The sequence below is a fragment of the Scaptodrosophila lebanonensis genome, unplaced genomic scaffold (genome assembly GCF_003285725.1).
Source record: "Scaptodrosophila lebanonensis strain 11010-0011.00,11010-0021.00 unplaced genomic scaffold, SlebRS2 tig00001410-arrow-pilon, whole genome shotgun sequence".
NCBI classification, from domain to species: domain Eukaryota; kingdom Metazoa; phylum Arthropoda; class Insecta; order Diptera; family Drosophilidae; genus Scaptodrosophila; species Scaptodrosophila lebanonensis.
The window spans coordinates 6,855,443-7,122,121 of record NW_022060738.1 but is presented as its reverse complement, the minus strand read 5'-3'; the positions used below and the strand labels follow the sequence as shown (position 1 = coordinate 7,122,121).

Below are 266,679 nucleotides of genomic sequence, written 5' to 3'. Positions count from 1 at the left end.
GTATGGAAAAAAAGCTCACGCACCAGCCAGCCAAAATACACTTCGATCGTTTCTAAACAATTTATGTACAATTTATTAAACCAGCATTTTTCCACCAATATGGCAGCTTAAGCTTGCTGAAAATTGGCTTTGAAACTTAGTTATGTTTTGTAATGGTCACCTGCATTAAAATTAAATTAATTTTACTTTTATCGCAGCTCGGTGCTACAAAATTGACACTTGCGATAAAAAGGGTTAAAGTTGGTCCCAAAGCTTCAGGCCCCTATCAGCTGTAGTACTACGAAAGTTTTAGTTAGTACAACTCTGAAATTGACTGGAATGTAAAGCGCATCTAACTTTACGCAGTTCAGTAATTCCTTGGAATTAGGTGTTATAAAAGGCCTGATCTTGCTAAGATCGCTCTCTTTTGTTCTTTAACTTTTGGATGGCCAAGTTCTACAAAGTAGCCACGTCCGTCAGCTACGGCTAACACGTGTTTTGGGTGTTTTTCACTGGCCCAAAAGGAAAACGGCGTGAGACTCTCGAATCCAAAGATTTTGTCCACGTTAACCTGGACCTGGATCGAGTGTAAGTCCGTGCGGCTGGAGACGATTTGCAGACGCCCAAACTTTATGGCATTTTCCGTCTGTGGGAAACTGCCTATTAAGGATGCTGCTAAGTAATCGGTGCGCATCCGTCACTAGATTTGCGACTAATACCTTGTCGCTGCTGTATTGGGTGCAGCCAAATCAAATAACCTCGACATAAGGGTTATTTCCCGGCGGAATTCAAACCGCAGTCGTTGTCTACACTTGGACGAAACATTTGGTTCCAACCGGCAAAGTGAATTGCCGTATGCTACAAGTCCGTCTTCCAAAAAGGAGCTTGCGAACATGCGGGATATATATTTTTGCTCTGGGTGTCGAAACGTCATTAGCCCAACCTAACCATCGCCGACTTCCCTCTGCCGTAGAACCCATTGCCGCCACCACCACCTCAGCGTTAACTACATAAAATGTGCTACTGCGCACAAAAAGAGCCTATGAAATCACAGTTTCAAAATTGAAGAGAGTGTGTGTACAGTGCATAGAAAGGGAAATGCCTTAAAACCCAATATATGTACCAATAGGTACAGTTTTTTTTTAGCAGACATGTGCATTTAAGTCTGTATAATTTTTTTGCTATTGTTTTTTTTTCGTGCCCAAGATCAGTGCATAAAAGCTTAAACCGAAATAAACTCTCAAAAAGGCATGTGTACAAATATATACAAGTATAATAATAGCAAAAGAAAATGAACCCGAAAAAATATGCCTCGAGATAAATAAGACAAATTTAAATAAACCCAAAATTAACCCATCCATATAATAACACACCAAATAAATCTGTATTTGCATATAAATGTATGTGCATTGAATTAATCTGTACATAAAACAACGACAACACCTCGCTGGAGGGCCCTTCATCGCTGGAGTCTGTGCGTAAGTCTGTATTTATCATTGCTTTCGCTTTTGTTTCTTATCTCGTTTGTGAGCCGAAGTTAAATTGATATACAAGTAATGCGATACATATATATTAATTTTAGTGCAGAGCTTTTGCTCGACAGTTATCGCATGTCAATTTACTTTCGTCTGATACTAACTTTTTCTCTTATACTAATATGCCTTTGAGAGAACATATGACAATAACTTAAAATGCGGAGGTCAATGAACTCACAAAGAATGCGCTGATCTGCAGCACTGACCTCATTGCCTCACTATCACTCATGTGAGCTTTTAGTTTAGTTTTGTTTTTTTTTTTTTTTCATTTAATTGCCATTAAATTCACTGCTGCTGATTTGGGTAGCTAAGTTTTGAATCGACGTTACTTTAATGCATAAGGAATAACATGAAAATAAATAACATTAAGCGTATATGCACACACACTTTCTGATTTCACCATTAATTTTTTTCTTTTGTTTGATACTAAAATATTAAACTTATTTACTTTTAATTATATGCTAGTGAATAATATAAATAACTACTTGTTTTTAATTTTGTATACTTATACTGAACAAGTTTTCTTCCATGAATTTATAAACGACTATTATGTTTCCACTTTCATTTGAATTATCATGCTACTAGAAATATAATTTCTCGCAAATGTTTATCTTTATAATAACTCATGCCTATTATTAAATTCTGTTTAAAATGAATTGATAAAGTTTTATTTTTTCTAGCTACAAGTAGCTAGAACATTTACTATAGGGGAACTCCATAAACAATAATCGCATTGGAGCTCCATGGTTGGGTGGGTATAGAACGCGAGCATCGACTTCCATCTCAAGATCTCGCAAACTAGCTAGACATATATTCTGATGCAAGAAGCCATCACCTGTACCGTCAGTTTTCCTCTCCCGTTTAATTGGCCTTTGATTTTTTTTTTAGTTGCTTTGTTGGAAGTAGGCCCTCCAAAATTTAGTTTCAGCAGGGACTCTATAATAATTTAATTTATGTACTTAGAGTCGTCAGGACAGTTTCCAATAGAATAGACAGAAACGTGACTGCACGATTGCTATTAAATTTAACAAGAATATCATGAGACACTATGGAGAGCTTATAACTTCCAGATTTACAGAAGATATCTGGATAAATACAGAACCTACTGCTGTATACCTATAGCTTGTAATAAACTTGCTCAGCATTTGAATACTACTTGTATGAACAGACTTACATGTTCATGTCAATTCGTCTTCTAACTACTACAATAAATACAGTTGGCGTTTAGGCTTTTAATTCACCTTTTTACGATTCGTATACAAGGTATAACAACCGGTAAAAAATATTCAATTTTCCTCACATTTTCGGCATTTCTTTTGGGAAATCTCTTCTGAGCTTATTTAAAAGGGACTGGGCTCCTGCTTGAGTTGAATGGACTGCGAGCAGACAGCCGCATGCACTCTCTATTATTCTCATTTGGTTGCCATGCAAACACAACTTCAAGTCCATGTATCTGATTGTGCTATGTGGAAGGCCTTGAGAAATAATTCAACTTCAAACAAAAACTTCTTAAAGTAACTTATGTATGTATGTATATGATTGGGGAGAGTAGAGAGAATATTTGTTTTTTTTTGTTTTTTAAGGAAATTTTACAAATTTATTGTAGTTTTCTGGACTCAAGGAAACATGGTACGAGTTGCAAAAGCCAATTGTCTACATTGTAATTTTTGTTTATTAAATTTTCAAAGTGGCTTTAGCAGTTTCTGCACCCATGCTTGCTCTAGAATTTAGTTCTTGTGTTTGTGCCCTCCGGGCGAATTTTAAGAGCGCAGCAAATACGCCAATTAGGCTGCTTGTTCAGGGCCATACCACATGCAACACATAATAGATTCCAAATCATAGCATCAACCCGCATCTACTTTCCACCTACTTATGTGGGATGCTTCAGATTGGCAACTTGCCTGCCACTAGAAAGCGAAACAAAAGCAAATCAGTTCAGGGCCGAATTCAGCCAGCCACTTACCGCCCCCCACATATGTGGCATCGTGCTAATTGACTTTATTAGCAACAACAGTAAGAGCAGCAGCCGCAGGAGCAACAGCAGTAGCAGTAGCAGCTACAAGAGTTGCAGCAACAACTGCAACAGTAACATCTATGCACGAACGTTTGCGCTTCATTAATTGATGACTTTTACAGTAGTTTCGCTGTTTCTGTGTTTCGATGACTCGAATAAACCAACTGGCTGGTGGATTCTGCCCATACTTAAATGTATGGTATAATGGGTATTAAAAGCACGCCATATCAATAAAGCCATTTCCCACGGCCATATATCGCAAATGCATTATAATAAAAGCAGTGTTTACGGACTTAATGCTATGTATTGCATAGGACTCGATTAAAAATTATTTAAATACAATTTACTTTGCCAAGCGAGCTTCTCCGCCAACCACCCACCTCCTACCCCCCCATATACTGCCTATAGATTATACAATTTATGCTGATTATTCACATTTCGTACATTTTCGCATGATTTACTGTATGAGCTAGCGCTTTTTGTCTGCCACCAAATTATTAAAAATGACGCACTTTATTTAATTATTTTTAACGCACTTCCACACCCAGACTAGGCCCATTTCACAATACTCATAATTTGGGGCAATATTTTCGCATTATTCGAACAAGTGTAAGCTGAGCAGACAGCTATTTTGCATTTTCAATTTTATTCGATGAGCATTACTTACCCGAAAATTGCAAACAACATTCGCCATAGTTATTATTTCTAATTGCTTTTCGGTGAGTCGGCAAAATGGAAATGAGAAACGAAAATGGCCGAAATGGCCAACGACCTGCAGAGCATTTGCATCGAATTGTTGAATTTTTAATATATTATCGCATTAGCATTAAATTTACGCGTTTAATTAAGTATAATTATAAGCGTTTGCTCTCTGGCCACGGAATGCGAAGCACACGTCCGATCACATCAATATTTTCAACACACAAATTGAAAAACCAAGCTCAGACCCATTCCGGTGCAGTTTAAAATAAATACGCACAGAAATTAAATTCTTGAACGAGAACGGATTTTTAATTCATTTCGAGCATACTACAGCTCGCCAGAGCCAACTGCCTGGCTTTCTGTCCATCCTTGTTGCCAGTAGATCGCTCGAGCTGTGGCTGCTTGGTACTACGAAGTAACACCACTAGATGCCAAAATTTATCATCGATTCCAACAGTAAATCCCTTTCAGCGAAATTATTTTATTTTATCCAATTATTTCTAATTGCCAGAGAATTTTTAAGAATCTTCAGAAAAAGCAAGCACAGAGACAGAAGGACAGAGGAGAGGAATTCCATTATTTCTCTTAAATGGAATTAGTTGACCAACATTTCCAAACGTATTGTTTGAAACATATATGTACTATATTCCTTCTATTGCAAGCCTATGCATATAAATTAGTATTGTGGAACGACCTTACTTACAACTCTAATTGAAATAGTTAAAATATTTACTCGGAAAATCGTCACTTCACTGTACATAGTACAACGTGTCCTTCCTATCATATTTTTCATTGGAAATCATTTTAAACTTAATTCCTATTATCATTTGGCCCTTGACGATACAGGTTTTAGAAAACGTTCTCTCTGGTTCCAGTTTATAGTATTAATAAACGATATTTTTGTTCATAAATAACTTTTTTCAATAGAATCGTTTCTTTGAGATATACAAGTATAATGTGATCTGTAAAAGGAAGCGCCTGTTATTGCTATAGACCCAAACAAAATTTATATGAATTGCAATATATAGTACCTCACTGTTTCTTGTTTGATTTTGTCTGCTATACAGGGTGCCAGTTTGGCTGGTTGTTGAAAATTGTGCAAAGCGGGAATTCTGTCTTTTTATAAATACGTATTGCCTTCCTAAATATTTAAATGCAAGGATCTCTTCCATAAATACAAATAGATTAAAAATTTCTTGTATAGTTTTTCATAGAAATAATGCAAGAAGATCGAAGATCACCCTTACCAAATAGTCATAAGGAGATAAGTTAGGAGACCATAATAGGCATATACATATAGTTAGTGATTATGAGTGCGTATGTTAAGTTTCATCGTGATCGGTCAATTCTGAAGCAAGTTACAACCATAAATAAAATCGCTGCCCATGCGACTTGCTGCTTCGGTTCGACTTTGTGCCGCAAACATACACGCATATAAACACGCATAGACACGATGATGTAAATGTGTGTTGTTAAAACTGTACATAAACATGTCTTCTATGTATGTATTAAATAAATTTTCTTTATTAATTTAATTAACTAATTCAATTTTTTTTTTAATAATTTAATTTTAAGAAATTTTTTTTTTTTAATTTTTCTTTTTTGTGGAGAGTACAGGCTATTTTACTGTCGGGCTTGCTCGACTGTAGCGTTTTCTCTTGTTTCCTTTTTGGCGGGAGGTACAGGGTATTTAAGAGTTGAGCCTGATCGACTTTAGCATTCCTTTCTTGTTAAATATCCTAAACCAGTGAGTCAGGACAAACATTTTTAATTAATTAATTAATTATTAATTATTTTTAAATTCGCAAATGTGAATATATAGAACTGGTAGTAGGAGGGGTTGCAGACCCCATAAAGTGTATATATTATTGATCAGGATGACGAGACAAATTGATATACATAAATATAAAAATACAAAATAATCATTATTGGCGGTCCCTGTTAAATCGAATTACATAAATAAAATAAATATTAAATTACATAAATATAATACACCTAGAGATGTAAATCAAAACAACAATTATTCGTCACACATTTTAGGACCTATTATATCTGATAGATGCAGCACTTGCAAAAAATTAAGTATTTCGTTGCATACTAAAAAAGGAATTAACTTTGAGTACATATATCTCCTACACTGTAATTCTGATTTTCTTAATCTCTGGGAATTTTATTATTAGACTAGCATCCTGCCCCTGCTTCGCACGGATATTTTTACAAAATTTTTAAAAATTATACATTTTATAACACACACACCCTTCTGTTTGCTATGAGTTACTAAGAATGAGTAAAATTTATTTTGGATATTATTATTTTAATGAGTTTTTGTTCGTTTTTAGATTTTGTTGTTATTCTTTATTAGGTCAGAGGTTCTCTGTAAATGATATTTGATGACTAAATAAAACATCAAAAAAATTAATTTTCAGGAGCTCGGACACGTGATAGGTCAACATACAGTAAAATAGTTGCTACACTTAAATTGTCCTGCAATTCCTTAATAATCAGCCTCGTCCCATTGCACATGCTTGGAAGACTCTAATTTATCAAAAGCATGATTGAAATTTCGAATTTTACCGTCAATTCATGTGGCGGCAGTCCAGAAGGGCTTAGTGAATTTAAATGTCTTCAATATTAATCACGGTGTCGATCGATTTGTAATCTTTTATTTGGCTGGGGCTTTTGAATAATATTGCCTTAATATTTAAAGTGGCAATGTTTCGACGATGACTATGAACTAACAGCTAATCCATTAAATCGGTCCAGTAGATTCGGAGCCTTAATATTAGTATAGATTAGTATACTATAGATACGTATATTCATATTAAACAACGGATACTTCTGTATGCGCGCACCCTTGGTATCAGTACCAACAACAACTGCAGAGCCCAGTGGCTCACCAACGAACTGCTAATAACAACAACGACCAGTACAATGCTTTCGCTTAGACATCAACAACGACAATTACAACAACAATGGCAGTATCTCAGCGCCCAGTATTGGTATCCGAATTTCATGTAAAACGAATATGATTTTCAAACAGTATTTTCTTATTTTTTAGAGTAATAATCAGTACAGACATTAACAAAATTGCTGGCAAGATTTGAAAATATTTGTAATGTGCGTTTCATAATGATAAACAAATAATTACTCAGTTTTCACAGTGCTGCTTGATTTCTTAATAATTTATACTACTTTTAATTTAGATTAATTTGACAAATAATTTTTTATACTGCTCTCAATATCAACGTTTGAATAAACAATTTTTTTTTTTTGCTCTCGTACGAATTTTTGGCAGTATTTTTGCGGTAGAATTTTTATTGATTCATATAATTCTTGTAATAACAATTAATGTGAACAATAATGCAAAACATTAGTCAATGCTTCACTAACGTAGAAGGTTTCCAAAGAATAGAATAATTAATGTAAATACAGATAAATAAACTGCGCTGAAAGACGGTTTAAAATCCATAATGGAAGAATAATCTGGTTTGGAAAACTAAATACAGAATACGTCTACTGGGGAGCAATTTATTTCCTTACAGTTTTTATAATAAGATGCATCAGAAAATTCATTTTCCATTTAAATTTGTAGCAACCCGACTCTATAATACCCTCTACCGACCTGTTTCCCCATTGCTGGAAAAATCATTCCTATGGTAACAGTGCGCCAAATTTAAAAAGATTTAAGATCAGGGAATACAGTGGAGTACAGTGGCATGAGGTACAGGGTATACAAACTGACATCAATACATGAAATACATACATATGCGTGTTCATTTACAAAGCTTATTCAATGCTAATGGCTGAGAAATTTTCTTCTTCAGCATTTGGAAAAGCTAACGTTCTTCGCGCTTCCTTTTCATAGAATGCACGCCACTTCTTATATTCGTTTGAAAATTTCAATTTGCCATCAATCTTAAATTCCTCAATGGCACCAAATGTCATAAAAAATATATCAGAAATCTTATTGTTAATTTGGATCGGGTAAACGAATAGACAAAGTCTTATTTCCTTGGCTAGATGATCTTCCAACTCTTCTCCCAGTTCTTGTTTTATCTGTTGTCTCCATTCTCCAAGTTCGTCATATGTTTCCAATCCTGCTGGACTCATACAACCAAAGAATGTGTCCATGTTATACCTCTCTATCCAGGTATATATGACTAATAAAGCAAAGCGACGAATGTCTGTGGTAAGGTGCGTTATTTGATCCCAAAGTTTTTTGAATATCGGCAAAACCTCTGTCTTGACTTGATTTGTTAATTTACAAAAAAAGTACGCGACAGTTATTATTGACAGCTGGTGGTTCGGAGGCTGTTTCCAGAGATGTTGCAAGCGATTCATTAGGGAATTAAAGGAAACCCATTTTGCTATAAAAATCTCATAAAGCATCTTAGCATTCAGTTCGTCAAACGGGGACAATACCAAATTCCACCATTCTTCTTCCCATAGCTGCGAACCATCACTGCAATTATCGGGCACTTGAATGTATAACAAAAACAGGCCAATGCGTAATTTAATTCTATGATCCAAAGAATTGCGGCAATATTTCGGGGTTTTTTTTGTGTATTGCTCGTGAAGACGGACTAGTGCGGATATATACTTTGTATGATTCTTAAGTTTCCAAGACAAGCGTTCTATCAGAGGTGACCTGTACCTGTAAAATGCATAACGAAAAACAAGTCAGTGATTTCATTGCGGTATCATGTTCAGTCTCTGAGACATTAAAGTAACACCTAATTGTTTTAATATGCTGTTGGCGATGTACATAACCTGGTGACGAAAAACAGACTGATGCTTGCATAGGTACTACGAGAAATTTGCTGTTGACAGATTTAACAATTAATTAATTCAATTCCCTTACTCACTATTCACTTATTTGGAGCCTGACAAAGCTCAATGAACTAGCAGGAACCCCACAATGTAAGTAAATTTATGAGTAGGCACTTGGTTCGAATCACGACACTACAATCATCGCGTAAGCATAATTTAAAATTACGTGAAATTTGATGTCTTTTACAGTCTCTGAGATCCAGATGTACAGACAGACATAGATCGACTCGTCTTGTCTTGCTGATCAAGAATATACATATATACTTCCTATACTAAAACTTCATATACTCAAGTTTGGTTATTCTAGCTCTTATACCTTCTGAGATCCTTGGGTTCATTCGGACGGACAGACGATCATGGCTATATCTTATTTATAGATACTTTTTGTGAACGGTGCTTTCCCAATAGACCAAAAACAAACTACAGTTTGCTTGACTCGAGTACAGACTGTTCTATCGAATGATAATATCGATTACCATTCCCTCATTACCCTGTACGGTAGAACTCTCATCTTTTGCCTATCCTACATACATTGATGTCCGTGAGATGTCCCATAAAACTGGCATTAAAACGATCGGTTCGATCGAGTTTCTCATATTAGTTGGAGCAAAAAACAACAGACTCGGCGCGTTCCTCTAGCCTTATTAGTAATAAATAAAGTAACCCACTTCGTACTTACCACCAATCCTTTTCAGAAATCTTGTAAGGAAGTATTATTTCGGCGAAAAACTTCATTGATAATGTAAATCCACCTTCGTTTATAATCCAATGTAAACAATTCCACAGCATGTTGAATGGCATAATTAAAGCGAATTCTTTTGAGATTTTAAATATATCCTCAGCATTACTTTTACCTTTTGTTAAGAATTCCAAAATAATTGTCAAACTGTTTAACGAAAAAAGTGTATTTGCAAATAATATATGTGCATATGTGTGTCGAATTTAAAAACTTACACTACTTCTTTTCCAAATATTTCCACTTCACTTGTTTGTTTTAGTTCCATGAAAAACTCGTGTATGTTACTCCAAATGTTTTTATATTGTGTTTTTATAATTTTCAAATCTATTAATTTGCAAATGACGAATTTGGAACCACTTTGTAGAAGTTCTTCGGGGCTTACTCTTAACTTATCTATATCATCCCACTCCTTTATTTTTTCTTTGACAAAATATTCAATACATTTGGTCTGCACAAAGTCTTTCTCTTCCTGAGTTGCACAGTTCAGTTTACTTAGAAAGTATTTTTGTACATCCCCCAAATTGTTGCAGCGTGCTATAAGCTCTATATCCAAGCCGAACTTAGTGTACCAAATGCTTAAGTGAGCCCTAAAAATGTCCGTTCGATACATGTCATTATGGCATACCATAAATGGAATTACGAAACGTAACCAACCGAGTTTTGAAACATTTTCCACAACCTCTAAAAGTAAGTAAGTAAGTCTTTTCTCAATTTTTGGAAATAACGCAGGCACACTCAAATTCCCGAGAAACTTTTCTGGATAAAGTGAATTGCAAAACTGTTTGCTGACGTTGCAAATTTCTTCATTGTTGGAATTATTTATTTTAGACTCTATGTTAGAGGGCACCCCATAATTGTATAACGATAAGTTAATACTTTGGTAGAGTTGATCGAATACCGTTAATGATATATGGTCTATGGTTTTCTGAAATAAAATGAAAAATAAAAATATTCTCGACATATAATACACAAATTTGTTCAGCTATATTCTTAGGAAAACCACTTACTGTAAACACATAAGTTATTTTGCTGCATAAATTTTCCATGAAATTCGTAGCTCTATGGATGCTCCTAGTTAGCAAACGAAAGGTTTCGAGTGGCACAATTGGTAATCTTTCACGTATTTCGCTCAAGTTGTCCAGCCAGTACAACAGGGCCACTGGATGCCATTCAACTGAGCCCAATGCCTCAATGAATGATGGATTTTCAATCGTATTCCCCATCTTGATATCACGGTTTATTAGCAATAAGTACCCATTGGGATTGTGAAGCTCGACATTATTCGTGGCCATCAGAAACTCTTTCAACACATTAAGGTGCATGGTCACATCAATTGAAGCGTTTTCCAAAATGAATTCCACCGCCGTAAACCGCAGCATTATATTTGTATTATCGCTAAATAGTTCTATCAACAATTTGCGCAGCCACAGATGCCAATCCTTGATCGCACTCAATTCATTAATGGACGGCAGGAAGAGCTTTAGAGCGCTCAGCGCAAAGTCTATTTTCCCCTGCTCGAGAAAGACTACCGTTTTAAAAAAATTCATCCATTGGAGGGGCTGACAATCAGTGGAACCCATACAGAAACCGACAACAGTTGTGTTTTGGAAGGCATAAAAATTATGCATTACAGCAGAAGCTTCTTTACGCTCTTCGGGATTACTTGATTTGAAAAATTCGTGAATCATCATTGGCAGTTGGACAGCAGTAGGGTTTTTTTCCAATTTAAAAGCAATTGGTAATTCTGGAACGGGTATTTTCAAATTTCTGCAACGCAAAACAAGCTCATTCTGAAGGTACGTGCAGCCCACTTCATTCCTTTGAATAAACAACAGCACCAAGAAACAGATACCTTCCCATAAGTCACTTCGCGTTGGGTCAAGCAGTCTAATCATCAGAAGGATTGGTTTTTTACTTATAATGAATCCCCTATCATAATTGCTATGTAACAAGTTATAGATGAACTCGATGAGTTGTTTAAGTTTTTGGTCGTCGTCCTTGTACCTATTTATCCGTTCGCAGATCTTGGCGTCCAAATAAGTTTCACATTCCACGCTATTTGCATATGTTATATATTTCTCAAGCGGTTTGGTAACATCATTTCCTTCAAAGTCTTCATCAACACTTATATTTTCCAATAAAAGACCAACGTCACTTAGACAATTAGAATACTGTTCAATGATATCATTTTGAGTTTTAGATCCTGTTTGTATAGAAAGCTGAGCAAATTCGTTAATCACAGTTTCATCCACCTCCATTGGTTGACTCCCAATACTCGCATTGTTGCTTGAATTATGGCTTAACAATGGTGGCAATATTTCTACATTCGCCTCCTCTACTGTCGATGAACGCTCAATCTCAGAAAGAACATGAATTGGTGCACTCCCACGTACTGTTTTTGTAGCATACCGGACTTTCGTTTCGTGCAGTCTTTCTTCGCCATCGTAAAGCGTTAGTTTACATGTGACAGCAGTTTCGATTGATGAGTTGGGACCTTCATATGTTGGAACTTCGTAAGCCAGAATGCCATTCGTCTTTAGTTTTTTACAAGTTGCGTAAGGTTTGATAGCCGCAGACTCCCAATTTCCTTCCTCATTACACAATTTAATCTGATAATCTCCTTTGACATCAGAAAGCAAGAGATGCAACAGCGATCCACCTTCAAATGATATTTGCTCATTGAAACAGTATAAAATGCGTACTGATTCGCTTGCATTGAGTATCCCATTTGAGAAAACTGTTTCACAGATTTTGCGCCGATTCTCACCCTCAGTAGTAAAGGCAGTGAATGCTAAATAAACCTATAGACGTTATAAATTGAGACGTTGAATATATTCGTATAAAGAAACACACACTCACCGTCTCAGCTTTGCCAAATTTCTGTGTAATCACATCATCTGGAGGCAGCTGAACCAATTCTGGAGTTACACTTCTCTTCAGTTTCTCCAAATTTTTTTTGAGGTCCTCATCCTTCGTCTTAGCAATGCAATAATCGGCAAATTTGAATGTGAATCTCCTTTTTTCTTTATCAGTAGTCATCATCCGTTTGCAAACTGGCTCAAAATTAAGTTTCCAGCCTGAACTATTCATCTTTCTTTTTTTTGTACTCGTGGGATCTGTTTTAATATACTCTAACGTGTTTGGCGATACAAAGTATCCATCGTGACCTTTATACTCTTGAACCAATTGGCAAACAATCTCAACTAGACTGTCAAGTGAAGCAGAAGCTTCTAATGTTACTTCTGAGGCTCTTAGAGGAGCCCGAAACCCTTCGCTTAAATAGCGAAAATGATGACGTTGAGAGGGCTGGGCGGTAATCTTTAAGGTGTAGGTAGACATCATTCGGAGCGGCTTTTCGAAATGTTAAGCACCTAAAAATGTATTTGTGAGTATTATGTATTGTAGTCAATTATCCGTAAAGCGTTCATCCAGTTCACTGAGAAGTGTGAGGGTTTATTATTATACTCTGTACATGAAATGTACAAGAGTATATTACGTTTGCGGAAGGTGAAAAATTTAACAGGCAGAAGGAGGCATGGCAGACCCCACAAAGTAATACAATTTTTGAGCAGCATGACGAAACGCATGTCGTGCATCTAGCCCTGTTTGTCCGACTGTCCGTCTGTCCGTCCGTATGATCACAAAGATCTCAGAGACTATACTACTGCTACTGTCGTCCGAGCTGATGGCTAAGCAGAGCACGCGCTTGATCCGGCTACGACGGTCGTCGGCAATATGGGTGTGGTTCTGAATCATCCTTGCAGTGCTACCTGCTCGATTGCTAATATTTCGTGTTATTCAAATTCGCGTGCATCTATTTAAATCTTTCCTAATGATATTTTGTATTTGGTTTGAATGGAGGAGAGGGGATAGTAGAACGGAAAAATAAAAAGAATACAGAAAAACTAAGTTGTCACTTTAAAGTGTACTACCTCTGGCCACTGCTGTGCGGCTGGTGTTGCGTCAGCAGGTTCTACCTATCTACCATGATCACCTTTGGCCGCAGGTCGCAAACGGTGATCTTTAATGCTATTAGAACCTAATAGCACGACATGGCGTCTCACGTTAAAACATCGTGTAGTAACACTTCATTTTATTATAATTTCTATCTAAATTCATTTAAAAATCTAATCGTAGTGGTTAAACATAAGAAAAAATAATTTTTCCAACCTTCCTTAACAGCAAAGGGTATAATATACATAAGAATGACTATAATATATGATATAATATATAATAATACTAAAAATTTTTAAATTCAAATGCTTATATGCAGCAACAGAAAGAAGGAGAACAAGAGAGAACGTTACAGTCGACAGTAAACTTCCGATACAAGTAGTATATGCGCCTTTTAGAAGCAAAAGGAAGAAAAAGAGCGAACTTGATGCTGAAGCTTGTGGGCGTAGTACCGGAGTTAAATTGTTTTGCTAATAACATAATCCACAATCCACCACATAACACAATCTTAAAATTAAACTATTTAGATGAAATTTGAAACAAAAGCGTAAATTATGTGTGCAAAGTTTGTTTAATATTGCCTTTGAAATGCGGACGGTATTAACGAAATTATGTCGCGGAGGAATATTCAAAAAAGTAAAGTAAACTCATATAGACTCATAAAGACTAGGGACTAGTAGCGTCTGCATACCAAGTTTGATTTATGTACGCTCAGCCGCTTCATCCATACAGACGGACGGGCGGGCGGATGGACGGACGGACGGATATGTCTAGATCATTTTCTCTTGTCATGCTGATTCAGAATATATAATAATAAAGGTAAATAGTAGTACTTACACACAGCTGGTGTATCCACGTCCAAAAGATCTTTCGTGTGACTGCCAGCTGAAAACAAAAGCAACATTACGCGGGAGAGGCGGGCGGTAACAAACCCAATTGCTGTAAGTCTTTCTTATCGTTGGTGTTCTGTTACTGCGCTAGCGCACATGACGCTGGCGATGCTTTTGCATATGATTTTTCATTTTTTCTTGCTGCGCACTTTATTAATCAAAAAGAATTCTGCACAAAAAAAATAGAATGATTTCACTTATATAAAATTTAAACAAGAGAGAACGCTACAGTCGGGCAAGCCCGACAGTGAAATACCCTGCACCAAGGTAATCTTCCGACACTGAGGAACATGCGCCTCTAGCAGTTCCTTTCACGGACCTTGGATAAACTGGATACCAGCTGTGGTTAGTCTAGCTTTTATAGTTTCTGAGATCCTTGCGTTCATCCAGACGGACGGACAGACGGACGGGCAGACGGACGGGCAGACGGACGGACAGACGGACGGACGGACATGTCTAAATCGATTTCTCTCATCATGCTGATCAAGAATATAAACTTTATGGGGTCGGAGATGCTTCCTTCTGCATGTTGAATACGTTGTGCAAACTTAACATACCTTGGGCAGCAATTATATTTATGGCTATAACTTCCTGTTAAATTAACCTATCAGAATGAAATTCCACACGGACGTATAATCACCAACTGGAGGACATCCAGCCAAATTTGAGTTCGAAATTCCAAGAATTACGGGAGTTACGAAAGATCACTAATTGCGTTGAAGAGTGGGGAGGGAAGGGAGGGAAACTCAAAAATACAATTTTCTGCGTATTTATATAGTGTATATAGTGTATCTTGGAATAAAATTTGGTATCCCTAGTTCTGAAAGTCTCCGAGATATAAATTAGGTTTCTCCTGATGGAGGGTATCTAGGTGGACCTCTGTAGTTTCAAACGCTCGATCATGTAAAATTTGTGGGCAAGACACAGACAACTGTCTTGTAAATACGGCGCTTGGTCAGTGACCGAATGAAAAATTTTATTTCTGGGCTACGCTAACCACACTTTTACTTTTAAATGAACGGGTATATGTAAAAACTTTTCCACTTGCAATCAAGCTAAGCACGCACAACTGTTCACTTCAGGGGTCGAAACCAAAATGGAAGAGCTTGATCAGCAACGAAGAAAGGTAACCTTGGTTCGCGGAAATTTCTTCTTTCTTCCGTCCTTTGACAGCGAGTGTCATGCCAAAATGACTTCTTAATGGCACTGATTATACTTTCTTTATACACCAGAGGGCGATAAATCCTACGAACTACAGGAACAAGCAGGAACAAGCATAAAACAGAAGGGAACAAAATATCTCCTTTGGCTATTTCATAATGCCTATATAAATATAAATATATAATTGATCCAAAATTTGTCCTACTTTTTTTTAATTTTCTAAATTCTTTTAAATTTCTATAATTATTCTTCATATATGTACAGAGTATTTCAAAGTCGCGACACCCGACTTTAGGTTCTCTACTTGTTCAATATATCGGACTGTGCGATTGCCGTCGAGAAAAACAGGAACACGCTTTTATCGCGATTCGCGTTCTCTCTTCACTCCCACTCCCACAAATAGATTTCTGACTCATTCTAGCTCAATGGATTAGCTGATTCCTGTTGTTATCGCTTCTGCTTAAATCTTTCCATTTTTCTGCGACCAACCGTAATTCACATTTATCATATAATAAATACTATTCACAATAATATACGAATAATATACATATATTGATTATATTAAATTGCTTTAAAAAGTCCATAAACGTTATTTATTGGCACAAGGTTTTATCGCAATATAATATAATTTTTGAATGCACCACCCGATACGATCAACCTAATCGCGACGACAAACTTCAGAAGACTGAAAGCATTTCTCCTTCTGCTAGCTTTTGCCGGTGGCGTATACTTATCAGAGTATGCAAAAGGCAAAAAGTATATATCTACATGCTGAAAAAAATCTATCTACATATACTGATAATAAAAAAACCATAGGTTTAACTATCTACTCTTTTTTGTCTACTACTGGTTCTTTAACTCTTTTCAATAATGACATTTCTATGATGCATGAATTATTTCTATATATATATATTTTTTTTTTCTATAGAACCATTTTTAGCAGAAATTAATTTTAAAATTCTTTTGTTATTATGAATTAATTTTCTTGACGTTTTTTTATGCCTTTTATTACGGATATTGTTTGGATCAATATTAATATTAAAAGTGAGGAGCAGCTGATTAAATAACACTCACTTGACACATACCTAACGACCACATCTGTATGTCATGCGGTTACACTTTGTATTTATACCACACAAGCGCTGAAAACCGACTTGAGAATTCTAATCAATTGAAATTTAATATATTTCTAGTATATTTTAATCGACTACAAAAAACATCAAATTAAAGTTCAGAAAAATATTATAATATACTATGGAATATTAAAAAAAAAAACAAAAATTTAAAATACAAAATTCAAAAAAAATTACAACTTTTTAATCCAAAAATAATTTTTGTTTTGAAGTGTGTGCTTATTAATATTTAATATAGTTCAACATTAAATTGAATATGACACACTTTAAGAACGAAGTTTTACCCTTTATTTTGAATATTATTCATATTAAAATCACTAATTGAATATGTTTTTAGTAAAATTTACGATGTTTATATTTGATTTGAATATGAAAAAGATGAACATTAAATTTAATATGAAAATATTCATCCGTACTATGCAACTTTTTTATCAGTGTAAGGTCGGCTTTATATTATAGTTATCCAGTCTTTAGCATATGAAACCAATTTATTTGTGTTTTAATATTTGTGCAATGTAATCTCGTAGGGTGTCCACGAATGATAAAAACTTTGGACATTTCATGTCTTCCAATTCACAAATTATCTTTCAATCGGTTTTTAATTATAAAATCCAATTTGTCATTTCGTGTAATCAAAAATAAAGTAAACAGTTATGGAAACTTCTACACTCAAAAAAACATGCATAGTAAAAATGAATATGTTCATATTCAATTCAATGTTTTAAAAATTCATATTTAAATCAAACATTGACAAAGTAGATTTAACTAAAAGCCTTTTAAATTTCCAAATTAATTATGAGTAATATTTTGTTTTTAAAGTGTATACATCGAACCATATTTAATTTTAATATGCGCCCACTGCAAGAACAAATAGTTAATTTTGTATATTCAAAAATAAATTTTAATAGTTTTCTCAACTTTAATTGGAATTGTTTATAGTGGATTTAAATATACTAGAAACATACTACATTTTAATAAATGTAAGTTTTATCATGATAGGCCGATTTAACAGGAAGTTATAGCCATATATAATCACTACCCAAGCGCTGCCTGCAGCTGTTGACGTTGTTGCTGCTTTGGTTTAACATTGTGCTGCATACATGCTCACACAGACACGAATAAACAGGCATAGGCATGCATACACTCACATACATAGACACAATTTCTATGTAAATGGGCAGTTATGCACCCTTTATGTGAGTTCGAATAAGAAAGGAAGTAAAATCGATAGACATTTTTTTTTTTTTTGTTTCTATAATCATTCTACAGATATGTACAGAGTATTCCAAAGTCGGGACATCCGAATTTAGTTTTTTCACTTGTTTAATATCTAATATCGATCTAATAATAAAAATATATTTTACAGTACGGAGGATGTTTTGACTGCTCAGAAATCACATGTTTGACGAGATGTGTGAGAGCTGGCATTGCCATGATGGAGAATGATTCGTCTTTGTCTGTTGGTTTTGCGAATTTCTCTGAAGACTCAGGCAAACAATTGGTCATGTACAACTGAGAAACAACTTTTGGATCGATGATTCGTCACCTGTCACACATCGTTGGAAGCCGTCGAACTTTTTAAGCATTTGAGCTATAAATTATCTACATATCTAACAATATGTCACATGACGATTTAGCATTATCAGTTTATGCACTGAACCGGTGTTTTATGGAGCATTAATCGATTTTGGGCGAAATTCATTGAGTTTGTCGGTGTCCGAACTACGACCAGAGATACACTGTGGTATTTTGTCGCCACACAAAGAACTGAGTTCATTGACAAATTATTTTTTAGGTAATTCATAATTTTTGTTGCCCTCGAGGGCGATACAATGATTATAGCGGTCATAAAATTTGTCAATACCATTTTTGTAGTAGTACATTTTGTCTTTAGCCTCAAAAAAGGCTAAGTTACCTCTTCATTGGCGGAAGATTTCTGTTCAGCGAGTAGTCTCTTGAGGTCTGAGAACAGGAAATCGTTACTGGGGGACAGATCTGGAGAATACGGTGGATGCGGAAGCAATTCGAACCCCAATTCATGCAATTTTGCCATTGTTTTTATTGACTTGTGAGACTCATGAAACCGCACTTTTTATACCCTGTCTCCGTAGGATAAAAAGGGTATACAGTGAAAAGTCCCTTAACGGACACTCTCCTCGGCGGACACTTGTTCTAAAACATTCGATCGGTGTTTAAAGTATTTAAGTACAACAAAAGCTGCGGGCAGCGCTTGAGCAGGGAGAACATATGTATACATATATGACTATAACATCTTTTGAAATCGGCCTATCACTATAAAACATATAAAACATCCGAGTCCCAATTGAAAATTCGGAGAAATACGGGAGTTATGGAAAATCTGTGGTTTCTGAGGAGAGGGGGCAGGTCTTACAGCCTCTGAGATATATGTGATTAAATAGGAAAATCGGAAAAATCGTTATGCAAAATTCGAACGAGAAATCGATCTAGACATGTCCGTCCGTCCGTCCATCTGTCCGTCTGTCTGGATGAACGCAAGGATCTCAGAAACTATAAAAGCTGGAATAACCAAAGCTGGCATCCAGATTCTCCTAAGTATTGGAATCTGCACTATTTTTTTGTTGTTGTGTGGTAGAGGTTTTTAAAGAATTGAGTCTTTCCTTTCTTGTTTCCATCTGCGGAGTAGACTCCTACGAAAGAGAATGCCAATTTTACGAGACACAGAAAGCGTTTGTAATCCGTTAAGAAACGGACGAAGAGCATTAAATTTGGAGGTCAGGGATCATAAGTCATCATTTATATCCTTAAGGCCAATCCTGGGCTGCATCATCAAGGTGCGCATCTCTATTTTGATCAGTCTGCAATCCGGACAAGTCCAATGCGCCTTTGAGTACTTTTGTTGTGGTTTATGCGAGAATATACGCAGAATTCAACAACAACCACGGAGACAACCGTTATTGCTCGAGTATTGTTTGAGTATTGCGCGAGTTGAACTCGGGTATTACTCGAGTATTGCGCGGGTTTTACCCGAGTATGACCGTATAAAAGATCCATGTATGTATGTACATATTTATTTGTGCGTGCATGTGTCGTTTGCAAATATGCGCAAGCATACATTCATATGTACTTATATGTATGTATGAATGTGTTTTAGATAAAGAGGTACAGAATGAAAACAAAACAAATTTATTTATTTTTATATTATGATATTCAGCATGATTTTATTTCTTAAAAAAGGAACTCAAATATTTTAAAATAAACAAATTAATATAAATTACAATAGCAAAACTATTTTTAATTTACATAAAAAGGAAAGTGTTTCTTTTCGCCAATAGTTTTATTGGATTCTTTAATTTATATGCATATAAATATGTACATACTTGTATATGAAGTTGCTATTGAACCAATTGCCGAAAAAACAATAGAAAATGCAAGTACACGTGCACGCGCCGATATCATTGCTCGGTTGCCATGACTCGGGAATTATTGATTGTAAATACGACGTTCGATAAATGCTAGAAGGCAGGCAAGTTTTTGCAGTTTTGATTCGAACTGACTTGGTGGGTGAGCGTTCGTTCACATCCGGTGATTGCTTGTCGCTACAAGGTGCAATTCAAAAAAACGAAAACTATTTTTTTTTTTTGAAAAATTTATTGGTCGCCTTGAAAATAGTCTCCTTCCGCCTGAATACAACGTTTTGCACGTTCAAGAAGGTGATCGAACGACTTTTTTAGGTCATTTGTCGGTATAGCGTTGAGGATGGCGGTCGCCGCTTGTTGGATGGCATCAACGTCAGCATAGCGGTTTCCTTTCATGGCCAAATGTAGTTTTCCGAAAAGGTAGAAGTCGCACGGTGCCATATCAGGTGAATACGGCGAGTGGTTAATGGTTAAAACGTAATTTTTGGTCAAATAATCGTTCACAATCGGTTGATTTTTGAGCAATTTTTGGTCGTCAGTCAATTTGTGCTGAACAAACCGTGCCCACACCTTTCGTAAGCTCAAATGTTCGGTCAAAATGCGATAAATCGATATTTTGGAGATATTCACCTCCATTTCCATCAATTTCAATGATGATTTCGGCTGATTTTTGATGAATTCACGCACATTTTCGATGGAATTTTCGGTGATCACGAATTTTGATTGGCCCACATGTTGATCGTCATTTATGTCCTCACGAAAACGTTGAAACCACTCGTGCACTCTGCTACGGGATAGGCAATCATCGCCATAAACTTGTTTAATCAATTTCGGTAAAAGTTTTACCAATTTTAAAACAAAATTGAATGTTGGCTCTTTTTTTCGAAGCTCATTTTCCGACCGATAACACAAACATACTGACACTTAAAACGCAATAACTTCACTTCCAATCGATGAAATGTCGTGAAATTCTCACTGGACAATCCATACATATGTATATGTATGTATGTCTTTAATCTTCTGTTTAATATCGGCCAATCTAAGAAAAATGTTATTAACTAAATAATTATAGGACCAGAACTTCTTGTTTTTGTTTCTACTGTGCTCCCAGAAAACTACCGATGCACACAAACAAGCGGCGGAAGTGTTTTTCATTCAAAATTTAAACTTCAAATTATGCCACCTATTGATCAATATTTGTATCAACAGCGGGTATGAACGTGTTATAGCAGTTAGCTTGAGAGCGAGCAAGTACGAAAGCACCACCTAGCGGCAACACATCACGGCTTAAATGTGTCATACTTCATTAGTATAAATATTGACCTGCAGGCAAGTCAAAAATTTGTTGCTTATTATTTTGACAAATAGAGGGATTGTATTAAATTTTGCTCCAATCGGAATTTCATCGGCTTTTTTTCGCATACTGGCAATTTTAAATAATTTATTAAATTGAATAGAGAAAGAGAAATTAAAATGATCAGCGATGCAACATTCCTAAGTATTTTTAATTCGAGTGAAGTCATTTTCAGAAAATTATGTATACTAAGCAAGTACCACAGAATGCAAGCACTCTTGGTTTCCAAAAATATGCCAAATGGCATACTTTAAAAAATGCTAGTAAAATATTATTTATATATCTAAAATGAATAATCTGTTGTTGGTTCTTTGATAACTGTCGGAAAAAAAATTATATTTAAAACCCCTTCTTGAATGACAAATTGCGTTTCCATTGACCCCACCAGCCGGCAACTAATCAGCAAATCGTATTTGAAAACGTTTACGCCCGAAATTCTCACGCCTCATGTCCACTCCACTCCTCAGCCCCTCACACTTATGTACACTTATGCTTGCTCGACCTGATAATGTGGCAGCCGACTCTGAGCGGCGACGAAGACGACCACACGTTGTGCGAAACTATCAATCACTTAATTATTAATTTAACATTCGGACAATGACAGCAAAAATGTGTTAGAAAAATGGGAAGCAGTGCTGTCAAAACTTTAAGACCTCAGCACACAAAATACAAGATAAAAAATTACACATACAAGCATCTAATCGAAGCAAAATTAAATTTAATGACTGTGGTGAATGAGTTTCATTCAAAAGCGTGGGCCGGTTGTAAAAATGTTTATCGGGGCAGGTAGAATGAGTAATCAAGCGATTAAATGCTAAATACTTGTAGAAGCCCTAATGTCAGGTGACGAGGCTGCTTTCAAACACATTTATTGCTATTTACTATATGACACAAATTAATAAGAAAGAAAGATAGAATTTGGTCCCATTAATTAGCTACTTATATCAATTTTTCAATTTGTAAACGATTTTGAATGCAGTGCCCCAATTCTCAATGCCCGATTACAATTTTTGGAAGCATTATTGTGCTCTTTAGGAATTTCTGTAAATGTTAAACACTAGAATCCAAATCACTTGGATGGAAGGAAATTTTGTCAGCCTGTTTCAGTCTGACTTTTGATTCTGCTGTTATCGTAGTAACAATTAGATCTAAATAAAATCAGGAATTCTTTTAATCTAAAAACAAAAATATGTTTGTGTAAATCTGTTTTTTTTTACGTTTGGATTTTCAAAAATTCACCCATAAGTGGGGAAAAATCGTAATCGAGGTTTTTATGAAAGTTGAAAAAAGGGATATTTTCTGGTAATAAACTTACGTTCATAAACGTAGTAAGAAGTAATAAGAGTTGATATTAGTAGGCGCAGGTGTGAAGCTTTTAAGAATTGCCGACATATTCCCAATACAGATTGAACTATTTGTTCTAACTAAAGACCTAGAGCTTTATCTTGAGTAAAGGTATTATTATCGTGTGGTAGTATCTTCGGAACAGCTTCAAAGTCTATAAACTATTGTAGGCAAGGCATTATGTGGTCAGAACATTTTATTTTCAGATCACGTAGAGTTGATAGTAGTAGGCGCAGGTGTGAAGCTTTTAAGAATTGCCGACATATTCCCAATACAGATTGAACTATTTGTTCTAACTAAAGACCTAGAGCTTTATCTTGAGTACAGGTATTATTATCCGAACATTTTATTTTCAGATCTCTTTAACGCCAAAATAAGTTTGTGGTTTAGCTGTGACGTGGCGTTGTTGCTAATGAAGCGGCAAATTGTTGCTGTTCGCCAAATTTATTGTTAACTTTTCTTAATGGTCGCACTCTTGCCTAAAATTTGTTGCCGCTTAAAAGCGTTAACAACGTTCTTCTTCATTTTCCTTCTTCGAAAGTGGAAATTTTACTAATGAGTTTCTTCCATTAAGCAGCTTCAGCTACAGCTACGGCGATCATTATCATCATTCTGATGAGTAATTATAATTGGTTGGCAAGTTCAAGCACTTGGCATGCCCCACTCAATCAACTTACATAATTGTGACCTCATTTAAATGGCAGCAGCAATGTAAAATTTGTAGCTGACAAAAATTGTAATACCCTTTTGCCAAACTTTTGCACCTGACACTTTTATCAGCGCGCACAGGCAGCAGGCGGGGAAATTGGCCGGACAGACCAAGTTTGTGTTTCAAACGAGTCGTGGTTGTGGTCGTGGTCGTAGTCGCAGTCGTGGCTGACAAACGCACGTGTGTCCAAAACACACCTTACGCACGTCTTTCTCACTAATTTTTGCGGTTCTGGCTCTCAACTTTCAGAAAAGTGGTCGGCGTGTCCGTCTTGCCGACTGCGTTGGACCGAAGAGCGACAGGCCTGCAAGAAGCTGTGCCACAGAAGTTTATCAAGTGACCCCGACACCGGCCTCGTCGCTGCCGTCGCTCCCGCCGCCCTACCGGGACGGTCGACAAAGAATTTCTAAACGGCACCGCCACCCATTCACAAGCCCATGCGTCGTCGCAGTCGGCCAGGCTGCGGCTTCGACGGCGGCTGCTGTGGAGAACCTCGTCAAGTTTCTGGCGGTCTGCTCTTTTCACATTACACCAATCGTAAACTTCTGAAGACACTGCGCAGCGTCTGACGAGACGAGATTCCCGCTTGTGTGTGTCTGGGCGTTAATTCATCATCCGCTTAAATGGGTGTTACCTGTTAAGAGCGTTTACACGTGCTGCTCCGTCATTTTTATGCATTTTTCCAGACCCAACAGCTTTCCGACTCTGTTTTTGTGGCGCTACTTAACTGAAGGTCTCTCGAAATTCATACTCGTACTTGCTCTCGTTTTAGAGCCACAACATTTTATCTTTTCATAAAAAGAGAACGAAAGCATGATGACCATTAAAAATTGTCTGAATCGAACCTAAATTTTGAGGCGAATATGTTTTATGCGTGCAATGCCAGGCCAGGCCGGGCCAGGCCAGGTCGCGCCTATCTAAATAATTGGACATGTTTATGTGTTCGTAAATATTCCACCAGATATCGACTTTTCTCCTCCAATCAACAGCAACCGGTAAGCCGAATCGGAGCTTCTGCAGCTTTTAATTAAAAGACGATAGACGCCGAGCAATTCGTTGCGGTTTGTCCAAAGCTAATCAAATCGTTCCCCCTGCCCAAAAATAATAAAAATATCGAGATTGGTCAACATGGCATGGCAGGGGATGGGGATGGGGGAATTGGAAAAAAGAGAGCGAGAAACGACTGCTTAGAAATGCTTGAAATGCGGCGACTTATCCCATTTGGTGCGCACTTATTTATGTAAATCTTGAAAGCGTTTGCTCGACGACAACAGCTAAAATGCATTTGTTGGCCCAAAGCGGGCAGCCAGCCAGCCAGCCAGCCAGTCAGCCAGTCAGCGAGTCTGTTTAGGTTTCCAATCGGATACTAGAGTCGTCGTTGAGACGGCAAAGCCTATTGAATAATTTTGAATTGATTTCATTTTCGTTGACTTGGCAACATTTACTCGATTTACTGATCGTCTAGTTACTTGATTTTCCACTTTATGACGGATTATGTGCAAACATTGGCCAGCCGGAAGGGGACGTGAGTGCGTGGCAAAAGAAAAAAAAAAACACTATGAACAATTGTGATATTTATGCGCATGGGCGCTCGATGCGGATTTCTGTTTCGGGTCTTACGATTCGCAGTCACTAATCATTTGGCATTTGCTCGTTGTTGCCGACCTCAAGTGGTTGTAAACAATTTATGACTTTATTATGAGTTGTGCACTCGAGATTCAATTTTATGGCTTTCATTTTTTTCATGAGTATTCTTTATTTCCAGTGGCCAGCAGCACTTATTTGAACTAGAGGTAGTGATATGAGTGAACAGCGTAAGCAGCGAAGCAGTCCCGAACCTAAACCAGCCCACAGAGGTGTTACCTCGCACCTACTCTTCTCTTACAATAAGTATAAAACTGATAGAACAAACCCAAAAATATACAAAATAAATATAAAGCTTAATACAAATGTTTAATGTTAAAAATAAAATTAATAATATGAAAATAAATATTAATAAATGAATAATAATTAAATTTGTAATGACTAGCGTAATAAAATAAAAGTAATCCAGCACTTGTAACGCTAGGATAAGGCTTATAAATAAATAAATATCCCATTGATTGATAGTGAGAAACCGACCAAGGGAAAGCTTGGCCCACAAAATATAGTTGTTCATTGCCTTCGATTGCAACTGTAGAATCGGCTTTAAGAATACTTTATAGCGGGAAACACCTACAACCTGCCAGCCTCTCTCTGACTAGCTCCGATTGTTACTCCAGTTGTGGTCCCGCATTCAAACAGTAGCCAGACCGGAGGCCGATTTGGCATCCGGTGGCTCGGGCTGCCTCTACACACACACACACACACATATATATATATATACATATACTTATACCAGTACATCATACGTTAAATCAGCTGCCTGTTGGCCCGTTGACCATTTAACTCAACGACTTCCGTTACGCATGAAAAGAATTTTGCGTTCATTTGTTTTGTTTGGGGGCATTGTGTTTGCGGCTTTCGAGATGTTTATCTACGCGCTTCAAGAGCTTTGTGTGCGCTTAGTCCGCCTCTTCGTTCCGCTCCCTCTCTTTCACACAGCCATCCACTTACCCTCTCCGCCACCCGCTCTCGTTCATCAATAGCGCTTGCCATCGCTTCAATCGCCTTTCATAATTGTCACACTTTTTCAATGCAATACCGCCAAGTTCTCTTATTTCTAAGCCCCCCCCACCAGTTCCCTAAGCTCCAACAAAGCACTGCTAAAAGCCACCGAACTGGTTACGTGTACGAGGAGGGTGGGGATACTCCGTCTGTGGGTCAGTCGATCGTGTCTGGCCAGTGGTTTCCACTCTTAGCAAACGATAATATCCCCCTCCTACGACCATCGATGATGATATTTTTTTGTCAATACCTATCACTAATTCGCCTCATTATGCGCGAAATAACAAAACAGCTCATGCCTCTGCCGACAATCGCTCATTAACCTATGGAGTGCAAAAGATTTCACAAATACTGCTGATAGAACAAATGGCTTAATTTCTTGCAATGATAACAGAAATACCCTCTTTGTTAAAATGTAAACAAACCAAATTTGCCGGCTTTCCGCCAATTGGCTCAGCCAGAGAGCGTCTGTGTGAGCGAGAGAGTGTGTGTGTGTGAGAAAGAGAGAGGACAAAAAGAAGAGCCAAACAAAGAGCACATGAAACGAAGCGTGGCGATCAGTGCTGCCTATTTAAAATAAATGTTTGAAGAAACTAGATTGCGGCGAATAAAAGCCAGATCTACCTGATGGCCCTAAGTTCGAACTGGTAAACAATCTAAACAATCTTGAAAAAACAGAAAAGTAATATTTGATATTTGTTTATAGGTAATTGTAGTTTTATTATACAGTACGAACTCGGTAACCGCAACTCCCGTTACATGCAATTCCTCGATTGTGTAAGTTCTATAAAATATTATTGTGCTGACGAAAATGATATTCCAATAAAGCACATTTTATGTTATATCTTATGTTATTTCTGTTATTATGAGTTCTTACTGTATAAACTGTTTACATGTGCTAAGTATCCTATTAGAATCGCGCGACATCTAATTCCTATCATTTCAATGAGTATATATATATTATATTTATTTTGAAAACAACACTATTAAACTTTGATTTTTAAATGAAATCATACTGATAAGTGATAAATAAAATATAATTCCCTGAATAGTCATTCTATTAGACAAATTTAAGGCAGACTTCATGTTATTTCCTTTTTTATATAACTTAATATGTATGTACATTGTAAAACTTGTTTAATCCCAAAGCATACTACTATTACGAATCAGATTTAGCTTCATGACTCTTTATTATTAAATAAAATTTATGTAGCTAAAAATAGCTCAAAAAAAGCGAATCAAGCAATAGTAGTTAAATTGAAAACTCTTTGAAAATGTTCTGAAGAATAAAAGAATGCACAATATCTGTCATCAGATGGTGACTAAACATCGGTCCTCATCAGAAAAGGGTGCTCCAATTCGTCTACTAACTAGTCGTAGCTGGACCAAAGAAACGCGATTCAATTAATTTATAACAAAGAGAGCCAGAGAATAAACAAACTGCCCAGCACTGGCGACGACGGCAGGCATTGCACAAGCAAAACAAACGCGCCACCTTTCCTTTCTCGTCTCGTCTCGTGTCGTCACGTCTCTCCCATTCTCATTCTCTTGTCTTCAGAAGAAGACACCAAAGCAACAACAGCCCGTTTTGCCGGCAGACAGCTGCTGAGGCTGAGGCTGCTGCTGCTGCTGCGGCTGGGCAGAGGCTGATCGACCGCGGCACCGACGCTTCTTTCAGTTTGAAATCAACAAACGGAGCGCATGCATGTGCCGGAGCCGTGCCGGGAGAGTTTTCAATCGATCGGTTGCTGTAGCTTCTTTGAATTCGAATCGTTTTGGGCGCGCAGTACGCGGCTGCAGTACCGCTATAGCAGCAGCAGCACCAGCAGCAACAACAACATCGAATAAATTTCAATTTCTGAATGCGTTTCGCGCGCCGCCCCCACACCAAAGTGTGAAGTTATTTTTGGAGTTTCGGTTGGGGTTAACGTTAACGCTTTATTGCCTCGGCTTTGGCTGCGACTGTGCCTTTGCCCGTGCCTGTCACTGGGGCTGTGCGTTGTTGCAACACTCGCATTTGTACTCACACTCGCAGATTTTTGCATCTCGCAGCTCTGGAAGCCGGCAAGGGGAGTGGAGCAACATTTCCGCTCCGGGTGCCACACAAATATGCAAAATAAGGCGTTGCTGTGAAAACTAAAAGTGTATACACACGTACATACAAAATACAAAGTTTATTTTTGGCCGTGCCCCGCATGCAGCATGCAGCATGCAACGTGCATCACGCCCCCCTTTGTCCTACGGCCTGAAGGAAGGCAATGCATGTGTTTCTAATAAAAGTGCGCGCGTTCATAATGAAGTGTTTATTTTGAATGCCGAGTCGAGCGCGAGTGAAAAAGTAATGTAAATGCATAAGGGCTTTTACGAATATATTCGAATCTCTGTGTTTATACATCTGCGAAAGTGCTTAATTCGCTTGCAACACATAAATACATACACACATACACACATAGTATATACATACCACTTCCCGAAGCATAATTCATGCGCATATTCTTATGCGTAGATGCAATCTGCCCGCCAATAAGTCGAGAGTGGATTTACTTGGCCAGCCCCTCACCTCATCTCAACGGATTTATGAATCGTCTGATGCAGCTCGAGGGGGTATCTTGCGGGTGAGTTCTGCTTATCTGATATTGTGCATTATCTCTTGGGTGTGCATTGCCAGGCGACCAGTTGCCAATTGTGATTTATGCACCGGCCGGGCTCGGCCATATTTGAGTCAGTTTTCTGGCGGGCGTTGGTGTGAGAAATGGCCGCTTTAATGGTCGCGTAGGTCTGCAAATTACTCTGATATCGTAGATAATGCCACTTTTAGTCTGCAGGCAGTTTCATTTGCCTGGTCTTGAGCTAATTTCCGTAATTGCATTAAATGCCTTAGTGTGGCAGGCAACCGGGCTCTGCAACATGAAATCAAACGCAAAATATAAACCAGGATCCAAATTGTAGTTTCCTAACCCCAGTTACTTGGGCTATATATTTATGGTGTAGGTATTAGTCGAATGGAAGAAAAATATTCGTATAAAGATGCCAATACTTTTGGTTTTAAAGGGGTATTTAGTGCATTTACTGGAACTGTAAAATGTAAGTCGTATAATATCTTCCGAATTCAAATCACACAATGAATGTTTATACCAATTATTTTTTAATAGCATCCAAATGTATTTCGGATATTAAGCACAAATACTTCCGCATCTTTTGATTTAGTTAGCTGGGAGGAATATCAATTATACGTATTTTCCATTATTTGAATGCTCAAATTGTTAATTAAACGCAACTTAAAACAAGAATGGACCCAAGCAAGAGGCGGAGGCGCTCCCGAACAATGGATTGCAAATAAACCACACAAATAGCATAATGTACAAACAAACACAGCTGCGTACATACATACATACATACATCTGCATAAATACATATTCATGTATGTACATACATATGCACTGACATACTAACAACTACTAACTAGCCATGCACACGCCTCCAAGTGCGGCGCCCCAAAAGTTGCAGCCAGCGGCATTTGCAGCAGTGGCCCAAGGCGAACCTCGTGGCAGCCAACCAGTTACGTTTGTGTGTGTGTGTGCGTGTGGGTGTGTCTGTGTGTGAGTGTTTGTTGTTGGCAAACATAAATCTGCACCATGCCGCCCACACATGCCGTGGTCGGTGATGATGTGTTTGTTAACAGCCCTCAGGCCATAGCGTCGCCCCACCATGCGGCAAATGGCCAAAGGCTTTCAAAATGAAAAATGCTGATAACTGCAACAAATCACAGACTCACACACACACACACACAGAAACACATACACACACACTCCCAAACATATTTTTCAAGCGCATAAACTCGTTCATAAAAATCATTTATGTGACCCTAAGAAGAAGTGCCGGCGGGACGCAGGGAGACTCGCCTTAAAGCTGGACGTGAGCCTGGGCGCCTCAGCCACCTTGCACCTACCACCACCTACCACCTAATGATGAATGCAATTGCCACAATTTGTTTTTACTATTATGACTTGCAGACAAGTCAGGCAGCTAGACAATGGCAAGCAAGTAGAGACTAGAAAGAAAATGGGGGAGTGGTGGAATGCTGCATCTTCGGCTATGCTCGTAAAATGAAAAGCTCTGCTCTCTGGTGTTTGCATTTTGCAGTTTAATGTATCGCGGAAAGCCACAACACATTTTTGGCCTTTGCTGCCAAAATCGTGTTCAAAACGTGAATCAAGTTTTCGTTGAATTGTTGTTGTGCCTGTCTTAGACAGAATTGACAGCGAAATAATACGAAGAAACGAAAACGGTGAATGCGAATGTGGAAGTACTAGTCGAGAGGTTGTTTTAGTGCAGTACAAGTATGTACGAGTAGTTGGACCGATGATGAAGATGCGCGCGAAAAACGTGACGTTCAAACTTTGTGGCACAGTGGAAGGTAACAGAAACAACAATAACAACCATTGTGGCAACAACCAATGACAGTGAGAAATCTGCTAACTGCAAGCGAGTATAAATGTTGCATGGACCACAAATTCCCATTGAGGCTCAAAGCAAATCCAATTTGTTTTGTTCAGCTCAGACTCAGACTCAGACTCAGATGTGCTCTCAAATGCTAAAATACTAAAATGTTGAAATGCTCAGCGAATGTCCAAATGTCAAGCATGTTGTCTGTGCGCAAGGGGGAGCACAAGTATTGTATTATCGATGTCTTTTATTGTCTGTGCGATATTTTTGACATTAATGACACTTTTTCGCTTTCTTCGGAGTCTCGGTTGTGGGAGTGTACAACCGCACACAGTCACCCAGAAGCGGGCTGAATTCTTTCAGAGCTTAAGTTCGACAGCGACCTACAAGCGAAGCGAGTCTTCTTCTCCTCCCTGTCGCCCTGTTCGCTCTGTCATTTCGCTAAATTTTTATTTGTTCCCACAGTTTGTCGCTTGGCATAAATACGTCGTTAGCGGCAGGCGGACCCAGCGACTAAGTCGAGTTGAAAAAACTTGCAGGAAGCGGCAACAGCAGCAGCAGCAGCCGCCGCAGCAAAAAGTTGTACTACACAACAACAACAACAACAAGAACGGCAACAACTCGCCGCGCACTAAAGTAGAAATGGAAGTAGTAAGCAGTATAGTATACTTGTAGAAGAAGTCAGGCCGTAATAGTAGTTATTGCCTTACATGCACGTTTAATGTTCTTGGCAGCGCGAAACCGAAAGAAACGAAACGCATGTACGCTACCAAGTATCTACTGCCTGCCCCATCCCCCACATCCTCCCACTCCTATGCCTCCTGCTCGTCCCCCTCCTACTACTACTCCTCCTTCAGCACGTCCAGTGTCAAGCAAAGTGTCTGTGAAATGGCACGGAGCACTCGTATTCGCACTCGCCAGTAACGCCAAGTGAAATCAACAAATGCGGCGCTTGTCAGCTTCTCTGCCTGGCACAGAAACGTCTCCAGTCTCCAGTCTGCGACCTCGCATCCAACTTGAGTTCCTCAACGTGCACCCTTTCTCCGGTCAGCCTGGCCTGGTGTTTTTCCTTCCTCTTCTATGCGCTGGCGCGGCGATTAGCTGCCAGTTCACGTCAATGTCCGTCGCAGTTTCCCTGCAAAATTATCCACATGTCCATACACATTCATACACTGATCAAAAAAAGAGGTCTTAAATCCAGACCTATCACGCATCGCTTTGTCTCGAATTGTAAAGTATCTACAGTTAATATCCAAGAAGTCTCAAATAGTTCCTTGCAAGCATTAATCAAAAAGCTGTTGACGAGGCTAACACGTGTCTTCGCTTTTCACCAACACTGGTAGCAGATTATTGCGTCACCTTGCCTGACTTTTGCCTTGGCCTCAATTTCTTGGCGCGCTCTGGATTTGCTGCATCAAGCGTCTTTAACGACAAGTTTCTGTCCCTTGGCCACTTTGATGACTTGGTCATCATATCGACCATAGAAGGGCCACCAACCTTAATCATACAAGTAGTCTTGCCATAGCTTGGCTAGTTATATAGACAGATAGATAAATAAAATAAGATTTCACATTACGCTAAGCAATTCTTACTTGCCAAATAAGAGTAAAGCATTCAAAGATGATGTGGAAAATCTCTTAAAGTGGGGAAGTGGAAGGAGAATCTGGATACCAAGTTTGGTTATTCTAGCTCCTATACTCTCTGAGATAAACGAAGCGACTGTCAGGCTATTCGTCCTATCATCCTGATCAATAATAGCTTTACCCTTTGAGAATAATAATTTAATCTAAGTTAAGAATTTAGTAAATAATATTTAAGTAGAGCGTACGCGGCCTTATTGCAGCATTTTTAAACTTCACTCTAGATAATTCGTTCCTGTATAAGTATAGTAGGTGCTTGAGAAAAGTGTGTAGTCCATTTGTATGTGTTAACAATGAAATGGGGACAAGTGCGCTAACAGAAGTCTAATTTGCATTTTTGAACTAAAACATTACGAATATATTTATATACAAATAAATACATTTTTTAAAAGAACTAAAAGTGCAAAATCTTGGTCCAGTATTTTCCAAAGGTTTTTCTTTGTTTGGCTTGAAATATATAGTATAAGTGTTTCAAAACTAGTACTGGCTTTATGGACTGTCTTAATAGTTTAAAATATATTGTTATAGTTTAAAAATATTTATTTCCTCTTCATGCGTATCATGAATTCTTTGAGGGCTCCTCCTCACTGGGCTCCAGCGTTGTTCCTCACTGAAATAAAAAGCTTACTACTACCAGTTATGTATTATATGTTAAATATATTATATGTCGGTAAATTAAACATAATGAAATATAATTTAACATAATTAATATACAATATATGTTCATTCTCCAATATTTTTTCGGGTTTCGCTTTACTAAATCCTATTTAGTTATATTTTTAGTTGCAAGGTCTTGGCCTTAGGAAAATGATCGACTTGTAATCTAAAGTCTACATTATTTTTCTCAGTGAACATACGTTGTAAGTATGTAAAGTTTTGATGGCCGCACAATTGCTCATCACGTTGAGGAATTGTCGTCGATTGTCACTTGTCTGCACAAAAAAAAAAAAGAAAAAAAAGAACTTCATCAGGCTTTGCTCTACTTATAAATCAACAACTGGCTTCATAAGTTTTGTGCCTGCCTTGCGTTTAAAGAAGCCCTGGCGAGGGGACGAACCGCATATGTCTTCAAAAAACATGTGCACGACTCTGCCTTTGAAGAGGATGTTTGAGTTTATTTTCAAAAGCCCATTTTCGCTTTATGCTGAATGTTGTTCGAGTTAATTAAGCAAGACAGCCTTGGGGTGCTGAAGATGCACGGCGTTTATGCATCGGTACTAGCTCGGAACTTAAGCGAGTCGGCGAAGTTCTCTCACGATCAGCGAATCTAATTGTTTCATTAAAGCCGGCGATGCACAGCAGCCAGACTAGGCTAAAATATATTCGGCTATCACTTTATTTTCACTGTCAGGCCTCGAGGGGCTGCACGTTTTGCAACCAAAACGACGAAACACAAAAGGCAAGGCAGAAGCCAATAAACATATTAAAGACGTACCACAGACCAATTACTTAGTCCATAGAGACGGGTGCGGGGGTGCAAACACGTCTATATAGTATGTGTGTGCACTAAGCCAGTTTGTCAACCAATTTCAAAAGCCGCTAGACGAGGGCTCGTGAGAATTTTTGCGCAGAGAAGCAAAACGAAACGAAAAGCAAAGTCACGCTTAAGAGTTTGGCCCGGAGAGGTCGTCTTCAACACTGCGGCTGTTGTTGTTGGTGGAAAAATATTGCAACAGGCTAGGCGAGTTACAAGCATAAAAAGTGTTTTTGTGTCAGGGTGCAGGCTTTCGAGCAGCAGCATTATGCCTGTTGATGTGGTTGTTGTTGTTGTTGCTGTTCCTATCTGCTGTCCATGGCTGCCAATGTGCGGGCGTGCAAATAAATCTTTGGGCAATTACTGGCACAGACACCCAAAACAGGCCAAGGTTTGCATGTGTCGGTACAGGAAGCTGACTAGCAACTAGCATTGTCCACATAAGCATGTACAGTGAGGCCCCGATAGCTCTAAACTGCACCTCATCCTGAATACTGATAGGGACAAAGTTAAATGTGATCCTTTAATTAAAGAGATTCTTTGTTCGATTTAGGGGAACATATAAATTCTGATTAGGAAAGCCTTTTCTTTTTCCATTAAATATCGTTATCGACACTTATATTATCAATACCAGTACTATTTAATCTTGATAATATTAAATATATATATAAACATTAATAATGTTTTATATTGATGGTAAAAGATTCGTATACTATCAATATTTATATTAAGAACGGTAAATAACTTATTGATACATGCTACTTAAGTGCTAAGCCCTTATAAGCTGAAAACACTTTCGAAATTCTAATCGATTGCTCGTATCATAAGTAAGGTTAGTTTGTAAGATAAGGTTTAATGAGGTGTCACCAATTAATGGGTGCGTTAGTTATACTTGTAGTATTTGTAGTAGTTGTATACATACCTTATCGATATCCCGTTAAAACTGCACAACGTCCGATAGGTAGAAGCCGCACAAAGTAATACCCTCTTTGTGCCCATGGTACAGATCAAGATCTAGAGTTCTGTTTTATGCTCTTTTCGATGGACAAAACAAGCTTATTGTGATAATTGTTTATCCGGTGACAGAGTCCTCGTGTGCTATACGCGATTGAAGAATGTCTAAGATGACTTCAATGACGAATTCATTAGGAAATAAGTCAAAATCTTTATTGTAATTAATGGAAATGAAGTGAAATTTCTCACAACCAACGATCAATCTTATTTAAACCAAGTTCATTGACAAACTTACATTCTTCAGAATTTAATATTCTTTAGTTATCATACATTATTGAAACTGTTTTCCATACGACCCTAAAACCAAGCGTCAACGTGCCGAAATACTAGTTTGTAACTAAAGCCATAAAGCAGATGGTCTAGCTCTACAAATTTCGTTCACTTATTTGTAAAATGGGGCGACCATTTTTCATCTTTTTACCAATCTCAATATACGCTTTCATTTAAATAGCAGATGGGTGTACAGATCTGTTCACTGGCGAAACGCTCTCCAACTTAGAGCGTTCGTATTGTAAGAAGCGTTCACAGTTATTGAAAATGTGGGCTAATCCTCTTATTGTTGGTCCGCTTTAAGTTGATTTTGTTTAGCGATTGCTTACTGTACTCGCACAAATCGTCTTTATGGCAGTAGATGTGCGAGCCTGACCTTTTATGGCAGGCCACAGTTGTCCGATATAGCCAATTTTCAAATTGTCTCTAGGCTGTGTTCCCTGACCGTGTGGTGGGAAATGTTGCGTATGAATTTATGGCCAACAAGCTGACAAGTTTCCACGCAGTCTGTTTAGGCTCTAAACAGTTCCAGAGAACAAACAGTCCAACATATTTTTGCCATCAAAGATGCCAATAGTCGTCGGTAGTCGTGATTGAAAGCACACCGAACTATGCGCCGATCGAGGCACTCAGGCAGTCAAGTGAACTCGCCATCGATGGCTGACGATCAGTCGCATCTTTGCGGGCCAAGTCTGCAATTTATTTGTAGCTCTTGCTTGTTTAATGTTGAATGTTGAATGTTGTTGGTTGTTGGCTGTTGGTTGTTGGATGTCGTCAACATGTTTTGACTTTGTTTGGCATACATAATGGCAACAAGATCTGTTGCAGCAACAACATCAAGCATAGATCACTGCTTCATCAATTCGCTGGCTAACCGACTGACTGGCTGGCTGGCTGGTTTGTGATCTGCAGGCTAAATGGTTAATGTCATTGTTGGCCTGGCCTAATGATCGTCTGGCTGGATGGATCTGTAGTGCTCTTTGAGTATTATTTTGTTTGGCATGTTTATCTGCATCTTTCATGTTCGCATGTAATTTACTTTTGCCCGCGTCTCCGATACTCCTCATTCACTGAGATCTCTTATGCTGTTTACACGGCTCTTTGTGGGTCGTTGGGTTTGTCTCGGCTCGGATCGATTTGCTTGTTCTTGCCGCTTTTGCAACAACATCGCGTTTTCTTGTTAATGAGCCTAATGTTTAATGCTTTTGACTTTTTTATCTAGCATCGAGCATATCTCTTTTCCTATCGCTCTCTCGGCCTGTCTGTGTGTCTTGCTGGATGTCTTATTGGTTTGATTCGCTTCGATTTGACGCATCTTCCTTCTTTGCCGGCATTGTCTGCATTCGATCGCGTCAATTGTTCATGGGAAAAACGTGCGTTGCGACTTGAGTTTCTTAAGTGGTTAAATGGAAATTGAAGTGGTTTAAAGTAAGTTGGCCAACAAGCCATCAATTGTTGCAGACGCGCGCCTCAATTAGACAATTGCAGCAGTGACGGGTCAAGCGATAATAAAGCGGATACTCTAACACAACTACATAAGTATAAACAGAGCAGACAATTTCCACATAACACGATAATTCAAATTAGCCAGACAAAGACAAATTGCTGCATTAACCGATAAGCGATCTCAGAGAAATACCAACAATTAATTCAATTTGAATTTGGATTCGGATTTGAATTTGTTTGAACAAAAATATGTAAATTTGCAACCAAATCATGTGGAATGTAACTAAGTATGTTCATACTTGTACATGGGCTATTGGGGCAGACATAGAGGCAGCAACAGACGCTGACAGACACACCCGTTGGCGGTTGCTATCAAAGCACATAGCTGTTGTTGTCGGCATGCGATTTTATTGACCATTTCAGATTCAATTAAGGGTAATTTAATTTTAATAATAACTAGATATGCGCCGGACCCGAGTGCCGTGTAAGCGGGCAATGCCAGAGTGCGATAGCGCATGCCTATGGCACGAGCAGGAGCGAGATGGCTGCCCACATGCCACGATGATGAAGCTGCAGTTGGCCGCAAGGCCTGTGTTTTGGTTACAGTTGTGGCCAAAATGGAACTGGTTTTCGACAGCGTTTGATGTTGATTTGAAATTTGCGTGAGGTAGTAAATGTTTCAAATTTGCTTTGCGATGCCAGCGTTGTACGTACCTGTGCTTTAAAGGCATCTGCTGCCTGCTGCATAATTACTGGAAACGCAGATTAGTTAGCAAATTGATCGCCTGTCAAATTCTGTGAGCGTTTAGCCATTAATGTTGCCCCAAATCGGGCGGCCCAAACTACTTTTTAATGCCACAGCCACCTCAATTATAACTAATTTGCTCATCACTTGCTCAAACACTTCATTCAAAAAAAAAAAAAAAAAAAGCAACACCAAAATAATTTGAAGCCACAGAAACATGGCACATGGCATGTTGCTCACTATTTTTCTATATATATTTTTATTTGTATTGTTATCGTTGTTGTTATTGTTGTTGTTGTTGTTGTTTGCGTGTCTCCGTGTCCGCTGTGGTTAGGTCAGCTCGGTTTTGGCCGCTTCTGCTTCTACTGCTGCTGCTGCTGCTGTTGATGTTGACGGCGGCACCTGCGAAACAAAACAAAACAAAACAAAACCAAACAAAGCAATACAAAATGATAGACACGCAAATGAATTTTTGGGCGCTTGTTGTAGTTGTTGGTGTTGTTGGTGTCGGCGTTGTTGTTGTTGTGGTTGCTGCGTTTTGTTTACTCTGCGGTAGTAGACGAAAAGTCCAAAAGACTCAAAATTAGACGGTGGCGCCTGGCCTGCGTGTAGCATGCGGTTAGAGCGACTGCTTCAAAACAATTTTCCAATCGAACAAAACGAAGTTATGATACGAAATTTATGGCAACAACCACCGCTAACAAAAGCGAGGCCCAAAACGCAGCCGTGAAAATGCTGCGGCCTATTGCCAAACACCACACACAACAACCCAATGGGCCAACAACACAACACAACAACATACCAGCGAGAAAACAAAACACACGCAAACACACGGACATCGCACATTGTATCTATGTTAATTAATTAACAATTAATTAACTGAAACAACAAAGGCAACAACAACGGCAACGGCAGCAGCCACTTGAACACGAGACTTCCAATGAAATCGATCCACAGTGGTCCATCAGCCAAGTTATTAACAAAAATGTTTACTTTTTTCGGTATACGAGGAGTGCAAGTATTTAGGCCCGAAGCCTTTCAATATTTCTGGATTTTAGAAATAGTTGTTGTATGGAAAACTGTTTGTCAGTACGGATGCTATAATCAAATTGAATATTAAGAATGTTGTTGTTATAACTAACGAGTTGCGGTGAAATAATAGTCAAAAAATACTTAAGAATGAAAAATATATAATGCGGACATATAATTCGCGACTTATGGTCATAATGTTCTAATTGTCAGAAACAATGAACTATATACATACATACAGCGACAACGCACACGAAGATAACTTCTTCCCTCCTTATACTTGCGATTACAAAAATTCGTTGCACGTTCAAGAACGACAGAAAAATAAATTGAAAAATGTATAACCTTAATTCCATAAATATTGACAGTGTTTAATGACTTTTTGCTTAATAGATATTAACTTAAATAAAACTGATAAAACTCATATAACAGGTTTGTTCAGATTTTATTTAAAAACTAGTTGGTCAATAGGGAGAAAAATGTAAAAAATTATCTGTCTATCCGAAAAAAGGTTGAAGAAAAATAAAAATTAAAAGTACAAATGTGTATAAGAGATCAGCAAATTCAATTATTTGGTCCCAATAATGTACTAAAAAGAATAAAAACATATATTTGAATTAAGGCTGTACTTATTAATGGTCTACATAACATTTTGACTTTAAGACAAAATCTCCAAATTTAAAAGCTTCATTGCAATTCAATTTCGCTGAAACAAAAAACTATTTCATCTGTTTTCTTGGTTCACAGCAATCGAGTTTTGGCCGATGATCAGAAATTCTGTTCCACTGTGCGACGTATCGGTTAGTTGTTGTTGGCCTGGCCAGCACCAAGAGACAGCAGCAGCAGCATCGCCTACATTGACCCTTCATCGATGACGATGACGATGATTGTGACGGTGACGGTGACAATGATGGTAATGCTGAAGTCGCTAATGGTTAATGATGACTTTTGGATTTGGGTTTGGCCCCATTTTGGTGCGGTTAGCGTGCCTAAACGAAATGTTTGCCCAACTCTGTGGCTTTCGAGCAGGCGTCCCCGTTCCCCCCAACCCTGTCGCTCTTCGGCTTCGATTGCCGGTGCGGGTGCGGGTGCGGGTGCGGATAACAACTGGCGTATGCGTGCCCCATGCACATATCGTATCGGCCATGTCTTGACTTCAACTTGGACTTGGCCTCACTCACTCGCTTTCGGCGCGTTATCAGCGCGTATATCAAATGCGGGACAGCTTTTTATTAGGCCTATCGGGTCAGCCAACTCCTTCGAAGCATGTGAAATTGATTAATACGGCATGATAAATATTTTCTTTTTCTATTAATTTTCTACATAACATTATTTTTTGGATATGCGTTTGAAAAATTAGGTCTACTGCATATCGTGCACATAATGTGCCATTAAGCCCATGATGTATCGTTATTTCGATAAGTTGGTCTCAATGTGCGATAAAGGAAGTTGAGACAGTTTTTTGAAAATCTCCCTAAATTATAGGCGTGTGAGTGAGGAATGAAAAAAATCAACTCGCATATATGAAACGGCAAACTTTTCTAAGCCGTAGATTAATCATAAATCAGTGAAAATGAATTATAATTGGTTCGGACCGGGCTTCGGGCGTCAACATCAAAGCTCCCGGCGAACTCGTTTAATTAGAGAAACTTCTGAGAGCACAATGTTAAATTCAATTTAAAACGCAATTCGGGGCAGTCTATAAATTAAATGAAAGCCCGAAATTACTCATTTCTCAGCCAGTTAAGCAACACACCTAAGCCATGAAACAGGCGCACCATTTAACAAGTGAAAAATCTACGTATAAATCTTCTAATCTCTTGCCCAAATCTCGCCAATACAAGCAGCGACTTAGCACCTTGCCCGACCAAAAGCAGCAACAACAGCAACAACAACAGCAACAACAGTGCAGAAGCAGCCGAAGCCAAAACTGGCAAATGGGTCGAGATGGGTTTGAGATGTTCAGGCAGGCCCCCAACTTGTGTGACTAAGCCGGTGCCTGCTGCTGGCTCTTATGTTGGCGACAGAATGAAATTAAACTGCTTGCCAAGCCAAGCCCAGCCCAGCCAGAAACATGGCACGCATCCGAAACAAAACAAAGGCAACTTCCGGCTGAGAGAGAGTAAACTTTCGTTCAAAGGGTTAACAAACCCGCTAGCACACACCCTCGCTTTTCTGGGTGGGGCCCTCAAGGTGGTCCTGGGCATAGGTGGCGGCGGTCTAAACACTAATTGATTGCATGTCTGTGCGCTTTATGACAGACGCAAGTCGTGAGCCGTTAGTCGCTCTGTTAATTAATATGTAGAAAGTCAAATCCTGGCGATTTGTTTCCTGACCAGGCGACGATAAGTCGGCTCGAAGAACATTTGAAATGTTTGCCCGCTAGCCGGGCCGTGATTAATGCGCCACTTGATATTGTGTTGGCAAATATCAAAATGCGTTCTGTATAAATTATTTGGCTGACATTTATGAAAATTCTAAAAGTTCCTTGCAGCTGCAACCACTGGAAAACTGATGTGAAGACGACAGTCACCAGGCCAGGCCAGACCAGGCTGGGCTAGGCTAGGCCTGGCCTGGCCGTAAATCAAAGTAGCATGTGTGTAAATTAGTGACAAGCAAATGCTTGCTGCACAAATATCAAAATAATATACAAGCATACATATGTTTGTATGTATGTACGAGTATAGGTTTTCGTTGCCATTAACAATTAATTATAGCAACTAGGCCGCAGGCGAGGACCAACTCACCGGCTGGATGACCAACAGCTTTCGTATCTGATAGCGCGCATACGCCCCGTGGTCAGCTAATAAAATTTAAATATTGATTTATTTCCATGGCGTGGCCATAGTTGGTACTCCTATTAAATCGCTTGCTGGGCATTTTTATGTGCCCTCTTGTGGCTTTTCGACTGAAGTCCGGATCCAGCTGACCCGCTGGCTGTGGCGTGTGCTAATCCTGCTGCTTAATATTCTGCAGAATTGGGTCATTAGTGTAGATTTTACAATGTAATAAAACGTTTAATGACTCGACTATGGGTCCGAGTTGGGCTCCCTCAAAGGGGCCCAGTAAAAGTAAGTGACTCGACTCGCTTTCAGTTTAGAAACTGACCAACATTTCCATTCTCATATAACAATCAAAATATTCAACAATTCTTATAAATATAGGCATATGTGTTGGTTTTTTTTGTTGTTGTACGCTCACATTAATTGCTGCACTCGTAAATAAATTTGAGTATATCATCACCATTCAACATTCAACAAAAGCGTAAGCGACACTTGAGTGGTAAGCAGCTGTGCCCCATGTGTGCCCTACTGAGCTAAAAGGCATAAACATTACTGAACAAATAAATAAGTATGTAAATAAATAAATAAACGACACAGTGATTGCGTTGTACACTCGCGAGAGCGAAGACTTAAATGCAGATCAAACATTTCCCATTTATCTTACAGTTTTAAGCAACATAAAGTAAAAGAAATTTAAAAACTGATATAAATAAAAAGAAGCAAATTTTGGGATAGAGTACATTTCTAAGTTTCAAGTTATATTTTTTATCTTTAAGAATTAATAGCAACCAGTCATTGCGTAATAATTGGCAGCTTCGATTTATAAAAGACATTATAATTTACAATATTTGCCATTTATTTTATGTTGAGATAATTTCCAAGAATCATCTCTAGTCTATTTAAATATTAAAACCTTTGTAACTGCTTCAATGGATTTTAATTGAACATTTTCAAGTCTTAAACACAGGTAGGAAATGTATACAAGTAGTATAATTTATACATACATACTTGTATCTATCTGGCTGACTCTGGTCGTCAAAAGCAGCGAACCGCACACATTTTCTTAGAAATTTTTGCATAAATATTAGCTTTATCCTTGTGACTTCACGTTTGTATTTTTGTTGTGACGACTGCATAAACAAACTGGTAGCCGAAAAATATTTGTTGTTGCCAGCTTTGTGATATATGTTGTTCATGATAATGATAGCGATGATGTCTGCACTTTTGCTTCAAGCGACTTCCGTTGGCACAAAACGTAAAAAATGAGCCCGGCTTTAAAATCAGACGCAATGTACAAATGAATCATTTATCATGGCCTCAAATGATGTTGATGAGTTTTAAAAGATTTGACAAGTGAGAAAGGAAAGTGGTGGTAGCCTACAAGTTGTAAATGGCAGCATGTTCATGAACTATGCATACTTTGGAGCATTACATGGCAAGTTTTGGCATCTAAAGGACCCTTGCTGACTGCTGTTGTGTTCCCCAATGAAGTGGGCGTGGCATCCAATTTAATTGCTGGTTCGGTGTTGTTTTTTGTGTTCATTTACTGACAGAACTGTGCCGATTTCTTCTATCTCGTGTTTCATTATTCGAATTGCCCGTCATTTATTTAACTGTGACGTTACACATTTTTATTCTAACTTGCTTAAGAAATTTCTAGCATAAAGTTTCTCTGCGCCCTTTAAATATTATGGGGATGGAAGTAGAGCAGCAAATACTTTTCTGTCTTAAATATGACTTACAAGTATGTAGTTTGCCAACACACCCCGAAAAAATAAATTCTTTATCTCTATCTTTATTGACAAATTACTCTATCAAATGCAACGCATCTGCCACGCAAACAAAAAACAAAATAGTTTGCTTTTATTTTCGCATATTTTTCTTTTCACAAGGGCGGGACATCACCGAAGGGGACGACGACGTTTGGAGACGCTGCTGTTGTTGTGGACAATGATAATGTTGGCATTGTTGTTTTTGTTGGTAATGGCACTCATACGTAATGATTATGGGAGCCACTTTTCTCATAAAAATTCAAGCAGCAGCCAGCATCGACATAGCGACGACGACGATGATGATGATAATGGTGATGATGATGATGATGATGATGCTAATGATGATGGAGCCGACGATGTCAAAAAAAGCAAAAAATTGTACCAGCTACGAGTAGTGTAGTGTGTTTAAGCCACAACACCATTGCATAAATTGAATCATGGATAAACAACCGACCCGCCGGCATGTTTTCCTTTTGATTGCCCTGCGAGGGCCGGGGTGATTATGCAGAAAGCGATTGCCACAACAATGTTCACATAATCATTATATTTTATTATATTAACGTTTGGTGACCCCCACCTACCCCACATCCCACATCCTACACCCTCACACTCTCACTCACATTCTCATTCACATCAACGCTTCCATCTATGGGATGTCAAGTAGAGTCAGAAACTTCTCTGCCAAATTTTCACGCTCCAATCGTCTTCGCAAATGCTACTCCAATAACAAAGGCACACTCCATAATTGTGCTATGGGTAGGGGGCGAAGGTGCTCTGGATGGAAAGAGGAATGAAGGGAGTAAGGCAACATGCGCCAGTTCATCTTTTTCCGGCTTTTCTTCGTTTTGTTCTTCATCTTCGTTGTTGTTGCTTGGCTAATTTTGTGGGTGTGTTCTTGTTTTTTCAATGGTATTTAGGGAAATGCTCTCGTGCCATGTTCGGCCCCTACACTCAAATATTCTCTCTTTTCTTTTGCTGTCTCATCTTCGGCATCGGCCTTTTGAAATAAGATGCCCTGCTCGTCGGTCTTTAAAGTTGTGTGCCTGTCAATTGAGCTTTGGCTTTGGCTGAATGGCCTTAATTTCATTTGAATGGTCAAAGCTGGCATAGTTTCTATTGACCACACAATGAGTCCTTTTACAATCTGGGACAAAACACAGTTACCTTAATCTACAACATGGAAATTATAGTCCCATTATTATAAATTTGCGTAGTAATGATTTTAATGTATTGACAACATTGTGTTTCTTTATTCCTACTCGGGGAGAGAGTCCTTCTTGCTTGAAACCGCGTGTCTACAGTCACGTTAGGCCTTTGAATTATTGCTTGAAACAGAAAAACTCCTAGATGCCACAATATGGCAGACAATTCAGCATATTTAGTTGTGCAGATTATAATTTAGTTTCGCCTTTGATGCTTTCAAAAATTTATTGGAAATGTTAATAAGTTAATTGAAAACAACACGTTTGTGTGGAAATACCTCCTCAAATGTTCAAGTAGAGGAAAAGCTGTTCTTTTATATTGCATTAGGTTTTTGCAAAATAATAATAATTTTCCCATCTTCAAACACTTGATTACGCTTAATAACACAGAAAGTGTTAGGTTTTTTTTTTGAGTTCTGAGACTACTTTAAAACTATAATTTAAACATGAATACTTGTAATTGAAAATATACACGTAAAGACTTCTCAAGGTTTTTTTTTACTTATTGCCAACAGCTTGCTCCAACCAAAATTTTATTCAAGTTAAGCCAAATGGTGTTTATCAGTATATTGATTTTTGGTTGCAGAGGAGCTGAGCACGAGTTGGAAGGGATTGTATCCACATGCTTGAAGCGTGCTGGGAAACAAAGAAGCAGGGGCGGAAGTACCCTCCAGACTTATGTCAAATGGCACAAGATCAAATATCCTGTGGTTAAAATGTGATTCGGTGATAAATGCGACACACATGCGACAGCATGCGGACTCACAAGCGAGCAAATAGACGACATACATACAAATAAACAAACCCAAGGCAGCAGCAGCAGCAGCAGCTTCAGCGTCCATTGCGATGCATTGGGGGTTATCCGACCCCATATACTACAACGTTTGCCTGACTATTAATGGTCGCCCTCGACTCGCCCCCAATGACGAGGACAACTATGAGAGCGGTGGGGGGAGCCGCAGCAGCCAAGTCATTGCAGCCATTTGTTTCGCTTTTGGAAGCATTCGCATCGTCCAAAAACTTGCACGTTCATTGCTGGCGCCATTATTTTTGCACTTTCAGACCCGAACGAATAGCGAACCCTTGCCTGCACGCACCCCCTGAGGTATGTAGGTACCGAGTAGGGCAAGGGTTGCTGATGGTTGGTTGGTCTATGACTGTGTTTGCGGTTGAAATTAAATTGCAATTTCAACTTCTTTGGCTTGGATAAAACTACTTTTATTTTTATGGGATCTGCTCACCTTGCCCCACACCGCCTCGCACCACCGCGCACCACCTTGATCAACCACACTCTGCAAACCCTTTGTGCTTCGTTTCTACGTGCAAAGTGCAGGTTTTTATGCAGCACGTAGCCAGGCGAATTTTCCAGCGTGCTAAATGGATAAATGGATAGGTAGACACACACACACATTCAAGTACGTATAACTATGCTGCTACGTGTGGCAAGTGTGGGGAGGGGGAGAAGTTTTAAGTTGTGTGTGGCATCTCGGTTTCAGTTGCATTTGATTTCCAGCTTGAAGTGTCATCAGCTCTTATCCATAGTTGGTAGCCATTTCCATGAAAATTAAAACAAGCGGTGAACGCGAGCATTCCTTTTGTGTAACTACACTTGAGTTCATTCATTTAGTAATGTCCACAGTCGGCTGACCATAGCCCCCTCCCTCCCGGAACTTATCCGCCTGCCCAGTGCGGCTTTGCTTTGTTCGGGATTCCCCCCTCTCATCTCTCTCGCGCAGCAGTAGTTAGTTTTGCGTCTCGCATTCTCGTGTCAAGTGTCGAGGAAATCCAAAACTGAACGCAATGAATGGCGTGCGAATCTGTGAGCTACTGGATGGTAGAATCCACAACAAAGGCAGCCTGCTTGGCCACAAAATGTTGCAAGAAAAATGATATGCATTGTGTGCGCGTCTAGGAAATTGATAAATGAATGGGAATGCCAGAACGGATGTCTTCGCCAACTGTGAATACTATGGCTGCTGGCATTAAATATATTTATTCAATCGGATTAAAAGGTGGACAGCTCTCTAAATAAATAAATACAGCCTAACATCTTCATTTAAATTCCAGAACATATATTCGGAAAACTTTTGTTATGCTAACAAACTTGTTAGGCAAATAAATTCAGTTCTTATTACCAACTTATTGAATAATCTATTGTTCAATATGAGTAAGGTGCGGCATATATTGAAATAATAACTCAACAATATAAACAAAATGTGTTTAATTTATTCAAATTCAATTTGATCTAGAAAAATGTTAAAGAGACTATCCACATACGATGAAAAGTTTCATTCTACAGAAAAGAATACAAATAATTGTGTTGCGATGGGTTTATGAATATTGTAATCACGAACCAAATCGTCTGATTTTGCTAACCTTTAATTTTCAAACTCAAAGACAGAGAGTAAATTGCTTGATTCTCCGATGCTCTAAGTAAGTATTAATTGTATATTATGTATTATAAGTACAAACAAAATTACACTTAACTATATAGCTAGAAAGTAGTTGGTTCCTGATTGGAATCCTGGTGTAAAATCGCATCTCTGCCCTTTTTTGTGTTCCATAATGGCATGTCGTTGCAATTATTTGCTAACCGATTTCTTTACATTTCCACAGCAAGAGAGTTCGTTCATTAAAATTCATATGGGGCCGGCATTGACTTTGGCGGCGTGCCCGGCAATGAGAAAAAAAAACGATTCAGAAGTGAAGCTGCAATTAATTTCACTTTCAATTAAGCTGTTGATTTTTATTTTTCGCGGCCGCTTTTATTTTTTTTTGAAGCCACTGTGGAGCCCAGAGCATGAGATACTCTTAGGGAGAAGGGGCCTCTAATGTGCCTCTAAATGGCGGGAGGGAATGGCGCTGACTCACTGTCCTCATAACTGGATGGGCGTCTCTTTAACTGGCGGCTGGGTGCATAGCGGCAGCATTGTAGGAAAAATTGTGGAAGAAGAAAAATGTGTAGGCAGCCATGGTAGCATGTAAATTAATTTTAATTACTACAATTTAGATAATCAAATGAGCTCGAATGTGAAATAAATTAACACATACAAGCTAAAAAGAACCACGACAGTTGGTAGAAAAAGTGTAGCGTGAACTTTGACTTTAATTATTGAGGGATGCGATGAAATGAAGTTTAAAATTAGACTGCCATCTATGTAATTGCATATTCGATTTTTTTAAAATTCAACTCCAATTACAAAGCAATTGTTGTGCAGTAAACCTGATTATTTTTAACAAATTACAGCCAACGACTTCCGCTGAGGCTTAAAAGCCCTGCTGACTCCACAAATTGTGGACGCCTCACTTTTATTTTTCTTGTTCTCATTTTCAAAGCCAACATTAACCTAATTTCTTAAGCTTAACCCTTTTTTACCTACACTTTTTTGCCCAACACCTTCGAGTAATTACTTTCTCTACCTCAGCTACCGCTTCGTTTTTCTTCGCCTCAATGTTTGCTCGGAGAGGCGTCAACATTTGCTTTTCAATTTATGCAAAAAGAATGCGCGTCTTATTGCGAAGCACTTAAGCCCACTTAAATAAATCCTGAAAAACTGGCCCCAAATGCGCCCATTCAGCGTATCTGTATAAGTATGTATATATGTGTACTGTTATACTTGTATGCAGACATGTAGAGGAATAAGCGCCTAACTTCAGGCTAATGCCCAGAGTAGAGCTTTGCCCGCAGAGGAAACACAGAGGGAGAGAGAGTAGGGAGCGACTTTGCGATACCGGCACTTGCGAAAAAGTGTGCGCCATTGTAGCTGGGGCTTATCGGCGATGGGGATGTTTGAGGGGGGGGGGGGGGGGGGGTGGCAATAGAGGCTGCAGGATGTACAATATGAGAGTGCCAGCTGACTTGCAGCGACGCGTCGTGTGTCGGTGTGGAAAGTTATTAATATTTAATTTATTTTTATTTATACGTCTGTGGGCTTCACGAAGTTCTTTTTTCCTCATCTTTCCACTACACAGCGCGTATCGAGGACATCCAAAATGAATGAGGGACTGTGAGTGGGGTTGTGACGTGTAGTGGATGTGGATATGGATATGGACTTGTGTGATACGCCTACATGTCATCACTTATTGTGAAAATGGCCTCCAGTATTACTTTTATTATTGTTGTAGTTGTCAATCCTCGTTAATGCTCGATTGCTGTAGTTCTCGACTTCTTGCCAGCACATACGAATAGTTGACTTATTTCAACTTTAGCCTTTCCACAATTTTCGCTTGGCCTTGCCCTGTCGTCCTGTGTGGCGTGGCCTGAACTTGTTGAAGTCCTTGGCATTTAAAGTTTCACAAAATTGAAGCATTGTAATGCCGTATTGGTAAAATATTTACCAGCAATTGTATTTCGTTCGTCCTGCTAAATCCGGCACAAAGTTTTTAAATAAATTGCAGCAGTTGTTTTGCTAATATTTATTACATTTATGTTTATTTATAGCAGAAAAAAATAAAACTATATATATTGAAAACAATTGGCAAACATTGCAGCACCCTTCTGTCGTTTATTAAACCAAACATGCATTTCATAATCAATTTTCAATTTTTATGCACATGAATGTGGATGACGGCGAACAAGCACAGAAAAATTGCACCGCGTTTTATTTGTGAGCAACACAAATACATTAAACATTAAACACTTTACAGTAAAAATGCGCTCTCAATATTCAACTGAAATATATTTGCTTTGAAAATGAAACAATCCAATATTTATTTAGAGGATATGAACATTTGTTGATTTGCCAGTAAAATTTTAAAATACAAAAAAATAATACTTACCCCTTATATTTGTATCTTAAGACATGCGTGTTTCTTTTCAGAAAACGAGTACAATAGAAAAATGAGAAAATATGATTATTGCTTGGCTAACGAAATTTCTAAATTATAAATATTCTAGTTAATCCTTAATACATCGGGTAGAAATCTGCATCTGGTCTTTATGGGTCGAAGCTTCCTTTTTATTATGTTTAAAATTATTTTTCAAAAGGTTTTTTTTTTTTTTAAATATTTGTTCTGCTCAAATATATTTATTTTTATTGCTATTTATTTTAATAACAATTCCTGATATAGTATAGTATTCAGAAAAATAGGATATGTTTTCTGATGGGCGATCTCATTTGAGTCTTCAACAATTTAATAATAAATCCTAAGCAAGAATATTATTGTAGGCAGATGTGGGTTCCGGGTTTTTTAAGAATCTGGCCTACACGATTCTAACAATTTCTGTTTATAATTAAATATATTAAATATATTTTTAAATTCGAAATTATGTTAGCTTTTCCAAAACGAATGTGGACTGTACCTATGCGTGCATTTTGTGGAATGAACGCGTTTTCAACTGGAAACTAATTACGACCACCAAAAAAGTCGAGGCGGCAGTGCAAAATTCGTTACGCCAAAATGAAATGCAGACACATAAATTTTCCACAGACAACTAGCGGTGGCGGCGGTGCGGGTGGGGGGTGTCGGTGTCGGTTTTGGCTGACATTGAAAACAGTCAAAAATGTTGGTGCAAAGTTTTGGCCTATCTGACTGCCTTCCTCTCCCCCTCTCCTCCACTTCACTGCACACGCAACTCGAATTCATTGGGCTTTTCATTTGCGGCAACACTTTAATGAGCAGCGAGGCAACAGTTGAGATCACATCCAATTGTCGACTGACTCTGCAGATGTCTCGCCAAACGGCATTGACTCTCCTCTCCAATTGTCTGTCTTGACAAGGGCTACGGTGTACAATATTAGTTTCCAGCTAAAGCAATCAAGAGCTCATTTCCGTTGCGACACAACAAAAAAGTGCACACAAAATATGAAAGAGCACCCAGCAATGCAATGTGCTTCAACAGAGGATGATTGTGAATGGCTACGGCGAACGCGTTGTCATTAAATTATTAAATGGAGCGCAAAAAGCAAGAACATAAACAATTGCAGTTCCTGCTGCAAATGTGCTCCACCAACTCGCCCTAACCACAACACACTCGTAGTTGGTCTCGCTTCCTTTCCCAGCACTCTAATTATAGTTGGACTGTTGCTTTGCTGTATGCAGATACGTAGATAGATTCCTGCTCTGCTGCTGTTGATTAACCTTGCTCGGCATTAAAGGATTATTCAAACAGAAAACAGAGTTGGGGGTGTCTACAAGTAATGCAGGATGTCTGTAGCTGTGCTGTCCTTTGAAGTTTTCCGTTCGCATGCTCGTTCATTCTAATTGAGTCGAACTGCTGTGACAATGCGACAGAGAAAAACGAAGCTTTTTCCATCCTCTTTTTCCTGTCACACTGCCGTGGTCTTTTGATTTTGATGCATGACCGGACAATGCGAGTAGCAGGTGAAATGAAGATTGAGCATGCAACTGAGGTACGATGTGTGGTACAAGTATAACAATTTGGGGGCCGTAGTTAATTCTGCTAATTTTGTGGCAGCCGACCGCAATTCGAATTCGAATTCCATGCATAATGCCTGCATATTGTATCATTGTATCATATATGTATATCGTGATGGTATGTGTGCAAACCATAAGGAGCCCATTAGCCGCAGAGCGGACTAAACTTTGCCCATGCTGGCCGAAGAACATAAACTTAGAGCGCGGAGGTGGGAGGAAATGAAAATCAATTTCTATAACTTAACTGAATTTGCCAAAGATGTAACAATAGGATTTCGACTGGCAGCAGTTTGTGCGAGTATGTGTGTCTGAGTGTTTGTATGTGTTAGAAAAATATACGAAAAACTTTATCATAGGGCAGAAATCTATTAAGAAAGTTTTGCCACAACACAGCAGTTTGCTTGGCTGGTTTGTTTCTGCCAACGTGCAACTTATGTGGCAACACAGAAAAGTAACTGAAACTGCTGCGCAAGTTATGAATCCCGTCGTGTAGGAGGAGGGGGAAGAGATCCGTGACTGGCAGACAAGTTTTAGGAATGTAGGTATTTGTTCAGATCCAAGTCTATAAGGTCTGCTTTTGTTTAAATATTTCGTAGTTTTCAAATTAGTTTTGCTTTGTAAGTTAACATAATTTGCAGTAACCTTCTAAAGCCGTCACTGTCATCGCCACAATATCAGGACAATTTCTTCAATTGCGAACACTTCTGAGCACTAAAGCTGCTGGCAAGTTTAGGGAGACTGGCGAGTACAAGACTATTGAGTTTTAATTAACAAAGTTATGACAAAGCCCTGCCTGCTACTTATAATTAAATTCTAAATACGCAACTCCTGCAAATCCAAAACAATCAAAAATCCTGCCAGCAGCTAAAGTCCACTTATCGGTGAGTAGTGGCAGGGATCAAGAGGACAACAACAATAGTGTGGCACTATAAGTATTTCACAGCATATCAACTGTCATAATTTGATTCTTGTTCTTAATAACACTTTGCACAGCAAAGCAAATGAACGCAGCACACACACACACACTCTCACATACTCTCACATACTCAGACACACACACATTTAGACAACAACAATCAGTTGGTCCCTTGAAGTCGGCAGCAGTTTTCGTTTTCGACGGTCTCTGCACTTGCGAACTTGAAACTGCGCTGAGAAATTACTTTTATTGCTTAGTACGCACAAAAAGCAGAAAACTTTTGTTATTGCTTGGCTTTTAGTTTTATTTCTTTAAAGTTTTTTCAGCAGCGGTCAAAAAATGTTAGCTATGTGGAGCGATGTGGGCGTGTAAACTTTGACATTTAGACAATACTCAACAGCAGGGAAGACCTTGAGGCGGGGGGCTGTATAGTATAGTGTATTGATAGCTGTGGATATGGTTCTTAAGAGGCCTGTTCGAACTGTTCCTTATAATTTCTTATCCCTCCTTATGGGTTATTTGCCTTTACATTGACAGCTAATGAGTCGTACACAGAACTCTAAACACTGCAAATAAAATCAGTTAGATAAATAAGAAGCTCGTATGAACAAAATGCGTCATAAAATGCGCCACTTGAGCGCCCAAATAGAGCACAACGTGTCAACAGAACCAAAAGACCATACCAGACCAGACCAGACCAGAACGGATCAGCCCACGACCAACAAAACTGCTTCGAAAAGAAGCAGAGGTGGCAACAGCGACAAAAACAACTACGAGGCAGCCAGACATGTACGTGACTTGACTCAAGTGTAAAACCACAGGAACAGGCAGAGAAAGCAGCAGGACGCCAGCCCAGGAAACCAAGAACGAGAGACACCAGCCCCTCCATTCGCTTCCATGAAGTGGCGTGTCCGCATCACTAGGAGTGCTGGCAGACCGTGGAGCGTGTCTTCAGAGATACATACGTATGTATGTATGTATACGAAGTCGGTTCGCCATTGGTCTGCAGCATCCAGCATCCTTTTTCAAATGCAATGAGCATGTGTCTGTCTAGCTGGTAACATTGCCTGACATGGCCATGACTGGTACTCGCACTGTGGCTGATTCTGGTTTCACTGATGCTGTTGCTGTTGCTGTTTCTGGGGCTGGGCCGAGTGCTGTTTGTGAAATGAAGATAAATGTTTTCATGTGAAGTTGAAAGGCTGGCAAGACCAACGGACAGAAGCGAGCGACCGCCTTGCTGACTATCTCACGTCATATAGATACGCAGATACGAAGATAGGATACTTTCGTTGTAGGTAAGCAATTGATTTCTTTAGGTATATATTAGCGTGTCAAAATCAATATAGAGCAGCCAAATCAAAATAGCTGGTGTCAACATTTTTGGATTACCCAACTCGTAAGAATATTGCAACTGATCTATTTTTACTCATGTTTCAAGTCTATCATCCTATCCTATATCAAGGAGTATAACTAATACATGGACTAATGCATCAAATAAACCAGTATTTTTTCTCTTTCCTATTTGGTTTCAAAGTTTTCTATGTATCTGTTCAGTAGCAATGTTTTCTTTTGCATATAATGGGACGACCTAGCTCTGCTATTTATATAAGGTTCCATCCTCACCGCACAAAAATCCACTTTTAATTTGTAGTTGTTTAAATGGGTTTTTTACCATTTACTGCAAAAGATAATAGTTAAAAACATAGGAAATCAACAATATTTAAAATGTTTTAGTTAAATTTCATTAAAAAAGGATAATGAATTTTGGTTTAAATATCATACTTGTTGCATATTCAGATTTATTTATAAAGCAATATATAGCGAAATGTTTCTTATTTAAACTTCCGGCTTGATTAGAGAACCACTCTTTCTCATTAACTACTTGTGTTGAAAACCTTATTTTGCACCAAATGTGAGTTAATCGTCTTACACGATTAGGAATCCGACTTTTAAAATGTGATCAGCTAAAAAGTTTTGTTTGGTTTTGGAGGTACAGTACCCTACATCCTGTCTCCCATACCTGTGGGTAACTTCTATAAAGAAAATGGTTCAAAATGTTACTTCATATGAAGTTGGGAGCAGTACGTTGAAATGGTAATAGCGTTCACTTCTACCGACTTATAAGTGTCATCTACCTACTGCATAACTACTCTTAATGGGGTTTTCACATGTAATTTTATATACAAATGCCATGTACTCGTATCTACTGCACAGCTACCCCTGGAGGGCCAACAAATTGAGGCCCTCGCTTCGATGACTAATGAACTGCTGACAAACGAAAGTGTCACAACACAGCGACAAATGAAGCGCATTAAATTAAAACGTTGCGCTCGAATTATTGTGACATAAAAATGCATTTAAATAAAAAACAAAGAAACAAGAAGGAATGCAAGTGGCAGGCAGGAAACATCAAAACAGAAGGAGCAGCTGTTACGCAATGTGGCAGCAACAGCAGAGTGGTAACCAGGAAGAGAGGATTGAATAGACTGCAGACCAAACTTAAACAAACCGCTGCAACCCGTAATTATATGATCAAGGGCAGCAATGCTCAACCGCAAATGATGCTGGTCTGGAATTAGCGAGCAGAGCCAGCCAGCCAGCCAATAATGTCATAACCATAGACATGCGTACGTACTACACACAATTTCTCGCATGCTGTATATGCATACATAGTCGTAAGTATGTATGTCTGTTCCCACATTGTGATCAGCCGCAGCAATTGCGAGGGGCTCGAATTAAGTGATGGATAAGCTTGCCTCGTGATAAAGTCAAAATAATAAAAAGTAATGTGAGAGTCTGCGCGTGCGTCTGCGGCAGAGCAGAGCAGAGCAAAAGGTCAACCATTTATTAAAACAAACGAAAAACGAAATTGAACCTTTTATGAGGGCGTGCAGCAGTCGAACGCGCTTGCCTGTCTGTCTGTCTGTCTGCCTGTCTGCCTGCCTGACTGCCCATATGCTGGATTTGTTTTAGAGTTTTAAAATTGGAAAAAGATAATGCACATACAACTATGAACCATAAACAAAACATGTGCCCGCAATGTGTGCACAAATGCCAAGCAATGAGAGTTCTGGAAACAGAAAAATGAAGAAATGCCCTCCGTTTTTGTGGCGATGCAGACAAATAGGGGATATGCCAGGATATTCCATAAGCCGACTGCTCAGACAGCAGTGTACATGGACTCTGTTTTTAATTATGACAACTGACATCACCTTGAGACGCCGACAAGGTGTTGAGACAGCAATCAATATTTATCACGCACATGCCACACATCCACACACACATTCAAATGTGAGGCGGCGAAGCAAAAAGCAATTATATGCTGATTTGCGGCTATCTCGGAATGGAATTTTAATGAGCGGAATTATGCCAAAGAGAATCGCAATACGCAATATAAGACTTGAGATTCCATCAATGCACAAACATCAAATCGCGACCGGTCGACCAACGAATCTCGACGCCCGGCAATGTAAATAAACAGTTTGTTATTTTTCGACAGTTCACGCTCCTTTTGTTTTCCTTTATGGCCATAAGAATGAAAATATCGAAATATTGTAACGCGCAATGAATACAAAATGTGCTTTGCTCTTGCTGTTGCTATTGTTGTTGTTGTTGTTGCGCTTGTTGTGGATGGCCAGGCGCTTCCCCCTTTGTTGCTATTTAAAAGCACGTTATGGCGATGGCGCTAATGCATATGAAATTTTGATAGCGGAAAACGCTTGAAAGTTTGATAGAATTTCCCCGAAGGGTCTTTTGTGCGAATTCTTGCATTGATCAATAAAAGTATGCAAAAGTATGGATATTGAAAAGTTGAGGACAGAAAATGAATATTGAAAAGTGTAAGTCTTTAATTTTGGCAATTAGCAACAAATATTCAGAAATTAGATGCAAAAGTACGAGCTATGGGAAACCCAAATAAGTTCTAAGCATGAGAATACAGAATTTAAAAATATTTACATTATAACATACTTACATGCATCCCTCCTTTTAAATATGACCTATTTATGTAGCTTCGTTACTGGTACCGAATAAATTCGTTGGCTTTGAATGCCATTATTGCCATGGTACAGTATTTATACTTTTTATCTTATATACACTTTATTCCACAGCTGTTTTCTTAATATATGCGTCTTATCTATTATCAATCTTTCGATATGCAGGGGTATAATCTAAATTTCTTAATTAATGAGTATTGATTTGAGAATCTAATTTTATTTAAACGCCTACAATTGTAGAATTTAGAGGGAGCTATGTAAATAAAATCAACAGAATATTATTTTTGCCATTATTTTGTTTTAAGATCCTACAGTATAATCTCACAGTTGACCGAAACGGAAAATAAAATACTTGTATATATTCCTTACAACTCAAAAACATCTTGTGTTGATTGACAATTCTACTTTACAGAAAGGTTTTTGTATTTTGGAGTCAATGGCGTATATGAAAGACCCATTTGGGGCGCACTCAGAGGTAATTTCGATATATGATTTTTGAAAGCCGATTGGCACTTAGTCTCTGGCGAGTTGTTAGGATTGTACTCATTTGTACAAACATTGTTGTTTAATCTTGTTCGGCTACAAAAAACATGGTCGCAGGCACAAATACAACTTGAATTCACAAAAAAAAGGAGGAAAGTAGCAATCGCAATCGAAGTAATCACACTGTTTCCGATTGAAACTTCCTTTTTTCAAATCGCAATCACAAATTACAGCACTCACCAAAAAGTAAAATCAGTAATCATTAAAGCTAATCACATATCGAAATTACCTGGTGAATACGTCTAATGTTACTAATAAATTTGCCAAGCATTTCGCATATACACGTATATGCTTTTGTCGGCGCATCCGAATCATCAGCAGCATCATTATTACCATTATCCCTTTTCCCGTTTTAAGTTTGCTGTCAGCCGCTCTTGGTTAATTAATTGCCCTCTTTTGAATTTGAAATTAAAGCTTCCTTCACTTCTGTTTAGCGCAGTTCAGGTCAGCTTAACGCTTTCCAAATTAACGCATGCCTCACTTAATTACAGTTATTTCACGCGCTATTCCCACCGACCCAGCAAAAAAATCCTCCCACCTATCTACCCATCTGCCCATCTGCCCTCCACCTCTCACATTCAGCAGTCAATGCATTTACGAATCGTCTGCAAACAATATTGCATGTTCCAATTCCAAAATGTTCCGTCGCCGCTCCTGGCGGGCCACATTCTTGCACCCCAGCTCAGAATTCTGTTTGCTGGTGTCGTGTGCGGTGCGTTTTGCGTTTTTCGTTTCTTATTGGAACTCAAGACGTAGCTTGAGTTTCTTGGGGTGTTTCGTAGTCGCAGACTCCCGATTGCGCGGACTTCTTCGGCCAGTTCTGTGTGTATGTGTGTGTGTGTGTGTGTGCGTCCGTGCATTTCGCACTTGACGTGCTCCCATTTCGCAGCCGTGATTCTTAGCTCTTATACATATTGTATTATATACATACATACATATATAAGTATATTTCTTTTTGGCATTGTTTTCTTGGTCGCATTGTTGAGCGGGTGTGAGTTAGTTTGTGTGTGTTTAAGTGTGTGTGTGTGTGTGATTACTTCATCATATGGCGCGCATTTTGCGTGCTTCCTTGCTGCAAGCCGAAGGGCCTGCTGGCGCGCTCCTGTCCTTTACCTTTCGTTGATTTTATGCTAAATTTACCAACTTTATGTGAACGTTTATTGTGTGCATAAATGTCGGTGCCAAAGCACGTGTTTGTGTGTGTGTGTGTGCGTGTGTGCAACATTAAATAACAGTATATTGTGGCAAATAAATTTCAGGCACTTTGTGTGCAGTCAAATGCAAATATGACTTTAAATGTTCTCGTCACTCAAGCAAATGTGATTTTATGAACGGCTGCACTTTTGAGCGATTCGATATCCGTAGTTAGAATAAAATTCTTCGCTTTAAGGAATAACATAAAGAGGATATGCTACCATTCTCAATTGGACTTGTCGAGCATGATATAAACTCAAATCATGTTACATAGAAATCGTCCAAGAACGCAATCATGGATGCTAAGTAAATTTTAGGAGTCAGCCAAAAGTGTAGCGGAAACTCATGAAAATACAGGATATTACACGAGCACAGATAAAGTTAAGCGGGCAGCTGGCGGGCACGGCGACGGCAGAACTGCGCCATCAGGACTGAGAGCGTGCATTCGAGTTGGCGCCGGCAATGGTAGCACTATAAGCGAAACGTAGGAAGTCAGTTTCATCTGCGGTTACCATGAAACGTACCAAAGAACAGGATGTGCGCCTATAAGGATATGCAAACATACACACCCACAGTTGAACGCTGGCAAACACATGTGAAGAATTTGCACAACATTTTCCATTTCCATTTTCTCAGTCAGGCTCTCAGAGCGCGTTAACCACTCAGAATTCCAATTGCAACTCTAACGGTTCACACAATGTTGCAGACACTTGCCTCTCGCGCACTCTCCCACTCTCTCATTCTCATTGTGTGCTTCGCTCAGTTGTTGTTGGTGGTGGAAACCAGCAGCGAGCTCGACAGTTTTTCATTGCATCTCAGGACTTTTCCAATATACATCGCGCTCATTGTTTCGATTGAGTTGCTCGTGACAGGACGTCGACGTCGGAAAGAACTGCTAGCTGCGTTAGCATAACGGTGCCGCCTGCCGCAGCGAGTGAAAGCAAAGGATATACACTCACACACTCGCATATACAGAGCAGGACTACTCTGGCTGTTTTATATAGGCGCAGAAGCCTAGCAGTGAAAAATTCTACATGGAGTTTCGTGCGCGATGTGTGTGTGTGTGCCGTGCGTTGTGCGTCCGTGTGTGTGTGTGTTAAATGGGCACAGTGAAAATTTTGTTTAATAAATTTCGAATGCAATTTTCTAACAAAACCTACGAAATAAATTCATAATTTGCCACACATCTTAGCCCAATCACCTAGCCAGCGGGTTATTTGGCAGTCCACAAAAGCCTTCAATTCAAAGTCACACGACAAAGTCCTAGCAAAAATATTATACATATAGAAAAGAAAAAGGTATATGCGTGTGTATGTGCCGCAGCAAGGCAAGTGGCCAAGTGGTGCAAAGTGTTGTGCTCTGAATCGAAACTAAACAAAAATCCACAAGAAACGTTTTCAATTTACCGCAGAAAGTGGCAGTCGAAATTACAAAAAAAAAAAAACAACAAAAAATTAAACACGCACTCACGAAAATCAATAATTTGGATTAGTAGCTGTATGTAGCTCGCCACCTTAATTTTTTGGTTGGCACTGGACGAGCAGTCAAAACAAAGTAAGCAACAAAGTGTATTAATTTAAGTAAAAATAGGCCGAGGTGGGCTGTGAAGGAATAACAACGCAATATAGATTAGACATTGAATGAGTAGGGATTTTTTTGGATCGGATTAAATGCTTTGGTCAATTCATAAACACATCAATTCAAGCTACAAATTGGCATGCGAAAAATGCTACAACAATTTCTACGCCTGCCTCCTTCGCATGTGTTCGCCTTTGTCTGTATGCGTATGTGTCTGTGTTTAGTTGTGCGTGTGTATGTGTTAGTGTAGCGCATTTGAGGTTAACACACCTTAGACATATACATACACACGCTGTGCCGCGCCGTACACATAGTCATATAGAGAGGCTGCTACTGCTCCTGTTCCTGCTGCTGCTCCTGCTCCTGCTCCGGCTACGGCTCCTTGCGTATAAAGCAGTCTTTTTTGCGCTCCCCACACAGCATGAAAAATCGATCGATTCCTACTGCTGGTGCTGGTGCTGGTGCTGCTGCTGCCTGCTAGACTCCACACATCCCGACTCTGCACTGCCAGTCTGGCACTAGAATTATGAAGCCCCACCCACCCACTCCACCCATCCATCCACTGCCTCGCTCTCCTCAGCCCTCCTCAGCACTGCTCACCCCTCCCCATCTCCCCCCATCTGCCCCGTCATTACCAAGCAGGCAACACAAAGCACCGACTGCTTATCAGCGGTAGAAAAACTCTCGTAGTACTCGTACTATGTTTTCTGCAAAGCATTTGGCAGCACTGTCTGCAAACCTTTTTACTACTTACGAGTACGGCTATTTGTCGGGGGATGACTTGTGACTTGTGCGCTCTGCGCAGCTCAGCTTGGTCGCGAAACTCGTGTTGGCTCTTGGCTTTTGCAGAACTTGGCTGGGAGCGAGCTCTCTTCTCTTCGCTGCAGTCTCAGTCTGTGCTCGCGCTCGCGCTCGCGCTCGCTCCGAATCCCTCTCCGAACCCCCTCCCATGTACTAAACGTGGCACTTGTCTTCCGTTCTTGTTTCCATTGTGCTTGTGTTCGTTTTTGGCTTCTCCTTTGCATGCCATTTCTTGCCGGTTTCTATTGTTTGCTTTCGTGTTTGCTTTATTGCGACGTCTCACTTGCATCGCATTTGGCCATGTGGGACAGAGAGCGTTTAAGTTTAATAGCTTTGCTGATTCGCAACTTATTTAAATTGGACTCTAATGGCTGGCCTCAGATACAATTTTTGGACTTTGAGCAAAAACAAAGACCTGCCTATTTATTTTATACATGCATTTGTTCGTATTATTAGGCGTAAATTGCTTATCAACATTTTCATTTTATTGAAAAACTTCAAAACTAATAACTATAATTTGGCAGTCAATAATAACAGCAAAAACAACAGCAACAATCATAATCATCTAGCAATTTGCCAGCAATAATGTAATCAGCAAATTGCGTCTACAGTCAGTTCACAAAAAAGGTGATGCCCAAAGCGTTCGAAGATGCTTCAAACGAAAAAATATATAAATCTACGTGCCAGTCTGAAAATAATAAAGCTCCGACTAGGGACAACAGCAAATTGAGCATTGTGGATCTGACCATGCCAGTGCACAGTGGTTAGAACGCTATCAAATATATACCATACCATAATACAATGATAAAGAACTTTAGAGGGTTTTTGAATAGTTTGGAATGTATTAGAATTATTCGGCTAACTCTCATCAGAATATATGTATATAAATATAGCTTTTATGTTGTTGGACAACTAAGCGACATTATAAATGGTTTGGTACTGATATGGCTGGCATTGAGTGATTTAGCTTCTCTTAGAGGGTACTACTCGTATATGGAAATTATGAAGAAGTTTATAGTTTTTTCCAATATTTTAGAATGTTTAAGAATTATTTGGCTAATTCCTATCAGAATATACTTAGACTTAGAGCTCCTCTTAGTCAGTACTATATAGCAATGATAAAGAACTTTATAGCCTTTTCGAATATTTTGGGATGATTCAGAATTACTCGGCTAACTCACATCAGAATATACATAGCTCCAGTTGGAGGGCCTATTAGAATATGGGTTGATAAGCTTTTCATACTATTCACTAAAAAGTGTGAAGGTATACCATTTCTCATTGTAATCCAATGCAAATCCAAATCCAAATTACGTGGGCAAGTTTTGTTTTGTTTTATTTTGCCAAATTCCTTTCTTAATGAAAAGAATATCAAGTTATTTACCCACTGTGCCTTCCTATACATACACATATTTTTTGGGCTTTGACAGCCCATCGATGTTATCGCTTTGGTCCGGGGCGGTGCAGGCAGATGCCGTCGCTGAGTCAACGCAACTGTGGGAACTTCTGGCAGCAAGAAGAGCTTGCCACCTCAGTCACTGGACGTCATACATACTCGACAGTATGTATATGGATCTATATGTCTCAAGCTGTTGCTTTTGCTGTGGCCGTTCTTTTTTAGTTACCGGCCGGCCAAGCCAAGTCAATATAATTGACTTATCGGCGTGGTGCGCTGCATTGTTTTGTCTACCTTTCGGTCAAAAGTAGAAGACGCTGGACCTTGCCTTTGTGGTTGTTGGTGTTGTTTTTAGTCTTTAGGCATTTAAAGTGTTACTGCAAGCCGCTGTGGTCTGGAGTTGTTGTGGTCTCTCCTGTCGCGGTTAGCGAGCACGCCACATAATAAAGCTCGCTGGCCTCGTATTTGACTTACTGCGGCTATTTGCAGGTTTGTTGCAACAAAAAAAAACTCATTCAGCCGCACAAAATAAAAACACGTGAAATATTGAGTTGCTTAAAAAGTATTGATTGGGTTTGGAATTTGGTCTGCGATTTCAGATTTGCGGTCACCAGAACTGAGAAAAAACTGCCGTTATGCAAACTCAATATACGAGTGTGTTCGTACTTGTATTATCAAAACAAAGCAAAAACCTTTCTTCCCTTTCTAGATATAATTTTCATCTCACTTTTTCTTTTCCTCGAACAATCAAAGACTATTGTGTGCCCTGAAAACATTCTCACTTGAATAGGGAAGTGGCGTTTCTGCTGTCGTTTTGGACTGGCTGGCCCCCACAGTGTTTTATGGCCCGGCGCGTCGTCTCTTCCATGAAATTGCCTTTATTAAATTTTTTGCTTATTTCTCTCGATTGCATCTTTAAATTGCTGCCACTCGACGAATTCACATACAATTTTCCACTCAAGCGACAAGTCAGCCGGCCATGGCAATTTGTTTGAACCCTAACCCAGCTCCTGCTTCAGCTTCAGCTCCAGCTCCAGCTCCACCTCAGCCTTTCTCTATGCCTCTGCCTATGGCCTGATCTTTGGCTCGTCTTTGGTGTCTGTCGTCGCACGTTTGGCGCATTCGTTGTGCTAGAAATGATATTGTAATTTACTTTTGTTTGTCCAGGCCCCATCTGCATTTGCAAACGGAATTCGTAAACAACAATATTGTGCCAGAAAATTAATTCAGGCTCGCACGTACTCTACATTCGTTCGTGTGTGGCTAGAACATGAGCATGTAAAACAGTGGAAATCCGTAATGATAGTTCATTCGAGAGAATTCTTACAGCTTTTCTTAACATCTTACTTCAGGAAAAAGTTGGAATCGACCATGAAATTATATTATTATATTCCCAACAACTGCCGCTAATGCACAGGACAACCAATTTTTTCTCTTTTCCTTTGTTTTTGGCTGTGAGTTAGAATTGGAACGACAAATGGTGCGTCCTTTACAAATGCATTTCAACATATCGGCAACAATTATTTAAATATTTAAGTTGTTGGGAGATCAGCTGGTTGCCGCTTTGTTTGGCTGGGCATTGAGATTGGGCCTGGCCAGTTGGTTTTCAAATAATGTAAATGGATCCTTAAAATACAAACACAATACTTGGGAAGATTCATGCAAAGTATAGTTCTACGTATAGGGATGCAAAAAGAATGATTAATTAATTATTAATTAATATTTTTACGAGAATGTAAATTTAAAGGAAGAAGAAGAAGCAGTGCGTAAAGATCCGAATCTCAGCTTAGCCTGCAAAGTGTAATGTAAACGATAGCTTTCAGTTCTCCTTTAAAAGAAATTCGAACAATTGATACTGTGTTTCATTTCTTGAACATATTTTGCATTTATTTTCAGTTAATTTTATTTCAGTCCCTTATCAACCACCGCAGCAGAGCGCTTAAGTCTGAAATTCCATGGGTGGTTTGTGCCATATTTAACGCCAATATATCGGTTGTTGCCTGACTCGGCGCCTGTCCGTTTCGCGGTCTTATGGCCGAGCACAGGCAGAACTGGCAGAGCGGCCTTTGCCTGCTCTGTGGTTTCTTTAAGCCGTCACATTGTTTGTCCAGCGAAGTGAAATGAACTGAACGCATTCATGAATGAATTTCTGACGAAGAAATCGGCGCACACACATGTGAGCAGCATGTGTGGTTAAGTTGCCAGTAGCCGTGCACGAGATGTTCTTGGGACTTTTGTGGCATTTTGTGAATTTCTTTTGAAATATATTCAGCCTTTGTTTGGTATGATACTGAATACAATTTTAATTTGCATGCTATGCTTAAAACGAAGCGATGCTTGCCATCAGCTTTCGCAGCTTCCGTTCCATCACACAAATGCAAATGAAGGCCTTTGGCACAGCCTCCAACTGGGCAACCACCCGCACTCTTTTTTTCCAATTTTCCGCAAGCATTATGCGCTACATTCCGTTACTAATTGACGACAATTAAAATTTATTAGCTGCCACAGCAATTAAATGCAACGCAACAGTGGAGTCTCCACTTCCCCCTCAATCCCCTATGCTGCTGTTTACGGTCCAAGCCAAAGGGGCACCCGCAAATGCGTGGCTGCTGGACCAACAAGATTTTAAAACTAAAAAAATAATACTGAAAACTGCTTCAAAATTACTCCGTTTACAAAAATTCGTTTGAGGCGAGAGCTTCTGTTCGACGATGGGATTGCTGCTGGTGGTCAGGGGCCCGGAGAGTGTGCGGGGCACTCCACAATCAATCAAACTCAAGTACGAGTCGGGCAGCTGGTGCAGCATTAGCAGCTAATCTGCATATTGTGTCAAATGAGATGTGGGGAATGTGCATCGAGTCTCTACACTGCGAGGCCCGGTTTATTTTCGCAAGTGCCACTTGTAACAAATTGTCTTGCACTGCAGTCATGTCAGATGCTGAAAATGCGGGTCGTAATCGTCATCGTCATAGTCATTAGGTAGAGTTTGTGGCAGCTACTTACTTGGGAACTGTAGTGGAGTTTTCAAAAAGCATCCTCAAACTTCAACTGGCAGCGAGCTTGAAAAAGACAAAGCCCATAGAGGCAAAAACAAGTGGGAAAGAGATTTTTCTAACACTGCGCCAAAAAAACAAGGAATTCAAAAAGAAAAAAAATATTGTTATAACCGACACTGCACCATCAGCGTCAAAAACAACAACAACAACGACAATGCGGCGATGAAAATCAATAGAAATTGCAACCCCAAGCAAAAATCATGGCACACAAAGAGGGAAAGAGGGAGAGATAGAGAGAAAGAGAAATAGATGGAAAGGAAAGCCAGATAGCAGGACGGTGGAAAAAGTGTGGTGGGCCTGAAAGAAACACTCTGTCGGGTGACGATGACGGCGACGGGTGATTGCCCTCTTTGCCGACACACTGCGGTTGTATTAGAGCTGTTTGTGTGTGTGTATGTGTGTGTGTGTGTGTGTGTGTGTGTGTGTGTGTGTGTATGTGTGTGTGCCCCGGAACAGCCTCCCTAGCTGTTCACGTAGCATGTGCGATATTTGTGTGTGCTCGTGCATTTCATCCTTTTTATTGCACAAAGCAGCCAGAGGAGGAAGCCCACGCAGAAAGAGTGGGACGCCCAGAGCTGCGGCAGACACTGGCAATGACGACAAATTGCGACTGAGTGCGACAATACAGTACTTGTGACGTATTGGTAAAGGCAAAAAAAAAAATGAAATCATAGGGTAGCATGCCAGAAATATAAGCTATACGAGTAGTCTGTACAAAAATATTACATAAATGAATTCATTCAGAGCAAGAAGAACAACACCTAGCAATGACGTGACTTTGCATAATACTTGTAGTTTGAGGAACGCACGGCGGGAGTGAGTGCAAAAAAGCACTCTGGAAATGAATTGTTTAGGACAGTGCGAAATGATTAGTCAACAAGAATTTTGAATAAATCCAAATAATATAATGAGAGAGAAACTGGCGGGAGTTAATATTATTTATACTACATATTTTACTATAATCAGGAAATGGTCTTGTAACTTTTTTAATTATATCATACTAAAACGAACATAGTTCTAGAGTAACTCTACCTACATACGCGTAAATTACAACAATAGTTGTTGTCCCAGATTTCGAAATTTGAAAAGCACTCCGAAAATCATGATCGTGGACTTTCCCAGACATAGGAGAATCGGCATGCGATTTTTAGTTGCTCTACCTGTTATACTTTTTAAGATCCTTGCATTCAGACAGTCAGACGATCCGGCTTACAATAAATCACAGAAGCTTAAGACCAAAACAGAAGCATTAAGGAACTCTTCTATTATAAACTTATTATGTTCCATAAATTACTTACAATAGAAACAAATAAGTTAAATACTGCTTTTCTCTGTCCACAAAAAAAGAATTTTTGAATTTTACTTACCATTACAACCGACGGCTTTTTTATTTCCTTGATAGTATTGTGATGTCTTATATCTCTGCTTCTGCCTTATTTCTGCTCGTACGATCTCTTACAGTTTTGTTGGAGTTGCGCATTTAACCGAACACATTCATCCATTCTAAAATCTACACTCGCCTCTCCTTATTTCTGTGGTACAGTACTGTATAGTATAGTATATGCTTATATTGCTTATATGGGTTTCGTCCATATAGTATAGCAGTTTTCCCCACTATTAATGTCCACATTACTAACATTTTAATTTGGCCCTAAACTTGCCCGCTTATTTACTTAGCTGCACTCGCATTCCCTTTGATTTCTTTCCTTCTGTACTTTCCACTGTTGATTTAGCAGCACAAATGAAAGACTTTCCAATTAATTTTCACCCTATTTCGATTTCAATTTAATTTGTTCGCTGCAAGGCTTTGGGGATTAAGCGCGTTTGCCAATTAAAATGCAGCATACTTTTCAACACTTACACTCACTCACACACACACACACACACACAAACACACACACATGCGCGCTTAAAGCAAACAGAACATGGTAATAACAAATGGGAAAACACAACAAATGCAAATAACCATTAAATGTGTACAAAGAGGTTGCATAAATGCATGCAAAATGCAAATGTAAAAAAGGAAATATTTAACCTTGATGCTACTTTCCTGATGCCCCAGCTGGTGGGAGGGATGACAACGAGCCCGTGGAGAGGCCTATGCCCTTGCCGATGTTATTCGCCTGCCAAATCCCTAGCTTAAGAGTCTGTTGTTGCTATTGTTTGGTGGTTTCTGTTGCAACTGGCGGCATTTGACAAGTTGAATGGCCTTTTACACGTACGTGGAATGGTCAGTGTACTCGTACATACTTGCAACAACCCGCCCTCAACTCGTGCTGCATCGATTCGAGCGGCTGCTGCTGCTGTTGCTGTTGCTGCTAATATTGGGGCTGCCCCTCACACCCTTTCTTTAATCGTAATTCAATAGGATGTTGTGTTCTACTTTTTGCCTTTCTGCCGGCTGCTTGTTGGTTCATTCTTTCATTCCTTCATTCTTTTTTTCAAATTCAATTTAAGTACATTGCACTTTTTGCAACAACGGCGCTGCTTCTGACACTAGCTGCGACGCTGCCGGCGGAAGTGCGGCTGGCAACAACGGAAGGTGGCGGCGGCTCTATATTGACGGCCGTTTTGTCAGACAGTTGCCGACAGACTCATGTAGCATGTAGCATGTAACTCCCCCCCTTGTTGTTGCTGCTTCTGCTGCTATTTGGGCAATATGCCAACGACTACTCGTATTGGCTGTAGCAGTTGTTGCACGCGCCTCGGCGTCTGTTGCAAGTTTTGGACTGAATGGCATTGTACTCGCATATTTATTTCATGCTCGCCTTTGTTCAGCAACATTTCTTGTTAACTAAAGTAATTTCTAAAGCTTCTTCGGGCCAATACTCCACACTGCTTGGAAACCTTACAAACTTTTGGCAACAAAGCATTCTATTTATGTTTTTTTTCTGTTTTTTTTTTTTTGCATTGCATGCAAAACGCAACACAAAACAGAACAAAAGGCCGTAGTCGAAAAGCCCACGACTAGAACGAACAGAAATCGCAGAAAATTACTTAATCGTTTGGCTGAAAGTAAAATGCAGAACGCATCACAATCAACAATTGGCAGAGCCGCAAGTTAGCCACAGTAGAAGTGCTTACACGGGCTTAAATGCTGCTGTCGGGCCAGGCCAAGTCGAATCACTAATGGCAGTCATTTTCTGAAAGCTGAAAACGCCATGCCGAAAAGCAATTCAGAGACAAGGAATTTGTTTTACGCACGCAAAATATTTTTGCCGTCCTCTGGGACCGCCGCTGTCTTCGTCTTCGTGTTCTTCTTCGTCTTCGTCTTCGTCTCCGCCTTCGAGTTCGAGTTCGCCTATGTCTGTAAATTTAATTAAGCCGGTACCTCCAGTCAACACCTCGACGAGACGCCAAGACGTTCGTGCCGTCTAAAAAAGTTAATTTCTCCAAGAAAGTAAGAGGCGGCCAACAACTACAAAACGTTTTCTCGGAATAAAGTTAAGAGGCTGCACGCGCTCGGCCAGGGACCCGAAGCCATGGCCCATTGGTGTTTCACTTAATTGCTTAAAAGCACCAAATTTGTATGTAAGGCGGCAACCTGCAGCTGCTCCTCTCAAGGGTATATCCAGGTCTCTATATCATGCTGTATGAAGTGCCAGCTTTAATGCAATTGCCAATTGGGCCGGGGGCGCCGGTTAATGGACTTGTAACACATAGATGTCAGAGCATTTCTCAAGGCCGTTGTAAATGAAGCAATAAACAATTTAAATGCAATTTCGATCAATGCTTCATTTTCTATTGATCGGCAAACTGGGAAATTAGATTTAATCGCAGTCATTAAAAGCAATTGTGAATTATTTCATTATAATTATCAAGAAATTGTAGTGGAGTAGGCTCAAGTGCAGATCCAAATATGCAAAGAAATGCCTTAAATGTTGGCTTCAAATTTTTCTTCAGCTTTAAAACCTTTGGCTCCTTTTGTTTTCATTTAAGATAGTTGGAATAGAAAATTGTGATTTTTTTAAAGTGTCTTTTAAGATAGTGTCCGTAGGTCTGCTAGGCACTATAAGTATGCTGTACGGTTGTGCTATAAGAAAAACTGGCGTGATTTTTTCTTGGAACAGGAGACACCATATAATAAACAAATACAAAATTAATAAAATGCCCGAATACCTCCACATCGAACAACCTTTTAAAGTAAATTTTTTCATTTCAATATTTTCAAAAAAATTGGAATACATTTTCCTTCAAGCTAATGTATACTTCCCATTCGCGAGAAAAAACGCCCACAAGGCGACACCATATACAAGTAAATAAAGAAATAATAAAATGCCCGAATATCTCCATTTATAGTAACTTTTTAAAATACATTTCTCAAGTTCAGTATTTAAAAATATGTTGGAATACATTTTTTCCATACTTCCCATTCGCGAGAAAAACGCCCACAAAGGCGACACCATATACAAGTAAATAAAGAAATAATAAAATGCCCGAATATTTCCATTTATAGTAACTTTTTAAAATAAATTTCTCAAGTTCAGTATTTTAAAATAAGTTGGAACACATTTTTTCCATACTTCCCATTCGCGAGAAAAAACGCCCACAAAGGCGACACCATATACAAGTAAATAAAGAAATAAAAAAATGCCCGAATATATCCATTTATAGTAACTTTTTAAAATAAATTTCGCAAGTTCAGTATTTAAAAATAAGTTGGAACACATTTTTTCCATTTACACATTTTTTACATTTATAGTAACTTTTTAAAATAAATTTCTCAAGTTCAGTATTTAAAAATATGTTGGAATACATTTTTTCCATACTTCCCATTCGCGAGAAAAAACGCCCACAAAGGCGACACCATATACAAGTAAATAAAGAAATAATAAAATGCCCGAATATTTCCATTTATAGTAACTTTTTAAAATAAATTTCTCAAGTTCAGTATTTTAAAATAAGTTGGAACACATTTTTTCCATACTTCCCATTCGCGAGAAAAACGCCCACAAAGGCGACACCATATACAAGTAAATAAAGAAATAATAAAATGCCCGAATATTTCCATTTATAGTAACTTTTTAAAATAAATTTCTCAAGTTCAGTATTTTAAAATAAGTTGGAACACATTTTTTCCATACTTCCCATTCGCGAGAAAAAACGCCCACAAAGGCGACACCATATACAAGTAAATAAAGAAATAAAAAAATGCCCGAATATATCCATTTATAGTAACTTTTTAAAATAAATTTCGCAAGTTCAGTATTTAAAAATAAGTTGGAACACATTTTTTCCATTTACACATTTTTTACATTTATAGTAACTTTTTAAAATAAATTTCTCAAGTTCAGTATTTAAAAATATGTTGGAATACATTTTTTCCATACTTCCCATTCGCGAGAAAAAACGCCCACAAAGGCGACACCATATACAAGTAAATAAAGAAATAATAAAATGCCCGAATATTTCCATTTATAGTAACTTTTTAAAATAAATTTCTCAAGTTCAGTATTTTAAAATAAGTTGGAACACATTTTTTCCATACTTCCCATTCGCGAGAAAAAACGCCCACAAAGGCGACACCATATACAAGTAAATAAAGAAATAATAAAATGCCCGAATATCTCCATTTATAGTAACTTTTTAAAATAAATTTCTCAAGTTCAGTATTTAAAAATATGTTGGAATACATTTTTTCCATACTTCCCATTCGCGAGAAAAAACGTCCACAAAGGCGACACCATATAACAAATAAATCCATTTATAGTAACTTTTTAAAACAAATTTCACGAGTTCAGTATTTTAAAATAAGTTGGAATACATTTTTTCCATACTTCCCATTCGCGAGAAAAAACGTCCACATCTTGAGAGCGAGAGGCGTGTCGCCAAGTGAGCCGCTGCTTATGCTCTTGATCGTGTTAACACATAATTTGTAGCTGCCGAGTGGCAGCGACAAACGGAGGCAGGGCCGGGGAGAGGCACCAATGAGCAGGTACAGAAGTATCGCATTACCTGTGCGTGTGGCAAAGACATCGAAAGCGACGCCTACCCACCTTGTGAGCGTGCGAGTGCAAGGAATCAAGGAAGGAAGGAAGCAAGGAGAGCAGGCAGCCAGGTAGTCGTGTAGACCTCTGTCTGCTCTGGTCTGGTCTGTTCAGCTCCGATCTGGCTTGGTCTGTGCCGGCTACTGTGTTTACCCTTTCAGTGGTTTTTGTCCGCGTCTTTCCTTGGCTCTGCGTCTGTGTGTCTGTTCTTGCCGCCTCTGACTCCGCATGATATGCAAATATTTGCGTCTTGCTGCATTGCCAATGCGTAATGACTTTATTTATGGGTCGTCACTTTTTTGTCGTCATCGACGGCGTCGTTGCAGCGCCTTTGCCGTTGAGACAATAGCCCGGAGTGCAGCGTCCCTGATATTTGCATTTTGAAGCCATTTTCACTTTGCGCTCGTATTTGTTTTCAACTTTGCCCGCAAGTGTTGACAGTCTCTGATAAATTGCGCGTATGTGCGTGAATGAGACTGGCATTAATGAGTTTTCGTCAAAGATTTTTCACTGGAATTTTTATATTAAAAAGGCAACTCGGAAGCATCTTCGCTGCCATTCTTCCTTTCTCTGAAGGGAAACAAAGCAAGTTCAGATTTGAATGTCAAATGTCTGCTGCAAAAACATCTCAATTAATCATTGTCTACTCAATTTCTCATTGTCAACAGACGTACTCATCTCTGCTGGCATTGCCCTAAGTCCCCAACCAAAACAGGAGCAACTCCACATTCGTCGCCCATTCCTTGCCACAGACCAACATCTATTTCATATTTGATGAAGCACTTTGTTCGGCTATTGTCATGCATCCTACGAGCATTTCCATGTGGTGAGCCGGAAACATTAAGCGCCTGTCCCTAGGCATACCCAGCCGTGTATTTTGACAATGCCACCACCAAAGCAGGCGCCGGCTTACCGACCACTCTATCCTCAACGAGCCGCCTGCTGCAGTCCAGGTGTGCACCCCTCCTGGTCTCTGTTCTATTCATTTTCAAACATGGTGTGCGCCCTTCTATCTGGATGTGTGGGATTTGCCCGGATTTTTGTTGTTATTTTTCCTTCATATTGTTATCCGTTGGCCACGCGCTCAAAAAATCTTTTTTTGATAAAGCATCCCAGTCATAATTTTTGTCATCGTCGTCCTTTCGTCCTATCCTATCCTCACGTCTTGTTTGTGCGTCGACGCCTTTGAAAACGTGGACTTGAATACTTGTTTTTGTGCCTTCTATTTAGGGTTGTGCTCTTTGCTCTTTGGGTTTTAAAGCGCGTGTTAAATGGTTATACAGTTTTAATATGCACGATAATTTGCATATTTTGTTGTAAGGGTAGCCCGCATTTCTTGATAAATAGTTGACATAATTAAACAATCATAATTACAAGTTTATTCTTCAGAAGCCATACACAAACGAAGTTAGTTGACCTTCTACTGTGGAACACAAATATTATTTATTATTATTACTTTTTGAAAGGGGGACTTTTGCTAACTCTAAAATGTTCGTTAGTAAAATGTGTTGTTTTCAGAAGTATTCAGGCAATGCTACTCTTTAAAGACAGGCATACTGGGGCTAGTCTAGTCAATTGCCTGAATTAACTCCTGCTTTCACATTCCCATGAGCACTCTATTACTTCTGAATTATATTGGAATATACAAACGTATCGTATGATTTCGTATTTAACAACTCTCATAAAATCTGGTGCATCGGTTATATATTTTTTCAAACAGCAGAATGAATGTTCATGCATATCTGTAAAACGAAATAGTGTAGAGTAGATGCTACATTCGTATACCCTGCCCATCTGCCTCTATCTTTGCGCTATGCAGTTATGTATTTAAAGACTAGTTTTATTTAAAAATAGTTAATTGAAAGCATTTTTGTTATCTTTGCCGTGGCAGTGCACACACGACTCTGGCGCATCATTCTTGTTTTTATTTGGGCTTCAACAGACATATCTGTAGCCACTTTATGAGCATTACTAAACAAGACAAGCTTTTTTAATTAACACTGAATGCATATTTAAACAAAAGCAACACATTCATAGCTCTGCAATAGCCACAGCAACAGCCACGACATAAACTACGGTATTTGTGCAATAAATATTCAATATGAAAAGCCCTAAATGCCCATAAATCGGCGGCAATAAAGCGACGAAGACGACGTCGCACATAAATTGGTTTACGGAGCGAGTGTTCCCCAAATATTGAATGGAAAACTTTTGTTTATCTCCCTTTTGTGTGGGTGAGCGTTGTTGTAAATAAAAATATATTCATTTCAATTGCAGCCTGTCTGCTATGGCCCTCTAATATATGTATATGCTGCCAATCAGAGGTTTTCAAGACTGTGGTGGGGCAGATCAATAAAGCTTGCAACATATAAATACATACATTTATACAAACTGCCACTCAGAATGCGACAATTAATGTGAAATTAAAGCGCCATTAGTGAGAGGGAGCTCAGGTTTTTGCCATTGAATAGGCCCTGCCTATAGTCAACAGTCAGACTCATATTTTGTGCGTGCTTTTCAAATATTTATGATAATGGCAGACCCGACAGGCACGCGTTAAATTCATGCAGATTATCTTTTTTGTTAATACTAGCAGCGAAGCAAAAAAAGAGAAAAAATAAATAAATAAATAAGAGAATAAAGTAGAAAAAGTGTTGCGTGCCTGACTTGGGTTGGGTTGGACCCGAGGTGCTCATTTCTGATCATTTTGCTACCGAAACTTGTTCAAATGTTGTACATATTTAAAATTCTAATAAACAATGGGTGGTGGCAACGCCTTGAGCCCAAGAATTATTCATCGGTGCCCCCAGACTCTGGCGTTTCATTTGCTGCGACCGACGGAAACGAACGACCGCTCAGCAGGTGGTCTGAGGCGTCGATTTTTAATCGATTTTAAATGAGTCTAATACTCAATAATTTCGACAATATTATGAGCAGTTGAAACGAACCGACGCTGCTCCTCGCATTGTGGGCGTATGCCAAGAGCGCTCTGGTTCGAAAAAAATTTTGCTATAATTTTCGTTTGCCAAGGAAAAAAATATTGACAGCCCCGTGCGATTGCCACACGGCGCATCAATCATTCAGCGCATATATAAATACATACATATTAACCGAAATTCCAATATTATATTTTAATATATGCGAAATTGTAGCGCTTCTCATTTGCATCTGCCATACTTGTACACAAAAACATGCCGAAGACCTGAGGCCTGAATGTTTTCCAGCGCCTTTTGAAACCCAATCTTGATGGTCCACTGCGGCTGCTGTTGCCGACCAACTTGTGTTTTTTCTCTCGGTTAAACAACGAAAAATATATCGCTTTATCTTCACTTTTAATTAAGTGCCACTAAAATTTGCTTTAGGTTTTCTGCTCTGTGCTCAGTCCACTCTGTGTGATTAATCGAAAGCCTTAACAGCGCTAATGAATTTTTACACGCGGAAAAAACAAAAACAGAGACGAAACCGAAAACGAAAACGAAAAACGCCAATCAAATTAGTGAAAACAAAGAAATAATTTAGACTTTGAAACACAAAGCGCTTTGACATTTCCCAAACAAATCGCAAATGATTTACAAGCCCAACTGGGCCCCAGCTCGTTATGTATAGTATGTAGGATGACTCGACCATCGACGGATATTCTATGGGTATATTAGTGGAAATGGTTGCAAACCCGTTTGCTGCTTTTCTAGCCGCCTCTCCCCCCAATGATATGGTAATGAGCGCGTCTGATAATTTGTAGTAGTCGCTCGACTGATTAGTAGATCACATCGATAAGCTCAAGTTTTCGGGTCTGTACCGTTTGCTTAGCGTTAGCCAAGATCATAAACATCTCCATATGTGTGTTATTCGATACTCAGATATTGGGGTTCGCGGCTAATTGTAATTAAGATGCGCCATAGAGATAGACAAAAGAGGTGCCAAATATATACTTTGCCTCAGCCCCATATGATCTGCGTCGAAAGGCGTTGAAAGTGAATGGCGCTTGATGGTATTGAGTGGGCGTTCGAACAGATCGTAAATAATATTCAAAATAATTTGAATGAATTTTTATGCGCATGCTCAGGTGTCAAGTTTCCGCACTTTCCCACTCCATCTAAGGGCCAACTTAATCATTAACTGTGGAGGGCACAATCAAGATAAGTTTTTAAAACGATTTTTTTACCTTTGTTTTATTTGCACAAGTCTTGTGTTACAAATCAATCAAAAGCCAATTAAAGAAGTATCTCCATCTCCGTTCAAAACTAAAGTTAGATACTTTTTAGGCGATATCATAAAAGGAGGATGTTATCAATTCGAAATCTAGTGCTTACAATTTCAATTCAATTCGGATGTACTTCAAGGGTACTTTGATGAGAGTTTGACTATGTTCTGCAAAGGAGAACGTTCTCAGTTCGACTGTATTTTGGATTGTTACCTCGGAAATTTCGACCGATTTTGATAATTCTTTTTGTATTTGAAAGCTGATGCTTCCCGTATGGTCCCCTTTAAATTTGGGGCAGTTCTGACAGTGGCATCTATGAGAAATCTGCCTGAACAACAAACAATGAATTGAAGTCGGTTTTTTTGTTAAAATTTTGCTTGCTAACATTTTTTTTTACCTCATTATACTGGTCTCATATTTGTAATTCCCTGAAGCAAACTAACAACATTTCTAAAATATTATACTACCATATAGATGCATAAGTATTTGCTTGACATCTTTGTGAACCGCTCCGGCTCGAACGAAATTACCGATTTCGTTCCCTAGTGTAATCAACGTGTCTTGTTATAAGGCCATTAGATTAATGACTAACATCCTCTCTCGCCCCGTCCCTCGGCTGTTGCTCAATGCAACTTGTCAGTGCGTACAAATTCTTTACCATTAAAATGGGCATGGCCATCGAACCCCCTCCTCCGCGTAAAAAGCAAATAAAACTATTGTCAACACATTCGGGTCGTAAAATTGAACGGGAGCAGCCGTGATCAGAACTCGGTTAAAAATAAAAGCCGTCAAGCGGCGGCGCCTGCGCAGCTGTTGTAAAAACCTCTACCCTGCCCTTTCCAGTTCGGACGTTTTAGGTCATGTTGCTAGGGCTGCACAGACTGGGACTGGGACTGGGACAGGGACAGGGAAAAAGTCGCGGACGGTCGGTCGACTGCATGACGTGTAGACCGGGTAATTAAAATAATTTTCACAATGAGTTTTCAAGGGCGGCGAACACGCACACACGTGTAACAGCGAGCGACCATGTGTGTCACATATTTGGCAGCATGGGGTGGAAAATAAAAAAAAACTTATTGAAATGACACAAAGCCACTCTCCTTACAGACATACTGTGTACTATATACTCGTTTGTATGTAGATATATTTATGTTTAGAGCGTGTCAGCAGCATATTAGAAGGCAATCAAGCCGAGCCAGAAAAAAGAGGCGACTTACTGCGCAATGTGTCCTTGACGGAGGGTGGCAGTGGCAACAACAAAATGAAAAAGTTGCAAATGAACTCTTGAGTGTGTGCCAAATAACTTAACTTAGAAGTTAAATATTTTTTGCTAATGTCATTAAAAAGTTTTCGCTTTGTGCGAAATTTCTCGTGCGCTTTGTGCGCCAGGCAATTAAAAAGCGAAAAGCTGACAATTTCCTTGCCCTGCAGAGTGGAAGTGGCAGTGGAAGTAGCAGTAGCAGCAACAGTAGCAGTAAAAGCAGCTGCCAGACCCCAGCTGGCGACGAAATTTTTGCCCTATCTTTGTGCAGAATTTGCTCAGAGTGCAGGCAACAGCCGTGTACTTGCCACACGGACAGCAAGACAAACATCTATTGCGGACAGAAAGGGCGAAGGAAGCATGGGCGCTTAATTGAAAATGTAATTAAATTAATAAATTGCATTTTTTCGCACAGAGCTAACACTTGCTTTCATCGTACGGAGGTGGACTAGAGAGCGTGATTGGAATTTGATACAAAATTGTTTTAATGCTGGGGACAATGATATTATTTTATTTATTTTATTATTCAGAATTCAACAATAATACTGTCGATTATATTATTAAACTTAATATAACAATTTCAACTAAATTTGCAAGATAAGAAAGCCTAACACAAAGCTGTGCAATGACGTCTATTAATGCCTCCGACACGTTGGGGGAATTTTATTTGCCCCGATTCACAGCCATATATGGTCAGAGACATTAAATACCTAAAAAACTATGCAAAAAGTGGATAAAGGTGGAAAATTAATTCTCCAAAAATCCAAATAGAAAAAGTACAAAGTAGAACGAGAAAGAGAAAAAGAAAGAAGGAAAGAGAGATAGAGAAACAGAAAAGAGAAAGGTGGAAAGAGAGAGACGAAAAGAAAAAGAGGGAAGGAAATCTGGATGCTCTAGGACAAACGAATTTTAGCACGTAATAAAATTTGATGAAGAGGATCTGTAATTGAACTTTACAATATATCATAATTATGGGCTTGAAAGGGCTGATGTTCCAAAAGTTAAAGATACCTTCCAAAAGATGAATTTCTATGTAATTCACTTCATTTTAGCTTGTTTCTAAGTCTGACGTAAAGTTCATTGATCAAGATAAGGAGTTTGTTAGGATGTCCTCCAAAAGTATACGTATATGAATAACACGAAACTAGAACAAATAAAGCTGAACTTCAGAAATTTCAAACTCAAATATTTCCTTTATAATTTCCATTAATTGGAAATTTAATAAAACCTTTCAAAAGTATACCATAGAATACTAATGCTTATATTAATTACGCGTCATTATGAATAACACGAAACTAGAACAAATAAAGCTGAACTTCAGAAATTTCGAACTCAAATATTTTATTTATAATTTCCATTATTTGGAAATTTAATAAAACCTTTCAATATATAGTATAGGCCAATATAATTCTAATAAATAATTATTATTATGTATATTATATATTAATTTTGTTCCTCTATTCTCTCTCTTTCATTGCAGTTGGGCCATAAAAAGACACGGAAATGTATTATAAAAGTGTTAAGAGTGAATAAAACTTCCCCATCCTCGGCCCACAATTCCCTTAAAAACAACTAAGAAAGCTCCAAAAAAGAATGTTCCATGCAATATTCAATAGTTCAGTGTAAAACCAACAATTAAAATCCACAAATTGTTTGTACAGTAGTGTTGAGCCAGGCATTTAAATAATTCCCTGAGCATCAGAAAACAACAACGACAACAACAGCGTTCAACGCGTGCCCCAACAATATGGCGGCACGACGTTGCTCGTTGATGCGCCCTGGGCGAGGGCTCCAACAGAGGCAGCGGAACGCGTTTTGGTGGCTCGCATCAGGCGTTGATTTCGCAACGTTTACAGTGCGTGCCGGAATAGTGTGGATGGCGACTGTCATCTTGCTCATAGGACAGTTGGGGGCAGATCATGCGGCCAGTTACGAAGGTCTCAGAGCGGAAAATGCGGCACGCATGCTGGCCGGAAGTCCCGACGATGTGGAATCCACACACCATCCCGCTGTGGTCGGTAGTAGTGACATGTCACTGGTCCTGCCTCACGACACCTATCCAGGCTTCAGCATTAAGAAATTCAGGACGCACCCGCTGCGTATGTCAAACGGCACATATAGTGCTGTTGGCGGAGTCGCAGCCTATCACATGCTGGATAGCGACTACTCGAAGTACTTTACAGTGCTGGATGATGGGGTTGTGATGACCACAGCTGACATATCGCCGCTGGTCAATCGACCCGTGCAGCTGGTCGTGGTGGAACAGACTCCCAATGCGACCAACACTCATAACCTGCAGCTCTTCATCATGCATCGGAAGGACATGCTGCGTTTTTCGGGCTCGCTGCTGGACGCCAGCGGCGAGGTACGAGAAAACCGGCCGGCGGGCACCCGCGTGCGTGGCGTCCCATTGATGCAGGCCTTTAGTGGCTCCATTCTGGACGAGGAGCTAGCCACGCCCAAGAAGGTGCGCTACACCATCATCGATGGCAATGTGGACGACGCTTTTGCGCTGCAGGCCCGTAAGGCTAATCAGAATACGCAGCCGAATGCCCAGTCCCTGGTTATCGATGGGGACGATGAGTCAGGCGTGTGGCTGGTGACCAATCGGCCGTTGGATCGGGAGAAACGCGCCCACTATGATCTCTCTGTGGAGGCATCCGATGTGGATGGCCTGGACAAGACAGTGTCAAAAATTCAGATCACGGTGCTGGATGAGAACGACAATCGGCCGGTGTTTAAGTCTTTGGACTATAAGTTCGCAATTGCCGGCCAGAAGGCGCCAAACTTCGAGGGCAATAGCAGTGTGACGTGGCAACGTTTTGCCATACTAGGCAAGGTGGAGGCCACCGACGCTGATGGAGACAAAATTGCCTATCGCCTGAAGGCGCCCAGCAACGTGGTCATCATTGTGCCGCAGACGGGTGAGCTGATGTTGGCGGGTGAGCCCACGTCCAGCGAACTGCTGTTGGAGGTGATTGCCCATGACCTACGATATCCGAGCCTGCTGAGTGCTACGCCCGCCAAAGTGCTGCTCGAGTTTCTGTCTCCCGAGCCCGTTTCCTTTGTCATGCAGCATCTGGAGCACGATGAGATAAATGCTCACTCGCATCATCGCGAAAAACGTCGCGTGACACGAGCTGTGCGACCCACCAAGCGCATTGAATTTACCGAAGCCGACGGCGATACCGAGGGTAAATCGGTGTTCCAGCTGGAGAAGGAGACGGACAAGGAGACATTCAAGATACGCGACGATAATCCCTGGGTCACGGTGGAAACGAATGGTGCCGTGCGCGTAAAGAAGAAGTGGGACTATGAGGAGCTCGGTCCAGAGAAAACCATCGACTTTTGGGTCATCATCACGAATATGGGACACAATGGTGAGTATTGCACAGAAAAGCAAACCAATTTCAACATATGGCTATTATTTTTGCTGCCCCGCTAAAAGCGTGCAGTGTTTTCTTGAGACTAAGAGCTTTATTTAAGGGCCGATTTACATTTTCAAATACATGCACTCCATCTGAACTGAATTGCTTGTAATTGCTGCAGTGTTTTTAGTCGTCCGCACACAAATGTTTGGGGACCATTTAATTTACGAGTATTAAAGAATTTGCGTAATTTTCACTGTGGAATAAAGTTTATTTATGGCCCGTCAGTCTTTTCCCGCTTTCCGCTCCTTGCTGGCCACTATACTATATTGTGGCTTTGCTGGCAGCCTTTTTCATATTCCATAATTTTCCAGCGTTTTTAATTGCATAAATTTGCACTTTATGTGCTTACATAAAGCTTCAAGCATAATGTCCTATGCATAATTACATTTGTCTGGCCGGGCCGATCATGGGTGGGCACAAGTGGGCGCTGATTCCGTCACTTGGTGGTGTTCCTGGAACTTCATTGAGTGTGTGATGAGGCGTTGATGGGGGGGGGGGGGAGGGGGGGGGGAGTATGCCCTGAAGCTGCTTTATTACGAGCTCTGAGCAGCAGCGTAATGAAATGTGAAAGGAATGAAAGATAATCTGAACAGAATGCAATTCCACATAAGAGGATAATTGATAATGGATTCAATTTGTGGCTACTCATGGACTTTAGATAAATTCTTTAACCATTTTCACAAGTTTATTTCCACATCGAGCGACCCAGATTCTGTCAGTGGCCATTTAAAGAAAGCTAACCAAATAAGTTTCCGCATGAGAAATCAATTTGAACAATTAAGTAAAGAAAAGCTTGTGAAAGTGTGTCACATGTATGAATGTGTTTGTGTGTGCGTGTGTGTGTGTGTATGTAAAGAATGTTGTTTTGCCATAAAATTGCAAATTAATTTTCAAATATTTGCTGTCAGGAAAAGTAATTACGCTTCCCAGAGTTGAAATGCCAATAGCAACATGCACAGCCACAGCAGGAGTGCCGACAGCCCAAACAATAGCAATCAAAGAGCAGATACACCCGATCGCCTGTCACCTACCACCTATCCATCTACCCAGATGCTCTGTTAACATATAGCACATACGAGTATCTGGCGATGTACTTGGCTTGTGTGTTATTTCAAGCGTAACTCAATAAGCAAATATTGAACTATTTTGAAGAAGACAAGAGAACCCTGTTAACTGGTATGGACAGCGAGGCTGTGCCTCAAAGTGAACAACAACAAAAACAACAACAGGGTGAGCAGCCAAATCGACCTTCCAGTTGGTCAACCAGTCAGTCATTTAGTCAATGAAGGCTTCTCGAACATTTGACATTGGCCAATCATGTGCATTGCCTGTTCGGTAAGAGCACGCAAAGTTCCGATTGCATGCGGTCTCTGTGAGTTGGTGTGTTGCCAAAAGGGCAGCACACGTTCGAACATTCGACGGACGACCACTTCTGAGGAATAAATATGTGGTAGTGGCGGAGGTGGAGAGACCGCAGATTCGTTTCCATACCTTCACCAACCCAACGACACGTCATGCAAAATTTAACTCTGGTAGTGGCATGCCATTTGACATGGACCCAAAAAGTTCAACTAACGTCAACTTGACTGACAGCCAACAGACTACAGAGGGTAACTAGCCATGGGCCAACAGATGGGCCAACAGAAGAGGGAGCGCACGAGGCATGTAGTATGTGTATGTGGATGTGGATGTACTACTTGTATATGAGGCGCAGTGCAGTCTCTTGTTTAAATTAATAAACGTCTGACTGGAGTTTTTACTGCAGTTTTTCCATGTTGCAGTTGATAATTGTGCCTCATCTGCCAATCCATCGAGTCTGTCTGTTGGTCCTGCTGTCCCCACAGCCTCTCTGGCTGACTATGTTGGCATGTTGCTGTTCATCTGTCAGTCAATTAAGAGTTTTAATAAATGCATTCTGCCACACTCCCACACACCAGTCTGTCTCCTTCTCTCTCTCTCTCTCTTTCTCTCTCTACCCCTTTTGTGCCCCTGCCTCACTTGGTCGCTGTTTGTGATTTTCATTAAAGTTATATTTTGTTTCACTTTGCTGGCTTTTGTTCGTTTTTGATTTGCTCGTTGGTGCTTTATGGCCATTGCAATTTTTCGCGTTCGGTCCCATTAAATATTTAGTTCTTAAGTGCTCTGCATTTCTTGGATTATTGGATTGATGGGCATGGAAGTGGGAAAAACGATGTTGTATTGCATTATTAAATCTGCCAGCCCTGTTTACCGTTTTCTGAGCAGCCTGTTTCATTATCCGAAGTGCTTGGACTACAAGAAAGAGCCGAAGAGAAGTCAGCAAGGCACTTGAAATATTTCAAGAAATATTATTAACGCTAAGGATATGCACTTGCATCCTCTTGCATGCCTCATGCTTTGCTGTCTTCTCGAGTGTCATACTTGTATGCCAGGGCGCATAGAGAATAACTGTTCTGGGTGTCAGGTTAATTTATGCCACGCACGCACACACACACACACTCGCCGCTTAGATCCTGTTTAGTAGTTGTATCAAGTCGCACACAAGTGGCCAGCAACTAAAGCCAGATAATCATAATTCATTTAGCAGCAAGAGCTGTATCTGAGAAGCAGCACTAAACCACTTAACAATGCGATGCACCGCACCCAGCATCCTTGTCGTCAACACACTCGTAGCCGTGGTCTAGGGTTGCCAAGGACTATTGTACAATCCGCTGCCACTCAGTGCACGGAGCAAAAGAAATTTACGACAATATTTTTCATTCATTTAAAATTCTACGCCAATACACACGCTGGCTGGAGGTGCGTGTGGCATGTGAGTGCGTGGGGGATGGAAACAACAGAGCAAGCCAGTGAGCAAGTGAGCAAGAGAGCAGTACTGTGCCAGCTGAGTGAGCACAGAAATCTGTTTAGCTTGGAATGGAAATAATTTCCTGCAGCAGGTAGCAGTCGCGAGCGAGCTGGGAACGATTTCAGAACACACCAAACGAATGCCGCTCAGAAAGCAGAATGAAGAACATGCGCAAGGTTCCGTTAAGTGCTCAAAAAATGCCGCTTCAATACAGAGAGCAAAACGCAGAGAGAAATACAGAGAGGGAGAGAGAGAGAGAGAGAGAGAGAGCGAAATAAATTGCTAGTTGGTAAATGAGGGCGGGTGGAAGGTGGTTGCTGAGACATGTCCAACAGGAAAGGCGGCGGTACAATTAGAATTGTTGCCCAAAATAATGTTCATGGCATCGACTAGGCAGACAAAAATACGATTTGTTGCAAATTTGCCTTGGCCAGCAATGAAAGGGGTGGAGGGCAGTTGATGCTGAAGGGCATGGATTGGGGTGGTCGGTGGCGCTTTGATGGCGCTATGTTTGTTTTATAAATTTCCAAGCGCATTGTTTGCCAAAAATGTATGCAGTTTCGCTCTGGAATAGTAGCTAGGGGTGGTTAGTAAGGAGCGGGGCGAGCTTTTTTCTGCCCTTACATTCCTTTACACAAAGCGAGGCAAAACATAGAAAACATTTCGACAGCAAACAGTGTATGGGAAAGGGGGAGAGGGCGCCAAAAGAGTAGGCTGATAGTAGAGTGGGCGGATGGTTGTTTGTGGCAGTTGTTTTTTGCAGCTGTTGTTTTCATGGTTTATTTTATTTTTGCTGCTGCACCCACACATACGACTAAGAATGTATACACACATACATACGAACATAGTGAAAACATTGCGTGGCAGTAAAAAAGAAATGTGAGCTTGTAAAAGGGAAAAGGCATGAAATTTATGCAGTGCATGAAAAATGAAAATATGCACGCATGCAAAACAGGAACAACAGCCGTAACTGTGGCAAGGTGGCTAGGGCTAGCAGAATGCGCGGCAGGAGGGTGCAACCATGGGGCAGACACTAAAGTTATTTAGCAGTTTTTGCATGCCAAAGCGAAATATGTGGCATTTTTTATGTGGAAAGCGAGGAGCGAGAAGCAAAAAGCGTGTGTGAGTTAACAAAAAAAAAATGAGCAACCTGTTACGAGCAGGGATGTGCTTGGTCCTTGGTCCTTGCACATCAAGATGGTGTTCGGCTCTTTGCAGCAAACAGTAGTGGCTTAGTCTGAATAAAGTTGACACATCCCTAAACTTTTGACAAAGTGCACAATATCGAGGCTTTGTTTCTGACAAACCGACGCTTCAAACTTGTTTTTACTGCTGCATGATAAAAAGTTGCAAGCCTGTAGAACGAACTTATGGCCCTTCTTCTCCCTTTCTATCCCCCCGCCTGCAGCGCAATGTCAACTCATATCGATGAGAAAAGTTTTAGCTACACGGGAATAACTTTGTTACTCACTAGAGGCTGGTTCTGTTTGGCTATAAACAGCAACATGAAAGGTGACTTGCAACTGGGATTGCAACAGCACTGTTAATTTTTATTGCAAAACTAAAAAGGTAAAATACTTTATAGCTCTATATCCATGAGCATTTGTGTGTCGCGATGCATATGAACATTGGAATTGCAAACGGACTTTGTTGCTCCAAGCACACTGGTACCTATTTAAATAGGATCAGGCATAGAAAATTTAATAAATATCAAATTTAATGGATATTTAAATTGTCGAAAAATGTTCCTAACAGGAAATTACAGGAATATTTAAGAAATAATTTGGTTACTGCTTAACTATTTAGAGTGTTCTAATCTTAATAATAAGAAAGGAGGGGGTTTCTAGTTTCTGCACAAAGTACCTCAATATATTCATCTATGACTGTAATGATTTCAAAGTTAAAACGAAATACGATTCTGTATAGTAGAGCATGTACTTTTATTACTTCCAGGTCACAGATATCTAGATAGATTTTTTCTGAAAGATTCAGCTCAAACTATAAAAAATGTGAATCTGCTTCATTATAAATCGTTTAAACTAACATTTGAATTAAATATGTGGATCCACCTTTTATATTATAAGCTGCTCATTAAATATAATTGCATTTTTTAAGCTGGAAAGCCAGTTTTTTCTGCCCATAGGTTTAAAAACGGACACCTGAAAGCGACTTAAGTTACTTGTGTATATATTTTGCATTCTATTCTAAGTATCCACAATGAATCCAAATATAGTAGAGTATTATAATGGGTTGAATTATGATAATTCTGCATTATGCTAGTGAACAGCAGTGTCTGTTTTAATCCCAATGCAAATGCGTTTAAATTGTTTCTCTTCTCTCAGACGCAAATACAAATATATGGAAAGTTGTAATTTTACGGAGCACGCACAAGAACCTACGTACTATACTTATATAATAGCTTTCCTGCATACTCGTACGTATTTGTGTGTAAAGGTAGAATATCTGTTGCTGACTGGTGGACCAGACAACGAGCTCTTAATTAAACATTTATTTCATGTTTTATATGCATGGCGGAATTAACTGTAAAGCAGCAAACTAGCGAAAGGGCTCGGCGTTGGTTGTGGGTTGACTTGCCAATTGATCCTTGGCAAGAGAGAAAGTAACAGTCGAGCAAGACCGGCTGTGAAATACCCTACAACAAACTGCCGAAATTTTTTGGAATTTAGAAGCAAAAACAAGAAGAAGAATTATTTCACTACTAACTTTTCTTATCATAATCCAACGTGATTGCAATTTTGAGTGACGGAAATATTTAAAATCGAGTTCATGTATCCATAGAATTACAGACAGTATTGACGAAGCTCTGAAGTGAAAGAAGATACGGGAAATCAAAAAATAAAATAAAATTGTGCAGCTTCGGGAAAAGAAGAGCTTACATACCAAGTTAGTCTCTGTGTCCAATTAGGCTCTGCTTTTTTCGACCGCTCGTCCAAAGAGACGGTTTCGATTTATGTCGTCATGGTGATTAAGAATATACTAAGTATATACATTTAATGTGGTTGGAGATGCTTCCTTTTTGCCCTTCGGGTGAAGAGTATACAAGTGTTAAATACATACAATAGTATTCATATATAGCGAAGGGAAGCAGCAACATACTCGCACACATGTGTGGTGTGCAACCACCCAACATTAAACTTCACATTCATTTAATGTTTTAAAGTCTAAATGGCAGAGATGCCTTAATTATTAAGCACACATGTGCGTCAAGTGAGTCGTATACTAGTCGCACTAGTAACACAACAACAACAACAGCAACTGCTATGAACAACAACAACAACTGATGAAACAGCAGGAATGTTCGTGAATATAATTTTAGTATGTTTCATTTATGCTGTGCCTGCTAGCAAGTACAACTACAACGACAAAAGCATTGGCCGGAACACACTCGTACTGCATCTATCCATCCATCCATATGTACATATGTACATCCGTCCATATATCCATCTGCACGACGATGGCACACGCTGTACTCTAAAAGTGTTTTGGCCTAAATTTCAAGATGTGCGCGACGCGAAGATGAAAATCGCGCAGCAGCAAAAGTTTTGCAACATAAATTTTTGTATACATATACATACAAACATGCAGACACATGTATTTGTGTACATATATAAGGCATGCGCGTACATGTGTGTGTGTGGGGGGGTGGTGGGGGGGGGGGGGGGGTTGGAGCAGTGTTCACAGCGGGCGACAGTCGAGCGTGGCAAAATTTTTAGTGAGTTTAGTTTACGCTACATAAAATATATTGTACACAAGTTAATGTGTGTGTAGGTGTGTGTGTGTGTGTGTCTGTATGTGTGTAACCTTACAAGGCAGCAAATTGCTTACAAATACACAATGCCTGTAAAAACAAGAACAGCAAAAACAACAAGTGTGTCAGCCAGAGAATGGCTGGCAACCTTCATCATGTGGTGCTCACTGCTAGGCCCACCCACACCCCCGACAGAGACAGAAGAGGGACAAGCGTACATGTGTGCGTGTCTGTGTCTGTGCATGTGTCTGTGTCTGTGTGTGCGTAGGTGGGGCCTGCTTTTTAACCCAAATTAAAAATGCAAATAGGTTTTTGCTAACATTTTGACAGTCAATTTGATTTCCTTTGACTTTGTTGTTGTGATTCCTGTCTATCGTTGTGCTGGTCCCGCTGCCTACCAAACGATAACACGAGCTGTCAAGTACGCCCTTTGTTGCCATTGTTGTTGCTATTGCTGTTGTTATTGCTGCTCTCAGCATAATGACTGTTGGCATTGTTATTGCCCATTGCTGCTAAATCTAATTGGAATTGCATTTAAATTTGTTTTCATGCGGCTTTGACCACCACCACCCAGCGTTTCATTTGCTGTCCTTGAGCGCAACGAAGAAAGGGAAGGTCTGTGTGTGTCTGTCTCTGTGTGTGTGTGAACGAGCTTTTTGGCAGGCTGTTGCCTGCTTGGAGGCGAATTTTCCGCAATGCTGACATTCTAATTTGTGAACTTCGATGTGGTGTGCTGATTTTTTCAGCCAGCTGTGTAGGCCAATTAGTACAATAGCTTGTGGCATATAAGGCAATGAAGGTAATAAATGCTGGATGGTGGGATAAAAGTTATTTTACGCTTGAATTTGACACTCTTCAGCCATCTCAGTTGATCAATTATTTTCTGTTTCGTTAATTGTGATTTCTTTTTAAACTGTTTAACGAAATTCCTACTTCAGTCAGGGACAACGCCACGCAAGAGCTGCAAAAAGAATCGATTTATAATCAATTTAATTGATGTTTATTAAATAAAATAAAAATCATAAAAATCATAAAATAAAAATAAAATTGAATTTTCGTTCAGTTATACTTGTAGATAAATCGATTTTATTTTTGTGAAAATCACAGAAACTTGTGAAAGACATCAATTATCTTGCATCTCTACGCCGCATAGTTTATAATTAATATTGTACATATACATATATTGATATTGAAAACAAAATATAAGTAAATTAAAATTTGAGCATTCGAGCCAGGATCGATTTAAAAATATATTAATAGTTGTAAAAGTAAATCACAGACATAATAGAACATAGATATCAAGTTAATCAAGAAAATATATATTTTATTGGGTCCTCTAGGCGTTCTTTTGTGTGTTTCAAGTACATTTGCACTTAACTAATTCCTTTGAGAAATATAACCAAATCATTGGATGATTCGAAAATCTTAATATATTTTCTTAAGTTAAAGTTGAAATATGCGCTTCTTAAGTCCAATTGTGGTCCATTTTTACTCAACGGTTCATTAAAATATAAACCCCAATTAAACTTGTGTTGTGAAGAAAACCAAATTTTTGGATTTATATTGAATATTTTTAATTTTCGTTACATGTTATCCATTTTTCATACATGAATACCAGCATATGGTTCAGCTTGCAACAACAACAAATAACCGAGGCAAATAGAAATCAAACATATTTATATTGAATGCACACAATGTCACAAATAGGAGAAAAAATAGAAAAATAAGATAAAAGCAAATTCAAGTATGAGAAATCACTTAACAAGAAAAATTACTCAAGTGTGTGTTGCCTCTGCTATTGATTTGGCAAGCAAACAAATTCGCATTGGAATACTTGTTTGCACAGACAGCATGAATCGCACACACCAACACACACACACACACACACACACACACACACAAATATGCACATATATGTCTGTATTATTATCACATTTGTATGAACATGGCGGAGCATATAAAGTGTTTGTGAAGAGTCTAACAACGTTTTATTTCGCCCTTAATGATGCTTTTGTGTAAGAAAAGAAAATGAAGAAAACTCGGCCATATTGATGTTCAATGAATGCCAACGACAGCAAGCTTGATTGATTTGAAACAACTTGTTAAGAATTGTGTAATTTTACTTGAAATATAAAATAATATATTTTAATGATAAGGGCCAAGCATTGTTTGCCAATAACAACATGCAAGGTATGTATCCATTTTTATCCTATCTTGAGATGAAAACAATTTGGAGAGCTATGCACTCAGCATTGAATTTTACATAAACTATAAAGAACAATTCATTTATTTCATGAGTATGGCAAATACAAACAAAAAAAAAAACAAACATTTGTATAAAAACGTGGCAAACAAAGCCTCGTTTAAACGTAATAAACGCTGAATAACTTTTTATCTTTAATAATCTCTAATAATCAGTAAAGTTAAAGATTATTGCAAATAAAGATTACAATTCTTCAGAGTCACCATTATTGCCAGTATTAGACGAATTCTCTGTCTTTAAAGGGAGATGCAACCAAATACTAGCCATAAACTTGAAGTTAGCTGAGGTATGCTACGAAATAGAAATTAGAAGACACTCAGTTTGGCATTTGCACTTGCAATGGAGATGCAATACATTTCGTATTTATTTGTTGAATAATAGACACGAATTGCGCAACATTTTTCTTACCACTTTTTTCCATTTTCACTGCTGAGCCCATTCATCAAACTGCATCCAATATGCGAGTACATTCGCAAATACGAGTAAACAAGTATGTATGTACAAGTATGTTGCTGTCAACTGTGCGCAGCGCAAATGAATCAACATTCCAAACATTTATTTGGCAGCTTAGAAATGCACTTGAAAAGCCACGCGTCGTTTTTCATTTCCATTTTCAGTTTCACAGTTTGCTGTACAGTGGCACGTTTCGAGTTTAAATGGCAACGAAAATAAATGAAATAGATCAGAAATAAAAAGACGAAAACATGCACCGACATGGCTTCCAATTGCATTTTAAATGGGATTGTTGTTGCTTAAATGGGAGTGAGTGAGTGCAAGTGAATTTGATGTGCTGGCAGGCAACATAAGTGGATTGCTTTTTCTACGACTCGGTTTTAATGCGAACAAAAATCAATTAAAGCCAAACTTTATAGCATAAAGTTCAACTTAAAGCCAGTGGGAAAAAGTCGAAGGATTTGCGAAACGAAAACGCCTAAGGGCAGGCAACAGCAGTGCCAATAATGCTCAGAGTCAAGAAGATGACGACAAGGACAGTAAAAAGGACGAGCACATAATTTTACGCGCTGTCAAATTTCGTCTACCGGCAACTAGACAACTTTTCTATATACATAATTTTTCCTATTGCACAAGTTTTGTTGCTCATTTTGCTGTCAAGGGTTGCTGAGCTTTATGTACAGTTTGCTAACAGCTCAGCCGTCGCCCATCCTCTTGTGAGTGTGTGTGTGTGTGTGTAAGTGTTTACTTTGCCATTTTGTTGGCCGCCTATTTATTCTGCGTTATTATTGTAGTCCATTTGTCGTTTACGTTTCCCTCCAACGACAGACGCTAGTTTTCTACAAGCGCTTCCTGTTTTGACTGAAGAAATGTGCGCCATTATTTATCGGACGCCATTACGTGTTATCGCCCCATGCACACACACGCACAAACGTACATAAGGACGCCATTTTGGCATTGCCGCCAAAGCTGCGGAAACTAAAAATACAAAACAAACAAAATGCGCAGAGATTTTTGGCACTACGGCACTGAAAACGAAGGCTGCATCGACGTTTACGTTTACGGCAGCTGCTTCATCCGGCGGTTCCCTGGAAACCCTGCACAATGGAGCAGAATCGTTTTCAATTTTCCAAAAAATTTGGTTTGTTTTTTATTTCAAATGTGATAAAACGTCTATTACATAAACGTGCCATGAGAGCTTAAGTGTAAGGATTAGCTCAGAGTAATGCGAAGAAGTTTTTCAAATCCGTATCGTGAGTAATGTCAATGAATGCCAAATATAACTAATACGTGTCAATACGTTATATCTAACTTAGATTGAGGATTATAACCAGGGATTTTGTTTGTTACTAAATTAATATTATTGTTATAAATTACCTCAAACCTATTGCACTATGGTTTTTTTTTTTCAATTTTTCAGTATTCCGATGGCTCTTCACAAATTCAAATCTCTGTTAGTTAAAAATAATGAAAAAAGTATATATTATTATTGCCTACATATTTGCATTTAATCATTTATTTTAATATGCAAACAAAATAACTAAAATGTATAGGCAATAGGTATTGTTTTAAAAGTATGATTTGGGATGAGATATTTGTTAAATAACTAAATATCGATTATATTTAATAATTGGTGTTTCAGGGACCAGTAGTGATAAAACAAAACTCTATCACAATTTAAATTCATTTTAAAAGACGAAAAAATCAACTGTTTACAGCTTAAAAGACAATAACCTTGTAAAAATATTTTTAGAGAAGTTGTATCCTGAACGGCTGATCCTGATGTCCATCTTTCCTTCCCGGAAATCGTCAATCAACCAACATTTACATTCCATCTTTATTGCTGCCGCTTCCAAGTCTTTTAAAAAACTTAGGCATGACAAAAATTTCAGAGAATTTCACAGAAATAATTTGGTATTTCATGAAGTTAGAGAAGGTTGAAAAATGGACGCGATGTATAAACCTTTACAATCATAATCAAAAGTATTATTCACACATAAAATTGCATTCTATAAAATAGTGGAGTGTAAATTGTTCTCGCAAAATTGGCCCATCGTGCTTGTTCCCGGAATTTCGTCGCCTTTTTCTTTGGTGCTCAGTCTGGTTTGTATGTATGTGTGTTTCTGTGTTGCATTAAGTCCTTAGGCATTTAAATGTGTATGAGTTTGGCTGCCTGGCTTTTGGCCATTTATTTCGTTTCCTTGCCGCCATTATTGTGCGGCTACAATTGCGAGTCCTGCATCTATGTAGATACTTATGTATTTCGCTGCGTGGTTTGCCGAAACACAAGCCATTTAACTGCTGCTGACAGTTAACGTGAACACACAAATATATAGTGGAAGAGTACATGGATTTATATGTATGTGGGGCTGTCTTTGTGCAGCGAATTGTGGCGAATGCGGGTCCAGACGAAGGTGTGGCGTAGTGTGTGACAGGTCCGAGGCGTCTGGTTTGTTGAACTCGCATTAATTTAATGCTGATCTGCGCGCAGTGCGGCAATCTAGGCCGCCTATTTATTGCATTTGCTTTTAACGAATGAATTAAGGCGACACTCTAATGAATTTAATTATTTATACTGAATTGTGAAGTATTGTGTGAATTATTTTATTTGAATTGAAAATAATTGTGTAAATGCAAAACGCTTAAACGTTGGCAAAATAAATATTTAGTATCCGTGGGGGTGAAAACAAAATCCCAAGTCAAATAAAATAAATACCCCCACACTTTCGAACTCCTGCATTGTTATTGTTTCTGCAAAGTTTGAAAACTTTGCAAAAAGTTAATTAAAACACTGCAAGAAAAAAATTGATGTAACAACAAAACGCGCAATACATAAAATATGCTAAAATATTACTGTGTTACCGAAAACGAAAAAATACCACGAGCTGGAATAAGAACAATGTGTTGGGCTAATCGATTTTTGGTTTTTTGTAGAACGGAATAAGGGTGCTCATATTTTTTTCTCAAATTAAACGCGACTTTCCGTTTTCATTGCCAATTTGCATTTTACTTTTTCTTGTTTGTTTGCTCCGTCGAGTTAACCAGTCAGGAGAAGAGCGGCCACTCCGCTGCCTTTTTCAATTTGAAACAATAGCTATAATATCTGCTGCAGTGGCAGCCACAACCCTGCCCCACCCCCACTCTCCATTCCCCCGGCCGTAGCTTAAATAAACTGTCCGCTTTTATTTGTGTTGCATTTTCACACCATTTTCATTTTCTAGTCATTCGAACTAACGGCGCATTGTCATTCCTCCGCTCGTGCACATGCCTCGTAGTCTCGCCATCATCGCCATTTTCATTTGCTAGCATTGTGTTTCTTGTTGCCCGTCCCGCCATCTCTCCATCTCACCATGCCTCCATTCCTCCATTCCTCCTTTCCTCCATTCCTTCACTTCATACCCTCGCACATCCGGTTGGCAAACGCCGCAGTAATAATTCATAGAACAAATTGCGTTTATTACAATATAACGTCACGGCAGCGAACAGGCAACCATTTCGAATGCTCGACCATTTTATGTGTGTGTGTGCGTGTGTTTGTGTGCTCGTTGATTTGCATTGCAAAAAAGCTCCAACGAACGGGTTATGTGTTTGTTTTATTGACGTATACCTACGCCCACGCCCACGCCCACGCCTACGGCCCTTGGCAATTACAGCCCCCGATTTATGTGTTTTATGTCTCTCAGCGCTGAGCGCCTAGCTGTCCGCACTAGCCAGCTAGTTGGGAAAGTGATTTGTGCTACTTGAAACGATCTAATTAGCTCGACTGGTAGTTATATAATTCCAGCCCGGCTTTTCTTGGCTGATTACACCCGTCAAGCCAGACCAGCTGGCAAATTTATTAAACCACTCAGCGCTCGTAAAATGTGCGTCTATTGCCGATTGATCCATGAAATTTCACATGTCAGTGATTTTGATTCTGGCTCTAATAAAATTAGTGTGTTGTTGCTGCGTGCAAATCTCTAGAATAGCATCAGCAACCATGACCAGCGCTTTCTGTGTGGCTTTTGCCTTTTTTCCCCGCACACATATTTATACCTACGTACTTGTATAGTATATATAAATAAACTGGCCTGAATGTCACGTTCCATTGACTTAAAATGCTCGCTTTAAAACTGATTCAATTAACAACTGTTTTTTCCATTAAAGATTGTACATTAATGTGAGAAATAATCACTGCAATGCTGCTGTTAAATTAAGATAAATAATTTAATTTGCCCTGTCAACAAATATCACTTAAATGCGCTGTTAAATGGTTTTAAAACTCTTTGAGTGATGCTATAATTAACAGATAAACTATTTAAAAAATACATACCTTATTAGTGAGCTAAACTGCGTAGTGCTGTAAAGTGCTGATCATGTCTGGCTGTTGGCCTGTTGAAAAAACATTTATATTAAGTTATGCAAAAACTATAAACATATTCCCAGATTTTGATATGATTATCAAATTTTATGACACTATTTGAATAATTAAAAAAAAAACTAATGCAGAAAATACAGCACGACAAAGTCATTTAAACTCTTACCGATGATTTAAAACTGATTTAATTATTCTGATTAAAGATTTCTGATTTTGTTGGTTGAATTTAAACCTGAACTACGCACTTTAACTGTGAGGTGGGAATCTGAGTTTTTTTTTAGCATGGCTTTTTTTCTTCATGGTAGTTTTGAATAAATAATGTCGATATGAACATTTTTTATGACCTTTTTTGTTTTTGTTTTCATACACCACTCACAATCAAACATCAGGTGCGGCGTGGACATTTTCAATGTACAAGCGCCGGCCATTTTGCTTCCACATTGCAAATACAAATTGCTAGCCAAAACTATGAACTACGACTACGTGCGACTGTTGGGCATAAAATTTGTTTTTACAGACCAACACACACACACACACACACACACACATACAAAGTCTCACACAAAAGGGTAATCACACTTGCACATGCCGTCGGTTTTTGTGTTCACACTTTAAACTGAAATGCAGAACATTCTCTGCCTCGCACCACTCCCCTTGCGGGGTCAGCTGTGCCAGTGTGTGTTGACTCATTAAAATGCAAAATGCTCTCGACGCTTCAGAGCTCTGCATTTGCTTGTTTCCGAACAACAAAAACAAAAAGCTCAAAAAACGTTTTAGCTTGCCGTGCGGCATGTGTGTATGTGTGTGCGTGTGTGTGTGTGGGGAGGCAGTTATTCGGAAGGGGAATGTCACGCCCTTTAATGACAAAATGCTGGCCAGGACTCTAGTGCTGCGTGTAAATTGCTCCATTGTGCGGTTAAGCTTATTGAATGGAAAGTGCGTGTCACTATTTCGGTTTCAGTGTTGGTAGCTTGTCCAACATCAACAACAAATTTAAATGTTTTAATGGCCAACTAATTTGTTGTAACACTTTTTTTTTGGGAGCCGAATTCCACGCATTTGATTTTAATTTTCGCCATTTTAAATGGCCGCACATTTTCCTGACCCATTTCCATTAGCAATGTGACCAAAAATTAAGTCCTGTCTGTGCACAGACACAGGCCAGGCCATGGACCAATTTGGCTTAATATCAAACGATATGGGAAGCCTTTAAGTGCATATATAGCCTCTTGAGTGGCATATCCAAATTTCTGGCCTTGGGCTTGCTTAGCTGGATTGTTTAATATGCGAGTCAGGCGATGCCGTAATCGGCTGCTTCTGAGCTTTACGATTTTCATAGCATACTTTTGTGCGCCACCCATATTTGATTTGTCTGACTTCCTGGCAACTGAGGGTGGTTGTAACGTTCAGGCAGCTACATCCCTTCGCCTGAAATGTTGTGGTTCACGGACATATTTGTATTGATTTCTCATGCTGATTATAACAAAGGGTCTATATATATACATAGTTAATATTTTGTCTAAGCCCTTAGGGTATACATATAGCAATGGTCTGTGAGTAAAACTTGTATTTGAAAGTTTCTTGTCGGAATGTTCTTGGAATGTATTTCTGTGAATTATGAAGAGTAAAAGGGGCACAATTTTTGGATGAAAATAGTTTGATGAATTTGTTGAAAACTCTTGAAAATGTAGTCAAAAAAAAAAAAAAAAATACAGACGAATTGATAACCTATTTTTTGAAATCGGTTAAAAATTGAATAATTCATTTAATATGTACATTTTGAGAAGACCCGGCAAATGAAAAGTGAAAAGCCAAATATGCATACAAGTATACACATATACTTGTATATAGGTATACATTTGATATTTCATAGCGTGGTATGCACTATTAGCTCAAAACAATACACTGCGTATGCGTAATAATTTCTTATTTATCACACTTTCCACGCTTGAATGCATCTGCTGTGTTGGCAACAATTGCAAACAGGTCAGGAAAATCTAAATTTATGGCTGCCACATATTCTCCTGACTCCCAATCTGTGGCAACTACTGACTGCCGCTGTTGTTCCTCCACGTTTTGCTCACCCAGTGCGTTCATCATCAATCAGTAGACTAAGTCAGGGGCTCACTTGACTTCAAAACTAATGTCGTGCCATAGTCTGGCCGCTTCAATGAGCTTGTTTAAATGACTGACTGTCTGCTTGACTGAGTGGCACTAGGCGGGACCTTTATGGGAGCCTGCAGCAAGTGCTGATGGCTGCTAGCTGACGGGTGCTGGCTGATGATGGTGATTGGTATGCAGGTTGCTGCTGTCGTTCCGAAAAATTGCAATCAAGTCAACGCAGTCGAGCCCCAAAGCCCATCAGCCCATCAGCCATCAGCACACGCTCCCAATCGCCATCCAACTCAATCAGGCTCAGGGCACCATTTGGGAAGGATAACGGAAATGTCAGGTAGATAAAGCGGTCACGATGACGGGTAGGTTGATAAGCGAACACGGCGCGACTGCCGCCTTCCAGCAAAATAAAAGAAATTTCATTAATTCTCGTTTAATGCGCGCAATGTGCGCCATTTCACTTCATTTATTCGCTGGCGGCGTCTTCGCCTACTACGGTATATAAGAAATCTACCTGTATTTATGTGCGGGTGTATATGTATGTGTGTTTGTGTATGTACGAGCAAATGCAAAGTTTGTCGAGGTGTTAGCCTGCAAGTCACGTGAGTCGAGGCATGAGGCATTGTTGTTCTTGTTGTTTTTGTTGCTCAACTGACTGCAATTCGCGCCATAATGGCCATCGGGGTGTGCGCGAAACACGTAAATTTTAATTGAGTCTCATCTTGCACCCAACCCGACTTCGAACCCCCGCTCGCTAATTAATTTATTAACGGCGGTCATTTTTTTCGCTTGCAGTATTTGCTCTGAAATTGGCAATTAAACGTTTTTTTTTCAACCCAAGTTATTTGTTTTTTTGCAGTGCTGGCATTAGCCAGAAGGGGGTAGCCAAGTTAATGAGGTGCTTAATGCAGTCTTCATGAATTTTGCTCACTAACTTTTCTTAATATAGTGCTTCATTGAGTGCACAAAACGTCCTTCTTCCCGTTGCTCCTTTACACTCATATACAACATGCACGAAAGTTCCATAAGTACAGTGCCTAACAAAATATATGAGCCGGCTTGGAAACAAACTAGAGCCCAATTTTTGAGCGGGATTAATAGGCGTTTTTTCTATAAATTTTTACAGGAATTTTTACCCATTTTTAAGCCGCTCTTCTAGTCATTAATAGCGGTTATAGTGAGTTTTCTACTTTTTTAGTGGACTTTCTTACTATTTACAGCGGATTTTCTAGTGACATTTGTAGTCATTTTTAGTCATTTTCTACCTACTTATAGCTGTGTTTCTAGCCATTTTCTTCGATAAACGACAGCGATAATCATTTTCGTGCAACCTGAAAGAAAGAACCTGAAAAAAATTAACTCAACTTAAATTAAATATAACCACTAAGTTTAGCTTCGATCGCGCGTCGTTATTTGGTTAGTGTTATTAAACGGTCATGGCTATTTTTATTTGTAATCTAACTTTAATACGAGGCCCTTTCAACCACATGTATTGCACATAATAATGGATTTCTTCTCGCACATATTTTTCGTTCATTTGGCCAACCTACAGTCTGGCGTGGGGAAATTTGTTAGTATCCCATTAGATGCGCTCACATTTTGCCAACAATTTCGTATTATGGTGTAGCTACAAAACGGAGCCGTTTAAAATTGCTGGCTTTATCACTCTACAGCGAACACTATCAGTGACGGTCTTCGAGTGGAAATGTGACACCTACTAAAGTAAAAGTCTTTATGGCGTTGCGAGCGACGACGACGAGGCGCAGAGTACAGAAGCCGTAACATTATCCGCATCTTCAACTGACAATTTGCTGCAATGGCACGCAGCAGAGGCTGCAGATAAGGCGACAAACAGCTTAGCCCGGCCCATACTCAATTGTAGACTCTTTGTGTGCTGCCAGCTGTCGCATAACTTTGCATTCAAAAGCAGAGCCACACACTGCAGCCTCAAATTGAGCTTCGGGCCCAGTACCAGTACCAGTCCCACTACCAGTCGCAGTTTCAAGCTCAGCTGCATCTGCAGTGGCCGCCTGCCTCTGCAGTCTTCAAGTGGCTGCCTAGGGAGTACGAGTAGCAAGACCCGTTGTGGCTGCTACTGCCTGTCGGCTGCAAGGTGTTACTTCATTTGCGTGCCTGTTAAGTGGCTCAATAAACGGCATCTCAAGCCGAGGACTGCACGCTGCGCTGGTCTGAGCTTTGCCTTCTCATACCATATGTCTGAGTTACGTTAATTGCCGCCAGATCTTGCAAATATTTTCAGCCAACTGTCGTTTGTCGCCTGCCATTCCGCTGATTTGCAGTGACAAATTTGTTTGGCGTCAAAACTTTTAATTAAGTTGTGCTCACAGGATGGACGCGCATTTGCTGAACAGGTTTCGAAAAGCAAAACGGCAAAATTATGATGTGGAAAGTTAAGTTTTATTCGCAGCTTTCGAATTATAAACAGTTCCCAGAAATATTAATTGTTATCGGTTAAATGTAGCTAAAACAGCAGGAGACTACGCTGAAAAATTTCTCATCATTACTAACTGTACAGAAATCACTCACAAATTTCAATACTCAATAACATTGATTTCCAGAAATTGTAGACGGCATTTGTTCAGCATTCGACGCTTTAAAATAATGAGAAGTACTAACCAATTAGTTTCGCAATTCAAATGTATAAATGTTATGCATTTTGTTTACTTTCTTATAATTCAAGATACTTGTAGTTAGTTTTTCATTGTGATCATTATTAAAAACTAGACTACTTTTATGGGTAATAAATTACAATTACGAATTAATTAATTATATTAAATACATTTTTGTAAGAAATCAAAATCTTTTAGATCATAAATTTCATATTGAAAATGGGTATAAAGACAAGAATTTACACAACTCTCCTTCCTCAGTGAATAACAATTTATCTGAATTATTACCCAACTTTCGACCCATCCACTTCTCTTTTTTGTCCGTCTAAAGACAACTTAAAAATACTGCATTTACAATTCCACAATATCTTCATTAATTCATGCATTTAACTCTGAAATAGCGCCATTTGAATTTATTTCATGATAATAATTCATATTATTTTTTAAGTTAAGCTTAAGGCCACGTCGCTATAGCTTATCTGATTTTGATTACCTTTATGCTGTTAATAATAATTAATACATTAAATAAAAAAAGAAAAAATTTTTATACAATTACTTATTCAATAATTGCTTTCGAAAACATAAGAAATGGTTAAAGTTTATAAGCGTGGACTGCTTTTAAAAATTTAACACGGGGCGCTTTACTCAGTTATTCAGAGTAGAGATATTTTTATGTTCTGGTGATATGTTTGTTCTTTCTGGCTGAGTTTGCACAAAGAACCTTCCTTCATGTTTAATATTTGGCTTAAAGAAGTCTTTGTTATGAGCTCCACCAAGGTATGCCAATACCAATAGTCCATAAGAAAGAAAACCCATCAGCTTGCGCTTCACAAAATATTACGAGCATAATACTTGTATGTTCGCTCCCTGCAGTGAAGAATACAATGTAACTCAGACATACATTTATATGTACATATATTTGTGATTGTGTGTGTGTGTGTGTGTGTGTGTTTGTCCTCATATTTGCACGATTTTATCATCGAAATAAAGAAATTCATTTTCGAAAAAACGCAACTTGTATAGCAAGCAAAAGTTTCGACTTGACTGCATTTTAATCAAGCGAGTGAGTGGGTTTCGACTTGCGATCCTGCATTTGCTGAAATATGTCTCTCTGCGTTTTCGGTGGCTTCTTGATTATGCCCGGACACGAGAAGGAATTGTTTGTGTGTGGTCTGAGGGTTGATTGGGGGCAGCTGGCAGCCATTTCTGCAAACCTCCCCCTCTCCCCAACCCACCCACCAAAAGGGCAATAGTCGCTCGGCTATGCTGTTTTTATATTGAACAAAATGTATGTCCAAAATAAAAGTAAATATTGGTGGATTTTTGAAAAAGTGGTTTTAGTGACAATGTTGTTTTGAAACTTTTGTTGTGTCAGACACGCAGACAAGCATTGTACTCTGCTTTTGGATTATGATTTCTTTATGACATTTCGCTTCATCTTAGCTTACCCTTAAGGCGTGCAGTTATGTTCACGCCTTCTATTATATCAGCTCTACTCGTATGCGTAGTGCCCCTTTATATGGCTAGTGCCAATTTCTTATCAAAATTGCCAGACGCAGCAGCCATATACTGAGAAAAGTACGCCCACGCGTGCCACAGAAGACCATTGAAGAGTCAAAACCGAGAAACATAATCACTGTCAAGGGACGCTTTCAAGCTCATCAGCATTGTCATCATAAGCAGCTTGCTTGTGGCACGAAGGGTGGCAGTAGTAGAGGAGGGTCTTAGGAGGGCTAAGTCGCGTCAACTACAACCCGCCGTGGCTGCCCGCCTTTGTGTAGCGTTTGCATTGCACTTCAGCATTCGAGACAAACAATGAAAGCCTTTTGGGAGTAACACGAGGTTGCTATTAGAGGGAAGCTGGCGGAGCGATTGGCAGCGGGAGGGTGTAAGTTGAGGGCAAGAAAACAACGGAAATGCTGCTGCATTTTTTGCCGATTTCGGAGTAGAGTTACAACAAGTGCAAAGAAGCTGAGAAAACAAAGCCTAAGGGGCGAGGTGCGAGGTGTGAGGCGAGGTGTGAGGACGGCTGACGACGCAGCCGCCTAGAAGTAGACAAACAAAGATGCTTATTGTTTCAATGGATTTAGTAGCACGCGGACAAGAGTTGAGCAGACAAGGCGCTCGAACAAAGTAGTAGAGGCTGCAGCTCAGACGCGGATGAGTGGGCGTGACATTATGTTGTTTTGGGGTTGCTTTCCAGCCCATGTGGTGAGCTGTTTTTCTTCTTCATGAGTGTTGCGTCTCGACTCGTCCCTTTCCGTCCCCCACCCAAAAGACCTTTAAGTGGGTGCCAACTTGAACTTTTTCAAGTTATTTTACACTGCGTGTGTGTATGTGTCTTGCCTTCTTAAGATACGGAAATGCTGCTGAAGTAAGTTCCAATATGTTGCCGCAATGTCTGAGAAAATTGAATTTGGAACGAAAATTGCTCGTCACAATTTTTTATACACTGGCTGGCGCATTCATCTTATTTACATGTTTTATTTATTATATTGTGCGTATTTTAAGGACATATAAACAAGAATTCATTTGCTGGTGCAGATAATTGTGCGCGTGATAAAAAATTCTCTCCCTCTCGCGCAGCTCATGATCTCACAAATCATGCCTCTTTTGATCGGTCATAGTTGGGTCGTAGATATTTTTCAGTATTTTGTTTTGCCATTTCTTAAAATAAATACAACTATTAAAATATTTGTAATATTTATTAGGGACAACGGATTTTCAACAATAGCGGAATTATTATTAATATTTGTACTTATATAAACCGCATATGGATATGTTTATAAATTATTTTTCATATAGATAAAAATGTAATTTCTGTGGCAATATTTAAAATCCTGTGTCTGACGCTGTCATGTTTCGTGGCGATTTGATAAACAGAATTTTTGGGGTTTTATAATTTTTTTAAAAGTATTTTTCGAATTTTATTCCATGTTGTTTTTTTTTCGTTTCAATATGAATCAAATGAATTCAGTTTATAGTCCAATAAAAATATCTATTGAGGCATAAAAACAATAAAGTAAATATAATACATTTATGCATGGAAAGCCGATAAGTCCAAGTTGTGTGGAGAACGAAAGGCGTCCCAAAGCTACCTTTTTTTAGTCGCGCAGCAGCGCCAGCCTAGTACCCTATATTTGTTTAAATATAAAGTAATCAAGGCAACTTTTTTCTTTAATTTAAGAATATGCTCTCCTGCTTTCAGTTTTGAATTTTGTAATGTAAACAATTTAAATTTGGTTTATTGATTCGTCAGTATCTCTAATTAATGCTTCTGTGGCTGGCTCGAACTTGAGCACTTAGTAGGTAATGCTCTAGCATACATTTTAATTAGTAGGACCTATCCCGGTGCCGAGTTTGAATTGAAGCGTCTGCTTGAAGTCTTCCTTGTAACCACAATACTGCTCCTTCGTGCGTTGTCGCCACGGATATCCGTATGCCAGCTTCCTCAAACGAGCGTGGTCATTGTAGAATGTTTCACATTATTATTGGATTTTCAACAGTTCCCGTTTTACCTGCCACGCACACAATCCAACCGTCGAATAATAAAGTAATCCCTGATTCTAGAGTTCACTCTCTTCGTTGCATTCTATGCAATCTGCTGGCCAACCTTTTCTCATCTTTAGTCGTGGCTTTTCGGCAGCTTCAGCCATGGCATGCAGATAGCAAGTTGTCGGCAATTGTTAGCGTCCGTTGCCTTTACCCTAAAGAAAGGGGTGTGTGGCAAGGAGGTGGCACTGCACTTGCCGAGTCCCCTCCTGCCTGGTATCTGCTTCCTAGCTGCCTGCCTGCCTGCCTGCCTGCCTGCCTGCCTGTTTACAATTTACTGAGCTGCACTTGAGAAATTACACATGCTTCTGGCTCCCCCTTTCTTTTCCTTTATCGCACTCAAATTTCCAGTTAGTCCTGCCATGGGGGGTGACTGCAAGTAAATCGTCTGTCTTATTTGTCTACTACTGCACACATTTTTAATAAGTGTAAACGCCGTGCTTGCGGATCGTACTTTGGGTCGGGCCTGGCTCTGGCTCTGGCTTTGGCCATGGGCTGAGCAGAGAGATGGGAGCTTGGGTGGATATGGGCATGGGGTGCGTCTCTTTGTACGTTTGCGTTGTTTGCGCTAACCAACAGGCAGCAACAACAGCAACAGCAATAACAAGAACGACATGATTGGTATTTTCCGGTGCAGACATTTGCAAAGGTAGCTCTAAACACAAAGGCGGCGCCCCTTGCATTTTTCTGTGCGGCCAACTGCGAAGCCGTTGCTGCTTGCCTGGCTGGACTGTTGCAGAGTCTATCGATTTTTTCTCTCATTTCTGCTGCCCGGCTGTTTTTAGAATTTTTGCAAAATTATATGACAACTTTTAGTTGAAACTGCGCCTTTTGTGGCAAGCTTTAACTATTTTAGTTGCTTTTTTTTTCAGTGCAAAGCAAAATATTTTATAACATTGCCACAAGGTTGTCGTTCAAGAAGTCCAAGCAGAAAATAACCACCTTCCTAGTAAGCCTAACTAACCCTGAAATAAGTTTCGGGAATTACTAGATATTGACGAAAATGTAGAGGCAACATGGCTGGATTTCCTGCTGCTGCAAATGGCCCAACAAAATAACCCACTGCAAGGTTTACTAGAAGGTTAAATCCAGTGTTTGTTAGGCAATAAGGCTTCTGATTGCCAGGGTTATCCTGGAGGTTAGACAAGATGCGCGAAAATCTGAAATTTCTATTATTACAATTCTTCTTCAACTGCCGCACTTTCAGTTATTTAGTAGGCACTACCTCTAGGCCAAGTCCGGCTTCCCTCTTGTTCACTTAACTCTTTGTCCACATTACTGGATATAGTTTTTATGATTAAGGCTTCCAACTGCCGCCTGCACTCCAACTCCCTCCCCCATGTATTTTCGGGTGTGAAACGTGGCCGTGCCGACCCCTGTATCTCTTTTCCAGCTCATTGCATGCAAAGGGGCTGAGGTGTAATTCAAGAGCTTTAAATTACACGTCCTGCGAACTCAGAAGTTATGTTTGTGTGCAGGAATGGGGGTCAGCCTGGTATCTGTCTGCTATTAGTTTTTGAAAGGAAAACACTTCTCTACAAGTAGTGCTGTATTGTTTCAATGCTAATGTGAAAAACTAAACGTTTGCAGCTGCAACAACTTCTGCTCATGAATATGTATGTTTTGCTAACCCCCGCCTCTCTCCATCTACATTGCAGCTGGAATCAAGTACACGGACAACCAGCGTGTCATCATATTGGTCAAGGATGTGAACGACGAGCCCCCCTACTTTATAAACCGCCCGCTGCCTATGCAAGCGGTGGTGCAGTTGAACGCGCCACCCAATACGCCCGTCTTCACGCTTCAGGCCCGCGATCCGGACACGGATCACAACATACATTACTTCATAGTACGCGATCGAACGGGTGGGCGCTTCGAGGTCGACGAACGCTCAGGAGTGGTGCGCACGCGCGGCACAGATCTCTTCCAGCTGGACATGGAATATGTTCTGTATGTGAAGGCCGAGGATCAGAACGGCAAGGTCGACGACCGTCGCTATCAGAGCACGCCCGAGGAGCGGCTGTCCATTGTGGGTGGCAAGCGAGCTCCACAGTTCTACATGCCCAGCTACGAGGCCGAGATACCCGAGAATCAGAAAAAGGACTCCGAGTAAGTACAAGAACAAAATCAATCAAGTAAAGGAAAGCGTGTGGGTGCGTGGCAGGGGAATTGAAAACGAAAAACAAATAAATGCAAATTAGTGGCTGCCAATAAAAGTTATGCATAACAAGGAGAATGGAGAGAAGTGAATTAGATTGTCACAATGTGTGGTTGTCCTGCTGTCCTGCTGTCCTGCTGTCCCGCTGTCCATTACAGTTGCGCTGGCTCATTGAAATTCTAATAGGAGGATAACTGTCAAAAGGCAGTCGAGCAAGTAGCACGAAAATGGAAAGTTGAAATGGATGTAACGCAGTATATGCATTCATTTGATTCTCTACGAGTCCTCTTTATCACTCACTATATTCCTTTCATTCGATTTTCTGTCTTGCAGCATCATCTCGGTGAAAGCCAAGTCCTTTGCGGACCGTGAGATACGCTACACACTCAAGGCGCAGGGCCAGGGTGCTGGTACTTTCAACATCGGACCCTCGTCGGGCATTGTCAAGCTGGCCAAGGAGCTAGATTTTGAGGACTTGCGACAGCCGCACGTCTACTCACTGATTGTGACGGCCACCGAGGACTCGGGTGGCTTCTCAACATCCGTCGAGGTAACTAAACAATGCAGACCCCCCTCCCCTGTAGCTCAGTTACTCATACTCCATATCCATCCCTCAGCTCACCATACGCGTGACCGACGTCAACGACAATGCGCCCAAGTTCGAGCTGCCCGACTATCAGGCCCACAATGTGGACGAGGACATGCCGCTGGGCACGAGCATTCTGCGCGTCAAGGCCATGGATGCGGATTCGGGCGCCAATGCCGAGATCGAATATTTGGTCTCCGACGATCACTTTGCAGTCGACTCGAATGGCATTATTGTGAACAACAAACAGCTGGATGCGGACAACAACAATGCCTACTACGAGTTCATAGTCACGGCTAAGGATAAGGGGGATCCACCAAAATCGGGCACCGCCACCGTGCGCGTCTACACCAAGAACAAGAACGATGAGGAGCCCAAGTTCTCTCAGCAGGTCTATACGCCGAATGTGGACGAGAATGCCGGACCTAACACACTGGTCACCACTGTTGTGGCTTCCGACAAGGACGGCGACAATGTGCGTTTTGGTTTCGTCGGTGGCGGCACCTCCTCGGGCCAGTTTGTCATCGAGGACATCACTGGTGTCATTCGGCTGCACAACAAGGCCATCTCCCTGGATCGCGACAAGTACGAGCTGAACGTGACGGCCATGGACGATGGCTCCTGCTGCGTCAATGGCGATCAGACCATACATACCTCCACGGCCGTAGTGGTTGTTTTCATCACGGACGTCAACGACAACAAGCCCGTGTTCAAGGACTGCGGCACCTACTATCCCAAGGTGGAGGAGGGCGCGCCCAACGGCAGCCCAGTGATTAAGGTGGTGGCCACCGATGAGGACAAGGGTGTCAACGGACAGGTGAGTCTCGTTTGCAACGCATGTGCGCGCAATTAATTATTCCGATTTGGCCGAATGACCAGACCAGTCGTGCATGTTTCGAAGGCAGGTTCAATGCACTCGGCTCTGCGTGCAACCGCATGTTGATGCGATGATTATGAGGCGTCGCGAAGAGGGTGTTGCTGCGAGTGTCAAACTACATGCTTATGACTTCTTTTCACGCTTCTCCTTCAGGTCAAATACTCTATTGTCCAACAACCCAATCAGAAGGGCACCAAATTCACTGTCGACGAGGAGACCGGCGAAGTCTCGACCAACAAAGTGTTCGACCGCGAGGGCGACGATGGAAAATTCGTCTCGGTCACCGTCAAGGCTACAGATCAGGGTGATCCCAGTCTGGAGGGCGTGTGCTCCTTTACTGTGGAAATCACAGATGTCAACGACAATCCGCCACTATTCGATCGTCAGGTGAGCCACCGAAGTCTCCGCTTAAAGTGTTACTTCTGCTTATGGGAAATTGTTGTTGCTTTCAGAAATATGTGGAGAATGTGAAACAGGACGCCAGCATTGGAACAAATATTCTGCGCGTCTCGGCCTCAGACGAGGATGCCGATAACAATGGCGCCATTGTCTATAGCCTGAGCGCCCCATTCAATCCCAACGACTTGGAATACTTCGACATACAAGCAGAGTCCGGCTGGATTGTGCTCAAGAAGCCGCTTGACGTAAGTGTTTGCTTTTCAAGTGTTCTTGTGCTCTACCCATTTCTTCAGGCCCTCTTTTACGTTCGACCACCCCAACTAACAGAGTTTAATTATTTCATTTCGATATTTTGAAACAACTATTCTTTTGTTATTACTAACATTCTAAGAGGAGCGCTTAGCGCCAACGATGTTAAGCAATCTGCGGCTTATGTGCATTGATAAATATACTATAGTTATTGATTTGAGTTACGTCTTGATTTCGTTTGAACTGCACCTTACTTTTGTTTATAACTAAGTCTAGTCATACTTTGGCTGTGGCATAGGTGTGTGCCAGTTTTTGTTTAACACAGGCCATTAGTACGAGTATAATAATTGAACACGAATTGACTTCTTGAGGAAGCAGTGCAAGTTTTTTGGCCACAACCTGAGTATTGTGTCTCTTCTTTATGCCTTTTCATTTCCATATTTCCATATACTTCCATATATGTGTACTTAAACTCTTCATTTTTGTTTAGTTTATAGTGCGTAATGACGACGAAATCGAAACAATTGGCTCAACTAAACAAATACTTACAAAATGCCAAGCGAATTGATTTTTAACATTTTTTGAAACAATCGAATCAAACAACTAACACATCTGTAACACGTGTGTAGGACCAGACTTAGGTCCAGCTTGGGATACGGGAATGTTACGAGGAACTTAACCGCCTGCCTGAGCTTTTATCAATTTTTTTGTTTTGGTGTTAGGTCTTAGGCTTAAGCAAACCCATAATGTCAAAAAAAGAAACACATACTCGCAAGAAAGCGCATAACGATCACGCCTATTTTTGAGCATCGTTGTCAATTTTTGCCAATCAAATAAACTGAACTAAGCTGCAGTATTTGATGGAAAATGCAACCAAAAACTTTGATTTATATATTTATTTTCTTTTTAAATGTAGCCCCCACTTTGTGTGACATTTTAGTTAAACCTGAAACTCCATAAACCCAAAACCAAAGCCTAGGGAAAGAACAAAAAGAAAATACCGCCACAACTTTTTGTCGAGACTATGCCAATTTTTGAAGGTCTCTCTCCAACTGGCACCTTCTTTTTATATAGAAAACTAATTTTGATGTGTATATTTTGTGCGCCTTTTTGCATGACCACGAAAAATGCGGCAATCTAAGCATAAGTTTACGTAGTAACGTAAATACTTTATTTAACTGCACCATTAATTGTATGATTTGCATAATTTACTTGCTTTACTATTTTCATGTGAGAGGGGAGGGCAGCAGCGATTGTTTAGTTTTTAATTTCCCATTTATATTTACATATACATTCAATTATGGTACGACCGATTACGATATCAACACTGCAGGGTTGCTATCCTGTAAGTAAACGATTCTCTCCCACTCTATGAAGTGTTTTGTGTAACGCTGTTTCTGTGCTAACCCAGCAATTGCCTCCTGGCAGCCAACTAGAAATAGAAAGCGCACTCAGACTGTAAGCTAACATCGAGCAGGAACTAACTAGTTGTCCAGGACTATTTCATGTTGTAAATAACCACCGTATGGTGCTGATAACTGTCAGACCAGCCCCTTCAATATGCCATACATCATGCATACTCGTATTTCATGAACGACTTCTCAGTCTCAGTCTGATTTATCGTACCACCAACATATAGTATTGGTCTATCCAGATGCTGTCACAAGTAGTCTCGTCAAAATTCCCCCATTATACTACATAGTGTACTATGTATATGCATATATATTTGTCTAACAATCGTAAACTATCCACCTAACCGTACCAATTATCTCACCACTAACTCTTTACCTCCCAAGAACCATCCTAAAGATATTGAATTTCCTTTGTTGTCCAATCTAATGTGAAATATTTTACTTGATTTATTATTATTTCATATACATATGAACTAATCAACTTATTAAATTAATAATAATAATGATAATTATTAAAAAAAAACAACAACGATGCCAACAATAACGTAATCGTAATCGTGACGTAACGTAACACATATCGTGAAACCAATACACAAACCATCGTACCCACCCAACTAACTAACATACAATACACAAATGTAAAAACGTGCGTGCTATGCTTGCTTATATGGGTTCGGGCATTGACTACTGCTTTGCGAATGTTATCCCATGCAACAACCCACGCTGTTAACGTTAATGGCTAACATAATGCTGTGAAAAATGACCATCTCTCAAAACCTTTACTCACACACACACCATATACTCGAACCCCAATCAACAGCGCGATCGCTACCGCTTACGAGTCCGAGCCTCGGATCGCGGTGATCCGCCCTCGTATGCCGACGTTGATGTCGAGCTAGATGTCGTCGATCGCAATAACAAACCGCCTATTTGGGATAAGAATGTCTATGGTCCAATAAATATACGCGAGAATGTAACTGTGGGTACGGTTGTAACATCGGTTAAGGCAAGGTTTGTATAGCCATTACCCAACTACACATATACTACATACATACTTATAAATACTACTCACAACCACTACCATGTACATGAGAGTTACATACATACATACATACTATACATACATAATTAATATCTAACAGCCGAGAGTTTAACATTTAGTTAGATTTTTGACATGTACCAGCATTTTCGCTAACATACTCGTAACATACCGTTTAAGCTTCTTTGTATTTTTAACATAAACCAACTAGTCCTTGTCTTCTCTATCTCTCTTTCTGTTATAACAAAGCTACGATACTAAGTTTTTGTGGTGTATTCGTATATCGTAAAAGCTGAGAAGCTTAATCATTTTTTTGACACCGCCACCATCGCCGCCACCACCAACAACAACAAGAACAACAACAAACCGGACAGCAGCCAACTGTTGCACTTTTGTTGTGCTTTTCAGAAACGTTTAGAAGAATCCTTCAAATTTGACATTGGCATTGGATGTGCTGCTGTTGGTGTTTGTTTTAACACATTTTTTGTAGCCCCGTTGGGAGTGATGAGGGCGTTTTTGTATTTTGCTGCTATATCGAAGCTTTTATCGAAGCAATCCCTCCTGCCTTACACATCACCTCTATTGGATTTGCTCCCAATCTCCGACTTGAATAAAACCCATGAACGCCAAGAAACTGCTACACAACTGGCATAACGCTTTCCAAACGGGTATCGTTAGCTCCTGTAGGGTCCAATTGACTTACATTGGTGTTGGTTCTAATTTAAAGTCCGACTAATTATATGTATATATAGTATATACAAGGTTGCAGTTTATAGTCTTAAGCACTAGGAACAAAGGTAAATACTAAAAAACAAAAAAGCTTTCAAAAATGTTAAAAAGCAATAGTTGAAAATGAAACAAAAACGAACAAAAAATGAAAAAAAAAATCAACAACCTAGCAAATTATAAAATGTATGCTATGAACATTTTACGTATAAAATGCACAAACGCCCTTTTTGATTTACTTTCTATTTATACTTTGTGTTTTATGAGTATTTATAAAATGCTTTTGTATTTAATGGACTCTGCCTCATACTCGTATTGAAACAAAAGAACAATTTATTTACATATTTACTTAGAAATAAACAACTGTTTTTAGTTGCTCGAGAAAATAATCAGCGCCAGGCTGTTCCGTTTATTTTTGAAGGCTAGGGTCGAGACTTCGTTTTGTAAGGATATAAGTACAACAAAATAATTTGCACTGCATTGAAAACTGACATTTTTGAAGTAAAAAAGAGAAAAGAAAACTCTTCAATATTTATTACAATTTCGTTCTTACTGCTCACTGATGTGACAGTTGGTGTTGGTTTATATACTATTTTCTAAATTTTGATTTTGTAAAATGTTTTTCTATCATTTCCCCTTTCAATAGCAATTGTAACCGATTTTTTCTCACTTACATAAGAGTTCAAACTTCATATTTGATTTTTGCCTTTTTTATTTTCTAAACTCTACGAATCGAATGATGTGTCTGTCGTGTTTTTGCCACGCTTGCTTGCTTGATTTTGAAAACGAATGCGGGCAACAACAAATGCAATTTTTGAATATGTATGTAATACTATGTGCAGCGCGAGACATACAAATTAGAAGCCATGGCACAAGACAAGGGCTACCCGCCCCTGTCCCGTACTGTCGAAGTACAAATCGATGTGGTCGATCGTGCCAACAACCCACCCGTTTGGGATAATACCGTCTATGGGCCGATTTATGTCAAGGAAAATATGCCCGTGGGCGGCAAAGTCGTCTCGATCAAAGCCAGGTCTGTTCATTTAGTGCAACTTTAAATCGACAAACCGACAAATTCATATCAATTTTGCTTAGTTTCCTCACATACTCGTATAAGTACTTATGTAATCAATAAGTGTTTGTTTCATTTCACCTGCTACGTTTTCAGATTTTCAATTCCATAGGTGTTTGTTTTCATTACAAGTTAAACGCTTTTTCTTTACCTTTTGCCTTTGCATTTTTTTTTTCGGTGTTGTTCTTTTCTAGCTGCCTTGCCTTTAGATCTAAGCGAGTGTTTCAATGTTGTGAGTTCTGAATGTTGTTCTCAATAATTTATGCACCATATGCCGCCTCCTTATATCCCCAACAGGCCTTAATTATCAATCAATGTGTGATGATATGTCGAAAATAATGATTATGCGACTCTTTTTTTTTTATACCCAAATGCTCCCTTCTTCCTTATCATAAAGCTTCCATTGATCTCCTCTCTCATCTCTTACGCACCTCACCCTAAATGCACCATCAGCACTTCAGCACATGTAACAATCACTTTAGATGCCACTTTTAAGCTGCACATCCACACACAATGCACACCAATCTGTATCTAGTTGTAAGAAATAGAAGCCCTCATGGCCCTGCCATCCACATCGACCATTAAGTGTCACATGAGAATATGTGTTGGTTATTAAGTAAAATACAACAAGGAAAAGCTTTTTTCTTTCAAATATATATTATAGCTGTGCGGGTCCATCGCGCGAATACCAAAAAGCCTTAGCAATTTTAAGGAACCTCGAGATTACACATACGACGCGACCAATGCATTAGCAATATTAATCTTCTTCTGCATTGTTCCTATTTTCGTTTCCTCTTCAATTGCTTATCTTCGTTCACAAAATGACGTTGAAACTATTTTCCGATAAATGCTAGGAAATCAAAATAAAGAGTAGCATACCTTTAGGGGCAGCATAAGTGCCTCTGGCAATTGAAAAGCTATTCTTTTCATAAAATTAATTCAAAAGAAATGACACAAATTGTACTGGAAATTGACATTTGAAATAGCTAATTAACTCAGCATTTATATATTCGAGGGAGAACTTGCATGCAACTTTCTCATTTCCTTTCAATTATTTCTGTGTCAAAGGATTGCATGGATTTTGATCATTTGCTAATAAATATGTAAAGGAAAAATACAAAGAACGCATACGAAAGGAAGACGACTGAAATCAGTACAATAAATAATACCATCCATTAATTAAAGGCATGTGAGTTCGCAGGACAATTCAGAGATAATGAATCACCTGCTGCTCGTGAAGTACTCTCAGTACAGCAATTATATATTCGTGTGAACTCGCTAGCAGAACTCTATAAGCCCACTTACTGACCTTCAACACAGGTGACCTGCATAATAAGTGCCACGAGCAGCAGGTTGGCCACTCCCCGGTGGCCATAGCCTGCAACCACTTTGTGGCGCATCCATTCGTCTGTTTTTATAGTTTGCTTTCTTCAGGCATGATGCAGTTACCTTCATTCCGTTAATCATAACGCTGCTCTCGGTTATGTCATGAGAAAAAAGTGCAGTTTGTTTGTTGTTAATAAAAAAAAAAATGAAAAAAAGAAGGAGAAACTCTAAAGTTTGAATTTTATAATTGCAATTAAAAACTTGAAGCAGCTCTTAAATGACTTTGGGCTGCGCATTGCATAAACATGATGGTCGGCGCTTTATCTTCTTGGAAACTGACCACATGGCACTGACGTTTTAATTATGCGCCAGTTGGTGGGCAGTCAACGGAGCTCTTTTTTTTGGTGTATCTTTTTATCACTTGCACTGACCTTATCCACGCACCAGTAAAACAAACTAAAAGCAAAGAAAAATAGACAAACAGATCGCACATACGCACCAGCACCATAAAGCAATTGCAAATGTAGATGAGAAGCAACGTTTAGTTAGTTTAGTTGTAATTACGCTTTTCATTTCAATGCTAAGCAAACAGCAATACTTTCTAAGTACTGTGTAGTATGTACTCCTGCGTTTTAATTTTTTCCTACCCTGTTGCCTAAATAAGTTTATGTGAGTGTGTTTAATAATTTAAGAACCATTTGGGTTGTGTTTGCTTTTCTGTTATTACTTTCTTTGCAATTATCTTGTCCCAGCACAAAATTGTAAATTTCGTACATTTAGGTTACAGCTAAACCCACTTGAATGTAGCCAAGATGCTATTAAAAGCCCGAGAGTGCCGCACGCGTTAAAAGTGTTCGGTGATGAGGGTAGAGTGTTGTGGGACTGGCGCGCAAAGAGCTAGGCAAGCGTTTTCAAGTGCGCGTATATCATAATAATTGTGCTTGTTGTTGCTGTTGTTCCTGCCATGACAACAGCGCTTAATGTGCGCGCTTTCAAGTGTTTATTGTGTGTAAACATGCAGCATACTTTTCACACACACACACACACACACATATATACCAACAGAATTACAAAACAACACCAGCAACAACAGCCAGCTAGTACTAGATAAATACGCTCAAAGGAGGGAAGAGTTGGCGCGCCGAGCACGTTATAAATTTAACCGAAGGTCCTTTCTCACTGACAAATTTTATTTCATAAACAGTGATCTGGCGCTCAACTGTGAATTAAACTTTAATTGGAATTTAAAAAAAAAAACTACATTTAGGCTTAATTTGTTTGTGTTCTGGCGGGAGATTATATGCATATATGTACATAAATAGTTGAGAAATATTTACATCAAGAACTCACACAACAAATTATGCCTCAAAACCATTACATACACATAACAATTGAAAAATTATATGAATTCCCCCATCTGTGGCTTTTTTGAATCACTTTCCACTGCCACTTCCTCATTTCTCTCTCTTTCCTCTCTTTTTGCTCACACATCACGGCCCTGGCAACACTTGCCATGCAGGCGAATACTCTTCTTTTTTTTGCCCCGCTAACCCAACTGCCAGCAGTTCTTGAAGCCCCTTAGTATTTGTTTTTTTTCGCTTTCCCGTCAGCTGCAAGTGTTGCCCCGTCCCCGTGAAGTGTGTACAAAAGTAATATTTTATCCACACCAACACCAAGACACCAACAACAACACCAAGACACCCAGACCAAGAAACAAATTTGGCGCGTGCATGCCTAATTTGTTTTTCATTATCATCGTCTCATCCCACACATCACCCCTAATCCCGGAACCCACATTTTCCACATTTTCCAACCTTTTAAAATGCCAACAAAAGAAAAAAAAAACCACCCGCCTATGTGTACTATATATTCGCGCATCTGCCAACAACTTTTTGACATTCAAATGGCAATTAGATGATTTTTTGAAGCCATTTCCTGCGCTCTTTTTTGTGATGGTTCCCGACTAAAGCCTCCGTTAAAGTGTTACTTTTTAAAGAAATATTCTCTCATTATTTCTGCACCAATGCGTTAAGGCATCCTTTTACCACACACACAAAAAAAAAAATATGTACAATTTATTAATTAATAGGAAATCGCAAAAGTGCGCCGTGGCGTCAACTTTTTTGTATTTTGACACAATGCATGCGTGTGTGTCTGTGTGTTTGCGTGCGTGTGTGTGTGTGAGAGCGTGTTTTTCATTTGTAAAATCATTATTTTTCAACGCTTTTATTTCTCTTACCACTAGATCAGACTTTTTTCTGTGCCGACCCTTGACAGGGTGGAGGCACAGCTTCTGCATTCTTTCATTTCCATTCAATGTATTCTCCATATTTGAATAATCATAAGTATATAACATAAGTATATGAATTTGTTTTTTGATATCCACATATTTGTGTATATTTCTGTAGCTTATAGTAAATAATTTGTTCACTCTAATATTCATGTAGTTCCCTACGCCTAATACTTACCACTAAATCAAAAGTTCACAACCATTGCCATTTTGCTAATATTTGAACCTGTTTTTTAAACTCGTCCGCCTGCCAACGTCTGCAGTTCGGGCATTGAAGGCAATCCGACGGTATTCTATCGGCTTATGCCCGGGTCCACGGCTCAGACCAACAAATTCCACACCTTCTATCTGCAACAGAGACCAGACAATGGCGACACATGGGCCGACATAAAGGTCAATCATCCGCTGGACTATGAGAGCATCAAGGAGTACAATCTTACGATCCGTGTGGAGGTTAGTCTAGAACATGCACAAATTCTTCTTTGATTGAAAACCAAGCTTCAGCAAAACTCTTGAAGTTGTCGTTCGCGGGTTCAATTAAGCTTACAACTCAACACACTTGCGTTTATTTGACTTTTGAATCTGAGAATGACTTCCAAAAACATTTATAATTATTTTATTTGAAAAGTTTTAATTACTTGCTCGAGCTTTGCGCGCAACATGCAAATACTAGGGTGGCGGGGCAGCCAACCTACTCTGTGGAAGCCGCAATGGCAGTTCAGCCGGTTGAATGCTTAACTGACTGCCTGAATGACTGACTGACTGACTGACTAGCTGGTTGAGTTGCTTGCTGGCTGACGGACGGGCTAAGCTCACCGCCTTTTTCGATTGAATTGAATTGAAATGCAATCAATGTCAAGTTTTAGGAGAGCAGCATGAATGCAGCTCATTAGTGGAGCCATTGAAGTCCTGGCCCCGGGCCAGTAAATAGTTTCAGTTGCCAGCATTCGCCATAAATAATAGAAGGCCAGGCTAAATAACTTATGTCGAATGAAATGCAAACAAATCTACCAAAATAATAATGAACTCTGGGACATGGAATATGGGATATGGGATATAGAGATACGGGATATGGGATATGGGATATGGCTGAGTCTCTGGGCCACAGAGCAGCAACCACAAACGACAGAAGTATCATTGACAGGCAATTGCCGCTGTTAATTAAACATAATGAGTTTAGAGTATTTTTTGTTTGTTTATTTTCCACAGAGCATAAAAACTAATGGACAGCATGTTTGTTTAGCGACTGACAACAAATTAAATGCAAATAGCGTGCCCGAACATGGAATACTTGTATTTAAAATAGTTGTGAAATTTTCGCGGTCGTTTACCAAAAACATTTACATTCGTTTGGTTTATGTTTAGAGTTCAAAATAAAGTTAATCCGGGCTATCGACTTTCGTTTCTAATTTTAATTTTCCAACATGTGCTTACGCAATGAGTTCCAGAAATAAAGATGAACTATCGTGGCTAACTTTAAATCATGAATTGCCATTGATATAAACAAACTTTGGGGAAAAAAGCAAAAATGCAGCCTATTTCAAATATTTCAATTTGTATCTACAAATATCAATAACAATTAAATTTATTACTCGATTTTATATTTTATTGAATTTGTTTTTTGTCCCGTTTCGCACAGCGATGCGCATTGTTTGTGTTTATTACTGCAGCTTATGCTAAAGCTAACAGCATTTGAAACTCTGCATCCTTTCTGTTGCATTCGTGTTTGCGCACGGATTGACAGTCTTGAAAGTTTTCAATTAGACAAACTTGCTCGGCGAATGTCAACACTTAATTGGCAACTCACTGCGATGTGCTCATAAGCCATGATTGCACCAGACAAGTAGGGCTGACTGGTTTGTGTGTGCGTGTCAGACAACATAAATAATTCATTAGAATTTCAGCCTGACAGACTTGATGTAGACAAACATATGCTTCTATCGATTACGTTCTGGCTTATTATATGTATTCCCCTATTATATGCATTGGTTATCATGAAATACAATCGGGATTTGTGCAAACATGCAATATTAATAACGAAAGATGCTGCAAACCAAACAAGAGCTCAGATTATTTACATAATCCAGAAATTCATAGAAATCGCCAACGGGCAGATATGTTAAAGAATGTTGCTAACAAATTCGATTCTGCCATTTATATCCTCGTAAATTATGATTATTTACATCGAGCAGATATCTCTTTCGTGTCTGGTGATGGTTTGGTGCAGCCTTCACTCTTCTTCTGAGTCTCCAATGTAATGGGGGGCCCGATAAGCAGCAATTTGTAATTAGGTATGAGATCTAGTAAGAAGAACAACTATTATTTTCCCCTTTCAATCAAAGGGGTCCTAGTGGTGACGCTGATATTCTACATCAATACTATATTATTGCAACACCTTTAGTTGTCATCAGTAGTTAGTTTAATGAAGGTAAATGACTTTGGTTTTTTAATTACTGGCACTACATCGTAAATGCGATTTCCTAATGCGATTTGAGGCTTAAAAGTGACTGCTGGCCTCCAAATAGGTCCGACATTGAATCACAGTGTTAAAGTCGCAGACTGCACTTTTTCCCCAAACCAGTTACATTCATTGAAAATTTACGATTTTAATACATACTCGTGTAGTAAGTTGAAGTATGCACATAATAAACAAATTAAACTTGTAAGGCAAATATGCGCGGCATTTTCAATAAGCTCGAGCGCCTCTTGTGCAAATTAATAAAAAATAATATTTGATTAAAAAATACTCCTCATAGCAAACAGACTATTACAACAAAAACAACAGAAACAACAACAACAGCAGTCGCAACGAGAAGAGTAATCCACCATTTCGCGTTATTAATATGCTAATTAAATAGACTTTATTGAATAATTAAAAGGCAACCCCAGAAAGGACGACAACATTGAAAATGTTAACAAGCAAACTCACGTGACTGGAATAATAAACAGCGGCAATTTGTATGAAAATTAAAAAGTTTCTTTTGTACTCGTACTACCTATGCATTGAGGACTGAACTTAAATGGGTTTTCTCTGTGCTGCCACTCATCCATCCATTTCTTTTTCACAGAACAACGGCGCCCAGCAATTGGCATCGGAAGCGACCGTTTACATAATGCTCGAGGATGTTAATGACGAAATACCGTTGTTCACCGAACGCGAACAGGAAACGGTGCTGGAGGGCGAACCGATTGGCACAAAAGTGACACAAGTGAATGCCATTGACAAGGATGGCACATTCCCAAATAATCAGGTGAGCGAAAATTGAGTGGGCGAAGCGGATGCGACGGCAGATTGCCTTCAAAATTAATGGCTCTGACGGATCGCATTGTACGGCGAGAGGGGGAGGGGGGAGTGGGGTGTGACGTGAAAGTGTCATTTGGTAAATGGCTTAAATATATGTATACTTATGTATGCATTTTCATTTTTATCAGCAATTGAAGGATTAAAGTTTCGGCTATAAGCAATGTGTATAAATTTGTGGCAAAGAAAAGTATTTAAATCAACATTGAAGCGTCCTCATTTTTCGCATTATTATCCCAATGAAATAAGTATGCCTGATATTAGGTTAAGGAAAATAAATATTATAGTGAATGAATAATGAAGCTTTACATACTATATAGGAGGATATAGTTATCTGTTGTTTATTCTTTTAAAATCAAGTACGAACATTAAGGAGAAAGAAATATTTATATACGGCACTATGTTTCATAGAATAACAACTGAACCGTTCGATATATTTATTTTAATTAATCTTATAGTTTGAACAGAATACTTTATATAAAATTCAAATTCGATGTAAACTATCCGCAAGTGATAGCAAACTAGTCTGTGCTAGTAAATTATTTCGTTCCCAAAACTCAACGATCAAGAAAGAAACGAAGAATTGCATTTTGTGGAAAATATTTAAATATTTTGCGCACCATAGTTGGGCGAAAGAAATAGTTACTGAAAGAAAATTCAATTTATTTAAGAGCGTTTATTTATTATTATTTATTGTTGTTATTTGGTAATTTAATTTAAAAACATTACACATATCCAAAGCATAATAATATCTCGAAATAAATTATAATACACTGACGCACAGCTATGCGATCTTAACATTCCAATAATGATAATTATTTCGGACAAACCTATACAGACAATTACTTACGCTATAAACGGGGCGATTACGACTCCGGAAAAATAACCTACCAGCCCAGAACTTGATCTAAGACTCATCTATGAAAAGCGCATATGCATTTAATAATAGATAAAATAAAGAACTTATTCTTAGTCTCACAAAGAGAAGGTACAGAAGATATTATTAATATACAGAAAAAAAAAAGTATATTTCCGGTCGAATAATATTTTGTCAGTGTAGAATTTTCCTTCAATTTTAAATGCCAGATTTAAGATTGAAAAATAAGAAAGTGTTGTGCGGTTTTTAGACTATTTAGAAATTTGCAATATCTTAATTTTTAAATGCTAAAAAACCTTCACAGCAAGTAAGATTATGTTGCCCATGATGTTGTCACTTTTTAATTTTCCCATTCACCTTGAGGAGGAGCGACTAGATATGCTATTTACAAAGGCGATTTCTCTTTGCGATTCACCATCGTTCGCCATTTTAATTGTAATTTTGTCTTTCTCTAGCCAGCTAGTCGGCTAATAAATGTCAAAGCGCTGCTTTCACGCCCTTCTTATAGAACTTGCGAGTGTGTCGCCAAGTCCGTTCAGTGAAAATGGAAAGAGCCGCTGGTCATAGCCAAAGCGAAATGCAAAATGCGAATCCGCAAGTTGGCCACGCAGTGCGCTCTATGCGCTTGACAGTGATGGTGATGGTGATGACGGACTCGACCCTCAGCCAAGTCCGAGCGCATTTCCATTTTAATATGCGAGCATTCTTCTTGTCACATTTCGTGTCCTCGGGCAAAGTAATTTTCATGTACGCGTGAAATGTCTGCACTAATTAGCGTTCTCATTTATAGCGTGGGCGTTTCTTTCTTGTCTAGCTCGTGGCCGGGTTTACGGATTTGATTATCATTATCATTCCAGTAACGCTTTAATGTCTCCACTGTGGCCAGCGGGCAGTGGCTTGTGGCCTCTGGCTGCAGCTGCAGTGATTAAATTTCTCAGGCGCATTACATTTTTAATTTCCCTTTTGATCTGGCATAGAAGGGACTTGAGAGGTTAGCTGACAATTTTGATTTCTAGCAATGGATAGGGAACTGAAGCTAGAAATGAAATAAATGAATTCTTTGTGCAGATCTAGCCTCACCTACCACTGACTACACAACTTGACAATTTTATGCGCACTCACAATTATTCAAAGAGTAAAAGCCAACGAAAATATAATGGGAAAGGGGCAAAGTGAAAAATTGAATAATGAAAAATGAATAATGAAAAAATGAAACTAACAAACGAACTACTTTTCTGCCACTTTCAGGTCTATTACTATATCGTGGACTCGCCACGCAACGAGGGCAAGGAATTTTTTGAAATTAATTTGCAAAGCGGCGAAATCTTCACCAAAACCGTATTCGACAGAGAGAAGAAGGGCGCCTACGCCCTGGAGGTGGAGGCGCGGGACGGTGCGCCGTCTGCCCGACCCAACAGCAATGGACCCAATTCAGGTGAGTGGGCTGCACATCCTCCTACCCCCAATAACCCCTCATAGACATAAGTAGTCGACTTCGGCTTCGTCGGTTGGTGGCTGTTGGTGGTCAGCTACTTTATGGGTGGCCCAGTTGGTATTCTATTGCCCGACCGCTTAACTTCCTTCATGTTTAAATGAAAAACTTATTTTTGTATCTTTTTGGGGCGAAAACTTTTCAGCGCTCCAGCAATGCACAATGCGTTTATGTAAATGCGTGTTGGGGCGAAGTTTTTTCTAGCAAATAATTCGTTAAAGTAGTTTTATCGCTGGCTAGATGCAAATGCATGAAATATTCAACAGCAATTGGATAACGAAAGAATATGTTTCCAGTATATGGAAATTCTAAAAGTGCATGTCAATCAAATACGAGTATGCATACAACGAGTATGAATAACAACTATACTAGTCTTTCAAAAATGAACATGAAAAATTTTTACAATTCATCCCTAAGCGTTTTCAATCCACGTTGCTATCGTTTAAATATCTTTGGCTCCTTATGTCCATCTACATCTTCGATTGAACAGTTTTTCGCGGTCTTTATTGATGTGCTTTTAACAGAAAATACATATTTATAGAACGCATCTGAAATAAAATTAATTTATGAGTTTGTGAGTTGGAACATACATTCTAAGTTCTAAGTTTTCAACTCTATTTGTTAGTTTGCCTTAAAAAGACAGTTCTGTGCTTAAATTTGCAAAAGTGTAATTGTGTAATTTAAATATAAAATATAAACGAAATTAAATACATTTGTATTTTACAAATAACTACTTCTTGTTTACAACTTTTAGAAAATTATAAATATAAACTGAATCGAGTTGAACAGGCTGCCAACTGAGCCTAAGAAGCGTGAAAAATGATCTATTTTTCGTAAAATAAAAATTTTCTTTAATAGGGTCTATTGCGTTGCAGCTCGTTTCGAATGGTTGGTTACTGTGCAGGGCTTTTATCTGCTCGATAGCGAGTTGCCCAAACGCATCCATTTGCCTGCCACGCCCATTGAAATACCAGCAGCAACACACAGAGTGTCAACATGAAGGCTGTGCTTCTCAAATAAAGTGCCAATACTTTTGCTATTCCTGTTGCGTGCAATGCAATTTGTTTGGTCTCTATTTACAAGCTTTATCTCCCTCCGCCCACGCACCCCACGCCCCCCAGACACCACAGACACCCAAACACCTAAACCCCGCTTGGTCTGGCAAACCAAATATAAATATTGACCACACTGGTAGGCAGCTGGCAGTGGAGAGCGGGTCCAGGCGACTGCGACCCATTTAAGCCCAAAAGTGTGGCAGCCAGAATGTTTTGCCTGTTTCGTTATTCTGTGTCTCTGGGTGGGTGTGTGTGTGTGTGTGTGTGTAAATGTGTGTGTGTGTATGTAAGCCTGTGCGTGTGTTTTGCAAAGTGCAGTTGACTTTTATTCATGCCCCGTGCTAGCAGCACGCTGGCCCCCATTGTTCCACAATTGGTGGCACAACCGCCTACCCGCCCTTTGGCAAATAAATGTGCGTACATCAAAAACATTTTGGATCTGAAGCTTGTGGCGATGCTGTACAATTTTTCGCTGCCAATATTTGAGCAGCGTGTACTTTTGGTGCGAAATGTTGAAGGCGCTTTAAAGGGAGGAACACTCAGACCCAAGACGTTAGAAACTCTCCCACGCCTAAAATAAGCAATTAGGCACATGTCAACAACTGCCAACAGCCAACAAGCACTCGCATTGTATTTTATTTGCGCCACAATTTTGTGCCCACGTTGTATGAGTGTATGAGTGTGTCTGTGTGTGTGTGGAAGTGAATGTCGTCTATTATTTTCCTTCCCAATTATTTGCTGTTCATTAAAATTGGCCCTGAAATGGCAGCCATTCAATATGGCCATGTTTGTCCTTTTTGCTTTCTTTCTCATTTCTACAGCAAATGCCTTTCAATTGTTTTATAATGCCGCACACATAAGCGCGCTTCGCCGAGCTTAGCGGCAAATTGAAACTGAAATATGCTTGCATACTTTTGAGCGCTCTCCCGCTGGAAAGTATTCGCACAGGAGGCCTCCTGATTGAGTTGGTTGTGAGAAATCCTTTAAACGAAATGAGAATATTGTTGAATATAAATTTTTGTAATCCTATTTATCTGCCTTCTCTTCACATACCAGATCCTTGATATGGCAGATATCAGTAGCATCATTGGGTATAATGATAAACTTTACAAACAGCAACAAAGACTCCTCTCCTCACGCAGTTGTATGAATCTAAAATAATAAAAATATTAATAGAGAAATCCTTTGAACGAAATGAGAATATTGTTTAATATACATTTTTGTAATCCTATTTATCTGCATAAAAAAATGCAAAGTATTTTCACATACCAGATCCTTGATATAATGGACAAACAGCAACAAAGACTCCATTTCTCTCTCATTTTCATGAAGCTAAAATAATAAAAATATTAACAATAAATCATACTACAAAAATATAACTATTGCTGAACTAAGCTGTTGATGCTATTCTAAATTATTATCTATGGACGGTGTATTGTTTTTTTAACAGAGTGAGCAATCAAAGTTGCAATTTTGTTATCAGTTTTTAGCAAAAGCTCCACAGTGCGGCGTGCTGTGGCCCTGAATGAAAATTAAAAAGTTCCTATTTTGTGTTGTTGCTGCTTTGACTGCTGCTGTTGTTGTTGTTATTGTTGTAGTTGTCGGTGTTGTTGCTGTTCTAGCAACAGAAATAAAACATGTAATTTACAACAGTTGTTGGGCTTTTGTGTTCACAACCGTGGCTTACAAATATTGATATTCATGTTTGGGCGAAAGTTTCGGCTGCTGTTGATACTGAGGCTGACTGCTGGCTGTTGCTGGCTGTGTTGCTGTTGTTGCCGTTGTTGTTGTTGTTGTTGGTGTTGTTTTTCGACACCGCAGTCGTAAACTATTATTAAATGCCTAGATGCATGCATGTGTGTGTGATGCAAATTTTGCACATTCTATTTGTTGCTGTTAATTGATTTGCTGTAACGTGTATTTATGTGTATTTTAAAACAATTTCAATTTGTGCTTCCTTTTTGGCCCGCAACTGTGTTCCAGCCAGGAGCTTTTCCTTTTAAAATTTAACCACTTGTATGCATTTATAGTGCGCTTTTCTGCATTGCATTTTCTCTCGTTTCTTTAATTCCTTCATATTTTCTTTTTTGATACGTCACATTGGTCGACTCGGCTTTCAATATATTTGTGTATGTGTGCGGTTTATTTTACCTTTGTTTACCTTGCTGTTTTTCCACAATTTAGCTTTGGTTTGTCCGCTTTGTCCGCCCTCCCTTTTGACTGCTGCATTTGTTTGCGATTTCGCCTTAATGCCTTCGACGAGTTCATTGTGCATGCCATTGTTGCGGTATCCAGCAATGCCCGACTGGCTCCCCCGCTCCCACGCTGCTACAAACTGTTTGGAGCATTTGAAATTTCCGTTTTGCATTAGCGTTTTTCCTTGCTATTTACTTTTGTTATGCAGCTTATATTGTTTGTGGCACATCTATGGAGCGTGCTTTCAATGCAGCTGTGATTCGAGCTGCCCGGGCGAACGGTCGACTCTGTTCGATGGCTTTAAAGTTTCAATAAATTTTTCAGTTTCAGTTCAAACGCCATACAGCTGCTCCTCTTCTGCATTTCTTGCTTCATTGCCCCAGCAGCAGAGAGATATCGGTTTCCACAGACTGTACACACACACACACACACCCCCACACGCACAAACACATACACATACGTAGAAATACAGATATCAACGGCATTGTTTTTCTTCTGTGTATGTATAGACGTATGTATGTGTGTGTGTGTGTGTGTGTGTTTTGCCCTGCGCTTTGTTTGTTGTTATCTGTAAAACGTGCTCTTTTTAGTTATGCATACTTTTAGGCTTAACGCCTGCGTCCCTTGCCACGTGGGCTGTCGATTTCATGCATAAATTGTGGCACTGGGCAACAAGAACCGCAAGGCCAGAGCTCAAGCAAACAAACAAGCATATAGAATAGCACAAAGTCGAGTCGAGATGACAGAAAAAAGGAAAACAGCAACAGTAAAAAATGGGAAAGAAGTGAGCTAGTGTACATACTACATACTACTACATACTCGTTTATCACAGACTGCAGGGATCGGCCATACATGTAAACATAATTAGCATACTTTGTGGTGCCGGCTGCGTCACGTACTTTAAAAGGCAAACAAAAACATCCAGGAAATCGCTTAATGCACATGACTATTATTGAGACATGGCCAGGATGCTTAAACGTTTGATGCATACAAATTAACCCTTTTGTTCTTGTTGCTGTTCCTTTCCATTGTTAACAAGTGCCCGCCAGCGGCAATAAAATCCATTCGGAACAGGCCAGCCCTGGCCATTCTCGTCATCCTGCCGTTGTGGACGGACACTCATAAAAATCGTGTTAAATAAAATAAGCAAAATTTGCATGACACACTTGAATGCCCGCTGGCCCGGCAGTCATTGCTGCACATCCACACCGACATCCACATCCACATCTTCGGGCCCATCAATGCCGATTGTTACACACATCATAAATTTCCCGAGCAAAAAGCAAAGCTAGCTGACGACGAACTCTTTTTTGGGGGCGCCAGAAGTTATTAGGTTGGCTACGCATAAAATAAAAAGCAGTTTTCTAATTTCTGGGGCGGAAATAAGTGCTCATAAAAAATGTACATGCCCATAAAAATACACACAGCCTATGACCCAACGCCAGCGCTAGCGCCAACGCCATTGCCAACGCCATCCTCATAGATTGCGTATACGCCTCGTGGTAATCGAATCGCTCGCAGCCAAACGATAGCAGCAACTGCCAACTACGTCTAAACGCTCTCATATCATATTCGATAATGTTTTCATGTGCCCTGTCATGTTGGCTGTCGTGCACTGCTGCTCCTGTTGTTGTCGTTGTAGTTGTTGTTGTTATTGTTGCTTCTGCTATTATGTTTGTTGTTGCCTGGCACGTACCGCCACGCTTTGTTTTTATTGCCCCAAACGCAAGGCATTTGGCCTTCGGCATTGGGCGCCAAATAGCTCAAGCTATTTGTAAATAGTTTGTTTGATTTTTCGAACAGCTCGTAAAAGTTAAGCAGTTCCTGGAAATGCCACAGAGTTTCCGCATCCTCTGTCCCCCAATGTCTTCGCCACTTAAATTTAAACTGTACATTACGCATACGCCGCGTTGGTTTTCCTTTTGTTGTGTTTGCTTAAACAAAACATTCGAGACACATAAATCTGCCCAGTCATACTCATAGTCGTAGTCGTAGCCGTAGTCATTCACCCATCGTCGGTTATTTGCACGCTCTCTTGTCCATTTGTCTTCATGCTTCGGCACTCAATCATTTATGATCGATGTCTGCTGGCAGGCGGCGCAAAAAATTGTAATCCATAGTCTTGAATTTTGAACTGATTTGCTTGGGTCTTTAAAATTTAATCTACCGAATCAGTGGCACTAAAATTAAAACACTTTGTGTATTTTTCTTTGCAGGTATGTAAACGAATCTTTCTACTTATCTTCTTCACATCAAATCGCTGTAAGTATTTAAATAACTCTCCTCAATTGTGATGGGTGGGTGCTGGGCATTAAATGTGAAAATTAAATCCATTCTGTGGAGATGCAGAAACAATTTGGTTGATGAAACCGAAGCTGAAGCTGCACCCATTGTGGCAAAAACAATTCTGCTGCAACGTTCGTTGCAAATCATGAAAAATGGCCTTTTCACATTTCCGCCCTTCTTGACGCCCGGCTTGAAGTTCGCTCCTTCAAACTGGTGGGGCAATTGCAGTTGCTGGCTTGCGAAAAACCAAGACAGGCGGGTATAAGCACCACATGAAAGAGTTGCAAGCGTGGCAGACAAACTCAGAGTTTATTTAGTGAATGAATGGATTGTCTCAATTGAGAAAGCAGCGTTCAGTATCAGCATCAAACATTTAAATACTTGCCTTTCCTTTTGGCTGTCTCAGCGTTTGGCAATAGGCCTCAAGTCGTCACCATTTGCATAAATGGCTTTAAGTCTTAGCATATTTAAAGCCGAGAGACCGCCACTCCAAAAATAGCCAACAACTTGACGTTCTCGGTTATTTCTGGCGGCGCAATAAATCTTAAAGATTATTTAAATTTCATGCAAACTATGCTGAGCTGCGTTGAGATGCCTGTCAACAACTTTGCGACTTGAGCGCAGACGAGCAGCAACAACATCGGACACAGCAGATAACAAAAAGTTTTAAGCTCTGCACGATTCGGCAGTGGGACAGTGGATAGAGGGTCGGAAAATAGTTGAAAAACGAGGTTAGAATCCACAAGAGTAACATGCACGACACAATTTCTATCTCTCTCTCTCTCTCTCCCTCTCTGCTCTCTGGCTATGCTTAGCCACTCAAGAAGGGGATGCCACAACATTCGAAGGGACAGCATTCGAAAGAGCCGTTTCGAACTTGACTTCCCTTATAGGGGCAGTTAACAGTGCTGTGGATACTGTCTGAATTGGAATGCAATGTTATGTTAGAATACACCATTCGAACACTGTTAGCTCCTGCGCAGGCTCCAGTACGCAAGCAGCAATGAGGGGTGCTTCTTGTGGAACATGTGTGGATCTTCTCTGGAGGAGCGGGCCACCCCAGCTCGAAAATGTTATAAGTGAGACAATTGCCGGCGTTCTAGAGGTCTTTGAACCTTGTGGGTTGGCCGCCCAAATACTCAAAGCTGCAATTGATTGTGAATAGACGGACTGTGGGAAATGTATTGAGCGACCAATTGGATTGAAACAAATTCAGGTCATGCTTTGATGAACGGTTGGCTTTGTTATTACTATATTGTTAGAGCGATTCAAAATGATCTCAAATTCACATTTACTTTCATCTTTTTGTTAACTCAAATGTCCGACAATGCGACGCATTTATAAGCATATCAGCATCAATGAAAGAGCAATTCCAGCTGAAAGAAAGGAAAGGGCTTTAAAGTGTCCTTGACATTTGGTTGAGTGTTAGTACACATGTCTGTGGCTTCGAGAGATGCTTTCCATTCTTGTCTGTGCCTTTTCAACTACCATTTAAGCAAATACAAAATGTGCCTAGAACAGTTCACATATCTACGCCCAATCGCAGACAAAGGCCAGAAACTGCCGCACCCATACGCACTAAATTATATTCCAGTGATAGTCCCGCTCGGCTTCGTCCTCGTCCTCGTCCAAGTCGACGTTGGCTTTGTCGTTGGGGGCGAGTCTATTGAAAGCGAGCAACGAGCCACTTGACCATATTTATGGGCCACTCGTAACTGCAGCATTCTTTTCAATAAACTGCTTAGCTGGATGCATTCAATGCATTCAGCTCTGTGCTGCCTGCAACCTTCGCACAAGCCCCAAAGTTTCTGCAACAGTGCACCACCTCCAACAACAACAACAACAACTACAGCTACAACAATAATGTTGTCGCGGTATCTTGCAGGGAGCTGTGATTTACAACTTTGGCGCATTTAGCCGCCGCTTTGCATCTTGTTGCTATCAAAGTGCAAATAAATTACCGACGTCCACTGGCCGTAGATTTACGTGTGTTCTTTTTCAAGAAGGACCACGAAGGCGTTACTGCAAATGCCAGTCCCGTTTTTTTCTGGTGGGCGTGGCGCCTTTGCTGCGCTAAGCGTTTTTTAGTTAACTGCACACCTGTGGCTGAGGCGTACACGATTTTTTAATCGCTGACAAATGAAACTGCGTTGGCGACAAATGAATATTAAAGTGCGAAAAAATCATGCAACTGCTATTTGTAATGGCTTTTAACCAAAAAATTCATTTATTAATAGTAAATTGTTATGGTTAATAGTTAAAACGTGTAACTACGTGCAGATTATTAAAATGTTGTTGACTTGGAAGGAATATAACTTTTGATTTAAATAGAACTGATTTAATAAAATGCCAAGGAATCCCTTGAGAGTAAAACTCAGGATATATAAGGATGTATACAAAATTTCATATTTATGTTAGATAGATGATGCGTTTAAACATAGAAAGAGGTTTGAATACAAAAACAGGTTAGTTTTGACATTAGAAACAGGTATTGTGGCAGTAAAATGTTTGCAAAAGAAATGTGGATATGATTTTCCAAAGGCATTCGCCGCTATGGTTAGAGCAGGTTTCGTGTGTCGTGTACTTTTAAGGATTAATGAGCGTGGCTTTTATTTCTTACCCTTTCTATAGTACTGATTTATAAATATATCCTATGCTATCGATATTAATAACAGCATCATCTTTAACAACAACAACTAAATAGGCTGCAAATCTATTTACAAGAAGAACTGAAATCAAAAGCAATCAGCTAAGGCTTCACAGCCGCTGCCCATGAGAAGTATTAGGCCGCTTCTAAGTAGGCTTTTAAGTGCCTTGTAATACAATTTCTATGTATAGATAGTTGTAAAGTTTGCGACAAAGTTCACCAGCCACCGTAATTATTCCAAACAGTGTCACAATTTAACAGAAAATTATGCGGCAATTACACACACGAGCAAATTGCAAAAATTTGCCGCTAATTATATTAAACGTGCCATCAAATTGTGCGAAAAGCGTGTCGCAAACGCTGACAACGGAACGTAATTTGACATCAAACCACAAAAATCTCCACCTAATTGACGCCCACTGCCGATGGCCGAAACTTTTCAATAGTCCGGCTCACGCCAACGCGCTTTTAGCCATAAATGACACGTGTCACAAGTCATGCAGCTGACACGATAGAGCAACATCAACAGCAACAAAAACAACAAGAAGTGACACGCCCACGTGCTGCGTGATTGTTTAGCTATGCTGGCCGCCCCGCCCCGCCCCAACCGGCGCCCTTTAATTGTTTACCTTGGCCATTGTCCCGCTCCCGCCTGGGTGCGTGAAAGATTTAAGGCCAGGCACGCTCTTCACCATTCGGCCCAATGATTAATGACAGCGTCTTTGTCAATTTTTTGTTGCTGCTCGCACCTTTTGTGTGCAAAGTTGTGCGTGTCCTTTGCAATTTGATAGAAATCTACTTCTTGCCGCCGCTTCTCCGGGTGTTGGTAACGATAATTATGTTAATGATGAAGCTGCTCTTTGGCCATCCACTCCAATTTAAATGAACCAATCCGCACAAGCGTAGCAGTAGCCCGTTCCCACTCAGTCAGTGGACTCACTGTCCTTCCACCTGTCCGCCATTACTGATCACGAAACCACAGAAGAGTTCACACACATTCAAATTCATATACAGATAGCCTTGGCTTGTGCATGCATAATGCTGGCAGCCCCGAAAAAAAATAGGAGTGATTAGAAATTGTTGAAAAGGACGAGCAGCAGTGGCGGTTTGAAGAAGAAGAAGAAGAAAAAAGGAGAAGGGCAAGCCATCGGTTGTCAGCTGCATTCAGGAAGTGACATCAGTTGGCAAGCAAATTAGTGGCGAGGGATCTGAGCTAGTCCCTGTCACAAAGCCAAACTTCAGGTATGTGCAAGCACACACACATACACACACACACACACACACGCACTCGCATGTGAATGCAAAGGAAGATGAGGAGGACGATGAGTCCGCTTGTTCAATTGATGTGGCATGCGCGTCGTTTGTTGACGCTTGCCATGTGCAGTGACAGAAGGCCAGACACTCAGTCGAGCAGACAGACAGACAGACAGACCGACAGGCGAACGAATAGTCGCTGCGACAGGGGCGTGGCGTGCTGGTTGGGAATTTGTGCAGCGTTTGATTGAAAGGCGTTTCGATTGTCGCTCCACTCCCCTGCACTCCACTCCCCTCCACACCACGCCACCGCTCGCGGCCCTAAACCGAGACAGGCCCACACAGGTCTGAAAAATATCCGTGGCTGCCGCCAATTTCATTGTGCTAGTACGCTCCATCCAAATGTTTGCCCGCCCGCTTTACATTTTGTTGCACACGCACGACTCAATCAGCCAGCAAGCCAGAAAATCAGCCAACCAGCCAGTCAGCCAGTCAGCCATTCAGTGAGTCAGTCAGTCAATCAGCCATTTCATTCATTTGTCCTCGTGCGCTCTAATGTACTCGAAATTATTGCGATTGGGATGCTGAAACAATTTGAAGCGGTGTGCGCCAGCGGTAGCTCAAGGGAGTGCTTGAATTTATGGAGAGTTTATTCTAGCATTTCATGCATCTGACATTGTAATTCAATGTGTCAAGCTAACAATATATTTCAGGCGATTAAATGCAAGTCTTTTAATAACAAACAGCAGGAACTTCAATTTGAGAGACAAAGAGTGCGGCCATACGGTTATTGTTCATTTGGCAGCTCTTCTAATTCGATGTTCAAGTTGTGAATAATTACATTATCAAAAAAAGTAGAATATTACTATATTCGTCAACTAGATCATTGAATTCATTGGTCTGTTAGAAAAGCTTTTCTTTTTAAATACTTCTTGCCTAAGCACTTTAGATGCTAAAGAATACCTCAATAATCTCAAACAGCAGGAACTTCAATTTGAAAAACAAATCGTGCTCTGATTCGGTTCTAGTTCATATGGCAGCTATGCCAATTGTATATTAAAGTTGTGAAATACATTATTTGGCTGAAGTTGTCTTAAAAACAAAATAATAATCATCATAATACCAATCTATTCATCAGCTATATTATTGTCTTCAATTGGTTAAATACATTGTTCTTGCTGGCCTAAGCACTCTTTAGATTCTAAAACTAAAGCCTATGCTAGGCTCTTTAATATTAAGTTAGGACTACAGTACAAGGTATTTTAGTAGACTTTCATTGGCCTTTAATCTCATCAAACGATCGAATTAAATTAAGGATATCGTGTACTTTTTCAAGACTTCAAAGCACGCCTCACATTTAAGCAGTACATCGCATAGATTTAATTATTTAACATGTTCAATACAATTTTAAATTATCATCGTTCTTTTTTTTGGCTTGCGGTAAATATAGTTTTAAATAATGAAAAGTTCGCCACCAAAAACTGTGCAAATTCAATTGCATTTGTAAATACTCTTTAAATAAACCGCAGGAGCAAAATTTATGTTGCAAACAAAACACCACAGAGCAGGCACAATCTCTTATTTAATATTTATGTTTTGGTTGTAATGCAACTAAAGGCTAAAGTAATTATTTTTAGACAGCATTTTCCTAGCTATTAGCGGGTTGGCATTTTTCTGTGGGCGTGGCACATGACTGCGACAGTCATGTATCGAGCATTTCTATGAAAAGCTCGCAAATAAATAGCTGCTAGGCACCTATATATAGCGCACGTGCCACACTCGCACACACACACACACATAGCGATTGCCGTGCAACAGACACACGCACACACACACACACAGAGATATTCACGTATTTTGGTAATTTGAATTACACAGCTTTGTCGCTCTGTTGTTTTTTGTTTTGTTTTCTCTGTGTGTGGAGCACAATTTATGCTATCGCACGTGCCCGGCTAAAAAACGAGGTCAGTGCATAGAAAAATTGCGTATACGCCGTTTGTGTGCTAAGCGCTTTTAATTGATTTTTTCCGAAAGCAAATAGAACCGGCAGTAACAAATTTTCGACATATCCAAACAAAATAGAGAAGGAAAACCCAAAAGTGCAATCTAAAAAGCTATCTGCGTTTGCGCCGATGCTATGTACCCTGTGTTCAGTATTTGATTTCATTTAACTGCCGCCATATAGCAGTCTTGGCAAAGATTAGTCCTTTATGGCCATTTTCCACATTATTAGAAACTAAACAAAAGCATACAAATAAGCAGCTAAGCCGAAATGTATTTCCTTCAAAGAAATTTAAGCCGGCACATCAAAATATTGACTAAAATAATTTATTCTTTTCAATATCAAAAAAAATATAAATTAAGCCGGCACATCAAAATATTGACTAAAATAATTTATTCTTTTCAATATCAAAAATATATGTATACTGGTTAGGAATAGCTTCCAACACTCCGCCTTTTATCAAAAACCGATTTCATTGCGTGCTCTCAAAAAACAATCTACCCTTTCACTTAAATTGAAGGGCATTCAGTTTTGTTAGTTGCATTCCATTGAATGATTCAATTCAATTTGCACAAAAGCTAGACTCGCCTGATTGCCAACGGCAAGCCGTGCAAAACTTTTCATTAGTTGCAAATCTATTTATTGATTGATATGTGTATGCGGACCTTAAAGGCCCTTAAACAATCGTAAAACTTAACTTGAACAGCTCGGGCCGAAACGCAGGTTTTATGGCCCCTAAATGCCACAAAAAATGCAACGGAAGCGCACATATGTACATAGAAACGAATACTCGCAAATCTACGAGTATACTATATATACACATACCATATAGTATTTGGAGACAACCGACAACCGGCTGTAAGCGCCAAGTGGCAAGTGGCGAATCGTTGCCTTTATGGATGCGTGGCCCACGCCAAAGCGCATAAAATGTCAACTTTATCGTCAGGCCGCAGTCTCCGCCAACGCAGGCTGCCCGGAAACGGAAATATTGCAAAACCTCGTGCAGCTCACACTTTTATCGCAGCTTCGCACAAGGCTGCGTGACTGCATTTTTTGCGCCCTCTTCATAAAAATGCGCAAATATGCGACAAATATGGTTGATGGCATTACACAGGTGGGTGTGTGTGTGTGTGTGCTCGAGAGAGGAGAAGCCGATTAGATAAAGCTGCATGCATTCCACGCTCGATTTAGGCAAATATTTTCTGTTTATAGCTTACACCGATCCTCCATTGAGATCACGGCTGCCAATAGGTTGCTTAGCTCGAAATTGGCTTTGTTTTAAGATCAAAATTGGTTGTGAATGGCCAATATGCTCTAACTGTTGACATACAACAACAAATCTCCTTTAAGTGAAATATGAGGAATAGCAATTTAAATGCACAAGTAAATGGTAGTTGCTCTGCTCTTTGTTGTCAACATCTCTATAATCTAATCCATCTGCCAGTTATCGTGAATACAAAGTTTTCTGTTTGCTGGTCAACGGAAACGTGCCATGTAAACGAAACAATTTAATTAAAAACTTTATGACAACATGTCGCTCTAAATTCCCAAAGAAAACATTGTATATTTACACAAGAGAAGCAGAAAGCAAGAAAAAAAAATAACACCCACTTACTTCAAAGTGCAGAAGAAATTGAGTGAAACTTCCTGCCTCTGAGGGGGTGGCGGAGCGGCCGTGCGGCCGAGCGGCAGGGGAGGGAAGACAATTGAGGCAGCGACAACTTTTGCATGTTGTAACCAATAATAGAAGTTGTAGGAGCTAGCAAGCGGCATGCTATGATATATTGCCATGAAAGATGACGAAAAGCAAATAAAATAAGAGCTGAAAATCATGTGGAAGCAAAACAAAAAGTCACTCTGACAGCAATACAGACAAACAGACAGACGGAGAGACAGCCAGACAAACAAGCAAGCAGTCGAACAAACAAACTGACTGACAGAACTAAGTAGAGTCTGTGGAAAATCACATGAAAACAAGATGTCGCCTGCAGCAGCAGAGCTGCCGGGTGGAGAGGCAAGTGGGGGGGGGGGGGAAGCAATTGCAGGCTGAAATATGGCGAGGCAGCTGCAGACAACAATTGCTCAGCTTCTTGGCATTAAAATGCCTTGCAAAACTTTTCACATATATTTTTACTTACAATTAAATGCAATTGTTTTTAATAAAACAGAATACAATTTCAGCAAGTTCGGTGCGCTTTGATGACTGAAAGAATTCAACAGAAAAAAAAAGAAAATGTAGAAGAAATGAAGATGGAAGAAGAAAGCAAATAAAAATGACTGCCACATCGGCCTGAGGTGTTTGTTGTGTGTTCTTCGAGAGGCAACGACAAATTTTACACCCGCACACCGTCGTCAGCAACTGATGTTACAACGAGGGCTGGGGGCGGGGGGTGGCACACAGAGGGGGGAGGTGTTGTTTGCGATAATTTATGATTTTGCTGCGCGCAGCGCGTAAATTATGAAAATCCACTTAAACTTCGCCAAACCGCACGCACTCCGAGCCCAACTCAAGTTGTTGTTGCAGCTTTTGCTAACGAAGTAAAACAAAAGTCGCTCGACTGTTGTTGCTGATGTTGTTGTTGTTGTTGTTGTTGCTGTTGTCACTGCTGTGCTGGCGATTTTTTCTACGCCTGTCTTATTTATTCGCCTTTTATTTGATGTTCTCCCCCTCCTTTTTTATGCATTTCGAAGCGCTTCTTTAATTTTTTCTCAGCCTTGGGTGCTTCCCCGATCCTACTTCATCTACACACATCACTTGTTCATTCAGTCATTCAGTCAGTGATTATTTTCTTTTTGGGCTTGTGTTTTGTCGCCCCAGCCATGTTTTTTATGCAAATTTATTTCACGTTAAATTCCCCTTTTCTGCAATTTTGGGGCTGGTTTATTAAGAAAATAAAACACAGGCGGTTTACATAATTAAAGCCTTCATTTTCGGCACACTTGTACGCTGTAATACTTGCATGTAGCACATTTAGCGTAATTTAATGTTTTCATTTTATGTTGCTAATTAGTTATGAAAATGCTCTTTTAATTGCGCGTAATTAACTCTAATGAATTCATATTGTTGCTGGGCAAGTGTAGGCAAAAATTTAATAATAAATAGCAGCATGCCAATTGAAAACGTGTGTGACGGGATTTCATTGCCCACCTCGTTATGTCTGTTTGTTTTTTTAAGGGTTTGTCGAATTGTAGTTTGGAAATTGCACAATGGCATAAAAAAAATGTTATAATGACAATCTTTCAATCTACAAATACCACACCGACGACTATGTGTAATTTAATTGAATTTTTGTATTCTTTTCACAACAATGTACTAGTACGGGGGTGTGTGTCTGAAATATATCCGCTAATCAAGCCCTCTACATCTTGTGCCAGTCCTGTACAAGTTATTTTATTAACTTTGGTAGCTCCTAATAACTGATTATTTTGAAATTATATTCGAAAAACTAAAACGAAATGATCAGTTCGTTTTGGAGAGCCTGGATCATGTTCTATTTGGTGGTTTTGGCTGCCATACCCCTTACTTCCAGGCGAAAGGATTGTCGATAAGTAGACTAGCATATATTTTCTTAATGGAAGCATACTTCTACTACTACTGTATTTGTTTATGCTGTTAGCCATGTTGATAATGTCGATCCAGATTGAGATCAAGATATTTTGCCATTTTTGCCTGAGTAAAATGTGCTTACCGTCCATGTAGACAACCTAGGTGAACAAGTTTTACGATGAAATGGGGTATATCCTTACCATAACAGTTGTGTAAGTATGTATTGGTCATAATACGCGTACTTAGTTCGTATTAAATGCGATTTGTTATTGCATTTAATTCACTGAATAAAAAAACACAAAAAATTCAGAAAATAGTATGTACACATTGTTATTCTAACTGAATATAAAGGGAGTACGTCATTTGTTTCAAAAGTTTCATAGATGGCGCAGTTTACAATTATCAAATTTATATGAAATTACATGCAACTATTGCCGATATGAGGCGCTTGGGTTCCCCAAATGGAATTATTTTCTTACGAAATCAACTCTTTGCTGCCAAACGCAAACTTCATGCTGCTATTGCTGCTTGCCTATGCAGCTAAGTACCGGGACAGTTAAGCCAATTATACTGTTTTATAAATAAATTCAATTAAACATGTGTCTGAGTCCAGTGTGCGCAGCCATTTAAAACACGCATATGTGTAAATAATTATTAATTTATGCCAATAATAAGGGCAATTAATTGGGCAATCATAAAATGCACTGATTTAAATGGCAAATAAAGCAGAGTGTCACAATATCCAAGTATTCAGTTCAGAGTGCATGTAAATGTATTCTAGAACAGCAAAAAGAAAGGGCAGCGATTCAGGTCAACGAATACGTACAACTGTCGGCGCATAATTCATAATAACTCATCCACTATAGTCGTAACTGCTACTTCAGGAACGGTAGACTAAGCGACTGAAGGAAGCAATGCAATTACCAATTAGAAGTTGAAGAAGTGAAGTTGAATGTGCAGCGGAAACATTTTCATTGCAATTTGTGATTTATATCGAACGGCACTGAGGAAGAGGCAAAGAGCTGTCATAATAAATAAAAAGAGCAAAGTACATACATATAACAAGGTCTTTTTTATGCGAGAGACTGCCAAGAATAGTGCCAATTCAGGAAGAACAATAACAGAGATGACCTTACCGAAAGAAGCAAACACACTCGAACTAAATAAAACCACTCACATCTTACAGTTTTTAATAATACTGAAAGCCATGGAATAATATGACAAAAAATGACATCAACATTCTCAATGTGTTTTGACAAATAGAAATTGAAATGTGACCTTGTTTTCTCGCTTTCTTGCAACAACTCTCCTTGTTGCTGCTTATATCGTTACAGTGATTGCCATGTTTTGGCGGAAACTTTTAAAACAGGAAATGAGTAAAGTTAGCTTCAGTTCAGTGTAGTTTTCGAAATTCTCACACATGTAACTGTTATTGTTGTTGTTATTGCTGTTTTGTGATCGCACTCGTAACTGTTGCACATTTTACATGAAATGCACGACTTCAGATTAGAGCCGAAAATATGCCATACGTATTTGGCCTGGTAGTACTCGTAAGTTTGAAGCAAGAATACTACGTCTCTACTTTTTGGCTTTTTGGCTTAATGCTTATGCATAGCTTTTGCCAACTCGTTCATGCAAATAAACTTGTTGATTATACGGTATTCATTAAAACTTTTCTAATCCGTTGCTAGCGCAAGAATGTGCATACTATATACATACTATATACATATATAGTATGTACATACAGTCAGGCATTTAATATGCATAAAAAGCAAAGCAAACACACACAAACATTGTTATTATAAAGTAATTTTTAAAGAGAATCTCACCCACACACGCACACACAACCGCATTGGGCCAACTCTGCCTCACACCTACAACTGACTGTGGTTGCTCAACTCGTTGCAGTTTGTTGTTGTTGTTGTTGTTGTGGCGGTTGTCGTTGCCGTTAGTGGCTGAGACATGTCGCATTGTTGTCAACACAAATTTCCGTGCCACATGCAACAACGCAAAAACCCAAGCCCCACTTACCCACTCGTACTGCCTCGTACTGTTCAACCCTTCTGACTTTTAATATGCAACAACCCACACAGACAGACACACACACAAACACAATACACATACACTTATTCACATAATGCACAGTGTTACAAGAATGCTTGATTCAAATTTCAGTAGAAAAATTCGAATAATCTTAAATAAAATGTGATCAGTAGATCTGTTAAAAAAAGGTTGATATGGAATAATTTTATTTTCCGATTTCTATGGTTCTGGCAAGAGTATACCTATAGTTAGAGTAAAATATCAGTTTCGATGAGAGCCAAGTCCCATATCTCTTTGGAGTAACAGCTATTTTCTCACATTATTAAGCAGAAGTTTTTAAAAGTAAGATAAACAAACAACAGTTTTGGAAAAATATATTTATTTCATTCAAAATAGTCCGCTTCGAGCCTCACACAGTTGCAAAAACTAATAGCATGTCGAAGGAGTGTTTTGGCTTGTTGGCTGGATGCCGGTGCAAGCCTTTTGAATGGCTTCTACGTTCAAACAACGCTCGCCTTTCAATGTTGCGGCTCGTCTGGCGCCTTCCACTCGACACTTTGGCCCTTGGTTTCATAATCGTATTAAAGAAATTACGTTTCATTGCCAGTCACGATGCTTTCAAGGAAATTGTTTGGCTTCCTTTCTGATGTCCTTCTGTTAAAATGTTAAATTCTGATCAACACAGCTTATTTTTTTTTGGTAGCCCAAATGTGCGGTCCAAATAAGTTGATTTTTTAAAGATGTTAAGTTCCTTTTCTGGTAATTTCCATTAAGGTTTTGGCTGTTGTTTGATGAATTAATGTGCTTATTCCTTAATGATGTTTCTTGTTTATTTATCCCTTGGACTTGCTCCACTGTGCAGTCCCGCATACCGCCACACACTCATTTTGTTGTATTAAAATTATTTTTCTGAGTCCCCGAGTGTTGCTCATAAGCCAACCCGCCAACGCCAACGCCAACGTGAACGTTGGCTTCAGTGTTGAGTGTTGCTTTGTTTGAAGTGCTACTTGGTCCCCCGCACCGCACCGCACCGCCCAGCCCCGCCCTGCCCCTTCAGGCTGCCCGCCCTCTTTTCTTGCACCGTAAATTTATTTATTTTTCAAACGCATGTGTGGGCGCAGTCGCTCCTACCCCACAGTCTTTTATTAAAGTTTTTACAAAGAGGATGTGTGATGCTCTTTTTTTCTGCTCCTCCAATTTTTCATATGCAACAAATTTGCATAAAAAATAAAACAGCACAGGCGGCAGGAAGGGGGTACGGACCACGCCAAAAAATTGTTGGGTTGCCGTTTTTCTTTATCTGATACGAGTGCGACTATGTGCGCTGCTTGTTGTTGTTGTTGCTTTCATCCCTCCTCCCCCCCTCCCCTAGCAAATAGTGATATGCAAATTCTGTGCTACTTTTACACGTGCTCATGATTTTGAGCACGATGTTGATGATGAGTGGCCTTCTGCGCTCGTAAACGCCATAAGAAGAAGTGAGCAGTTCGCAGTGCTTATGATTAAAAAGTGGGGAAGCCATTGAGAACAAGAAAGATAAAGAAAATGATTTCAGTTAACAGAATATGTAACTTATGAAAATATTGATTCAGACGCTAATGAGAGCAGAGTCGAGAGAAGAAGTTGAACTTGAATGCTTGAAATTTCTACCAACATGTTTGAAAGTGAATGAAATGGATTAATCCAGCAGAAAGAATAATATTTATGTATTTAAATAATATTTTAAAATATTTTAGGATCCAAACCCATTTTCAAATTTTCAAATTTTCAGCAATTGATTCTTATTTTCTTCATCTTCAAATGAGTTGATGGTGTACCATTATATGACTCCATTAACTGGACTCTGATGTGTTTCCATGGAGCTGATTTCAAAAATTATGCCTTTCAAATTCAAAGCAACAATGTCTGGCACTTTTTGGCAGCAAGTCGGTGCAATAGAGCATAAATATTTGATAATAGAGCTTTCTAATTATGCAATAACTTACACTTGACTTAAAACAAAGCATTAAAACAAATACTAAGTACTTAACCCTTATAGCGGTTGCGGTTTGAAGTAATGCTTGTGATTTGGAATCGCATATTTGTGGTTTGGCAATTGCTTGCTTTGTTTGAATAACAATTTCAGTTGAGATCGTATGAAAGAGTAAAATACAAGTAAATAGCACTAGACTCCAGTTTAAAAATATATATTTTTTACACGAGAGGTTGGAAGTATCTAAAATGAAATTACAATTGATCCTAAATGCATCCAAAGTGTATCCGAAACAGTGCGCACTTCACTTGCAGCTTCACCTTGTTAATATATATATTTTATAAATTGTAAGCGTATTCCAACCTCGAACCATATTTACGAGTGCACGAGCGGCTTTAAGCCATGTTGTTTTTGCATTTACACTTTCTAAACAATTTGTCTGTCTTGCATTGATTCCTTTTTTATTAAAAAGTCAACAAAAGCAGTCTACGAACTTTTGGGAATCAAATACATTATTCAATAAATGATGCAAGCATTGTGTAAAGTAACAAGAATGGAAGGATGTCTAAATTAATGAAAAGAAAACCTCCGGAGTCAACTGAACAGGCCCCATTTCCTCCTCGACTTATGTACAAGGACAAAAACGTATAATTACGGCCTTAGTTTCGATTTCTAGTTGGTAAGGATGTGAAATGTAATATCTTGTGTCAGCGCATGCCACCTTTTTGAACTGATTGTTGTTTTTCTTTTTTGAAAAGCGTACAAGCACTAAGAATTTATATCCTTGTGTCTGCTTTCGCATCAATATGTTTGCTTTTGTGCAAACAAAAAACAACTAAAAAATAAGACCCATGTCGAGTCAAAAATACTTAAAAAAAAACATCATTTCAATTTCGTAACGCGAAGCCCTGCATACAAAATTCCAATTTGTTGAATGTGGAAAAAAATGTAACAAAGAGGTTTTTTGCGCGGCCAACTTTCCACCGAGTTGGGTCAGATGGTTGCTGCAGCCATCGTCGATTTTCGGGAGAGAGTTGCGAGTAAAGTAGGCAAAAGCTTTGTTAGCATAAAAATTGAACATGTGTGCATGAATATTTAGCCCACCACCCCCCTCCCCGTCATCTAGACTCTGCCCAGAGCTCGTCTGTTTGACTTTTTCCCTTACTCTACTGTAGGGATTATCCACGGGATTATCCTGCGCAGCATGACTGCATTTTAGTTGCAGCCACCAAGTGTGCAACAAAGCAATAAACGAAACGCACACACACACACGCACACGCACACACACACACACGCACACACACACACACGCACACACACACACACGCATATGCGTGGACAGTACTGACGTGTGTGTCGCTGTCTAAAGAGCTGCTTCCAATCTGCATGCACATAATATTTGGGTAAAGTTTCGAGACGGTCTAAGCTTTGTGCAAATTTGCAGCGCTCCACGTTGCGTATGCGCAATTTTCTGCAGCATGACCCCATCTTGTTGACGTGTGTCTGTGCCTGTGCCTGTGCCCAAGAAATGAATGAGCAACACCCACTATTGCCAGCATTTGCCTTTCCTTCCAACAAACCCAACGAAACTTGGACAGCAAATTCTCTTTGATTGCGCCCGAAAAACTTTATTTGCCTAATTGCAAATGTGTTTCAGGCAAAAAATAATTTACATAATGCCCCGAGTATTTGAAAAGTTTATTATGTTTACAGGACAATGACGCTGACATTCTCAAAAACTCTAAATTAATTAAGAAAGAGGATGCTGTTGTTCTGAGCTCCCGCCAGCCAACGATTTGCCGGCAAGTGGAAGAAGAGGTAGATGCGCAGGTTTTAAAAATTATTTAAATCTCTAATAAGCTTTGGGCGGGAACGTGCTAATCTGTGAGCATGCGGGCGTATGCATGAGTGTGTGTGTGTGTGTGTGTGTGTGTGCACTCACAGCTGTGTTCGAAAGCTTAAAACAAACTCTTAAATTTCCATTGTAATATGTTAAAATTGGTAATCCGATGAGCTTAATAAGTTTAAGCGTTCTTTTTAAAGCTTTAAATTACATTTTTGGTGTGATACCACAGTAATTAATCCTTATGCTGTTCACACACACACACACACACACACATAGACAATTGAAGCACTAAGGCAGTCCAAATTTAAGCAAACAAAGCTGTAACGCTGTTAAAATACAACGCTGCATGAGCTCCACCGATATTCAGTCGTTGTAACGCTGCCAAACTCGAATACTGCCAAGGTGCTAAATTAAACTGTATGCTCCCGAAACGGATATTGCCACAAGTACTTTGGCTTTAACCCTCTTATTTCCAGTCCTGCCTTTTGGTTAGCTCAAAGGAACATTCATTAGAAACGACAAAAATAATATTTAAAAGAAGGGAGGATTCCCAAAATTTAGGTAGTGTTATACTCATTCTTTTCATGTGGCGCGTGGGCTTGGCATTGCTCAGTCGTAAATAAATAAATGTAATCAGTTACTAATTTTCAGATAAAAAAATATAGTTCATCTTATCGCATAGAGCTAACAAAAATACTGCTGAGTATGCACTTTAGTTATCTATATATTAAATGACTAATTGATATGTTGAAGAAAAATTAATTATGTACCCTAAAACTGGTCTAAAGGTAAGACCGCCTAATGGCTGACTTGGGCATTCCGCTCAAAACAGAAATCTCCATTACAAGCAATTGATTTATTTCGAAAAAGTGAATCCGTTTGTATATTTTCACATGCACCAGGTTAACCAAGCGTTTATTTAGAAATCCAACATCAAATTCGTCTCTTTCGTTTATTAGCCTAACATGATTTTAAAGCCTGATACTAAAACAAAATATTTTAGGGCTAAGACTAGAAAATACGGCTTCTGCTTGTTTGATGGCAAGAAATCAGCGTCGTTTTCTAGTATTGCTTCTGAACCCTTTAACCGCAGTTCATATTTTAGAGCAAGACTCGCACATACCCTTTATTTAACATCGCGTCTTTGATGAATCGCGAGATTTGTTGCATTTGATATTTTATCAGCGATACTAGAGCTTCTGTTGAAATGCCTGGCAATGGCAGCTTCCCATTATCAGGCTGGAGAGTGTACACAGAAATGTGAAAGGATGCGATTGCCTCAAATGAAATGCACCGAATAGTCAGTGTGTTAGACAATGGACCCCTCTGTTCAATAGCAATTGCTTTTAGCGAGTTCTTCCTTTGGTCTGCACCGACAGCTGCATGCAACTATTTCATAATCCTGAGCTGCAGCCATTTTTTTCGGCATCAATTAGCTACGGCAGCCGTTTACCTATATTCGTATACTCCTGCTCCAAAATACACACACAGGTGATGGGAGCTGAAGGGAATGTGGAAATGCTTTCAAGCGATGCACGTTTTTATTTTTAGACTTCAATAAGCGAGCGAAAAAAAAAGAGGGGGGAACCGAGCCAACCAACCAATTGTCGAGAATGCTTCGGGATCCTTTGTCATGACTTTTGACCGCCCGACAAAAATCGAGAGCTTAGCTCAAATGCAGCCATAACGTGCCTTTTGTTTGAAGCCCAATGGCTGCTGCCACTTCCATGTTGAAGGAATGGGCGTTACCTATTTAACTCGCCGCAAGCGGCTGCTGCTATTGTTGTTGCTATTGTTGTTGCTGTTGCTCTAGCTGTGGCTGCCACTGCTGCCACTGTTTCTGGCCATTGTGTGAAGTGGCAAGTGTGGAAGTTAGGGTGTGTACGGATGTGGGCGTGGGTGAGTGTGGATGGGGGTGGGGGTGAGGGTGTGGAACGCATTACGTGCCCCGATTGCCGTCGGCTATTTGTGTTTGCCTTTTGTCTGGCCAACGGTGCGCATTATAAAACAATTTGTTGTTTTGACACCAACTGACCAAGCGGGCAGAGTTCACCCTTCTGCGCCCCGACACGTCTTCTCGGCATCAGTGCCGCCAACTGACCCCGTTGAGCCGCACACTCACACCCACACTCACACGAACCTATATCCACATCCACATCCATATCCACATTTGAGGCCATTGTTTGCTCATTTCGAGACAAATGCTAGGGCTCTATGGCTTGCCGGACACGGTTTTGTTTCGCTTGCCGGACTGTTGCGGTTTGTGTTGGAATTTGCTTTTGGTTTAATTTTTATTTGGGTCTCGGTGTCGGCCCTGCACTTATGTCCATTTGTTTTAAGCCTTTTCTGCTGCCCGTTGTTTGTTTAGCTTGCCACTTGTAATGGAAGCGCGAGTACAGTAAGCATCGTCTATATGCATCCAAACTTTTATTGCGTGTACTCGCATGTTTTATTCAGTTTCAAATTAAAGTTCTCAGCTTAAAGTTGAACCACAATTTACATTTTGTCTTCTCTTTGTCTTTGCTTACCAATCAGATGATGAGATAAAATGTACAAAGAGTAGAACTGTTTTATTTCAAGCTACGCGGCCTATTCTATTGTGAGGCACTAAAGCACATTATTGATCAGATTTTTTTATTATATTTGGATTTGTTTTTGTTAATTATATTTATCGCGCACTTTTTCTCTGCGCTCTCATATTAACAAACCCAACTGTTGCTGTAGAATTCTACATCCTGATTTCGTTATTTCCTGGCATAAAAAGATATTTCAAGGGACTCGAAAAAGAAACAAACAAATTAAAAATGATAAGAAAATACTGAGCCTTTGTAATATCTATTATTTTATCATGGAGGAATGTGCCTTAATAAACTAATTAATCTGCTTTATAGTCTTAAAAGACTCATTTCTTCCCCTTCTAAGTATTCAACACCTATTATTGAATTCATATAAACCTGCAATGCTTGTTTTTAAAGCATCCTCTTTAGTTTGGATGCACAATAAAAGAAAAAACTTAAATAAACGAAACGAATATACAAAAAAGCCATTTAAAAGGCAACATTGCCAGCAATCTCGTATACTTGTATTGAGCTGCCACTTAAGCACTGGCAATCATGCATTGGCCCGAATTGTAAACATGAACCACTATCTGTCTGGCCAGAGGTGTGTTTTATGCCACTGACACGGCCAAATTAGCATTCATTTGCATTACTGGAGCAGTGCAGCAGTGGAGCAGTGGAGGCTCACATGCATGCAATTGGCAGAAGCAGGCTTGCACAAAAATGTTGGCGGCTGAAGCGCCAAATCGTGACTGCAGCACCCACCGTCGAATCCAAGAGTGAACTCAAATGCAACAGGGCTGGGAAAGAAATGAAAAGGTGCAGGAATATCCTGTCAGTGGATAGACAAACTGACAAAGTAAATTCCAGCAGCTAATGCGGCAGTTAACTCACACGAATACACACACACACACACACACACACACATTTGAGTATATAGTCGTATTCATGTTCATACTAAGACTGACAGGACGGCTGCCTTGGCCATTGCATTTGCATTTGCTTTTCAGCTCCTTCAGCTTCTGCTGCTTCTTGTTCTTACTATATTCTTCGTGCTTTGCTCAGCGCGCTTGACTGACTGCGCCTTTTACTCAAACTTGTAAACGCTTATTGGCTTAGTCAAAATGGCTGAAATGGCTGAAATGGCTGCAGCTGGCTGAAGGTTCTGGGATCTGGCTGCCCGAACCCCTCCCCCACTACAGCCCCGCTGCCAATAAATGTCATAGCCATATGTAAGCAGCTTTGCCAGCTGCGCACTTGCCATTGACAGAGTGATGGACGGACGGCTTTTATTAAGTTAACTAGAATTGTTTACTCACCCGTGTACGCATTATCGTTGCACATGTAAAGCTGCACGGAGTGCGGAAGAGTATGAAGTAGTACCTGCATTTCAAATAGTTCTATTTCAAACACAATTTCATTCAATTTCCTAGAATACATGCCCTTACGAGTTTGATTCAATATTTCGAGATCTTCAGGTGTTCAGATAGGCAAGCAAGCAGACTGTACGATATACTGATCGAGAATTCATTCACTTCATTAACTTCCATGGGTCCTCGCATATGTCAACGAGTTAGCAGGAATCCCAGAATCTTCGAGAAGGCACTCAGTTTAAATTTAATAAATTTTCCCACCTAGGACAGATCTTAAATAAAGATTAAAGATTTACAAAAAAGAATACGAACATTCATAAATAGCACAGCATTGAAAATGTTAATTCCATGCAGAAACTTTGGAATATTCCATTAATTCCATTGGTTTTGATATATTTTGCCGCTCTGGCTAGATATGCGCCTAAGAACAAGTATTAAAAGGTTTAGCCACATCTTGAATTAGAAGCAATCTGAACACAATATCTTCCCCAACCTGCTTCATTTATAAACTTATTATCACCGTTTGAACCACTGATTAATTCATTGTTCAATTATACTGCGTAGTCTGGGTAATTAGTAGTGACTACATAAGACTACTTACATTATGTGTAAAATAGGTAAAAACCTTAATTATACTATATGTATGATTATATAGTACTCTTAAATCGAGTGCAATGTGGCCTTTAGAAACAACTGGAACGACCGCGCTGTTAGCTTCGGTTGCAGCTACAGCCGGGGCTGTTAGCGGCGGCTGTCGCTTACAGCTGTTAGCTAACAGCGTCTCCCTCCCCGGTAAACTAACCATAGGCTTCAAATATGTAATTAGGTCTAACAGAGAAATTGGTGAATAGAATTGCTTAAGTGAATCAGTAATAGTCTTTTCAGTACCTCTATTTTTGGATAATTTTGCGATGTCTGGCCTCCTTATGTGGTCCTCCTGATGAATAACAAGAGAGACATTTCTTACTAATATTAACAGTGGGGTAATCCTCTTTTAATGTGGCAGATCTCATTTTACTCTCAACTGTCTTTTCCACCATTTTAGTCGATTTCTGTGGCACTTAATGCATTGGGCTTTTATTCCTACATTTTGTTTCTCAATTGTTAAGTGCTTCCCTCTTTTATGCAATTGCTTACACTAAAGTCTTCTGCTGTTTGTTGTTGTTTGTCATCAAGCGAAGAAAACGCACATTAAGTCACATTATAGATGTATTTACGTTTAACTGCATCATCGAATCAAATCCATTAAACCAACAAAGCGAGTACGCAGGAGACCATAACCCGTGGCGTGCAAGAAATCGGAGCACCTCATAATATGAAATGCCATTAAAATTGAGGAAAATTCAATCGCGCAATGGCGGGTTTATAAATGCAAGCGTGTGTGCTGAATGCATATAAAAATAGCAGCCACTGGCGCTAATATTGGCGTTAGTGACAGCAGCAACAAAAACAAAAACAAAAACAACAACAGCAACAGCAACAACAACACCAGGAGCATGCCCGACAACCGACGAATATAACAAAATTAAATGCTGCGATTGTTGGTACTTGCTGCCTGCAAAAGCAGCAAAAATAATGGCAACGACACCATTCACAGTGGCGTTAAAATAAACGCAAAACGAGAGCCAACAAACGGCACCAACAACAACAACAACAATAACAACAACAGCAACAGCAACAACCATAACAAGAGTGGCAGCAAAAGTTATGTTAGCAACGTAACGCGCAGTTAAAGTGTCAAAAACACACACAAACACTTATACAGAGATAGCTACACACACACACACACACACACACACACAGACACACACACACACGCACACACATAACTGGCAGTCCTTACAATCAGCCACACCCACCTGCTGCCTTATTGCAGAAGCGCCCAAACGCACACGCACGCCGACGCCTCTCGCCTCTCGCCTCTCGCCTGCCGTGCCAGTTTTATAGATTTTTTCGCACGTGAAGCATTTTAGACGCGCCATTAATCTTGAGCACTCATTGCGCCCCCAGCCCCCTCCCCCTCTCCACCCTTCGCCACTCTCCTAGCCCGCCAACCACCGCCCACCGCATGGCCACATTTGTCATAAATATCGAACAAGCAAGTGGCTCCACTCAACAGCTGACTGCCTCATTGGGCAGGTGGCCGGGTGTTGGGGTGGTTGGGTGGTTGGGTGGCCACCAAGTGCTTGACTGATTTTTACGATCAGCCAGCAAGTCGAGCGATACGCTCGTTTGTTTCATGGGCGTGACTGACGCCCAAAAATTTCGAATTGATTTACAATTCATTCACTTGACATCCTTTATAATCAGACAGTCAGTCCTAACATGCAAATTTATTATTTAGGTATCATTTCACTAAGATACCCTTTCCCACAACCACCAGGGTATGCGGCTTATTGAAAATAGCTACAAACATTTCAGGTCAGGGACCACTAATAATTTTTATTATGTTTTTTTAAATTGAAACAAAAACATTAAATTATAGTTGCATTGAGAAAAAGAGGATAGTACCAATATCCTTCCTTTAAGAGTATCTATGCATTCTCATCATGGTTTAAAATTTCTATTTTTCATTCATTCTCTCATAATATAATGATTAATTTTGAGCTATATTTCACAGCTCCACCAATTGACAAAACGTTAATTAAAAATTTAAATTGAAAATATAATTAAATAGATAAGTATGTTTGATAGTATTTATATATTTACTTAACGGGTTGTAACATCAAGTTCTGGGTTTGGCAATGAAAGCCATAGTTAATTTATTTTTATGAAAATATTCTTTGAAAAATTTACTGTGGTTTATAGATATATATATATATGCATATTGTTCTTCTTTCATACGATCAAAAAATAAACTTAAAAAATAATCATTATCTTATGAGTTTTGTTTTTCTGCTCACATATAATCATTATTAGTTGAGTTACAATTAAGGATTAAATTGTGATAAAATAATAATAAATAAAAAATAATAAAATTATCTTGTAATTATTATAATACTTATACTTATGGACAACATTTTAGTAATTTTTGGCTATTATTAAGTGAAATCAAAGAGCCGCCGGAAATGACTTCAACTCTAGGCGTTGGCAAACCAATTAAAAAAGAAATGTTAACTTTCCTTATGTCAGAAATCTAGAAAAGGGTACATTCAAGTCGGGCTAGTCCGAGCGCATTCATTTTCGTCCTGTTGGTGCTGCTTTCATTCTAGTGTCTGCAGGTGTCTGACAGCAACAGCAACAGCAACAACTGCAACAACAACAACAACAATAGAGAGGCAGTAGCAGCAACAGTCGCTGACGCTTGTGCAACGGGGCGTATGAGTGTTTTTAAGTTATGAAGACAACCTCGTAATTTACGATTTGAAGTGCCTTGTGTGTGCGTTTGCAGCTGTGTGTGTGTGTGTGTTTGTGTGTGTGCGTTTTGCATTGAACTTTATGGTTATTGTCTGCTTTTAGGGGTCAATGGGTTTGACCACATATTTTATGAGCGCTTTTTGTGCACAACGCGCGCACATATGTTGCGCACAAAATACAATACGATATCGGTTATTTACATATGCATTCGAGTGTATGTATGTATCTATGTATGTATGTACTATATGCATGTATGAGTGAATGACAAACGACAAGCTTGAGTGCATAAATAATGCAGATGTCAAAACAATTGCCACCTCACACACACACACACACACACACCCAATTACAATTCAATTTCAACTTAATCCAGGCCAACAAGGCTAAACTTGAAAAGCGCAAAGCACGCCCTGCTTGATCAGGCATCTTCCATTTAATAAGCACATGAGCTAGCAGTTTTGCAAAACTTTTTTTATGATTCAATCGCGTATAAACATTTTACAGCTGAAGTGTTTACGGTCCCCCTTCAGCTCGGCTTGCGTCGTGATTATATGAAGGCATGTAGTATATATCTACAGGACTGGTATATGTTCACTTTCCAAACCTAAAACATTTCATCACCAATATTAGAACCTGCGTTGGTTTTTCCACCCCTGCACTTAAACGTGTGCTGCTTGGCTGTAAAACTTCAAATATATACTACAAGTATGCGTAGATAAACCGTCTGTTTTTGCATTTAACAAAGTAGCGAAGCAACCGCACTTGTTTTGCTTCAATTTTATATCCTGACGGTAGCAGCTTGAGGAGATTCGTGGGGCTGTCTTAGAGCGTTAGCAATGAAGAGTGTGCTAAGCAGCACTTAGGGATGATTTTAATGATAGTGCGGAAAGTTCGTTCTTGCAACACAGCCTTGGGATTTGCAATTAACATACAACAAAAGAAAATGCAACAAATTTTAAATCTAAAAATGCAGATAATTCACAATAAATGGGAAAAATTCCATTTTTCAATTCTTGTGCTAATATTATTTATGAAAACAATAATCAATAATATTAGTTAAAACAAGAACTAATTAAAATAGTGGCAGTAATAATTAATATTAATTTTATTATAAACTAATTTTTTTACTTATTAATAATATAAAATAAATTACAAGTAATTCAATATACTATCCCATTTGAAAGACTTATACGACTGCACATGCCGTTTTATAGCTACAATTTTTCCTATAAAACTTTTACAACTTAGCAAATCTCTACTCAAAAAAGTCTACAACAGCTTTTATAGGTTTCAGTTATAAACGCTACTCTTCTACAAAGTTGAATTGGAAAGCTTTCTCGAAGCTTATGCGTTACTTATAATTCGAAGCCATAAAGTGAAACACTTTAAAGCATTTCCCTTCATAAATTCCCATTATTTTCATTAGACATTTCTGCTATTTTTAAGTACTATAAATTATCCATTAAGCTTCAACTCTGCGCAATATTTATCTACTTCTGCCATAAAAGGACGTTTTTTTTTATCGCAAATGCTTTTAAAATTTTCCTTTCTATTATGCCGTTTAGTTGCACAAATTTTCTAGCATCGCTTGAAGTCTGTGCTATAAAATCTGTATAACAGTTTGCAAGCTTGAAACTCTCTTCACATAAATCGTCCTTTCTCGTTTGCATTTCTAGTTTAAGAGCTAAGACCGTTCTCTTGTCTAACTATAATGTCATTGGACGCTGACTCAGAGCCTTCTGTGTTAGCCTGAAAAACATAATTATCCGGATTCAAGCGACCTCTTCATAATTTTCTGTTGTTACACAATTAAGGACGTCAGACAGAAAGCAAGAAGTTGTTGCATGCAACTTTGATAACTCGGTGGTGCTTGGTGCTTGCCTTTGAAGTTGAAGGTCGCAGCGGGACTCATTAGGATAAATTATGAACAGTTTAAAAAGTCATTAAGAGTGCAGAACGGCAAACAAGGCAGCAGGGCGACGGGAGGACAATGCGACACTGCGACAGGCAAGGAGGCGTGTGGGGGCGTGTGTGCAGGCGAAGGGAAACGAAAATGGCAATGTTGCCAGACGCAACATGGTGACAACAACAAGCACAACAAGGACAACAAGGACAACGAGGACGGCATTAAAAACATTTACGTCAAGGAAGAGTTGAATTTATTTTGCTTTTAATGAGTCTGCCAGTCGTGGGGCACTTAGATGAACGGCTACAGACAAGGTCAAGTGATTCGGTGGATGGCTTTCTTCGGCTTAAAGCTACACATTTCGCTTTTATGCACGAAAACATGTTGTTCGACAAATCACATTACTCACCCGGCTAAAAGGAAGAATTGAGATCAGAGCGCACATGCATTTGTCAATCAATTTCCAATTGCCAGCTTGCCAGCTTGCCAGTTGAGCCTTTGAGCCTTTGAGTCGAACATAAATTTGTTTGGCTCTAAAAATGAAATTTGTTGGCATAACACCTGCATGACTCGAACAATGAGAATCTCTGTATTGAGTAATTCAGTCAATTGAGTTTCCATTTCACTTCACGCTGCATGCCAGCGAACGGATTACATGCTGCTCGCACAACAAAAGCAACAAACAGGCGCGTCAAAGATTTATTATACACATCTATATACGATTTCATGCGAGTGCCGACAGTTGCATAGTTTTGCTTAATTCTGAATAAAATATAATTGAACCCAACAAAGTTTGGCAAACAACGAGCTCGTCCTGCATCCATCGTGCAAATGTTTGTAAATATTTATTGCCTCGTGTCAGGTCAATCAAATATCATGGCAGCTGGAAATGTTCAAATATTTCTGATCCATTGGACTGTAAACTTTTAATTAAGTTAGTCACGTGCACATGAGCCTGTGTGTGTGTGAGTGTGTGTGTGTGAGTGTGGGTTTGTGGAGCCACGTTTCATGCAACATAAATTTTAATTAAGCATTATATTCGCATAAAAATACTAATGCATAATGCAATGCTTGTGTTAATTTCAATTATAACTGCATGCTCTAATATTTATGGTGCATTCATGGCCTAACGACGCACAGTGGAGCCTTCTGACTTTATTCTTTGAAAAAATCATAACTCCTGACCGGATGAAGTAATTTTCTTAATTGTGCCATGATTTCTAGGAGCTCCACAATATGTGTTCAAAGTTGGATTTCGTTGCCGGCGCCAAGTTTTTATTTTTTACATCGAGGAAAGATTTAATGATCAATTTCGTATAATTTAATTTTACTTCTTAATTTGTCAATTTGATAATACATTCATTTTAATCATAAAATACTTTCGAAAAAATCCCCCTTTTGCCTGATTCTATATTTTATTAATTTTTGTCATGGACTCGAGTCATGGACTTTCTCTGACATTAATTCAATTAATAGGCACTGATATTTTATGAAAATTCTTTACTTGTTTATAAATTAATGGATCACGAAACACGTGATTCTGGAAAGAATCGGCCAAATAGAATCCCTTAGTTAAATTTTGGTAACCAAAATCCAAAATACAATATTTTTGATAGCCAATTAAAGCTAAAACAGCGAATCTATCTGCTATGCATTCTTCCCTTTTTTTGCACATTTTTTCGAGGTAGCGAAATTTTTTTTTCCTCTAAAAGCCACAGTCGGATCAAGACGGATGCAAGTTTTTTAAGTTACGTAAAGGAATATATGGGGAATATATTTTCGAGATGTGGGCGAGGTAATAAATGATAATTTCTTTTTTATTAACCACCAGAGTTTAAAAACACCCTAAAAATAGGTAGTGTTAAAAACAACGTTTTCTAGAGACCTGTAAATGCAAAGGACATATTTGTAATTGAAGTACGCTCAAAATTAATACACCCAGTAATACATATCAAAACATCAATGATTTGTAGCATAATGTAGCTAATATTATGCCTGAAAGATGCAGTATTTATATATAAAATTGAGTTGCAATCTAAGAAAAATTGTTAACTTTGAGTGCAAATAACTTATAAACTGTAATTAAATTATTTGAGAGAACGATTTTCTTAATGCCTAAAAATTTATATATATATATATTGTTGAAATGTATCAAACCATATGTATCGACTCATCTGTCCATCACTAACAAAGTTAGTCTCTCTAAGAATGTAGATCGAAGCAGACGCATTCGCTGCAGCTATATTGTATCACACACAACACATCATATATTCATACATATCAATAAACATCAAACTCATTACATTAAAAACAACAACAGGTTATGGGCCAAGCAAGCTTCCACTGCACTCATATACCTTAGTGAAACCTAATAAATAAAAGTTTTGGTGATGCCGAATTCATTGTGAAATAATCAATGCAATAGACGCATAATTGTATGTAAATGTGTGTATGTGGTAGACGTACATACGTACATGTGTATGTGCAAAAATCTTGTGTGTATTGGTGACTGACGCCAACAAAGTGGTCGTTTAAATTTGAAATCCACAAATCAGTGTTAAGCACATAAAGCGTGTGAAAAATCAAAGTGTTGAAAAAGTACACGGTGAAACTATCGAATAATCGATCAACGAAAACACGAAACGTAAACAAACGCAAAAAAAAAAAAAAGTAAGAAGAAGTGTGTTAGAAAAACAAAAGTACAGTATTAATCGCTGAAAAAGTGCGACAATATGAGTTATGCAAATATTAAAATTGATCCCCTCGGAAGGGACAATTATGATACCTGGAAAATACAGATACAAGCGTTATTAATAAAAAACGATGTTTGGAAATATGTAAGTGGCCAGAACGTGCTGCCAACTAATAGTTCTGCTGAAAAAGTTGCAGAATGGGAATTGAATGATTCTAAAGCAAAATCCGACTTAATTTTGTCAATCTCTACGACAGAATTGAGACAAGTGAAAAACTGTGAGACATCCAAGGAATTATGGGACAAATTAAAAAGTGTATACCAATCAAAAGGTCCCGCGCGCAAAGCTCATTTGCTGAAATCGCTTATTTTGTTGAAAATGCAAAATGGTGGGGACATGCATACCCATTTGCAAAATTTCTTTGACACGGTAGACAAAATTCGCGAAATGGACATGGAAATCATGGATGATCTTGTAACAATATTACTATTGTATAGTGTGCCAGACGAATACGAACAGTTTAGAGTCGCGATCGAAACGCAAGACAAACTACCCGATCCGGAATCGTTAAAAACGAAAATGCTCGAAGAATACGAAGCGCGAAAACGCAACAATGTCGAGTCCAGTGACGCATTGTTTGCACGAAAAAGTTATATTAAAGTGAAAAGTAGCAAACCTACTGAAAAGTTTAAATTAGCTTGCTACAATTGTGGAAAAATAGGCCATAAAGCCAGAGAATGCCGATCGAGGCCGAAAAATCAATTCGAAAACAATAACAAAAACAAAGAAAAGCGTGAAAGACCTGAAAACGCAAGTAATACCGCTATTGCTTTTCAAATATGTGGTGAAAAAGGAATGTGGTGTCTAGACTCTGGAGCCACATCGCACATGTGTTCTCAAAAGGACAAATTTCAAAATATTGTCAGAAATAGTGAAAACCAAAAACTGAAGCTCGCAAATAACATGTCTGCTAAAATAGCAGGGTGCGGAGAAGTTTTATTAGAGACCTCAAAAAGAACTGCAAGTTTGGGGGAAACGTTATATGTACCAGACTTAAGATCAAATTTAATGTCTGTTTCTAAGATTACAGATAAAGGCTTCGAGGTCATCTTTCGTCGTAACGGAGCAGTAGTACTAAATCCCAAAACAGGCGAGAAAATAGTCACAGCATTGCGAAAATCAAATCTGTACTACATAAATGAGCCGCCATCGCGCAGCAACGTCGCTCAAGCAACTGAGCAAAAGAAGGATCTTCAAGAATGGCACGAAATACTCGGGCATCTCAACGAGGCCGATTTGAAAGGTATGATCAAAACTGAAAAAGTGGTAGGCATCCAGGCCGATGTCAAACAGAATTTGCAGCAGTGTGAGGTCTGCATTCAGGGGAAGCAAACACAAAATCGCTTTCCGAACTCCGAATCAAAGTCAAATGAACTCCTTGAACTAGTACATTCCGACGTCTGTGGACCAATGCGCACCCAGTCCAATGGTCACTCGAAGTATTTTGTCACATTCATTGACGACAAATCAAAGTGGTGTGAAGTATACTTTGTCAAACAAAAGAACGAAGTATTAAGTAAGTTCACACAATACAAAAGCATGGTCGAGAATAGTACAGGAAAGAAAATCAAAACGTTGCGTACTGATAATGGTAAAGAGTATGTAAACTCTGAATTTTCTCGGCTGCTGAAAGAAGCTGGTATAAAGCATGAATTAACTGTTGAATATACTCCACAGCAAAATGGAGTAGCCGAGCGGAAAAACAGAACTCTAATCGATATGGCGCGCTGCATGTTACTTCAAAGTGGACTTGCAGCAAGTTTCTGGGCTGAAGCGATCATCACGGCGAATCACATCAGAAACCGGTGTCCATCACGAAGTCTAAATGGTGAAATACCCTACACTCTATGGACCGGCAAAAAGGCAAACGTTAACTATTTGCGGAAATTTGGCACAATCGCCTACATGCTAGAAAAGAAACCTGGAAAAGGAAAATTCGAGCCAAAATCAAAACGATGTATTTTTATTGGATACGAAAACCAGTCTAAAGCGTATAGACTATGGAGTCCAGATGAGAGAAAAATCTTCAAGAGCCGAGATGTAAAATTTACAGATCATTTTGAAGGAAATTCCGAATATGACGAATTCATCGACGACCTTAAGAAGGAACTTGCAAAAACCTTCGACATGAAAGATATGGGACCCCTAAGATACTGTTTAGGCATCGAATTCGAGCAGAACGCAGAAACAAACCAGATAAAGATTCACCAACGAAAGTACACAAATGAAGTCGTCAATCGATTCCACATGCAAGATGCGAAAGCCATATCCACCCCAATGTTACCAGGTGAAAAATTATCAAAAACAATGTCACCAAGTACACCGGCAGAAGAAGCGAATATGAAGAACGTCCCATATCAAAGTCTTATAGGCTCGCTAATGTATCTAGCAGTTTGCACTCGTCCAGACATAGCCCACGCAGTAAGCGTATTAAGTCAGTATAACTCATGCTTTGGCCGAAAGCACTGGGAAGCAGCGAAAAGAGTCCTCAGATATCTCAAAGGCACCGCAGAAGAAGGACTCATTTTCAAAAGAACAGGCAAGGACCTATTCGGCTACACCGACGCCGATTGGGGTTCAAACGTCGACGACCGAAAATCGTACACAGGTTACGCTTTCATGTATGCTAACGCAGCCGTCAGTTGGGAATCCCGTAAACAACGCACAGTTTCATTATCCACAACCGAAGCTGAGTACATGGCGATTTCCGACGCAGCAAAAGAAGCAATTCATCTGAAATTGTTCATAGAAGAAGTTTTGGGCAAGAAAGGCGCTATCGTTATCTTCAACGACAACCAGGGTGCCGGCGAACTTACTAGAAATCCTGTATTTCACAGCCGAACGAAGCACATTGATATCCGTCACCATTTTATTCGAGAGCTAGTGGAGAAAGACGAAATCATCATCGAATACATCCCCACAGAAGAGATGCGAGCCGACGCCTTAACTAAAAACCTAACGAGAAAGAAGCACATCGAATGCATGATGGGTTTGGGTATACGTTAAGTATATAAAATTTTGAATTACTAACAAAATGTTAAATGAAATTCTTGAACATATGATTTGAGGGGAAGTGTTGAAATGTATCAAACCATATGTATCGACTCATCTGTCCATCACTAACAAAGTTAGTCTCTCTAAGAATGTAGATCGAAGCAGACGCATTCGCTGCAGCTATATTGTATCACACACAACACATCATATATTCATACATATCAATAAACATCAAACTCATTACATTAAAAACAACAACATATATATATATATATATATATATATATATATATATATATATATATATATATATATATATTACCGAAGCGTTCGGCATAAGGCCCCACAGTGCGGCCTGGGCCCAGACCCAGGTGTTGCTGTGGTGGTGTGTGTGTGTGTATGTGTGTGTGAGTGTGTGTGCATGGCCAGCTGCCTCTGGCAATGTGCGATTTTCCTTTGCCTACTTTAAGGCATGTGTCTGGGTGGGGAGCAACTTCCTTAGCCATATGAATAGGAAAAGCATTTAAGGAAATTACAATTATTAATTACAAACATGCAGCTTATTGTGCCCCATGATTTATGTTGAGGTCAACAATAAGCAGCGGTTTTTCCACACCACGATAAAGTCTCGCATTTGTATGTAAGCCCCACAAGGAAACTCTTTTTTTATGTTCCACTATAAATCATATTATTGTCTCGGGCTTTGTTTTTTTTCTTTTTGTTGTCGCCTAAGCATCTAAGTGGAGCTGTCAGTTGATTTCTCGGGGGAGCCAGAGTGTGAGTTTTTTGAACGTTTTCAGCTCTTCCTCCAGTTGAGCAAGTTAAAATGCTTCCCTGCTGCAGTCCTTGTACGAGTACATGGTCCTGCTAGTCAGTCAGTCAGTCAGTCAGTCAGTCAGTCAGTCAGACTGGCAAACCAGACGCATGTGAACGCTCAACCACGTCGCCAACAACAGCCATAAGTAATGCATAAAAGAAAAACTAAAGCTGTCTTCCACCTGGGAAAAAGTTTTCATCAAGTCGAAAGTGCTACAGAAATAATTTCTTAATTTTCAATTAAGAAACAACAAACGAAACTTGCCAACAATAACTTAGAAGCAGGCAAAGAAAAAATCTCTGCAAGAGATTTCGCCCTTGTGTCTGTGCAATTAATTTTCGGAAAAAAAAGAACAGAAAACGTGGAAGGGAGAAAGAGTGTAGCAAGTGTAGCGCAAAAAGCAATTGCGATGGCAAAAATTTTTTAAGCTGAATACGCATAAATTCACATCCGGCGACAAGATGCCGCGTTGCTGCTTTCTGCAGATTTTGGTGCATGCCTCAAGCAACATCGTTGCCGCTCATTTGAAGGCAAAAGAAATGTCGCTGCGCTGCTTCTCTTGGTTTGCTTCTTTTCTGCTTTTTGTTTTTTTGTTTTTTGTCAACACTGCACTTTGTCTGCTCGCCTCCTCCCCAATTGCCGACTGTTTGGCAACATGGCGTGCGCGCAATTGCTGCCACTTCCGCTAAACGAAACGAACAGGCGAACGGAAATGTGCAAATGAGCGCGCCATGCATATCTTAAGCAGTCGCCCAGCGAGCCAGTCCAAATAGATGCGCTCCTGATCCCCACCAGCTGCCCTGCTGGCCAGACAGCCAGACAGCCGGACAGCCACTCGGCCATTCGGACAGTCTCGGAGTGGCGCAGTCATGCAGGCAGTTGCACTTTTTCATTTCTCATGCCCTGTCATTGCAATTATTGTTGTTGCCTTTTTCACTTCGACCATCGTAAACGAAGTTGACAGCGGGCGCTCACAGAATTTAAAAAAAAAAACAAAAAAAAATTAAGAACCAAGTACACTTAAGGTTTGCACATTTTTTTAAAAATAGTCTTTTTCTATTTTCTGTTTTCCCTTAATTGGAAAACTATACAGACAAATGGCAGTGCTGAGCATTGCAATATTCAACTCTTCAGAGAGGCGACACAAATGATTGGCGTTGCAAATTAGAAAGGGAAATGTGTCCTGCTGGTGGCAGACTAGCAGATGGTTTCCGTTTCTTTTTAGGGCAGTATCAGGAATCATCGGTCTGCTGCAACAACACTCTGAAACACTTCGGTGTAGTCAAAATTAACAAAACACAACTAATTAACACGAAAATATTATTTCGAAATGAGCGAAAATTCTTTGATTTGTATTCGATGAGAAGAGCAATGTGGTGACTAGTTTTATTTCATTTTCATTCTATGAAATCAACAAATGTGCGCTGTTCATACATATTATAAAGAATAAATTATAATTTTAAATTAAAAGATAAGAAAGAAGAAGGATAATCTAACGTGCATCTGTAAGAACAATCAAAGAGGAAAGGGTTTTACAAAAAGATAATAGTGAGTATTTAAATACAAATTATACAACAGAAAAGAAACATTATAATATAAACAATAGAAATTAAATAACGACTATTATTTAATATTAATATTATTTTTTAATATCCATTAGGCTGAATAATATTTGTTTGCCAATAAATATTGAGTTGAATTTTAATAACTTCCTCTATTAATATTTTCAAACATTTTTCAACAACATAGTCAAAAGATCCATAAATATGTTCCCAAAAAAGTTGTTTGAAAGTACTTAAGTAATTTTAAATTGCTTAGAAATCTCACTTTCAATCGTTTTTTCAATTTCAAGCAACTTGAACTTAATCAGATTTTAATAATTATTCATGTGGGAATTTTCTTTGAAGTACCTGACCTGAGGTATGCTCACCAACATTCCTTCTTCATTCTAAATTGTGACACGTTCCACAAGATATTGTCCATATATCTTTCTAATAATCTAGTGAATAATTGTTTGGCTTACATTTAAAAACTTAAAATATCTGTTTTCTATTAATGTTCCAAACATAATGAAATGAATAATGACATGCATTTCAATTTGAACCCATTTGTGTTCTGAGACTAATCTACATTTAATTTTCGTTCCTCTGTGCCAATCCTTAGCAATTTATAGTATTTATTTGTCTACTTCACATTAAAAGAGCCTTAAAATAACGATTTGAAGCGCATTGCTTTTAGCTTTTCAATTTGGCACAATTGAAAACCTTAACCCACATTAGAGGAGGCACCTACAAGTACATACAAATACACATGTACTTTATATGTATGTACTGGAATGTTTAAATTCGTGTAAAAGAGCAGGCTATCCAGCCAGCCGAAAGCCGCAACGAATTGGCAGCTAAGCCATTTCAATTTGTTACTAATTTGCACGTCGCAAACACACACCCATACCGAGGTATACACTGTTCCGAATACCTCCAATACTCATTCACAGATCAGGCAGCACGATAAGCGGGCGTTTGAAAACGATTTTGGAGGGGTATTTGGGGCATGGATACGGGAATGTTGTATGCAGCTGCCTTAATTAGATTGCATTTGCGTCTAAACGACGGCAACAACCACAGCCAACGCTTCAATACATAAATACGTAAGAGCAGCAGCAAAAACAACTGCTCAGTCCAAGTAATTGAAATCAACTGTGGCGATGTTTCTGGCCCTGTCGCCACAGATCACAGTTTGCCAGCCAAATATTGAATGCAGTGGAAAAAGTGCAGTTAGTGGGTCTGTCAGTGGAAAGCAAGTAAGTCAAAATTGCAATTTATTTGCACCATCAACTCTACAGAGGGAGGGTAGAGAGTGGAAGTGGGAGTGGGAGAAGGACGAGGGGAGGAGGAGGAAGAGGGATAACCCTTGCTGCACACATGCATGCCATCATTTACAGACACTTTACAAGCGCCATTATTTTAGATTACCAACTTGACAAGCGCTTTTATGTGTGTTTGTGTGTGTCTGTTTGTGTACATATACACATATTGGAGTTTTGTGTATGTGTGCGTGCCCGACTGTGCGTTTGCGTTAATTTTTCATCAAATAGCATTGAAGTCAACCGCACGCACACAGTCAATGCTGTACACAGCATCCAAAGGAACTTAGAGATGGCAGTACACTGTGCTCCAAACCGGCCACGAATCAAGCCACAACTGTTTCTAAATTGAATTTCATCTTGGCACTTAATATGTGACTTAATATGTTTCATAATAAAGATGAAATGAAGTGCATTAAGAATTTTATCAGCATCCAAAGAAACTGCTCTAAATACGCCACGAATGAAGCCACAATTCGATCGAAATTTAATTTATAAACAGAATTAAATCGATCGCTCGTCTTGGCACCGACTTTTATTTATAATCTCCATTTTAATTGCCATTATAGATGCAGATAGGTGTGGCATAATGAGAATGAACTTGCATTAAAAATACTGTCAGCATCCAAAGGAACTTAGAGCTAGCAGTATACTGTTCTCCAAATCAGCTACGAATCAAGCCACAACTGTTTCTAAATTAAATCTATTTATTACTTATAATCTCCATTGATGAACTTTCATGAACTTGCCCTAAGAACTCTATCAGCATCGTCGCACAGTGGGGCCTTCGGACTTTTTTCGTTGCAAAAATCATATCTTCTGAACGGCTGAAGCAATTTTCGTCATTCAAATTTTGTTTGAAAGAAAAATTCTTAAGCTTTGAAACAAGTCATAGCGCATTGTGCTGTGATTTGTAGGAGCTGCGCAATGTGTGCTCAAAGTTGGATTTTGTTGCCAGTGCAATATTTGCCTAATCAAACTAATAAAAAACATTTAATGATACAATTATTTTCAGTTATGTTATATTTTTAGTTTTTAACAAATTAAAAATTGAACAAAAAATTGTTTAAATATTACAAATTTTTTTTTAAATTTAAAAATATTGAAAATTTTTTTTACATAAAAAAAAATTAAAATAAAATATTTTGTTAATATTTTATGATTACATTAATTTTTATTATAAAGTACTGACAGCTGCAATTATTTACATTAATATGTTTTCTTTAAAATAGTCGTCTACATTCGAAGGAATATCTAATAATTTCACCATGTCCGAAGAATAATTACTAACTAATTCTTTGTGAGACCTCACATGTCTAAGGGATGAAACCAGTGGATCTGAAGAGGCTGACAACATATTGAAGAGATCCTCGTTTTGCCTTATTCGTGACGTCTTGCATGTGTTCAAATATCTGAATTTTTTATAGTCCTTGTTCCTCGACTCTTGGGCTTCCTCTGACATTTCTCCAATTGGTCATGAAGTGTTACTTGCACTGACTGTTCCGTCACTATTGTGGGCTGAGTTACTGCCTCTTTCTTAGCCGATCCTATTTGTTTGTACCCAGGAAGAACATCAACATTATGCCGAATTAGGGAATGTCGCAATATTAAATATTTTTCCTTTGACAATCCCAAATCCATAAACAATGCCAAAGCCTCATCGGCACTGAACTGCTTTGGCAGTAAGTTTGGCGGAGTAGGAATGCTTTCCTTGATCCTTTTAAGTCGCACTGGGCTTGCGTCAGCAACCGCTTTTGTGACTTGCGATTTTATTTTTTCCTGATCCTTGGTGTATTTCATGGACAGCGCCTCCGACAAGTGATCCGTAGCTATGACTTCTGTGACATCGACAAGCTTTCTTTTTCTTGTAAAATCCGAGCATTCTTCAATGGATTTCGTTGTTCTTCCTCTGGCTCGTCCAGTTGATGTAGAGGGTACATCGTCCATTGATGTATCCAAGTACGTAGTCGTTGATAGCCAGATTTCATATTTTAAATCAAATTTCTGCTTGCTATATCCTACGCTTATCCATTTCTGTTTGATTTTAGAATAAATTAATTTAAGCTTATTTCTCAACATTTTTTGCTGATCTGCACTTTCCAGAGCATCATACAGCTCTTCCAGAACAGCTTCTTCAAATTCCTTCTCATCATTGGAATTCCTAAATAGATCAAATAATGTTGCATTTTGAACAGCCATGTTAAAGAAAAATCACTTTTAAGGTATTTAAACGTAAATTATATTGAAAAATACTATTCACTGCTAGTTAGACACAACTGATTGCTTTTTAAGTCAAAATTCGACTATTACGCTGCACCAAAAATATTGGCAATATATACCATTTCTAAACGCATACCTAAGATAATAAACTAAAACCTCTTTTTGCCTGTTCAAATGCTTTAAAGCAAAGAAATTACAATTCATGAAAGGGTCAAAAAGATTGCAAGACCTTCACCTGATATTGTAAATTACACTACCTGTAATAAACGTTATGCATAATTTCGGTTGCACAATATTAAATGTGGATCAAATAGGACCGTTTAGGTATATTTTTGTATCCATAATGCTAAATACAATGTTCCTAATAGCCGTTACTGCGAATCTACCTGCAATGCATTCTTCTTCTTATACCCGCGGCAGCGCCTTTTTCGCTGATTTTTTTCCGAAGTTGCGGCACTCTTTTTGCTCTGGTGCACACCGGCGGATCCGGGCGGATGAAAGTTTTATTGCGTTAGGTAAAAGCATATTTAGAGAACATATTTTAAAAATATGGGCGAGGTACTTTTGGGTACTTTTTTTGTATTTTCCATCAAAGTTGAAAAACACCCTAAAAATAGGTAGTTTAAAAAATAACGTTTTCTAGATAACTACAAATACGAAAGACATAGTTTTTATTAAATAATGCATAAAATTAATTCATCTAGCAATACAAATCAAAACATCAATGATTCGTTTCATAACTTAGCTAATATTATACCTGAAAGATGAAGTATTTGCATCAAATTGAATTAATTGTTGCGAGCTTAAAAAAGGGTCGACTTTGAGTGCACATATGTCCTAAACTATAATTCCGATTTTTTTGAGAGTAAGATTTTCGTAATCTTTGGAAAAAAAACTATTAGACACGTTTATTCATTACTCCCAAAGCTTTCATGAAAATTTTGATTTTCGCAAGCTGTTTCGGCCTAAGGCCCCACTGTGCGTCGTCTCCTTTTTCTTATGCGTTTGAGAGATAGTTTTCATTTAAGTACAACACTCCAGCTTCTTTCATGGCCTTCTTACAGAAAAAAAAAACTAGTGATTGATTTCCTTGAAATTCGTAATAAGAACAATGTACGTATATAGTTGCTTAATTGACTTTTCAGTCAGATGTTTGCCTTTTAAGCCCAAATGCAAAAGAAACAACTACTCTAAGCAGTGGTTTCGAAATCGATTGGTCCTTTGTCTTCAGAGCAACTGAAGAAAAACGCGCGCCTTTTCAATTGGCTTAGGATTTAAGGAAGCCATCATTTATTTATTAAATTTAATTGTTATTTTAATAATATTTATGTCAACAAACATTGACTGACCAAAAGAAAAACTTAACAGAGAGAAGAAGCTTAGAATTAATTAAAAGATCATTTTAAAAGAACACAAAAAAATGTAATCTCAGGCATGGTAGGGGAAGATTATTAGCCAGTCCTGCAAGCTATGCTGTTTTTATTGAAGGCAGAGACAGTTCCGTTGGGATCAGGTGAAAATATTCGTTGTAGGCTTAGCATAAAAACCGAAAAGGATTGTGCGATGTATAATCAATTGTACATCTGACATTTCAGAGTTTTTGAATGATTTTTGCAATCAAAACACGCTGTCGTCTCTAGCGCAAATATCGTGTGTCTAGCTCTGACCGCAAAAAGCGCGTTTTAGCCGCCAACTGTGATGAATGACAGCGACGAGTGTGCATCATTCATCAGCGACAACAGCACAGGGCAGCCAGCCCAGCCCACAGCATCCTCAAATTGAAAAATTCATTACAATTAGTTGCCACTGGGTCTGGCCCTGCAGGCGGTGGTGCTGAGGGAGGTGTGTGGTGTGTGGCTGCGGCATTCATCTCTCAGCGATTCAAGCGAAAATCTTTGCAATTATCACATACTTGAAAGTTTTGTGCGCGCATTTGTGTGACACAAACAAATGTCAAGAGCGACAGACAACACAGGTCTTTAATATAATAGACCTATATTATACTTGTATATATAAGTATTATACGAGTATGTATTACATATACGCGTACATTTTTTTGTAGGCTGGCAGGCTGATTGGCTGGCAGTTATCGCAATCTGTGCGAAACTTTATTATCTGCCAGATGTGGGCAGCTGTCACACAAAGGAGCTCGGCAGCTTTGGTCGGGGTTTGGGTCGGACTCTGCGCCTTTTGGCGACCTTTATCAGAAATATTTTCATTATCACGTCAGCTTGGGACGACACCTTGTAGGTAAGGTAAACAAAAAATGTCGACCCACTCACCCACTTGCTCGCCCGTCTGCCCTCTAGGTTTGTTTGTCATCATCTGCTGTAGGACTCTAATTGATCAAAGAATTGGCTGCGAGAAAAGTTCTGCTACGGGGACGGCGATGGCGACGGCGACTTGCCTCAACAATTTTCACGCCAACTTTAAGCCGCTTAGCTGGCAGGCGGGGCCTGGTTGGCTGGCTGGCTGGCTGGCTGCTTCGACAGCACCTACCTGTATGCCTGGGCGCATTCAGTTTGGGGCGCCTGCTTTATGCCTTTACCTTTGGCCCAACGCTCATTAAGATGCATTACAAGTCCGCGTCGGCTTGCAGTTCGCAGCTCACAGCTCGCAGCTCGCACATGCATTATGAAAGAACCTAAGCCCATTGATGATGATAACGCAAAGTTTCGTGGCGCGCGTCAAGAGTTCAGGAGCTAAGTACCAGCTGGGTTTATCATTATGCGCAGACGAACTTGGAATTGTTAGTGCGTGTTAAAGATTTTGCATTAATTATCTGGCAGCAAAGAGCAGAAAAACTTTAATTAAGTCGTTATGCAATTGTGCGCATCGCGCATACGCACTGTATGCCCCTCTCGAGTGCTTGGCAAACTAATTAAAAATTGTTAGAGTCAAGTTTGAGGAAAACCACCGCCACCAACGCCCTCACCACTCATGTTTCCGTACTTTGTTTGTTTGTTGCGCGCCACTTAACCTCTTTTATTTGCCAAGCGCGCACGCAGCTAATGAGATTGCAAAGTATTTGGCTCAGAAGTAGCTGCCTGCGTATGTGCGTTGCGTGTTTTGTTTTGTTCTGGCCTGTTCTCATAATTCAATTAGTTTCGCATTTTGAGGTGCATTTTTCGCGCCCAATTGGCCTTCACTTTGCATGCAAATTCCTCAAGTTCCCCCTTCAAAGATCGTAGCTGGCCAAGAAATTAAATATTCCTTGCAAATTTTGTTGGCCAGCCCCTCGCCAGTAAACAACTTTGACTGTTGTAGTTCAATAAACCAAAAATCAATAAGCAGTGCCCAATGCTCAGTACAAAAACAAAAATAAAAACAAACAATAAACGAAAAGAACGAGCGCGCACAGACAGAAATAGAATAACCATAAATGCTGATAGCGCAGAGCTGGGGGAAAGGAGCCACAAGGAACTTTGCAACAAACGTAATAAAATGCTAAAGGAATTATAGAAAAATACATGGAAAAAGTTTTGCTGCAGCATTTTTATTACCTCGGTGTGGCCAGCGGCAACTTCTTATCGCACCAACTGGAGGATAAGAGCGGGGAGGGGCAAATGTAAAGCCTTTCACTTTGGACAACCTTCCGTCCGCTTGGGGCTGACCTCAATGTGCTTGAGTAGTTTTACATTTTATGTTACGTCGATTTGGGGTTTTATTTATTTGTTGTCGCCGCTGCCGACGCTTCCTTCCTTCGCTTCGTCCTCTCAAGGTGCAAAACATTTATTGAACTTTGATATTCAGCTAAATATGTAAGCAGTATACATATAGCAGTGGTATATATGAGTAGTATATTATGTGATTGTAAAATATATATAGACTCAATTCTTTGCAAATGAAAATATCACAACACATTTACATGTGGTTGACCAAACAGAACAAACTTTAAAAAGTTCTTTAAGCCGCCATAGATTGTTTTTCTTCGTCTCCTACATCATAGTTGTTGCTGTTTTTGTTGCTGTTTTTGTTGCTGTTTTTGTTGCTGTTGTTGTTGTTGCTTACTGCCACTGCCCTCTGTGGTAATTCGCATTGTCAACGCGCGCACAATTGAGCTCAAGTGTTGTGGCTCTTGGCCCGGTCGACTTTTCTCATAACAAGTTTAAATGTCTCGGACGCTTTCGCCCACAACTGTGCTGGTTGGGCCCTGTTGAGGGTGCGAAGAAAAATACAATAAAATTGTAAAAAGTTTTTTATGCAGGCACGTGCCTTAAAGTGGGGCTGTCTCCCTGTCTCTGTCGCAGTCATGTTTATATCGTAAATATTACTCATACGCACAGTGGTTACAAATAAACTGAAATAGTTTACAGACAAGGAGAGACATTGCTCTCTGAATAGTAATTGGAATATCGATCAGTCGTTAACTCTGCAAACAATTATTTAAAAAAAAAAGAAAAACAAGGATAAACAAAAGTATGTTGTTCCCAAGTTTATTTCTTTATCATTTTGATTCAACGACTAGTTCTCTTTAAAAATGCACAAAAGTCCTTACCTGGAGGAATTGTAATTTTACTCCGAAAGAATAAGCATTTAACGGATTGAGGGGCGTAGTCTTCATAAAATGGCTGAAATGCCATGCCAAACTTATTTAGAAAGTCTGTTTAGATTTGAAACATTACTCATACGCCCCATCGCCTTATTGTACTTGCACGGTGCCCGTCATCTTCAATAACAAGTTAACTGCACTTTTTTGTTCCTAGTACAAGCATTTGCCATAACAAGCTCCATTTGCTGGGAACTTTACTTACATTTCTCTACTAGTATTATGATTTTGATTATTTTTATAGCGCGTTCATTGTCATTATGTCGGCTCCTTGCTCTCCACCGCGCCCCATCTGTTCTGTTCTGCTTGCACAATGGCAGGAGTGCAATTGTAACCACTACGACCCGATGCCATGGCCAACAACATTTTATCTCAGTGGCGCTCCCACTTCCCTCTTCTCAACAAAAACCCACCCACCCTGCTGCTTGGCTGGCTGTACTTGTGCTCTTGACTTCGTCTTGTGTATTTTTCCATCTCTTTTGTTCTACTCAGCATTATATTTTTGTGTTTTTATTCAACGCGCTGGCAGCGTTTATGCAGCCACATTGACTCGCATAATTCACAAGTTTACAGTATTCATAATGAAAAGACGACGACGACGACGAGGACCATGCTTGACAGAATTGGGCACAAGTTTTCCGTGCGTTTAAATGGCATTGCCTCGTCGCAGTGCAAAGGTCAGCGCATTTGGCAGCTAATTTACTTTCCTTAGCAATAGAGTGCGAGTTAAAGCCGAACTCAAGGTTCCTTAACAGCTCCCTCTGCTCCCCCCCCTTCACTGCCTGCTGCCTTTCTTCTACTTGCAATGTATGTGTGTGTTTTTTTAATATTGGTGCCAATTGGAGCATCGTTGAGGGCCAACATTATCAATGGAAGTGCAGGCTTAAGCGCAAAAAGGTAACTGAAGAGCGCGCAAGTGGAGGTAAAACGAACTCAAGTGTTTCCTTCAACCCTTTAAGCTGAGTGGCCATAATCAATTCGAAAACGAATCTTCACTCATCGATATTTAATTGTTTTTTCATTCAACTCTCCATTTTAAATGCTTTTTCGTAATTATGTGTATCTAGAATGCTTATAAACCTTTACTAACTTGAGACCAATTATGGACTTTGATAGCAGCTTCTGGTCTTCCTAGCAAATTTGAAAATGAAGGCAAGCACGAAAAGTACACAAATGAGCAAACACAAACAGCAGAGAACTAGTGAGATGCAGAAAGCACACATATATATATTGTATTGAACTAGTAACTTAGCTAGTTGTTGGCTCTGCATACACAGTCTCTCATCCCATACGTATACAAACAGCACTACATTTTGTAGGTGAGCACTGATTGCCCTGTCCTGACTAGTCCCCAGGAAGGGGCTCTGCTCAGCAGGTGAATGGTCAGGAGCAAAACGAGTTGCCTTGGCCAAGGTTTGCTTTGCCAAGCAGTACTTTGTTTTTCTTTGCTTTTGCCCCATCAGCACAAAAAATATGTCCAGGACATGACAGTAGCTGCCAATAATGGGACAATGAAGTACACGAGAAGACAACAACAATGTAAGCTAGGGCTCAAGTAAAATTAGACATGGGGAACGGAATAAATAAGATAAATACTAATGAGCAGTAATCACAATCGATTTTCAATAACCTACTTTATAAATAAAAACCAGTAACAGACTCTGGAAATCTTGCTTAAGACCCAATAGAACCCGCGAATTTGTACGAAAATTGTAAGCTAGAACACAACAACAAAGCTACGACTCATGTAAAATTAGGCAGAGAATGGAGTGAAAAAGTAAATACTAATGAACAGTAATCAACATCGATTTTCAATAACTTTCTCTTGCTTCAAATCAAAAAAAAAAAAAACCTCAAATTTGTACGAAAATTGTTTCTTATTGAAATTTTGTGAAGCGCCTAAATTTGCGGCGATTGAGTATTTATATTAATTGCCATAAAGTTCAGAGTCTTGCAACAATTCAACATTTTCAGTCTGCATTTCAAAAGCTTGTTGATAACCCTTCGCTCTGACGTGGCATTTGCAGATTGCAACTTTTTCGCATCCGTTCTGCAATTGAAACTACGAACAAATATTTTACAAGCTAACTTTTTGGCCAATGAGTAAACGGAGCAAACAATTGCAATTAATCAGCGGCACGTGCCACGCCCCTCACACACGCCCCAAGTTTGTTTAGCTCTATCGCTGGCACGCGCACAAATTATAGCCCCAGTGGCAACAACAAAAACACTGTGTAGAGTGATAAAAATTCGAGTTGCCACTTGCAACGTGTCGTGCGATTGCTGACGTCCTTTTTTCCGCAGCTCTACAATATGCTGTTGTTTCGCAACAATGCCGCTACTATTCAGTTGTGTGGATTTTTATATAAATGGGCTCCGTTTTTAGCAACAATTCGCGCAGAGCAACAAAAAAAATGTCACACACAATTGCAAATTGTTCGCGGGCTGATGACTTTCATTATGTTGCGACAAGTGGCACGTCGAGCGGCAGCAAATTGTGTGCAACACAATTTTCATTAAGTTATTAAATCGGCCACAAAAATATATTCTTTAACAATTGCACGATGATACAAATATCTGGCGACGAAACAGAAACGAAACTAGCCATATTTTTCATATGAATTTTGTTTTGTTGAAAAATGTCGAACTCGTCATTAGATGAGAGGTTCTTAAAGACTCTATAGTTTTCGCTCCCCATTTGAAGATCTACAGGTCCAAATATTTAAAATAATAATGTCCTTCAGAAATATTTAAGCAGATAAAATGACCTCAGAACGATAAAATATTTTATATTATGAATTTGTTTTCGATTCTCTCCCTTCCCTTCTCTCTCCTGGTATATTTTAATTAACGATGATTTCAATGTTAAATTGAAATAATTGGAATGGCAGCTTCCTCACATACTAAGTCTTGTTTATAAGACGCAGCAAATGCCTGTTTAGGTTCAATTTAAGGAATTTATTCGTCCATCGCAAATTACATAACCGACGACCACTTTCGCTTTCTATCAGCATTTCAATGCTTTTTAATAAAGCCGAAATGTTGCCCACAACACTGACAACGCACGCACATCCTCACCCACACACTCATATATATTTTTACAACTGATAGCGTCGCTGGTTCAGGATCAATAAAAATCTCACATGTCGCGCAGTTTCATTTCATGCCATTTTATGTAGCAGTCGAAATTAAAAAATGTTTCCTATTTGTTGTTACACTCGTACAGTAGGCCTAGGAAACGGCACCGACATTTCTACACATGCACCAAGTTGTTGTCTATCTGTGTGTGCGTGTGGGTGTGTGTGTGCGTTTGTATATGTGTTGGCTCGCCATTCAGTTCTGTTGGCATGCTCTGAATTTATCTTTGCAGCATTTGGTTTGCGGCTGTTTGCTGTAACTACACGACAATCAAACACTCGCCCACAAACACATTTGCACACTCACACACACACACACACATGCACACGCACACGCATGGCGATATTAATTTCTGTTTCATCCGAGGCATGGATACGACTTGTATTTTCTTAATTAAAATCAAATATGCTCTCACATAGATAGTTGTGCACCTTGTTGTTGCAATGCTCGCCCCAAGGCGTATATGCCCCACAGATATTCGTGCTTGTTTATTTGTTTGACGCAAATATCGGTGCTTGCCATATTTATTTGCCATTTACATGGATTGTTCGGCACGCAATTACCAAATATATGCACGCAGAGAACAAAAATTAGTAGTAGAGTAAATTAATCTTAAAATCTAAATGTGTTTTGTTGATTGACTGAAAAAGAAGGTTTCTTGGATATTTTATTATTCATATTTATGTTACTTTTATTTCATTTTGTAGCAATTATTTTAATTTTCTATATCACCTTACAGAATTATTCCGTTAGCCAGGTTTATCGAGTCATTCAAAGCAATGTAATTAGTTCTTAGTGTATTTACAGTTGATGCAAATGCATAATGCGATAAAATACCAACAAATTTGTTTGATTGTTTCTGCATTTTTGTTTCGCACACTTTTGTTCTTTCGCATTCAATGAAAATTGAAAAGCCATTCATATTTTAATTACATTAACGCAGAATTCAATTTTCATTTTTCCATTTGTTTGCTTAACTCTGACTAAGCTACAATAAACGAAAAATAGAAAAGCAGCAGAAAACAAAAAAAATACACTTTGAAGCGCACAAATTATTTATAGATACAAGGGGGTCTATATACGGGCTTACATTTTAATTAAAATAATTATTAGTTTTCTCTGCTACAAGTGCACCATGCAGCAATGTTAGTTTGTTCAACATTAAAAAAGAAGAGGATGGAAGAAAGGAAAGCCTATTAGGTGCCTGCTGGTTGGTTTGTTACATAAATAGGAGCAGACGCCGCTCAAAAAATACGACAAAAGCCAAAAGCCGTAAACGACAATAAAAGTAATCAGCAGGAAAAAAATCCGTAACAAGGCGCAGCACTGCGAAAGAATAAATGCTTTGTAATCAGCTTAAAGGCGCGTTGTGCATGTGTGTGTGTGTGTGTGTGTGTGTGTGTGTGTTTTTTTTTTTTTTTTTGTATTCTTTATTTTTAGAGTGGAAAAATAACAATATAGAATAGATAGAAATAACAATAGGAGTAATAATAATAATAATAAAAGTAAAAGTAATAATAATAATGATAAACGCAGGTCAAAGTCCAGGCGGTACGGCCGTTAGGCATTGCTTCGCCCGGCCGATCAACCCGCTTATATCGCGCTCCTGTCCCGCTCCTGTTTCCTGAGCTTGCCCATAACGGAGGCCGCAAAGTTTGCGCTCGCAGCCCACGACTCTTCGTTAGCGAGCATGTTGGCCACAAAGTTCGACGCCGTTGGGGGTGATCCGGTTGTCGCCTCCAGTCTCCTTCTGTCCGCCCCAAACCTTGGGCAATGGAAGGCTACGTGGTTAGCATCTTCCGGTATCCCTCTGCAGGCCGGGCATTCCGCACTGGAGTCGTGCCCAAATCTATGAAGATAACTTCTGAAGCAACCGTGGCCGCTCAGAAGTTGGGTCAGGTGGAAGTCGACCTTGCCATGTGTTCTGCCGATCCACGATGCTACGTTAGTTATTAGCGTGTGGGTCCACCTGCCTTTTGACGAGGCATTCCATCGCTCTTGCCACTTGCTTACCGTCGTACGTCTAGCCGCCGCCCGCGCGTCCCTTCGAGGCCGCCCGGCAGCAAAACTGTGAAGGTAGTTCGCCTCCAGGACGAGGAGGTCGATAGGTGCCATCCCCGAGATCACCAGTACGGCATCGTCAGAAACCGTCCTGAATCCACTACAGACACGGAGAGCGCCAAGACGGTATGTAGCAGCGAGGTCGCGGATGTAGCTCCTCTTGTTCACCGCGGCAGCCCATATCGGTGCCGCGTACAGCATTATTGATTTGGTTACGCTCATAAGCAATAACCTCCGACCTTGCTTTGGGCCCCTAGTGTTGGCCATAATTCGGGCTAGCGCCCGTGTGGCCTCTGCAGCTTTATTATTCGTCTGCTCCAGATGCTCACGAAAGCACAATCTCGTATCCAATCTAACCCCAAGGTAGTTAATTGAACGTTTGGACCGCACGAGAGTACCGTCAATTGATATGTGCGCTTGCTCTACCGCCTTGCGGCTGCTGATTAGCACTGCCTCTGTTTTGCCCGCCGCTAGTTCCAGGCCCACGGTGTTCAGCCAGTCAATGATCGACCGGATGCAGCGGTTGCACGCGTCTTCCACGGTTTTGATATCCTTCGCAACGCCTACAATTGCGACGTCATCTGCATACCCCACTAGCTCAGTACCGGGTGGGAGTTGGAGGCGGAGAATGCCGTCGTACATGACGTTCCAGAGCAGCGGCCCTAGGACCGACCCTTGGGGGACGCCAGCAACAACATTGAGGGATTTGGTGCCAGACAATGTGTGAAACCTAAGTATCCGATCGCTAAGGTAGCTTCTAATGGAGCGCACCAGGCACGTGGGTACGCCTTGATCCACCAGTGCGTTGAGAATGCATCCCCAGTCTGCCGAGTTGAATGCATTTTTGACGTCGAGGGTCACCACCAGGCAGTATTCTTTGGCACCTCCCTTCCATCTGCTACCTGATATTGCCTTCGACGCAAGATCCACCACTCTACTGATCGCGTCTATGGTGGACCTCGATTTCCGGAACCCGTACTGATTGGGGGATAGACCGATTGCTGTTTCGAGCCTCGAGCAGAGCAGTCTCTCCAGCACCTTACCGATCGAGTCCAGGAGACAAATCGGCCTGTAGGATGAGGGGTCTTCGAGTGGTTTTCCCGGTTTCGGCAGTAGAACCAGGTTCTGCACCTTCCAGCAGGCAGGGAATATGCCTTCCCTGATACACCTTCCGAACAGAGTAGCGAACGCCCCAGGGTGCATACAAAGTGCCAGTTTGAGTGCGCGGTTCGGTATAGAATCCGGGCCCGGCGCTTTGTTGAGCTGCAAGCTACGAGCAGCCAGCCGCACTTCCTCAGTGGTGACGTCGCCTAAGGCAGGCGATAACTCGTTTCTGGTAGGGATCATCGCAGGCGACTCGGGTCTCGAGGGGAATAGGGTATTAACGATTCGTGAGAGTTTCTCAGCATCCATGGGAGCATTGCGTCCGCCAGCGTAGATTCGCTTCACAATGAGCTTATATGCTTTCCCCCAGGGGTCGTGCTCGGCTGAGTCGCACATCTCGAAAAAGCATCGCCTCTTGCTTGCTGCTATCGCCCTTTTCAGAGATCGCCTAGACTCCCGATAGGCATCCTGTCTGAGGGGCGACGAGGATGTGCCGCGAGCTCTCTGCGCCATTCTTCTTGCCCTGATACAAGAGCTTCGCAGTTCCGCGATTTCGTTGGTCCACCAGTAAGCTGGTACGTGGTGGCGCCTATAGGGGCCACGTCTGTCCATGCTGGCGTCGCATGCCGCGCGGATTTGGGCCACGGCGTCCATAGCCATAACTTCTGGATCACCGGAGAGTCGGAAGCCGCTGAGGGCGCTTGCGAAGGATGCTGGACGGAAGGAATCCAGCTTGTATGCCACGTTGGCGGACGGTGGATTCAGCATGTTGCGGGAGGTTGCTCCGACTGTGATTGTGATGGCCACATGGTCGCTTGCCGTATAAGCGTCGCTAATGGACCACATGATCTGGCTGTGGAGGGAGCTACTAGCATACGACAGGTCAATTATGGATCCGCTGCCTGCCCTGCTGAATGTGTGCTGTGACCCGGTATTCAGCAGCGTCAGATCCAATACTGAGAAAGCTTCCAGTAGAGTTCGGCCTCTCGCGTTAGTGGTGTTGCTGCCCCACTCAACTGCCCATGCGTTGAAGTCTCCGCCAATAATAACACGGCTACGTCCCCTGGCGTCGTCTACCAGAGCGTCGAGGACAGAGGCGAACTCCGATAAGGAAAGGCTGGGTGGAAGGTAGCAACTATAGACCCACAGGTCAGAAACTTTGGCTCTCACGAAGAAGTTACCAGCTTTGCATTCCGAGAAAGCGGGCGCTCTAGGCTCACACAGCCATAGAGCAGCTTTGCCGGAAAGATCCACTGCCCAATTGCTGTTGCTGTATGTTCTATATGGCTCGCTGAGTAGCGCCAGACTAATATTCTGCTCGCCGATGGTCTGCAGTAGCAGGTCTTGTGCTGCGATGCAGTGGTTCAAATTGAGCTGTAAGAACCTTATCATCTTAGCAGTCTTACCGCCTCCTTGTACGCCGGACATTTAAAACTTCCTGTGGCGTGGTCCGTCGCTGGCAGGCTGTCTTTTGCGCATAATGCGCATCTCGGGCTGTTTGAGCAGTTCCTGGCTAGGTGCCCCTTTACACCACACCTGTAGCACGAGTCCTTCAGATCTTCCGCGCTGCTACACCTTGCTGCCGTATGACCAAAGCCAAGGCACTTGTAGCAGCGAGTTGGCCTAATCACCCCTCGGATGCGGCAGATTGCCCAGCCTATTCTCACTTTGCCTGCTTCTATGAGCCTCCTTGCTTTCTCTGCTGGCAGAGATAGTACGGCAATCTGTTGACCACCGCTCACCTTGCGGATTGACTTCACTGCGTCCTGCCCGATGCTGAGGTCCTCGCTGACCGACCTTAGCGCTTCCAGTATCTCCTCCTTGGTGGCTAGCTCATCCAAATCCCGGATCTCTAATTGGGCCTCTTCCACCAGCGGCTTGACCACAGCCATACCCTGTAGGGCCGCCTCCACAGCTTCGTGGAGCTTACCAATGTCGTGCGTCGGTGATCTGCTCAGTTCTAAGAGCAAGCTGCCGTTACCCGTTCTTCTGATACGTTGTACATCGTTTTTCAGTGACTGCAGAGCCGGAGCCGACTTCACTGCCTTCAAAATGTCAGCGTACTGGGCTTCTCCAACGCCTTTGGCTATAATGGCATCGGGTCTCCTGGTCTTCTGTCGTGTCTGACGCTGAACCTTCGTCCATGTATCAGCCTTGGGAGCGATAGAAGCGTCAGGGGGGTTGCCATTTCCCTTCACTACCTGAGCGAGGTCTTGCGGCTGAGTGTCTAGGGCTTGGCCACTTGTACTCTGCGATGCGGAGGCGAGCTTCTGGTCACGCGTTTTATGCTTCTTTGGAGGAGTCGCGCGCTGGTTGCTTTTGGGGTCCCTGAGCCTTTTTGGGGTGCCAGCTTGGGGGTGGCTGGACACTTTGGGCCAGGCCTCAGCAGTTTGAATGCCAATATCTCTCGAATGCTGCTTCACTCCAGTACATGACCAGTCTATTTTGCTGCAAATCGAGCTGTGCAGCTTCAGCATCTCAGCAAAAATCTCCTTATCCTGCTGGTTGACATGTCGCTTATTTTGACCCTCGAAAAGACGGCACACCGCCTGCAGGTGGGAGCCCAGTTCCTGCATCTCTGCCTGGGCGGTGGTTGGTTGGGCTGGGGGACCGCTAGACGCCACTACTATCGGCAAAGGCGTAGGCGATGAAGGCGCTGCCAGAGGTGTCGAGAATGGCGTATTCGCCGTCTCGGCTGCGTTTGCTGCACGCGAAGAAGCAGAAGATGGACACAAGAGGGGGTAGCTGTGGAGCGTCACGGACGGTGGAGCAGACTTTGGTGGGGATCTGGCCACCAGAGACCTACGCGCGAAAGGATTCGCGCCTGCTACCGCTTCGTTGGTTTTTAGCCACAATTCTTCACCCAGGGTTGCCAAAGGCGCGCCATGCGTAAAGGAAAGAGGCGACTCCAGGTAGACCGTAGGTTGCGCCGGTTGTACGCCTGGTGGCTGGTCGGTGGGGGCCACTTTCTGTAGCCCATGCCGTTGCATGTCGGTCATCGAGGCGGATTCGTGGCGAGTTCCCTCGATGGCCAAGTATTTCTCCTTGACGGGATGGGGGTTATCCCGCCCCTGCTCGGTCACCAGAGCCCCACTGGGATGCACCGCCGATGCGGTAGGGGTTGGAATATAGCCCGTCCGGCCTTTATATAAACTCGCTTAAGAACCCAGCCAAAATATGTTTTGATCCTAAAAGGCTGCACCAGGATTTGGAGTATTAGGTCCGAATTACCGGGAGGTCCTAAAAGTATGCAGCACCAGCGCTGCAATTTACCAAGCCTTGAACCGCCCTCTGGTGTCAAAGCCTGGCACTCTCTTGAGGAGCGGCTGGGTGGCCACCAGATGGTACAATGCAACCCTGCGTAAGCTGGGCAGCCAGCTGTTGTGAATGCAACTGTGCGACTGCCTATAGCGCGTGGGCGGAGCAACAGCGAAAATAAAAACAAAAAGTATACTCACGCTAGGCCTGCTTGACCAGCGCTAGTACGTCTCAGTAGGGATCAAAGTTCAGGGGTCAAAGTCCAGACGCCGGACCACCAAACCACAAAGATGGGGCAGGAGTGGCACCCGACCAGGCTTGTGTCACAGACAGGGGTGAGTACCTTCCGCACCTTAGTGACCACCAAGTGTTGGGTAAAAAACAATTTGTTGCAGCCAACTTGCTACTCAAAAATGAAGGAAGAATGACGACCGAAAGAAACACGTCCGCGCGCTCACTTTCACTTTCACTCTGTGTGTGTGTGTGCATGTGTGTGTGTGTGCATGTGTGCCTGTGTTTGAGGGATTTTTGGGTTGTGTTATTGGTTATGTCAACTGCTGCGTACATTTTTCGTTGCCTACTTTTTGGGGCGCCTGCCTTTGACATCAGCTTCTACCAGCTTCCACCTGCTTCTACCCTAACTAATCTGACGCATTTATATGAGCGGTCAGGGTCGCCAGGCAATACGTGTGGCGATTTTTGAAATTAAGTAATTTGTCAAGCGAATTCGTGCGTGTTTAAAGCACCTGCTATTCATCTTTGTATGGGCGTGTGTGTGTGTGTGTGTGTGTGTGCGTTCCTTATAATCAACTTTAGATAATTTCACGCTTGAGTACTTGCTATTTCAACTGCTATCATGACTGTCATTGCTGTCTGTTGTCTAGAATGCATTTAATTAACTTAAATTAGTTTTAATTAAAACATGAAAATGCGTCAGTAGTACTAGTTACACTCATTACTGTTGTTGTTGTTACTGCTGCTGCTGCTGCTGCTGCTCATTTACGAGCCCAAATTGCCAGGGCAAAACAGAGAAACGTACCCGCCCAGACAAATGTGTGCAGCTGTATGTTTTGCATTTGTTAAGCCAGCTTAATCCTAAGCAAGGACGTCAAGGCAAGGCAAAGCAAGCATAGCAGCATGGAATGAAGATGAACAAAAAAAAAGTGCAGAAAATATTGTAAAACAGCGCTGTGTTGCATTTTAATTACATTTGCATAAGATGCAGCAGCTTATCTGCCCGACCATGCATTGCAGTTGGTAAATGGCAAAAACATCCTAATATTTTGCATACGTACATACATACATATATATATATATATATATATATATATATATATATATATATATATATATATATATATATATATATAAACTAATACATAAGTATTAGAGACAACTGAGCTTTAAATTGAGTTGAAAAGTAAAGGAATGTGCAAGTTGTCTGAACCTTATTAATTAAAGATATTTTTTGGCGAAACTTTTTAAACTAAGTTCTAACACATTGCACTCTTTTATTTCTTTGCAGGTAAATCAAATATGTATTTATGCATAAAAATGGCGAGGACTCCTAGTCAGGTTGGTGGCACCTACTGTTCCTTTCTCTTGCCAATGCCTTCACTGTCTTGCAAAACTTTAATTACTTTGGCGCCAAAAGTTCAGCCCAACGACAGCAGCGCAGTTAACTTTGCCGAATCCTAAAACTTTAAGCCGCTTACAAACATAACCCAAAATGCAAACTAAAAAGGAGAAGAAGACCAAAACGTAGAAGGAAACCTGCAGCCAGCAAACAAACGAGCTCAACGTTTTTGCACTTGTGTGTCAATAAAATAAAATAAAAAAGAGGAAAACACGCTCATATACTTGTATACGTGTACATACTTGTACTCGTACACTAACAGAATGGAAGCCAAAAAATTGGTTTAAAGTGAAAAAATATGCATAGCAGTTGTTAGCCAGCCAAAAATTCGTGCCACACTCCAAAAAGATAGCAAGAAGATTTGTGGACTGACCAAAGCGAAACAAACAAAAAACAAACATTGCGCATACGTCTGGTTTTACGAGCATGCCGGAATATTTATTTCGAAAGGTTGTGCGTGTTTGTTTACTTCGCTGGCCTTTAACTCTCATGCAAAGTACTCCTCCAATGGGAGCGGACCGTGTTTGACAGCCCGCACTTGCACTTGACAATTCCGTTATGTGTTGTTCACACCAATCCCAAGAACGATTTTTGTTTTTTTTTTTTTTTTTGTATATCTATGTTTGGTTATAAATCGCCAAAAATGCCAGCGAAATGTCAGCCAAGTCAACATTGTGTTTGCAATGGAAAATCTAAACACGGGGTACGCACATCTCCTGCCAACGCCATTTCCGTTACCCAAAAATTGAACACAGCAACAGAAAGGAATTTAAAAAAATGTAGCTTTTGCTAGCATTGTTCGATTCAAGACCCACTCGGTTGGTGCATTTACACAAAATAATTCTATATACATACATATGTATGCATGTTCATGAATGAATGAAATTTTAGAAATTCAAAATCGCATGTGATATCTGCATGGCAAGAGATAAGCCAAGCATCCGTTTCATTATTTGAAACGAATATTGGCATATATTTTCTAGTTGTTGGTTCGTTTCTCGTATGTGCATATATGTATGTGCATACTATACTATATACTATATGCATACTATAGTATATATAGACACACATTTATATAGTTCGGCTCATTGCAGAATTAATTTTGATTCTATTTGTTCTATTTGCTAGTTGAAATAAAATTTTAGTAGAAAGGCAGTCATTGAATAAATGAAATGGAAAATATACATAAATTTTTCAAAATAACTGACAGTAACAACTGTTCAGATATCAGACCTTTATTTATCGTTTTACATTTAAAGGGAGGAGGACGGATGGTAAATGCTCTTTAATAAAGAGCATCTCTCTGTTAAGCCTCTTAACAGAATGTTAAATTGAAGAGATTGTTTATTTAGAGCAGATATATCAGTATGCTAACTTAGTACGAGTTTTAAAAATTGAAATAGACTAAAACAGAAAAGAATTTTATGGACCCGTGTAATTGGGAACGTTCAGAGGGAGGAAAGACAAGACAAATAATCAGGAGTATGTACTTTACATACTTTAGAATCTTTACAAGATTTACTTTAGGATAGAGGAAAAACATAGAAATACATTTGATTGATTCGTAGATAGTTTGGAAATTGAACAAAATTGCTTTTGTACAATTGCCGCCAAGTAATAATAAATAGTTGTAAGCATAATTTCTGCTTTTTGCCAGACAACAATGTCATTAAGTAGCGACAAACCACAAAACAGAAATATAATCTTACCTATCACACTATTACGAGTAGTTTATAGTCTGCTGAATGATTAAAAGGAGCAGGTGGAATTAAAGGGACGTTATTTCTTTTCCAATTTCCTATCACCATATTACTTAATTGATGCAAAACCATATGTGCTGGAGAGCGCAATGAATATAGTCGTACATTAGGGATGGACAGTAAGAAAAATAACCACTGGCATATTTTCTTTTGCAAACATGTTTCAAAATGGAGCCGACTGCACTGCATAAACACAATTTATAGAGTGGCAGGGCAGGAATTCACATCAATTCCATCCACAAGCACGACAACAAAACCAACAAAATCGCGGCTATAAAAGCCAAACATTGTTCGTTGCAGCTGCTATGAAAACCACAGAAATGTATATAGATAGATAGACACGCAGCTAGCCTCGCTTGCCTCGAGACTTTTATGAACAAGCTCAATAGATATCGGTGCGCCGACTCACACACACAACAAAACACAACAAACACACAATCACATACATAGACAGTGGCACACTCGTCCGCCATGCAGCTCTATCTCTCCATTTGAAGTACATTTCAATGGTTTTTATGGCCATGCCAAGTAACAACATCAATCAAATGGAAAATATTATTGACAAAACATGCACATGACATTGTTGATGTGATTTCGTGCACATCGCTTGTGAATTTCCCCTCTCCTCCTGTGCCCTCCCTGTGCCCCTCGCCCCTTCTTTCTCCTTTAGCGCTCACGTTGCGCATAAAATTGCCTATGAAATTAAGTGACAAAGCGAAAAAGCAAATAAAAATCTCATATCCAATTGATGGTCGTGGGTGTGTTTATAAGCGACTGTGTGTCAGTGTGTGTGTGTGTCAGTGTGTGTGTGTGTGAGTGTGTGAGTGTGTGTGTACAGCGTAGAAAACTAGACCACAATTTTAATGTCAGTCCCATGATATGATAAAATAAAACACACAATTCCAGCACGAACAAAAAAACAAACAGTTCTACTGTGTAATAGTTTGATAAATTGTACTAAAAAATTGATTGATTGTATAAGTGTATGTGTTTGAGTATGTAGCCATAGACAAGGACGTGCAGAAGCAAAATTTGGTATTTTGTAGGCCACATATGAATGTCTAAGGGCCGTGCCTGAAAGAATGCTTGAATTTAGTTAAATACTTGTAAACATACATACTTTCTCTTTTGAATGCAATACATTAGTTTAATGTTAAAGTTGGTCTCTGTCCTTCCTGTTCGCACCAACCTAAAGGCTTTTGCTTCTATTTATATATATTAGTGTTAGGATACCAAACATAGACATGTTATGAGACTCTAAAATAAAATAAAATGGTAAACAAATTATGCATGAAAAAGGAAATCAGTTATATATTCTCCACCAACTTCATCACGTAATATATTCAACCATCCACAATCACTTTCTTTATTCAGTTGGATTTGGATTAAGATCTTTTATCTTTCAAGTATTCAGAAATAAGGTATTTCAAAGCTGAGTTTCTGCTAGTGGATAATTACATTTTAACTCTGAAAGTGTCTGCTCTATAGCAAGGCTGACGATCCTTGCTTCTGAATATTTCCTAAACTGCTTTTAAGGGCTCTGTGTTCCTGTGCCACTGGCTTTGTGAGGACTAACGCTGCAAAGCGGCAAAATGGTTGTTCGTGTTACAGAATTTGTCAATAATATGAATGTCTCACAGCACCGCACACAGCTCTGTTCGCACTGAAAAGTCCGAGCACACGGGCCTAATGTGTTCTATGAAAGTGTCCATGTCCATTAAGTAATTGTCTCAGATAAAAATGCATGTGCACACGCTTTCGTCCTAGGCACTGGCTACGGCATATCCCTGCAGTTAAGTGCCATGTTCGTGAGGATATGCGGTTGCTTTCCCTATTGTGCCTTTGGAATATTTTAGCCGCAACTTGCAATAGAGATCATAGCAGTATAAGTACGTGCTTTGCGTTAATTTTAGCAGCAAGATGAAATAAATAAATAAATATTTTCGCTCAGGAGGTTTTATTATTAATTTCCACCTACAGTCGACAAATAGAATAGAATAATTGAATTCGATTGCTTTTACATTTAGAGTTTAAAGAATAACTGATGCTAACAAATAGCTAAACTAATAGAGAATTTCCAACCGAATATTTTATTACCCGATACGCGTATTCCTTATAAAATGCTGTGTTAGGATTGAACAAAGGATGTAACAGGCAAAACAAAGTATATCTTAGCTTAATTATAAAAAATAATTTATTTATTACGCAGCTGTTGCCTTGCACCCACCTTATGGGGAAGACTTAACTAAGAAAGCAAAGACATTTCAGTCAATGGCGACTTTTCAACTTTAAGTCTGTTAGTCCTCGATTGTGCGTGCGTGTGTGTGTGTAATTTTGTTGACGTGTCTATAAGTCACGCTTGCCTTGCGTGTGTGCATGTGTGCGTGTGTGCATGTGTGCGTGTGTGCGTGCGTACGCGTGAGAGCATAAATCAATGTAATTAATGCGAGTTTATCAAACGGCGCGTCTGCAACTTCTGGCCTGCTCTTTTCCTTGGCTGCTGGATGCTTAATGGCAATCCGAGTACGATAATTATCTCAATTTGTGTGTATGATGGCATGTGTATATAAATTTATGTATGTGTGTGTGTATGTGTCTGCGTCTATCATTATTTACACGCATCGAATGAAACTCAGTCAAGGTCGGGAAAATCGAGCAAAGGAAATTTTATTAATAGCTTTGTAATTTGCGACTCTTTTTCATCATTAGTGTTGAGTTCATTGCCTCAGATCAATTAGGCAAATATTTGACTTTAAAGCCCATCGAAGCAGCTTAATTGAAATCGAAACTGAGTGGGTATATGGTACGAGGAGCTGTCATGTCTTCAACTGTCGATTTTCCTTTGCTTTTGTCAGCAAATAGTTCAGGCAAACAAATATTCTCGAGCGCCTTGGGGCACAGGTCAAGTTGTCTGCTTTGTGTCGTCAATGCAGGCCAAAAAGTTTTGCGCTGAAAGATACAATTTAATGCCTGACTGCCCAGTAAACTCATTTCGCCTGCTGCTGTTGTTGCTCCTTCTTACCTATCCAGTAAATCCTTAATGCTTGGTACGCACGGGAAAGTTGGCGTCGACTCCTGGACACCATCTATCGTGTATTCTAATGGTGGAACGGCGAGTGTAACTAATCAATGCGTGAATGTGCAACATATGCCGCTAGAGCACATCGAAAGGAGCACTCCACACATCGACACATCGACCTGTTTACAGGTTTCCACTTGGGCACTGTCCTGAGCTAGTGCTTGTGCCTGTGCTTGGTATGCTATTAAAAGTTTGGCCAAAGTTTCGCACATAATTTAAACTATGACACGAAGTAAAGAAGAGGTTACAACTTTGCCCTCCAACTGGCACACTCGCGGCAAAGTGTCAGCCCTGCCAGCACTGTGTCCGCCGTTCAACATGATTAGTCGCCCAGAGTTTGGGAGAGTGTGTTGGCTGGGCATAGTCGTAGTTGGGACAGCAGGTGCGCAAGTTTTTGCCCCATGATGAAGCGCTTTTAGGTGCACTGTCCATTTCCTATTACATTCAGGGACTTCCGTCGTTTTACAAATTCGGCAAGATCACCTTAAATGACAGTTAAGTGAGCGAGACACATTGATGGGTTAATGCACATGGCTTCACTGCCCAGCAGGCAGTCAAAGTTTTCGCACTTCAATTTGTTCAACTTTGTTAAGCAGTCCAAATTTTTGAATACCCATGCCGGAGCTACATTCAATGCGAAATATCCAAGCATTTTGCCACTTCGCACTAGGCAGAAGTCCAGAAATAGACACTTAATTCTGAGCCGTATGGTTGCATTTCAACATAAATTGCCAATATTTTCTGCAACAAAACCAAGTCGAATTCAAAGCGCTGCTAGGCTGCCTAAATTGCCTCTGGCCTTATAGTAACACTTAGAGAATAGTTTCAAAAAAGATTGTTTGTTTTTCAGAATGAGGCTGTATTCGATTGAACCTGGACTTGGATCTAAGGCTGGAGAAATGCAAAAATCTATCTGCATACAGTTTATTTAAAACAAAAAGTTATTAAAAGCGCTATGAAAGTAAAAAATAAACAAAAAAAGCCCAATATTTATTTATTTGAAATTCAATAGAAAATCATATTACTGCCAATTTTTAGAACAAAGAAATATCTTGACATATTTAAAAACAGAATTTAATATTAAAGAAATGCAGAAATACGGTACTAATCTTAAAGGGGTATTTTAGTCGCAAAAAAGGCGTATGTGTATTTATTGTTGCTGAGTTAAATGTAACAAAATGTTGCTGACTAAAGTACTAAGAGATTGATTAGATGAGAATACATGGTAGAGTTCGTTATAATTAACGCACAGAATACTAAAAGGAGAGTCAAGTGCAAAATTTGAAGCACAGTGTTTCAGATGTGGGGGCTGGAAATTTCCTGCGGCACTAGAAGGAACGAAGTTAATACAATATACTTGTATAATGTCGCCTGAAGGGATTTCTCCCGCCTGTAGCTTGTAAATTAAGATTAAACCTTTGTAGGCGTATAAAGTGAAGATAATAAAAAAATGTTTAACAATTGCCTTTGACTTGAGTTTAACAACAATTGTTTCGGATCCACATCCTTCTACATCGAAAATAAACGAACAAGATATATTTCTCGATTGTTGTGGTAAGTCGAAACCACATAGTATGCAAAACGTTTACGTTTTGGAAAATTTTTCTTTCCAAAAATTCTTCTTAAAAGCCACAACAAACAATTATACCTACGAACTGACTCTGGCAAAAAGGAAAAACAAAACATTTATTTGCTCGAATAGGTTACCCCGGTAATACAATATTTGGGTTCTCAAGTGCTTAAAACGTTTCAACTTTTAGCTCTTTAACTCAGGTGATTTGGGGAGTGCTTTGCTAACCGAGTCCGATATCTACATGTTGATTTGAAGGTTTGTCTGCATTAATGCTGCACGTATTTTCGTCAAGTGTAGCCAGGTACTTTCGTTTTTGGTTGGCCAGCTCGTGTTTTGAAGAGAATTATGAGCGTTGTGGCCGTTGGGTAATTGTGCAATTGTAAATGCAACTACAAATATCTGGGCAGCAGCAGCTTAAGCACATTTCAACATGTTGCTCTGGTCATGTTGTTTGCTTCCAAGGCAAATTGGTGGGCATGTGAATTTGTAAAAGTATGTCAGGAGCATCAGCAGCAACAAATGAAGACCACAGAAACCGACTTGTTTGCGTTTCTCAGTTACTAGGGAAGCTGTTGCTTTAGCAGCACTAAAAATTCCCTTTCTCTCGCAAAGTTCATATTGAACAAGGAGGGCCTTCATTGGCCATAAATCATGCTCGCGCACGTTGAAATTGAAACCCCTTTGACTTTTGCCCGAACCACCAATTTGTCATTGGGAAGTAAAATAAATATTTGGCCTAATTAATTCAGGAAATTTGGTTAATAAATTCTGGAACGCATGGAAAGTACGTGAATGGAATTTGTTGATTCGGCCCGACCCCGAACAATATCGGACAAAATTCATTGACGCAGTGTCTGAGAGTTTTGTCAATAGATTTAAATGTCTGTCGCCTGCACATAAACTAATTAAAAGTGCCCTTCGGTTGTTGTTGTTGGCATTGTCAGTGGAGGCGTCAATTTATCTTGGCAAGTATTCGTCTCCAGTTTCAGTCAATGACGTCGACAAAGATGTGTATTTTGAAGCGCCTTTCAAGTAACAAAATACTGCATTGAAGCTGCATGAATGACATCATCAGTAAGGCACATCTGTGCCGAATACTCGTAGTAGAAATGTAAATGCAAAAACCTCAAGCCGCAAACATGACAATCATATACATTACACAGAAAAATCAAGCACACATGCATGAAAACCGCAACACATTGTAGCACCTCGAGTGTTGCATAAATTTGTGCAACATAGAGGAATTCCCGCTCTATCCAACCATCTTCCCATCTTCCCATCTGCCCAGATGCAGGCAATAATAAAAGCCGAGGCAGGCAACGAGGCAGTCAACCGACAAATGCATTGCAAGCAACCGCAACAATTTTTATGACAGTTTAAGAATTGCAATAAAACATTTTGCAACAATTTAGATACAGAGCGCGTGTAAAGGCAGCTTACTAGCTCTGTTGTAGCTTGGCCAACATTAGCCATTGGCCACATTTGATACTGACTCGTATCTGCTGCTCCTACATGCATTAACTTTATGGCCGGCGACTTGAATGCAGGCAGAGAGGCGCTCGGCCACATTAAGCCCCATTAATGGCCGTCACATTTCCGCAGCCCATTCTTTTGCCCATTCCCGCTCCCGTCCGGGGCAGCGATTCATGTTTTGATTTCGTTCCATAGAATGTTGTGTAGTGCTCTCACTGGCCATAAAAACGGAACTGCAAGTCATGCAGCCGAACGAGTTGAAAATTAAAAAGTTTCCACCAGACCCAATGCTGCTGGCCAATTAGCCTTTAAAGCCGGACACGAACGCAAAACTTTTGTGCAGCAGACACACAAAAATCAAAAAAGTTGTGTCGTGGCCGGCATTAAATATCGTTAAAATTCATTCAAGTGCAAAACTTGATGATAAACTTTACCAAAAGAAGCAAACAGGCGAAGAAAGGCGAGAACGAACAAGGACACTGGCAAAGATTGCTAAGAAATATGTGCAAAAAATATGGCGTCTTCGATTTGACATTGTGCCACAGCACGTTCCCTGTATGTGTGTGTTTGCGGGTGCTTAAATATTGAGCATGTATTAGTATGCGTGCGTGCACACGCGAAAAGTAGCGAATAAATTTATGACACTTCATACGGCAGGCAGGCAGGCTGGCAGGCTGGCAGGCAGGCCGGCATTCAGTCAGCCAGTCTGTCAATGTGCAACTGAGCGTGGCATGCCTCGGCTTGCCACGGCGACAAATAAAAATGGAATACTATTTATTTGGCTCTCGCTCTGCCTCTTGAAACACAACGGAGCCACTCCTCTATGTGTGCTAAGTATTTTTTAAAGTCCACTTTGTTTTTGGCTCAATTGTCCTTCAGTCAATAAATGTGTCTGGTGTCTGGTAACAAGTGCAACAAACCCAACTGCCGTCATTGCCAATTTTTATGGCATTGGAATTCGATTTGTGCCAACTTGCTGTCCAATCATTGTAACAGTTTGTCGATGTTGAGAGTCAGCCAGATTGTCTAAAAAGAAAGCATCGAAATGGCTTTATTACAATCGTCAAGTGACTGCAATGTAAAAATTTGATGCCTTACACATACACCGTCATATGTAAATGGAACAAAAAAATCAGATTTATTGTTTCATCAATAAACAAAACAGGGGAAAACTTAAAAAGTACAATGTAAAAAAATAATAATAAATATAGATGTTGATCTAATAATATATCCAAATCACTGCCTAACTGCCCCGATTCGTTGCACAAAGTAGTCAGAAACTTATTATAAGTTGACCTAACAAAAGCGGAAAGTTTCTAGTTGGTCTGTAAGGTGTTAAACCTTAATACGATATTAGGGATCTAAAGAGGAATCAACAACTCCGACAGTCAATTTGTAGAGCAACACTGCATCAAGAATTCTCCTGCTATTATCTCACGACGGCCATGTTTATTAAACTTACGAGAACACCCTTTGAAATATTTAACCCGAGCCAGAGAGTTCTCTCTGACTTCCATTTCTCAAAATTTCTCTCATTTAAACTAATAAATTATCATATGGGAAGGCCAAACTTCTAGGTCACAAATAGTTGGAAATGGTTTCAAATGAATATTAATATTAATAGAGAATATTTCTCGAGGAATGAAAAACCGTAGTATTCTGCTGAGCTATGAATTAACTTTCCATTTTAAATAGTTATACAGCTTTCTTTCATAATGGAACTTGCTGCTGCACACATTTGTTTTTCTACTACTTACATTTGAACACTTGAATATTTTTCTGCAAATTTTCTAAAGTTAAATAACAATAAATTTTATATCCAAATTGAACGCAAAGGTTACGTATGAAAAATAAACCCCCAGAAATGGTTTTCATACAGAATTTTGATGTCAGAACTCAAAAGGCTTCTGAGGAATCCTGAAATGTTCATAAGTTAAACGTCGGCATTCAATCAATATTGAATATTCCCTTACACACACACACACGCACATGCACGCATGCAGCTTACTATGCATAAGTGAATGCATTTATAAATATATTGAATTTTTGTATAATAAAGTCAACGAAAAATTGTGCAGATTTAATGAAACATATTCGAGGCAGAAGCCATGAAAAACATTATGCAACAAAAGAAGCGTACAAAATTAAATTAAATTGCATTTATGAAAATTCATGACAGCTAATGCGTGCCTAAGTGAGCCAGCTTGAGGTCACATATGTACATACACTTATATACAAACTTACATAAATGCAAGCATCTACTTATAGCATATAAATATGTCTCTGTTGGTTGTCAGGGCAGCCGCTTTTAATTAAAAGCCAGCAACGTCTACATTTTCAACTAACAAACGAAAACAAGCCATGGCATTACATGCTTAAGCGCTTTTTCAAACACACACGCACGCACAATAAATATATATACTTGTAATATAGTACTTCTGTATAAAAACGAAAATTCCTCTCGGATGAAATGGAAAATAAATCAAAGACCTGTTGGAGTTTTAATGTGCTAAGAAGTTAGGTTCGCCTGCGCCGAAGCTTAATGTCCTTCACAATGCCTACAACAAAATGCTTTGTTTAATTTAAATGCGTCTCGAATTAAATAAAAGCCCTCTTGCGTCCTTAATAATAAGAACAATATCCTTAATATGCATTTTTGGGGCAATATCTTTATAAACAAACAGTTTTTTAATCTATACTGTTTCTAGATCATCCATTATGTAAGACCTATGAATGTGATATTATTGATCCTCAATTTAATGAGGTATAAAAACTCAAGAAGTATAAGTTTCTATTACGCTTTTATTCATGTGTTGAACTTGCCAGTCGGGCCACCCATAAAGAAGATATCTTCAAATGTACATCGATACATATCGATTCGATATGAAGAATGCAGTATTCTTAAATATACATACACAGGTACATATCGATACGATATTGATATAATTAATAGGTTAGCACCAAACAGATATACTGAGATCAGATGGTCGGTGTTGATATATTAATTGTATTTGTGTCCATCCAGTAAGAAATGGTGATTAAAATATGCCGACAGATAGACAAACTCTTCTGGATGCTACAAAATGCTTTGGGTGACAAAGCAAAAAATGTACTCACTGAAGGGTATTAAAAATCCTTTAGAATAAGTATTCTCTTATCAAGGAAATTCCTCGAAGTCGCCAAAAAAGTAAGACATTTGCGGATTAATAGACGTGTAAAGGCAAATAAAAGTAAAGCAAGTTAAGTAAAGGTGACAATAACATCAAAAAGCTTATCTTTCTTCGATTTAATGAGGAATCCATACCAAGTATAAGTATAGTGGCTCATCTTTTTATCTAACTCCCCAGTAATCAGTTATAATTTTTTTTTGTGGGATAAATTCCAACGATGCCTTGATTGCTACTTTAATATGCGGAAGCAGATTTCCATTTCAGGCTGCCTGCCAACTTAGCTTTCAAGTTTTAATTAAAACGAAATCAGGCGTCCGTCTACCGTCTTCAAGCGAACAGAGATTGGCAATCACAAACGCTCTGAAATAAATTGAACGCAAATGTACTAAAACATTTATTAGTTGTACCAATGTAAATGAACAGTACACAAATTATCACACATACGCCATGTTTGCCCGTTGCCTCATCCATGAGGCTGCCCACAAATAAATGTGCATAATTTTCACTAAATGAGCCACAGTGCTGAAAACATTATTCTGAACAAACACACAGGTGTGTGTGTATGTTTATTCATACATGTTCGTACATACTTTGTTGCCTTTTGGGCAAATCTGATTTGTGTAGTAAGTTGTGTAACGATGATTTGCCTGTGTTGTGGTCTGGGCGGGATACAAGTACATAAGTAAACTGTTAAACAAACCAACATACACACACACACACACGCACTTACATATATACTCACACTTGTGTATCCATGAATCCTGCTCAGCAGCCTGCTGTTAACAGCAAAAGTTTTGGCTACGTCTCTAGCCAGCTGCGCGTATTCACAAATCGTTGCTCAGATAAGTTTTCCTATTTGACTCTAAATACAATGCTGGCCAATCCAATCAATACCAAGCTGCTAAAGGAAGGTTCTATTAAGAACTGTGCTTCCTAGTATTTGAATAATGCATTATTTGATTTTAGGTTACGCTACTTGAGCCTAGCATCGAGATAATTCTGTAGCTAGGGAAGGAAGATCAGATCAAAAAATAAAACAAAAGCTCGTGCTGGGAAAAGGGAAAAGAGTCTATTGACCGAGTTTTGTTAATTTGGGCTCACTCGTTTCCAATGAATTGATATCTCTCTTGTCCTTTGTCCTTTGTGGGGTCGGGGAGGTCTGCTTCCGTCCGTTAGATGCATTTTTAGACACCATTTTTTCCATAACATTTGAAGCATTTCAAACTACTTTACACCTTTATATACTTACAATGGAGTGAGATTTAAATAAAATTTACATTAATAGCAGAATACTTTTGGGACTCACTTTTCGGTTGTGTTCCTTATAGATCTTACGTTTAAGGATATTTTTTGGAAAAATAAATTAAAATCAACTTAGAAACATTTCTATTATAATGATGTATCAGTCTTTAATATCGCAATAAGAATTTCATCTATTTGAAAGCAGTCGTCACACTTTCGGAGCAAACTTTTAAATTTCTATTCATTCTACAGTTAAAAGAAAAAGATTTAAAACAAGATTTTAACTGATTTTGCTGTTTTTCATTTCTATTCCGCCAATTGGTTGGAAACTCTGGCGTACCTATTCAACTGCCTGCTGGTATACATATATTTTCATGAGACTGCAAAGTGCTTTCGTTTGTTTAATACATTTAATTAAAGTAGCTGTTGCTGGATCTGGCTGTGCATTTGTTGTGATTGTTACAATTATAAATGATTTATATAATTTACTTGGCCAAGTCTTGCACCATAACAATTGCATTGTCTGGGGCTTTGTTTACACTTGGCTGAGCATTTTGTCGGGCTTGTTAACTTATTTATCGGACGCATGTTGAAGCAATGTGAAGTTTGTTTGATATTCACTTAAGTGTTGCTCTGACTTTGTCAGTGGATGTAATATTCAAATCTTACTACAATCCGATAAATTACATCATCGGCAAGGATACGAAGAAAGGCCAAAATGGCAAACAGAACTTTAACAAAGTGTTTAATATGCAAAACGCGCTGCTGTCAGACAAGCACATAAACATAGGCGAGTAGTATAGCCCCATGCCAGTACTAAATAAAATTTAGAAAAAGATTCCACGTCAATAACAGGCGTCAAATTGTTGCTCAGTCTAACGAAACGAACAAACGGCAGCGACAATTGTCAGATACGAACACGAACACCAACATCGACATCGACATACAACTTTTTGTGTCGTGGCTGAGAAAATTTCATTCATGTGTCTGCGACGAGTGTGAAGTACGTGATAATTGCATACTTTTGAGTGCAGACAGAGAGACAGACGAGGAGCCGAGGAGGGAGTGCCAATCACCAAATACAGCAAACTTTGTTTAGTGCGCTGTCAACTTAATGCCAACACAAAATTTAACTCAAATCTTTGTTTCCTTCCTTCCCGTCCCACCCGCAGTGACGAAATTCATACGCATTGGCATTGCCGATAAAAACGATAATCCGCCCTATTTCGACAAATCGCTCTATGAAGCGGAAGTGGATGAGAACGAGGATATACAGCATACAGTGCTTACAGTCACAGCCAAGGATCATGATGAGTGTAAGTATATATTTGCATGACTGCCACCCACACACACGCATACACTTGTACGCACACACACGAATTTTTTGGTCTAACGAAAAATGTCGTCAATTATTTTCCACTCACACACATGCTCTTTGGCGTCTCACAGCCTCACGTATACGCTATGAAATTACCAGCGGCAACATCGGCGGCGCTTTCGCGGTTAAAAATATGACGGGTGCCATCTATGTAGCGGGAGCCTTGGATTATGAGACGCGACGCAGGGTAAGTACAATGGGTGGGTGGGCGTTGTTTCCGCTTCTTTTCAGCCCACTTGCGAGTGCTTATTATTGTCGTTGTTCTTGTTGTTGCTGTTGTGGCAAATTCCCGAGGAGGGCGTAGTATTTATGACACTAGATGATCCCTTGGGTTAATTCAACTGTGAAATTTGTTTACAACAGCAGCAAACAAACACGACATCAGCAGCAAAAAATTGAGGCAATCTTTAATTTCTTAAAGATATAAAAAAAAACAAAAGAAAACAAAAACTTACAATTCATTCAATTTGCAATTCTCTCTCTCGCCGCCACACTTCAACGACGACTTGCGGCCACTATAAAATTCATTAAGAAAGTCAAAGGAAGGGGCGGGCGTGTAGTGGTGCCGTTTTTCTTTTGAATTTCATTTACGCGCACTTTTCCATCGCACCGCGAGGCTTGTTAAATATTTAATAGTTCAACAAGTTTAGTTACAAGCTGCGTGCTATGCTCTGCCGTGCTATACTCTACTGTGATGTGCTGTACGGTCAGAAAGTCAAATAGAAAATGCATTCACAAAGCAATTGGCCACACGAATGAGCGCGCTCAAATTAAGGCACGTGGGAGCGAGAGAGGAAGCATTAATTGAATTTCAATTCAAACAATTGACCAAGTGCAACAGTGCAGCGATGCACGCGGCCGCAAAACGTGTTGCACAAAGTTCTGAGCTGGCAATACAATTTGTAAGAATTTGTAATTGGATTGGATGGCTTGTAGCGAATGGCAAGCGAGCGAACGGACGATAAACTTTTCCGAACACATGCAAATATTTGACAGGCAGCAACAATTTAATTAAAATTAATAATGCAGTGCGCAATTTAGTATTAAATGACTGCGATTTAATCATGAAATTCCCAACCCCACCATTCACACGCTGCGCACCAGTATGAACTGCGTCTGGCCGCCTCCGATAATCTCAAGGAGAACTACACCACTGTAATTATACATGTCAAGGACGTGAACGACAATCCGCCGGTGTTCGAGCGTCCCACATATCGTACGCAAATCACAGAAGAGGACGATCGCAATTTGCCCAAGCGCGTCTTGCAGGTCAATCAATATATCTGTCTATATATGAGCGTTCTTTTGAATGATTTTGTCATGAGTTGTCATTGCTTTGTTTAGTTCACTATTTTTTAGTATTTGCTGCATTAGAATTCCTTATAGCTGTTCTGCATATGCACATCAATCATACGCCATGTTGCCGCCACATGGCCTCACCGAACTATTTTATTTCCATTTTACTTAAAGTTGTACTGCATGTCTTGATATTTGTGCTTCTCGTTAAAACAAAGTTGAATGAGTTTATTTCATAAAATGTCCATTGAACTGCAATTGGCTTAGTTTAAGAAAACATTTTATTTTTATTTCATTTATTTATTGCCGTTCTTCTCCCTGCCCTTATGATGGCAAAAAAGCACCAGTTGGTTTTTAAAATAAATGCAATCGTTCGACTATTGGCATTTCACAGCATTGCAATTTTGCAGCATTGTGTCGTAAAATTCCACAACTTTTCGTCGTCCCTAAAATTTGCATCACTTTTTTCTGTGACATACTTTTTGCTGGTCAGTAACATTTCGTATTTGTTAATTATTTGCTGCTGTTGACAGTGATGAATAAAAAGAAATGAACTGTAAGGACATTTGTTAAACCAAAACAATATTAAATTAAAGAAAATTTATATCCTTGCGAAGCCAATGAGAGTAATGCTCTTATTTTGTACAAGGAAGTGAAAATCGTGACAAAAAACTTGCTGACTTTTTCCAGTTTTTGTTTGTTTTTGCGTTTGCATTTATTATTTATTTAAATTCTCCAATTCCTCCTCATGAGAAATTTAAGTATATCCATATGCGAGTCATGGAAATGGAGCATGCTGTAGCAGATTTCAATGGCAGTAAGAAGTATTGGTTAGCTGCACTTTTCAATAATTAAAATATACATTATAGAAATAAATACTAAATTCTTAAATGATACTATTTTTCATGCCAATTGAAAAAAAGTTAAGCTTTTAGATCAATTTAAAGAAACGGGAGTATTTTTTTAGCCGACGAAGTGGAAAAGGTGCTGTCCATTTGATTTAAATTTATAAACTTAAATAAAATTTGAAATCTCTAGAACGCTCAGTGTCATTAAAATAAGCTGTGCAATATTTTTTTTATTTTTTATAAATCTTAAAATCTTAAAACTAACAGAAGAGAATTATGGGTGCAATATTTAAATTCGGTGAGTCTAGGTAACTTATTTGCTTTGCTTGTTTTTACAAACGGCAGACTTAATCCATAATACTCTGCACGCAATGGCAAATGCACATAAATTGTTGAGGCCGGTTATAATACTGTGTTTGCACAATTATTGCACAACACGCAACATCAGCTTGTGTTTCAGTAAAGGAGCAATTAAATGAAAAGCAAAAATAGCAAAAGTGATGAAAATAATTGAGCAGGAATTGGATTTTTAGAGCATGAAAAGCTACTCAAAAGCAAAGCAAATAAATTGTTTCGTGTGCTTAATGCGTTCACCAAAAGCACACTCTGCAAATAAAAAAAAAATCCATTTATGAAAAAAAAACGAAATGTATAATAACATTCGAGTATATAGTATGTAGCGGAAAAAAAGAGTTGCTTTCATTGCTTACAAATTTTGTTAATGCATAATTAAGTAGATATGCCGATAAAATGATTGCATTTCAATTGGTGAGCAAGCGTGTGAAATTAATGCGAGAAATGCAAATGAGGGGACAAAAGTATTTCAATGGCGTTGACGGGTGTTAACTGACAGTGGCTGTGAGCAACGCTTTAGGCTCAACATCAGCCCACAGCTGCACTTGATAGACCAGCCAACCCAGCCACTTATACATACCATATGGCATTTTAATTTAAAATTTACATATGTACAATAATTTTTACATTTCTATAGTTTATGCGTATTTAAAATATACTGTTGATTTATTCACCCTCTTTGTGTTTTACCCGTTTTTCATTTTTTTATATATATTTTTGTTTTTTGTTTTTACGACAACGTGCTTTATTTAATGCTTACAAACACAAACAACACACATACTCGTACACACGAACTAGTATGAACTAAAATTGGTCGCCTCGGACAGTTTAAATGAAAACCAAACAACCATCGTCATAAATGTGCGCGATAAGAACGATCTGCCTCCAGTCTTCCCGCAAACTCTGTACGAGCGCACACTCAACGAGGAAATGGCCACGCCCTTCACCATCATGCAGGTCGTTAATTCAACTACACTCAACTCCTATTGTATTAACCCACTCTGTACATAAGCAAAAGTGACATTAAATACTTGTATAACTCCTCTACATGCAAACATACATACTTGTACATGTACTCGTATTTGCCAACCACAACTCATTACGCTCATCTCTTTCTGTCTCTCTATTTGTAACTTCTATGTACAATATATATGTATATTTTAAATAACATAACTATAACACAAACTACAAGCAAACAGATAAATAATGAAAAACACGGTGTCGTCGTTTAAACGATATTCATAAAACAAATGAAATCAAATTGAAAGGAAATCCCGCCAGCGGTCACAAAGGTGGCGGCATTTAGTATTAACGGCAATTTCATTAATTTTATTTTCAATTACTTTTAGCCATTTGTTTTGGCCTTGCATGGTTTTCCATTGTAGCCATTTTGTTTGTATGCTTTCCGGTCAGGTGTCTTTGTGGTCTTTAATTGTAAATACTGTAGAACTGTTGACAGAATACGAATACGCTTTATTTACCTACTAATATTTTTTCCACATTTACACAGCTGCTGGTTGTATTTAGTGCTTGTTATTAAATTATTTATGTGACACAATTGTTCGTTTAAAACACACTGCCTGATTATATTTTTGCACAGATTTGTTTTGCGGTTTCATTAAACGTACTAGTTTTAAGTGAGATTTTCAGTTTAATACTTTGTTTGTGGTGACCGGACGCTTAGCCGTAATCTGTGCTCTAATTTAATTAGACTAAGTATATGGACAAAAAGTTAAGCCCTGTGGTCAATATTAAACCAAGCTCCTACTCCCCTTTCTAAAGATTTCTCAATATTTCATTTTAATCTCTAGCATTGTCTGTTCACATACATTTATTTGGGTTAAGGAAAAGATTAAAAATAAATACGTATTTAAATTTAAAACCTTTGACACATTACAAGTATAAGCCGCAACAAGTAAAATAATTAAAGAGTGTAAGACTTGAAAGCGCTTAAACAAATGATTCGTTGACTTTGTGTCTTAATTAACTTACAAAGGTGGCGAAAAGTAATTGTACCCCTTCTAAAGAATTCAAAAAGCTGTTATCGAACGAATTTTAGTTTATTAGCAGTCCTTTAAAAAAGTTAATTAACAGTTGCTGGATGTAAATATTTAACCCACTAATTTATTAAGCACCACCTTACACTTAAAGATACCCGACTTTCTTCGAAGACAATTATTTCAGTGTTCTTCAAAGTCACAAGAGTTGTTTGTATTTAAATGTGACAGTTAAATAATGATACTTTGTATATTTTTTATGATCGAAAATTAACATCTATTTGTTAAATACTTAACAATCTTAAGTTTGTAGTTGTGTAGTGTAGTCAAGTAATGTAAATGCTCACAAAACTAACACTTTAGCTATACTGCTAACGCAATTTCAAATTATTGTTTTTAAATTTATTTATTTATTTGGATTGTTCTTAGCATATGCTTTGTTTAACATAATGTCTTTATTTGGCCAACTTATTGAAATGTCAGCAAAAACTAATATGCAAACTTATTCTTCATTTTCCCACTGCAACTACACTGTCCTGGACTATAGGTCACAGCCACGGATGGCGATAAGGATCGGCCACAGAATATTGTATATTTCCTGACTGGTCAAGGCATTGATCCTGATAATCCGGCCAATAGCAAATTCGATATAAATCGCACAACCGGCGAAATATTCGTGCTTAAGGTGAGTCTTAACTTAAAAGGCGCTGTAATTTTAATTATAAGATATATATAACCAGACACACCTACAAAGACACGGTAAATTGCCGCTCGGTAAGCCGCAGCAAGTGTGGCTGATACAGCAAAAAGTGAAGGAAAAAATAAATATTGCATTTAAATTAAAAAATTGCCGCCGCGCCTGCCAAAGGACGTCTGAACATGACTGCGAAGGCAGCGCCCAATCAACGGGCACTTAAGCCGAGCGAACGTGCGAAACTTTTCGCGTGCTCATTATTTAACATTCAGCTTCGATTTGGGTTGGAATTGGTCATGAAAATGTGGTTAAGTCGCACCTACTCAACAAATATACGCCATAATATGGTGCAGTCTGTTTGGCGAATTTAAAAAGCAGAGACAGTTCACATATATGAGTACCGCTTTAAAGAGCTCTAAGCCATAATAGCTGCCAATGGCATTCGCATTTCCATTTAGTGCATTATAAAATAAATTGAAATTAATTACAAACCCACTAACACTAAGCTCTCAGCTCTCTGCTCTTTGCAGTACAAAGCAAATATTTTAAAACTAACTGAACAAATTTAGTGAAATTCCCATGCGAAATTCCAGAAAATAGAACGCATTTGGCCAGCAAGTCCCACCAAAGCAGCGACCAATTTGGCAATTTTGTTGCAACAACTGCACAGTTGCATTTGCCGCGACGGCAGCTATTAACAAAAATAATTTAAACATATATATACTTGTATATATCGTGTATATATATGGGGTAGTTTAGAACGCACATGTGTGCCACACAGCATGCTCTAATAAAATTATAATTCCACATGCGAGCAGAACATAAATCTAATGTGGAGCCCAGTCCGCGCAGACGCGCAGACACCCAGACGGCTGAAGTAATCCCTTAAATTGAAAATGTCATAACAATGACGAAAAATTTGTCATGCAAATTAAAGCAACAACGCATACAAATATTTTTTATTTAGCTTGTCGTTGGGTAAGGATATGGATATTTTACATATGTACGAGTATGTACAACGATGTACAAACAAATCCAATGTCAACGCCATGCATAACACAATAACAACAACAACAGCAGCTTTTACTATTGTTGCTGCTACGGCTGCCCTTGCTGGGTTGCCTGTCAGTTGTGTGTCCATGGGGTGAAGGGGTCAGAGACAAGCATAAGCGTTACGACATGAGCCAAGAGATACAAAAGTGCTGATTAAAAATAACATACACATACTCACATTTTTTGCGCTTTTTATATAAAAGGTAGCTGCTTCCCATCTCCCCACCTCCTGTGGGCATCACTTGAGCCGCCATGAATGCATATCAAAGTCAAAATCAACATAAAGCAGCAGGGGATGGGGTTGGGGTCGGTTGCGAAGCAAGGGGTAGAACGAAAGAATTGGATGAAGGGACACCATTGTGTGGCAACGAAAGGTTAATTTTATAGGGTTTTGGGGAACGGGGTTGGGGGGAACTCACAACAACAATGTTTTCACTGATGCTAATCGGTTTTGTGGCCATGACAGCTAAAATTATATAATACAATGGACACAGGCATCCATATACTACTATGCATGCATAATACAAGTACATAATATATGTAGGTGTATACACATTAACTCGAACTTTTCCAACCACTTACAGCCTTTGGATCGCGATCAGCCCAATGGGCGGCCACAATGGCGCTTCACTGTTTTCGCACAGGACGAGGGCGGCGAAGGACTTGTTGGCTATGCGGATGTGCAGGTCAACCTCAAGGACATTAACGACAATGCGCCCATTTTCCCGCAGGGCGTCTACTTCGGCAACGTGACTGAGAATGGAACTGCCGGAATGGTAGTCATGACCATGACTGCCGTGGACTACGACGATCCCAACGAAGGATCGAATGCGCGCCTTGTCTACTCAATTGAGAAGAACGTGATCGAGGAGGAGACTGGTTCACCAATTTTCGAAATCGAGCCGGACACCGGAGTGATAAAGACCGCTGTCTGCTGTTTGGATCGTGAACGCACGCCCGACTATTCCATACAAGTAGTGGCAATGGATGGCGGGGGGTTAAAGGGTACTGGCACGGCCTCTATACGTGTCAAGGATATAAACGACATGCCCCCGCAGTTTACAAAAGATGAGTGGTTCACTGAGGTGGACGAAACGGATGGCACAGCACTGCCAGAGATGCCTATCCTCACAGTCACTGTGCACGACGAGGACGAGACTAACAAGTTCCAGTACAAAGTGATCGATAACAGCGGCTATGGTGCCGATAAGTTCACCATGGTGCGCAATAATGATGGCACCGGTTCCCTGAAAATTGTGCAACCGCTTGACTACGAGGATCAGTTGCAGAGCAATGGATTCCGTTTTCGTATACAGGTGAACGACAAGGGCGAGGACAATGACAATGATAAGTACCACGTGGCCTACTCATGGGTCGTGGTCAAGCTGCGCGACATTAACGACAATAAACCCCACTTCGAGCGAGCCAACGTGGAGGTTTCCGTGTTCGAAGACACCAAGGTTGGCACCGAGCTGGAGAAGTTCAAGGCCACCGATCCTGATCAGGGTGGCAAGAGCAAGGTGTCCTATTCCATAGATCGATCCTCGGATCGTCAGCGTCAGTTTGCCATCAATCAGAATGGTTCAGTGACTATACAACGGTCCCTGGATCGCGAGGTGGTACCCCGGCATCAGGTCAAGATCTTAGCCATAGATGATGGCTCACCGCCAAAGACGGCAACCGCAACGTTGACGGTAATTGTGCAGGATATCAACGACAACGCGCCCAAATTCCTCAAGGACTATCGCCCTGTATTACCGGAGCATGTACCGCCACGCAAAGTGGTCGAAATATTGGCCACAGACGATGACGATCGTTCAAAGAGCAATGGACCACCATTCCAGTTCCGCTTGGATCCCAGTGCTGATGACATTATTCGCGCATCCTTCAAGGTGGAACAGGACCAGAGTGAGTATTCATTTATTTAATATTCATCTATCAAACTCTGCTCTGCTCTGCCTCTCGAAATTCTATACACTTACCAATTATTTGCAAACTGCTGCACGTGCCTCCAATGACCTCACAATGGCTTTGACCATTCGCAAAAGTTTCGGGCTGCAATAGAAAAGTTGAACGCATATTTAGGTCAAAGTTTAAACAATACACAAGCGTAACATTTGTTGGCGCATTTTTCGTATTTGTTACTGCTCTTGCTATTGTTGCTTTTATTGAAATGTCCTTACAAACTATGTGCAGACATGTGTGTATGTGCATATACATAAATGATTACACATACATACAAGTATGTATGAATGTATATGGGGAGCCAACTTTGGCTTGTCACAGTGCGAGTATATGCTAGACTCGTACATACATGTATACATTCACATGAAATGCTAACAAAAGCATAAAAATGCAATTACCCCAAACCAAAATGAATAGCATGAAAAGTAGAGGCCATAAAACGAAACCGTAAACCGCGCTCTTACACACCCAACCGCCCACCCACCCACACACGTTCCGGCATACACACTACGTAAAAATTTAAATAAAATAAGCAGTGCCAGCCAAAAGTCAGAGACACACGGACACTACCCGGCTTGTACCTGCGGCTCCTTCGGGTATGGGCTAAAATGAAATGGCAAATGCACAAGTTTTCAATTAAATTACCTGGACAGGTAACCAGACTGGCGACCCTGCCTGCCACCCACAAGAAAAGCCAACTACATTTTTGTCTGCCTCAAGCCCAGGTCCGTCTTTGTATAAACCCTCAGGGGCATTGGCTGCTCCAACGAATTCTAAGTTAATGCGGTACAGTAAGCAAGTTGACCAAAAACTGGACACGATATTAAAACTTTGATATAACGTGGATTCATTTCTGCACATCATTATGATCAAATCGAAATAGATCTACTTGTATTCAAAAAACTAAAATCCATGCACTATCACAAGAAGTAGCTATATTAAATCCCCAACTATCCACAACTTGAATTTATGCAAGAACACATTTCGAATTGTTCCACTGTGCCTTGTTGCAACGTCATCAGCACAGCTTGTTGGATGGCAATCCAATTTGGCTGCGCCCTGCGAGGGGCCGATGTAGATGTGTGCAACTGCGGTTTGACTTTCCACCACTACCGTCAAGCTTCTAGTCATGGAACAAAGTCGGGACTGTGGATTGTGGGACTGTGTGAGCACTTGGGCCACGCTCGCTTGTATTTGCATACAATTTGCCTAAAAACACACCATGGAGTATCTTTAAAAATACATTTGACTGTGTGTGTGTGGAAGGAGGAGAGGCATGCGTTGCTAGTCCGCATAGCATCAGTGGTCGGTGGACTTTGCCAGTTGTCGGGTGGTAACCAACTGGATTACAACTGCCATTTGTTGTATGTGTGTGTGTGTGTGTGGGTGTGCAGTGAGACTTCACACTTGTTGGCTCAAAGGCGTAATTACGACAAATAGCAAACCGGCAAAGTTTGGAGCAATCAAGCGGAAGCGGATTGTAATAACAGAGCTTAGTGTCGACCGAACAGTGTAGGTAACCAGGAAATGCTTTTAAAAGCTCAAAAGTAGTGGGGGCACTTTAATATAATTTCGGCCCGTAATTAAGTGCAGAGTTTTGAGGATCTACGATTAAATTTCTAGCTAATAAACCACATTTTTTGTCATTGCTCTCCACTTAAACATTCACAGAGGGTGCTAATGGTGATGGTATGGCTGTGATTTCGTCACTGCGCTCCTTTGATCGCGAACAGCAAAAGGAGTACATGATACCCATTGTGATCAAGGATCATGGCTCACCCGCAATGACCGGCACCAGCACACTGACTGTTATCATTGGCGATGTGAACGACAACAAAATGCAGCCAGGCTCCAAAGAAATATTTGTGTACAATTATCAGGGCCAGGCCCCGGACACACAAATTGGACGAGTTTATGTCTACGATCTGGACGACTGGGATCTCCCCGACAAGAAGTTCTATTGGGAGGCGCAAGAGCATCCGCGCTTCAAGCTCGACGAGGACTCGGGCATGGTAATCATGCGAACGGGCACCAGGGAGGGTCGTTACCATCTACGTTTCAAGGTGTACGATCGCAAGCACACACAGACCGATGTGCCGGCTAATATCACCGTGACAGTGCGCGAGATTCCGCACGAAGCGGTCATCAACTCGGGCTCTGTGCGGCTATCGGGCATCTCCGACGAGGACTTTATTCGCGTCTGGAACTATCGTACCCAGAGTCTTAGTCGCTCCAAGCTGGATCGCTTCCGCGATAAGCTAGCCGATCTGCTTAACACCGAACGTGAAAACGTGGACATCTTTAGTGTGCAGCTGAAACGGCGGCATCCTCCGCTTACGGATGTTCGCTTCTCCGCCCATGGATCGCCATATTACAAGCCGGTACGACTTAACGGCATTGTGCTAATGCATCGAGAGGAAATCGAAAAGGATGTGGGCATCAACATAACGATGGTAGGCATCGATGAGTGTCTGTACGAGAACCAAATGTGCGAAGGAAGCTGCACCAATTCCCTTGAGATAAGTCCACTGCCATATATGGTCAACGCCAACAAAACGGCGCTGGTGGGTGTGCGGGTCGACACATTGGCAGACTGCACATGCCGCGCTCGAAACTTCTCGAAGCCGGAGTCTTGCCGCACTACCCCCTGCCACAACGGCGGTCGCTGTGTGGACACTCGATTCGGACCACATTGTTCCTGTCCCGTGGGCTACACAGGTCCGCGTTGTCAACAAACCACGCGTAGTTTCCGCGGTAACGGATGGGCGTGGTATCCACCCCTGGATATGTGCGACGATTCACATCTCAGCCTGGAGTTCATCACGCGCAAACCAGATGGCCTTATTATCTATAATGGACCTATTGTTCCCCCAGAACGTGATGAGATGCTAATATCGGACTTTATAGCTTTGGAACTGGAGCGAGGCTATCCGCGACTGCTCATTGATTTCGGGTCGGGCACATTGGAGTTGCGCGTTAAAACAAAGAAGACACTGGACGATGGCGAATGGCATCGCATCGATCTATTCTGGAACACTGAGACCGTGCGCATGGTTGTGGACTTCTGCAGGTCCGCGGATATAAGCGAAATGGAGGATGGCACGCCGCCCGAATTCGATGACATGTCGTGCCAGGCGCGTGGTCAGATACCAGCCTTTAATGAGTACCTGAACGTGAACGCACCTCTGCAGGTGGGCGGTCTCTATCGCGAGCAGTTTGACCAGTCGCTCTACCTGTGGCACTACATGCCCACAGCTAAGGGCTTCGATGGCTGCATAAGGAATCTGGTGCACAATTCCAAGCTATACGATTTGGCCCATCCGGGACTATCGCGTAACAGTGTCGCTGGTTGTCCCCAGACGGAGGAAGTCTGCGCCCAGACAGAGGCCACGGCTCGTTGTTGGGAGCACGGCAACTGTGTAGGCTCACTCTCAGAGGCACGTTGTCACTGCAGACCCGGCTGGACGGGTCCGGCTTGCAACATCCCTACCATTCCGACAACGTTCAAGGCACAAAGCTATGTGAAATATGCGCTCAGTTTCGAACCTGATCGTTTCAGCACTCAGGTGCAGTTGCGGTTCCGCACGCGTGAACAGCACGGCGAATTGTTCCGCGTGAGCGATCAGCACAATCGAGAATACGGCATTCTGGAGATCAAGGACGCACGTCTACACTTCCGCTACAACCTGAACTCACTACGCACGGAGGAGAAAGATTTGTGGCTCAATTCCGTGGCCGTTGACGACGGTCAGTGGCATGTTGTGCGCATTAACCGCTATGGTTCGGCGGCCACCTTAGAGCTTGACGGCGGAGAGGGCCGTCGCTACAACGAAACCTTCGAGTTTGTTGGTCACCAGTGGTTGCTGGTGGACAAGCAGGAGGGTGTTTATGCGGGCGGCAAGGCAGAGTACACAGGTGTACGCACGTTCGAAGTGTATGCGGACTATCAAAAGAGCTGCTTGGATGACATACGGTGCGTATGATTAATGTGCTATTTACTTTTCCGTTTCTATAAACATAATTTGTCTCTTGCCGTTACAGTCTGGAGGGCAAGCACTTGCCATTGCCACCGGCCATGAATGGCACACAGTGGGGCCAGGCCACTATGGCACGTAATCTGGAGAAGAACTGCCCTTCGAATAAACCCTGCTCCAATGTCATATGTCCGGATCCGTTTGAATGCGTAGATCTGTGGAACGAATACGAGTGCACGTAAGTTCTGCAACTTTATTTATTCAGTTTGCATCCACGCATAACCTTTCGTTTCTCATCACAAAAAACGATAAAAATTTCAAAAAGAACTTTATTTGACTGCTCGGACTGATCGACTTGTATTAACCTGAATGAAAAGTGCGTTGATTTTTCGATTGGTTCATTATGATTTCCACCTTTACAAGCAAGGCTATTTGGAATCAAACATATTCTCCTACATATACACTGAGTATATACGACGTGAAGTGAAACAGCAACAGAAAACAAATTGGAAAACATGTGCACAAAAGGGAAAATCGTCTGCAGCAAAAACCAACAATCAGCAAAACCAACCAACATTTGATAGGATTAATCAATTAAAGGCAGGGCCCCCAAAAAAAGTACAGCCAGAAAAGGAAGCACGATGCAATGCCACACATACACACACACACACACATACGCACACGCACACCAACACATATGTCCGTCAATCAACACTTCAAACGATGTGGCGTCCGGCCTCGGCTCGGTACGGTTCGGCTTAAATCTCTGTGCATGGAGGCGCTGGACTTGCCCGTGCTCTAGGTCCGGATACCAAACATTGCGTGACAAATCAATCGGCTTAGGCTTAGGCTCCGGCAACTACTGATGTCAAGCTTCTAATGGTCTTTCGTTTTTCGTCTACTTATTCAAGTTTCTGTTTCATCACACTCTCACACATCACACATAAGCGCCTATGGCATAACAGACTTACATGCGACTATAAGCGATGCATCGTTCAGTTGTACAAACTCATATATACACGAGCTCATTTGTGACCTTCACAGACACAACCATACACCATACGAGTCACATGTATACGTGGCGACTTATTTCTTTTGGCTTACAATTGTATTAGCTTTTTATTGTGCCACGTTTCGTCGGACTCCAAGTGCCGTTAAACTGCTGTTACGTCAAGGTCTTGTGCACCCGCCCCACCTCGCCTCGCCTCGCCTCTTTTTGTTGATCGTATTTTCTTTTGTACTAAACTCAGACTCACTGTCGACCTACGCAACAGTCTCTTACATTGGCCCGCCCCCTCCCCTTCATTGGTCATTTTAATCGACTGCTTTGCTCATCATTTACTTTCTGTATCAATAAATGTAACGTTTCTATATTCATACTCTCATATCCCCCCCTACTATATATACAACACTCATCATTTAATTAAATCCAATGTTTGTGCCATCTGTGAATACAATACCCTCGTAAATTCCATTCTAAAATAAAACAAAAAACAAAAAAAAACAAAAATATAAAAACAATTACAACTAAATAGTTGCGGCGAGGGACGCATCATGTCGGCTGATGCCAAGGGCTGCATGGATCGCAACGAGTGCCTCGATTTACCCTGCCTGAATGGTGCCACTTGCATAAATCTCGAACCGCGTCTACGCTACCGTTGCATCTGCCCCGACGGCTTCTGGGGCGAGAATTGTGAGCTGGTGCAGGAGGGTCAGACCCTAAAGCTGAGCATGGGCGCGTTAGCGGCGATTTTAGTCTGTCTGCTGATTATACTGAGTGAGCATACCAACTACAACAGCAACAACAACAAAAACAACAACTCTAGATATATGCAATAACAACAACTATAGCATTTAGCTGCTTTAGCGCCTGCCTAGTCCATTTTTAAATACTTATATACTCGTCTATTTTTCTTTCTACTTGTATGTATGTGTGTCCTTTGATTACATGAATCTATACCCATATCAGTCTCAGTTCTTTCGTAGCTCACCCACCTACACTCATATATACATCCATAGCGTATATATTCTCGTATACTTGTATATCATTTGTTGATCTCATTCCACGTCATCGTGAGCAACTGCCTCTTTGTTTTTTTGTGATTACTTATGCACCAACGTTTTATATGCTTTTTCCAACAAGTCGCACACTATGTATTATATCTATATTTATTATATGGATATATATGTGTGTGTGTGTGTGTGTAAATCAAACACATGTCCAATCATTCATTCATTCATGCCTGGATTCCTTTATCTATTTAAATTTTTAAAAACAGAGTTCACTGAATCGTGGTTTTAATGAACACACTCACACTCACACACTCAGTCACATACTTGTACACTCCCATAAAAAAGCGCACACACACTGTGTCTCTCATTTAAATGGATTTCATAAAAAGTCATTTGCCATTTGCCATTTCATCCGCATTTCATTTCATTTCGTATCCATCATTCGATGTAACTGTTTACTCTTTGTTTATGGCACATTTTATGTTTACTGCCCGACACTGTAATAACCATAATTCAGAGTGTTCGACTATGTATGTGTGTATGTAAATATTTGGAGAAATCATTTTAATTAAATGACAAAAATCGTAGTGTGTCATTCATCAGCATTGCGATCGTCGGCAGTAAGGTACGTACAAAGTAGAGGAATGCATAAATAGTTGTAGAAATAAGCATAAGCATAAAGAATATACATACATATATTTTAAACCAGTGCCAGAAGGCCCCCATCTTTAAGAAGAGCTACGAATTTGCACTTTGAAAAACGATTTTAATTAATTTTTACTGCTAGCCAGAAGAGGGGAATGACAAAAAGCACTTTTTAACGCACACCACACTACGAATCTTAAACACATTTCAAAAGCACGCAATAACAAATCCTGAAATGCCTTCAGGTAAGTTAACAAATGTGCAGTCAAAGATATGTATGTACTGCCAACCACCGACCTATCAAGGGGTGGCAGGCAGCCACAGGAAGAAATTGCAGTTTTTAGCTTTGGAATCTCGAAAAATCACGATGCACTAAATCCACAACGCCAAACGAGCGCCACGAACAGCAAAAAATAGAGAAGGCAGGCAGAAATAAAACACACACGCACACACACACATACAAACAGAGCCAGTCAAACAAGACACTGAGCACTACTAAGGAGCTTCATATCCTTTGCCCCTTAACCGGCGCTGCAAGGATTTCCACAAGACGCAACGTTTGCATTTCTTGGTCCTACAAATTTTCTATTAAATACAACTTGAGCAGTTTTTTAAGTTTTTCTTCCTTCTGCCGTGGCTTATGTTAAATGTTTGGGGCGTATATGTGTGTACCAGAGAGAGAAAGAGGGAGATGGAGAGGGAGAGGGAGGAGGTTGTGTAAATACCCAGAAAAATGTCAGTTCAAACTGTGAGGGGGGGAGAAGAGTGAAAAATGTTTGTACGAGTTGCTGCTGCCACGAACATTTGTTCAATCGCAGCAGCTGGGCAAAAAAATTATTTAACCCCAGCCCCCGCTCCAGCCCTTGCCATCAACTCAACTTTAACTAAAAGTTAATGACGTAAAATATGGCAAAGCTGGCTTAGTACCAGCACTAGCGCCTCCACAGTCCAAGACACATCAAGCATCGGACACTATACTCGCAGTACTTCTGATCAGTTTAAACTACGCACTTGGGAGCAATCAAAGGCAGGACGAAAAAACTATGCAACTTTTCGACTGGCGCTGATTTAGTGTGAAAGTTTTTGCTGCTTTTTGAGGGGCATTTACTTTTGAGCTCCTGCTGTGCTATCACTCCTCCTTCTCTCTCTCTCTCTCTCTCTCTCTCTCTCTCTCCCTCTCTCCCACTCACTCCTTAAGTTTGTTATCTGGGCTTGGCTTGTCGGCCTTCTGGCTCGTTGGTCAATTGCGCTGTTTGCCAATAAGTGTCAATACATATATCAAAAGTGTCTTATGTCTGCATTTGAAATGTGTCCGAACCCATTTGCCAAAGTGGCTTTGAACATATTTGCGCAGAGCTACACAATTTAAGCTTAACAATTTGAAATGTACAAAAAAGGGACTGCTCAACTTTTTCTGCCTGTTGGAAAAATGCAAGCCATTTTCCTCATTATATTTGCATTTTCGCAAAAGCACTTTCAATGGAGCGACCGCAGCTCGAAAGCGACATTTGCTCCAGGACAGTGGTTGGCGCAAATGAGCGAAATATTTGTAGAGATGTACATTTTTTCTTGTATTTTTTTGTCATTGGAACTAATACACTGTTCAGAGTGTACCTTAAACGTTAATGTAAAAACAAATGAATGAAATACAGAAAGGGTGCGAAGGGCAATGGAAATACAAATAGCATTCACATATGAAATTGACTGATCAGTATAATTTTAAAACATTTCTCGACTCGTTAGGAACGCAGTTGAGAATCAATAAATCATATTGTGCAAATATATACAAATATGTATTATCTTGTGGGTTGCACATTCCTTTCATTTTTTGAAAAAGAAACAGTCATTTCACAATTCGATTCTTCAAACTTTCATTCTCTGGATATTGTTGTTCTTTAAGATTTGTCTTCCCTTTCTCTCTTATGTGAATTCAGACAAATATGCTATTGCATTCAAATTAAGCCTTGAGAGTAATATTTGTAACCTGATTACACACATCAACACACCAAATATCCTATTTGGAATTGCTTATTTTGAAAGCGAATCAAAAGCAAGTTAATAGGGTGTTGAAAGCAAAAAGAATTCAAGTTCTCCCAAATTCGAATAAGAAGCCGTGCACGTAAAACTTTATTCAATTCTCTCCCAAAGAACAACTACAGATAATGCAGAAACAAGTGCAACAGCTGAATGATAATAATAAAAGTGCAAGGGAAACAAGGCGAATACGTAGAGTGAAAACAAAAGTGCACAAAACAGCACTTAAGATGCGTGTTACTGGAAGGCGAAGGGGGGCAAAAGTGAAAGATGAGGCGCCCCAAAAGTAAGCTAAGCAAATGCAAAAAGTTTGTTATACGCGCAAAACAGAAAATCGACGCAAAAAACAGAAAACTTAAAAATATAAAAACGCGCAAAGTGCGATATAATAAGTACAACAATAACAAGCAGAGAGCTAAACCAACGAATGGTTATAAGACTTTTTGACAGTTTTTCACACTCTTCAGTGCACACCAACACCAACACCAACACCAACACAATAAAACTAAAGTAAAGTAAGGAAAGTAGAGAAAACAAAGCAGGAATCCATTTTCATAACTATTCAAAGGTGCTGCAGAGAGAGAGAGAGAGAGCAGTGGAGGGAAGAAGGGAGAGAAGAGAACGGAAAACAAACGTTACAATATGCATAAAGTTTACCAACCATTGCCTGAGATGCATTCTCGTAGAACGACGCATACACGTACATACAAGCATACCAACAACACCCGCCCACCCACAGACTGACAGACTCGCATGATGAAAAACAAATTTTAAATAATCGCTTTTTTGTTTTTTCTTTTCAACACACCCAAAACAACAACAACAATAACGACACCACGACCGTGACACACACACTTTCTCATATATACACACACACACACCCACATACGATTTCTTACGCACATCCACTTGTGTGCAAACTTTGGCTGTCAACATCGATACGGTTTGTCGGCGGCATTCCACTACTGCCTTCTACTTGCCTTCATTTTCCACATGCTCCTTCCACAGCTGCCCCGCCGGCTATAAAATCTCCGGCAGCACTTGTGTCAACGACAACGAGTGCCTTCTCTTTCCTTGCCGCAACGGCGGCCGCTGCCGCGATCATCATCCGCCGAAAAAATACGAATGTCAATGCCCCATGAGCTTTACGGGCATGCACTGCGAGCTGGAGCTATTGGCCTCCGGTGTGTTGACGCCGTCCCGCGATTTTATCATCGCGCTTGTCCTCTGCCTGAGCACTCTCATACGTAAGTACCAATACCAAACACTCGACTTCCAGGTGCGAAGCTGTGATAATTGCCCAGTCTTGGGCTGAGCGTAAGTTATGTAGCAGAATGAAGGTTGTTTTCAAAGCACAAAATACTATTCTAGTAGTTGTATATAAATTGTCGAGCTTTGTGATGTAAGTATTCCGCATGAAACTACAGATAACAAGTTCTTAACTAACGCAAATCTCAGAAAAACACAAATTTTTGGTGAGTTTCGAACAACATAAAACGAAATGTGAGATAACGCTATTTTAAGCTTAAGCGATATTTTGAAAAAGTAGGGGATTGTTTTTAACAGGTTTCCATAATTCAAGACACAATTTAAATAATAATAATAATAATATATTTTGAACTAGAATTTTGAAAAGTCAAAGCTTTAGAATGATATTATTATAATTTGCCACAAATTCGGGGAAATTTTTTGCCCTTAACTATTTTAAAACTGGAATGAAATAATATCCTTTTTACAAATAATTTAAATAGTTAAAATATTGCGACCCACTTCTTATGTTCATGGTCTTGTGTTCACATCTGTTTTGCAGTCATATTCGCTATAATCTGCAGAAAATCATTTCCCATCATTTAAAAAGTTGTATATAAATGAATAGAAATACCCAAATTGAATATTAAATTAAATTAAATTTCAAGAAAAACCTTAAACGAACGATGTAATTTAAAATTTTCAAACAAGCGCTCACAATTTAAAAATAAGTGCTCTTCGAACTTTTACACAATGATTATTAAGCTGATAGTCCCACGAAAGAATAAATATTAATGCAAGCACATACTCGTAGAAGTACATGCGAAATAATTTCTCGAATGGTTTTCGCTGAAATGTGTTTTTTGCAATTAGCCGTATAAACTGAACTTAATAGCCAGAACAGCTGCCCTGAAAGGCAGTCATCTTTAAAATATCTCATTTAAATATTAATACAATAATTAAGGCAAGCAATTATGATATCAATGCAATTGTACGAGTATTGTATGTCTGTATGCCGGAAACGAACGCAAAAGTCATTTCCGGACACACACAAAAGTTTGGCCATAAATTAAAATCATTGAATGACTGCTATTGATGGGTGGTCATAAGGCTTCGAGTCCTTATAGCGACAGACGAAAAGTAAATTAAAGAAACGCGTACTTATTTGAGTAACCAAATAATTGCAATTACGCGGCATCACAGAGCTGTCCATTTTAATGTCGCCGGCTGTCCAACAAAGTTTTTTTTCGCTCCGGCAATTTACTTGCCGAGCAGCTTGCGGTGACAATTTCTACGCTTTCTGACTTCCCAGAGGGAAAAGAGAAAATGGAGAGAAACGCGAAGTGGAGCACAGCAAACAAAAAACTTTCCTGTGCAACAGATGCTGCCAGGAGATGCAATGTGCTGCCCTGACACACAGACATATACTTATATATATATTTGTATATAGAAACATATATTTATGCTATAGTATCTGACAATATCTTCCGCTGAAATACGCGTGCACAAAATTAGAGAGTAGTAAGTGTAGCAACAACAACAACTTGGCGAGCAGATAAGGACCGAAAAGCCAACAAAGTTCTCGATTTGCCTGCCTGGCTGCCACAGTGGCTTCCACAGTTGGTGCCACAACCATTGCCACTACGACTACGACTGCGACTGCGAAGCATGCCGTTTGCTTATTTGCCGAGGCAAATGGCGTCGTAGCTGACTGCCATTTTATTAACAGTTATAGCAACAAATGCACAGCATTGCAAGCATCGCAAATGGGGCCCGAAAAGTGGGGCAATGTGCGCTATATTTGTTTGTTTACTTTTTCATAAAAGCACACACACACACACACACTCACATTTCTCTACATATTGCTTATGGACTTTTTTTGTTTCTACTCTCTTTTCGGAAAGAATTTAATTAAGAATTTGTGAATTTTGCGAAAGCTGCGTTTTTCGCTACAAAATTTGTTCATAGGTAGAAAAAATATTAAAAATACACCAGCAAGAGCTGACGCTCAGCTGGAATTGCACCGACATTTATGCAGTTTCAGTTGCAATATGGAAAGAATTAATTCTGAAAAAAATAATTCAACCCTAATATACTTGTAGTATATATAGTAGAGGTATGCAGAAAACTATGAAGATTATTGCATCATTGCCATGTATAAATATTACTCTATGTGTGATCAAAATTGTTTTAATGATATCAGCCATCCACAAATCTGTTCATTTGAAGCACTAGATTACTGTAGAATGAATGTGCATGTCTAGAGTGTTGTAAATGCCCTTACTTATGCTAATTATTGTTGTTGCATATATGGCTACGAAGTGAGATTGTCATTGAGATAATTATCTCAACTAATAATATGTTATTGCTTGCACCCTCCCGTAGTACTCGTACTGGTCTTTGTGGTCTACAATCGAAGACGCGAAGCGCATATAAAGTATCCTGGACCCGATGATGATGTGCGCGAGAATATTATCAACTATGACGATGAGGGTGGCGGCGAAGACGACATGACCGCATTTGATATAACGCCCCTGCAGATACCAATCGGTGGTCCCATGCCACCGGAACTACAACCCATGAAAATGCCCATTATGTGTAAGTACAGTTGGAAAGGAAACTTTTTCTTCACCCCAACACTTTTTATTTTTATCATTTGCTAACCTCTTTTATGTCGACCGTTTCTCGCTGTGATTGCAGACCCCGTAATGACGCTAATGCCTGGGCAAGAGCCGAATGTTGGCATGTTCATTGAGGAGCATAAAAAGCGTGCCGATGGAGATCCAAATGCTCCGCCCTTCGATGATTTGCGCAACTATGCGTACGAGGGTGGTGGCAGTACTGCCGGTTCACTAAGCTCCTTGGCTTCAGGTACGTTAACACTGCACTCTTACAATTCCCAGATGTAGTTATGCCGATGAGATAACTAGTTGTTGCACCCAATATGCGGACAATTTCAACACGCCTTTTACTTATAGAATAGTATACATATATACTTATGTAGTATGTACTATATAGTTGCTCTCAGCTGAGTTGCCCCAAAAAGTAGGCTACAATCTAGAGCCACTGACACACCGATACAAGCACCAAAACACACACAAATTCTTCTTATACTCATACACTTCTCTTTGACATTTACAGGGCAACAACGCTCAAAAACCGCAGAATATTGGGTGTAAAGTAGATAAGATAAATAATAACGAGCATGGTGTGTTTTTTTGTGTTTTTTCTCATTGTGCTCCATTGAATTGAATACTCGTATGATGGGAAGCATTTTGAAATAAATTGGGCTTCTGTCATTACAGGCACAGATGATGAGCAACAAGAGTACGACTACCTCGGCCAGTGGGGGCCACGCTTTGACAAGCTGGCCAATATGTATGGACCTGAGGCGCCTAATCATAATACCGAACTAGAATTGTAAGTTAAGAGAAGGCGGAAACTAAACCAAAAACGTTTGGCGGCAAAAAACGAAAACAAATCAGTTAAGTAGCCATAATGTTGCATTTAAACTCCACAATACAAACAAAACAAAAACAACAAAACAAAGGAAGAACATCCACACAAGACATACAGAGTTGGTCCTGCAACCTGTATACACAAAAAGGCGCAACCAAAGAAGCGGGAAGCGTTGGCAAACCCTTAAGTTAGCGAGATTATGAAACGATGAAACGAAAAACTAAAATCAAACACATATTATGACACGAAAATGACATTTGTAAAAAAACTTCATCAGCATTTATATTTAACAACCTATGATAATTAATTTATAATGGAACGCAAGTCCTGCGTTCATTTTTGGAGCATTTTTTCGGAGCGTGAAGCTTTAGCATAGGCGAGATAGAGAAAGAGAGAGAGAGCGCGAAAGAGCGAAAGAGAGAAAGCATACCAAAGTTTAGTTTAGGTGCGTGCATGAGTTAAAAAATCATAATTTTCCATTTATACGTATTAGTTATATGTATGAGTTACTTATGTATGAGATGCGAATGATATACAATATATATATTTTTGTGCATATTATTTTAAGTTTGCGAAAACTGTAATTATTATTTTAAGTTCGGATTTATATTTCTTCGTTATTTGTCGTCTTTAATTTCGAATGAAAATAAAATGATGAAGCAAACAAGTCATCTAGCATGTAGGTCATAAAAAATTCGCAAACTTTATGAGCATAACTTTATTTTCATTTATTAGTTTTTATACAAACTTTTTAACATTAAAGATTAATCATAATTAAACTTTATAAAAATGAATACCCAAAGACTGTTTTCGTTCCATCATAAAAGTATATACACGAAAAACAAACACAAATATATAAAATTAAAGTTTTAAAGCCGATGATGTAGGCGCTCGAGTGCGTCAGTTGTGTATCATTAACTTTAACGACACTCCAAGAAGAATTTTAAAACGCAAGTGCTACCACCACCAGCAGCAGCAGCAGCAACAACAGCAGTTTCTTTGACAACAGCAACAACAACAGAATACTCCTAAAATATATTCTAAAATAAACATCAAGCTAATTCTTACACAAAACGCTAAGGCGAAACTAGCTAACTTGCATATACACTGCATTAAGTAAAAGGAAAATGAAATTACCTTTAGATGAACTTAGCGCAATTGATATGATAATGAAGGATTACCTTAAATGGGGAAAAATATATATATATATATATAAATAAAAAATGAAATGAAACGTATTTTACATTGTATATATTATTAGTTTTAGCACGTAAAACCAAAACGAAAAAGAACAAACAGCAAGTAATTAAAGCATATTAAATTGGTAGCAAAAACCCAATGTCTTATTAAGTCATTTAAACTAGAAATTAAACGAAAAATACTAAAATATGGCAAACACAAGAACACATCTCATATGAAAAACAAATAAACGTGAAATACAAACACACCAGCCAACTGCATTTAAACAACTTTTTCCACGCGACAGAACATGAACAAATTTGTTTACCAACTTTATTTTTTCAGTGTTATGTAAATCGAATGGGGCTTGCAACTTTTAGGGGCGGCCAACACATAGCCATTAGTTTAGCCACAGTTATGAGTGCAATTTAAAATAATAGCCAACAGTTTTATTGTTAATTTGTTGCATAAAACCGCACCCACACACACACACACACAAATACACACTAACACCCACACACACACACATACGCAATAGTTATATAAATAAGGTCGAGTTGTATGCTGCTCTACAATAAAACGATAATTGAAGGTAATTTTTTATCGAAGTTCATCAAGTCATCCACAAATACTATATATACATATAGACCGACGAATGAATTGTAAGTAAATAGAAATCATAGGGTTTTCCATTGCCTAAACATATACAAATATATATACTTATACAGATATCCATTTACATTATTACTTTCAGTGGTTTTTTGTATTATACATACATGCATATGATTTCCAGACTCGTAGGCAATTTGTTGCTTTAGAACTTTTGGTCAGTCCTGCCCTAACAAAATATTAAAAAGATAACATAAAATTGATAAGAAAGGAAACTGCAACCTAAAGTTGACTATTGAAAAGTGCAAAGATTTTAACGTAATTGTTAAACCATACAGCGAAAACAAATATACATACATACAACTATTAGCAATAACATTTGCTGTACTTGTTTAAATTCTTAGAAATTTTAAAGCACATAAAATAAATACTTATTAAAACAACAAGCATATTCTAAAATCAATAGAAAGTTACACACACGCACACACACTGCCAGAAATGCAGCAACAGGAACAATAACTAACAATATTGATTGGTTATTCTATTACTTTTTGGCCACAATTTTCGAAACTGTGCTTACGCTTTTCCCTTTCTCGATGCACACGCACACTACTCTTTTCGCACGTACCGTAGCTGATTTCGGAAAAGTACAGCAATTTGCAAACACTGCCAATTAACTATTTCATTTCAAAGACAACAAAAAACACACTACGCCACGAAGCTAAAGATATAGAATGAATGTTAGCATCACTAAAGTGCTTTTCGCCTGCTTGTGGCATATTTTCCCATAATTATCAGTTGTTTTTGCATTCGATAACTAAAACAAATGCATTTATGCAAATCTATAACTTAATAAACACCACACTAGTCTTAACATACGACAACGGAAAAATCAACAACACACAAAAACACAAACACAAACAGAAACACAAATACAAACAGACAAACAGCTGCATATATTAATAAAATACATAGTTACAAATAACATTTTATATTTATAAAAACCCGAGCGCAAAAAGCAGAGATGGAAAAACATTAGAATTGTATACTCATTTACACACACATTTGTTATATATTTTTTAATGTAAGTTAGAGGCAAACATACAGTATATAGTATATACATATATATGCACGGACTCATACATATATGAAGTGAAATACATTTACACATATAAGCACACACACATACACATATATACACAGACATAAGCAGACAGACAGACTGACTAGCAGACAGACAAATATTTCAACAACATTCAAGCAACATACTATTTGATAACTATTTATTATGTATGCATTTTTTTACAAAAAGAGAAAAACCGAATATAAATTGCAAGCAAAATCCAAGCCCTATTAAAGCATAAATCATAACTGCAAACGGAATGGACAATTCGAAAAATAAATTCGAGAAAATTAAACCAATTCGAATGCAGTTTTTATGCAATTTGCATATAAGTATATTATTATGTAAAATCACTTCAATATACTGCAAAAACAAAAGCAAAAAACAACAACAAAATAAAAACTAGTATTAAAACTATTAATAAATATTATTAAAAAGTAAACTGCAAGCAACTAAAGAAATTTAATTAGGTAACGGTAACGGTAACAGTAACGAAGCAGCGAATGCCGAAAATCTCTTTGCAGTCTCAATTAATACGACTTCATGCAAAGAATTAAAATTATGATCATGAAGGAAACCAAAAATAAAACGAAACAAAACAAAAACAAAGAATTAACCAGTGGAAAATGTTATGTTAAGGCAAATTAGACACTAACTCACACAAACATACATACATACTATACATGCATACATACACACACACAAAAACACCACAAGAAGAACAACTGCAATTATATTAAACGAAATTATTATAAAAAGAAGAAAAATACAAAAAAGAAAAGTGAAGAACTAAATAAAGAATCTGTAACGTTATATGAAAAAGAAATCAATCTGTTTTTCTCATCTGGGGTGGGCGCGCACTTGCCTTTAACTTGCATTAATAGAGTGCATTCTAAGATTTAACATCGACTTAACACTTTAGATGTCGTGTTAATTATGGATTCTTGTTGTAATGAAGTTAACCTGGAGGAAGTGGCTTCTAATTAGGATATACCCGTAAGTATTGAAGTTATTAAGTTATGCACAAAATCCCTAGACTGTATTCTTTTTTTGTTTTAAATACTTTTAATAGAATTTATAGTCAAGGCACAACTAAGTTCAATAAAAAATACGTTGCACTTACTAAACAATTTCAAATTCCCATAGTGGCTCTAAACTGAACCTAATCTAATCCATCGAGGTGAATAGGTTATGGTCCAAGCTTATCGTCTGGAACAAATCAGATAGGAATCGAAACGAGTAGAAATACTTCAACATTTTGCTCTTTAACAACAACAGTAACAATTTCTCTGCCAACATTTTCCATTTACAACAAGCCGTAAAAAAATGGTACGAAATTCGAAGCACCATTGCAGCATGCCCATAAAACTGCGTCCAAAATCAATACAATTTCAGCGCCTAAGGCAATAACTAGAGATTTTTACTGCAAATGAGCAGCGCAATGTGCAGAACAACGATACCCGTGCCAACAAGAAGGCCTAGCCCGAAGCATAAATGAAAAGGCATCCAGAGCAACAAGCGAAACTTATTAGATGAGACAAATGGGCGCATCTCTGCAAAAAATTCATAAATTTTTTAGCGAGCGAACATAAATAACGAACGGGGATGCCACCGCAAAAAGGCTTAAAGAGGACGAAGCAATAGAGCTGGTGTCAACAAAGCAGATCGCAATAAAAGTGTAGGTGTGGGCAAGTAGTAGAAGAATTGTGGGCCACGCCCACTCACAAACCCACACACACAAATCGATGGTGTATGGTGCTAACAAATTGCTCAGCTAAGAATAGCCAGCAAAATTGTGGCTTATAAATTACACTTAAGAGTGTTTGTATTTTAAATCGTTTGGGCGTCTACGAAGTTTGTTTGCTTTGCCTTTAAATTTCTACAAAGCATTTGACTAGCCAAAGCCATTATTATTATAAATAATGCTCAGATATTTTGGCGCGGGGATGCATTCTGGCAAGTGACAAATGTTCAACAGGGAGCAATAATATTATAAATTAGATGCTTTATTGAAGCCGTTGGCTCGCTAAGGAGCTGATGTTATATTGTTTGCTGCTTTGCCTGGGCGCAAAGATTTCATTTTTCTGCCAACACAAACGCATTTCGTTATAAAAACCAACATCCACTTAGAATGGCATCGGCAGCTTTACTCGAATTTCCATCACCACAGCGGCCCCAAATGCAGGCAGTGAGACAATTCCGAACCCACTTTGGAAATTGAGAGCCAGTCAGCCACAAAACACACACACACACCCACGCCCACAATATTTGTTTCGCACATCTTGCTCGGAGCCAAAGTGTTTTGCATTTATAGTCTCGAAGCTCTCAATCTCTACCCCTCTCCCTCGCTCTCATGCAGTGTGGGTGCGCGCGTGTTTATTTGCAGATAGTGCAGAAAATATTTGCTGATCGTACTACGACAAGGCAAAGACTAAACCAAATAAGGAAATATTTTACCAGAGTATCGTGTATCGTGTGGCTTGTGTCGTTGTCACTGTCTCTGTTGCTGTTGTTGTTGCCGTTGTTGTTGCCATTGCTTTCTGCGGTCTGCCGTCTGCCCGGGGAGTTTATAGCATATGGGGGTTGGCTCTATTGGCATTAGTTTATACAATATTGCATTTGACACCGGGGCTGTACAGGAATTAGAAGACATTGTAATGGCTGCTGATAAAAGTTTACAATCACACATGTGCAATATTTGCAGAGAGCACACAATTTTGTTATTGGTTTTGTGGCTGCGATGTAGGAAAAAGCCTCAAAGTTAGTATCGTATAATGGCACACAATTGCTGTTTTTTCCTGTCCTTACCACCTGTATTGCAGGATGACAGCAACAGGAAGTGTGCTTGCAAAATATTGTACGAGTAGCTGAAATTTAATTGACATTGCTGTCAAATGTCTCACAGCTTGTTGTCTGTTGACAAGCTTCCAAAATTTGCGTAACAAAATTTGCGCCTAAAAGCACGCAACACCATTTATTTTTCGTTTTATTCACACATATATTTTGGCGTATATGTATGTACATATATGTCTATATTTTTTATAGCATGTCACATATACGACATTCATTTCCTCGAGTCAACACGCACAATTTGTCGCTTTCAAATGAATGAATCAATATGCGAAAAATAACCAACGCAGAAAGAGTGAAAAACGTTGAAACGGAAAATCTTGTTGCGACAAAAAAAAGGAGAAAAAGAAGCAAAAAAGCAAAAGCTAAACAATAAACGAAACATGTTAAGGCCCTGAGGCAGAAATCCACAGACATATGCACACACGAACATACGAGTATTGTGCACACCCACGTAGTTACTTAGCTGGCCTAGGGATACAAATGATTCCGGAAAGGGTTATAGGGCGGCAGCATTTTCCATATGTTTAACTAGATACACGATACACGATATACACAGACACGTGCATATAACGGAAATACCTAAAAGCAACATTGTAGCTAAGCAGCAAATTTGGAAGAGCCAGACACTGACACAAACAACAACAATCATTTGAATAGATACAACATAAACATGAAATCATGCAACACCTTATGAGAGTTAATTTAAAGTATAATATTCAAATACATATTTGCAGAAATTATTGATATAGTATACTGGTCATTAAAAAAATTGGTTCATCCGCAGTCCTCCAAGTATTAACGCTTTAATTTAAAGAAAGCATCACAGATTGAGCCGTCGAATTATCTGTGACGTCAAATTTGCTCACATAATTACTGAGTTTATTTTAATATACCTGAATTTTATGGCGAACGTTCTGCTATATTAAATTTTACGTGGGAATCATCAATTGTTAAACATAAAGCTGCTTCTTTGTTTTTTATGTTGTACTTATTTGAGTGCGTGCTGCTGTACATACAGAGCGCTTGGCTCGGTAGTTGCCTTTTTCGCAGGAATAGGCTCGACTTGAGCGATTTAAGTCGGTAATCATTCTCGATTTGATTGCATTTTGCGGCTGGCCGATCTCGGCCTTGCCTTAGGCGCTCCCGATGCTCGGTTAGTCCTTAAAGCCAACTTGTCAGTCAATCAAAGGTCAAGGGTTAAATACCGCAGAAGCGAGACCCCAAAAAAGGGACAAATTCAATTCTTGTCCGCCAAGAGTGGTGATGCGGCGGGAGGCAAGAAAGATACGAGTAGCGGACGGTTGAGTCGCTGTCTTGTTTGACAAGCATTAGACAAATAGCGTTGGCCCATTTTAGAAACATATTAAATTTTGTGGTTACAAATTACTTAATGAATGCGAATGAAACCGCACCCGCACCCACACACTTACACACACAGACACAGACTTTACATACGAGCTTTGTCAACCCGTCGCCATATGCAAATTCAAGTGGCCGTTGCCAAAAAGCGAAGCAATGGCGAGGCTATCATTTGTCTGTATCCTTGAGGGTGCTTTTTATGGGGCGACAAAAATTTCATTAGAGCTTTCCCCATTCCATTTACATAAACATCGCATACCATCGCATCGCTCGGCACGTCTGTTGACCCAGGCTACGTCATCGCCCCGAGCACTTTCTAAAATATGCACAACTTAATTGAGCCGAAAGAGTTTCTGGTCCTAGCCCAGCGATTTGCCACTGAGTTCACTGTCATTGCAATGGACCTTCCAGCGGACGCTGAGATTTCTGAATCTGAGCCTGAACGTGAGTGTGAGTGTGAGCGTGAGTATGGCCGCGTGTGTGCGTGAGTATGTCAGTTGGCACACATTTCATGCGGTTAGCCACCATTTGCAAAATTAATTGGTGTCTCTATGTCTGTGGCAGCTCTCAGCCCAATCACTCAATTTAATTGATGTTGGCTTTGTGTTTGCTCTAAATTTAATCTCACTTAGTATGCGGCACGTATAAAATTAAAGTATTTATAAGATTAGTGAACTAATAGGCAGATTAATGTGTGAGTTTATAGTTCAATATGACGGCAGTGGCACCAATTTGAATTAATATACGACGCAATGATTACTAAATATTGCTGAAAGTTGCTTCGCAAGTCTCACCTCATATTTATGGAAGAAGTTGTTGAGACTTGGATCTATGTATAGTAATTAAAAGTCGATTAGTCGAATATGCATTTTTGTTTCAAACTTTTATGGGGTGGGTGTTAGGCTTGACTCTTGCCAATTAGAGATTAATTGCGTTTGGCTCTACAAAAGAGCTTTTTCGTTGTTGAATGTGTTTTGTTTTCATGACTAGGGCTAACCTCCTACTATGCCAGCTGTTGAGTCACCAAAGCAGCGGATGTCAAGGTTCATTTTGCTCCCTAACAAACTCTAATAAAAATAGTCCAATTCAGTTGGACTATCTCTAATATCAATAACTACTGCTGCCTTTAAGTTCTTAAATACATCCCGCTCAAAAATATCAAAAAATTCCAAACAATATTCTCAGAAAGTTATTCAGTCGCTTTCTATATAAAGTCGATAAGTATTGAGCTGATTAGCTGCCACATGGCTCTCTAGATTCGACACTTACGGGCAGAGACTAGCTTAATTAACTTACTTACTTAATTTTTGGTCGTAAAAATATCATGTAAATGCGCTATAAACTATGTTTTCCTCCATAAAATGAATGTTACTTATACATACTTGTACATATTCATTATTAATTTTATAGCAGCTGTAGTGGTGAGTTCTTTGTGAGCCGTTTATACAAGCATTCATTAAAGATATTTGAAAATGTTTGTAACAGATAAGGCATTGCATGTCCTTTGTACTAAAGCTTATCCCGGTTATAAAGCAACAATTTAACTAATTAGTCGCTTGTGACTATTATCATTACAATCACAGTTACTAATGCAAATTAATTCTCGACTCAAACAGTTTGCACTATTTATGCAAATGCAGCCGGCAAAGTGTGGCACTGAAGTCGGCATCAGTTAAACAATGTTAATGCAATTTAATTAACCACTTAGAGCCACTTAACGGTCGCTCCAGCGCAGAGCAAGTCAAACAGGGTGCTAGGAATCGAAGGCTGGAGCTTAAACATTTTAATATGGTTAAGTTTCCGCTTACGATTAACCCATGTTGGCGTGGTTGGCCTAATCTCTGAATAGTTACTAGTTTTAATTTCAGGAACTTTATAGATGCACCTTCGGTTTATTTTGTTGCAGAACAAAGCCGACCTCAGTTAATGTGCCGGGTAATTATTATTTTTTGAATTTTTTGTATGGAAATAAATTGCAGTTTAAGTAATGGCACAAAAGGAAAATAAAAATTTAATATGCACATATAATTTCACGCAGTTATTAACTTTTGTTGTCTGAGGCCGTGAAGTTTTTCTCTGCTCTTCCAGTATGGAAAACTCGTTTACTTTACGCTCGCCATTTATGCTATATATATGAGTACTTGCTCGTATATATGTATATATTTCCACATATATGCGAATGAGCTGGGTTGAGGCAACGTCTACCCGTACTTTATGAAAATTAATCAACGCAATTATGAATGGGCGTATTGTAATTTACAAAATGAAACGACGCGTCGTTGGGGTCTGCGCGTATTGTGGACCAAATAGAGAGACGGAAAGGTAAGTAAATATTATATATTGCACTCGCAGTTGAAAATTGTTACACAGTTTCATGGTAAGATGAATGAAGTCAAGAACAGTGTGGGAAAAAAACGAAATTAAAGTGATAATGAAATCTTAAACAAGCTTTGTTGTGTCAAAGAATTCGTTAATTTGGAGGTAGCTCAAAAAAAATCGTACATATTTGACATATGTACTTAAAGAAATTTTGTAATGTTTGACTTTCATTTACTCATCTAACATCTGTGCTTGCAATACTCCAACTCTGCCAAGTGTCAGCAATTGAAGTTTTTTCGTTAGTTTTGTGACAATATCAGGGGCTTAGGAATATAGCATGAGTATGAGTTTCAGTCGACAGAGATCGAAAGCAATAGCTAAACAAAACTGCTCGGTATTTGGTAATCAGCATATTTTGAAGGATACTTTAAATATCCAACGTAAGTTACTATATATTAATTAAGCATTTATATTTATGAAATTAAACTAGGCAGATCGACATAAATACTTTGTACGAGGGCGAACGTTCTTCACAGTTAACAAACTCTACTTGCCTAAAAGTGAGACAGGGCAGAAGTCTCTTCTTCATACGAGTATACTAGTAGTATACTGCTAAGCTAATCGAATAGAGACCATGACAGTTATACTTGTAGCAACAACCGGCCATTATGACTGGTCAGCTGCTCATAATTATGTGCTCAATGCCATGCATATCAGCAAGCAACACAAGCCGGGTGCCTAGACCTTGCGCAGCGTTCTGTCCTTCTGTCAAAGTAATGCTCTACACCTGCTCTACCTTGGCCCCGGCTAATACAACGGAAGCGACGGAAAAATCGAAGTATATCCGTGAATGTCCATTACCGATTACATGCAACAAAGCGAATGCAGCCAACGACAAAGACAAAGAGCAGGCTAAGAAGGTGCAGGGACTACAGGAGTGACAAAGCCAATAGCAACAGCTGCCTACTACTAGATAACTAGAAATTTATTTGGAAATATGTAAAACAAAGGCCAAATTTCAAATACGGGTACACAAAAAATTTAAAGGAACATTTTCGTGATAAGTCAATTGTAAAGAAAGTATTTTCTGTCAGCAGCAGTTATTGTTGTTGTTGCTTTGACTCAGTGCGGAAGAAGAAATTTTAATTGATGTCATGTTATATACTGCACCTGTAGTGTAGAAAGGGTATATTAGGTTTCTGTCAGGTAAGTAAAATGTATTCCTTATCAGTATGACGAGAAGAATCTATCTAGACATGTCCGTCCGAAATTAATCACTCTACACATGGAATCAGAGGCATAGTGGAGCACTCGACCTTAGCTTTTCCACTTGTTTTTAAAATAGACTCATGTGCTATGATTACAAATATCGAACAACATTAATTTTTTACTGGTCTTTAAAATAGGACCAACTAAATCATCGGGGGTGTTTTTTTTTACAAAAGTCACTTTTTTATACTGAAGAGTTCATTCTTCGTAGTTGATGCCTGATAATGTATATTTTTTTGTATATTCCATTAAAAATTGAAGCGTAGGATACATTTCGGAATCGTTTTGTTAGGTACGGCCAACCTTTAGTGCATTGACAAATATGATTTGAAGCTAATATTTAATTGCTGCGATGCATAGCTCTAAGAGTTTATTCAACAAATTAAATCCATGAGCACATTGTACTTGCTGCATATATTTCTTTCAGAACTGTTTTAATTTTTACTTACTACTTAAAGTCAAGATGCACCGACAACCCATCCCTGATGGGTCCCACCCTCAACCTCCTCTATGTGCACGCATTTAATATATACTATATACACAATGACAACTGGTCACATACATTGGAGGGTCTGGTAGAAGGCAATTGGTTGATTCTTCTCCCTTTGCACGCTGCAAATGAATTTTACACATTTTTATTTGTACGAGTATGTCTTGTGTGTCCTTGCTGCTGGCTGCCGATGTTGCTGCAGCTGCAGTCCATTGGTATTTATTATGTCCTTTCAACAGTACCCGGCTCGACATCAAGGACCGGCAAAGAGTTTATCAGCGACCGCGATGCGGCAGTCCTTCTTGCCTTTTCGTTGATGTAACCATTCGACGTAACTATTATTGTTGTTGCTGTTGTTCTCGCTTTTTCCAGTGCCGCTTAAGCTTTTCACACAAACATATACGCAAATATATACTATAAATTCGGTAAAGCCTTTCATTAAAATTTGTGCGTTGTTGGCTTTTATTAAATGAATATCCATGTATATTCAATTTCGTTGCCGCCTGCTAGTCGTCAAGTAAAATTTCTTCCCAGCCCGTGAAATATTTTAAGGCTGTGCCCTCAAATTAACAGTTTTTACACCTTTCAGTATGATTTCATGATTTTATTTTGTGAGGCAGCTCTAAGTATATCATTATATGACAAAATGAGCAACAAATGTTAATTGAATCTTTCCAAATGCAATTTTTCTATTTGTTCTTCGGAGTTTAAATTGGGACCTGCACCGTGGCTTATAGATCGAGATTACAATTAATAGATCTACCATAACTACATCACCGTAGAGTTTGTTCAAAAGTCAACAAACTTCTTGCCGTTGATATAGATTCCCCTTTCCTTCCTCGTACACTTGGCAATGCCCTGGAGATTGATTTACTCGTGGATTTCGTACCCTTCGATTGACAATTTGTGGATCTACCTTTGCCTTAGATGATCCCATTCGTGTTCTAATTATTTTAAGTTATACAATGATATAAATAATATCTAATACATTAAATAGTATACAATTAAACAAATTTCTCAACAAATAAATCAATTTATTAATTTCTGTGAATAACTTCAAGTCAATTAAGCCCTGTGGACCTTGGGGTGACACGAAAATGCCCAACGAATTGTCCAAACATATATGGGCAGAAACCTTGCTGATGTTGTGATATGGGATCTGTTTGAAAATATGATCATTACTGAGCTATTTTTTTTTTTTTTTTTTTTTTTTGAACAGAAATTTTAAGAAAATATCGCGATACTTAAATTAATGGCTTACAGTTTCTTGTTTTGCGTTAAGCAGTCTCGTTTCCTTATAGACGAACAGCTGCATTACAGTCACTTAAGTAACTCTGCTAGGAATACCTATGATGTGCGCATTTGACGGGAAACACGTGACATTTGAGCGAATAAGGAGGAAGGAAGGAAGGCTGCCATATTTCGACTTTCAATATAAAAATCACGTAAGTTTCATTAACAATATTTGGCAGAGTGCAGACAGCTGCAAAAATAATAATAACAATAATTGCAACAAGATTAAATTGTCCGTGGCCATGTGTGGCACACATACGCACACACTCACACACAATCAAATGTGCTGTCACAATGAGCACAAGGTGTAAAAGGATATGCCCCATGGCATCCATGTGCTTTTAATGTTGAAAAATGAGTTTGTGAGCACGTCGTAAGCGACCAACTGGCTTGTGGCTCCTCGCCCCTCTCTCCGCCATTCCCATTGCACTTTGTGTATGCAGCGAAGCAATTTGGCGTATGAAACGGGTCAGGTAACTGCCATGCCATGGCTGCAAGCACGCACACACACTTACTCAGGTAAGCACAGGTGGAATTTATACCAGAGTTTGGTAAAAAGTTGCATTTCAGTTGCCAGCGTTTGGCTACTACAGCTGCTGTTGTTGTTTCTATTTCTATTGTTGTTTGTTCAGTTCAATATGTGTGTGTGTGTGTGTTTTCTGGCACTTATGTACATCAAGGCCCTGCCAAGTCATTAAGCGTACCTATACTATATGTGTGTTTTACAAAAGAGCTGCTCATATTTCTCATATTCCGATCAATGTGCTTCTCAGTTGGCACTAAAACTTATATAGTTTGACAAATTATTAAACAATTCATCGTGAGCTATCATTTCAATGTTTATGTTTTCTTTTTAATAACTTAAGTTACAAAAAACCATTATTAAATTCGACACTTTTAAAAGGTAAATAAATAATATTGTGTACTTAACATAATAACTGTTAGCCCAGGACGCCAAATATCCTAATGTACATGTAATGTACATGTACCTACCGTATTTATATTAATTCGTTTCTAGCAGGTTATATATATATAGAGGATGTGAATTGAAATAATCTTTCTCTTTCTCCATCTTAAGAGCTCTAGTTGTCGCAAATCAGTTGGACTTAAGCAAAGAAAGGTGCACAAAAAAAAATATCAACAAATGTATGTATATGAAAAAAATAGAGAGAAATAGTTGAAAAAAAAGCTCATGGACTTGCTTAGGCTCTTGTATTTGACCTCAGCGTGGGCACTAGAAAAAACGTAATGGAAGAAAGAATCAAATATGTCCATGTGGCCATTGGGTTATTTTTTAAAAAGGACTGATGTAAAGAAAGAAAGGTGTTAAATTGGTTTTCATATTCGCAAAAGCACGTTATAATAGGCCCCAATTGAAAAACTTTCCTTAAATTGCATTTAAAATGAACAAAATAACCACTGCCAGCCCCAGCATGTGCAAGTGATCTAAAGAATTGAGTCCATACAACATGCAAGTATTAAACAGAGAAACTCTTTCAATTATGCACATCAAGTTTTGAAACTTAGTTTGCAAGTGTGAAAGAAAAATGCACACTAACAATAACAATTGTTGCAGCAAGAACAGCAAACACAAGACATACGCACCGCACCAAAGATGGCTGCCAACAAATTGTTAACTCTACCTGAGCTCACACTTAACCAACAAAAAGCGCGAAAAAATGCTGCATAAAATTATTTACAAATACACGTAGCGCGGAAGCAGTTGTTGTTGTGGTTTTCTGCTTTTGTTGGTTGTTGGTTATTGCTTGTTGCCTGTTAGAGGTGACTGTGTTTGCTGACAGCGGTCCCAGTGTTCGCCCTAGACTAAAATGAATTTGCGGATGGTGGCACACAAAATGTAGCAGCAGAACACAAAAAAAAGTAAAAAAAAGTAATAATAATGAAGGCAACAAGCAAAGGCATGCCAACAAAAGGCAACCAGAGTTGCCACTACCACAGCAGTGGAAAAAAGCACAGAAAATGTTAAACAAACTGCAAGCAATTACGTGCACCCTTTCTGGTGGAGGCAGGCAATCCCCTCAGCCCCCAAAAGCAAACATCACGACCATCACCACCGCAATGAGCAGCAAACTACTTGCACAACATTTCTTTGCTTCAGCATCACCTGCTCGGAGGACGAGGGATTTTCTTCTGCTGCTACAACTTCCTATCCGTTTCCCGACGCAGCCTCTTATTGATTTCTTACACACGTTCAGCGACTAGTTATGACAACGCTGCGTATGCGTAACGACCAAGAACTGACAAAATTACCATATAAATGGATTACGAAAGGCAAATGGTAAATCGAAAACTCAACATCGGCATCAGCAGCGACAACAGCAGCAAGCGCAGCAGCCGCCACCGCATTTTCTGCCGTTTTTCCAATTTGCCAAACGGAAATAATTTTCCTATTTAAAGTTGCAGGCGGTGCCATCAGCAACCACGAACATCGCACCCTTAATCCTACACTATTCGTAATATGTATTTTAATACAATTAATGCGACATCAAATAATTGTTTATGAGTGTTTCTTAAGGCAGGAAAAAACTGCAATATAGAATAAATAATTACGTATTATTATATTATAAAATTATAATTGAACAAATAAATAGAACTTTTGTAATTTTTAATTGAAATAGTTTTCACTTTTCACGACTTTAGAAGGAAAATTGTATTTATTTTTATATCTTTTATGCTGAGTGGTGTGGGCACATAATTAATATGGCAAATAATTTAGCAAGCTAGAATTCTCAGCAGGTTTTACTTAACAATCAGTTCAATAAAGCTTTCTATGCTGTAAAAAATTTAACTTACTACAAAATTAATCTAATCCATTCCTTGACAAACAGCTTTATCTATAGGCGAGTTTTCTTTTAGCTAAACTTGTTGCATTTGTAGTTTTTATGAACAGTTTTGGTTCCTCTGCTGACGCCTTCCAATTCTCAATTCAATTCACACAACTAATCAATAATCTTAGAGGACTATGGTGTATCTTTCTTTTGTTTGCGAAACATATACAAGTATGTCAGCAAGAGCCTTATAAGAATTTTGAGCAATTTGTATATCTAATTTATTCATTCTATAGTCTGGCCTGACTTTTAATAATTGTTCTCTCTTATTTTCGTCTTAAACTCAAACATAACAATTTGTAAACAATTTTAAGTAAATAAGTTGGCAAATCGATCCAAAACTATACATTTTCCAGAATAAAAGTAGTCCGAAACCAATTATCGCCTAGTGTGTTGGTTGCCATCATCACTGGCACTTGCAATATCGACACTTTTGTGGCTGATTAGTCTACTTCACATTACACTTCGCACCCATCCTTTGAAGCTGTCTGCGGGCGTATCAGGGCAAAGGCAAATCAAGAGAAATAATTCCTACTTATATCCTCCTGAAAGATGTGTGTGTATTCGCATGTGTGTGGGTGTAAATACACATGTATAGTCTGTCTGCCTATTTTGAGTTCCGGAAATTGCATAGCAAACGACTCGCATTTGTCAGCCTTTGTCGTCGGTACACACTCAACTATTAATGCGCTTTCCTCGACATACACGTAGGTTTCCACATGCATTAGGTAATGAGTTAATAACTGTGTGGCTTCGCTTTGCAAAAATGTTCAGTCGTTAAACGTACATATTAGAAAGTAGGAGCAGTTGCAGAAGTAGCCGTAAATTATAGCAATAAATATAAATAAATAATGAATTTAATTAGTTCGGTGCAACACCCTCACGTGCATATCTCACACTCAAGTAATATGGCAACCAGGTAACAAACTGCCCCTGGCAAGTGCAAAAAGACAAAAACACACACTTTACTGCTCTTTAGATTTAAGGGTGCATACTCAAAAAAATATATTCACTTATATATTGAAAAAAGCAGCAATTTGCCTTTACAATGCGGACACGATTTTTAAAACCATTGCTAATATTAATTTTTACATTACTATATTTCTAAATAACTGGAACGTTACCTTTCATACCAATAAATTTTTCTACAATAAATTAAAAATATAAATAAGCTACGTTAACTTGTTTTGAGTGATGCACAAAATTAGTAAAATAATACTCTAAAAATTAACACCAAAAAGTATATTGAAAATGTTGCCTCTAGCTCTGCACAGCTTTCGGGGATAATTTAAAGAAGGACGCAAAAAGCCGCCACCTATAATATAATTAGCACTTAAAATAGAGTCTTTTAATACAATTCTTTATTATATACATAAGTATTGTGTATTTCCGGTATTATAATAGATCATGTAATAGAGCTTTATATTTTGTATTTACTGCATGTTGGGTGGCAAAATGTTATTGCACTTTGTGAAGAAAAAAGAGAGAGAGAGAGAGAAAAGAAAAGCGAGCGAGAGAGAGAGAGAGATTATATTAATGGAGAGCGAGCATCAGCTGGTCAGTACGTCTGGCCTCCCACAAAAGGAAATGCATTTTATTTTAACTTTCTTAATGTAAATGCAAATTCATATTAAATTGATTCACTTTAAAATAACTTCAGTCTATTCATTTTTATTGCGTACACGAGTCTACAACTGGATTGTTTTTTCCATAATTATAGACATAATGGGATTAGGAATATTGGTGAAGCCTAACTTCTTCTACGGGACTTTTACTTCAATATTAATTCTAACACTTTTTACGCAATCGATTAAATGATTTCAATCCTAGTTATTTTTTCTGAGTGTACTTCGCAGAACCACTTACTGTTGAGTTTTAAATCTGAACGTTGTTGTTCCTGTTGCTGTTGGTTGTTGTTTACGGCAGCGAAAACTAATTTAAAACATTTTAACACTTGTTTGTAATTTTGCAACAGTGGCAAGCAAACTGAACTTTCTGTTGTTGTTGCCGGAATTAGCAGTTGTTGTTGTTTACATTTTATTAGATTTCATTTTTAGTTACCACTTTTGCAAAATTAACTTTTTGCACGCATTATCATTATACTTTCTACCATTTCAACTTTTTTCAGTTGTTGTTTTCAGCAGCGACAACAACAGCTTTATATATGAATGTTTCTAGTTTAATGGACTTTTAATTTGTTTTGACCATCATATGCGTTTTGAGGAAACACATCTACATATGTATGTAAGTATAAATGCTAAAACTTGAAAATGGTAATTGCTAGGATCCTTTGGCAAGGGTGTAATTTAATAATGGTCACCTGTTTGTAATGAATAATAAAGGAACCTCCATCAGATTGCCTCTTGTGTGTGTGTTTTGTTGAGTGGCTTTCTGTGCTCTAACTTTTCTTCTTAATTAATGTTTCCCCCGAATGTTATTCAATTTTGTACTATTTTGTTTAGATTACAAATTTTTATAAGAAGAATATTATTTTTTATTGTATTTTCTTGATGTTTCACAAAACCTGAACTGTAATGTATAATTTGTTTATCAAATCTGTTTGTCGGTATGTGAATGCGGTATCTGAAAGAGTTGGGCATTTTAAACAAAAATTATGTAAGGCTAAAATGTTCATTTTATATAAATCTCATGTATAGTAGTAGCTTCTCCATCGTATGTATATAAGAGCACACAATCAGACTGACAGACAGCAACTGCGTTAGTCTGAATCCTTTGGAGCTTTCCAGATAGTGACATAATCAATTAAATGTCGCGTATTTGCACATTTCTGCACCCGCTTATTTCCTGTTCTCCCTCTCCACTTCTCCAGATCTCGAGCATATAAATCACGCTCCCAGGAACGCGAAAATATGTTGGGTTTTTTTTGCGAAATTTGGCTAAATAGCATTAAAGCGATACAACATGTGCGCGCCATTCTCCTTACCTTTTGCAATAAATTTTGCTGATTTATGCGACTGATTTCATGAAACGAGGGAGGGAGAGAGGGAAGCGGCAAGTAGGTTGGTAGATTGCTGCACGCTTAACTAAGTAAATAAATGCTTAAACTTTTTTCTGTATCATGGCAAAGGGCTGCAATTTGTTGCACTTTAATAAAGTTGAAGGGTGAGAAGTAATCGTACAAGCAACTTTTAGGTGTTGCTATGAATTACTTTTTGGTATTGCCAAGTTCCTGAATAATGCAACAGTGTTGGCTCACAATTAGCATAGAGTTGACAGTGTGTGTGTATTTGTGCTTGTGGCTGACTTTCAAAAGCTTTTAATGCACGCCCAAAGGTATGCAAAATATTTATACATGAGTTGCTCATACGAGTATCAAGTTTAATGCACTTTTTTACTTACAATGCAAATAGCATCAACGCTGACGAAGTCATGGCGGGCGAATTGTCATTAACCCGTAAAAGAACCCGTATAGGAACTACCCCCCGAGTACTACCCCTTCCCCGGGCAGAAAGTGCATTCCACATGCCGATGCCTTTTGTTGAAGTCTTCGGCAAAGTTTTCGCATTAGCTCGACTTTGATACTCGAAAACTATTATAGAAAAATATTTTCGCAAGTTTAGCGTCAGTGCGACAGCAGCAAGTCAGCCTTAGCTGCAGCCTTGCAGCTATGTGGGGGCAGCCTCTAGCAGCCTGCACCCTGCAGTCTGTCAGCATGTGTATGTGATTCCGTGCGTGCTTTAATGCAACGGAGTCGCTGCTGGTGCCCGCCCTTTTCCCCGTCCATGACCACATTTTCTGCTGGTGCTGGTGTTGTTATTGCCTTCTGCCAATTTTATGGCCACATTGTGCACATTTTGGAAGCTGAAAACCATCGTAGACATGGTCTAGATTGGCACTCGATAGATGCAAGTGAATTGCAATGCAGCACCATATTCCCCTGCTCAACGCTCAACTTCTGGATTCTGGTACTCGTATACAAAGGCATGTTTACTTTTTCTGTAGTCACTTGCATAAAATTTGATAAATTCCGAGCTAGAGTCGGTGAGTGACGGTAAATTTAATAAAAATTTCATGACATAAGTGGTTTCTGCCAATGCGGTCAAGGGTTAAGAAATTGCATAACTTTAGAGCTTCTTTAAATTTTTCCATTACGTAACTGTTTCTGTTGCTAAATTTTTCAATTTCTGCTTGGGAAATTTCAATAACATAATAAATTCTTTACTCCATTATCTGCTTCGGGTTTTCAACTCTCCTTTCAGCGCTCAACCAACTGTTGCCCGTCTGCGATTTGTTACTTGTCAGAACTTTTGCTGTCTGCCCTGTCATGCATCGTGCTAAACGTGGCTAATACTAATGCGGCATTAAGTGTGAACTGACAAAAGGTGTTTAGCATCATTTATCACCAGCACTGCCAGCAACATATTTAAATAGAGTTCACTCCACTCCAGTGGGCCTCTGCAGGAGCCACATTTAAATCTCTGAATAGTCTCAGCAGAATCTGCAACATCACAATGGCGCACAAAGTCTTGCCACCTGCCGGCTGCCACCCCAGGTGCCAGCTGTGCGACTTGATTATGTCGTGGCCTCGCCTCCTTGTCACACCCCATGATTAAGGTAGCAGCAGCTCCCATTGAATTTGTCTTTGTCTTTGTCTTTGGCTTTGCATTTGTATTTGTCTTGTCGCAGGCCGCAGCTCTTCATTGTGTTACAAATCACAACAATCATGCGCGTTCAATTGTGCATATTGATTGTCAATTTAATGGCTCTGTTTGTCGGCCCACACAAAATGGTGCCATCTTCATTATGGTCACAGGTCACATAACATGCCACCCAGCCCCAGCCCCAGCCCCATCCCCAGCCACCACCTGTGCGTCGCGACCCCGAAGGCAACCTCCCCCAGACAGCGCTGCCAGGCTGCCAGCTCAAGGCTTTGTAATGCTTGTGTCTATTTTTGTGCCTACTATTGTGCCACTGTTGCTTGGCCTTGTCGCCGTTGTTGTTGCCGTTGCTGTGCTGTTGAGTTGCTTTTGTTGCTGTTGCTGTTGCTGTTGCTGTGTCGTCAGTTGTCATTTGTCTGTGTCAGCGCGCCTTTTCCCAGCCAGCCAACCAGTGGCAAATGTTGCCGTTACACGTTTGTGGCTCATCCGTCTCCTATGCATTTATATAGTATATGGTACGAGTATGGCTGATGGTGTGTGTCGCTATGTTGTCTGCACTATCTCTGACCCCGCATGAATCTCTATCTGAGTATGGCGAGGGTGCATGTATGTGTGTGTGTGCGAGACCTTGTGGGAGTGTGTAATTGAGCGCACATTGGGTTACCTCGTTTGTCATTGTAAATTATGCGGTTAAATTGTTCGTATGGTCGGTTCATCTCTATGCTCAGCCAGCAGTTGTGATTGTCAGTTGCACTTAGTTCATGCTTCTCATTTGGCATTTATTAACATTTATTGCTAAGCTCAACTCAATTGAATTTATCAATTTGTATAAATAAATAATATTGTTAATGTCAATAATGTCTTTGTTAAATTGTCTATTAATCCATGGCTTTCCATCTCACTTAGGTAGAAGGAAAATGCCAGACTACAGAGTAAGCTTTACTGCGTTTTTCGATTAGCAGAATGAGTTGGGAATGAATTAATAAAATCCTTATGGGCTGTGAGAAAATGTTCTATTGAGGTTGCCTAAGGATCCTTGTGCAGGCAGCCCAGTGAGCTACAGGTTCCTGATCTCAGTAGGGTCATTCCAATAGTAGCTGTTGAGCTCAGGATCATGTAGTTTAAGATGATGTGGTGGAAAAACACTATCACCGGTTTACAAAAGTACCAGGTCGTTTATTGATAGCTTTCAAACTGACGTCACCTACAATCCTACAACCCAGCTACGTAAGCTTGTCTGCTGGCGGTTTCGTAATGTTTCACCCGTGCTATGAACTTAGCCTTGCACTAGAAATCTGCTGAAATCAGAGATCTGATAGACTTTTGCAGATGGATGTTGCTAATGTATGGCTATGATATTGTTATTATTGCTGATAATTACAGTGCACTGAACTATAATCTCTTCATATTTTTGTCAGTGCGCTTGGCTGTTGGAAAAATATACGCTGATTTCACTAAGTGTTGAATGTGTCAGAATGAATATATATGTGTCTTATACGTTTGCCAAACTATTTTATTGAATACTTGATTGCGTCGCGTTGGTCAAATGTCATATGCCCATTCGCATGGCAACACAAACATATCATTACGACTTAAATTCAAGTAGAACGTAAAATTTGCCCGACTTTAGATAAACGGACCTCATCTTAATATCTCTTTAGCAGGGAGAAACTCATTTTTTTACGAATTTATATTGCTTTATGCATATTCATAGCCCGATTTGAGAAACAAAGCAATGGACTACAAAACCCTCCTCGCCTCTCACCAACAATTTCTACATTTTTCATATATGAAAAATACCACAAACACAAAAATAAAAAAAAAATTGCAAATCTAACAACCTCTGCATCGCCCACATGGCATCCCCTTCTATTCGTCCAGATAGTCATGAAAATCTAAAACTAAATATTGCAAAAAAGAACACGTTACGAAAGTAAAAGTGAGTCAAATAACATGGCAAGCTGTAAGCAGAAAAAAGTCAAAATTAAAACAGAAATAAAATGAAATGAAAATGAAAACTGCAAGCTGAAAGTGCGCTCTGTGGCAAAAATAATAAACACAAACACTCTGACTCTAGCCCCGGCTGAAGGACACGCAACGAACTTTGACTTTTTTCGAGTGGTTTGCCATAGCTATGAGAACTATTCGTGCGACCACTATCTCGACAGATGCGGACTTGTGCTTAAGTACTTACACGGTCTGATAAAAATGCGAAATTTGAGATGAGAGCTTTCTTTTGTGGATAAAGTGATCGCTTAGGTGGGTTACTGGTAGCTAGAAACTAGCTATTTAAACCAAGCAAAGTGCCTTAATACTATGATTGCTGGTCTTGCCACACCAAACCAAACCACAATGCGAAATTGAAGAAGTCTTTCATTAACTGAAAGCCAGTTTCAAAGTTCATTTATTATTAAAAATAGCTTAATTTTGTAGCATATTAAGAAAAGTTGAATTTGCATATGCGTGTATGTGTGTGTGTGTGCATTCATGTGTGGTATTTCCATTCTCAGAGCTTGCTTTAATCAAATTTCGCATCCAACATTAGTCGGTGCGCTGTCAGTTTCACTTGCTCTGAAATATTCACCCCAGGCACGTGTGCACAATTCACTTTTCGGCTCTTGTTGTTTCTCCGTCACTTTTGTTGCTCTCCTTTGTTTTTTTGTGTCTGACGCTGCCGCATCATAAAGTCATTTAAGCATATAAATTGCACTTTTGTGCTGGCATACAAACGCAATTACTCACACACGCAAACACATACACATATAGTATACTATATGTGTCGAGTGTCTATCGCTCTGCGTCTGTGTGCAAGGGCTTAGTTAGGGGTATAGGGGCCAATGCCTTTCCTACATCTGAACAATACGATCCCCCAGTTTCGTTCACAGTATGAATTATAAAAATATGTTTAAGCGCTTTTATCTTAGTATATCTGGCCGGACTGGCTTTCAAATTGTTCCCCACTGGATTGGAGATTTTCTTTTTTCTCTTTCTGTGTCTTTTTCTCTTTCTACATTACTTCAGCTAGATGGCTCTCAAGTAGAATTAAAAGGTTTTCCTCTACTATCTATTTTTTTTTAGTGGTGTAGGTCTAAAATGTATCTGGAACCATATGGCTGTGAATCCGGGCATAGCTGGCCAAATCGCAAATAAAACTCCCCCAACGTATCAGAGGCATTAATAGACATTATTGTATAGTTATTTTTTAGGCTTTCTAATTTTATAGATTAAAGCTTAACTTAATATTAGTAAACTAAATAAAAAAATAAATATCGTTTGCAAGGCAGCCCCCTTTTCAAAAATCAGGATACGCCCTTGTCTGTATGCACATATAGACGGCAATAGGGAAGCTCTACTGCTTGATTGCCAACGCCGAGTCCTTGGCTTTCAGATGGAGTACAAAAATTACTATTTTTCATACAAAGAGAGAAAAGGAGTGCGCAAACTAGAGAGCGTGCTCTGTGACAGCCTCCAAAGGCTCCACTGCCCAGCGACAGTCTAATTAACATTGCCAAGCCCAAAGCGTCGCTGCTAGCCTGCCAGCCATGTCGGCCAAAAATTATGCATTAATAACGCAAAGCATGGGGGGAGGGGGAATTGCCAAACTTATTTGCCTCATAGGCCCTGTAATGCAGTGAACGGTCGATTAAGATGATACATTTGTAATTACTAAAATGTAATTCGTAATGATTCGCAAAACAAACAACAAAGTAAACAAATATTCATTAAAGCTATTTCAATTTTTTAAAAGTTAACATACTATTTGTATTCAATTAGTTTTTTTCATTTCTTTTTTATTTAATCAAAAAATAAATACTAGATTGATGGAAGTAAAATGAAAACACAAATAATAATAAATGAAACATTATGAAATGTTATGAAAAAAATTAAATTAAAACAAATTCAAGTAGAACCAAATTAAATTACTTAAAAATATACAAAAAATTTAAATACAAATTAAATTAAATAAAAATACAATTTATATATACTTATATATATATATGGGAATGGTCTGGCAAAGATGCATAGCCAGCCCTTCACAACGCAGCATATATTTGAAAAGTATAGCAGAGTCAGCCGACGAGAGATGTCGTTTAAAGAAATCTAGAGACGCAAGGCGCAAAAAATAAATAGTGCAAGACGTGCATGAAAGATTTACTTAAATACACTTTAAAATATGGCAATAAGCTAGCTGATTAGACCAAATCCCACATACATATAATCGCATATGTTTTGTTATTAAAAAGAAACAGTTTATTTTAGTGATTGATAAGAATTTGTTTTTAAGCAAACCTATCATAAGAACGTATTATTATTAGAAGAAATCTTATAAATATTTTCCTTTTATTGGTTCCTAGTTTTTTTTTTTTTTATTTACGGTTTTAAAGTAAGATGGCTTTAAAAGATACTGAAAGATCACGAGTTTCTAAGCAGGTATGGCATCATTTCGAAAAATTGGTAAGTATTATTGCCTTTTTTACCCCTTATCTGAAGGGTACTCCGCTCTTTAGGAGTTGGCAAAACTAACGCAAATTATGTAATAGAAATCGTCAGCAAGGTCTTGTGCACACACTCTTCTGTCAGCAGAAAGGTCCACAAGGATGGCAAAACATTTCAGCTTTGGGTGCGTGCACTGTGGATGTGTAATTGTGTGCATGTGTGTTGTGTATTTTAGTGCGTTACGCTGGCGGCAATAACAAATTATAAAGCAATTTCTGTTGCACTCTGCTTGTGCGAGAATATGCGTGTAGCTTTTTGCCTAAAATTTATGCGTTTGTCCTTGTTTCCAGTATTGACATTTGTTTTGTTATAACGCCGGGCCCAACAAATGGAGCATCGGCCATGACCAGGTCCTGTACGCACATTTTGCATAAATGCAACTGCACTGCTGCTCTCGTTGTTGCTGTTGTTGGTGCTTCATTTTCCTGCCAATTGTTTTCACATTTTCAACACCTTTGTCGGCGCATTTTTGCGGCTGGCCGCATTGGTCGCTCACTTCCGTTGCATGCATGGCGACCATTTCCTCTTTTCGAAGCGCATACAATTCGATGTTGTTGCAACATATCCCTGGCAACTGAAACTGCAACTGCAAGTGTACCTATAGCTGCAATTTGGAGCATTTTGTTTCAACATTTGCGACTCTTGCGTTCGGGGCTTAAATTCCCAAAGGGCCATAAAGTAAACAAGGCCAGCCTGGGGCACATTCAGACATGCCAGCCAGATGCAAGCAAACAAAAAAAGCTCAAGCATGTTAAGGAATGTGTCTGGAGTATTGAGAACAACGACAACAACGATAACAACACCACTAACACGAGCAATCATCTGATGTGCGATACATACATATATGCAGCAGCTAAATTGCTCCAGTGCATTGAAATTTGGGGAATACTCGATATCCGCATATTTCCGATGCTCTTGAGTAATTGTTGTTGCTTCCTTGTTGCTGCGACTTGTGCAAATCCCAATACTTTTTAGTTAAATTATGTGCAACAGCTGCTTAAGAAACTTTGCTGATGAGGTAAACTATTTAACGGAGAATACATAGAAATGCTTAACCAATTTTCGTCTATAACTTGCGACACGCACACAACATAGACGATCAGGAAACTGTAACGACACATAATTTCAAAATTACACAAACTTTAATTAAAGCTGCACAGTTCAGTAATCGCTGTTGACGCAAAATCTGCTCACGAATAATGAAGTTTCGTTATTGAGGCAAACTAGTTCGTTTGAATGGAATTTTTGGTGAACAGATATTAAATATTGATATTCATGTTTCCCAAACAATCTCAAAGAAAAGCCTTTGATATCGAAAAGCCCAATTCGTTTTTGTTGTTGGTTTGCTTATGAAGTTATGAAGGTTGTCCAATTTGTAGCTTGCTTTGCACAGTAGGAGTTGCTCTTTCAGGCTTAGTTTAATTTCGTTTTCATGGCTACTATATTGCTCAGTTACTCTTATGTTTGCCATTTTTGCTTTTATTAACCCTTGCCTTAACAGCAGTAAAAGCTTTTGTTGACGGCAAAACATTCTTTTGTGTTGAGAATCGATGTAGGCAGAAGAAACTGGTACTTTTTGACGTGAACTACGTTTTATTTTATTATGACGAATCATTTAAACTTTTCATTTTATTTATTTTTAAAACAGGAGGCTAACAATTAATTCTTGACCTAATTAAGGTTGGGAGAACTAGCTGACAGGGCTTTTAACTCTCATTTAATCTTATTTATATAATAAACGAAAGCCATAAGGCTATCTTTGTTTCCTTCGACGTCTCTTGCCCATCAACCTTTATGCTACGATATTTATTCTCTACAGTATCTGTATTATTGAATATTGTTTTAGAACCATTGTGTACATATTTAGCATATGGCAATGAGTTGGGAATTATGATTGATTGAACCAACAACCTTGTAAAAAAAAAAAGAAAAAAAAAACTGTTTCAACCAAATCAGGCTTGCAAACCAAAAACGATATACTCTTACACTTTTCACTTTATTTATTTGCTAATTGTATTATTTTGCTGGAAGCTCAAAACAATGTTATGCCTACGACTATAAAGCTATAAAAAATTAATTAATATAAAACAAGTTAAATTATAAAGTGAAAAACAAATACTCCACCAACTTTAATAAAATTGTCGTTAAATTTCATAAAATATGTTTAATTATACACAACAAATTTTATAATGTTGATTATATTAATTATATAAATTGTATTTACTTTTGTTCGAAATCTTTGTTTTTGATTTTTATTTTATTTTATTTTATTTAACTCCAACCATTCTCTTTGTGCCTTGGCCCATATGTCTTTTTGAAACTAGTTCCAATGGAGTCACATCTACCATGCACACATTTTCAAAACTATAAAGTCTCTACTACTTGTATATTACATGATGCTCTTAATGAAGTGTATGAACACATATATGTATGTATACGTGTGCAGAAACAAACTTACAAACCCTAACTACATGGCCAACAAAATTGATAGCAGCTCACACAACTGCATGTATGTGTATGCGTGTGAGTGTGTGTGAGTTAGTGTGTGCCGTTGTGGTGCGTGTTCATAATAATTTCGATGGGCACGTAAAATTCAAACTAAAATCACTCGAGCGCCGATGTTGCTGCTGCCACTCTAAAAATAGCACCAGCATCAGCAACAACAACAAAAACAACTACAACAAAAGCGGGCTGAAACTAATATACAAGATTTGCACGTGACTTTGATATTGAAAGTGCTAGCGATTCGAGATACCCAGGGTTTGACTGACTGTCCGTTGAGCGCTGCTAAGTATGCTACACAAAATAACCCGAGCCACACACACACACACACACACATATATGTATTCACACCCAAAATGTGCACACACATGTAACTGTAACATAAACCATGTTTGAATAAGTTACGCAACTCCCTTCCGACTGGATTTATGCCTAAACTTTGCCAAATATTTAATAATGCGATTTGTGCTTTCGTTTGTTTGTTTGTTTGTTTGCTTCAACTGCTCGAACGAGTGCCTGCCTTTCTTTACGAGCGCCTGTAAATGTATTTATTCGTTTGTATTATTGCGTATAGTCCCTAGATGGGAAAATTCAACTATGTTTAATTCAAATTATGCTTTGTCTTCGTGTCTATCTTTTGAGTTTGATTTGATTGTCTGGCGTGATTGTGGAGAGTGAGTCACGAACATGAAAATCTAAATTTTAGCAGAGACAAATAAATGCCAATCTAAAATTTTAAAACTGAAGCTAGTTTAAGACTCGGGCTGTTTTTCGGTTAGTTTCAATGGGCAAGGCTTCATCCAAAAAAAATTTGTAGGAGCTGCTATGTAATCGGAATAAAAATAAGTTATGTTTGTGATAGAATGAGTTCTGTATAGTAGTGCAAGCAATAATAAGCCGGACAGCAACATCCCTGTTCCTTTTCGTATTGAGTTCATAAGGAACTGAGAGTGAAATTCTCTAATATGTTTAATTTTTAAATATTGCAAATGCAGAAGGCATAAGGCATAAGGGTTAAAATATTTTCTAGCTCTTTTTAAAAATTACAGCTATGCGGATGAAAAGCATATTGAGCGATAATTTAGTAAAATACTTTAATCGCTAAAATGTATATCTTTAATAATAAAATCTAGATCGATTTCAATAATTGCAATAATTTTTTTTAATTACAAACAGGGAGCGCTACCTTGGCCATCGACTGTTCTTTTAAATTATATATTTGCAGTTTATGGAAAAGATTACAGTTTTTAAGAAATTTTTATTTTTTGGGGTATAGGGATTACTGATAGGCCTGATAGTTTGGACTCCCCAAAAATGTTTATTCTAGAATTGTGAAGGTCATATAGTGTTTGATTATTATATATGTATCAAATATGGCCCCAGTCTTAAATAAATAGTTTAAAGCACATATTCCATAGCACTTTAATTGCATACCTTATTTATAAATATAACAGTGATTGCAATACTCAAGACTTTTATTCTTGTTATCTGTTACCTGCTTATCAAAATCTGCAGAGCAATATAAGTAGGAAATCAATTTAAAGTCCAAGAATAAAATAAAATGCGTGTCCCAATAATAACAAAAAGCATTCCATTTTATAGTTTAAGTTTCACAGATTATCAGTATTGCAATATACTTTTCATGCACATACCTATATACTATAAGTAGTATATGTATGTATGTATGTATGTATGTATGTATACTAAATGTATGCCAAGCATTTTTACGTACTGCAAATGTTTTGGGTGCTCGTAGCATTCCAGTCGATGCCATATACATAGTTTTTCGATATCAACGCACGTGTTTCGAATTCTCAATTATATATTCAGCTCCAAATGCTCTTTGACTTCACCCTTATTGCTGGCCAAACTGTTGCTTGCCAGTTACTGTTGCTGCTGCTGCTGCTGCTGCTGCTACTGCTGCTGTGGCCGCCTTATATTATTCCCTTTACGTTTGACCCTTTTATGTTGTTTGGAAATGGCAAATCAATTGGGTTGCGAATTCTCTATACACCATTCCATTTGGACTGGCAAATATGCTTAAATATTGAACAAAAGCCAAGAACGACCGCCGCGGCACTTTAAGGACGCATTAACGCCCACAGAGAAACTCACACGCGTACAAGTATATATAATAATAATTAGATAATTATGTAATTAATCATACTATATATCAAATAAGCACATTTAAACGAAGCTACTGATAATTAAAGCTACATATATATATAGCACCCGCAATTGTCTAGAATGTAAGAAAAAATCTACTGTGAGAATTCTGAAGGAAATTATTTAATTAGTAGCAAAAAAAAATGCACCTGTTGTGCGCGCAGAATAAAATATTTTTAGAAAAATAAGAATAAGACGGTCGCGCAAAAATATGTGTACTCATTATTAAAGGGAAGGGAAAATACATCATAAAATTAAACAAAAGGCTGGACAGACCACTTAGGCTAAGGGCCGTTGATTATGAATAAATTGCAGCAATGAAAACAAAGCCAGAACCTGCTGCTAGGGCGGGGGCGTGTCTGAGACGTGACGCCAAGCAATTTAAAACTCATCAATTTGCGCGGCGCTGAAGCTGAAAACAATTGAGCAGCAAATGTTTGTTTAAAAAATAACATAAAATAAAATAAAAGAAAGACGACAACAACAATAACAACAACGAGAGAACCAACAAAAATAGAAGCGCCGCAAGACAAAAGTGAATTTTCCACCAGCTTTGCCGTGCAGCGAAAATCCATTTACGATTTTCCTTTTTCTTTCGCTCATCTTAGGCCAAGTATTTCGAGCATTTTGGGGTTTTGTGTGCGTAAAAAGTTTTCATAATTGAAATAAATAATAAAAAAAAAGTCAAAGTAAGAAAAAGAAATTTCCACAGCTCAGTACATTGCCCCCTGCACTCACTGTCCTACTTAGTACGCGAGGGAAATCCCGCACAATAAATAAATAATACCATAAAGTATCAATGAAAACTCATTTAAAACGAAAAGCAGCAGCACCACCACCAACTACAACAACGGCAAACACAAAAGCGTGCTACTCGTATTTATACAGAAAAATGTTCGTCCTAGCAGTCTAAGAAAGTAGCTGAATGAATGACGAAATGATATTTAGGAGCAAATCGATTTTTTATTTCCTTCAAATTTTGTATATTTTGAATCTGTTTTTTTATGAGACTGGCAATAAGATTTCAAGTTCTAAGTCACATATTTGGGATTTCAGGAACATACTATTTAAAGAGTCCTCAGATCAAGTTGTAGGCTATTCTTATATTTCCAAAGTTTTCAATGCGTAGCTTGCAGTACTTTAGTATAAGCATTTAGATTATAAATGTTAGATTGTTGTAATATTTGCATTTAATCTGAGCTGTTTCGGTTTTTTCTTTTCGAAACTTAAGGTCATTGTGGATACATTCTCGCCGAATGAAATAGGAAAGCTATAGCAATGATTCGCAGGATTTTAAATTGATTTAACATGCATAGCTATGAGCCATAGGTCCAAATTCGCTTTTCGTATCATTATCTATAAGCAAGTTTTGAAAGACATTAACAAAATCATGACCTAATGTTTGTTTCTTAATTCCAATTATAGATGCTGTGTTCCTGACGATCACCTCTGTTTGGCAAGTTCAATATACTCGTATTTGTAAAAAAAAAAGTATTGCCACGTCAATTCGTTCGGCTTATATACCAATAAGAATAGACCGTCCTGCGTTTTTCTGCTTGTAAAAGTATGTGCCTCATCCGCGGAGAATTATCCAGGGGGTAACAACAAAACCTGCTCGTACATCAAAAATTCCATGTACGCTAATACTTGGAAAGAAAGACGAAACTTTGAACGCAACTTTTTAGGCTTCAAATGCAGAAGGCACGAATATTGTTCATTTTTTAAAGATGAATTTCACTCGCACCGATTGAAATTGCAATCAAAAAAATATTTAAAATTTAGAATTCTCTTCCTTTTATTTTACATTGACGAAACTTTTGCAAATAAGCTGAAAAGTATACCGCTTAGTCTAATACGGCAAGTATTAATGGCCAATTAAATTCAAGTCCCCTGAATAATCAATTGAAATTTTTTTTAAAAATATTTTTACCCGCGCCATGTCTTGTAATAGAACTGATAGGAATTCAGCCATTCACATGGCGAATGTTTTATATCCATCGGGCTCTTGGATACATTTAATAACGCCAGGCCAGCGGAGGAGTGAAATAATGGCCACAAATTTATTTACGATGGCGCTGCGCTTGATTTTCAACCAATGCTCTAGCTTCCAATCACCAGCAAACAAAATGGATTTTATAATCCAGGGCACTAAAAAGCGCAGCTAAAACTGAAGGATAACGAACTGGACAATTAAGCCGTGGGCATTAGATAGGTAGGTAGGCGCGGTAGTCAGGGATACATCGCTGACTCAATCAGGCCACAGTTTGTAGTAATTGTGCTATGCACATGTGAACATGGGCTGTTCCGGTTCCTGTCTGCCACTGGTAGTTCTGCGTTTCGAGGAATGTTTTAGATCCACCCAGTAGCCTGGATATATTCTTTGACTTCTTTTTAAATAGTGCCGATTGATTCGGAAGGAATGTAGCTTCTACATACAGGTGATATAGAAGAGATGGCTCACCGTTCGCTGCTCTTCCTCATTAAAGCAGCTCCGACAGAGTTCGTTGCATAAAAGCCGTAGTCTGCAGCATGGCCGTCTGACCACAGCCCAGCAGTGGCTTCTGCTTAGCTTGCAGAGCTCCATTGCACGTATCCTGCTACAGACATGCCTCGTTTGTCGTTTGAGGTAAGCTCAAAGCGGCTCCGAACTAATAGTCTCTATGTCCCTGTGACATGGGACCCAAATGAGGTAAACAGAGAACTGTTGTGCCATCTCGTGAAGACATATGCGACACTTCAGCACTGGAGTCCAGTTTGATGAACAGCATTTAATAGCCGTTGGGCTATCCGAGTATACTGTACATACTGTACATAAATACCTGGGCATTCAAAGTAGTTAGTTACATAGTTAGTTACATATGAATGTAACTATTCAGCAATTGAAGTTGCAAATTGTGAATAAACTAAATGAGCTTAGGAGTTTTGTTAACGTTGTTTTTAAATTATTCATTAAACTGATTTTTGTTGAATCGATTAATGAACAAGCATTTTAACAAGCTGTAAATAATTGAAATAAAATGCGTTCGTCAAGTTCGACTTTTTGAATTGCCTCTAATTACTGAATTAAAAGCACTCGAGTTACGTATTAAAAAAAGAGTTTAAATCAGGCATAAGCCTAGTTTTTGTTTCTAATTAATTGCAATAAATACTAAATCAATTTAGCTGCTGCTAAATGTTTAAAGCCAATTATTTAATTTAAATCAATGATTAATATTTATTCAGACCGACATGGCTACTTTGACTTGTCTCTTCATACTGAACAATGATGTAAATACTCGGGGGTCTACCACGCCTCCTTTTGTGTGTTACATACGTGTAAATTCGAGATGCTGGAATTGTATTTGGGTTGAAATAACTTCATTCTTATTATGGCTAGTAGCGTTGAGGCATAACTAGAGGTCGTTGCACTACATATAAAAAAATGTATGCGGCTCCAATCCCTTATGTGGAAGTGCACCAACTGCCTTTAAGGGAGTTTCTTAACGGAGTCAATAACAGATATTCATTAAATGCATTTCAATTCGTTCCTATTGACATATACAGTACATTTGTCGGATCGCTGTCGGCTAGGATGGTGCTATCGCCACTAAATGTACTACGGGCTGATAGACTTTAAAATTAAATTTATTCTTGAAAAATTTCGTTAGACATCTGTGTTGGCTACAAGGCCTCAGCCTCGAGCGTCTTTCCTTCATTTAGCTTGTTAAATAGATTTGCTTCTGCTTTGAACCCGTTAGAAAAAAGCCCCATTGCCCCATTATCACAACTTTACTTTCATTTCTTTCAGCTGCATTGCTTTGCCGTCAATAATTGTGAATGGCTGACAACCTTGCCGCTGGCTGGCTGCCTTGTTCTTTCCCTTCACTCACTCCCCTACTCTCTATCTGCGCCATAATCTACTAGAACTTTTGGTTCAGTTTATTAAAATGGGTTTTTCTTCTCCCAATCTGTTTATTTTCCATGCACATTTTTCCATTCTTTGGCATTGCGCGTTAGCAGCAAATTTAGCAATTTTTAACTTAAAGACAGCTCGAACAAAAAAGGAAAATGTTGCCAAATGAAATGAGAGGGAGCCCGCAGGACGAATGTCAGAAAAAGTGGACAGCTTGCATTTTCCATTTTGGTGCCGAGCACGAACGAAAAATTTATTTAAATATTTTCTATTCTATTTCGGTCTTGCCTTGTGCATATTTTATGCGAATTTGCATTTGTGTTTGTATTCGTATTCACATTTGTGTTTATTTGTGTGTTTATGTATTTGTTGCTCATTGTCTACCAAGATTTATTTGTCAGATAATTTTGTTTGATTTATGAAGGTGCGACGGCTGGGGTCACTGGGGGTCATCAACGCTATGCTCATCGTCCCCAAGTGACCGTCGCTGTCTCCTTAAAGAACGCCAGAGCTCGTAAAAGCTCAGATAAGCAAGAAAAGTAGGCGCCGTAACCCAAGCTGTCGGTCTTTAAAATTTGGATAAGCTTCTAAAATTATTCTACAAAAATTGATTGAGAAATGTTTCAGCTCTTTGGTCACAAAAACAAACCCAAACAGCAGCTAGACCCAAACCAACCAGTTCTCTATATAGAGCACTGTCGCTCTAGAAAGCAAACCCTCTCGCGGGCCATGCAACGCATCGATCCGAATGTGAAGCTCCAACTGCAGCTGAATGCAGATGGAGAACCACGCAGTCAATCCTTTGAGGTGGCCATCGCACCGGCACCTACCAGCGACATTATGTCGCGCCAGATTTTATGGACGGGTCTGATGCGCACGTGTGCCACAAAGGTGCCCCATGTCGACGATATCGTTAGGCCTGCGTGTCATGCATTAAAAATGAACGACAGGACCCTCCTATCGTGGGCACCTAAGCGGCTTAGCGGCACTCGCTGAGCCCACGAGGTGCATGCGAATAAGCCCGACAGCTGTGCACAATATGCCTGCAGGAACTTGCAAAACTGTAATGGTCAGGAAAGGCGCATTGTCGCTGAAATAACGTTTCATGTAGAGGGAGTCTACACATTTCTTAAAATTGCGAATGATAAATACAGTTGAATATATTTACTTCAGATTGTCTGTAACATTTCTTTACGGAACTCTTTAACTCGAATTCCATAGCGTATAAAATAAATGGGGAGTTGGAGTTCCCATAGAAGTGATGAAAAATTAAGGACAGATGACGGGTGACATCTTTTGAAGATAGTTTGAAAGAAAAGAACCTTGTACCCTTTTTCCCCTTGAAGTACAGGGCATACAAAAAGCCAAAAGAGACATAAAAATTTTTGGGGTGTGGAATGTTTTAATGCTAATTTTTAGACATTTATTTTTTTGCTTGCAACTTTCTTCGGGGCATCAACTCAATTTGTTAAAATCGCAGACGGATTAAATATACAAATCAACAGTTTGAATTGACTTATTTGTGTGGAAAACAACATTATTTACTTTATTAAATTCTATTAACAGTATTAATTAATTATATAAAAATTATTTATTATTTACTCGACGACAAGGGAGAATGTCAAGGAAGTCAAACAAGCAAGATATACTGTCCGGTTTGCTCGACTGGATATAAAAAGCACCCTAAATGGGGAACAACTAACTCCTCATATTTCAATTTGTGCCAATAATCTACTCCTAATCTCAAAAATCAGCAAAGAAAACAAGAGAGAACGCTACAGTCGGGCAAGCCCGACAGTGAAATACCCTGTACCCAGGTAAACTTCCGGCACTGAGGTATATGCGCCTCTAGCAGGAGCAAAAGGAAGAAGAAGAGCGAAATTGATGCTGCAGCTTGTGGGCGTATTACCGAAGTAAAATTGTTTCGCTAATAACTTTACTTGGAACCAACCGATTAAGATGAAAACTAGATAATTATATAGAAATTATGTTTGCAAAGTTTGGTTAGGATAGCTTTTGAAATGTGGACGCTATTGACGAAATTCTGTAGCGGGGGAAGGGGGGGAATTAAAAAAAAATAAAATAAACTCGTCCTTTCTCGAACCTAGGAGAATCTGGATACCAACTTTGGTTTTTCTAGCTTTTATATTTTCTGAGATCCTTGCGTTCATCCAGACGGACACACGGAAGGACAGACGGACGGACGGACGGACGGACGGACGGACGGACATGTCTAGATCGATTTCTCTCGTCATGCTGATTCAGAATATATATACTTTATGGGGTCGGAGATGCTTCCTTCCTTCCTTCCCATTTTACCCTACGGGTACAGGGTATAAAAATATGTTCGATATCACTTATGTCTTTCATCCTGCTGTTAGAATTCAATTCGTTCAAGCCAGACATATCAGAGTCCTTTTCATTAAGCGGCAATGCCAAACAAGTTCAACACACAGTTTCATTCACATTTGACACATTTATCGAGAAACGAGTGGGTCTGAGCGACAACATAAGAGACAATAACAACAAAAGAGCCGAGTTTATAAGGACAAGAATGCAATAAGAACACTGCAAGCTAAATATCTGCAGCAACACACAAAAGAAGAAGTAACAGCAAACTTCATTATAATTAATTGCAAGTTCAGAGAAAAGCATAAGCGAGTCAACTTCGGCCCAAGAGCCCAACATGAACTGCTTGTCTGTTGCCTGTTGTCTCTCCATCTCTCCGTCTCTTTGTCTACTCATCTGCTGCTCTGGTGGCTGCTCATTTCCACTTGACACGGAGACAGAAGCAACACACATCCTTAGACACAAACACACAGACGCGTTGGCCTGACAACGAGCCCCGTTAAGACTTTTGCATGCTGGCAACTCAAGCTGAGTGCTCCGTTTCGGCTTCATTGCATTTCACTGCACACACGAGTCACAGAAAAAACAGACTCACACTTACACATGCACACTTGCACACATGCATACGCATACATTTACAAACAGGCGTGTAAGCAGAACAATAAATCCCCTTTTAAAGTAGTTGTATATATTTTCGTTAAACATTTTGCTGCCTTACTTCATGACTTAAGTTTTCAACGCATCCATACACAAACACACACACACACACATACAGACGTACAGACACACGCACACACATGAACAATAGCAGAGTCATTAAACAAACATGCACACACACAAACACATACATATAGACGCCGACATGTTCTGAGTCCAAGCAGCAAGAAACCAAAGCATGCCTCTTAAGACGCGGCAAGCTTGAAAGGCAGCATAAGTAGTAGAAAAAGGCAGAATATTAATCTTACAAGCAACAACAACAATAGCAGCAGCAGCAGCAAAAACAACAATAGCTTCCAAAATGAAGACAAGGACGAGAGCGTCGTCAGTCCTTGCACTCATTTTTATGCTGCCCGGAAAAAAGGAAAACAACAACAAGTAAACACAAACGGAACATAAAACTAAAACGCTTGTATTTCTTGGGCACCTTTGTTATTGTTTTTACTGCTTTTGCTGTTGCTTGCTGTTTTTGTTGTTGCTTTTGTTACATCTTACAACCACTGCCGCACAAAGTAAATGAAGTTCATTATAAATATGTATAGAAAAGGAGCAGCATTTGTGCCCGACAGGCATAATCCTGGAAAATCAGCGTCTCTGTCTTTCTCTGCGTTTGCACCAAAAGCCGCCACTCTCTATGTGATTAGGTCTGTAGTACAAGTAGTAGTAGTTATAAATGTATAAATGGTATAAAAAAGAGCATACTATATTAGTTAACATGTAGAGTGTTAAAGTCGTGCCAATCCGACTCTTGAATACTCTAAAAGAATTTAACAACAATAAACTTTGTGGCACCAATCATTTTTTATGGTAAAATAATACGAACTACTAATTTCGGCTACGGTATCTAAATAAACATAATCATTTTTAATACTAAGATGAATTCCTGCTACAATCCAAAAAGTTATTTTTTATCCGACCTAATAAAATATTGCTATAGTGTATGATTTTTAATAAACACGTACATACGCAGTACGTAAGTCTATTTAAAAAGCTTAAAGAGTACAGATGTTCCGAGGTTCTTACGGATGGATAGGCGGTAAGGTGAACCGACAGACGACCATGTTTATATTGAATAATTTAATCGATCTTATCTATACTAATACTTATTATAATGATGTATGTTTGTATGTTTGTTTGTTTGAATTGAAAAGGCTCCGAATCTACTGGACCGATTTAATGGATTCCTTCACTTTTGGGAAGCTACACTATCGACGGTGAACATGGGCTATATTATAATTGTAAAAAAGAATGGAATCCTTACTAAAACGCCAATAATGTAACCAAAGGTGTAAAAAAATTACCTTAAAAAACTCCTGAATAGCATGCTGTTAGTTCATAATCATCCTTTAAATATTAAGGCAATATTATTCAGAAGCCCCCAGCCAAAGAAAAAATTACACATCGATCGACACCGTGATTAATATTGAAGACATTTTAACTAAACAAGAATTAACTAAACCATTCTGGACAGCCGCTATATGAATTGACGGTAAAATTCGGAATTGCAATCATGCTTTGAGAAATTAAAGCCTTCCAAGCATGTGCAATGGGACGAGATTCCCCATTAGGGAATTGCAGGACAATTTAAGTGTAGCAACTATTATCAACGGCCCAGTAACTGGTCAACTAGCTCATATAACGAGGATACCGATGATCCCATTTGATCATTTATTTGGCTTAAATTTCCGGTAGTCCCAAGGCCAAGCCTTCGAATTAGTAGGTATCGACATACGAAAGCAATGTTTTACGGTATGTTGACCTATCACGGATCGTAGCTCCTGAAAATCAATTTATTTTCTACCAAAAAATCAAATATCTGTTACAGAGAACCTCTGGCCTAATAAAGAATAACAAAAAAATCTAAAAACGAACAAAAAATCATTACAATAATAATATCCAAAATAAATTTCACGCCTTCTTTCTTTTTTGCTTTATATGCCAATTATTGTTGGCTTCCTAGTTAGTCTATTACTGTACGAGTGCTATAAGATTGCGGCCCCTGGATTCAAAAATCGAATCATTTACGCAAAATATTATCATGATCTTGGAGCTAATTTATAAAATTTTTACAAGTAATAATTTTTGTGTGAATAAACACATTATTAAATATTTAAATTAAGAATAACTATAAGGGGTGCATAACATTGCAAATTTACCGAAACGCAAATAATGAGCCGTGCAATACTACATAAGTTTTTATATTTATTACAAGGGGCTACAAATATATTTACTTACTAAAAGTAACCCATAATAACATTACTAAACATTGTGCCAGCTATTTAGAATGAATCTGTGCTCTATTTATTTGTAGTGAACGATTTTATAAGACGGGGCTCCAGATACCTTCCTGACCTGCCCTTTCAAACTTTTCAAGTTTATATTAATTTATTTAGAATACAAGCTTAATTCAAGAATAAATCTATATAATTCGATTTCAAAGTAAAGGCAATATCTTAGCGAAAGTGGTAATGTTTTCAAATATTTCACTGCATATCGTGATGCCTCAGCGATTTTTAAAATGCAATTCCGTGTACGTGGTACAGATAAGATATATTTAAGGTTTAATTTAAAAAGTTTAATAATTGTCCAATTTAGGACCGATTTTAAATAAATAATAACAAAACAATAATACATTAATACAAACAAAAAAATGATTGTAGATATTAAATTATCCATCAACGAATGATTATTAAGTTATCAATTATTCTTCATTTTCTATTTGCTTTAACTCACACATATACATATATCTAATTCCTATTAAATTATGTGCCCAACCGTTTGATGCTGTTTATTCCCTTTTGAAAAGTTAATTAAATTGTGCTTTTAAACACATTGGCGCATGTTTTGTTGTTGCTGTTATTATGGCTTATTCGCTTACAATTCTAAATGCATTTCTGAATAACTGCCATGTCAGACCATCTACGAGTATGAATAGTTGTTATTATTGTTGTTGCTTCCGTTGCTGTTGCTTTTAAAGTTTCCAATTTGTATGCGTGGCATTTATTTTTGGCTATCGAAAATGAAATTGGCTTTCGGTTGCACTCGATTCTTTGCTCTCGTTCTGCTCTAATTTATAGACTTTTGGAATGAAATGTGAATTATCGTTAGAACATTTTGACGCATTTTGTGCATTAATTTGATATTTGCATTCACATACCTATATACATATATATATACTCGCACACTCGTATGGATATATGCAGCCATACATATAATGATCGTCATTATCCTCATCATCTGCACAGGACCACTTGTTTTAATTACCGAAATTAGCATTTACACGACACCCAAACCATAGTGATAGACTGTCGGCCTGATTGGCTGTTTGGCTGCTTGGTTGGTTGACCTAATGCGCTTTGAAGAGCATTTTAGGCGCTATTTGTACTGCATTGTATTGCAATATATTGACATTTGCATTGAAATGGAGTACTGCCAATGTTTTGCTTTCCAAATGCGGGTCAACTATATCGGTCTATATGCATACGAATTTTCAATTTGCTATTTGCAGTATTATCAATGCAATTGAAAATACATAAAGGAACTTTCACTCAAGGTCACACGGCTCAATCAACCTGTCCGAGAAGTGGAATGAAGGAAAACACAGCCAAAAGATAGACAAACGAACTGGCGACCAACTGAAGCGACACTATCTCGATTTCAATTAAAAGACGAGCCACAGGAGACGGCAGCAGGTGCAAAGAAATAACACAAATGGGCGATGTAAATGAAGCATCACCAACTGCTGAGGGGGAGGTGGGGAGTGCGAGGACAAAAGACAACTGCCAAATAAAAGAAAATGCAAACACGTTTTTGACGTTTTTCTGAACGAACGCCAGCAGATAACTGGAGACAGGGACAGAGGCAGACGTGCAGCCAAGCACTGGCTATAGCCATGCTGATTGTGATGACCATGACGTTGGCATTTGGTAGACCAGGTCAGTCAGTCTGTCAGTTTGTCAGTTAGCCATGCGGTCAGCAAAATAGAGATGGACTTGTAGAAAATCGCTTTTGTCTACCTTAAGTACGGTAGCTCAAAAATTCTTAATTAACTCTGAAATTAATTTTGACAATGTTCTGGCAATTATTGTGTTTACTGAAGAAGCGATTGAACATCGAATTCTTTCACAAATATTATATTAATTTATTATTATTATTAATATTATATTAATTTATTATTATTTACTTAACTATTATAGTCATTTCTTATATTTTTTTAAATAATAAATATTCCTGCATTCTGCGAGAGAATGGAAATACATTTCAAACTAATAATTTAATAATAATAACCTATTTTAACATCATTAAAGCACTTGCCCATTTCTCGTGCATTCCTTTACAACAATTATTTATCCACACGTTCTTTCCTATTTATATTAAACAATTAAATAAAGGCCCAAATTGATAATAAAATATTTCGGAGAAACAAAAGTAATTTGCTGGTTTTTGGTTACTAACTATTTAATAGCTAGAAATCGTGACTAAAAAAACTTGATTTTAAATAAGTATTCAAACTATTTATGCAATATTATTTTTGCTTTTATATTTTTTGATATTCTTTTCATTCAATATTTTTACCATATACTAATAAATAAAGTCTCAATATTTTGTTTAATTAAAAGACTTTAAAAGAAAATACAAGTGGCATGAAAATATTTATACTTTTCTTTTATGTTTTCAAAATTGCTTTCCTAATCAAAGCATGTACAAGTATTTATGTTTGTTTTTCATTCAATTTCGTTTCTAGTATCCTTTTCAAATCTGGCAAAGTTACGCATACAAAGTAAATATAATGAAATTCTTAAGAAAATAACAATTCCAATTTTAAACATTCGCTTCTACGCCCATCCCTAAATCAAATACTATAGAGGGCAAGGAGAAGGAGGAGGATGGGCTCAGCAATTGCGATATAAAAATTTACATGTATTGCTGGATATGACATTAATCTATGCATGGAGCCTAGCACATAGCCTCAAAAACAGCAACAACAACTAGTGACGTTTTATGATGTATGGCGAAGCATAAATTTTTAGTGCATACTTGCGGGCGCTGCAGCTGCGCCTGCTACTCCTACTGTGCTGTTGTCGTGTCAACATCGAGCATTTCTATGGGAATTGAATCGTTGGGCAGGAGTTTTTCAAAAATTATTGTAACTATCAGCGGTCAGAGTCGAAATTGTTGCAATTTCGCAGTTGTGCTAAAAACTGATTGCCGGATATGTCTGTAATTGGTTGCACATGCTGTAAGCCATCAATGGCCTAGAGGGCGGCGCTCCAAACAATTCGCTGGCGGCAATGATGGCGCCCTGCCATTTATTATTGTTATTATTTCGCAACTTTTGGGGTAACGTGCGCTGGCTTATGATTTATGCATTCCCTGTGCATAGAAATGTCATTGTGCTCATGATGATGTGGGAGCGTGGGTCTTGGTCTGGGTGTGGGCGTGGGCTTGGGCGTATGTTTTGGACGTGGGGGTAGGTGGGCCGCCTGCTAATTTAAATGAGCATTTGGGCCAATGAACGGAAGAGGCGAGGCGCATACGTGCACTGGCAACGACTGCCTGCTATGATTTATGTGTTGCGGCATTAGCAGCAGTTGTAACAGCGACTAAAAACAGCTCCGAAACTCAAAAGCCAGCAGCCGGCGACAGCGTAACAGAATGTTAACATGGACTCAGCACTTAACAGTACTTTGCAGCCGTCTTAACAGTAAAGAGAAAATTGTCTATGTTAAGCACTCTTTAACTCTGCTCGCTCCAGACTTTGCTCTTCACGGCGCTCAAACACTCACTGTTAGTTAACATTTAAGAGTCGGCTCTTCACTGCTGGCCGCTCTTCAACTGCTGTTTTGGGTCAAGTCAACAAAACAATAAGCCAATTGTGCCATTAAGGCATAGGTCAGTAAATGGTTGCGGCTACAAGAAACGAAACATAACAACATAACGGCAGCAAAATGGCGGCAACTCTTTCTTAACTGCCGTCACGTGCTGCTCGCCCATAAATCATTTGGTCTTTTCGCTTTTGTTGCAGTCATTTCCGTTAGGCATGCAAATAGGCTAGTTTTGTTAACTTGAACAAATTTGTACTAATTTCATGTAAATATTACTCATATTAGATTTATTTACCTAAAAAGAGAAGGGAGATATGGAAGAAGGCCAATAAACACAAAGAGGTAATAGGTCGTTACGAAAAAACAAGTATATTGAAAATGTTTTCGCTTTTAAAACGTTGCCATTTTAGTTGTGAAATTGTTTATAAGATAAGAAAATATTTAAAAAATGCTTTTGATTCTAAAGTGATGACAATTTAATTGTGAAACTAATTTTATGGACTTTTATTTTGTTTATATATTAATAATCTTAAATTGATAGTTTTTATAGAGAGATAGCAAATAAAATTGTAATAAAACTATGAATTCACAACTCGTTGAATCTTATTCAATTTTAAAACATAAATATTTTTTAATTTACATAACAACTTGATGATATAAATAAATTGTTGTTGCTCTAAACTCCGCAAAGCTCTATTTGAAAGTTTTTATTTATCTCCTTATATCTAGCATTATATTTAAAAAATCGTTGCTACACTTTTAATGCGAATATTATGTATTGCAGCTCTACAAATTATGCATTTCTTTCATTAATTTTCCCTTAAAACCAACTCTTTAGAAGTTCAAAACATAATCTCTTTAAGTTCTAATGATATACTAAAAACACTACTACGGTATTTTTTAAATGACAAACATATGTTTAAAACCTGATTAATTGCCTTAAGGCATTGTTTTCATTCATTATAACACTGAAATCGGTCAGTTAAGCTTTTCAACTGAGCACAGTTTTGATTAAGCTGGTGTTGTGTATTAAGCATGTTGAAGGTATAGTGTAATGTGCTAAGCCAATATCTCTATAATTTTATCATAATATTTGAGCCCATTTCCCATAAGAATGTATTCATGAATTATTTATGTAAGCAAATAATAAAACAAGGCGGCAAATGAAAATCTCTACTTGACCAGCTAATGCCTAAAGTTGTTTGTAAACGACAATGTTTTAATCATAAGACTATTATTTATATTAGAGCATTCTCAGATCCTAAACAAACTGCAACACAAGCAGAGAAATTTCCATTTTACAACTCATGCTCCACACACTTCCACAACACTCACACACATACGAGTACAGTGACACAAACAGACATTACAAGTCCAATGCTGTCATTGGAAGCACTCATGAGGCGGGCACGCAAGAACGACCTCAGATCCGGCCAATAGTGTCGTAATGGAGCCAACCTCATGCTAAACAATGAAAACCAAAAGCTAACACTTTAAAATCACATGAAAACGTATATATGCAGATATGTGTGTGTGTCTGTGTGTGTGTTTGTGCTCTGTTGTGTTTAAGATTCATTTAACTGCAAAACAATGCCAAAATGTGGCAATCGCACGACATTGGACGATACTATAGTCACTGTTGTTGCTTTGGATTTTGGCCACGGCAAATTACGTGAATCAGCGAATTTGGCAACAAGACGCGGCGGCAATGGCAACAACAATGACTGTTGTAACCAACGCGATTAGCATCATTTGGCGCGCCAAAGAGAAACAGAAATTCAGGCGAAGCAAACGTGCGCCCTGTGGTATGCAACAGAAAACCAGCCCAGTACCGTGGCGTCCCATAGAATGGGTGTGTGTGTGTGTGTCTGTGTATGTGTGTGTGCGGGGAATGGGAGTAAGAGAGGAAGCCAACTTAAATGCACACACAAACGACGGCAAGACAAAACATATAAAGCGATTGCTGATGACCAAACAAATGTGCATGTGGGCGTGGGCACGCCCTCATGTTGGTGCGACAAAAGCTTAAAATAAGTAAGCAGTGGAAAATGTGACATAAGAATGCACGCGACACAACAACAACTATAGCGATTCCGCCAGGCTGCCAGGCACAAACAAAGGCGACTCACAAACAAAATCATTCACACACACACACACACACACACATACACATAAAGCATGAGGCAGAGACAATGACATCGTCAAACGCTGACGAGGTCCTGAAGCACGACGAGTGTCAATATGAAAATGTATGCGTGTGTGTGGTTTTTCTTGTTATGCATGTATGTAGGCCGTGTGTGTGTGTGTGTTTGTGAGTGCGGGGCAATGTTGTTGATATGAATTATTCATAAAATGGCAATGGCACTCAGAAGTAGTCGTTGCCTCATCCGTGGCATGTGTAGCGATGGCACCCAAAAAATGCCTTTTTTTCTCTCGCTTTTGTTTTGTTTTACAGGCACCCGGCAAGTGCACAACAATCCAAAGGTCTCATACAGCCGCAACAACAGCAATAGCAGCAACACCAATGGCAGCAATTCGAGGTAGAAGCGAGCAGCACATACATATGCATAAAGGAGCCACTGGAGCTCATGTATGTGTGAAATCTACTTATATACTATATGCATGTATGTGTGAGACAAGGTAGGGCGGTATATTAAATAGTAAAATCAAGTTATAGGTGCCCTTTTAAAGATAACTTATTGATCATAAACGGATCTAATGTACAAAAGATTAGGGTTTTGTTAAAAAGGGGCCAGTCCGTCCATTCCACGAGATTAAAAATAAGTTCAATGTTAGAGCTATAAATTGTCTCAAGATATTTAACAAACCATTTGACAGTCGTAAAACAGTAGTTAATTCAAATGTAGCCTTTAAGTAGACTTAGTAAAAAAAATCATTTTATAAATATAGGTAGACATAGGAATTTATAATAACAGATAATTTGTTTATAGTCATAAGCCAAAGTAATTGCTGGATATTAAATATACATACCAAAACAATTAAAACAAACATCATTTAAAAACTTGCAACCACTAGCTTTCCAAATAATGTATTATAGGGATTAACTTCACATTTGTGTCTAAATAAATAATAGTATGGGTATAAAATAAATGATTACATTTTGTACTAATGCCCCAAATGAAGTCTATTGTATATCAAAATATTATTAAATTTTTTATTGTAAATAATAGAAAATTATTCTATTGTATCTCATAATAAATATTAATTTAAATTCCTTTGAAAAAAACCTTAACAATCAAATTCTTAATAAAATAGCTCCATTTTTTTAGAGAAACGTTTATAATGAACAAAAATTAATAACTTAAATAGGATCCATTTACATTTCGTACCCTTAATTTTATTAATAGATCAGTATCTAAGTGTTACATAGATTTATACTTTATGTATATTTGTAATCCCGAACCCCAGGAATAAGTGACATATTTTTGTATTTCTTTTAATTTTCATTTATTTAGTTAAATTCAGTAAATATTGATTTTAAAAATACTTTTTTGATTAATTCAAGTGAAAGCTTGGAATTTTTATTTATTCATTTCATTTTTGTGTTATTAAAAAAGACTTGTAGTTAAAAAAAAATGTGTGATGAGGACTTAAAATGATTTCTTGTTCAACATTTTTTAGCTAATCGCTCATCAAACTAACCTCGCAATTGTTGGTAAAGTTTGTAATAAAGTGCTCTGCTCACTGGGAATACGGCGGTGGCATTAAAAGCATAGTCACGCAGCCGCAGTCTCCAAATACCTGCCGGCATCTACACACCTACACACACACAAGCTAGTAGTATGTATCTTTGCTAGTGTGGGTGCCGTGTATTTAAGCTCTTTAAGTGTTTGGCAATAGACTCTCTAATAACCAACGCTAATTGCAAAACTCAGCCGAGAGCCAGAATTTGAAATTTCGCAACGCTTGTGTACTGCATAATGATTTGAAAAATCGCTTAAAGTTGCGCACTTGCCACACACACACACACACACACACACACACACACAAACACACATTATATGTATATACCGATGTAAATTCAAATGTAAATGTGCCATGTAGCATGTAAATTCTGCTCCTTTCTTTCATTCTCTGTGTTATTTTTGGCTTTTTTGCATTGCTGCTGGCTCCTTTATTTTTTGTCATGCATCGCAACTTTGCGCATCGAGCTCGATTAACTTTTTTAGCTGTCAGTTGTTTGTGCAAATATTATGGATTCTCACATACATGCATAAATCCTTAAAGTTTCTTCCTGATGTTGTTGCTACTTCTGTGCACATTATGCTGATGCGCATCAGGGGGCGGGATGTGGTGTCTGATCCCATGACTTGCAACTCGTAGTGCTGGGGAATGTGTTATCGCATGTCAATTGTAAATTTGCACCAAAGAAGTTTTGCTTGATTTATGTAATATTTGAAAGTTTTTCAATTGGCAAATAGGTATCGAGCTTTCAGCTAATTACATACAGATTACAGATTATACGCAAATATTGGTCGTTGTGAAAGGTCGGCAATTAAAGGATTATATTTATTAAAGCAAGATTTTAACTTAATTATATCATAGTCAGACTGTTGTATTATAGCCAGTGTCTCCCTCCCTACGTATCAATGAATTAAGTTTAAATTTTCTATCCAAGTACTCATTAATCATATGCTCTTTAACGTGCTACCTATTTACTAAACAATTCGTTTTATGCAAATTATTGCTATCAAATATTGAAGAGGACTCTCTATGTGTGGACTTCAAATAAAGTGCGATATATATTGTAGTATAAAAAAGATTTTTATTATTTTATATTTCCAACGAATATTTGTAATTAATTAATATTTGTAAACAATTCCAGTAGGTTAAGCTTACTTGTTTAAGATAACATTAAAGCAAAAAAGTAAACTGAAAAGTTCACGGCACACATTAACCCTTTATGTCTAGGCACGATTCGTCTGCTTATGCACACACTTCATTTGTGGTAATAGTTATTTGCCAGCAGTAAAAGCGAGAAAGCACATAAAACAATTATAGTCCCGCCTGGCCACATAAAAACCTCAACAATTTTGGTGCGACGTTGATACTGTTGTTGTTTTGTTTTGTTTTCTGTTTACCGTGCAAAGGCTTTCACTTAAGGCACCGACATTTTTACAAGACAGACGGCAAACAACAGTCGACTGAGGCCTGGAGCCTTTTCTCGCGCTGTCACAGTGACAGCAGCAATGACAACAGCAACAACAATATCATCATAAATAGAGACAACAACAACAACAACCACAGGAACAATAAGCTAAAGCTGAAGCACCCGCACTTGCTAATGAAAAGTTTATTGCTCCAGGGGCTTATAAAATGCGACTGCTGCTGTAGCTGACAGAGCTGCTACATGCACACACTCATACATATATGCGTATATGTATACACGTACATACATAAATATGCATGCGGGCGCCTTTGTCACTGTTGTTCTTCTTGTCAGTTTAGTGCTAATATTATTTACACCGCATAACAACGAAACGTACAGCGTGGAGTGGGAGAATAGCGAAGGGATACAAATGACAAAGCGACACAGACTTGGCAACAACACAGCAAAAGCACTTTATGCGAATGACGCCCACAAGCATAAACTAAAACTATTACACATGCGTCGCAATTACACAAGCGCTCATAAGTATGCAACATTTTGTGTAACTATATTTTAAAAGCAAAATGTGTTTGTCAGCCGCAAGCAACGTCGCGACTACGGCAATGACGGCGGGAAAATGAGCATTGTGGGAGAGAGAAGAAGAAGAAGGAGTATAAATGAGCTGGTAAATAGCTACAGTAAATATTACCTATCCATAAGACTAATAATTTGATTGATTTATTAAAAACACCTCGAAATGCATGGGTTACAATTATCACAACAACAAAACTACGAGCTGAAAAAATAACAAACTTCTCTAATATCGCCCTGACACATTCGTACAAAAATGTGAATAGAAATATAGAACGTAGAAACGAACTATTTTTGTTAGTTTTTATTTATTATTTTAAATATTTTTTAATTATACTGTTATATTTATAACTTAAATTATACTTATAGTTAGATACAAATACAACTTAAACTACTTATTTATTCATATTTATATTAATTTTTATTTATAATTTATATAAATCTGTTGGGGAGGTCAATAGGGTGTGACCTGTTCAGCCTCCTTCTCACAATTCTTCTTCCCTTTCTTCGCCGTTTCAGCAGGTGCCTTGCTAATGCATTTGCGTGGGTTCGTAGGCCTAGATCCTTTTCTATATGTACCGTTTTCGCTTGCAGGATTCGGATTTTCTGCTGGTGTGATTTTATTGACGACCAAATTTGAGATAAACTAAAATTCAAAAAGAATTAAGAAATGTTTTTCATCCTCAAAAAACATTCTAAAATTAAATACATGGTAAAATCCTTGCAACTAAGTTACTGATAAATTATAAAAAAGGTTACGTAATTGTAATATAAAAATAATTCAGTTAAACATTTTTCACAAAAGTGAATTTAATACAGTACGTAAGCAAAGCTAAGTAACGGCTTAAAAATAGATAAGGAAATGCTTAAAAATATACATATTTAAAGCATAATACAATACAAGTACTTAGGCTAAAAAATATTTATATTTGAGGTATTTTAGAAATAAAATCAGAATGAAATTGGAAATTTAAGCCTGTATTTGTTTCCTTTTTTAGTTCGTCTAAAGTAGTTCGCACTGATTACGAGGTAGCGGCTTTTGGTATTGATAGACTGCGAAGAGTGTGTTTAGATGATCAATTTTTTCCACATGCTAGTACATGTAGGTTGGTTTGTAGTACATAACCAAACAGCAAATAAGTTACCCTAGGCAACAAGAACTACTATATAACAAAGATATAGAAGAGATAAAAATTAACAAAACGACGAAGGCGACAATTGTGAGGTATTCGGTGTCGCAGACACTTTAAAAGTGGAAAGTGGAAAATAGGTTTTGTAACCGTGGACAAACTGGTCCTATACTGCACTAGCTTAGCCTTTCTGTGTGTATTGACCACGCTATATCTCTTGCTATGTTCACTTCTATGAATAAACAGTTACAGAGCTTAGTCAAGTTGGACAGAAATGGAATAGCTTCCTGTTAATTTGTTGTTCTAAATAAATAAAATAAGAGGCAAGGCTATCAGCCAAAGGCACTATTGACTGTATGTGTGTACATACCTAAGCAAGAGCTCTGCCTTTGTGCAGCCCCTTGGGTGTACTCGTATGTGCTTGCTCTCAGACATGTTTGCACAATAAACCTTGAAATGTCATTAGAATTTTTCAATTATACAAACACAAACGGCCTCAGTCAAGCACACGCATGCACTCACCCGGGCAGTCGCTTGCAGGTGTTTTACGACCTGTGTGTCGATAAACAATAAAATCATTCACACAATGAGGTTCCTGCTGCTCCAGACTCCTCAGTAAACTTTTATAAATTTTTATTTTAATTTTATTTATTTTGCACATTATTGGTAGTTGTTGCCTTTCAGACGTTGGCTTTTATTTATGACGGAAAATGCAAATAAATTGAAAGAAGCATGGCAAGCTGTGACTGCAGTATACACACACATGGACCCTCACTCAAACACACACACACGCACACATACACGCATACACATACACAGAGACGCCCCTCACAAATGTGATTATTTGTATTTTATAATGCAATAAATAATTTGATTATGTGCCAAAACCAATAAACACATACAAGAGAACAAATAATCGAATACCGAGGCAAGGCGCGAGACATGCATATAAATCATGTACACACATACATACTCGTATACTATATACGAGTATAAACATTTGTGAAAAAAATATAAATCGCTCCCCTACGTTTGAGTTTGAGTTTGCGTTCCGGTTTCGTTTGCCTTTACTTTTGCCGACATTAGGAAATGAGTTTTGCAATACTTTAGCGATTTTCACAGGCTCTCAATTGCAGACATTCACACACACACACACACACGCACACACACACGTACAGGACCCCACTTGTGTGCAGCACTGAGGTCAATAAATCCACAGATATTCTTAGCATAAGTTCCTGGGGACTTGTGCGTCCTGACGCAAACGATATGAGTATTTAGATGGAAGTTTTTCGGGAACCTGAAACAGAAGCCAAAATAAGTGAGCTGTGCTTTGACTTGGCTCACAACTAAGTGTTGGTATTTGGGCCTAAGAGTAAATACAAGTAAGTCGAGTCAATGAGCTGAGATTGATTGGAAAACTGAGCAGCAATTTGAGAATCTGTGTAGGCTTAAAGGCAGACCCTACGCAATAACCCCTTGTGGCGATTTAAATAGGAAGTTTACTTGTACTAATAATAAACAAATCGTTCATGTTCTTTTTACTTGGGAGTTTTAAGGTTGCACCCATGAGAGGCAACTGTAATCAGTCATATATTTTGGAGGCATCAACAATTTTGAGCAAATCAACTGCCACATATGTGACTTGCTGTGTTCGTTTACAAAGTGTCAACAGCAGAAAATGTGCGAGTTTAAGCTCGATATGAAAATTGTTTGGCCAACAAAATATGACCACGAAAAAGTCTTTTAAAAACACGTACTTGTTCGCACGTAGAACATTTTCCATAACATAACATATAGTTTATTGGTAATCATTCATTCAGACATTATATTAATTATACTGACCTACAAGTGGCCCCAAGATTTCTTTTAATTACGCAAGTAACTTAATAAATTATGATAATTCATACTGGCACTTTCTCTCAATAGATACCTCTCCCTACTCATATGTAGTTCTTATTTTTTGTCATATTATTTAATAAGTAAATAGTAATTATTCACGTCTTATTTTCAACAATGATAAACAACTTTTATCAAATAAATCCACAAATCGATGGAAATTTTAATTATAAAGTGCAGATAATGTAGTCAACCAAAACCTCGCCTTTTGCGCATTTCTAGTTTGAAATTTTAAAGGGAACTGCTAACAGAGTATTAGAGCTGACTTAGACAAACTCACTACCTTCAAAAGTACAAAATAGTAAATCAATAAATCAACTTTTAAATCCGTTTTTTATTGATTTTTTGGTACACAATTTAATTTAACACAGAACACAAATCTACACAGCAGACTAAAGAACAACCTCCTCCTTCCTTGTAAAGCATTGGTTACCATTCTACTCCGTTGGTTAAAAGCCATACATTGCTTTAAATGCAAAAAATAGCAGCCCGTATATCTTCTACTTCTTATAAAAATAGATGTCTGGGCAACTAAATAGATGGAATACATATTTCGATTTTTTATTCCATGGATGGTTGGCGGTGCTATGAAGCATGAAGCTAATTCAATACTTATTGTTACTTTCGTAATTTACAGGTCCTGCTTCAACTTCACAGCAGTTCGTTCCACTTTTCAATTTGAGTTCAAAAGGCTTAACAATTTTTATCTGCAACCCTTATGTACTGCCATGGCACACATATTTTATTTGTTATGTAAATGCCAAGTTTGTCAACAGCCAACAACATTTTCCATAACTTCAACTTGAAGCCATTGGAAATGCTGCGCACGTCTCCCAATTATGGCCGCTAATATGCACTTGACAATGTAATGACATTTATTGAACGTCGTTTGGCTGCAACGCAGTCGTCAACATCCTTACCTCCGGCTCCACGTTGCGACGCGGCGCCGTCCGTTGATTGAAAGTGTCAGCTGCAAGCAAAGTGCCTGGTAGGGAATGCTGCAGGAGACACGATGTCGCAAAGTGAAAGAATTCTGCCATTGAATGGCGTTAATTCCATGCTGGTGCAGATCCTGCCTGTGACAACGTAATTGACAAATGGCGTAGTGCCGAGTGTGTAATATTTGTCGGCGGGCCACAAAAGCGCGCCACATTTATTAATCAAGCCATGTGGAAGCCAATCAAATGTGTTGCGAAGCGAAGCCTGCGCATACTCTGATTGCAGGTTTCGGTCGCTCGTTCTTTCGAAGACCGTCAGGCATACGTGACGCATACGTAATGCCTACACACCGCACAAGCAAACACATATAAACACGTATACATACAAATGTTCAGACTGAGAGGCGCACTCATGTGTTTACCAACGTCTAATCAAACAATTTTCAGTTTCACGTTAATGTCAGGAAATTACATTGCTGCCTTTTGAGTGAGTTTGGCGAAATTATTATTTATCGTTGTGCCACAGTCCACATTACACATACGCCATGTTATGCTGTCATTTGCAAATTAAAAAATAACAATTCAAAAACTGCATTAAGGCAAAGTGCAATCATACACACACACATTCACCCAGAAACACACACTTAAATATTTTATGGCACACGCATAAATATTTAAGGAATGGCTTTAGCATTTCCAAAGGAATGTTGAGATTTTTCTCGCAAAATATGCGAGTTATTTCTAATTTAATTCACTTAGAGTGCAATATTAAATGAAAACACAAATTCCATCCATCCACCTTTTGTTGCTATAACACCATACTTGTACTTCACTTACTGCCTTAGCTCTTTATCTTCAACTCTGTTCTCCGTTGCTACTCTTTACAACAGCTGCCCAAAGCGCACAACTAATTAACTATGCCAAAGCAAACTAATTGCAAATAAAAACATTTGTTTGACTTTGAAAAAAATTCTTTGATTTAATAAATGTACACAACAAGAAACATGACAAGGCTAATTAAAATTTCACGCACGAATCCCGAAATAGGAAACTAAAGACAAAAAGGAGACTAACATAAAAAAAGTATTTGAATGGAAAATATAGAAAACATGACTTGCTTGTAACAAATCCAATGGACACCATCCCTTCCATTCACTGAAAACAAAATATTACAGCCGTAAGTGTGAGCATTGAAATTTATAGAAAAATAGAAAAGATGCGTGAATCTGCACGTCCAGACGGTTCGCTGAGCACGAAAAGGCCCACGAAGGAGACGGCAGCCAGCTGAGAATATTTTCCAGCTCAATGCTTTCCCACAAGCCAAAATTCATAAACCAAATTCACAAAACTCTATGATAACTGTTCAGCTTCAGTCTGAACCTAGAACGGGCTCTCACTTCCAGAATGTTTGTCTGCGATTGCTGTGGTCGCCACACCAACAGCAACAATTCATTACACAGAAACAAATTACCTGTATTGTTTCAAATCGCATTTAAGCCATTTAACTAACTTTTCTACAGCTCGAACAGTTTGCATATGCGGACTTATTCAAAAATTGACTCAACAATTAGAACATTGAGGTCATTCCAATTTTTTCGGTACAACCAATCAATTCAAATCAACATTGTTGTACCAATCTATATGATATAGCTTATAGATTTGGATAACATTTTAGACTATAAATACAAAATTTGCTTACGATACCGAAATGAACTGAAAATTGTTTAGAACTACTAATACTCATTAAAATCGACTTACTATACGATATAGTAAGTCGATTTTAATGAAACTGCAGATCACAATTATTACCAAAATTTCGAATATCGTATAAACAAAAAAGTTGCTGCCGCTTTGGAGGAGGCCGTTTAAACTTTCTAGTATACACTTTCACTTTACACTTATTCTGCGGCTTGGCTCTTGGCAAGGGCGCAGGCAGCTGTGCCAAAGGGAGGGGCGAAAAAATTAAAATTTTATTCATATGATCAATGCAAAAACTTCAACAAATCCAACTTAGTTCCATTTTAAGGCGAAATAGTGCGTCATAATAATGAGCCTGTGGTCGACTTTTTAAGGGGCAACGCCCCCCCCCCCCCCCCTTGCCTACGCACTTGGCTCTTGGTGAATGCTAAAATATTATACATTACAGTCAAGAATACATCAATAAATATGTATAGGTGGTTGAGCAATAAACCAAAAACTTCTTTTAATCTCTGCATTATATCAATGTATACTTGTATGTATGTATATGAATACCCATGAATTGAAGAGCCAATCCGAGACTTATTTCTGAGCTTGATTATGGTAAAGAGAGAGTTCAAGGACATTTGATAATTTCGACAAGCATCTTAAGACAAGTGTGTCCAGCTCTGATGATTGCAAAATAGGACTTATCATATAATTTCCTTAAATGTTCTGGTAGACTTTGATCCTCATAAGTACAATCAAGCTTAAAAAGGATTTTTTTTCTTTAATAAGTAAATAAGCATATTTTCTAATAGTAAGTATTTTCTTCAGTGTAATTGCCTCTGCTGTGCCTACTTCTTTAACTTATTTGGGCTGTCCTCCAAATTTTCAGCTTAGGTTCAAGCCCAGCCAAGTCTCATAGCTTAGTCTCTGTCTCGCTGTCTGGCAATGCGTTTATTCCATCTTTAAGTTTGTTCCTTAAAGGGCAGCAAGGCCATGAAATTTTGTGGGCGTTCTTTCGTAGAATTTTAGGCAATCTTTTATCGTGCAAATTGTGCCAATTACGCCTTTCCACCTCCATTTCTCTTCTTCCTTTTTTTTTGTAGACGCAAAGCCATTGACTTCTACTTCTGCGTAGGGTAACTGAACCCAATAGCTACAAAGTATAAAAATGTGCAAACCACAAAATTTCAATAAAAAAGATCTAAATGGTTAGACTGGCTTTAAAAAATGGGTTTCTAGGGTGTTTTTCTTTTTGTCCCCCACTGTATTTTCTACTCAGCATTCCCTTAGTCTTTTTAAAAAATGTGTTTGTTAACTGAGAGCTCGGCAAATTGTTTTGGACTTTAAAGCGAATTGACATTTTTAAAGCAATAAAAAAAATGCCGATGCATTACACTGTGCAGCTCATTTAATTATTATTAAAGAAATAATCCAGCTATAAAGAAATACGAATAATAAATCAAATCAAAAATTCCGACTTATTACAATTCGCAGCTCATTTAGTTATTATTAATGAAATAAAAAAGGTGTTTGTTAACTGAGAGCTCGGCAAATTGATGTGGACATTGAAGCGACCCGACTTTTTTAAATCAATAAAAAAAATTCCGATGCATGCGCAGATCATTTATTTATTATAAAAGACATGATCAAGCAATAAAGAAAAAATTAAAAAAAAAGGAATACGAATAAAGTTCTTACTTCATAATAACTACTAATACAACAATCCAAATCAAATAACCACCTTAAACTATTGTTTTAAATAAATGTATTTTAAAAAATAATAATAAATTTATATACATTTGTAGGTTTATTGGTGAATTATTAATTTTAAAAAATACAACTTTTGAAATTTTATATCTAACTTCTTCACAAAGTTCTGTCCCGAGCATTATTGATAATCGAGGTTGATGTACTATATATTTCAATTATAATTTCAGATGCTACCATGCACAGAAATTATTTATATACCTAAAACCCCTTCTGATAAAAAAAGCAAGCAAACCAAA

The 266,679-nt window shown here is 39.0% G+C and overlaps 2 protein-coding genes and 1 long non-coding RNA gene across 3 annotated transcripts; all 3 read left to right on the top strand.

The window, feature by feature from the left end:
- Positions 1-58,712: 58,712 nt before the first annotated feature.
- On the top strand, positions 58,713-213,319 carry LOC115630547 (neural-cadherin). Its single transcript, XM_030527156.1, has 22 exons — positions 58,713-58,792; positions 76,999-78,898; positions 102,574-103,024; positions 103,407-103,623; positions 103,691-104,476; positions 104,690-104,923; positions 104,989-105,180; positions 107,417-107,607; positions 113,313-113,502; positions 116,118-116,300; positions 118,476-118,662; positions 189,624-189,767; positions 189,901-190,016; positions 190,934-191,098; positions 194,872-195,009; positions 196,656-197,979; positions 199,708-202,009; positions 202,078-202,248; positions 203,546-203,787; positions 210,336-210,548; positions 210,651-210,821; positions 211,256-213,319. Exons 2-22 carry the CDS (start codon positions 77,266-77,268, stop codon positions 211,372-211,374), a joined length of 9,369 nt encoding a protein of 3,122 aa, XP_030383016.1. The 5' UTR covers positions 58,713-58,792; positions 76,999-77,265; the 3' UTR covers positions 211,375-213,319.
- Positions 174,266-176,373, top strand: LOC115630550. Its single transcript, XR_003996094.1, has 2 exons — positions 174,266-174,853; positions 176,044-176,373. It is a non-coding gene; the product is annotated as an uncharacterized LOC115630550 (long non-coding RNA).
- A 31,689-nt stretch (positions 213,320-245,008) lies between the features above and the next one.
- Positions 245,009-245,600, top strand: LOC115630723 (selenoprotein BthD). The gene has a single exon (XM_030527379.1). It carries the CDS (start codon positions 245,047-245,049, stop codon positions 245,422-245,424), a length of 378 nt encoding a protein of 125 aa, XP_030383239.1. The 5' UTR covers positions 245,009-245,046; the 3' UTR covers positions 245,425-245,600.
- The last annotated feature ends 21,079 nt before the right edge of the window (positions 245,601-266,679 follow it).

Excerpts from the sequence above, each read along its gene's own strand:
- LOC115630547 (XM_030527156.1), top strand. The coding sequence starts at position 77,266 with ATGGCGGCACGACGTTGCTCGTTGATGCGCCCTGGGCGAGGGCTCCAA. Across the intron at positions 103,025-103,406 it reads AATCAGAAAAAGGACTCCGA|CATCATCTCGGTGAAAGCCA; the intron begins GTAAGTACAAGA and ends TCTGTCTTGCAG. Across the intron at positions 104,924-104,988 it reads CGCCACTATTCGATCGTCAG|AAATATGTGGAGAATGTGAA; the intron begins GTGAGCCACCGA and ends TGTTGCTTTCAG.
- LOC115630723 (XM_030527379.1), top strand. The coding sequence starts at position 245,047 with ATGTTTCAGCTCTTTGGTCACAAAAACAAACCCAAACAGCAGCTAGAC.